The sequence below is a fragment of the Nicotiana sylvestris genome, chromosome 5 (assembly GCF_000393655.2).
Source record: "Nicotiana sylvestris chromosome 5, ASM39365v2, whole genome shotgun sequence".
Taxonomy (NCBI): Eukaryota; Viridiplantae; Streptophyta; class Magnoliopsida; order Solanales; family Solanaceae; genus Nicotiana; species Nicotiana sylvestris.
In genome coordinates, this window is record NC_091061.1 from 147,255,546 (window position 1) to 147,543,903 (window position 288,358).

Consider the following 288,358-nt stretch of genomic DNA (forward strand, 5'->3'; position numbering starts at 1 on the left):
ACAAACTTAAACAAACCGCTATGACAAAACGGAAAGATAAGACAGTTTGACACGAGACAATATCCGAATTACAACCCTAATAATCCGAACAACAGAAATGACAACAAAATAAGCCACCACAAGCTTCTCTCTTGCTAACCAAGGAACGGAGCGTCCTCCCACTTTATCAAAATTGGCATCTTAGCCACTGAGCTTCGCATCAGTATTGTCCAGACCATTGCCAACTTCGATATCATCAACCTTAGTCAACAATTCCCCAATAGGATTCGAGTGCTTCTGTCATCAGGCCTGATCCCCGCAAAGTGTGTATCATGATGTGCAGGTAAAGGATTCCGCGCGATATTCTGGGTGTCATTGTCCGGCTTACCACAAACCAACCACCTTAACTTTCTTTGTGATTCAAAACAAAACAGGTTAAAATGGACTCAGTCGGTCCTCATTATTAACAACATCTTTTTTTTTTTTTCATTTTTCTTTTTTTTTCTTGATTTTTTTTTCGATTTCTTTTTTCTTTCTTTTTTCTTTCTTTTTTTTTTCATTTTTTTTGTTGTGGTCGAATCTTATGGAGATTGCCTACGTATCATGACCCCGCATGAATCAGACCTTGCGTAGTTCGGACCAATAAAAGATAAACAATACTCAACATTTTTTTTTAATTTTCATATTAAAACAAACTGGGTTTCAAAGGTTTGAATATGACCTACAAACTCGAAAATCAAACAACCCACGTATTCTAATTAAAAGATTTACAAACTCCAAAGCAAATGGCTAGCTTCCTTTCTCTGTTTGACAAATGCAACCGAACGGTTATTTTTGCAAACGTGGCCCCTTCTAAATTCCACATGAATTTTGAGGCCGGGGAGGATTATTTTATGACACTTTTACAAACTTGTCCGTTCTTTTACGAAAATAACCTTTTGACAATTGAAAGATACTCTAAGGCTATTTCGGCAAGAACAGTTTAAGACACTGCCGAAGTTGTCTCGGCTTATTTTTGAATAAAAAAATTCAAACGGTATTCATCTGACCGCTGACTCTTTGTTTTTTTTTTCAAATTACAGTGAAAACGTGGTGTTGCAAACACGGCCCTTCAGCGCCTCGGGGACGAAGATTTTTAAGGCTGTGTGGGTCAACTGGACCAAACTCCTAAACATGACCCAAAAGGTGGCTGTTTATGCAAAGTCAGCCTTCCGGCGTCCCTTTCGGGAACATTCGGCTATTTTTGACAAAAACTGAATCACCCTGACTTATTTATGAATCTTTTTATCATTTTTAAAAAATAGAAAACTCAACATTGCAAACACGGCCTTTCAACGCCTCGGGGACGAAGATTTTTAAGGCTGTGCGGGTCAACTGAACCAAATCTTAACCTGACCCAAAAGTGGCCGTTTATGCAAAGTCAGCCTTCCGGCGTCCCTTTCGGGAACATTCGGCTATGTCTTGATAAAACAGTGTCACCCGACTTCTTAGAAATTTGACATATAATATTTTTGCTATTTTTTTTTTTGTAAAAGGGGAAGTTGGACATCACCCGACTTATTTATGACAAAATTAAAAATCTTGACATATTTTTTTTGTTTATTTATTTGTTTTTGGCTATTTTAGCAAAAGGTGGGGTTGGACCCGATGGGGGTTGCCTACGTATCTCACATCCGGTGAGAATCAAACCCGCGTAGTTCGGGCAGATTGGATATTGGTGAGAATAAAAAAAATAACTAATTCAGAGAAAACGTATCTTTTTTTTTCTTTTGCTTTTACTTAAAAGGTGATGAAACATGTAAAATCTTTTGGATTTTCTTTTTCCTTTTTTTTATTTTTGATTTTTCAAAAATGATAAAAAGTGCAAAGAATATTTTTTTTTTTGAATTTTTCATTTTTTTTAAATTGTTTTTTTAAATAAAAATATAACAAAACATAACCGGGCCCTATTTGCTTTATCTTCGCACTTCGCCCTCTCTTTTTTCCTTTTTCCTTTTCATTCACTCTCAATTATCACTGGTCCGCCAAATGACCCTTTTACCCTTGAAGGAATGCAACATGTAGCACATAGGATGCATCAAGATGGTCTTTTTCATTTCAGGTTGCTAGCCCTAGACAGACCCAACCCCTGTGTTGAGTCCCCTAAGTCAAATGCAACATGATGCAAATAATCGTTCCTATTAGGGATCCGGCATGAAGTCATGTTATTTTATGTTCAAAACCTGAGTCGGTGTTCTAGACTGTGTACCCGAGCGGACAACTCAAGTCGAGGAGGGGGCAACTTACCGGGAACTAAAAGGCCATCCGGCTTCGTAACTTGTCCGAGCCTCTTTTTTATTTTAGGGTATGACACTAACAGAATAGGGAGTCTCAACCAGTAAGCACATCCCCGGAGGTGAAGAGAGAAGGATTCGACACAATTTATATATACAGTCAAATAATATCAAAGCGGTAAAAGCAGCATTTAGCACATTAGGCTCAAACATGTAAAATTCAGATAAAGCCAAATATAACAATTTATCTAAGCTCGAATTTCTAACCCTGAACCAGTGGTTCTGGGTTCAAAAAAAACTCCCCAGCAGAGTCGCCAGAGCTGTCACACCTCCTTTTTCCGCCCCCGCAGGGGGCGTAGGGAGTTTTTCCAATTAAAGGACAATCGAAACGGGATTTGTTTATTTATTTCAGAGTCGCCACTTGGGAAATTTAGGGTGTCCCAAGTCACCAATTTAATCCCGAATCGAGGAAAATATTCGACTTTCCAAATGAAGTCTGTGAACCAGAAATTCTAAGTAAGGAATTCTGTTGACCTGAGGGAAGGTGTTAGGCACCCCCGAATCCCGTGGTTCTAGCACGGTCGCTTAAACTGTTGTAATGGCTAAAATATTTGATTTTAATACATGTTCAAAAACTATAGTGCAATTTTAACTTTTAACCGCTTTTATTGTTATTATTATTATTTTTACAAGAATGTGAACATTGTTTAAAACATGTCTTTGGATTACGTCACATGAAATGCACCCGCAATCCGGAACACATTTTATTCAATGTTTTGGGATTTGGATTTGGGTCGCAAAAATGCGCACCCGTGTTTAAGAATGTATTATTATTAACATCGTGCCTAAAGCGATTAATGTATTATTATTTATGGGTAAGACCGTGGAATTCACTAAACAGTCCATCCCGAATTCTAAATACTCAATTAAACATTTATCGAGGGCCCCACAATTGGTGCATTTTATTGGGCGAGGCTCATCTCATTTTATTTTTAAAGGACAATCCTAAAATGCCTACATTTTTCTCTTATTAAATTTGTCTCTACAAAATAAAAGAGAAAATATCTTAAATTATTTACATACTTTATAGATAGATTTTGAATATGATTCATAAATCTGAAATTGATGCAAACCGGACAGTCTGTTGCCACAGCGGGCCCAGGCCTATCGTGTATGACTTAAAACTAGACCTGGGCCGTCTTATTCACATGTTACTACCTAGTTACATTATACTAGGCATGTTCTCAGTTTGTCAAATTAAAAAAAACTTAGCAATCTAATTTTAATCCTAAACCATTTACATGCTGAAATTAACCAATATTATTTAACTAAACAATATTCCTACAAGTTCCTACTAGATGGCCTATTCGTTTGATGACTCGACGGAGTTACTACACCATTTGCTAACTACATGATTCTGATTTTTTGCAAGCTAAATAATTTGTACATACAAATAAAATTCAGAATATAATTAAAACAAATTTAGAATTTAAACTCTTCATTTTTCGTATTCATGCTTCATATTTCGGATTATAATAACCAGCGTGTCAGTTGTGTACCTGATATTGGAAGCAAAAGAAAATGAAGATGAGAATCAGCAGCAGTAATAACAATATAGCACAACAACAATAGTCCAGCAGCAGTAACAACCCAGGAACAGAGTTTGCAAACCGGTGGAGTATTAATCCCAAAACAAAAGCTTCAAGCTTTGATGACACAACAAAAATTAATGTTAATTTCAAACAATGAAAGAAAGCAGAAGATTTTTTTTTTAGTTTTTTTTTTTATATTTTTTGAAAGTTTAAATATTTTTCTAAATTTTCTCTCTCTTAAATGTTCAGCCCTTTTTTTCTCTCTTATTTTCTTTTTTGTTCTCCTCCCTCTTTTGTATCTGTCTCTTTAATCTTCTTCAAGACCTCTATATATAACCCCAACCCTTTAATCAATTAAAATCAATCAATTTCTCCTACCAAAACCATTATCTTCCCACTCATCCCCATTACATTAAATAAACATATCACACCACCCCATTATATTTTGTCCCCCATGCCTAACATAAAATAATACAAGATTCCCCCACTAAATTTTGTCTTGTCCCCCCTTTATATTAAATAACCATATCACAACCCACCCCATTTCATTTTGTCCCCCATGCTTCATATAAACAATTACAAAATGTACAATTCCTAAACTACCCCTCCGACCCTATTGCAAATTACTATTTTACCCCCGAAAGTACTATAAATTACCAAACTACCCATCAGCTATAACACATCAATTAATCAAACTTAACCAAAATATAGACAATATGATTAATTTTTAACAATGTTCAAACAACAAATTTCATGAACATGATTTCTTCAACATTTCAACAACAAATCACATGAACATGATTTCTTCAACATTTCAACAACAAATCACATGAACACAAATTGAACAACAAAGAACAACTAAAATTTGATTGAACAATATTTTAGCAACAAACAATCCTATTTTCGGATTCAACAACAACAACAAACAAGTATATTTAGATTTCTAAATTCAATAATATTGAACTTAAAATCAACTACTCTAAAAACATTACAACAAACAATTCCTATATTAAACTTAAACAAGATTATGAGACAAATTCAAGAAATAATCATAAATGATAAACAAGAAATCAAACTATACAAAATTCGGATTCAAGAACAATTAAACAAAGTATGGACATGAATTAAATTTATTTTGAACAAAAACAACATGACGGATTCAAATGATTAAACCAACATACTTCCCTATCACAACTAAATTCTTTTAGGCAAATAACAAAACAAAACCTAAGAAGAAACAATTATGAATTTAAACTTGAACTTTAACAATATTGACCATTTTTGGAAAATACATAAAATACATAAAACAAATTGAGGAAACAATTAATTAAACTTCAATTTGTATCTAACTAACATTAAACTAACAACATTTACCTAAACAATAAAACAAACATGAAATAAACATGAAAAATTCACCAAATAATGAACAAACTAGAAAATTATTTCAACGAAGAACAAACCAAACAAGAATTGAATCATTTATCGATTTTGGATCCGAAAAATACCAAACAAAAATATGGACGATAAATGAGATTCAAAAACCAACTAACCGGAAATGAAACGACGAACAACGACCAACCAACGACGAACTCGGACAGTGATCGACGACATCGACCAAAACTCATCCATGTACGCGAACTCGACTGGACTGAAGCAGTAGCATCCGCTACTACTGGACATCGGCGCTTGAACTGAATGACGAAGATGAAGCAGAAGCAGCTGACGATGAAGAGAAATGGACGCAGCAGCAGCTTAATGAAGAAGCCATAGTCATCGAGGTTCGCGAACTCGACTGGAATGAAGCAGTAGCATCCGCTACTGCTGGACATCAGAGCTTGAAATGGACGCAGCAGCAGCTCGGACGCGAGGAGGAGCAGCGGCGACGGTGTGGTTTGGACGATGAAGCAGCGGCTATGGCTGTTCGAGCTGAAGAAGACGAAGTGAGGCAGCAACAACTCGGTTATTCGAGCTTGGTCGTTAATGGCGGACGTCTGGCGTGGTCGTTCATGGTGAAGCAACAACGAGAAACAGACGATGTGAGGCAACAACTAGGAGGACGCTGAAGCAGAAGCAGCGGGCAGTCCATGGTCGAGCTTGAGCTCGTCAATGGAGAAACAACGCTGGGGCGATGGACTATCGTGGTGGTTGTGTCGTTTGGTTGTGTATGTGTGTGTGAGTGTGACGACGTGAGGGGGTGTTCGTGGGGGAGGGTGGTCGACGTTGCAGGCTGGTGTTTGTGGGGAGGGGGGCAGTCATGGATGGGGTGTTTTGGAGTTTTGAGGAAGAAGAAGGAAAATGAGGGGGTAGGGGTGGCGGATGACTTAGTAGTTTTAGGGTTTTTTGGCCCTTTTTTTTTGTTTTGTTAAAATAAAAAATGATAGGATGTTGGGTTATGGATTGGGTCGACCCAGTTCGAAATGGACTGGGTCGTTTGGGAAGATTGGGCCATTTTTTGGGCCTGAGGCTTGAAATCGAAGAAGAGGCCCAATTCCGACTTTCTTTATATTTTCGCTCTCTTTTCTTCTTTTATTTCTCTAAAACTAAATTATAAAAATACTTAACTTATTATTAAGAACTAAATTAAGTTATAAAAGCGCAAATTAACTCCAAATAACAATAAACGCATAATTAAGCAATAATTAAGCATAAAATTGTATATTTGGACATTAAATGCTAAAAATGCAAACGATGCCTATTTTTGTAATTTTTAATTTTTGTAAAACAAATTTAATTACTAACAATTGTATAATTAAATCCTACATGAAAATGCGACATATTTTTGTATTTTTAATAATTTAACAAATAAACATGCACAGACAAACGTACAAATATTTACACAAAATATCACAGAAATTCCACACCAAGGAAAATTATTTTATTTTTGAATTTTTGGGAGTAATTATCATATTGGGCAAAAATCACGTGCTTACAAGAGGTCTGATGGTGAAAACCCTTCGGGTACTACAAGTCGAATAAGGACCGTGAATCAGATAGGATAATTGGAGCATTAAAGTCCAGTTTCATGACTCAGATGTACAAAAAGAGTTGAATGTTAGACTTGCTTGACAGATTAGGTCACTTAATCCAAAGGGGAATATCATGGTCATTAGAGTTGGTATCCACATCTGATAAGTTTCTACTTTGTAATTTTCTTGTTAGGAATCATCTCTTTCCATTGTCCCCTACTATGTTTCTTTTGTCTTGTTTACTTCCTTTCTGAGTCTGTTTGGTCAGAACAAGTGAGAAATGACTTTAAAATTTGCTACCAGCTTTCCAATTGCACAAAATGGAATCTGGCTAGCACATCAAAGTGGCATACGTCAAGAAAGAACAATATGCACAATGAGTTGGGTAATAATCATCGTACTTTGGGATTCATGTGAAATACAAAGGTTCAATATATGTCAATTCATGAGCAATGCGACAGATAGAGGGTGTTAGGTTTGAACGGATCAGAGGTATTTTCTATGATAAGGGTGACAAAGAAAGTGGTTAGTTAATAAACAGGCAAGGTCTTTCGAGTTGAATACAAAGTTATCATGGGAAGTGAAGGAGCAATCGCCAAAGTCAAGACCACAAATCAACTACCTTGTTTGAACTCACAAGTTTTCTTTGTTTGAAACAAGGACAAAGACTATGTCCAAATCAAAGCTTGAATTTTTCAAGTGCCGTGCCAATATTTTGTAAGCACAAAGGCTGTTTGAGGAGATTTTACTTGCTAGGCATTCCCCTAGTTAAGAAGGTTTTTACCTCCTACACATTTTCTCTAGTCGATAAGAACCGTACCTCCTAGGTATTCTCCCTAGTCAGAAGAGTTTTTAGCTTTTCTTAAGTTCAGGGCCCTCCTGGATAATGGGATGTAGTTTCAAGTTTTCAAGGCCCTCCTGGATAATGGGATTTAAGTTCAAGTTTTCAGGACCCTCCTAGATAATGGGATTTAATTTAAAGTTTTTAGGACCCTCCTATATAATGGAATGTAGTTTTAAGTTGTCAGAGCCCTCCTGGATAATGAGATTTAGTTTTAAGCTTTTAGGACCCTCATAGATAATGAGATTTAGCGTAAGTTTTACCTTTACGAAATAGAATTTAGCTTTCAAGTTTTCACCCTTAAGATGAGATTTAATTTTAGTTTTCAGGGCCCTCCTGGATAATGAGATTTAGCTTTTAAATTCCTAGAGCTCTTTTGGATAACATGATTCGATTAACACTCACAGATGTTCCCAGTACCAAACTAGGGTAGAAAAGTTTCTTTTGTTTTGTCTGTTTTGTTATAATGGTAGGTGCCCACCTGGAGAACAAGAGAATTCATTTCAAGTTTAAGTTGCAGGCGCCCACCTGGAGAACATGGGAATTTATTTCAAATTTTTAGTCAGCATCAGGTGCCCACCTGGAGAACAAGGGAATTCATTTCAAGTTTAAGTTGCAGACGCCTACCTGGAGAACAAGGGAATTTATTTCAAATTTTAAGAGCATTAGCGCCCACCTGGAGAACAAAGGAATTTATTCCAAGTTTTAAGTCAGCAACAAGCACCCGCCTGGAGAACAAGGGAATTCATTTCAAGTTTAAGATGCAGGCGCCCACCTGGAGAACAAGGGAATTCATTCGAGTTTTAAGTCAGTTACAGGCGCCTACCTGGAGAACAAGGGAATTTATTTCAAATTTTAAGTCAGCAGTAGGTGCCCACCTGGAGAATAAGGGAAGTCATTTCATAATTCAATTCGAGTTAGAAGTAGCAGAAGCTTGCGGCAAGAATGCAGGTCAACAGTCCGAGACGACCAACAAAAGTAGTCTCGATCCAGAATAAAAAGAAAAGAAATAAAAAAAGAGAGAAAAGAAAAAAGGAAAAAGGGAAGTGAATCCAAAATGCAAAAGCAGAGAAAGATATGAACTGCTCAAGACATGATTGAAGTCACGAGCACTGCATGTCCGGTCGTGATCTGAAGAAGTCATTGAAGAATGAACTAACAATTGGAGCTAATAAACATCAAGATTCAGATTAGTGTCCGCATGAAGAACCAACCAAGACTCAAGATCAAGCTTCAGAAGACTCATAGATAGGAATCTTGTAACTTGTAGCTGATAGGCTTATTTAGTCTTTTTAATCTTGATTTTTGATGTAATAACAAGACCGCGGACCGAAAACTCGACGGAACGGCACCTCAATCGGCTCTCCACCTCGGTATACTCCATCATTGTTCCTACTTGTGAACTACATGTGGCCTGATTCCTTTATAGCCAAGGATATGTAAGCAGCTCAGATACCAGGGCTCGGTCACATTCTCCTTTCTTTTAGCTTTTTGTCTCTCTAAATAAGGGTCGGATCAAAAAAACTTGTCTCGTCGTTCTTTTTTTGAAAATACTTCGTGTTTCCAGTCAAAGAGGGGCAGTTGTAGACATGCAATTTTTGACCCTCCCCGAGATTTTATATATTTTTAACGTTGAAATATTTAGTTTAGGTTTATATCGTTATTTTAAATAGCCTTGACTCTTTTACTTTATTTTATCACAAAAAAAAAATAAAATTACAAAAAATATTTTTCATCTTTAGTTTAAAGTCAATTAGTATAATTATATTTATAGTACTTTAATTTCACCATGGCTTTAGCCTATTCTTCCTACTTTTTACTTTATTATAACATTTGAAAATACAAAAATTAGTTTCACTTTTAGTATTTAGTTTTATATTAGTCTATTTTAATTAAGGTTGATTTTTACACTTTATAGATACATTATATTATTTGGTCTCCTTAGCCTAAATTCAAACCCAAAAGACGTCCAACCCAATTTCCTAAGTCCAAGACCATTTAATCATTCCTCTCTTATATACTAGTTAAAAATAACTTTAAAAAGACCTTTCAACACACTATACCTTGACTTAACTCTAGGTACAACCTAAAAAAGGCGAGAAACAAAAAGGCCAGCCGTTCTATCAGAAGAGAAGCTTCATCTTCTTCAAAAAACAAAAAAATGAACAGACCTAGAACCCTAGTCTTGAAGCAGCCGCAGAACCCAAGAAACCCCCCCTACGTCGTTCTTCTTCAACCTTCGATCTCACCGGAAAATGAACAACAGCTAACACATACACAGCACAAAAAAAAAATGAGACTCCATTTCTGAAAATCGGCAGCAACGACTTTCTTCTTCATCATCCTCGACTCAGCTCGCCGGAACAACCACGAACCAGACTTCCTCATTCACCTCCATCGTCGTCGAAACTCTGCAAAAACACCACCTGAAGCCGCAATGAAACAGTTCCAAAACACAGCCAAACCACCTCCAAAAGCTCTCCAAACACGATAGAAAATACAAGAGTTTCAGTCGAGGTTCGAAGCTCCATCGAAGTTCTAGGTATCGCCTTCGGTTGTGGTTACTTCACGCAAAAGTCCGGCAGATCTCTGTTCCTGTTGTGTCAAAGAATATTTAGCTATTAAAAGGTCCATTTCTTGACATTGCTTCCTTATTTCATTGACGTTATATACTCGTTGATTTTTGGGATTGATTATTGAGTTGTTTGTTTATTCTGCGTGATTAGGTGTTATGAATGCTTCATGTGTTAGATCTTATTTTCATGATTTGAGTTGGTCCTGTTTGTTTATTATGAATGATTAGGTGTTTTGATGTGAATAATTGAAGTTTTGTTTGGTTTCGTGATAGTTTCAGTGCTCTTAAACTATTGTTGCTTCTTTTCTCTGTTTGTGATCCCCTTTGGAAACTTGGGCCTTATTTCCTTTAGCTTGCTTTGTTGTGAGAAGGAGTTTGAGCTGATGTTAAAAGAATATCCTTTCAATATTAGGTCCGATTGTAAAGTAGCCAGTTTAATACTATTCGCTAATGATGTAGGAATCAGATTTGAACAATTTACAAAAATGATGATGTGAATGGAATTTGGGGCCGATTGCTTTTCAATTAAATCTTATGGATTTGATGTTCTGTTAAGTTGACCCATTTTTCTATATTTCATATTCTTAATTCGTAGCCTCACCATAATCTTAAAGTAGTTTAGGAAAGTAACTTATGAATATCGTAGCTTGCTTTAGGCGCGATTAGTAATACTGAATCATCGTGACTATAGATACAGTTCCCATGACATGGTTACGATACGTAATTCCCAAATTCGGGTGCACATATCATGTGACACGACCATAACCTCTAACTATGTTAATAAATTAAACATGTTGTAGATCGTGGGTACGGTTCCCGTGACACGATTCGCAATATGTACCAAACAAACAAGTGTACGACAATCGTAACTTGTTCCATAATACTTCCATAAATAATTAAAAGCGGTCAAACGTTAAAAATGCACAATAGGTATAAAATACAATAATGAATTGGTTGTCCACGTATAAAATAGGTATAATACAATCTGATTGTGTATAAAATAGGTATAATACAATCTGATTGTGCAACAAGTCAACATGGGTTGTGCATTTTTATAAAATACATTTCATCTTGTATTGAGTAAACAATATCAGATTGTATTTTAATAAAATCACCCTACTGGAAACATAACCCGTCGAACCTCGCCACTAAATCCGTGGCATCCCTGGAATAGCCAACGTCGCTGTCTTAGCACAACAGTCCAGAATAACACGATATGGAGACAACCAGTCTACACCCAATATCACATAAAATCCAACATACCAAGCAACAAAGGATCCACTCGGGCCTCCAAACCCCGATAGTCACCATATAAGGCTGATACACGTGACCCACAACCACAATATAACCTGTTTATGAGAACTCCCAGCCTCCAAATCCATATAGCACAGGAATCACCATATCAGTTCCCGATTCCACCGTCTGAGTACATACCACACCTCTAATGCCCAACCATTCCACGTTCTGTGCCACCAAGCAAACTCGAATATCAGCAGTTGATCCAACAAGAGAGAGCTGCGATATGAATGATGTATTATTAACTCAATCACATTGCCCTATCTGAAATGTATGCCCTCATCAAGACATACCAATTAACAATATGATTTGCCTAATCATTTGAAACTGCTCATGCTGTCTAAGAATTTATGACCCTTCCTTTCAGAATTGAACCGTGACCTTACACATGCAAATTTTAACCCTACACAACATACTACATATACCATTCCATCCTATAATAAATAGGAGAACTTCATAACCACTTTCCGAGCCACAAGTAGCTACGTACTCAACTAGCCAAGAACTTTCCATTTGATCCCATCTAGAAGAAAATCACTATACATCACATGCTCCTCACACTTGTAGGAATTATACATCTCTAACCGTGGTAGAAACCATCAAGAACTCTCTGAATTCCATTTGCACAAAACCAAACCGGCGTGACTGAATCCTTCTAACTCAACCAAGCTACGCAGGTCACCAAAATCCAAGAGCATTGACGTGAAACACATGTAGAAACTCATTACCTCATAAGCACCCAAAGAACTAATCATATCCCTAACCATGCTGATCCGGCCTACTACCAAGCTGTCCTATTTAACCAAGTTACTTCTAAATTTCCTTCAAATTCATATTTCCTATCGCCATAATACCGCAATCCTCAATCCCAGACTCAAGCATGAGACCGCACCGTCTAAGGCTCCTAAGCCGCCGAATACTCTCTTAAATATTTCCAAAAGCACCACATTCAAAATACTTACCCTGAAGAGACTTCCTGCGAATCTAAAGCCATTACCTTCACCTTCCTGATACTAATGTATAGAATCCATAATGATATAGAAATGTCATAAGTCTTAACACTCTCCAATGTAAAGCTCAGTTTCTGGCCAAATACACCCCCTGAAGATCTCCAATTATTACATATAAGTCTCAAATCCATTAAAACCATTCTCGGGAGTCATCCACTCTACTCCAGTTTTAATTCGACTGATCAAATGAACCGAACGACCTATGCCCCATTAGAACAACAACATATATGGAAGTAACCCCACCTTAATGCAACCAAATTAATTCCTGTTCTATGCGTCGTACATCCTTCACCATTAACAACTCAAGTCATCTCGTGATTCTCATTTGCCCATAAGGCATGACATAGCCTTTATTAAAATTTCATTTACTCGAGCCACCCTCGATCTCAACCTCCGTAAGCCATAACTGATTTACTAGTATGCCTCAAACTAGAACCAACATAGCACATAACCGTGCGATCAACTAATCAATATCAGACTCCCCCACTTAGCTCGAAGCCATAGATCAAAACAACCATAACTCATAATGCATAAACTCTATTACTGCCATAATACCATAGTGAGATTAAACTCAATCCTTCATAAGCTCGTGCAACACAGACCATCTAGTACTTCAAATCTTCTGCAAATCTCGTATTCACCCTCGTAACAGCCAAGCCCACTCTCTTAGGCAACCCAAATTCAAATTGCAACATATATATTTCACTGGTAAAAGAGATCTTCCAACAAAAAATATAAGGATCACATAAATTTCAGAACACTCTGTAGGAGATAACTCACCTGCTTTGCTTCAAACTACATCTCTTTATACCATTCCACCGTCATGAACATTACGCAATCACTTAATCTTCCTGAGTCTGAACTCATATCATAACACGAAATTTACTTCACTCCCCAACTAGACAACATGAAAGGATCCTTCAACGCACCCACAACTTGGGCTATACATCAAATCACGATGGAAATCAAGCACCTGATAGTTCTTACTACCCCCAAGCAGACCCTTCTCTTCTCATTCAAATCATATGAACACATCTCACAGTCACATCATGCTCATCACATATCCATCCAGTCATCACTTCCACTAATAGGAACGCTACCGAACATATGAATCCAGGACACATGCCTACATAATCAACGCCTCAGCACTCAAACTATAGGCAAAACCTGGCCTCATGTCCTCCAGACTAGCCCCAACATCAACATACAGAAATAAAATTTTGCCTGTCTATCAGGGAATCACAAGTCGTCGATGCACAGCTGATACCGAGCACTCATGAGCGCACACGAATGCGTGGAAGAAATTCAAAGAGTTAAGCTTCAAGTTAAATCAATAATGCACAATAAGAATTAAAAAATGTGCAGTTTATTTCCTAAATGTTCTGCAGCCTCTCGAAGATAAGTACAGACGTCTCCATATCGATCCGCGAGACTCTACTAAACCCGCTCATGACTCGTGAGACCTATGTAACCTAGGCTTTGATACAAACATGTCACAACCCAAAACTCAACACGTTGTGATGGTGCCTATCATGGAACTAGGTCAGCCTCAATCCAACGCGATCCAATACCATAGTGTAAATATTAAAAATCATTTACGTAAAACCTTCACCATTTTTAAACAAATTGTTTAAGACATAAAAGAAAGATTTATTACGACACAATCGTCCCAAAACTACGGTGTCACTGAAATCATGAGCGTCTAAGGTAAATACATAATCTATCAAAGTGTCTAAGAACCAACAGGAAACTACAATTAGAAATGAGAAGGAGAGCCAAGGCCTACAAATGCCATGCAGATACCTCAGCAACTCCACAGCCTAGGACCTCGATCAACGGCTGCTACGAGCCCCGACATACCTGGATCTGCACACAGGGTGCAAGGGGTAACGTGAGTATACCAACTCAGAAAGTAACAAGTCCAAACAATGGATTGAGAAGTAGTGACGAACTCAACCTCTTCATAAGATAAACAGGAATATCATATAGAAAAGTAGGCATGCATTCAGTTAATTAAACAGCTCATAACAGGGAAATAGAGCAAGTATGTACATGATAAAGGCGTATAACTCTGCTATATCTACATGCTAGTGCACATAATGTATAAAATGCACTATGTCAAGTACCTCATGTGCCCAATAACTCGATGCTCGTCTACTCAGTACTGTATATGACTCATACGGCCTAGGGAAGATCCATCTCGTATATATATACATGTCTAACAGCAGTCACTCAGTACTGAGGAAGGCCAATCTAGCCTACGGAGAAGATCCATCTTCTGGTAAAAATAATGACAACCTCACAACCTCTCAGTACCGTATATGGCTCACAAGGCTCAGGGAAGATCCATCCCGAAAAATATATATACATCACAAACTATTAGTCTCCATTACTGAGGAATAGGCCAATCCAGCCTCATGAAGAAGATCCATCTCCATACCAATACTTCGAACAAGATCCATGTCTAGGAAAGATCCATCCCTCAATATCATCAACTGCACTCACTGGGGTGTAAAGACTCCGGAGGGGCATCTCTGAGCCCAAATGCTATATCAATGCCAGCGAAGGCATGATCAATTTCTCGCTGCGGCATGCAGCCAGATCCCATACTGTCAATCAATATCAGGCTCTCGGTTTCACTCAGTCAATACTCTCCAGTCTTACACACACACGGGCTCAAAAATGTGATGATACTAGCCCAAATAATGATATGATATGTCAAATAGCAATAAGACTGAGGCATGATATAATATGCATTGACAAGACTAAGTATAGAACATAAATAGAGCTAATGACATGATAGCAAGAAACGACCTCTCGGGTCTAAACTGTGTTGGCGCAAAGCCTCAGCACAATAATTAGTATGATTTGCAGCTCATTAACTTAACCACATAATTACAACCCAAATATCAGCATAAAAGAGTCACTAAGCGGTGCCATGGAATATTCTAAGCCGCATTCCACACGGTGCATGCCCACACGCCTGTCACTTGGCATTTGCATCACCTCAATAATAATCATAGAACATATAGTTTGGGGTTTCGAACGCTCATAACCAAGTTTGGAAGCGTTACTTACCTCAAGCCAAGCCAAACTCTAGCCCATAACGCCCTTGCCTCTCGATTCGGCTTCCAAATGTCTCGAATCTAACCAAAATCAGTATATAACCATCAAAATATGCTAAGGGAACAAAGCCCACTCGAAAATAATCAAATTACATCAAAATCCCGAAATTGGTCAAAACATGACCCCCGGGCCCACATCTCGGAATCTGATAAAAATCACATCAATAAAATCATTATCCTTCCACGAGTCCATACATACCAAGAACATCAAAATCGGACCTCAAATGACCCCTCAAATCCCCAATTTACACTCTCGAATTCCATGCCCTAATTCCCCAATTTAGGCTTTTAAATACCACTAATTTCATGTTTAAACAAGTAAGAATCAACATAGGATCGAGTATTGAGTCCAAAAATCTTACCTCCAAGTATTTCCCCTTGATTCCCTCTTCAATCCTTCTCAAAAAGTTCCAAAATCACTCACAAATGGTGGAAGATAGACCAAAATCGCGACATGGCTATTTAAACATTCTGCCTAGGTAAATATCCTTAATCACAATCGTGGAAAGACCATCGTGATCGCGAAGAACAAATTTTGCTGACCCAAAAATTACCCTACGCGAACGCGTTGCTCCCCATGCGAACGCGATACACAACAGCTCTACACCTACGCGATCGCAGACTAGGAGCCGCGTTCACGATGAACAAATGCGCGGTCAAACTCTGGTCCACTTAACCTTACGCGAACACAACCTAAACCACGCGTTCGCAATTCTATACCTGATAACCTCTCGCGATCGCAGTCCTTAATACGTGAATACGAAGAACAAACATCGACTGCCTCTACAAAATAATCTACGTGATCGCGAACCTCCTCACGCTATCATGAAGAAGGAATCTCTGCAACAGAACTGAAGTGAAAACCTGCAACTCTCAAAACCACAAACTTAGTCCGATGACCACCCGAAACTCACCCGAGGCCCTCGGGACCTCAATCAAATATGCCAAAACATCCCATAACATCATTCAAACTTGTTCCAACCTTCAGATCGCTCAAATCAACATCAAAACATCAAATCATTATCGAATTCAAGCCTAAGAATCCCAAAAACTTTTGAATTTCGAATTCGATCAAAACGTCTATCAAACTTCGTCCGAATTACCTGACATTTTGCAAACACATCACAAATGACGCAACGGACCTACTCCAACTTCCGGAATTCCGTTCCAACCCTGATATCAAAATTTTCACTGCCGGCCGAAAAATGCCAAAATTCCAATTTCGCCAATTCAAGCCTAAATTTTCCACGGACCTCCAAAATACATTCTAGATGCGCTCCCAAGTCTAAAATCACCTAACGGAGATAACCAAATCATAAAAATCCCAATCCGAGATCAAATACTAAAAAGTCAAAACTTGGTCAAACCTTTCAAATTTTTAAACTTCAAACTGAGAATTGTTCTTCCATATCCATTCAGATTACCCTGAAAACTAAAACCGACAATTTACATAAGTCATAATACATCAGACGGAGCTAGTCATGCCCGAGAACTGGCAAGCGAAATATAAAAACTCAAAACGACCGGTCGGGTCGTTACAGAAACTATGATTTGTTGAATGTCATATATCATTGGGGGACTTTTTTACGGATGGATTTAACTGTATCACCCCAATGATAGAAGAAATTTACCAGTCATGTAATTGGGAGGAAAACCTATGAGACTTTGTGAAATTGCGTCATATAAGTGAAGACATTACTTATCGTGGGAGCTTGCCACGCCAGTACATTTTTGCAGATTTTGTACCTTAAGCAATTGGTGGTTCAGAGAGTTTGGAGGAGGTTGTAGAAATACTCATGTAAATGATTTAGTTTCTTAGTCTTCTACTAGTTATTTTTTTAGGAAGTCAATAATTCTTAAACTACTATTCGTACATGTGGATCAGCCACAACAACAAGATGAAGATGAAACAACAAACATATGCCTAGATAATTTGCCAATTTATTCTTCCTAGAGTACAAAACCCATTTGATCCGTTCGAATGGATTTGTGAATAATGACCAAGTCTACACCTATTTTGAATGATAAAATAGTCACATATTAGAGAGATTTTTTCTAATAGGGTGAACGTAAAAATTATAAATCTTTTTTTCCGACATTATTAACTATTAAAAAATGCTATACTATAAAACAATCTACTATACTAATAATAAAATATTATATCGATAATAAAATATTATAAAATATCACAAGGTCTATATGGTATAACAACATGGTCTCTTTTTTTCTCCTGGAAATAAGGGATTAGAAATTCATAAGATCAAAAGTCAAAATAAAGCTTTTTTGTTCCAAACTCTTGTTCTTGCACTGGTTCTTTGGTACTATTGCCAGCTAGCTTTATTATTGTCTCATTGCTTGTTAGTGTTTCTTCTCGTCAATCGTATCGTCAGTCACCGATGGACCCTTACGCTACGAAGGAAAGTTCTCTTCTCTCTATTTTTTTCTTCAAAGTCAAAAAGTTTCGTTCATGTTATTTTTGTTGTGTTAATTGTAATTTTTTTTACAATAGATACTTGTCGTTCAATATCAAGATCCTAAGTCCCAGTTCATCCACTATTTTGCTAGTGATGACAGACTTTCAATTAACAATATTTAAAGTGATGGCACTGCAATACGTTGAGTCCATTCATTCAGCAATTTCAATTAGGTTCTCGCATACTGCCCTTTTCTCTCAAATGGGATTTGTTAAAGGAAATATGTCGGTGTTCCAGGAATAAATTTCTCTCTAATTTATTCTCAACACTAATCACGCTTACATCATATTCAATTGAATAATAATCTTATCTCCCAAGTCCCAAAAGCATTTTAACCATCCAATAATCTTACTTTTCTCTTTGTTTCAGCCAAATTTCTCGATTTCTCAGCTAGTAGTACTTTGACACCCTAATTTGCAAAATAAATTGCATTTCTCTTTATTTTCTGCAAAAAATAAAAAATTTATTCGTGGAACATCAGACAGCCTGATGCCTTCACAAAACTCGTAAACATGGAAATGCTTTCTCTCCCTTTTATGTCGCTAACTCTTCCATGAGGCAATTTCCAGAATAGATTGGTACGCATTGTAGGATGAATATTTATCTTGATTAACAACAACAACAACAACATATCTAGTATAATCCTACAAGTGAAGTTTGGGGAGGGTAGTGCGTACGCAGACCTTACCCCTACCTGGCGAACATTTATCTTGTTACTATATTTTTGGCTTATTCTCTTTACTCTATCAACTTTTATTGATTTATTTTCTTTTCTTTCACAGTTTCACTTTTACCAAGATAATTATGAAAAGTTCAAAAATAAAGGGTTTCGAAACTATGATTTGCTGAAAGTCATATATCATTGGGGGGATTATTTTGCAGATAAATTTAACTGTAACAACCCAGTGATAGAAGAAATTTACCAGTCATGTTATTGGGAGAAAAGCCTACCAAACTTTATGAAATTGCATCATATAAGTGAATACATTACTTGTCATGGGATCTTGCCTCACAAGTACGTTTTTGCAGATTTTGTAACTCAAGTAATTGGTGGTTTGGAGAGTTTGAAGAAGGTTGCAGAAATACTCATGTAAATGATTTAGTTTCTTAGTCTTCTACTAATTTTTTTCTGTAATGACCCTGCTAGTCGTTTTGACATTTACAGCCACATTCCCCTATTTACTGCTCCTTATGTGCTTTATAGCTATTATATGACTTAGTGGGTTAGTTGGTTCTAGTCCGGAGAGATTTAGGAATGAATTGAGACACATAGTCTCATATTTGAAAGCTTAAGTTGGAAAGTTTATGGATATTAACTTATGTGTAAATGACCCTAGATTTGAATTTTGATGGTTCCGTTAGCTCCGTTGGGTGATTTTGGGCATAAAAGCGTGTCCCGATTGTAATTTGGAGGTCCTTAGTGGAATTAGGCTTGAAATGGCGAAAGTTGAATTTTTGGGAAGTTTGACCGGGAGTGGACTTTTCGATATCAGAGTCGTATTGGGATTACGGAAGTTAGAGTAGGTTAGTGGTGTCATTTGTGATTTATGTGGAAAATTTGAGATCAATCGGGCGTGATTTGATAGGTTTCGACGTCATTTGTGGAACCTGAAAATTTCAAAAATCATTATGCTTGAATCTATGTGTAATCGTGTTTTTGGTGTTGTTTGAGATGGTTTGAGGGTTCGGCTAAGTTCATTTGATGTTTTAAGACTTATTGATATCTATATACTCTCAATGTGTTATAGAAATTTAATTACAAATCATGTTAGAAATCATGTTTAGGCTATGTGTTGGGACTGTTGGGACCCACAGGGGCCGTGTACATGTTGAAATACCTATTATTTGTTGTTTGTACTCAGTCTCAGATTCAACTTGAATATCATATATTAGTCTCTATTATTCCATATCGATACATCATATTATTGTTGTTTGGGCTGATTTTCATGACTTTTGAGAGCCCAAGAGACTGGGGAGGTTGGTTAGAGAGTTAGGCCTAAGTGTCGAGCTGTGAGATATGTATATATGTGGATCGGGTTGCATGCCACAATGAGCCTCAAGGTTTTATACATGTGGATCGGGTTGCATGCCGCAACGAGCCTCACGGCTGTATAAATGTGGACCGGGTTGCACATCACAACGAGCCTTAGGGCTGTATATGTTTGGATCGGTTTCGCACCACAACGAGCCTTATGGCTAAATATATATTGATGGGATCGGACTGCACACTGCAACGATATAGCGCTTGGGCTGAAGGAGCCCCTTCGGAGTCAGCACACCCCCAGTGAGGTCAGGTACCTATCGAGTACAAGTGTTAAGTATTGAGTATCAAGTACCGAGTGCTGGATATTGAGAAAGATTAAGTGATTGTTTTTCTGATAGGAAGCTCTTGATGTCATTATTATTGTAGTTAGCTACCATATTTCACTGTCTGAAAGTTTTCTGAAAGATGTTATATACTGTTTTACTCGAATTTGGTATGAGATAGCTGATTTGGCCTAAATTGTAAAATCGAAAGCATAACTTATTTTCCTATGTTAAAATTACTGAAATTGAACTATAATTGCAAAGATTGTCACTACTTTTAGTTCTTTATTTTGTCTTGTTACTTACTGAGTTGGTTGTACTCGTGCTACACTCTACACTTCGTGTGCAGATCCAGGTATTTCTGGACATGGTGGGTGTTGATATTTCGCACAGCTGATCGTTGGAGACTTCGAGGTAGCTGCCCGGCATTCACAATCCTTGTTTCTCCTACCTTATCTTTTCTTTTATTGTATTTAGATTCAGACTTTCATAGTCATTACTTTTCTAGACTAGTAATGTATAGATTCTTATGAGCTCAATGACACCCCGATGGGAGTTTTCCGCATTTGTGTTTTGTGTTTTACCCCGTTTATGAGAATATTTGTTATTTAAAACTACTTTGACTTATTTTGTTAAATGTTGGGAAATATTTTTGAAATGTCAGCTTGCCTAGTACCACGTTAGGGACCATTACGACAGGTTAGTGTTTTGGGTCATGACAACTTTGTATCAGAGCCTATGTTACATAGGTCTCGCGAGTCATGAGCAGGTTTAGTAGAGTCTTGCGGATCATTATGGAGACGTTTGTACTTATCTTCGAGAGGCTATCAAACCCTTAGGAAACTTCACATTCTCGTATTCTTGTCGTGAGGATTTGTTGATTCATGTCACTAAACTTCTATTATTCTATTTTGTCATAAATGGTGATGACATGTACCACCGAAAAGGATGGACAACCACTAGTACCACTAGTTAGGGCCGCGAGAGGTTGAGGTCATGGAAGAGGCCACGATAGGGGCAGGGGTGCAGCTAGTACAACAGTTAGGGCAGCACTTGCAGACCCACCAGTCGCCCCAGCTCAAGAGCAGGTACCAGATACAGTTGAGCCAGTGGGGCTAGCTTAGGCACTAGCTGTGCCCATCGTGATTCCAGGCCTTCAGGAGGCCTTAGCCCACATTCTGATCGTGTGTACCAGTCTTGCCCAGGTGATCTCTATTTCGAACACAGCAGCCACTTCTCAGGTCGGGGGAGGTACTCAGACTCTCGCCACCCGTACACTAGAGCAGGTGATGTAGGGACTCTAGATACAGAGGGCACTACCAGCCCAGCTGGTTGCAACTGATCAAGCCCATATAGTTTCTCCTATTACTGAGGATGCGCGAGAAGAGACTAGATAGGTTTCGGAGGCTCAGGCCTCCATATTTCAGTGGGGCAGAGTCAAAGGATTCCCAGGGCTTCTTGGACAGATGTGAGCGGACTCTTCGCATAGCCGGTATTTTGGAGACTAGTGGGGTCTCCTTCACCACTTTTTAGTTCTCTAGGGCTGCCTTCAGTTGGTGGGAGGCTTATGTAAGGCGCAGGCCGGTTGGTGCAGCACCACTTACATGGCAGGAGTTTTCCATTCTCTTTTTGGAGAAGTTTGTGCCACAGTCTCGTACAGAGGAGCTACGCAAACAGTTTAAGCAGTTTCTTTACGATGGAATGTATGTGACGTAGTACGAGATGAGGTTTTCTGAGTAGGCTCGTCACGCGGTTTGGTTGGTTCCCACTGATAGGGAGAGGAGTATGAGGTTCATCGATGGCATCACATATCAGTTGCAGTTGCTTATGACTCGAGTGAGAGTATCTGGTGCTACTTTTGATGAGGTAGTCGACATTGCTCGACAGATAGAGATGGTCCGTAGTCAGGAGTGGGGTTCGAGGGAGGTTGTGAGCATGTGATTTTTGCCCAACTAGAAATACTCCTACAAAATTCAAAAATAGATTTTCTAATTTATTTTTAGTTTTATAGAATTTTTGAAGAATTTCCTTAATTAATTGTTTGCATTTTTGTGCACATTTGATATACTTAAAATCATGAAAAATACCACAAAAATGTCAAAATTTCATGCATTGCATTTTAGGTTTGCGTTTGTATTTTTAAGATTAATTTGTTAGTTAATTGCTTTATTAAATAGAAAATCACAAAAAAATGGTCATGTTACATTTTAGCCTTAACTTTAAATTAGTAATTTCATTGGTTTTAAAATTGATTGTTCAAATAAATATATAGTTAATTAGGTTTATTTCATAATTTAGATTTTATTTAGTACCTAATCTAGGTTTTTTAATTAGTTTAGGATTTTAAAATAAAAGAAGAAGAAAAAGAAAATACAAAAAGGGGGGGGGGGAATTAAAGGAAGTGTTTGAAAATTGGGCCAAATCTTACATAGCCCAAAAAATGCCCCAAATATGCCAATTTTTAAGCGTGATTCCCTTTAAAAATCCGGTCCACCCCTAATAGACTAAACGACACCGTTTTCCATCCCCTTTTATCCCAGTCGTTGGATAATTTTGATCCAATGGCTCGAACTCACCTAATGTAATGACCCAACCGGTCATTTTAATAATTTATGCCCCGATCCCCAATTAATTGCATTCCCCGTGTTTGTTTCTGCTATTGTAAGTTGTCTGCTCTTGTAAGCTTTAGAATTTGGACTGTAGTCGGAGTAGTGCGAAGACGACCTCATAATGGAATTTTGTTGGTTTCGTTAGCTCCATTGGGCGATTTCAGGCTTAGGGGCGTGTTCGGATTGTGTTTTGGAGGTCAGTAGCTTATTTAGGCTGGAAATGCCGAAAGTCGAATTTTTGAAGTTTCTGGTTCGATAGTGAGATTTTGATCTAGGGGTCGAAATGAAATTTTGAGAGTTGGAGTAACTCCGTAGGATTGAATGTGACGTGTGTGAAAAATTTCAGGTTATTCGGATGAGGTTTGATAGACCTTTTGATTGAAAGCGGAATTTGGAAGTTTTTGGAATCCCAAGGCTTGAATTGGAGAGTGATTTGTGATGTTAGCATTGTTGATGTGATTAGAGGGCGGGAATATGTTCGTATGATATTTTAGGATTGGTTGGCATGTTTGGTTGAGTGCGGAACTTGCCATAATTGCACCCGCGTATGTGGGACCGTAGGTGCGGCGCCGCAAAAGCAGCTTGGTGACCGTATAAGTAGAATTAGCCCAGGCTCTAGGAAAATGCAGGTGCGGTTGGGTGACCACAAATGCGGTACCATATATGCGGCCAAAGGACCGCAGATGCGGACCTAGCCAGTTAAGTGATTTTTCACACCTGCGATGACTTCTCCGCAGGTGCGGTAGTTTAGCTGCAGAAGCGGATTCCCTAGTCAGAAAATAGGAAGAGACGAGGGTTTGAAATTAAAACATGGAAAAACGATTTGGAGATTGGTTGAGGGCGATTTCTCGAAGGTTTTTGAAGGAGAAGCATTGGGTAAATTCTACACGATTCCGAGATTTGGGCCCGGGGGCTTTTTGGGAGATTTTCCTAATGTTGCGTATTTGCTTTGAATTAATTAGTTGAGTTAGTTACTTGAAGTTATATTTACATTATACAATTATTTTAACTAGATTTGGGCCATTTGGAGTCGGATACTCGTGGCAAGAACATGGTTTCGAGTTGATTGAGCTGGTTCGAGGTAAGTGGCTTGCCTAACCTTGTGTGGGAAAAACTCCCCTTAGGATTTGGTATTGTTGATATATGAAATACCTTGTATGTGAGGTGACGAATGTGTACTTGTGCTAATTGTTGAAAATCCTGTTTTCATTAAGTAACTATAACTATGTTTCTTTCCCTGTTTTATACTACTTGCAACTTAAGCCTACTATTAGCTTAGGGAAGCATGTCTAATTGACTTAATTGCCTTACTTGCTCAAACTGCTTTAATTGAATTGTGTGCAGCTTGCTAGGTTAGAAATACCTGCTTTACCTTGGTATGAAATTTGGATTGAATTGAATATTCTTCGTGTTGCTGCTGTGTGTTTACTTTGGGAATACGGGATGGTATCCCAGGAGATTCCCATGTATGTTTACTTTTGGACTACGGATTTGTATTCCGATAGATCACCCCTGAAAATTTATATTGGAACTATGGGACTGCACCCGGTAGATTCCCTCAGTACTGGGTATTTATATTTGGGACTACAGATCGGCATTCCGGTAGATCCCACCGTACTATGAGTTGGACTATGGGACAACACCCGGGAGATCCACTGGATATTTACAATTGGGGACTACAGGACGGTATCCTGGGAGATCCCCGGTTGCTATTTCTATGTGGAGTTATAGTCTCTCTGTGATTTCTATCTCTGTTGTAGTTGTTGTTATTTCTTATTATCCTGTGTTACTTCATACTGTTAGCACTTAATTATATTGTCATATTCTATATAGTCTTACCTTGTTTTTCATCTATATTGAGTAGGGCCCTGATTTTCCTCGTCACTACCCGACCGAGGTTAGGCTTAGCATTTATTGAGTACCCCTGTGGTGTACTCATGCCCTTTCTACGCATATTTTTCATGTGCATATCCAGGTTCTTCGTCTCAGCCCTATCATCCTTGAGGTGAGGCGATTCCCTAGAGGCTTTGAGGTATATTTGCCGCGTCTGAAGACCGATGAGTCCTTCTCCATTCTCTCTAGTAGTTATAGCCCTTCTGTATTTACTTTGATCTAGACATTCTGGAGTTAGTGCACTATTTAGTATTGATAGCTTGTGATTTCATGAGATTTCTGGTTTTAGGAAGTTGTTCAGGTTTTGAGATCTTGTATTAGTATATGCCGAGCGACATCTTAAACGCTTCTATATTTATTTATCTTCAGTCTTTGTTAGTTTTTCCGCAATTGTTTTCTCTTTCCGCAATTGTTAGGCTTACCTAGTCGTAGAGACTAGGTGCCATCACAACAGTTCACGGAGGATGAACTTGGGTCGTGTCAAGTTGGTATCAGAGCTTTAGGTTCATAGGAGTCATGAATCACAAGCCAGTTTATTAGAGTCTCGCAGATCGGTACGGAGACGTCTGTATTTATCCATGAGAGGCTATGTAACTGTTAGGAAAATTCCACTTCATTTTATTTCCTTATCGTGCGAAATTTTTGATATCACAATTCTAAACTTCTATCTTCTATTCTCTCACAGATGGTGAGGACACGTACTACCGGAGATGACCAGGCACCCGTGCCCGTTGCTAGAGCTGTCAAAGGTTGGGGCCGGGGTAAAGGCCGAGGACGCGCACGCGATGCTGCCAGAGCACCCATGCGAGCTGCCACATAGGAGACACCAATAGCTCCAGCCGGAGTCCAGGCACTTGATACGGCTACTGCTACTTCTATTCTAGATCTTCAAGAGACTCTTGCACAGTTCGTGAGCATGTACACCACTCTAGCTCAGGCAGGGCTGATTCCCCTTGCTTTATCCACATCCCAGGCCGGGGGAGGACTGCAGACTCCTGCCACCTGCACTCCTGAGCAGTGAGTCTAGGTTGATCAGATCCCAAAGGTTACACCGGTACCACCTGTAGTTCCAAATCAGCCCGAAGACAGGGCAGCGACTTTAGAGGATGAGCAGCTGGGGCTTAAGAGGTTCAAGAAGTACAAGCCTCCTATATTTAGTGGTTTAATATCATATGATGACCTGGGATTTCTGGAGGAATGTCACTCTATCCTCCATACTATGGGTATATCAGGATCGAGTGGGGTTTACTTCATTACCTTCCAGCTTCGAGGAGCAGCCTACCAGTGATGGCGTACTTTTGAGATGGACAGTCCAGCTGAGGCAGCATCCCTTACTTGGACTCAGTTTTCAGATATGTTATTGAGAGAGTTTGTTCCTCAAAGCCTTAGGGACGCATGGCGCGTAGAGTTTGAGTATTTGCCCTAGGGCACTATGACTATTTCAAAGTATGATGTCCGTTTCACTAACTTGGCTAGGCATGCACCAGCCTTGGTTGCTGCAGTTCGTGAGAGAGTTTGCCGATTTATTGAGGGACTCATTCCCAGCATCAGGTCTAGCATGGCTCGTGAGTTGGAGATGGATATTTCTTATCAACAGGTGGTGAGCATTGCTTGGAGAGTGGAGGGTATGCACGCTCGGGATAGAGAGGAGAGGGAGGCCAAGAGGTCTCGAGAGTCGGGCCATTATTCTGGTGCCCATGCTTCAGCTACAGTTCATCATGGTAGGGTTATATAAGTTGCCCCGTTCATTCAGCTCTTCCAATAGCCAGTGGTATTCCAGCTCCTCCTAGGCCTCAAGAGCCTTATTATGCACCTCTAGTATCTAGTACGCCTCCTGCACAGGGTGCTTTCAGTGGTCAGTTCAGCAGACCTGGCCCGAGCCAGTCACAGACACCATATCCTCCCAGAGCTTGTCTTGAGTGTGGTGACACATGCCATATGGTGAGGGATTGCCCCAAACTTAGAAGGGGTGCACCTCCATAGACTTCTCAGCCACATCGTACTCTGTAGAGTTCTCAGGCTATGATCACAGCACCAGTTGCTACCCCACCTACCCAACGAGCTAAAGGTGGAGGTAGGGGAGGTAGAGGTCACCCTAGAGGTGGAGGCCAGGCCAAATATTATGCCTTTCTTTCCCGTACCGATGTTGTTGCGTCTGATTTTGTCATCACAGGTATTGTCATGGTTTGTCATAGAGATGCATCGGTTTTATTCGATCCAAGCTCCACTAATTCTTATGTGTCCTCTTATTTTGCCTCGCATTTGGGTGTATCTCGGGATTCTTTGAGTTTCCCTATTTATGTTTCTACTCCTGTGGTAGATTCTCTTGTTGTGGATCGCGTATATCGGCCGTGTTTGATTGCTCTTAGTGGTTTTGAGATCAAAGCCAATTTTTTATCGCTCAACATGGTAGATTTCGATGTTATCTTAGGCATGGACTAGTTGTCACCCTATTATGCTATTCTTGATTGTCAAGCCAAAACCGTAACGCTGGCTATGCTAGGTATTCCACGAGTTGAGTGGAGGGTTACTTTAGGTCACACTTCCAGTAGAGTTATTTCTTTCCTTAAAGCTCATAGAATGGATGAGAAGGGGTGTGACGTATATCTAGCCTATGCGATGGATTTTAGTGTCGATACCCCTATAGTTGATTCAGTTCCAGTAGTACGGGACTTCCTTGATGTGTTTCTAGTTGATCTTCCCGGTATGCCACCCGACAGAGATATTGATTTTGGCATTGATCTGTTGCCGGGCACTCAGCCTATCTCTATTCCTCCATATCGTATGGCTCCTCCTGAGTTGAAGGAGCAGTTACAGGAATTACTGGATAAGGGTTTTATTCGGCCCAGTGTATCTCCTTGGGGTGCTCTTATCTTGTTTGTGAAGAAGAAAGATGGTTCTATGCGTATGTGCATTGATTATCGCAAGTTGAACAAAGTTATAGTGAAGAACCGTTATCCTTTGCCTCGTATTGATGATCTGTTTGACTAGTTACAGGGTGCATGAGTGTTTTCTAAGATTGACTTGCGTTTAGGTTACCATCAGTTAAAGATTCGAGAGCCAGATATCTCAAAGATGGCTTTCAAGACTCGGTATGGTTATTACGAGTTCCTTGTTATGTCATTTGGGTTGACTAATGCCCCAGCAGCCTTTATGCATTTGATGCACAGTGTGTTCCGGCCATATCTTGACTCGTTCGTCATTGTCTTTGTTGATGATATTTTGGTGTATTCCCGGAGTCGAGAAGATCATGAGCAGGACATGAGGACAGTGCTTTAAACTTTGAGGGAAAAGAAGTAATATGCAAAGTTCTCAAAATGTGAGTTTTGGTTGGATTCTGTGTCTTTCTTGGGTCACGTGGTATCGAGTGAGGGTATACGGGTGGATTCGAAGAAAGTGGAAGTAGTGCAGAGTTGGCCTAGACCATCCTCAGCTGTAGAGATCCGTAGTTTTCTTGGTTTGGCGGGTTATTACCGTCGGTTTGTTGAGGGGTTTTCATCGATTATAACACCTATGACCAGACTGACCTAGATCTCCATTCCAGTGGACGAAAGAGTGTGAGGTGAGCTTCCAGAAGCTCAAGAAAACTTTGACTACAACCCTAGTTTTGATATTGCCTACAAGTTCGGGGTCTTACACTGTCTATTGTGATGCCTTGAGGATTGTCCTTAGAGCGGTATTGATGCAGGATGGCAGGGTGATTGCCTATGTGTCCAAACAGTTGAAGGTATATGAGAAGAATTATCCTGTCCATGATCTCGAGTTAGCTGCTATTGTTCACGTCTTGAAGATCTGGTGTCATTATTTGTATGGTGTCCCTTGTGAGATCTATACGGATCACTGGAGCTTGTAGAACCTTCTCAAGCAAAAGGATCTTAAATTGCGCCAGAGGAGGTGGTTAGAGTTGTTGAAGGACTATGATATCACTATCTTGTATCACCCAGGCAAGGCCAATGTGGTGGCCGATGCTTTGAGTTATCGGGCAGAGAGTTTGGGGAGTTTGGCTTATTTACAAGCAGTGGAGAGACCGAAGGTGATGGATGTTCAGGCCTTAGCCAGTTAGTTTGTGAGATTGGATCTTTCAAAGCCTAGTCGAGTCCTAGCTTGCGCGGTCTCTCGGTCTTTCTTATTTGATCGTATCAGGGAGTGTTAGTATGATGACCCTTATTTGCTTATCCTCAAGGACAAGGTCCTGCTTGGCGATGCTAGAGATGTGACTATTGGTGATGACGGGGTATTGAAGATGCAGGGTCGGGTTTGTGTACCCAATGTTGATGGGCTTCGAAAGTTGATTCTAGAGGAGGCCCACAATTTGCGGTATTTCATCCATCCGGGTGCCGCGAAGATGTACCAGGATTTGAGATAACACAATTGGTGGAGGCAGATGAAGAAAGATATAGTTGGGTTTGTAGCTCGGTGCCTCAATTGTCAGCAGGTAAAGTATGAGCACCAGATATTAATGGGTTACTTCAATAGATAGAGATTCCAGTGTAGAAGCGGGAGAAGATCACTATGGACTTCGTAGTTGGACTCCCACGGACTTTGAAGAAGTTCAATGCCATTTGAGTGATTATGGATCGGCTGACCAAGTCCGTGCACTTCATTCCTATGTGTACTACTTATTCTTTGGAGCGGTTGACGGAGATTTATATCCAGGAGATTGTCCGTCTATATGGTATTCTAGTTTCCATCATTTCAGATAGAGGTACTCAATTCACATTGCAGTTCTGGAGGGCTGTACAAAATGAGTTAGGTACTCGGGTGGAGTTGAGCATAGAATTTCACCCCAGACGGACGGACAGTCGGAGCGCACTATTCAAATTCTTGCGGATATGCTCCGTGCGTGTGTGATGGAGTTTGGAGGGTCTTGAGATCAGTTCTTGCTATTTGCGGAGTTTGCCTACAACTACAGTTATCAGTCCAACATTCAGATGGCATCGTATGAGGCTTTGTATGGTGGGCGGTGTATATCCCCGGTGGGTTGGTTTGAGCCGGGTGAGGCTAGATTATTGGGAACAGACTTGGTTCAGGATGGTTTGGAGAAGGTTAAGGTGATTCAGGATAGACTCTGTACAGCCTAGTCCAGACAGAAGAGTTATGCAAATCGGAAGGTTCGTGATGTTTCCTATATGGTTGAAGAGCGGGTTATACTTCGGGTTTCACCTATGAAGAGCGTTATGAGATTTGGGAAGAAGGGGAAATTGAGTTCGAGGTTTATTGGTCCTTTTTAAATATTGAGGCGTGTTGGGGAGGTTGCTTATGAGCTTGCCTTACCTCTCAGCTTGGCAGGAGTTCATCCGGTATTTCATGTTTTGATGCTCCAGAAGTATCACAACGATCTGTCATACATATTGGATTTTAGTTCAGTCCAGTTGGATAAGAATCTATCTTATATTGAGGAACCAGTGGAAATATTGGACAGGCAGGTTCGGAAGCTGAGGTCAAAGAATATTGCATCAGTGAAGGTTCAGTAGCGGGGTCAGCCGGTCGAGGAGGCGACTTGGGAGACCGAGCAGGATATGCGTAGTCATTACCCTCATCCTTTCACTGCTTCAGGTATGTCTTTATGCTCGTTCGAGGATGAACAAATGTTTTAAGAGGGGGAGGATGTAATGGCCAAGCAGGTCCTTTTAAGAATTTATGCCCTGATCCCGTATTTACTGCATTCCTCGTCTTTGTTTCTGCTATTGTAAGTTGTCGGAAAGGTTCATCTTGAGTTTCGGAGTGTTTTGGGATACTTAGTCCCTAAATGAGAGTTTAAGCTTTAGAATTTGGACAGTAGTCGGAGCAGTGCAAAGACGACCTCGGAATGGAATTTCGTTGGTTCCGTTAGCTCCGTTGGGTGATTTTGGGTTTCGGGGCGTGTTCGGATTGTGTATTGGAGGTCCGTAGCTTATTTAGAAATTCCGAAAGTTGAATTTTTGAAGTTTTCGGTTCGATAGTGAGATTTTGATCTAGGGATCGGAATGGAATTCCGAGAGTTGGAGTAGCTCCGTAAGGTTGAATGTGACGTGTGTGCAAAATTTCAGGTCATTCGGATGAGGTTTGATAGACTTTTTGAACGAAAGCGATATTTGAAAGTTTTGGGAATCCTTAGGTTTGGATTGGAGAGTGATTTGTCATTTTAGCGTTGTTTGATGTGATTCGAGGGTGAGAATAAGTTCGTAGATGTTTTAGGATTGGTTGGCATGTTTGGTTGAGGTCCCGGGGGCCTCGGGTGAATTTTGGGTGCTTAACGAAAGTTGATTTTGGACTTAGGCAAAAATCTGAGTACTGAACCTGTCATAACCGCACCCGCATGTGTGGGACCGCAGGTACGGCGCCGCAGAAGCGGCTTGGTGACCGCGGAAGCGGAATTGGTCCAGGCTCCAGGAAAATGCAGGTGCGGCTGGGTGACCGTAGATGCGGCCAAAGGACCACAGATGCAGACCTAACCAGTTAAGTGATTTTTCCCACCTGTGATACCTTCTCCGCAAGTGTGGGACCGCATGTGCGGTAGTTTAGCGGCAGAAGTGGATTCGCTGGTCAGAAAACGGGAAGAAACGAGGGTTTGAAATCAAAACTTGGAAAAAAAATTTGGAGCTCAGTTGAGGGAGATTTCTCAAGAGTTTTTGAAGGAGAAGCATTGGGTAACGATTTCTATCTTATTTTTGATCCTAGAACTATAATCTAATCTTAGTTTTGTCCTTTAAATTCGAATTTGGGGTGAAAATTTTAAGAGAAATTGGAAAAGTTCTTAGGCTTAATTTTGGAGTTATGATCAAGATTTTGATGTCAGATTAGAGTAATTTCTTTATATATGAACTCGTGAGAGTGTGAGGATTTCAAATTTATAAATTCTACCCGATTCCGAGACATTGGCTCAGGGGGCTTTTTGGGCGATTTTCCTTATTTTGCATATTAGCTTCGAATTAATTAGTTTAATTAGTTACTTGAAGTTGTATTTACATTATGTAATTACTTTAAATAGATTTGGGCAATTTGGAGTCGGATACTCGTGGCAAGAACGTGGTTTCGAGCTGATTGAGCTGGTTCGAGGTAAGTTGCATGCCTAACCTTGTGTGGGGGAAACTACCCTTAGGATATGTTATTGTTGATATATGAAATGCCTTCTACGTGAGGTGATGTGTCCGTACTTGTGCTAATTGTTGAAAATCCTATTTTCATTAAGTAACTATAACTGTGTTTCTCTCCCTGTTTATACTACTTGCAATTTAAGCCTACTGGTAGCTTAGGGAAGCATGTCTAATTGACTTAATTGCCTTACTTGCTCAAACTGCTTTAATTGAAGTCTATGTAGTGCTAGGTTAGAAATACCTACTTTACCTTGGTATGAAATTTGAATTGAATTGAATATTGTTCGTGTTGCTGTTGTGTGTTTACTTTGGGACTATGAGACGGTATCCCAGGAGATCCCCCTGCATGTTTACTTTGAGACTAAGGATTTGTATTCCAGTAGATCCCCCTGCACATTTATATTGGAACTACGGGACTTCACCCAGTAGATTCCTTCGGTACTGGGTATTTACATTTGGGACTATGAATCTGGATTTCGGTAGATCCCCGCGCACTATGAGTTGGACTACGGAACGACACCCGGGAGATCCACTGGATATTTATATTTGGGGACTACAAGACGGTATCCTGCGAGATCCCCCGTTGCTATTTCTGTGTGGAGATATATTCTCTTTGTGATTTCTCTCTCTGTTGTAGTTATTGTTATTTCTTATAATCCTGTGTTACTTTATATTGTTAGCACTAAATTATATTGTCATATTTTATACAGTCTTACCTTGTTTTTCATCTATATTTAGTAAGGCCCTAACTTTCCTTATCACTACCCGACCGAGGTTAGACTTGGCACTTACTGATCACCGTTGTAGTGTACTCATGCCCTTTCTGTGCAGATCCAGGTTCTTCGACTCAGCCCTATCAACATTGAGACGAGGCGATTCCCCAGAGACTTTGAGGTATATCTTCCCCATCCGCAGATCGAAGAGCCCCTCTTCATTCTCTCTAGTAGTTATAGCCCTTCTGTATTTACTTTGATCTAGACATTCTGGAGTTAGAGCACTATGTAGTATTCATAGCTTGTGATTTCATGAGAATTTGAGTTTGGAAAGTTGTTTAGTTTTTGAGATCTTGTATTAGTATATGACGAGCGACATCTTAAACGATTCTATATTTATTTATCTTCAGTTTTTGTTAGTTTTCCGCAATTGTTAGGCTTACCTAATCGTAGAGACTAGGTGCCATCACGACAGTTCATGGAGGACAAACTTGGGTTGTGACAAGTTGGTATCAGAGCTTTAAGTTCATAGGAGTCATGAATCACAAGCCAGTTTATTAGAGTCTCGCAAATTGGTACAGAGACGTCTGTACTTATCCACGAGAGGCTATGTAAATGTTAGGAAAATTCCACTTCATTTGGTTTCCTTGTCGTACGAGATTTTTGATATCACAATTCTAAACTTCTATCTTCTATTCTCTCACATATGGTGAGAACACGTGCTACCGGAGATGACCAGGCAACCGTGCCCCCTACTAGAGCTGTTAGAGGTCGGTCCAGGGTTGAGGCCGAGGATGCGGTGCAGCCAGAGCACCCACACGAGCTGCCACAGAGGAGCCACCAGCAGCTCTAGTCGGAGTCCAGGCACCTGATACGACTACTGCTACTACTATTCCAAATCTTCAGGAGACTCTTGCACAGTTCGTGAGCATGTACACCACTCTAGCTCAGGCAGGGCTAATTCCCCTTACTGCATCCACATCCCAGGTGGGGGGAAGAGCACAGACTCCAGCCGCCTAAACTCCTGAGCAGCGAGCCCAAGTTGATCAGATCCTAGAGGTTATATCGGTACCGCCTGCAGTTCCAGATCAGCCCGAGGACAGGGCAGCGACTTCAGAGGATGAGCAGCAGAGGCTTGAGAGGTTCAAGAAGTACAAGCCTCATGTATTAAGTGGTTTAGCATTAGATGATTCCTTAGGATTTCTGGAGGAGTGTGATCGTATCCTCCGCACTATGGGTATATCAGGATCGAGTGGGGTTTCTTTCATTGCCTTCCAGCTTCGAGGAGCCGCCTGTCAGTGGTGGCGTACTTTTGAGTTGGACAGTCCAGCTGAGCTAGCATCCCTTACTTGGACTCAGTTTTCAGATATGTTCCTGAGAGAGTTTGTTCCTCAAATCCTCAGGGACGCATGGCGCGTAGAGTTTGAGCATTTGCGCCAGGGCACTATGACTGTTTTGGAGTATATTGTCCGTTTCACTGACTTAGCTAGGCATGCACTAGCCTTGGTTGCTACAGTTCGTGATAGAGTTCGCCAATTTATTGAGGGACTCATTCCCAACATCTGGTCTAGGATGGCTCGTGAGTTGGAGATGGATATTTCTTATCAGCAGGTGGTTAGCATTGCTAGGAGAGTGGAGGGTATGCATGCTCGGGATAAAGAGGGAAGGGAGGCCAAGAGGTCTCGAGAGTCGAGCCATTATTCTTGCGCCTGTGCTCTAGCTGCAGTTCGTCACGGTAGGGGTTATATGAGTCGCCCTGTTTATTTAGCTCGTCCAGCATCCAGTGGTATTCCAGCTCCTCCTAGGCCTCAGGTGCCTTATTATGCACTTCCAGTATCTAGTGCGCCTCCTACACGTGGTTCTTTCAATGGTCAGTTCAGCAGACCTGGCCCGAGCCAGTCACATCCTCCCAGAGCTTGTCTTGAGTGTGGTGACACATGCCATATGGTAAGGGATTGCCCCAAACATAAGAGTGGTGCACCTCCACAGACTTCTTAGCCATAGTGTGCTTCGCAGAGTTCTCAGGCTATGATCACAGCACTAGTTGCTACCCCACCTGCCCAGCCAGCTAGAGGTGGAGGTCGGGGAGGTAGAGGTCACCCTAGAAGGGGAGGCCATGCCAGATATTATGCTCTTCCTGCCCGTACCGAGGTTGTTGCCTCTGATTCTATCATCACAGGTATTATCATAGAGGTGTATCAGTTTTATTCGATCCAGGCTCCACTTATTCTTATGTGTCCTCTTATTTTGCCCCGCATTTGGGCGTATCTCGGAATTCTTTAAGTTCTTTGTTTATGTTTTTGCTCATGTGGGAGATTCTCTTGTTGTGGTCCGACCCCCCCCCCCCCCCCCAAACCTTAAATCCGTCTCATTCTCCCTTCTCGCATTTCAGATACTCAAAACCCTAGCCGCCCTTGAACCCCTCACCGGCTCTGTCCTATTCCGCCGCCCGAAAATTGCCTCACGGTGGCGAACCACCCCAAAACTTAACTAGATAAGCCCTAGCCTCTCCTCTTCACTAATCCACCCTTAGTGTCCCCAAATTCCTCACCAAATCACTCGAATCCTGGATCTAAAAAGCACAGAAACCCTAGCTTACACTTTTTTTCCAACTTTTTATGTTTTCCTTTGAGTTTTCAAGACTCGATTTGGATTGAAATCTACGCCAGTTGATCGTTCTCAACAAGAACGTTTGATTAATGTATTTTTGATCTATTTCGGAGCTTTTCGGATTTGCCCGAGTCTTTTTTAAGCCAGCTAGGTATATTTCCTGTTCTTTCTCCCTCGTTTCTTTCTCTTGTTCTTGCTTTCTCCTTTTCTCTAATTGTGCATGTGTTTGGGCTTTAGGTTTAGTTGAAGTCATGTGTTGATTAATTAGTTTTTGTCTGGAACTTAATGATTAGGCTAATCTTAAATAATCTAAAAGCATGCTAAATTATTTGTTTGAAGTAAATTAGTTGTTATTTAGTTTAATTGCATGATTTGTTTAATTAGGTTAGCTATTAGGTTTTATTGCATCATTGTTCATGTTTCTCTTTTGTTACTATTTTTTCTTTTTTTTCCAGTTTGGTTTGATTTTATAAGGTAAATTAACTAAGTTCCTTGATTTAGTGATTAGCTTGGGTTTAAATTAAGATATGTGCTTTAGCTGGGCTGCCTTGATTAAGTTTCACTTGATTGTTTTTAAGTTTTAAATGGTTCAAAGAATTGAAAAAGGTAATAACAAATGTTTAAGAGGCTTAATTGAAAAACAATTCGGGGAATCCAAGTCTAGAGTTGCTTAGATGGTTCTAGGAGGTTTTAGAAGTGGTTAATTTGTAATCAAATGATTGAAATTAGGTTAAATTGGGTTAGAAAGTCAATAATAAGAACTTAAAAGGGTAAATTGGGAAGTTAAAATGGGGAAAAATATCAGAAGGTTCTAGTATTTGACAGATGTTCCTATTTTTAATATGAAAATGCTGAATTTGGGTAAAAAAGGACAGACAGTTGTACCAAATATGTTAAAAGATGATGTACTATCTGACATTTCAGAATTTTAGGGTAGAATATTCCTTCTTTATGCTATCTTTGAGCATTCTATATAAGAAATAGACCACCACTCACTCACACACACATACATTAGCATATTCATCTAAAAAGTTCCTTTGAATAAACATACAGAAGAGAAAAAGAAAAAGCTCCTTGCATTTTCTTGCTCTCAACATTAGCTTTTTTTGGTTAAAATTTTCTTACTGGTTCACCCTAATACTGTCTATTCCGATTCTGGGCACTCAAGTCAGCTATTGTTTCTTTGGTTTCTTGGCTAATTTCTTGCGGTGTTGCTTGTTTCTTGTTGGTGTTTCCTCTCTAGCTTCAGCCAGAATTTCATTTTTGTTTCCCTTTCGTTTTGCTGTTATAGGTATGTAATTTCTTCACCTAGGATCATTCATGTTGTTATTTAGAAATGAGATATGGTGTTTGTTCATGATTAGTGTTATGCCTATTGCTCTAGCCTATTAGTTTTGAACTTGTTTCAAGTTTTTCCTTTGTTATTCAATGAATGGTGCAATAAGAACTACTTCTCTTTCAGATTATTCTGTTTGGTTTAAATGATATGTGATATTTTTTTGCCATGCTTGTGCTTGCATCATGGGTTGTGATTTAGACTATTTTTGTAAGAACTATCTATTGTTTCATTACTTTATTGCAATATAGTGCTAACAAACCTTCTTCATAACAAAATTTTTATTTTTCTGATTGTATATGGAGTTGTAACAAGAGAGGAAAGCTCTGAAATTATTTGGGTTGGAACCAAAATACTGATTTGCAAAATAGCTCTGTAGCTGCCTTTATAACTCGAAGCCTGTTTGAAAGATTGTAACAAGGGAAAGAGCCCAGAACCATGTTGGGTATTGTTTTGATATAACAGAATATTTTTTTGTTTAAAAGCATACAACCTTATCTAAGATGTTCTGTGATTTAGATTTAGGGATTATTTACTAACGAGCTGATTTGTATAAAATTAGTATGGAATGTGTTGTAATAATGCTTAAATTCAAATACAGTGATTAATATCTGTTGGTTAGAGTATCTTTGTAAATTTTAAATTAAGTAATCCATTTGTGAGTTGGAAAGATGACTTGTTTTCTCCAGATTATCTGGAATAGGGATCACACGAGATGGGCCAGCCTTATAAATTGGCCTAATTAGGGAATTACCTAAACAAGTTTGGACCCAGGCAGCCGGGCCTGGGTACTAAACCCAAAAACTTGGCCCTGATTATGAACCTATTTTTTGTTAGTGTAATTCTAATTGTGATTTAAGATGTTAGAAAACATATTAGTATCGTTAATTTAAACTCGAATGCAATAATCTTCCTATGTAATTTGCATTCTCGTGTGAACTAAGTTGGACTTGGACAATATGTGCCTTGCATTTTTTTATGTTGAACAATATCACGACAGTCCCAGTCTATTTAAAATCGAAACTGGGCCAGATTTTGTAAACCTTTAATTGGCCCACTTCTCTCAGTTGGGTCCATAATAATTAGTTGATATATTACCCCAAATAGATAAACTCCTTGTATTCCAAATACACCCATGGACTTTTTTACAATAATCTCAAAATAGTTTACGAAATAATGTGAACATCGTAGTTTTTGATTTACGCGTGATTAATAATAAATCATCGTGACTATGGATACGGTTCCCGTGACATAGTTATGATGCGTAATTCCCAAATCCGGGTGTGCATTTCATGTGATCCAATCAAAATAACTTTGAATAATAATAATAAAATAAATATGTCGCAAATCGCGGGTGCATTTCATGCAGCATGGTTTGTAATGTATTTCAAAATGGCAAGTGTAAGACAATCGTGACTTGTTTCAAAATAACTCCATAAATAATTAAAAGCGGTTATAAAGTTAAAATGCACAATAGGCTTAAAACATATAATAAATCAGATAATTAAGCCAATTATTAATAGTTAAGTGACCGTGCTAGAACCACAAAATCCGGGAATGCCTAACACTTTCTTCCGGGTTAACAAAATTTCTTACCTAGTTTTCTAGTTTCGAAGACTTTTTAATAAGAGTCAACTTTCCTCGATTTGAGATTTAAATTAAATCGGTGACTTGGGACACCATAAATTATTACAAATGGTGACTCTAAATAAATAAATAATCCCATTTCTATTTATGTTACTTTAATTGAAAAAACTCAATTATATCCTCCTCGGGTAAAAAGGAGGTGTGACAGCTCTGACGACTCTGCTGGGGATGGAACCCAGAATCTCTGGTTCAGGGTTCAAGAATTTGAGCTTAGAATAATTGTGATAGTTGGCATTTTATTTATTATCTGATTTTTACGTGTGTGAACCTGATATGCTAAATGTCTCTTTTTACCGCTTTGATATTGAGTGAACTGTATATAAACTGCTACGAAACCCTCTTCTCTCTGAGTATTCTAAATCATCTGGGAAGCGTGCACTTCGTTTGGCTTCTTTTCTGTTAGAGTCATATCCCAATTTTAGAACGAGGTTTAGACAAGTTGCAAAGCCGGTGAAGTTTCTGTATTCCCAGTACGTTGCCCACCGACTTGAGTTGTCCGCTCGGGTAAGCAAGTTATAGTACAATACACCTAGGTTTTAAACCTAGAATAACATAGCCTCATGCCGGATCCCTATTAGGAACGCTTGTTTGCATCACATGTATTTGACTTTGGGGACTCAACACAGGGGTTGGGTCCGTCTAGGATAGGTGTACCCGAAATAAAATGATCATCTTGATGCATTTTACGTGCTACTTGTATATTTATTTGCTTCGGTTTGCATGTTGACCGGCTTCTAGAATAAGGAAGAAAAGTCAAGAAAAATCAAGATTGAGGTAGGAGAGAGAAAATTACATATTTTTTAAAAACCTGGTGCTCAAAATATCCCGAAACTCTGCCGAAATTTCGAAAAAAAAAAGAAAAGAAGGAAAAATTATTTCAAAATATTTCATATTTTTATGTTGCATCAAAGCTTACCAAACTACGCGGGTTTGATTCTCACCGAATGTGAGATAATGCAACCCTCATCGGGTCCAACCCCGCTTTATGCAAAAAAAAATAACCAAAAATATGAAATATTGTCATTTTTGTCATAAATAAAGTTAGGAGATTCCGTTTTTGTCCAAATAGCCAGAAATATCCCAACGGGATGCCGGAAGTCCGTGTTTGCAAGAATAGCCACCTATGGTCATATTTTCTAATTTTTTGGCCACTTAGCAAACACATCCCTAAAATCTTCCCTTCTGAAGTGCTGAAGGACCGTATTTGCAAAGGTGGCCTTGAGCTATTTGAGTTACATTTTGCAAAAATATAATCTTTCATTTGGGGTCAAAATAAATCACATGTTTTTAATCAGGCGCCTTAAATAAAATGTGCAGGAAGAGCACTGTTAAAAATCTACCTTTTCGAGTCGTAGAGGAATTCCCTTTAGGACTCCACCTGTGGTGGAATGACCTAGGGAAGGTCAACAAGAGTGTTGTGACAAAGGCTTTAGGTGGACTCACTGGTCTTTTGAAAATTAAACCAACGGTGGATATAATCGAAGCTTTGATACCGTTTTGGGACCCGACACACAATGTATTCCATCTCTGCGGTTTTGAGTTATCTCCTACACTAGAAGAGATAGCAGGTTATGTTGGTCTTGATGGGAGCCTCAGGCACCGATATCCAGTAGAACCAAGAACATTGATCTCTCATAAGTTTTTGGACCTTCTAAGTATTAGCTGGGAAGTTAAAGATGGAAATTTGGAAGGATTCTACACATTCCACTTCTTATACCATCGTTATGGGGACCCCAGCGTATTTGAGGCTTCGGACACCGGTTTGAGTCATCACGGAAATAAAAACAAATGGGAAGCACGCCTAGGAATGGCCTTCGTCGTGGCATTTTTAGGCACTCTAATATGCCCAAGGAGTGACAAACATATAGAGCTGGGGCTTGCAGGAGTGACTGACTTCATGATAAAAGAGGCCAATGGCACTATCATACCAAAGATCCTAGCAGAAATTTACTGAGCTTTAATAGTCTTGTAACAAACTGACCGGTCGTTTTGAGCTTTTGCTTGTTGCTCGTCAGTTATCGGACACCCGTGTGATGTATTATGAATTATGTAATTCATCGGATTTGGTTTTCAGGGTAATCAGAATGAATTTGGAAGAACAGTTCTCAGTTTGAAACTTAAAATTTGAAAGGTTTGACCAAGTTTTGACTTGTTAGTATATGATCTTGTATTGTAATTTTTATGATTTGGTCAGCTCTGTTAGGTGATTTCGGACTTAGGAGCGTGATCGAAATGTTTTTTGGAGGCCCGTAGAAGGTTTAGGCTTGAATTGGCAAAATTGAAATTTTCCGATTGATAGGTGACATTTTGATATAGGGGTCGGAATGGAATTCCGAAAGTTGGAGTAGGTCCGCTGTGTCATTTGTGACGTGTGTGCAAAAATTTCAAGTTATTCGGACGAAGTTTGATGGACATTTTGATCGAAAGCAGAATTTCGAAATTTTTGGAATGCTTATGCATGAATCCAATGTAAATTTGGTGTTTGATGTTGTTTTGAGCGATCCAAAGGTTGGAACAAGTTTGAATAATGTTATGGGATATGTTGGCATGTTTGGTTGAGGTCCTGAGGGCCTCGAGTGAGTTTCATGTGGTTAAACAGATCAATTTTGGACTTTGGACTTGGCAGTTTTTGCTGATTTTTGGTTGCAGATGATTTGTTCTTCGCGTTCGTGGTCAGGGACTCACATTTGCAAAGGATGTTCTCTGAGGTGGTGAATTCTGTCTTCGCGTTCGCGCTTTTGGTGTCACGTTCGCGATGTTGTGATGCTGTGTTCTTCGCGTTCGCGATGAAGATGTTGCGTTCGCATAGGTATTGCGTTCGCATGGCTTGTGTCGCGAACGCGTAGAGCATTTTGGGAGCCGATATTTTTCTTCATCGCAGATGCGATGGTCATCTAGCGTTTGCAAAAGAGGAGGCCTGGGCAACTTTATAAAGTACTCTACTTCGAGGATTTCAGCCATTTTTGTATTTTTGGAGCTATGGAGCTCGGGAGAAGACGATTTTGGAGGGGATTTTCAGAGAATGGGTTGGGGTTAGTGTTCTTCACCCAAATTTGGTTTATTACCATGATTTTATCTCACTTTTTATCATTTAATTTGGGAAATTGGGATGAAAATTTGAAAAAAAATTGGAGAGTTGAATTGGGGATTTGAGAGGCCATTTGAGGTCCGATTTTGATGGTCTTGGTATGTATAGACTCGTGGGAGGATGAGGAATCTATTGATGTATTTTTATTGGATTTCGAGACGTGGGCTCGAGAGCCGAGTTTGGCCAATTTCGGGATTTTTGAGTTAATTCGATTATTTTCGCTTGGGCTTTGTTCCTTTAGCATGTATTAATGATGTGGAACTGATTTTGGTTAGATTCAGAGCAATTGGAGGCTGATTCGAGAGGCAAAGGCATCGCGAGCTAGAGTGTGGACCGGATAGAGGTAAGTAATGATTGTAAATGCTGTCTTGAGGGTTTGAAACCCTGGATTTCACATCGTTGTGCTATTTTGAGGTGACACACACGCTAGATGACGAGTGTGGGGTCGTGCACCGTTGGGGATTGTGACTTAGTCCATTCCGTATGACTGTTTAGTGATGTGTTTGATTGAAAATTGTTTGTTATTACCATGTTTTAGGCTAAATGCTATGTTTGGGCCTCGTGCCGATTGGTTTGGACCCTTATGGGACTTTCACTACCTTTTCCTCACTGTTTTGACTTAATAACTGTACTCAGTCATGCTGCATTTTTGTAATTTCCTAACTCAGCCTTATTTACTAAATTTTGACACTATAAGTGATATTTGAGCTGAACGCCCTATTTTACTGATAATCCGAGTGACTTGTGAGATTGATGGCTGAGAGAGGCCGAAGGCCTGATAGTGAGATTGATGACTGAGATAGACCGAGGGTCTGATCGTGAGGTTAATGACTGAGAGAGGTCGAGGGCCTAGTGGTGAGGATTATATATTTATGGATAGGGCTACACACCGCAACAGTATATATATATATATATATATATATATATATATATATATATATGTATGTATGTATATAAGTATATGGATTGGGCTGCACGCTGCAGCGATATATGGATAGGGTTGCACGCCGTAGCGATATAGCGCTTGGGCTGTAGGAGCCCCTCCTGAGTCTGCACACCCCCAGTGAGCGCAGTCAACTATATATATGGATCAGGCTGCACGGCGCAGCGGTTATTATATGGTACCTATTGAGCGTGAGTGCTGAGTGTGAGTGCTGATTGATAAGAGTTGAGTCATGAGTGACTGAGAGGCTTTCCCGAGGGGCTATATATTCATGTATACGAGTGATGATTTGCCTGAGGGGTCTGTTTATGAATTTCCGGGTTTCACTCCTCCTTAAAGTGAGTTTCTATTGAATATGTTGATTTAATTACTGCTTTCACTCATCTTTAGACCGAGCCTCTATTGAAATTGTTGAACAAATGCTTTAAACAACTCTCATTTACTTTGAAATTTTTAAGTTATGAAATGGTTATGAATTTCTGTTTTGCCGAGGAGCTGTATACGAACTATGTTTTGCCAGAGGGGCCGATTATAATTTTCATCACTTTCACTACATATATATTTCATTAAACCTCTATTGAAAAGGTTAGAAAGGTATTTTCCAAATGATTTTACTGAAGTTGGAAGTTTAACGAAATGATTTGATTTGAACTTGTTTTTTTTGGAAATATGCAGTATCCTCTATGGTGCCATGATGTGGTTTACGTGATTTCTTACCGCTCAGACCTTATTTACTTTTATTACTTACTGAGTTGGACTACTCACGTTATTCCCTGCGCCTTGTGTACAGAATTAGGTATTTCTGAATACGGTAGCAGGTGTTGATCGCTCAGAGGCAGAGTCATCAGAGTTTAGCATGGTAGTTGCCCGACGTTCGCAGCACAACTCTTCTCCCTCTTGTTTTAATTATACTATAATTATTACATTTTCAGACTTTTTGTTGTATTCAGATTTTAGCAGAGGCTCATGATTAGTGACACCCCGATGTCGGGCTTGTGTATTTATTCCGCACTATTCTTTTAAATTAACATCATGAGATTATTGATTAATAAATGGTATCAAAATAACTTTTATTGAATAATGGTTGATTTGGGAGTTATGTCGGCTTGCCTAGTTTCATGATAGGCTCCATCACGACCGGGTCGGTGTTTGGGTCATAACAAGTTGGTATCAAATCCTAGGTTACATAGGTCTCACGAGTCATGAGCAGGTTTAGTAGAGTCTCGCAGATTGGTACAGAAACGTCTGTACTTATCCTTGGGAGGCTGCAGAACCTTTAGGAAAAACTTCACAATCTTGAATTCTTATCGTGCGTCCTTGATTCAGCTTGAAACGTACCTCTTGAAATTCCTTCCACGCATTTGTATGCACGCATGAGCGCTCAGTATCAGACGTGTATCGATGGCTTGTGATTCCCTGATTGAGGGGCAAGATCTGATCTCTGTGTGTTGATGTTGGGCTAGTCTTGAGGACTTAAGGTCGGGTTTTGCCTATAGCTTGAGCACCGAGGCATTGATTGTGAGATCACGTGCTTTTGGATTTGTATTTTCGATAGTGTCCCTATTAGTAGGAGTGATGACTGGATAGCTATGTGATGACTATGATGTGACTACGAGATGTGTGCATATGATGTGAAATCGAATTCGATAGTATTCATTCAAGATCTCAATGACCTCATCTCATCCAACACGACTACTATAGTAACATGACACATCGATACAATCTAAAGTCACAACCCGTGCGACTTTTGCACCAATAAGCAACAGTCCAAATGTACTCAAATCATAGAAAAATGACTCAAATGAGAGAGCTGTACCGCAAGCTCACCAGTACCACCACAACACAATGCTGAGAACCCATCACCCTTCATAGAACCAGAACACATAAATCTAACCCGAAGCATCATACCTCTACATAACTTCGTTGTAATGCGGGACCCTATCCAAACACTGGTCCACATGAGACACCTCAAGTCACCATGCTCAAAATCATCAACCACGCGCAATTTGATGTCTAAAGCCAAAGCAATCATCCTAATCACTGCGAAGCCATTACATAACACCACACAACTCGAAAGGACATAATCGATATGCTATCCACCAAGCAATACCCAGTACTCTTCCCGCTCGAATTCCACTGAGAGGTCCCAATGACATCGCACCACATGTGTCTATAACCAACAAATCCTAACATTTCTCAACACGGAAAGATAACTCATAAATCACTCCAGGACATGAATAAGCTCAATGACAATCGAATCGCACATCCCTGAATAATAGCAATTCAAAGTCAACAAATCTGACCCGGTGTAGAACACACCTCCATGTTGGGCATACTAATGAACCCTAAATCAGCTCTGGTCCCCCATGATACATAAATAACCCTCCAAAAGTCTACAATGACTGAAGCACAACACATACTAACCTCTGACTAACCTTGGCTACTTTTTACGGTCCACAACCACGAAACAATCTACTCACAAGAATTCCCAATCTCCAAATCCATAGAACATATGAATCACAATCTCTGATCTCAACTCCACTGCCTAAATGCCCACACTTCTCCAATTACACAGTCAACCCACGAGGAATACTTCTAAAATTCTTCTGTTCCATAAGGCAAAATTTGAACTCCAACAATCGATCAAACAAAAGAGTGTCGCAATACAAATGAAGTATCCATAACTCCCACACATCTCCCTTTCTGAAATGTGTACCCTCATCAATCCACACCAATTAGTGATCTCATCTAGAATAAAATCACTACACATCTCATTCTCCTTACGCTCGTAGAAAATGTACATCTCTAACCGTGGTAGAAACCATCAAAAACTCTCTGAATTCCATTTGCACAAAACTAAACCGTCAGGACTGAATCCTTCTAACTCTACCAAGCTACGCAGGTCACTAAAACCCCAGAGAATTGCCGCAAAACACCTGTAGAAACTCATTACCCAGTAAGAATCCAAAGAACTAATCATATTCTTACCATGCTGATCCGGCCTACTACCAAGCTATCCCATCTATCCAAGTTCCTTCTGATTTACCTTCAACTTGATACTTCTTCTTGTTATAACACCACAATTCCTCAACCCTGACTCACCACACGAGACCTAAGCATAAAACTACACCGTCTAAGGCTCATAAGCCGCTCGATACTCTCCTAGATATTCCCAAACGGACAACATTCCAAATACATCCCCTTAAGTGACTTCTTGCGAATCCAAGCCATTACCTTCCTGATATTGATATATAGAATCCCATAATTGATATAGAAATGACACAAGTCTTGGCACCCTCCAATGCAAACCTTAGTTTCAAGCCAAATATATACCACTTCTAGGTCTCCAATTATTACATGTAAAATGTTGAACCCCTTAGAACCATTCTCAAGAGTCACCCACTCTACTCAAACAGCAATTAGACCGATCAAACAGGCTGACGACATGTGCTCCACTAGCACCCCGACATCGCAGAATGTAAACTCACCTTAATGCAACCAAGCAACTTCCTGTTCTATGCACCGAGAATCCTTTACCAATAACAACTCAAGTCATTCCGTGGATCTCATACACCCATAAAGCATAGCATAACCTTTATTGAAATTTCCTTTACTCGAGCCATCCTTGGTCTCAATCTCTGTAAGCCATAACTGATTCACCAGTATGCCTCAAACAGAAACCATCATAGCACATAACCGTGCAATCACCTAATCAATAGCAGACTCCCCCACTTGGCTCGGAGCCATAGATCAAAACACACACAATAACTCATAATGCATATACTCTATTACTGTCATAATACCACAGTGAGATTAAACTCATTCCTTCATAAGCTCGTGAAACACAGACCATCTAGTACTTTAAATCTTCTGCAAATCTCGCATTCACTCTCGTAACAGTTAAACCCACTCTCTTAAGTGACCCAGATTTAAATTGCAACACATATATTTCACTTGTAAATGAGATCTTCCAAAAGACAACATAAGGATCGCACAAACTTCAGAACACCCGTGGGAGATAATCCGCATGCTTCGCCTCAAACTAACAACTCTTTATACCCTTCCACCGTCGTAAACATTACGCAGTCACTTAATCTTCCTAAGTCCGAACTCATGTCACAACATGAAATTTATGTCACTCCCCAACTAGAAAACATATAAAGATTCTTCACACTCCCATACCTCGGGGCTATATATCAATCAAGATGGAAATCAAGCACCAAATAGTCATTTCTGTCCTCAGGCAGACCCTTCTCGTCTCATTCAATTCATAAAAACACATCTCGCAGTCACATCACACCCGTCATGTAGCTATCCAGTCATCACTCCCACTAATAGGGGCACTATAGGACATATAGATCCAAAAGCACATGCTCAAACGATCAACGCCTCAGAGCACAAGCTATAGGCAAAATCTGGCCTCAAGTCCTCCAGACTGGCCCAACATCAACACTCAGAGATCACATCTCACCCCCCTATCAGGTAATCACAAGCCACAAATGCACAGCTGATAACGAGCGCTCATGTGTGCATACGAATGCATGGAAGGATTCAAAGAGTTACATTTCAAGCTGAATCAAGGACGCACGATAAGAATTCAAGAATGTGAAGTTTTTCTAAAGGTTCTGTAGCCTCCCGAGGATAAGTACAGACGTCTCCGTACCGATCCGCGAGACTCTACTAAACCTGCTCATTACTCGTGAGACCTATGTAACTTAGGCTCTGATACTAACTTGTCACGACCCTAAACGCAGACCTGGTCGTGATGGCGCCTCTCGTGAAGACAAGGCCAGCCGACACAACACCTAAATTAACCATTGATCAATAAGAATCATTTTAAGCCTTTAATTAAACAAATGTTTCATAATGTAAGTCTACATGAATAGTGTGGAAATAGTATACAAGCCCAACATCGAGGTGTCACTAGTCATGAGCATCTACTACAACTGTCTAACCACATCATGACCAATATGGTCGGGAAAATCACAAGAAATACATAAGGAAGAAGACAGAGCCGCGATCGCCGGGCAGCTACCTTGCTAACTCCGACGAAACTGCCACCAAGCTCAAAATTACCTGAATCTGCACACAAAGTGGAGGGAGTAATGTGAGTACTCCAACCCAGTAAGTAATAAAGGTAAATAAAGACTGAGCAATAAGAAATCTGTAGACCACATCATAGCATCATAGTGATTACAACATATTCCCAAAACAGGATACCATTTAAATCATTTCATTAAACTTCCAACTTCGGCAAAAATCCTTTGGAAAATTTCATTCTAACCTTTTCAATAAAGGTTTAAGGAAATATATATATATATAGTGAAAGTGATAAAAATCATAATCGGCCCCTCGGACAAAGCATAACTCATATACAGCCCCTCGACATAACAAAAATTCATAGCATTTCATAACTTAAAAAAACTTCAGTTTAAATGAAAGTTGTGTAAAGCATTTGTTCAACATTTTCAATAGAGGCTCGGTCTAAAGATGTGTGAAAAGCAGAAATTAAATCAACATATTCAATAGAACTCACTTTAAGGAGGAGTGAAAAATAGTAAGTCCATAAACAGGCCCCTCAGGCAAAGCATCACTCATGTACATGTATATATATAGCCCCTCGGGCAAGCCTCTCAGTCACTCTTGACTCAACTCTTACCAATCAGCGCTCGCACTCAGCACTCACACTCAATAGGTACCATATAGTAACCGTTGCGGCGTGTTGCCCGATCCATATACATACATACATACATACATACATACATACATACATACATACATACATACATACATACATACATACATACATACATATATATTGTTGCGGCGTGCAGCCCGATCCATAAATATATAATCCTTACAACCAGGCCCTCGGCCTCTCTCAGTCATTAACCTCACAATAAGACCCTCGGTCTATCTCAGTAATTAGCCTCACAATCAGGCCTTCGGTCTATCTCAGTTATCGACCTCACAATCACTCGGGCCATCAGCAATCAGGAAACTCAGCCCAAACAGTTTTAACAATTTTAAGAAGTAATGTGATAAAACCAGATTTTAAACAATAATCAGGTAAAACATGACTAAGTATATGCTGTCGAAACAAAGGATATGCTGTCGAAAAAATAGAGTGAGGAAAAATAGTGAAAATGCCCCTAAGGTTCTCAATAGGTCGACACAAGACCCCAAACATGGCATACAACCCAAGATATAATATCAATCTCTAAAATATGGAATATCATAAGATTTCAAATCAAATACGTGACTAAACAGTCGTACAGGATGGACCAAGTCACAATCCCCAACGGTGCACGACTCCACGCTCGTCATCTAGCGTGTGTGTTACCTCAAAGTAGCACAACGATGTGAAAATCCAGGGTTTCAAACCCTCACAACAGTATTTAAAATCATTAGTTACCTCGATCCGGTTCAAACTCTACCCGTGGCGCCTTTGCCCTCACGAATCGACCTCCGGATTCTCCAAATCTAGCCAAAATGAGTATATTATCATCAATATACGCTAAAGGAATGAATTCCCTATGAAAATTATCAAATTAGACCAAAAATCCCGAATTTGGCTCAAACCCGGCCCCCGGGCCCACGTTTCGGAATCCAACGAAACTCACAAAATCCGATAACCCATTTAACCACGAGTCCAACCATACCAAAATTACTAAATTCCGATAACAATTCGGCCTCCAAATTTTCAAATCCCTATGTCCAAATCCCAATTTACACCTCAAAAACATGTAATCTAGTCGGATTATTCGATGATAATTCAATATTATGGAGTAGAAATGATCACAAGTGACTTACCTCAAGATTTTCCATTATTTCTTGCTCAAAAATCTCCCCAATTCGTGTTCTTTAACCAAAAAAATATCAAAATGTGCAAAAAAAAACAGAACAACACTATTACACCCGATTTTGGTCGCTAATTGCCATTTTCGGTCGCTAAAAGTGCCAAATCTGGTCGCTAAAGGTGCGCACCAGATCCTGCGCAGCAATATTTATTTTCACTAAAATTCTCTAATTCCATCATACAAACTTAGAATTCGATGATTCTTGTTCCTATGAGTCAAAAATAATAATACAAACATAGACCTTCAATCGAAACTCAATTCGGAACTCATTTGCTCAGTGCGATACTATTTTGCTCATTAAACAATTAACTCATGTTTCGCATCAAAAACCCAATCACGACTTGATGAAAATAAACCAAACTTTTCAAATCACTCCTACAATTCATTATCAAAATTTCAGAAGTCTTGAATTCAAATTTCGATCTCTAGAACTAAAAATGGACCTTTGGATCATTACATGCTTATGCTCAAAACGGCAAAAATCTTCCAAAAACTCTTCCGAAACTTATTCAAGACTCATGGGACCCCGACCAAACATTCCAACACACCCCATAACATTATTCAAACTTGTTCCAAACTTCGGAATGCTCAAAACAATATCAAAACATCGAATCACCCTCAGATTCAAGCTTAAGAATTCCAAAACTTCTGAATTCCGAATTCGATCAAAAAGTCTATCAAACCTCGTCCGAATGACCTAAAATCTTGCACACACATCACAAATGACACGGTGGACCTACTCTGATTTCCAAAAATCCATTCCGACCTCTATATCAAAATCTCACCTATCAACTAGAAAATGCCAAAATCTTAATTTCGCCAATTCGAGCCTAAACCTTCTACGGACATCCAAAATGCATTCGGATCACGCTCCTAAGTCCAAAATCACCTAACGCAACTAACCAAATCAAAAAGATTTCGATCCGAGATCATATAAAAACAAGTCAAATCTTGGTAAAACCTTTCAAATTTCAAGCTTCAAACTGAGAACTGTTCTTCCAAATTCATTCTGATTACCCTGAAAAACAAAACCAATGATTTACATAGATCATAATACATCATATGGGGCTAGTCATTCCAGAGAATTGGCGAGCAAAGTGCAAAAGCTCAAAACGATCGATCGGGTCATTACAGGAGTATTCAGCTGTATGCTCTGCACCGGTTTCTACGCCAATTGGGTAGGTACCAAACTGTCCCTCATGATGAAGATTTGAGTCAACAAGTTATTGAACTATGCCAAAAAGCTGCATTCCCAGAAGAAAACGTTCGCCAGATTTGGCATCAATGTAGATTTCTAGAGCCACAAACTCAAGTACGGGACTTCTATAGAGGTGAAGTAGAGTCTAGCTACACGGCCTGGTATGGTAAAAGGGTTCGAATTGATCAAGAGCCAGAATAGCCCGCCAAAAAGCTCCATGCACAACAATTCACTAATGTAGCGCAACAACAGTGGGATTGGTTAGCTAAGGAGAAGGGATATCGGACTACCATAAGCAAGCTAAAGGATCAAATCAAAAAACACAAATTTGATAATAGTTTGCAGGCTGCTGAGGATGAAATAGCAAAGAAAAGGTTAGCCCGAGAAAATGAAGCCCTCTGAGCTTGAATCCAGAATATGAGAATAGCCGCTGAAAACCAGGCCAAAAGCGGAAAAGATGAAAAACTCATAAGCAGTCTTAGGCTAAAAGTATGTGATTATGGGGATGGTTTGGAAAAAGCCAAGGATGAATTGACAAATGCCCGGGCAAAGTTGGAGAAGAATTCAGAAGAACGAACGAGGTTTGTTCAGCAGCTAAAGGAAAGGTATGATAAAGGAGTTACGGGTTTAAAGAAAAAGCTGACTACTCTTGAAAATGAAATGGCCCTGCAAACAAAGAACTTCAAAGTGAAAAGAGAGCATTGCTATGCATTGATGTGTCGAGTGGAAGAAGACATGCAACAGTTGCAAGAGCAAAACCATATGGCCACACAGGTTTTGGAGGCCAGGTCTAAGCAAATTGGACGCCTACTCCAACATAAGGGCGTCATTAGAGAAAGGATTAAAGGAATTGCTGATTATGTCGTAATGAAGTGCCATGAATTCGAGGATATGACCAGGTCCATGTTCTTCCCACTGTTATGACTTTTATCCATCAGATAATGGACGACCTAGACCGTCTCCAAGAAGATATTGCACGCAGGCCCGCGCCGAGACCGACTGATGTCCCGCGGGCCCCTCGAGTAGTATTGGAGGTTCATATGTATTCCTGATTTTCTTTTTGAGTCTGTCTTTTGCTTTTTCGAGTCTTTTGTCTTTTCCATTTTTTTGTTTATCAATTCCTAAGTCTCTATGTCGGAATCTTTGTAATAGAAAAAACCAAAAAGTTTTATTTAATGAAATATTGAAAATCCAAAAAATTTCTTTCTTTTATTTCGCATTTGTCCTCTAAACTACATAATGATCTGATTCATGTGGTGTCGTGATATGTAAGAAATCCCCATCGGATCCGATCATAGCTATAGACAACCCAAGTAAGAACAAACCCAAAAAAAGAGAAGCAAAACCAAAAACAAAAAAATAAAAGAGAGGAAAAATAAAAGAGCACAAAGAAAGAAAAGATTCAGGATTTGGAAGTGGCCAAAAGAAAAAGTCAGGATGAGACACGCAGCCATTGCAAAAATATTTAAAAAAAACGTTAATTGTTTAGGTTCATTGCACTCCCCAACATGTGATTCCCTATGTGTTAAATGTCTTAAACTAACCGGTTTGTTGTGTATGCTGTTTAAGAACAAGTTCTATTTTTAGGTGGTTGGTTTTGTGGTAACCTGGCTTCACACCCTTATTTCACGAGATCTAAAAGGAGTGTCGCAATGACATCAGAGAGTCATCTACCAAACATTAACCCCTTAAAGGATATCCCGACACCGGTTATCTCGGCCTCAGAGTCAGCAACTGCTGAAGAAAATAGAATACTGTGTCTCTGCATATTCGTGATGTGGGCTGCTTGGTCTAATGGCAGAGAACCGCCCGGTGCAATCCCTAGATTTCTCGAACTGATTCCCATGACAAGTGGAACCTCCAACGTCCCTATTCCCGTAACCAACCCGTTTATCCCGTTCGGGTACCCCACTATGTCAGCTAATTTCACCGGTATGCCTTCTGAGGTTCGCCCCCAGGCACCATTTTTGGGAGTATCTTCTGCAATATTCATCGCACCACCAGTCTCTACTATGGCACAGCCAACAGTGCCTATGCCATGCTTTGAACCATCAGCCTTCACTTTTCAAGTACCACAATTTCAACTAGACACGTCTCACGTCACCCCAAACTCCTACCCTTAGCAACCCTGATATGAGTCTACCATGGAACAAGAAAGAACCGTGAAGAATCCTGAATAAGAGGAGATGGCACAGAAATTGAAAAGCATTAAACAAAACCTTAAGAATATGTAGGGCCTAAGTAGCCAGAAGAGCGTGTCATATGTCGATATGTGCATGTTCCCTCACGTGCATTTTCCCATTGGTTTTAAGATGCCAAAATTCGAGAAATACGATGGGCATGGAGACCCGATCGCACAGTTGAAAAGATATTGCAATCAACTAAGGGGAGCAGGTGGAAAGGAAGAGCTTCTGATGGCCTACTTCGGAGAGAGTTTAGCCGGAACTTCTTCGGAATGGTATATGGACCAAGGCATTTCCCATTGGAACATATGAGATGACTTGGTTCGGGATTTTGTAAGACAGTTCCAATATAATGTGGACATAGCTCTGGACAGAAATACTTTGTCCAGCCTCAAAAAGAAATCTTCGAAAAGCTTCCGAGAATACGCTATCAAATGGCGTGAACAAGTGGCAGGGTAATAACCCCAATGGATGAGGCCGAGATGGTCAGTGTCTTCTTATAGGCCCAAGAGGCCGATTATTTCCAAAACATGATGTTTGCCATGGGCAAACCATTCAAAGAGGCCATAAAGATTGGAGAAATGGTAGAAAATAGCTTGAAAACAGGTCGCATCATGAGTCAATCAGCTACACGAGCCACTTCCCAAGCAATCCAGGGCAGTTTGGAAGGTTTAGCAAACCGGAAAAAGAAAGAAGAGGGAGCCATGATGGCTTCAAGTTTGAGGAATTCTCGTCAACCCCGAGGATACTTTGGTTCCCCTCTTCATTACTACCCCCATTAGGATGAAACATATGTTATAGCCCATCATCCTTATGCAGTAATGAATTCCCAGCTATACACTTGGCCACAACAACATTACAATCAGAACCGAGCTCCACCTCCAAGAAACAACCCTCCTCACCAAGCCACGTATAATCCACGTCCACCACAGAATAATTACCAATATAACACCCGTCCTCGTGAACCACCTAGAAAAACCAACTTCACACCCATTGGTGAGTCATATTCGAGCCTCTTCCCAAAATTAGTCGAAATGGGCCTGTTACAGCATATACCTCCAAACAGGCAGAACCCAGAATCTTCGTCCTACAAGCTAGGTACCAGGTGTGCTTATTACTCAGGAGCGGAACGACATGATACTGAAGAGTGATGCACCCTTAAGAGAGCAGTCGAGAATCTAATATAATAGAAGCAGGTAGTGTTGAGGGATGAGTAAGCCTCCAATGTAACTAACAACCCACTACCAGCTCACAACAACGGGCCGGTCATTGGGATGATATGTGAGGACAAAAATTTGACCCAACTTTGAAAGCTATCATTGCCATCGCTGATACAGAAAAGAAAACTAAAATAATGGCAAAACAAGCTAGAGATGAGAAGAAGATCAATTCCACTCCCCAAAATGCAGAAAGGGCTGTGGAGGCAAAGACAAGGGCAACACCTGTTAAAGATGTCATTCTCTACATTCCTAGGGCCCCAGAAAGGAACAATTCTAGTTAAGCCCTCCCAAAAGATTTGAGCAAAACAGAGTCACTCTAAATGTGCCAAAGATATACGTGACAAAGGGGACTTATGTGGCGCAGGGGCCGATAATTTCACCAAGGCTGACTGAGCCAGTGGTTATCTGCCGCGCACCATAGAGTCCCATGAAAGACCCCACTACCGTCCCTTGGAACTACAATAAGGCAGTGGTCACATACAAAGGAAAGGAAATCATGGGAGAAGTAAATGAAATGGGCCAATCTAGGAAGTATCTCAACCTAGAATAATTGAACAAAACAAAGCAGAAGCGGTTTCCACTTAAGAAGCCGGACAGTGCTGAAGAAGTGGAGGAGTTTTTCCGAAAGATGAAAACCTCGGTGTATGCAGAAATTGATCAACTTAGAAGGACTCCCTCCCAGGTCTCACTTCCATCCATGCTGATAAGCTCAAATGAACATCAGAAAGTGCTGTTAAAAATGCTGAATGAGATGTATGTTCCGGTTGAGACCACAGTTGAATAATTGGAAAGAATGGCAGAGTGATTTTTTGAAGTCAACTAAATCTCCTTCAGTCGAAATGACTTGCCTCTAGAAGGAGCCGCCTACAACAAAGCCCTTCATTTGACTGTCAAGTGTGAAGGATATTATATGAAAATGGTTATGTTAGACGGTGAATCAAGAGTTGACATTTTCCCTCTATCAACACTACAAAAGATGGAAATTGAGACTGAAAGGATTAGACAAAATAATGTTTGCGTACGTGCTTTCGACGATGTCAAGCATGATATGATAGGAGAGATTGACTTGGTCCTAAATATTGGACCTGTAGATTTCGAAGTAACCTTTCAAGTTCTGGACATCGATACTTCCTATAACTTTCTCTTAGGAAGGTCTTGGATCCATGATGTGGGAGACATACCCTCTACTCTCCACCAAATGGTCAAGTTCCAACATGAAAACCAAGAAATAGTGGTCCACAGAGAAGATGAACAATCAATCTACAAGGATCTGTTAGTTCCATGCTTGGAGGCTAGAGAGGGTAGTGAACACATCATTTACCAAGCTTTTGAGATCGTGGTCATAGACCAGTGCGTGGAAGGAACCCCATGTCCTCAACCCTGATTATCAAATGCATCAACCATGGTTTCTAGCGAAATGATCAAACATGGTTACAAGCCTGGGAAAGGGCTCAGGATATCCTTACAAGGCATTACAGTGCCTATCACTTTAACTGCCAGCGAGAAGTTCTTTGGTGTAGGCTTTCAAGCTACAGAGGCCAACGTAAAATGGGCCAATAAACGTAAGAACAATGGGTGGGCCCTACCTCATCCAGTCTCGGACCTTGCCAGGACATATTTTAAGCCAAGGTATATAGAAGAAGAAGAAGAGGTCTTCAAGGCCAATGAAATTGAAGACATCTTTAAAGCAATAAGGAAAATGTTGTACGAGGTTCATATGGTCCAACCAAGCGAAGGCTCAAGCACTTCTGAGGTGCAATACATAGGGCCAAATGCTAAACTTCAAAATTAGGGTGCTACTCCATTCCCAGTCAGGCGGGAATCCCGGTAGTTTAGTCCTTCCATATTTTCTGCATTCCGAGTTATTTCAGGGTGTAACTCAATTTTTTTTAGTTTATTATCTTTTTAATTGCAATGTAAACCCTCCTATCTTCAAATTCAATGAAATGAAATCAATATTTCATCGTCTATGAATCTCTTTCAATTATTCTCTCTGATTTTTGTTACTTTCTTATTTCTCTCTTTTCAATTCTAATAATGCGGACTTAAATAACATGACATGCTTGCGGACTTCATGCCCAGATCCTAACATGTTGTCTAACTGTGAAATAATGAATAAAGAACTAGAATATGATGAAGATGAGGCTTTTAGGGAAATAAATTGAGAACTGGAATAAATTGAGTATAAGTCTATGCCAAATTTAAATGAAACCGAGCCAGTTAATTTGGGTAGTCCAGAAGAGGTCCAGGAAACCATGATAAGCAATCACGCTGAGGAATGACCTAGAGAGGCATTGATCCAACTTTTGTTTGAATTCAAAGACGTGTTTGCCTAGTCTTATGATGATATGCCAGGACTGAATGTTGATTTGGTGGTGCACAAATTTCCAACTTATCCCGGTATCCACCTGTCAAACAAAAGCAGAGAAAGTTTAAAACAGACATTAGTGACAAGATCAAAGAAGAAGTCACCAAACAGTTGAAAGCTGGTGTGATCCAAATTGTCCGATACATCACATGGTTCACCCGGTGCCAAAGAAAGATGGGAAAACCCGAGTGTGTGTTGATTATCGGGATTTGAATAAATCAAGCCCCAAGGTCAATTTTCCATTACCAAACATCCACATTCTTGTTGACAACTGTGCCAAACATGAGATACAGTCTTTCATGGATTGTTATGTTGGGTATCACCATGTTCTGATGGATGAAGAAGACGCAGAGAAAATGGCTTGCACCACACCCTGGGGAACTTATTGTTATAGGGTCATGCCATTTGATTTAAAGAACGCTGGGGAAACTTCCATGAGAGCTATGACTACCACCTTTCATGACATGATGCACTAGGAAATTGAGGTATATGTGGATGATGTGATCATTAAATCCAGTACGTAGGACAACCATGTGTGGGATCTGAGAATGTTCTTTGAGCGTCTACGTAAGTATGACTTGCAGTTGAATCTAGCTAAATGTGAATTCAGAGTTCCATCTAGGAAACCTTTGGGGTTTATAGTCAGTCGGAGAGGCATCGAGCTATATCTAACAAAGATAAAGTCCATTAGGGATTTGCCACCTCCAAGAACCAAGAAAGAGGTCATGAGTCTACTAGGAAGATTGAATTACATCAGTAGGTTCATTGCTCATCTAACTACCACGTGCGAGCCCATATTTAAGCTATTGAAGAAATATACGGCAATCAGATGGACGTATGTCAAGAAGCTTTCGACAAAATCAAAGAATATCTGTCGAATCCGCGAGTGTTTGTCCCACCTGAGCCCGGGAGACCTTTGTTCATGTACTTGACAGTTTTGGAGAATTCTTTTGGTTGTGTTCTCGGGCAATATGATGCGACCGAGAAGAAAGAACAAGCCATATACTATTTGAGCAAAAAGTTCACTAGTTATGAAGCCAAGTACACTTTGTTGGAAAGAACTTGCTGCGCTCTTACTTGGGTCGTCCGGAAAGTTAGGCACTGTTTGTTGGCCTATACCACCTATCTCATAACCAGATTGGACCCCATGAAGTACATATTACAAAAACCGATGCCCACAGGAAGGCTAGCAAAATGGCAAATCCTGCTCACTGAGTTTGCCATTTTCTATGTCACCCGTACGGCGATGAAAGCTTAAGCTTTGGCAGATCACCTAGCTGAGAATCCTATTGATGATGAATATCACCCCTTGAATACTTACTTTTCGGACGAGGAAGTAAATTTAGTTGAGGTAATTCTAGAAAATACCAATGCTTGGAAAATATTCTTTGATGGAGCTGTAAATGCAAAAGGTGTTGGGATTGGGGAAATTTTGATTTCGCCTGCTGGTAAATACTACCCAGCCACAGCCCGACTTTGGTTCTTTTGTACAAACAACACTGATGAGTATGAAGCATGCATTATGGGTATGAATATGGCAGTTGACATGTATGTGGAAGAATTGTTAATCATGGGAGATTCTGACCTGATTATTCGGCAAGCTCAAGGTGAATAGGAAACTCGGGACATCAAGCTTATCCCATACAGGAAACATGTGGAATTTATTAGCAAATGGTTCAAGTCTGTTGAATTCAGGTACATCCCTCGATTCCACAATGAGTTAGCTAATGCGTTAGCTACCTTAGCGGCAATGTTGTCGTATCCGGGTAATGTCCTTATTGAGCCGTTGGAGATCCAAACACGATAAAGACATGGTTATTGCAATACGGCTGAAATAGAACCAGATACTCAGTCATGGTATCATGATATCAAAAGATTCTTGAAAACTAAAGAATATCCGGAGCAAGCTAGTGAAGATTAAAAGAGAACCATTAGAAGGCTCACCAGCAGTTTCTTCTTAAGCAGAGAGGTCTTGTACAAAAGAACCCCAGATTTGAAGCTTTTAAGATGCGTAGATGCCTAAGAGGCTGAAAAGATCATGAACGAAGTGAATTTAGGAGTATGTGGTCCCCACATGAATGGATATGTCCTTGCCAAGAAAATCCATCGGGCAGGTTATTATTGGATGACCATCAAAAAGGATTGCTTCAGTTTTGTCCAAAAGTACCACCAGTGTCAGATACACAGTGACCAGATTCATGCACAACCTTCAGAATTGCATCCTATGTCAGCACCTTGGCCTTTCATCACTTGGGCTATGGATGTCATTGGCCAATCGAGTCAAACTTCAAATGGACACAAATTCATCTTAGTTGCCATTGATTATTTCACAAAGTGGGTTGAAGCAGTCACTTTCAAAGCCGTCACCAAGAAAGCGGTGGTGGATTTCGTGCATTCCAACATTATCTGTCGTTTTGGTATTTCTAAGACTATCATTACGGACAATGATGCAAACTTGAACAATCATTTGATGCGGGAGGTATGCGAACAATTTAAGATCACGCATCAGAATTCTACCCCTTATCGGCCCAAAGCTAATGGTGTCGTTGAAGCAGCAAACAAAAATATCAAGAAGATCCTCAGAAAAATGATTCAAAGTTCTAGACAATGGTATGAAAAGCTACCTTTTGCATTATTGGGATACTGCACAACCGTGCGCACTTCAGTTAGGGAAACACCCTATCTATTGAATTATGGCACTGAAGCTGTAATACCTGCAGAAGTTGAGATTCCCTCTCTTCGAATCATTGTTGAAGCTGAGATTGAAGATAATGAATGGGTCAAGACCCGTTTAGAATAGTTAACCATGATTGACAAAAAACGGATGGCTGCAGTTTCCCACGGGCAGTTGTATCAACAAAGAATGGCTTATGCCTACAATAAGAAAGTGTGGCCTAGAAACTTTGAAGTAGGGCAGATTGTTCTAAGGCATATTCTCCCGCATCATGAGGAAGCAAAAGGAAAGTTTGCTCCAAATTGAAAAGGTCCTTACACTATAAGAAAACTGTTGCCAAAAGGGGCATTGTACTTGGGAGACATTGAAGTAAATGACCCTGAAACAGTTGTCAATGCGGATGTGGTCAAAAGGTAATATGTTTAACCCTTTTGCGGTACTAATATTCTCCGATTGGGATGACGAAGGCTTCGTTCTCGCTACCCAAATATTGTCAGCCCTTTGCAAACCCTTTGAGCCGGTTACTTTTCTTTGATTACACTCTTTGGAACTCAAAAATGCTGTTAAAAGATGAAGAAATACAAAACAAAAAAACAAAAACAAAAAAAGAAAAGAAAAATCAAATCAAAGTTCCATAAACTACGTTTGACTTGATTCCGAAAGGATACGTAGGCATCCTCTCTCTGGGGTTCAGTCACACCAAAAAAAAATCCACATTTCCCCAAAGTTGAAACTGGGGCAAAAGTTATAATGATTCGGCAATAGTTTTTGCTTGAAAGGTTACAAAGTTGTAATTCAATCCATATTCTTTTACCCTAAACCCTGTTCAAGTCCTTCCGATCAATCATTAAAGATGCTCAAAATTGGAGGATATGGTTGCCTGGATCTGATACATAAAAATGAAAGAAATAAAATGAGAGACTCTTATTGGTAAAAACCCACACGAGCACCATGAGGCGATAGTAAGTAGAGAAATTGAAAATGAGAGAGTCTTGTTAGTGAAAACTCGCAAAGAGCACTATTAGGCGGCAGTAAGAAGAGAAATAGGAGAGGTCAGCTGGTAAAAACCTGAAAAGGGCGCCACTGATCGAAAAGGGGATCCTCACAGCCATCAGTATTGATAGAGTCCTGGCAAGGTTTCTCGGTTTTGAGGTATGGGTTATGATGTGTTTATGAGAGTTGGATGGTTTACATAGATCGGGTATCTAATCCAAGAAGCATGTCATGTCCATTTAAGTCTGCGTGCACTCCAGATAAGTCTGTCTTTCCTTCCCCCGAAAAGGATACCTCTCGTCTAAATTCATTATCATGTCCATTGTTTACTTTTCTTTGAATCCCTTTCGGTCTAATTCTGCTCTGAAACTAATTCAAAGAAAAGATGGCAAGATCAGTTTACATGGTTTTGTTTGAGAAAAAGCCAATGTTCAAGAAAGGCACCTAGCCTCAGCAGGAGCATCAAGTCAATCTCGACTGGCCATGATGACCGATGCTTCGGAGTCAAAAACTCTTAAAAAGAAAGAAAATCAAAGTCAAATGCCCATAAAGGCAAAATAAGGTGGAAACAGGCCAAGTCCCACATAGGTTAATCATCATGTGAAGTTTGGGAAAAGTCGAGACCCCCGGGGTTTAGAAATGAAACCGATTCCCAAAGAGAAAGCAAGCAATGGAGATTATTATTAAAAGAGCAGGGCCAAGATCAAGTGATTGAAACAATCAAGGCCATAAAACCAACCACCATTTCAAACTAACAAATTGTTCTTTGTTTGAAAACAAGGGAAAATAGATGCAATTCAAAGCAACCTTGCAAGAAGCAGGTGCGTTAAAAGCAAAGTACATAGAGACCAAAATGGTTCTACAGTAGAAGTCAACCCAAAAGGGAAGTCCCCTCCAAATTCTTTATTTATTCTCCTAAACAAAATGAAAAGTGAAATCAAAAGAAAGAAAAGAAGAAAAGTACGAATCCATGGTAGTATAGGGTCACCAATCCTTAACCACAACTTTCCAACATAGGGTCCCTCTCCCTAGTTGATGCCGGCATAACTCGATGACTTTTCCAACATAGGGTCCAACTCCCTAGTTGATGCCGGCATAACCCGATGACGTTTTCAACATAGGGTTCCACCCCTAGTTGATGTCGGCATAACCCGATGACTTTCCAACATAGGATCCCACTCCATAGTTGATGCCGGCATAACCCGATGACTTTTCCAACATAGGGTCCCACTCCCTAGTTGATGTCGTCATAACCCGATGAGTTTTCCAACATAGGGACCTACTCCCTAGTTGATGCCGACATAACCCGATGATTTTCTAATAGGGTCTCCACTCCCTAGTTGATGCAAGCATAACCCGATGCCAGCATAACCTGATGCCAACATAGGGTCACCACTCACTAGTTGGATGATTTTCCAACAATAGGGTCTCCAATCCCTAGTTAATTTCATTTTAAATAAAGGGTCTGCACTCCCTAATCTCTTTTTTCGAAGGATACACAATTCTGATTTTATTGCTTTTAACAGTAAAGTAGTATAGAGTTTTGGTTACAAATAACTCACGAAATTTTCCTAGTAAAAACTGAGGCAGAAAATTTTTGTTCGTTTCGCTTATTTTGGTGTCTGAGCAGGTTATACCTCGAGACACAGGGTTCAAGACGACCAAAAGAAGGAGTCTCAATCCAGAATAAAAGGAAAAAGAAGAAAAGAAAAGAAGTGAACTCAAACCACAGAAGCAGAGAAAAGATGTGGACTACTCCCGACATGATTGAAGTCACAAGCTTTGTATGTCCCGCTTTGATCCGAAAAGCTGAAAAAGAATGAACCAGCATTTGCAGCTAACAAGCATCAAGATTCAGATCAGAGTCTGCAGGAAGAACCAGGCAAGACTCAAGATCAAGCTTCAGAAGGTTTATAGATAGGAATCTTGTAACTCGTAGCCGATAGGCTTAGTTAGTTTAATTTTTTATTTTTTATTTTGGTGTAATAAGGAGCTCAGCAAGCAGAAATAGCAGCAGCAACAATGAAATCACAGCTATTCGGTAGTCCCATCTACCAAAACATCCAGAACTACACCGACCTGATTCCTTTACAACCAAGGATATGTAGGCAACCTCCGAAGCAAGGTTTGGTCCACCTTTTTCAAATGCTTCCCAGGGAGTATCCAAATGGGCAAAAATCGCGCGTAATTGCTCACTTTATCTTTGCCCGAAAACTCGTTATGTTTTCGAGCAAAGAGGGGCAGATGCGAGCATGTGATTTTTGCCCGACTGGGAATACTCCTACAAAAATTCAAAAATAGGTTTTCTAAATTATTTTTAGTTTTATAGAATTTTTGTAGAATTTTCTTAATTAATTGTTTGCACTTTTGTGCACATTTGATATCCTTAAAATCATGAAAAATACAACAAAAATGTCAAAATTTCATGCATTGCATTTTAATTTTGTTTTTGTATAATTAAGGTTAATTTGTTAGTTAATTGCTTTATTAAACAGAAAATCGCAAAAAAAAATTGGTCATGTTATATTTTAGCCTTAACTTTAAATTAGTAATTTCAATAGTTTTAAAATTGATTGTTCAAATATTAGAAATAGTTAGTTAGGTTTTTTTCATAATTTAGATTTGATTTAGGACCTAATCTAGGTTTTTAAATTAATTTAGGATTTTAAAATAAAAGAAGAAGAAAAAGGAAATACAAGGGGGGGGGGGGGATTAAAGAAAGTATTTGAAAATTTGGCCAAATCTTACATAGCCCAAAAAATGCCCCAAATCTGCCAATTTTTAAGCCCAACTCCCTTTAAAAATCTGGTCCACCCCCTAATAGACTAAACGACATAGTTTCCCCTCACCTTTAATCCCAACCATATAACTATCCGAACCCCCCCCCCCCCAAAAAAAACCATAAATCCGTCTCATTTAGATACTTAAAACCCAAGCCGCCCTTGAACCCCTCACCGACTCTTCCCTCTTCTGCCGCCTGAAAATCGCCTCACGGCGGTGGACCACTACCAAACCACCCCAAAACTTAACCAGATAACCCCCAGACTCTCCCCTTCACTAAGCCACCCTTAGTTTCCCCAAATTCCTCACCAAATCACTGGAATCCAAGATCGAAAAAGCATAGAAACCCTAGCTTACCCTTTTTAAATATTTTATGTTTTCCTTTGAGTTTTCAAGACTCGATTTGGATTGAAACTTACGCTAGTTGATCGTTCTCAACAAGAACGATTGACTAAGGTATTTTTGATCTATTTCGGAGCTTTTCGGATTTGTTGAAGTCTTTTTTAATCTAGCTAGGTATATTTCCTTTTCTTTCTCCCTCTTTTCTTTCTTTTGTTCTTGCTTTCTCCTTTTCTCTAATTGTGCATGTGTTTGGCCTTTAGATTTAGTTGAAGTTGTGTGTTGATTAATTAGTTTTTGTCTGGAACTTAACGATTAGTCTAATCTTAAATACTCTGAAAGCATGCTAAATTGTTTGTTTGAAGTAAATTAGTTGCTATTTAGTTTAACTACATGATTTGTTTAATTAGGTTAGCTATTAGGTTTTATTGCATCATTGTTCCTGTTTCTCTTTTGTTACTATTTTTTCTTTTATTCAGTTTTGTTTGATTTTATAATGTAAATTAGCTAAGTGCCTTGATTTAGTCATTAGCTTAAGTTTAAATTAAGATATTTGCTTTAGCTGGGTTGCCTTGATTAAGTTTCAGTTGATTGTTTTTAAGTTTTAAATGGTTCAAATAATTGAAAAGGGTAATAACAAAGGTTTAAGAGGGTTAATTGAAAAATGATTCAAGGAATCCAAGTCTAGAATTGCCTAGGTGGTTCTAGAAGGTTCTAGAAGGGGTTAATCTATAATCAAACGATTGAAATTAGGTCAAATTGGGTTAAAAGGGTAATAACAAGAACTTAAAAGGGTAAATTGGGAAGTTAAATGGGAAAAAATATCAGAAGGTTCTGGTATTGGATAGTTGTCCCTATTTTTACTATGAAAATGCTGAATTTGGGTAAAAACAGGACAGACAACTGTACCAAATCTGTTAAAAGATGGTGTACTATCTGACATTTCAAAATTTTAGGGTAGAATATTTCTTCTTTATGCTATCTTTGTGCATTCTATATAAAGAATAGACCACCACTCATTCACACACACATACATTAGCATATTCATCTAAAAAGTTCCTCTAAATAAATATACAGAAGAGAAAAAGAAAAGGCTCCCTGCATTTTCTTTCTCTCAACATCAGTTTTTTTTGTTAAAATTTCCATACTGGTTCACCCTAATACTGTCTATTCCGATTCTAGGTACTCAAGTCAGCTTTGTTTCCTTGGTTTCTTGGCTGATTTTCTGCTGTGTTGCTTGTTTCTTATTGTTGTTTCCTCTCTAGCTTCAGCCAAAATTTCATTTTTGTTTCCCTTTGATTTTGCTGTTATAGGTATGTAATTTCTTCTCCTAGGATCATTTATGTTGTTATTTATAAATGTGATATGGTGTTTGCTCATGATCAGCGTTATGCCTATTGCTTTAGCCTATTAGTTTTGAACTTGTTTCAAATTTTTCCTTTGTTATTCAATGAATGGTGCCATAAGAATTGCCTCTCTTTGAGATTATTCTATTTGGTTAAAATAATATGTGATATTTTTGTGTCATGCTTGTGCTTGCATCATGAGTTATGATTTAGACTATTTTTGTTAGAACTATCTACTGTTTCATTACTCTGTTGCAATATGGTGCTAACAAACCTTCTTCGAAATGAAATTTTTATTTTTGTGATTGTATGTGGAGTTGTAACAAGAAAGAAAAGCTCTGAAATTATTTGGGTTGGAACCAAAATGCTGACTTGCAAAACAGCTCTGTAGCTGCCTTTGTAACTTGAAGCCTGTTTGAAAAATTATAACAAGGGAAAGAGCCCAAAACCATGTTAGGTATTGTTTTGATATAACATAAGTTTTTTTTTGTTTAAAAGCATACAGCCATGTCTAAGATGTTCTGTGATTTAGATTTTGGGATTATTTACTAACGAGCTGATTTGTATAAAATTAGTATGGAATGTGTTGTAATAATGCTTAAATTCAAATACTGTAATTAATAGTTGTTGGTTAGAGTATCTCTGTAAATTTTAAATTCAGTAATCCATTTGTGAGTTGGAAAGATGGCTTGTTCTCTCTAGATTATCTAGAATAGGGATAACACGAGATGGGCCAGACTTGTAAATTGGCCCAATTAGGGAATTACCTGAACATGTCTGGACCCAAGCAGCCGGGCCTGGGTACTAAACTAAAAACTTGGCCTTGATTATGAACTTATTTTTTATTAGTGTAATTCTAATCATGATTTAGGAAGTTAGAAATCATATTAGTATCGTTTATTTAAACTTGAATGCAATAATCTTCCTATGTAATTTTCATTCTCGTGTGAACCAAATTGGACTTGGACAATGTGTGCCATGCGTTTTTTTATGCTGAAACAATATCACAAAAGGCCCAGTCTATTTAAAATCGAAACTGGGCCAGATTTTGTAAACCTTTTATTGGCCAACTTCTCCCGTTTGGGTCCATAATAATTAGTTGCTATATTACACCAAATAGATAAACTCCTTTTATTCCAAATACATTCTTGGACTTTTTAAAATAATCTCAAAATAGTTTAGGAAATAATGTGAACATCGTAGTTTTTTCTTTAGGTGCGATTAATAAAAATCATTGTGACTATGGGTACAGTTCTCGTGATATAGTTATGATACGTAATTCCCAAATTCGGGTGTACATTTCATGTGACCCGATCATAACAACATTGAATAACAATAATAAAATAAACATATCACAAATTACGGGTGCATTTCATGTAGCGTGATTTATAATTTGATCAAAAGCGACAAGTGTACAACAATCGTTACTTGTTTCAAAATAACTCCATAAATAATTAAAAGCGGTTATAAAGTTAAAATGCATAATAGGTTTAAAACATATAATAAATCAGATAATTAAGCCAATTATTAATATTTAAGCGCCTGTGCTAGAACCACGAACCCGGGAATGCCATTCACCTTCTACCGGGTTAAAAGAATTCCTTACCTAATTTTCTGGTTTCGCAGACTTTTTAATAAGAGTCAAATTTCCTCAATTTGGGATTTAAAATTAACTGGTAACTTGGGACACCATAATTTATTCCAAGTGGCAACTCTAAATAAATAAATAATCTCATTTCGATTTATGTAACTTTAATTGGAAAAATTCCCTTATATCCCTTTTGGGTAAAAAGGAGGTGTGACAGAGGACAGGAGGCCTCGTGGACCAGGTGGTTTTAGCGGTGTTCCTTCTGGGGGTCAGTTCTACCACGACAGGGGTCGTCCCTATAGGTATGCTCAGACGGCTCGTCCAATTCACCGTGGTGCATCATCTGGCCATGGTTCTTACAGTTCTCATCAGGGCTCGTCATCTCTTAGTGACCTTCCAGCTCAGAGTTCATCCTGTGGTCTATCGGTTTAGAGATCATCTATACTGGGTCCTTCTACCAGTTATCCTGGTGCTCGAGGCTCCCTTCAATCCCCACTGTCATTGCCAGCACCAGGGAGTTTCTATGAGTGTGGCGAGTTTGGTCATATTAGGAGATATTGTCCCCACCTTACGGGAGGTCCAGCTCAACAGAGGAGTCAAACTACGACTTTAGCACCAGTTACTTAACCACCTGCACAGCTAGCTCGGGGTGGGGCCCAGTCAACTAGAGGGAACCCTATAGTGGGAAGCTGATCAGGTGGTGGTTAGGCCCGATTCTATGTTATTCCTGCCAGACGAGATATTATTGCTTCAGATGTAGTGATCACAGGTATTGTCTCAGTTTGCCATAGGGGTGCCTCTGTTATATTTGACCTTGGTTCTACATATTCGTATGTCTCATCATATTTTTCTCTTTATTTGGATATGCCCCGTGAGTCCTTAGTTTCATCTATTCATGTCTCTACGTCGGTGGGCGATACTATTGTTGTGGACCGTGTATATCGACCATGTGTATTGACTATTAGGAGTTTGGAGACTAGACTTGACCTCTTATTGCTTAGTATAGTCTATTTCGACGTGATCTTGGGTATGTATTGGTTGTCTCCATGTCATGTTGTTCTAAGTTATCACACCAAGACCCTGACGTTGGCGATGCCGTGGTTGTCGAGGATTTAGTGGAGAGGTTCTCTAGACTATGTTCCCACTAGAGTTATTTTATATTTGAAGGCCCAGCAAATAGTTGGGAAGGGTTGTTTAACCTATCTGGCCTTTGTGAGGGATTTTAGTGTTGATGCTTCCACTATTGATTCTGTTCCAGTCGTACAGGAGTTTTCGGACGTGTTTCCTACAGACCTGCTGGGCATGCCGCCCGACAAGGATATTTACTTTAGTATTGATTTGTTGCTAGGCACTGAGCCCATTTCTATTCCACTGTATCGTATGGTACCAGCTGAGTTGAAGGAATTGAAGGAGCAACTTCAGTAACTCCTCAATAAGGGGTTTATTCGTCCTAGCATGTCAACTTGGGGTGCACCAGTTCTGTTTGTGAAGAAGAAGGATGGTCCTATGAGGATGTGTATTGATTATAGGTAGTTGAACAAAGTTACAATCAAAAACAAGTATCCTTTGTCGCGTATTGATAATCTATTCGACCAGCTTCTGGGAGCGAGGGTGTTTTCCAAGATTGGTTTGAGGTATGGGTATCACCAGTTGAAGATTCAGGGCTCGGATATTCAAAAGATAGCCTTTAAGACCCGTTATGGTCATTATGAGTTCCTTATGATGTCTTTTGAGCTGACAAATGCCTCAGTAGCATTCATGCATCTGATGAACAGTGTGTTTATGCCTTATCTCGACTCGTTTGTTATAATGTTCATTAATGTATCCTAGTGTACTCTCGTAGCTAGGAAGAGCATTCCTAGCATTTAAATATTGTGTTGCAGTAGTTTTGCCATCACTTTAGGCTCTTATACAGTATATTGTGATGCTTCTTGGATCGGTATTGGGTGTGTCTTGATGCAGGAGGGTAGAGTTATTGATATACTCCGTGCCAGTTGAAGCCTCATAAGAAGCACTACCATGTTCATGATTTGGAGTTAGCTGCCATCGTTCATGCATTGAAGATTTTAAGGCATTATCTCTATGGTGTGTCTTGTGAGGTATTTACGGATCATCGAAGCCTCCAGCACTTGTCAAACAGAAGGATCTAAATTTGAGGTAGCGGATATGGTTGGAGCTGCTAAAGGACTATGATATGACCATTTTGTATCACCCCGAGAAGGCTAATATGGTGGCCGATGCCTTGAGTAGAAAGGAGGTGAGCATAGGTAGTATTGCAGTCATTCCCATTGGTGAGAAACCTCTTGTAGTCGATATTTAGGCTTTGGCCAACCAATCGTGAGATTGGATCTTTTGGAGCCCAGTCGGGCTTGTGTGATTTCTCGGTCTTCCTTATATTATTGCATCAGAGAGCGCCAGTATGATGATCCTAGTTTGTTTGTTCTCAAGGACAGGATTCAGCACGGTGATGCCGGAGATATGACTATTGGGGATGATGGGGATGATGGGGTATTGAGGATACAAGGTCGGATTTGTGTGCCTAATATGGATGGGCTACGTGAGTTGATTCTTGAGGAGGCCCACAATTTGCGGTATTCCATTCATCCAGGTGCCGCGAAGATGTATCAATACTTGAAGCAGAACTATTAGGGGAGGGGAATGAAGAAGGATATAGTGGGGTTTGTAGCTCAGTGCCTTAACTGTCAGCAGGTGAAGTATGAGCATTAGAGACCGGGTAGATTGCTTTAGAGGTTAGAGATTCCAAAGTGGAAATGGGAGCGGATCACCATGGATTTTGTAGTCGGGCTCCCACGGACTTCGAGGAAGTTCGATGCTATTTGGGTGATTGTGGATCGGCTGAACAAGTCCGCGCACTTCATTCTAGTTGGGACTACTTGTTTTTCAGAGTGGTTGGCTTAGATTAACATCCGATAGATCGTTCTCCTTCATGGGGTTCCAGTGTCCATCATTTCAGATCGAGGCACGCAGTTTACATCACAGTTCTAGAAGGCACTACGGCAAGAGTTGGGCACCCGGGTTGAGTTGAGAATAACATTTCACCCTCAGACGGACAAATAGTCTGAGAGTACTATTCAGGTATTGGAGGACATGCTACACGCTTGTGTCATTGATTTTGGGGGTTCGTGAGAACGGTTTCTGCCGCTCGTAGAGTTTGCCTACAACAATAGCTACCATGCGAGCATTCAGATGGCTCTGTATGAGGTTTTGTATAGGAGACAATGTAGATCTCTGGTGGGTGACTTTGAGCCGGGTGAGGCTAGGCTAATGGGTACCGACTTGGTTCAGGACGCATTGGACAAGGTTAAATTAATTCAGAAGCATCTTCGCACGGCGCAGTCTAGACATAAGATTTATGCTGATATGAAGGTCTGTGATGTTGCTTACATTGTTGGGAAGAAGGTCCTACTGAAGGTTTCACCCATGACGGGTGTTATGAGGTTCCGGAAGAAGGGCAAGTTGAGCCCTTGGTATATTCGGTCGTTTGAGGTACTTCAGAGGATTGGAAAGGTGGCTTGCGAGCTTGCCTTTCCACCTAATTTGTCGAGTGTGCATCCAGTATTTCATGTTTCTATGCTCCGGATGTATGTTGTAGATCCGTCTCATGTTTTGGATTTTAGCACAGTTCAGTTGGATGGTGATTTGACTTGTGATGTAGAGTCGGTGGCCATTTTTTGATCAGCAGGTTCGGAAGTTGATATCAAAGAACATAGTTTTAGTGAAGGTGCAGTGAAGAGATTAGCCCGTGGAAGAGGCTACTTGGGAGACCGAGCGGGAGATGCGGAGCAGATATCATGTAACGACCTGGACGGTCGTTTCATGAGTTACCACTCTGTTTCCCCCATCTCTACTTCTTATTGCCTTGTTCAACTGTATTTTGTGTTATCGCGTTGGTTGGCTCGGGTTCGGAGAGGGTTTTGGTAAGATTTGAGACACTTAGTCTCTTTTGAGTAAGCTTAAGTTGGAAAAGTTAACTGGATGTTGATTTATGTGTTAAAGGGATCGGATGTGAGTTCCAATGGTTTATATAGCTTCGGGAGGTGATTTGGGACTTAGAAGCGTGATCGGAATGTGTCTTGGAGGTCTAGAGTAGATTTAGGCTTTAATTGGCGAAATTGGAATTTTGGCGTTTTTCCGGTTGATAGGCGAGATTTTCATATAGGGGTTGGAAAGGAATTCCGGAAGTTGCAGTAGGTCCGTTGCCTCATTTAGGATCTGTGTGCAAAATTTTAGGTCATTCGGACGTGGTTTGATAGACTTTTTAATCGAAAGCGGAATTTAGAAGATTTTCGAATTCCTAGGCTTGAATCCAATGCGAATTTGGTGTTTGGATGTTGTTTTGAGCGTTCCAAAGGTTGGAACAAGTTTGAATGATGTTATGGGATAGGTTCGCTTGCCTGGTTGAGGTCCCGGGGGCCTCGGGTGAGTTTCGGGTAGTTAATCAAACCATTTCATGTTGTGGAAAATTGCACAAAATTGTTGTGTGTGTTGCAGACCAGTTGGCCTTCGCGTTCGCGAGTGGGCCCTCGCGTTAGCGAAGGGTTAGCATGTGGGGCTAAAGATTTAACCTTCGCGTTCGCGAGGGAGGTCCCACGTTCGCGAAGGACTGGGGTCGTTGAGCTACATGTTCGCGAGAGCGGAGCCACGCTCGCGAAGGATTGGAGTCAGGAAGCATCGCATTCGCGAAGGAGGAAAATGTGGTCAATGTTAGGTTGTGCTTCGCAAACGCGAGACTTTGACTGCGTTCACAAAGAAGGATTTGAATGCCTGGGCAGAATGTAGCTATTTTCCGCGATTTTGGGTCTACCTTTTACCATTTTTGAGCGATTTTGGAGCTTTTTGAAGAGGATTGAAGAGGAAATCAAGGGGGAACACTTGGAGGTAAGATTTATGGACTTAATACTCGATCCTAATGTGATGTCTACCTAATTAATCATGGAATTTAAGCCTAATATTTAAGAACTAGGGCTTGTAATTGGAGACCTAAAATTAGGGATTTGAGGGGTCATTTGTGGTTGGATTTTGGTGATTTTGATATGAATGAACTCGGGGAGTGATAAGGAGTCTATTGATTAAATTTTTGTCGGATTCCGAGATGTGGGCCCGGGGATCGGGTTTGTCCAATTTCGGGATTTGTGTTGTAATTTGATTTCTTTCGAGTGGGCTTTGTTTCCTTCGGATATTTTGATGGTTTTGCACTGATTTTGGTTAGATTTGGAGCATTCGGAGGCCGATTCGAGAGGCAAAAGCATCACAGGCTAGAGTTTGGATCGGACTGAGGTGAGTAATAATTGTAAATATTGTCCTGAGGGTATGAAACCCCGGATTTCACATCGTTATGCTATATTGAGGTGACGCACACGCTAGATGACGAGTGTGGGGTCATGCACCGTTGGGGATTGTGACTTATTCAATCTTGTATGACTATTTTACCGCATATTTGATTAAAAACGGTTTTCTATCATCATGTTTTGGGCTGAATGCCATATTTGGGCCTCGTGCCAACTATTTGGACCCTAAGGTGATTTTTACTTCTATTTCCTCACTATTTTGATTTTATATCTGTACTCAGTCATGCTATATTATATTGTTTTCATTTTTAACACTTTAAATCATATTTTGGGCTGAGCATCACATTTACTATGCTCGGGTGGTTTTTAGAGATTTCTAACTGAGTAAGGCTGAAGGCCTGTGTTGTGAGGATTATTATGGGATCGGCATGCACGCCGCAGCAGTATTATACTGTTTATGATTATGAGGTCGGGGGCTTGAGATGTGCTCCACAAGGTGGCTTGATATGAGGTTGTGAGCCTATTGATTATACCACGAGATGGCTTGATATTGTGCTTGGGCTGTAAGGGGCCCCTCCTGGAGTCTGTACACCCCAGTGAGTGCGGGTACCCATTGTGATATGAGATATAGCCCAAGGGACTGGCTTTGTTCTTTGTTATTGCCCGAGGGGCTAATTCTGTTGACATTATGCCCGAGGGGCGGATTTGATGTGTTTATCTTTTCTAGCTGCTTTTTATTTACTTGTTTAACTATTAAAAAGGTGTTTTAAAGAAGTTTATTCTGAACTAAGGTGTTTTCATAATGTTTCCCTGTTTTATTGCATTTTATTAGTTTTACACTGCCTTTTTATAGCTTGTTGTTGTGTTTTTACGTGATTTCTTATCGCTCAGTCTTCATTTATTGTTATTACTCATTGAGTTGGAGTACTCACTTTACTAACTGCACCCTATATGCAGATTCAAGAGCTTCATGTCCCACCAGTGAGGGTTGATCGCTCCTTGCAGGCTATTCGGAGTCCAATAGGTAGTTGCTCGGCGTTTGTAGCCCATTATTTCTCCCTCCTATCTTACTTTCTGTTCTTAGTTCTATAATAGACTGTATAAACTCTTTCATACTTGTAGACTTATCATAGATGCTCATGACTAGTGACACCCCGATATCGGGATGTGTTTGTTCCGCAAATTGTACTGTTTCACTTTTTCTTTGGGATTTAATCATGTTAATGAATTAAATTGTGTTATTTTAAATGAATTGGGTGTTGTGTCGGCTGGCCTTGTCTTTATGAAAGGCGCCATCACGACCGGGTCTGGGTTTAGGGTCGTAACAAGTTGGTATCAGAGTCTAAGTTACATAGGTCTCACGAGTCATAAGCAGGTTTAATAGAGTCTCGTTGATCGGTACAGAGACGTCTGTATTTATCCTCGAGAGGCTGCAGAACCTTTAGGAAGAACTTCATATTCTTGAAATCCTTGTCGTGTGAATCTGCTGATCCGAGTACTAAACTTCTATTATTCTATTCTCTCATAGATGGTGAGGACACGCACTACCGGTCAATATGGACGACCACCAGAACCACCAACTGTGGCCACTAGAGGTCGAAGACACGATCGTGGTCGCGGTAGGGGCAGGAGTGTGGCCCGCACAACATCTAAGGCAGCACCTGCAGATCCACCAGCCGCCCCAGCTCAGGATCAGGTCCCAGTTGTGGATGCTCTAGTAGCACTAGCTCGGGCACCTGTTGTGCCCATTGTGATTCCAGGTCTTCAGGTGTCCTTGGCTCGGATTCTATCAGTATGCACTAGCCTATCTCAGGCAGCCTTAGTTACTACAGCCGCAACTACCTCTCAAGCCGGGGGTGGCACTCAGACTCCCGCCGCTTGCACACCTGAGCAGGTCGTGCAGGGACTTCAGACACCGGGGGCACATCCAGCCTAGCCAGTTGCAGCTGCTCAGGACTATATAGCTCCTTCCATGCCAGAGGACGAGCAGCGCAGGTTGGAGAGGTTTGGTAGACTCCAGCCTTCGACTTTCAGTGGTGTAGAGGGCGAGGATGCCTAGAGTTTCTTGAACATGTGTTGGAGGATTCTTCGTACAACGGGTATTTTGGAAACCAACGGGGTCGTTTTCACTACTTTCCAGTTTTCTGGAGCTGCCTTCACTTGGTGGGAGGCTTATGAGAGGCGTAGGCCTGTTGGTGCAACACCCCTTAACTGGAAGCAGTTCTCCGTTCTCTTTTTGGAGAAGTATGTGCCGCAGTCTCGCAGAGAAGAACTGCGTAGGAAGTTTGAGTGGTTGCGTCAGGAAAAGATGACTGTGACGCAGTATAAGATGAGGTTCTCAGAGTTAGCTCGTCACGCTATTTAGTTGTTTCTGACAAATAGAGAGAGGATTAGTAAATTTGTTGATGGCATCACTTATTAGCTTCATATTCTCATGACCAGGGAGAGGGTGTCTTGTGATACTTTTGAGGAGGTTGTAGACATTGCTCGTGAGATTTAGTCAGTTCGTCGCTAGGAGCGAGATGAGAGGGAGGCCAAGAGGCCTCGAGGATCTGGTAGTTATGGTTGTGCTCCTTCGATAGGTCAATTTCAGCACGGTAGAGGCCGTCCATTCAGGCATGCTCAGCTAGATTGCGTAGGTTATCGTAGGGCGTTATCGGGTCATGGTTCTCACAGTTCTTATCAGAGCCAGTTATCACTCAGTTCCCTTCCAACTTAAAGTTCGTCCCGTGCTCCATCAGTTCAGGGCTCTTCTATGCCAGGTGCATCAGTTAGTTATTCTGGTGCTAGGGGTTCCCTTCAGTTCCCGTATCCAGCACCCAAGAGTTGCTATAAGTGTGGAGAGCTGGGTCATATGTGGAGGCAGTATCCTCATCGTCTTGCATGTTCATCTCAGCAGAGGAGTCAGCCATCGGCTTTAGCACCAGTTACTTCACCACCACCCACCCACCCAGCTAGGGGTGGAGGTCAGTCAGCTAGGGATCGCCCTAGAGGGGGAGGTCGATCAGGTGGCGGTCAAGCCCGTTTCTATTCACTTCCAGCTAGACCCGATGTTGTTATTACAAGTATTGTCTCATTTTGCCATAGAGATGCCTCTGTATTATTTGATCCTGGTTCCACTTATTCTTATGTGTCATCATACTTTGCTCATTATTTGGATACGCCCCATGAGTCTCTTGTTTCATCGGTTGGCTATATTGTTGTTATAGACCATGTGCACTGGTCGTGTGTGGTGACTATTGGGGATCTGGAGACCCAAGTGGAAATTTTGTTGTTATGTATGGTGGATTTCAATGTTATATTGGGCATGGATTAGCTATCTCTATGTCGTGCTATTTTGAACTGTCATGCTAAGACAGTGATGTTGGCTATGTTGGGTGTGCCACGGGTTGAGTGGCGAGGTTTGACTAATTATGTTCCCAGTAGGGTAATCTCATTCTTGAAGGCCCAGCGTATGGTTGGGAAGGGTTGTCTTTCATATCTAGCCTTTGTGAGGGATGTCGGTGTAGAGACTCCTAGTATAGATTTCGTTCTTTCGTAGCTTTATTGGTTTGGCGGGTTATTACTGCCGGTTTGTTCAGGAATTCTCATCTATCGCTTCACCCTTGTTTACGCGTTGAAGATTTGGAGGCATTATTTGTATGGTGTGTCTTGTGAGGTGTTTACGGATCATCGTAGCCTCCAGCACTTGTTCAAGTAGAAGGATCTCAATTTGAGTCAATGGAGATGGTTGGAGTTTCTAAAGGATTATGACATTACTATCTTGTACTATCCGGGAAAGGCCAATGTGGTGGCCGATGCCTTGATTAGGAAGGCGGTGAGCATGGGGAGTTTGGCATATATTCCAGTTGGGGAGAGACCTCTTGCAGTTGATGTTCAAGCCTTGGCCAACCGGTTCATGAGGTTAGATATTTTAGAGCCCAGTCGGGTATTGTCTTGTGTAATTTCTCGGTCTTCCTTATATGATCACAACAGAGAGCGCCAGTATAAAGATCCTCATTTGCTTTTCCTTAAGGACAGAGTTCAGCATGATGATGCCAGAGATGTGACTATTGGTGATGATGGGGTGTTGAGGTTTCAGGGTCAGATATGTTTGCCCAATGTAGATGGGCTTCGGGAATTGATTCTGGAGGAGGCCCATAGCTCGCAGTATTCCATTTATCCGGGCCCCGTGAAGATGTATCAGGATATGAGGCAGCATTATTAGTGGAGGAGAATGAAGAAGGACATTGTGGGATTTGTAGCTCGGTGTCTCAATTGTCAACAGGTGAAATATGAGCATCAGAGACTGGGTGGCTTGCTTCAGCGGATAGATATTCCAGAGTGGAAGTGGGAGCGGATCACTATGGACTTTGTAGTTGGGTTCCCACGAGCTTTGAAGAAGTTCGATGCTATTTGGGTGATTGTGGATCGGCTGACCAAGTCCGCGCACTTCATTCTTGTGTGTACTGCCTATTCTTCAGAGTGGTTGGTAGAGATCTATATCCGGGAGATTGTTCGTTTGCATGGTGTCCCGGTTTCTATCATTTCAGATAGGGGCACACAGTTTACTTCGCAGTTTTGGAGGTCTGTGCAGCGAGAGTTGGGTACTCAGGTTGAGTTGAGCACAACTTTTCACCCTCAGATGGATAGGCAGTCCGTGCGCACTATTCAGATATTGTAGGACATGTTGCGTGCTTGTGTCATTGATTTTAGAGGGTCATGGGATCAGTTTCTACCGCCCGCAGAGTTTGCTTATAACAATAACTACCAGTCAAGTATGCAGATGGCTCCATATGAGGCTCTGTACGGGAGGCAGTGTAGATCTCCAGTCGGTTGGTTTGAGTCGGGTGAGGCTAGGCTATTGGGGACAAACTTGGTGAAGGATGCTTTAGAAAAGGTGAAGGTAATTTAGGAGAGGCTTCATACAGTGCAGTCGAGGCAAAAGAGTTATGCTGATAGGAAGGTTTGAGATGTGTCTTACATGGTTGGTGAAAAGGCTTTGTTGAAGGTTTCACCCATGAAGGGTGTTATGAGATTTATGAAGAAGGGTAAATTGAGTCCTCGGTTCATTGGGCCTTTTGAGGTGCTTCGGAGGATTGGGGAGGTGGCTTATGAGCTTCCTTTGCCACCTAGCTTGTCGAGTGTGCATCCAATATTGCATGTTTCTATGCTCTAGAAGTATATTAGGGACCCGTCTCATGTTCTAGATTTTAGCACGGTTCTGTTAGATGATGATTTGACTTATGATGTAGAGCCAGTAGCTATTTTGAAGCGTCAGGTTCGAAAGTTGAGGTCAAAGGATATAGCTTCAGTGAAAGTGCAGCGGAGAAGTCGGCCCATGAAGGAGGCTACCTGGGAGACCAAGCGGGAGATACGGAGTAGATATCCTCACATGTCTTAGGCTTCAGGTATGTTTCTTGGCTCGTTCGAGGGGGAACATTTGTTTAAGAGGGGGAGAATGTCACGACCTGACTGGTCATTTCATGAGTTACTGCTCCGTTTCCCCCATTTTTGTTCTTATTGCCTTCTTTAGCTGTATTTTGTGTTATCGGGTTGGTTGGCCTGGGTTCGGTGAAGTTTTTGGTAAGGTTTGAGACACTTAGTCTCTTTTGAGTAAGCTTAAATTAGAAAAGTCAACCGAATGTTGACTTATGTGTTAAAGAGCTCAGATGTGAGTTCTGATGGTTCGGATAGCTTCGGGAGGTGATTTGGGACTTAGGAGCGTGATCGGAATGTGTCTTGGAGGTTCGGAGTAGTTTAGGCTTGAATTGGCGAAATTGGAATTTTGGCATTTTCCGGTTGATAGGCGAGATTTTGATATAGGGGTTGGAATGGATTTTCAAAAGTTGCAATAGGTCCATTGTGTCATTTGGGATGTGTGTGTAAAATTTCATGTCATTCGAATGTGGTTTGATAGACTTTTTGGTCAAAAGCGGAACTTAGAAGATTTTGGAATTCCTAGGCTTGAATCTGATGCGAATTTGGTGTTTTGATGTTTCTTTGAGTGTTTCGAAGGTTGGAACAAGTTTGAATGATGTTATGGGATACGTTGGCATGTTTGGTTGAGGTCCCGGGGGCCTCTGGTGAGTTTCGGGTAGTTAATCGGACCATTTTATGTTGTGGAAAATTGCAGAAAACTGTTGTGTGTGTTGCAGACAAATTGGCCTTCGCATTCGCGAGTGGGCCCTCACGTTCGTAAAGGGTTAGCATGTGGGGCTGAAGATTTAGCCTTTGTGTTCGCGAGGGAGGTCCCGTGTTCTCGAAGGGCTGGGGTCGTTGAGCTACACGTTTGCGAGAGAGGAGCCATATTCGTGAAGGGTTGGAGTCAAGAAGCATCGCATTCGCGAGAGTGCAGACGCATTCGCGAAGGAGGAAAATATGGTCAACGCCAGGTTGTGCTTCGCGAACACGAGGCTTTGACCTCCTTCGCGAAGAAGGATTTGAATGCCTGAGCAGAATGTTTAAATAGCTATTGTCCGCGATTTTGGGACTAACTTTCACCATTTTTGAGCGATTTTGGAGCTTTTTGAAGAGGATTGAATAGGGAATCAAGGGGGAACACTTGGAGTTAAGATTTATGGACTTAATACTCGATCCTAATGTGATGTCTACCTAATTATTCATGGAATTTAAGCCTAATATTGAAGAACTAGGGGTTGTAATTGGAGACCTAAAATTTGGGATTTGACGGATCATTTGTGGTTGGATATTGGTGATTTTGATATGAATGAACTCGTGGAGTGATAAGAAGTCTATTGATGTAATTTTAATCGAATTCCGAGATGTGGGCCCAGGGGTCGAGTATGGCCAATTTCGGGATATGTGTTATAATTTGATTTCTTTCGAGTGGGCTTTGTTCCTTTAGCATATTTTGATGGTTTTGCACTGATTTTGGTTAGATTTGGAGCATCCGGAGGCCGATTCGAGAAGCAAAGGCATTGTGAGCTAGAGTTTGGACCGGATTGAGGTGAGTGATGATTGTAAATGTTGTCCTGAGGGTATGAAACCCTGAATTTCACATCGTTGTGCTATATTAAGGCGTCACACATGTTAGATAGCGAGCGTAGGGTCGTGCACCGTTAGGGATTGTGACTTGGTCCATCTCGTATGACTGTTTTACCACGTATTTGATTGAAAACTGTTTGCTATCATCATGTTTTGTGCTGAATGCCATATTTGGGCCTCGTGCCAACTATTTGGACCCTTAGGCGATTTTTACTGCTATTTCCTCATTGTTTTGATTTTATATTTGTACTCAGTCATGCTATATTATACTGTTTTCATAACTCAGCCATGTTTACTCAGTTTTAACACTTTAAATGATATTTTGGGCTGAGCATCATATTTTATTGTGCCCGAGTGGCTTTTAGAGATTTCTGACTGAGTAAGGCTGAGGGCCTATGTTGTGAGGATTATTATTGGATCAGGCTGCACGCCGTAGTAGCATTGTACTATTTATGATTATGAGGTCGAGGGCCTGAGATGTGCGCCACAGGGTGGCTTGATATGAGGTGGAGAGCCTATTGATTATGCCACAAGATGGCTTGATATTGTGCTTGGGTCGTAAGGGGCCTCTCCCGGAGTCTGTACACCCCCAGTAAGTTCGGGTACCTATTGTGATATGAGATATAGCTCGGGGGCTAGTTTTGTTCTATGTAATTGCCCGAGGGGCTAATTCTATTGACATTGTGCCCGAGGGACGAATTTGATGTGTTTATCTTTTCTAGCTGCTTTTCATTTACTTGTTTAACTATTAAAAAGGTGTTTTAAAGAAGCTTATTCTGAACTAACGTGTTTTCATAAGTTTTCCCTGTTTCATTGCATCTTATTGGTTTTACACTGCCTTTTTATAGCATGTTGTTGTGTTTTTACGTGATTTATTACCGCTCAGTCTTCATTTATTATTATTACTCACTCAGTTGGAGTACTCACTTTACTCCTTGCACCCTGTGTGCATATTCAGGAGCTTCAGGTCCCGCCAGTGAGGGTTGATCGCTCCCTGCAGGTTATTCAGAGTCCACTAGGTAGCTACTAAGCATTCGTAGCCCAGTGTTTCTCCCTCCTATCTTACTTTTTGTTCTTAGTTCTGTAATAGACTGTATAAACTCTTTCAGACTTGTAGAATTATGATATATGCTCATGACTGATGACACCCCGATGTTGGGCTGTGTTTGTTCCGCAAATTGTACAGTTTCACTATTTGTTTGGGATTTAATCATGTTAATGACTTAAATTGTGTTATTTTAATTACTTAAAATGAATTGGGTGTTGTGTCGGATGGCCTTGTATTCACGAGAGGCGCCATCACGACCGGATTTGGATTTAGAGTCGTGACATATCCACACCTATTTGAGGATCCAGGTATGTTTATAGACCCATTCAAAGATGAACATTTGTTTAAGAGGGGAGGATGTAATGACCTGACCGATCGTTTCGAGAGTTGTAGTCCCGTTCCTCCATTTACTACTCCTTATGTTCTTTATTGTTGTTATATGACTTACCGGGTTAGTTGGTTGGGGTCTGGAGAGATTTCGAAATGAATTGAGACACTTTGTTTTATAATTGAAAGCTTAAGTTGGAAAGTTGACCAGATGTTGACTTATGTGTAAACGACCACAGATTTGAATTTTGATGGTCCTGTTAGCTCCGTTGGGTGATTTTGGGCTTAGAAGCGTGTCCGGATTGTGATTTGGAGGTCCGTAGTGGAATTAGGCTAGAAATGGCAAAAGTTAAATTTTTGGGAAGTTTGACCGGGAGTGGACTTTTTGATATCGGGGTTGGATTTGGATTCCGGAAGTTGAAGTAGGTCCATGGTGTCATTTGTGACTTGTGTGCAAAATTTGAGGTCAATCAGACGTGATTGGATAGGTTTCAGCGTCATTTGTAGAATTTGGAAATTTCAAAGATCATTAGTCTTGAATCTATGTGTGAATCATGTTTTTGGTATTGTTTGAGGTGGTTTGAGGGTTCGACTAAGTTCGTATGATATTTTAAGACTTGTTGGCATGTTTAGTTGAGGTCTCAGTGTCCTCGGGTTGATTTCGGGTGATTAACAGATCAAGTTTTGAAGTTGAAGAGTTGCTGAAGAATTTGAACTGCTGGTGTAATCGCACCTACGGAGTGGGCACCGGAGGTGCGAGCCAGCAGAAGGGGGAAGGGAGCTACAGAAGTGGGCAAGGAAGAGGTGAGCAAAGGTTGCAGGTGTGAAGATTCTCCCGCACATGCGTGGTCACAAAAGCGGCGTGATGGGCGCAAAAGCGGATGATGGTACAGGTGCAATGGGATGTTTCGCACCTACGATTGCCGTAGATGCAGTTCAAGGCTCGCAGAAGCGGAGGCAGCTCGGTAAGTGATGTCTGCAAAATCGGAGGAATTACCATAGAAGCAGGTCCGCAGGTGTGGATAAGTGGACGCATGTGCGAAAAGCCTGGGCAGGATATAAACGTTGGGGTTCAAGGGTTTTATCATTTCTTGACTTTGGAAACTCGGAATTTGGCAATTTTTGATAGGGATTTCAAAGGGATTCTTGAGGTAAGTCAGTTGTGGTTAAATTTCATCAATAATTATGCTTCCCCATTGATTTTTCCACCTAGTTGGTATGTTTTTTAGTTGTAACATGGGGTTTGAGGCTAGTGCTTTGGAGAGTAAATTTTTGGAATTTGAGTGGTGATTTAATGTCAGATTTTTATGAATTTGGTATGGCTAGACTCGTGGTTAAATGGGCTTTCAGGTTTCGTGATTTTTGTTGGGTTCCAAGACGTGGGCTCGGGGGCCGGTTTTGAGCCGATTTCGGATTTTTGATTAAAATTTCATATTTTTCTTATAGAATCGATTCCTTAGCCCATTTGATTGCATTTTATTGTTTGTGAATAGATTAGAGACGTTCAGAGGCCGATTTGCTAGGCAAAGGCGTATTGGAGTAGGGATTTTGCTCGAATTGAGGTAAGTAATAGTTCTAAATCTGGTTTTGAGGGTATGAAACCTCAAATTTTGTGTTATGTGATTGGTTTGGATGTAACACACATGCTAGGTGATGGGGTATGGGCCTGCATCGTAGGAATTGGGACTTGGTCTATTCCATGAAAACTGTAAAGTTGAATAACTTGTTGTTATCTGTATACTCTCCATGTGTTACAGAAATTTAATTGCAAATGATGCTAGAAATCATATTTAGGCTATATGTTTGTGTTGTTGGGACCCACAGGGGCCGTGTACATGTTGAATTACCTGTTATTTGTTGTTTTCACTCAGTCTCAGATTCTAGTTCCATATCATATCTCAGTCTCTATTATTCCTTGTTGATACATCATATTATTGATGTTTAGGCTGATTTTCACGACTTCTGAGAGACCGAGAGACTGGAGAGGTTGGTGACTGTGTTAGGCCTGAGTGTCAAGTTGTGAATGATATGTATATGACTATAGTTGCATGTCGCACGAGCCTCAGGACAGTATATATGTGGATCGGGTTGCAGGCTGCTACGAGCCTTAGGGCTATATATGTGTGGATCGAGTTGCACGTCGCAATGAGCCTTAGGGATATATATGTATGGATCGGGCTACACGCTGCACCGATATAGTGCTTCGGCTAAAGGAGCCCCTCTGAAGTCTGTAACCCCCAGTGAGTACAGATACCTATTGAGTACGAGTGTTGAGTATTGAGTGTCGATTGTCGTGTGGGAAGTGTCGTGTGCCGAGTGCTGAGATATTGAGAAAGATTGAGTGATTGTTGCTCTGATAGGATGCTTTTGATGTCATTATTATTGCACTTAGCTGCCATATATCACTGTCTGAAAGTTTTTTGAAAGATGTTATATACAGTTTTACTCGAATTTGATATGAGATAGATGATTTGGCCTAAATTGTCGAAATCGAAAGCATGCCTATTTTTCCTATGTTGAAATTACTGAAATTGAACTATAATTGCAGAGCTCATCACTACTTTCAGTTCTTTATTTAGTCGTGTTACTTACTGAGTTGGTTGTACTCACGCTACACCATGCACTTCGTGTGCAGATCCAGGTGTTTCTGGATACGGTGGGTGTTGATATTTTGCACAGCTGATCATTGGAGACTTCAAGGTAGCTGCCCGGCATTCACAGTTCTTATTTCTCCTTCCTTACCTTTTCTTTTATTGTATTTAGATCCAAACTTTTATAGTTATTACTTTTCTAGAGTGGAGATATATAGATACTCATGAGCTTAGTGACACCCCGATTTGGGAGTTTTCCGCATTTGTGTTTTGGGTTTTACCCCGTTTATGAGAATTTTTGTCATTTAAATCTACTTTGACTTATTTTGTTAATTATTTGAAATATTTTGGGAATATTGACTTGCCTAGTATCACATCAGGTACCATCATGACAGGTTTGGACTTTGGGTCGTGACATTTTCAAGAAGTCATAATTCTTAAAATACTATTCAAACATGTGGATCAGCCACAAAATAACAAGATGAAGATGAAAACAACAAACAGACGCCTAGATAATTTGCTAATTTACTCTTCCTGGATTAGAAAACCCAACCAACAAATCGCATGCAATACGAGTGTACCCGTTCGTACCCCACGAGAGGCCATGAGCGTTCTTAATGATGTAATAAGGTTCGCCTCTATAGTTTTCATATCCTATAGCAAGCACGGCATGGAATGGTAGTGGCGGTCTACCCAACTCACGTATAAGCAACTCCTGTTTATACACGTCCATTGTATTCTGACGGTGAATGAAGCTTTGATATGGAATAATGATCACGGCGGTGGGGCCCTGAATTAAAGTGTTGATGATTGATTCTTTCTCACCTAAACGTGTCCAGCCCATAATAGTAGCTTTAGGTCGTAGGTATAATATTTCTCAAGATGCAATCCATTACTTGATACATCGTTATAAACATTATCAAATGTGAACCCACAATTCAGAATAGGAAGGCAGTCCATGATTTGCTTTTTTGAATAATTAAATGCAACATTTGGAATTGGATGCAATAGCTACAACCCTACCTGGAGGGTTTGCAATGCTAATAAATCACTAATAACCGTAGAAACTACAAAGCCAGCACACGCCGGTAAATGGCCTTGGTCAACAACAGGGGTCATGACGCTCGGGCCAAACCAGCCAAGTCTTCTACTAATTTGACTTGGCTGGTGTTTATTTAATTTTAAATCTTCAACATGATGAAGAGGGGAAAAGCCAAAAGTCACCATAGAAGCTCCAAAAATTTTCATACAGTTCTTATTTTAGTTAATCTTATTATTTATTTTAAAAGTCAAAATGCATTTGATCTATTCGAAAGGATTTGTGAATAATGATCAAGTCTACACTTCTTTTGAATGATAAAATAGTCACATTTTAGAGAAACGTTTTATCGTAGGGAGAACGTGGGGATTATCGGTTTGTGTTTTCGACATTGTTAAATATTAAAAAATGTTATACTGTCTAACAAACTGCAATACTAATAATAAAATATTATAAAATATCACAAGGTCTATAAGTATAACAAAATGGTCTTTTTTCTCCTGGAAATAAGGAATTAAAAATCCCTAAGATCAAAAGTCAAAATAGAGTTTTTTTGGTTCTAAACTCTTGTTTTTGCACTGGTTCTTTGGTACTACTGCCAGCTCGCTTCATCATTGTCTCATTTCTTGTTGGTCTTTCTTCTCGTCAATTGTATCGTCACTCACCGATGGACCCTCACGTTGTGAAGGTAAGTTATCTTCTCTCTATTTTTTCTTCAAAGTCAAAAAGCTTAGTTTTAGGTTATTTCTATTGTGTTAACTATGATTTTTTTTCATAATAGACACTTGTTGTTCAATCTCAAGTTCCTAATCCACAGTCCACCCACTCTTTTGTTAGTAATGACGGACTTCTGATTAACAAGATTTAAAGTACTGGTACTGGAATGCGTTAAGTCCATTCAAATCGGTAATTTTAATTGGGTTCTCTATCGCATACCATCCCTTTCTCTCAAATGGAATTTGTTAGAGGATATATGTCGGTGTTTTCCAGAATAAATTTTCTCCCTAATTTTATTCTCATCACTCATCACTGCTCATAACATAGCTAATTGCAAAATAGTCCCATCTTCCAAGTCCCAAAAACATCTTAAACCATCCAATAGTCTTGATTTTCTCTTCGTTTTAGTTAAATTTTTCGATTTCTCCCTTCTTAGTACTTCAATACCCTAATTTGCAAAAGAATCTGCCTTGCTCTTTTTTTGCTGCAAAAACTTTAAATTTTATCTGTCAAAAATCAAATGACTTGATGCCTTCACAGAACTCGAAAATAAAGAAATGGTTTCTCTCTATTTTATGTCGCCAACTCTTCCATGGGTAATTATGAGAATAAATTGGTACGCATTGCAGGATGGACATTTATCCTGCTTCCAGAGAGAAATTGAAATTAATAAACTCTTGGGATATTTTTCTGAATTTGATGATTATACTTATGTCTTCAGAAATTTCAAAACAGTTGAAGGCAATATTTAGTATAATGAAACTAACCAAGTCATATGCAGAGATGAGATATAGGTCAGAGCAACGAGTGTAAATTGGTAATATATTTTTGGGCTTATTCTCTATAATCTATCAATTTTTACTGATTTATTTTCTTTGCTTTCATAATTTCACTTTTACAAAGATAAATATGAAACGTCCAAAAATAAATCGCTTAGAAACTATGATCTGTTGAAAGACGTATTTTCTTGGGGGAGAGGGGAGGGGCAGGGCAATTTTGTATATGGATTCAATTGTAACACTCCAATGATAGAGGAAAAGAATTACTAGCCAGGTTATTGGGAGGAAACCCTACGAGACTTTGTGAAATTGCATCATATAGGTGACGACATTACTTGCCATGGGAACTTCCCGCACCAGTACGCTTTTATAGATTTTGTACCTCAAATAATTGGTTGTTCGGAGTGTTTGGAGGAGGTTGTGGAAACACTCATGTAAATGATTCTATTTTGATAGGTAGACTGTTAGTTTTTAGTTTCTGAGTCTTCTACTAGACTTGGCTTATGTTTATTTAATTGTGATTCTTCAACATGACGAAGAGGGAAAAAAGCCAAAATTCACCGTGGAAGCTCCAGCTTATGTCATACTAGTTCTTGTTTTAATTAATTGTATTATTTTCTTTAGAAGTCAAAAATATTTGATATATTTGAATGGATCTTTGAATAATGATCTAGTATGTGCCTCTTTTGAATGATAAAATAGTCACATTTAAAAGAGATTTTTTCTTATAAGGGGAACATAGGGATTATTAGTTTCTTTTTTTCGACATTATTAAGTAATAAATTTTTTTATACTATCTAACAAACTGTTATAACAAGAATAAAATATTATATCGATAATAAAATATTATAAAATATCACAAGACCTATATACTATAACAAAATGGTCTCTCCTTTTTTCGCGGAGAAATAAGGGATTAAAACTTCCTAAATCAAATGTCAAAATAGAGCTTTTTGGTTCCAAATTTGCTGGTTCTTTGCTCCTACTGCTAGCTCGCTTCACGATTGTCTCATTGCTTGTTGGTATTTCTTCTCGTCAGTTGTCACTTTTCATTAGTCATCTATGAACCCTCACGGTTCGAAGTAAGTTCTTTTCTCTCTATTTTTCTTCAAAATCAAACGTTTAGTTTTAGGTCATTTTTGTTGTGTTAGATGTGAACTTTTTCATTATAGACACTTGTTGTGCAATCTCAAGTTCCTATACCCCAGTCCACCTATTCTTTTGCTAGTTATGATAAACTTCCAATTAACAAGATTTAAAGTGTTGGCATGGTAATGCGTTGAGTCCATTTGCTTAGCAATTTCAATTAGATTCTCCATCGCATACCGCTCTTTTCTCTCAAATGAGATTTGTTAGAGAAAATATGCTCGTATTCCAGGAATAAATTTTCTCTTTAGTTTTATTATCATCACTCATCACTGCTCACAATATACCCAATTGCAAAATAATCACATCTCCCAAGTTCCAAAAGCATCTTGAACTATCCAGTAATCCTACTTTTCTCTTAGTTTCAGTCAAATTTCTCTATTTCTCCCCTGATAGTACTTCAACACCCTAATTTTCTAAATAGTTTGCCTTGATCTTTATTTTTTGTAAAAACTGAAAATTTTATATGTGAAAAATCAAACAGTCTGGTGCCTTCTCAGAACTCAAAAACAAAGAAATGGTTTCTCTCCATTCTATGTCGCCAACTCTTCCATAGGCTAATCTCAAGAATAGATTGGTATGCATTGCATGATGAATATTTATCTTGCTTCAAGACAGAAACTGAAATTAGTAAACTCGTGGGGTATTCTTTTCAATCTAGAGATTATACCTATTCTTCAGAAACCCCAGGACAGTTGAAGGCTATATTTGGTATAATAAAAATAACCAAGTCATATGAGAGTTGATATATGGGGAAAAGCATCGAGTATAAGTTGGTACTATATTTTTGGGCTTATTCCCTTTACCTTATCAATTTTTATTAATTTGTTTTATTTTCTTTCGCATTTTCACTTTTACCAACATAAATATGAAAAGTTCAAAAACAAAAGGCTTTGAAACTATGATTTACTGAAAGTCATTTTTTCTTGGGGAAGGGGACTATTTTGCTGATGGGTTTAAATGTAACACCTCAATAATAGAGGAAAAAAATTACCAGCCAGGTTATTCAGAGGAAGCCCTACTATACATTGTGAAATTGCATCATATAGGTGACTCCATTACTTGTCGTGGGAGCTTGTCGTGCCAGTACACTTTTGTAGATTTTGTACCTCAAGTAATTGATGGTCGAGAGAGTTTGGAGGAGGTTGCAGAAACACTCATGTAAATGATTCTATTTTTGTTGGTAGATTGTTAGTTTTTAGTTTTTATGTCTTCTACTAGACTTGACTGATGTTTATTTAATTGTGATTATTCAATATGATGACGAGGGAAAAAAAGGCAAAAATCACCATGGAATCTCCAACTTTTGTCATACCAATTCATTCTTTAATTAACCTTATTATTTGCTTTAAAAGTCAAAATGCATTTGATCTATTGGAGTGAATATGTAAATAATGATCGAGTCAGCGCCTCTTTTGATTGAATGGCAAAATAGTCACATTTTAAAAAGATATTTTTCTAATAGGGAGAACGTGGGAACTATTAGCCTCTTTTTTCGATGTTATTAAGTATTAAAAATGCTATATTGTCTAACAATCTGCTACACTAATAATAAAATATTATATCGATAATAAAATATTATAAAATATTACAAGGTCTATATGGTATAAAAATGGTCTCTTTTTTTTCGTGGGGAAATGATGGATTAAAAATCCCTAAAATCAAAAGTCAAAATTGAGCTTTTTGTTTCTGAACTCTTGTTCTTCCGTTGGTCCTTTGCTCCTACTGTCAGCTTGCTTCATCATTGTCTTATTACTTGTTGGTGTTTCTTCACGTGAGTCAACACTTGTCGTCAGTCACCAATGGACCCTCACGCTGCAAATGTAAGTCCTCTTCTATCTATTTTTCTTCAATGTCAAAAAGCTTAGTTTTAGGTTATTTTTGTTGTGTTAGCTCTAGCTTTTCCACAATAGACACTTATTGTGTCATCTCAAGTTTCTAATCCCCAGTCCACCCACTCTTTTGCTAGTTATGATGGACTTTCAATTAATAAGATTTAAAGTGTTGGCACTACAATGCGTTGAGTTTATTTGTTTACCAATTTCAATTGGGTTCTCTATCGCGTACCACCCCTTTCTCTCAAATATGATTTGTTAGTAAAAATATGTGTGTGTTCCAGGAATAAATTTTCTCTCTAATTTTATTCTCATTGTTCATCACTGCTCACAATATACCCAATTGCAAAATAATCCCATCTCCAAGTCCTATAACCATCATAAACCATCCAGTCATCCTACTTTTCTCTTTGTTTCTATCGAATTTCTCGATATCTCCCCTCGTACACTATTTGCAAAATAATCTTTTGTGACGACCCGGCCAGTCATCTCATGAGTTACTGCTCTGTTTCCCCCATTTCTACTTCTTATTGCTTTATTTATCGTTTTTATATGTGATCGGGTTGGTTGGCCCAGTTTCGGAGAGGATATGGTAAGGTTGGAGACACTTAGTCTCTATTAAAGAAGCTTAAGTTGGAAAAGTCAACCGGATGTTGACTTATGTGTTAGAGGGATCGGATGTGAGATCGATGTTCGAATAGCTTTGGGAGGTGATTTGGGACTTAGGAGCGTGATCGGAAAGAATTTTGGAGGTCCGGAGTAGATTTAGGCTTGAATTGGCGAAATTAAATTTTTGGCGATTTCCGGTTGATAGGTGAGATTTTGATATAAGGTTCGGAATGGAATTCCGAGAGTTGCAGTAGTTCCATTGTGTTTTTTGAGATGTGTGTGCAAAATTTCAAGTTATTCAGACATGGTTTGGTTGGGTTTTTGATCAAAAGCGGAATTCGGAAAATTTTGAAAACTTAAGCTTGAGTTCGATGTGTTTTGGTTGATTCGATGTTGTTGAGGTATTTTGAAGATTGGTACAAGTTTAAAAAAGGTTTTGGGATATGTTGTCATGTTTGGTTGAGGTCCCGGGGGCCTCGGGTGAGTTTTGGATGGTCAATCAGACCATTCCATGAAGTTTGGAATTGTAGAAGATTGCAGATCAATGCTGTAGAGAAATGACCTTCGCGTTCGCGAAGGGTCAGTTGATGAAGCTGGGATTTAAGCCTTCGCGTTCCCGATGAAGGCTACGCGTTCGCAAAGGTTTTGGCATTTGGTCATCGCATTCGCGTGAGGTGGACCACGTTCACATAGAGGAAAAGTGGTTAGCTAGGTTTGAGGTATTTTATTCATCGCGTTCGCGAGAGGTGTAACGCGATCGCGAAGGGTGGTCTAATTAAAGCATCGCGTTCGCGATTGGAAGGTCGCATTCACGAAAGAGGAAGGTCGTGATCACAAACGGTCAAAGCCTCGCATTCGCGAAGAATGATTTCAGGCCTGGGCAGAAGGTTTAAATAGTCGTCTTGTCCGCGATTTAGGGGTTTATTTCTTCCATTGTTGATTGTTTTTGGAGCTTTTTGAAGAGGATTGAAGAGGGATTCAAGGGGAATCACTTGGAGGTAAGATTCATGGACTTAAAATTCAATTCTAATGTGAAATCTACCTAATTAATCATGGAATCTAAGCCTAAAATTGAAGAAATAGGGCTTGAAATTGGAGACCTAGAATTTCGGGTTTGAGGGGTCATTTGTGGATGGATTTTGATGCTTTTGGTATGTATGAACTCGTGGGGAGATAAGGAATCCATTGATGTAAATTTTATTCAAAATCCGAGACGTGGCCCCGGGGATCGGGTTTTGGTAATTTCGGGATTTGTGTTGTAAATTGATTATTTTTGCTTGGGCTTCGTTCCCTTAGCATATTTTGATGCCGTGATTCTGATTTTGGATAGATTCAATGCGAGTGGAGGCCGATTCGAGTGGCAAAGGCATCGTGGGCTAGAGATTTGACCAGACTGAGGTGAGTAATGATTGTAAATGATGTTCTGAGGGTATGAAACCTCGGATTTGCACATCGTTGTGCTACATTGAGGTGATGCACACGCTTGATGACGAGCATGGGGTCGTGCACTATTAGGGATCGTGACTTAGTCCATCCCGAATGACTATTTTACCGCGTATTTGACTGAACACTATTTGTTATCATCATGTTTTGGGCTGAATTCCATATTTGGGCCTCGTGCCACTTATTTGAACCCTTAGGGGATTGTTATTGATATTTCCTCACTATTTTGACTTTATACTTGTACACAGTCATGATATAATCTACTGTTTTCATAACGTAGCCATGTTTACTATATTTTAACATACTAAATTATATTTCAAATATATTTTGGGTTGAGCATCATGTTTTACTTTTGCCCGAGTGGTTTATGTGGTTTTGACTGAGTAAGGCCGTGGGCTTGTGTTGTGAGGACATTTTAGGTTGGGCTGCACGCCGCAGTGGTGATACACTAATTATGATTATGAGGTCGAGGGCCTGAGATTCGTACGCCACGAGGTGACTTGTTGATATGAGGCCGAGAGCCTAGTGATGATGCCACGAGATGGCTTGATATTGCGCTTTGGTCGTAAGGGGCCCCTTCAGGAGTCTGCACACCCCCAGTGAGCGCGGGTATCCATTGTGGTGTGAGATATAGCCCGAGCGGCGAATTTCTTGATACTGTGCCCGAGGGGCGAACCTTTATGTGTTTATCTTTCTTAATTGCCTTTTATATACCTGATTAATTATTGAAAAGGCTTTTCATGAAGTTAAGTTGAACTAAAATGACTTTCACATGCCTCTACTGATTTACTATTTTTACCGGTTTTACTGCTTCATTATAGCCTGTAATGTGCCTTACGTGATTTCCTGCTTTTAGTATTTATTTATGATTATTACTCACTTAGTTGGAGTACTCACTTTACTCCCTGCACCCGTGTGCAGATTCAGGCGTTGTTGATCCTGCCAGTGCGAGTTGAGATCTCCCGGTAGACTTCGAAGTCCACGAGGTAGTTGCTTGGCGTCCGCAGTCCCGTGTTTCTCCCCCTTTATCATTTCTATCTCTTTATCAGACCTTTTGTAATATCTTATGACTTTTTAGACTTGTATTAGGACTAATAGATGCTCATGACTAGTAACACCCCGGTATCGAGCTGTGTTGGGTTGTATTCCGCAAATTATTCTACTATATGCTACTTTGAGAATCTATTTAGTACGATTAGACTTATTCCTTATGGTTTAACTGTTAAAAATTGAAATGGGAAGTGTCAGCTGGCCTTGTCTTCACGAGAGGTGCCATCATGACCGGGTCCAGGTTTAGGGTCGTGACAAGTTGGTATTAGAGCCTAGGTTACATAGGTCTCATGAAATTCTTGTTGTGCAAACTTGTTGGTCCGAGTACTAAACTTCTGTTATTCTATTCTCTCACAGATGGTGAGGACGTGCTCTATAGGTCAGGATGGATGACCACCAGTACCACCAGCTGTGGCCACTAGAGGCCGAGGATGCGGTCATGGTCGCAGTAGGGGCAGAGGTATGGCCTGCACAATAGCTAAGGCACCATCTGCAGATCCACCAGCCGCCCCAGTTTAGGATCAGGTCCCAGTTGTGGGCGCTCCAACAGCACCAGCTCAGGCAGCAGCTGTGCCTATTGTGATTTCGGTTCTTTAGGAGGCCTTGGCTCAGATTCTGTGAGTTTGCACTGGCCTAGCTCAGGAGGTTTCGGTCATATAGTTGTAGCTACCTCTCAGGACGGGGGAGGCACTCAGACTCCCGTCACTCGCACACTTGAGCAAGTCGTGCAAGGACTTCAAACATCGGGGACACATCCAGCCCAGTCGGTTGTAGCTGCTTAGGATTATGTAGTCCCTGCCAGGCCAGAGGACGAGCAGCATAGGTTGGAGAGGTTTGGTAGACTTCAACCTCTGACCTTCAGTGGCACAGAGGGCAAGGATACCCAGGGTTTCTTGGATAAGTATGAGAGGATGCTTCGTACAATGGGTATTCTGGAGACCAGCAGGGTCGCTTTCACTACTTATCAGTTTTCTGGAGCTGCCTTCACTTGGTGGGAGGCTTTTGAGAGGCGTAGGCCTGTTGGTGCAGCACCCCTTACTTGGCAGCAGTTTTTCGTTCTCTTTCTAGAGAAGTATATGCCGTAGTCTCGCAGAGAGGAGGTGCGCAGGTAGTTTGACTGGTTGCGTCAGGGAGAGATGACAGTGTCACAGTATGAGTTGAGGTTCTCCGAGTTAGCTCGTCATGCCATTTGGTAGGTTCCGACAGATAGAGAGAGGATTAGGAGTTTTGTTGATGGCCTCACTTATTAGCTTCATATTCTCATGACCAGGGAGAGGGTGACTAGTGCTACTTTTGAGGAGGTTGTGGATATCGCCCGTGAGATTGAGTTTGTTCGTCGCTAGGAGCGAGAGGAGAGGGAGGCCAAGAGGCCTCGAGGATCTGGTAGTTATAGTGGTGCTCCTTCGAGAGGTCAGTTTCATCACGGCAGAGGCTGTCCATTCAGGCATGCTCAGCCAACTCGCCCAGGTTATCATGGGGCGTCATCGGGTCATGGTTCTCACAGTTCTCATCAGGGCCATTCATCACTTAGTGCCCTTCCAGCTCAGAGTTTATCCCGTGCTCCATCAGTTCAAGGCTCTTCTATGCCAGGTGCATCTGCTAGTCACTCTGGTGCGAGAGGTTCCTTTCGGTCCCCTTCTCCAGCACCTGGGAGTTGTTATGAGTGTGGAGATATGGGTCATATATAGAGGCAGTGCCCTCATCGTCTTGCGAGTTCATCTCAACAAAGGGGTTAGTTATCGGCTTCAGCGCTAGTTACTTCATCACCACCCGCCCAGCCAGCTAGGGGTGGAGGTCAGCCAGCTAGGGGTCTCCCCAGAGAGGGAGGTCGATCAGGTGGCGGTCAGGCCCGTTTCTATGCACTTCCAGCTAGACTCGATGCTATTGCTTCAGATGCTATTATTACAGATATTGTTTCAGTCTGCCGCAGAGATGCCTCTGTATTATTTGATCCTGGTTCCACCTTTTCTTATGTGTCATCATACTTTGCTCATTATTTGGGTATGCCTCGTGAGTCTCTTGCTTCACCTGTTCATGTATCTACCCCGGTGGGCAATACTATTATTGTAGACCGTGTGTACCAGTCGTATGTGGTAACTATTGGGGGTCTGGAGACCTGAGTGGATCTTTTATTATTCTGTATGGTGGATTTTGATGTCATTTTAGGCATGGATTGGCTATCTCCGTGTTGTGCTATTCTGGACTGTCATGCTAAGACAATCACATTGGCTATACCTGGTGTGCCACGGATCGAGTGGTGAGGTGTGACTGATTATGTTTCCAGTAGAGTGATCTCGTTCTTAAAAGCCCAGCGTATGGTTGGGAAGGGTTGTCTTTCGTATCTACCCTTTGTGAGGGATGTCGGTGTTGAGACTCCCAGTATTGATTCAGTTCCAGTTGTGAGGGATTTTCCCGATGTGTTTCCTGCAGACCTGTCGGGCATGCCACCGGACAGGGATATTGATTTTGGTATTGACCTGGTGCCGGGCACTCAGCCCATTTATAGTCTATCGTATTGTATGGCACTAGCGGAGTTGAAAGAGTTAAAGGAGAAGCTTCATAAACTCCTTGATAAGGGGTTCATTCGGCCTAGTGTATCACCTTGGGGTGTGTCAGTTCTATTTGTGAAAAAGAAGGATGGCACTATGAAGATGTGCATTAATTATAGGCAATTGAACAAAGTAACAATTAAGAACAAGTATCATTTGTCTCGCATTGATGATTTATTCGACCAGCTTCAGGGAGCGACGGTGTTCTCCAATATTGATCTCCGTTTAGGTTATCACCGGTTTAAGATCAGGGACTCGAATATTCTTAAGACAGCTTTCAGGACCCGATATGGTCATTATAAGTTCTTGGTGATGTCTTTTTGGCTGACCAATGCCCCAGCAGCGTTCATGCATTTGATGAACCGCGTGTTCTGACCTTATCTCGATTCATTCGTCATAGTCTTCATTGATGATATTCGGGTGTATTCGCATAGTTAGGAGGAGCATGCAGAGCATTTGAGAGTTGTGTTGTAGAGATTGAGGGAGGAGAAACTTTATGCAAAATTATCCAAGTGTGAGTTTTAGCTTATTCAGTGGCTTTCTTGGGGCACGTGGTGTCCAGCGAGGGTATTCAGGTTGATCCGAAGAAGATAGAGGTGGTTCAGAGTTGACCTAGACCGTCCTCAGCCATAGAGATTCGCAACTTTCTTGGTTTGGTATGCTATTATAATCGGTTTGTTCGGGGGTTTTCGTCTATCGCATCGCCCTTGACCAAGTTGACTTAGAAGGGTTCTTCGTTTGTGGGGTGGGATGAGTGTGAAGAGAACTATCAGAAGCTCAAGATAGCTTTGACCACAGCTCTAGTGTTAGTTTTGCCATCAGCTTCAGGTTCATATACCGTGTATTGTGATGCTTCGAGAGTTGGTATTGGTTGTGTTTTGATGCAAGAGGGTAGAGTTATTACTTATGCTTCTCGTCAGTTGAAGCCTCATGAGAAGAACTACCCTATTTATGATTTGGAGTTGGTTGCCATAGTTCCCATGTTGAAGATTTGGAGGCATTACTTGTATGATGTGTCTTGTGAGGTGTTTACTAATCATCGTAGAGCACTTGTTCAAGCAGAAGGATCTTAATTTGAGGCAGCAAAGATGGTTGGAGTTGCTTAAGGATTATGATATCACTATATTGTACCATCCGGGAAAGGCCAATGTGGTGGCCGATGCCTTGAGCCGAAAGGCAGTGAATATGGGAAGTTTGGCATATATTCTAGTTGGAGAGATACCTCTTGCAGTTGATGTTCAGGCCTTGGCCAATCGGTTCGTGAGGTTAGTTATTTCGGAGCTCAATCGGGTATTGGCTTGTGTGTTTTCTCGGTTTTCCTTATATGATCGCATCAGAGAGCGCCAGTATGATGATCTGCATTTGCTTGTCGTTAAGGAGAGGGTTCAGCATGTTGATGCCAGAGATGTGACCATTGGTGATAATGGGGTGTTGAGGATGCAGGGCTGGATATGTGTGCCCAATATGGATGGGCTTCGGGAGTTGATTCTGGAGAAGGCCCATAGCTCGCGGTATTCCATTCATCCGGGTGCCGCGAAGATGTATCATGATTTGAGGCAGCATTATTGGTGGAGAAGAATGAAGAAAGACATTGTGGGATTTGAAGCTCGGTGTCTCAATTATTAGTAGGTGAAATATGAGCATCAGAGGCCGGGTGGCTTGCTTCAGCAGATGGATATTCCAGAGTGGAAGTGGGAGAGGATCACTATGGACTTTGTAGTTGGGCTTCCATGGACATTGAAGAAGTTCGATGCTATTTGGGTGATTGTGGATCGGCTGACCAAGTTTGCGCACTTCATTCCTGTGTGTACTACCTATTCTTCAGAGCGGTTGTAGAGATCTATATCCGGGAGATTGTTTGTTTGCATGGTATCCCAGTTTCCATCATTTCAGACAGGGCCACTCAGTTTACTTCGCAGTTTTGGAGGTCTGTGCAACGAGAGTTGGGTACTCAGGTTGAGTTGAGCATGTTTTTCACCCTCAGATGGACGGGCAGTCCGAGCGCACTATTCATATATTGGAGGACATGTTGTGTGCTTGTGTCATTGATTTCGGAGGGTCATGGGATCAGTTTCTACCGCTTGCAGAGTTTGCTTATAACAACAGCTACCAGTCGAGTATTCAGATGGCTCCATATAAGGCTTTGTATGGGAGGCAGTGTAGATCTCATGTAGGTTGATTTGAGCCGGGTAAGGCTAGGCTACTAGGGACAGACTTGGTGAAGGATTCTTTAGGAAAGGTGAAAGTGATTCAGGAGACGCTTCGTACATCACAGTCAAGACAAAAGAGTTTTGCTGACAAGGAAGTTTCGGGAGGTGTCCTACATGGTTGGCGAAAAGGTTCTGTTGAAGGTTTCGCCCATGAAGGGTGTCATGAGATTTGGGAAGAAAGGTAAGTTGGGTCCTCGATTTATTGGGCCTTTTAAGGTGTTTAGGAGGATTGGAGAGGTGTCTTATGAGCTTGCTTTGCCACCCAGCTTGTCGAGTGTGCATCCGGTATTTCATGTTTCTATGCTCCGGAAGTATATTAGGGATCTGTATCATGTTCTGGATTTCAGCACGGTTCAGTTGGTTGATGATTTGACCTATGATGTGGAGCCAGTAGCTATTTTGGGTCGTCAGGTTCGAAAGTTGAGGTCAAAGGATATAGCTTCAGTGAAAGTGCAGTGGAGAGGTCGGCCCGTGGAGGAGGCTACCAGGGAGACCGAGCAGGAGATGCGGTGCATATATCCTCACCTATTTGAGGCTTCAGGTATGTTTCTTTACTCGTTCGAGGATGAATATTTGTTTAAGTTGAGGAGGATGTGACGACCCGGCCAGTAGTCTCATGATTTACTATTTTGTTTCCCCCATTTATGCTTCTTATTGCTTTATTTATCGATTCTATATGTGATTGGGTTGGTTGTCCTGTGTTCGGAGAGGATTTGGTAAGGTTGGAGACACTTAGTCTCTTTTGAGGAAGCTTAAGTTGGAAAAGCCAACTGGATATTGACTTATGTGTTAGAGCGCTCGGATGTGAGTTCGGATGGTTCATATAGCTTCGGAAGGTGATTTGGGACTTAAGAGCGTGATCGGAAAGAGTTTTGGAGGTCCGGAGTAGATTAGGTTTGAATTGGCGAAATTGGATTTTTGGCGATTTCCGGTTGATAGGTGAGATTTTGATATAGGGGTCGGAATGGAATTCCGAGAGGTGCAGTAGTTCCGTTGTGTCATTTGGGATGTGTGTGCAAAATGTCAAGTCATTTGGACATGGTTTGGTTGGGTTTTTTATCAAAAGAGGAATTTGGATGATTTTGGAAACTTATGCTTGAATCCGATGTGTTTTGGTTGATTCGGTGTTGTTTGAGGTGTTTTGAATATTGGTACAAGTTTGAATAAGGTTTTGGATATGTTGGCATGTTTGGTTGAGGTCCCGGGGGCCTCGGATGAGTTTCTGGTGGTCAATCGGACCATTCCCTGAAGTTTGGAATTGCAGAAAATTGCAGATCGGTGTTGTAGAGAAATGACCTTCGTGTTCGCGAGTAGGTCCTCGCGTACGCGAAGGGTTATTTGATGAAGCTGGGATTTAAGCCTTCGCATTCACGAGGAAGGTTATGCGTTCGTTAAGGTCTGGGCGTTTGGTCATCGAGTTCGCATGGGTGGACCGTGTTCGCGTAGAGGAAAAGTGTTCAGCTGGGTTTGAGGTATTTTATTCATCGCGTTCGCGAGAGGGGTAACACGATCGCGAAGGGTGGTCTGAGTAAAGCATCGCATTCGCGATTGGAAGGTCACAATCGCGAAAGAGGAATTTTGGTCAAAGTTATTTTGTGCTTCGCGAACGCGAGGCTTTGACCACGTTCACGAAGAAGGATTTTAGGTCTGGGCAGAAGGTTTAAATAGTCGTCTTGTCCGCAATTTTGGGATTTATTTCTTCCATTGTTGATCGTTTTTTGAGCTTTTTGAAGAAGATTGAAGAGGGATTAAAGGAGAATCACTTAGAGGTAAGATTCATGAACTTAAAACTCGATTCTAATGTGAAATCTACCTAATTAATCATGGAATCTAAGCCTAAAATTGAAAAACTAGGGCTTGAAATTGGAGACCTAGAATTTGGGGTTTGAGGGGTCAGTTGTGGATGAATTTTGATGCTTTTGGTATGTATGAACTTGTGGGGAGATAAGGAATCCATTGATGTGAATTTTATCGAAATCCGAGACGTGGGCCCGGGGGTCGGGTTTTGGTAATTTCGGGATTTATGTTGTAAATTGATTATTTTCGCTTGGGCTTCGTTCCCTTAGCATATTTTGACACCGTAATTCTGATTTTGGATAGATTCGACACAAGTGGAGGCCGATTCTAGAGGCAAAGGCGTCGCGGGCTAGAGATTTGACCGGATTTAGGTGAGTAATGATTGTAAATAATGTTCTGAGGGTATGAAACCCCGTATTTGCACATCGTTGTGCTATATTGAGGTGACGCACATGCTTGATGACGAGCGTGTGCTCGTGCACTGTTAGGGATCAATACTTAGTCCATCCCAAATGACTATTTTACCGCGTATTTGACTAAAAATTATTTGCTATCATCATGTTTTGGGCTGAATGCCATATTTGGGCCTCGTGCCAACTATTTGAACCCTTAGGGGATTGTTATTGATATTTTCTCACTGTTTTGACCTTATACTTGTACTCAGTCATGCTATAGTCTACTATTTTCATAACTCAGCCATGTTTACTCTGTTTTAACATACGAAATAATATTTCAAATAATATTTTGGGCTGAACATCATGTTTTACTGTTGCCCTAGTGGCTTATGTGATTTTGACTGAGTAAGGTCGAGGGTCTGTGTTGTGAGGATACTTTTGTGTCGGGTTGCACGCCGTAGCGGTGATACACTGATTATGATTATGAGGCCGAGGGCCAGAGATTCGTACGCCACGAGGTGGCTTGTTTTAATATGAGGCTGAGAGCCTAGTGATGATGCCACGAGATGGCTTGATATTGCGCTTTGGTCGTAAGGGGCCCCTCCAAGAGTCTGCACACCCCTAGTGAGCGCGGGTATCCAGTGTAATGTGAGATATAGCCCGAGGGGCTGGTATTGTTGTGAAATATTGTCTGAGGGCGGCTTTGTTGATACTGTGCCCGAGGGTCGAACCTTTATGTGTTTATATTTCTTAATTGCCTTTTATATACCTGCTTAATTGTTGAAAAGGCTTTTCATGAAGTTAAATTGAACTAAAATGACTTTCACATGCCTATACTGATTTACTGTTTTTACCGGTTTTACTGCTTCATTATAGCCTGTAATGTGCCTTACGTGATTTTCTGATTTTAGTCTTTATTTATGATTATTACTCACTGAGTTGGAGTACTCACTTTACTCCCTGCACCCCGTGTGCAGATTCAGGCGTTGTTGATCCTGCCAGTGCGAGTTGAGAGCTCCCGGCATACTTCGGAGTCCACGAGGTAGCTGTTTGGCATCCGCAGTCCTGTGTTTCTCCCCCTTTATCATTTCTATCATCAGACCTTTTGTAATAGCTTATAGACTTTTCAGACTTGTATTAAGATTGATAGATGCTCATGACTAGTGACACCCCGGTATCGGGCTGTGTTGGCTTGTATTCTGCAAATTATGTTATTATCTGCTACTTTGAGATTCTATTTATTATGCTTAGACTTATTCCTTATGGTTTAACTGTTAAAAATTGAAATGGGATGTGTCAGCTGGCCTTGTCTTCACGAGAGGCGTCATCATGATCGGGTCCGCGTTTAGGATCGTGACATCCTCCTTGCTCTTTATTTGCTGTAAAAAATAAAAATTTATCCGTAAAAAATCAAACAGCCTAATGTCCTTCACAGAACTCGAAAACAAAAAAAATGATTTCTCTTCATTTTATATCGCAAGGAAACAAGAAAGTTATATATCAATTAAATTAAAGTGCTAAAGCTTTTCCTAAAAGGATAGCCACGAAGGGGTTCTTCTGCCCTATGTGTGTAGAGGGTGGAAAAGGCATGAACTGAGGGATATCCACACACATACACTATATTGCTGTGGTGGTTTTCGGCGATAAAGATAGAAGTAATCATCTTCCCAACCCCACCAAATTTTTAAAAATAAATACATAAATAAATAATCACTATAAATTAAAACGTTTTTCTTCTAAGATAGTATATATTGTGGGACAAATTAAAGGGTCCCATAATTACATGACCCTCCCACTTTCATTGCAAAGGAGGATGACATCCAAATCCTTTTTCTATTTCAATTGTTCCCTTTTCATTGCAATGGAGGAGGATGACATCCAAATCCTTTTTATATTTCAATTGTTTCCTTTTCAATCAATAGTTTAAGGATTCATGTACCTCATTGTTGCGACAATTCACGCTTATTAAAGCGGATTTCCTTGAAATTTTTAACAATGTCTGTATACGATCGAAATCAGGTATGCCCGATTTTCCGAGCTCTAGGGGTCGCCTTAAGCCCGAGTTCGGGATGGATTGAGTTGGAGCTCGATGGACCAAGATTGACCTTAACGACAGAGTACAAGGCTCGAAGAATCAAGTGTTCGAGGAATGTCGGAGCCTAATGTGACTGACTTCGAGATAATGTTGTTACGGATTTGTAACAGAATGAGAAAGATTCCAACCACGTCCCCAAGATCACGGCGTAAATTTCGGAATAGATTTGTACGAATCTGTACTAGGCGGTTAGACAGATGTTCCAATAAGATTCTTTACTGTTAATAGAAATGTACCTTATTTAGGGTTCCCCTATTATATAAAGGGGAACCCCAATCATTTGTGAGGATCATCAATCATTAGCAAAGAATATACTCTCTTACTTTTTCGCTCATTATTCATCAGAATTGTCCTTTAGCTTATTCTTGCTTTACTGTTCTTGATTCACCTCGAGGCCACCTAGTTCGAGGTCGACACTGTCTTACATTATGGTTTGGTTTCACTTGTTTCCTTAGTTTATACATTATATTTCTTGGTTATTAATTAGTATTGAATTAAATCACATATCTTTAAAACCACAAATCAAGTTTAACTGTTAGCATTTTCGAGGTAAACAGTTTGGCGCCCATCGTGGGGCTAAAGATAATAGTGTTTATTTCGATACTAATTCTGATAACACACGTTATTTTCACACTTGTTCTTGTAAAAGATTCTTTAATTTCAAGATAAAATATGTCAAACTCACAGAATGCGCCTGTACACGGTGATGACGGTCTTGGGTTCCACAGCGAAAATGACAACATAATTGCTCCAGAGGTCGATGTACCACTGATAAACCCTGGGGAAGTGCCAAATGTGGAACCATTTGATGTTAGCTCACACATTGCTTTAAATGCGAATCTATGCGCAGACCCCAGAGCGAGTGTACGCAGGGAAGTTAGATTTGGTGGGCAAGGAACACAGGGTATAGGAGACGGGAGAGTCAGTCTCCAAGTGATATTTGAGATGTTTACAAGCTTAACAGATTGCTATCGCTGAGCTTCAAAGTCAACACAAAACTCCAAGTATAGTCGAACCAGGAAACACTCGACGTACTGAACTGATACCGGAAAGATCAAGTGGTAATGACTCGGGGACTGATCCCATAATTATGAGGATACTCGAAACTCACCAAAAGAATCGAGTCTAGGAAAAGAAGATTGAGGATAATGACAAAAAAGTGGAGACTTATAACCCCCGTGTTGATCAAATACCGGGGGCACCCCCGGTCTTGAAAGGTTTGGATGCCAAAAAATTCATACAAAAGTCGTTCCCTCTGAGTGCGGCTCCGAAGCCCATTCCTAAAAAGTTTCGCATACCCGATATACCAAAATACAATGGAACAACCGATCCCAATGAACATATTACCTTGTATACTTGTGGGATTAAAGTAAACAACTTGAATGATGATGAGATCGAATTAGTGCTATTGAAAAAGTTTGGGCAAACCTTGTCTAAGGGAGCCATGATTTGGTATCACAACTTGCCCCCAAACTCTATCGATTTGTTTGCTATGTTAGCAGACACCTTCGTCAAATCACACACTGGGGCCATAAAAGTGGTGATAAGGAAATCAGACGTTTTTAAGATAAGGTAGAGGAACGATGAGATTCTAAGGGAGTTCGTATTTCGGTTTTAGATGGAATGAATGGAACTACCATCGGCCTCGGATGATTGGGTAGTACAGGCTTTTATGTAGGGTTTGAACGAGCAGAGTTCGATCACATCTCGACAATTGAAAAAGAATCTAATTGAGTATCCAGTTGTGACGTGGTCAGACGTACATAATCATTATCAATCGAAGATCAGGGTTGAGGACGACCAGTTGGGAGCCCCCTCAGGTTTAGTTCATCATAATAGATTGGCAGTTAAGCCCCCGAGGGACACAGACAGGGAATCAAGATCAAACAAGGAACGGTATCAGTCGTATGTCAATAAGAAAAATAGTGGTTCGGGGCGTAACGCTCCTCAGAACGATCAAATAAATGACCGAGGTCAAAGCTCTCGGGGACTTATGAGTAAGAATGGATTTGATAAGCATACCAACCCCATGGAAGCACCTCGATTTTCAGAGTATAATTTTAGTATAGATGCATCAGGGATCGTATCAACTATTGGGAGAATCAAAGACACCAGGTGGTTCAGGCCTGTACAAAACGATCCTTCTCAAAGGAATCCAAACTTGATGTGTAAGTATCATGTCACACATGGCCATAGAACTGAAGACTTTAGGCAGCTGAGGGAGGAAGTAGCTCGATTGTTCAACGAGGGTCATCTTCGAGAATTTCTCAGTGATCGAGCTAAGAACTACTTCAGGGAAAGAGATGCAAACAGAAAAAAATGAGCAGGAAGAACAGCAACACATAATTCATATGATCGTTGGCGGTGTCTATGTTCAACAAGGGCCTATATTCAAACACACCAAGGTGTCGATCACCAGAGAAAAACGGACTCGGAGCTATGTGCCCGAAAGCGTCCTATCATTCAATGACGAGGAAGCGGAAGGCATATCTCAGCCGCATAATGACACTTTGGTAATTTCTATTTTGTTAAATAAATTTCAAGTTAAATGTGTTCTAGTGGATCTAGTTAAATATCTCAACCTACAAGACCAAATTGCACCAGCATCCCAAGTCCTAAATGGTTTTAACATGGCAAGCGAAACAATGAAGGGGGAGATACTCCTACCAGTGAACGTGGCCGGAACCATTCAAGATACAAAATTCCATGTAATTGAAGGTGACATGAGATACAATGCACTACTTGGGAGGCCATATATCTACAACATGAGGGCAGTACCTTCAACCCTTCATCAGATGATGAAATTCCCAACAACGGACAGTGTGAAAATGGTTTACGGAGAACAACATGCTGCAAAGGAAATGTTTGTAGTTGATGAAGTGACACTGATACCAATGCCTTTGACCTCAGAAAAATTGGGGGCCAAAGATAAGCAAGCGGCCAAATAACAATCACCGATCCTAATCCCGATCGAGCCGAAGGAACAAGTAATCGAAGAAGAAGAAGAAGAAGAAGAAGATTTTCTTACTCCTCAACTTTCCTTGTTCCTGAAGAGTCGGACGCAACCAAATCAATGGTCAAGGAACTGGAATAGGTCATACTAATCGAGTATATGCCCGAGAAAAAGGTATACCTGGGAATGAGATTAACCCCCGAACTCAAGAAAAATCTCATTCAATTTCTTATAGATAATATGGATTGTTTTGCTTGGTCCCATTTAGACATGACAGAAATCCCGCCGGAAATAACAATGCACTAGCTAAGCATCGACCCCAAGTTCAAACTAGTAAAGCAAAAAAGGAGGCCCCATCTAAGGTAAAGCATGCATTCATAAATGATGAGGTAACCAAGCTTCTTAAAATAGGGTCTATTCGCAAGGTAAAATACCCCGAGTGGTTAGCCAACGTAGTTGTAGTTCCTAAAAAGGGAAACAAACTTAGAATGTATGTAGATTATAAGGATTTAAACAAAGCATGCCCCAAAGACTCGTTTCCACTGCCTAACATTGATCGCATGATCGATTCCACGGCCGGCCACGAGATCCTTACCTTTCTCGATGCCTACTCCGGGTACAAACAGATTCAGATGTACCCAGGGGATCAGGAGAAGACCTCATTTATCACTAAGTTTGGAACTTATTGTTACAAAGTAATGCCTTTCGGGCTAAAAAATGCAGGAGCTACATACCAACACCTAGTTAACAATATGTTTGAAGAACAAATAGGTAAAGCAATTGAAGTTTACATTGACGATATGTTGGTTAAGTCTCTACGTGCAGAGGACCATTTAACTCATCTGCAGGAAACATTCAAAATCTTAAGGAAGTACAACATGAAGCTTAACCTGAAAATGTGCCTTCGAAGTCGGCTCGGGCAAGTTCCTCGGCTTCATGGTGTCTAATCAGGGAATAGAGATCAACCCCGATAAAATCAAGACCATCGAAGATATCACAATCGTGGATAGTGTAAAAGCTGTGCAAAGGCTAACGAGATGAATAGATGCCTTGAGTCGATTCATTTCAAGGTCATCCGATCGAAGTCATAGGTTCTTTTCCTTGCTCAAAAAGAAAAAGGATTTCGCATGGACCCCGGAATGCCAACAAGCATTAGAAGGATTGAAGAGATACTTATCGAGCCCACATCTACTTCACACCCCGAAGGTAGATGAAAAGCTTTACTTATATTTGGCAGTATCCGAGAGAGCGGTAAGTGGGGTACTATTTCGAGAAGAACAAGGTACGCAATTCCCTATTTATTATGTAAGTCGAACTCTAGGAGATGTTGAAACTAGATACCTGTGACGACTCGGCAGGTCGTCTTAAGAAGTAACGCCCCGATCCCCTATTAACTATTTTCTCCGTGTTTATTTCTATTATTTTGATTTGCCAGGATGTTCGGTTGTGAGTTTTGAAGAGTTTTGGGACACTTAGTCCCTAAATGAGAGCTAAGTGTTGGAAAGTTGACCGCAATCGGAATAGTGTGAAGACGGCCTTGGAATGGAAATTTGATGGTTTCGTTAGCTCCGTTGGGTGATCTCGGGCTTAGGGTCTTGATTGGATTGTGTTTTGGAGGTCCGTAGCTAATTTAGGCTTGAAATGTCGAAAGGTCAAATTTTGAAGTTTCCGGTTCGATCGTGAGATTTTGATCTGACATTCGAAATGGAATTCTGGAAGTTAGAGTAACTCCATAGTGTTGAATGTGATGTGTGTGCAAAATTTCAGGTCATTCGAATGAGATTTGATAGACTTTTTGATTGAAAGCATATTTTTAGAGTTTTGGAGTTCTTAGGATTGAATTCGTAGTTGATTCGTCATTTCGATGTGGTTTTAGGCATTTTAAGGATTGGTATAAGTTTGGAAAATGGTATTAGACTTGTTTGTGCTTTTGGTTGAGGTCCTGGGGGCCTCAGGATGATTTCTGATGGTTGTCGTCCCGCAGGTGCGGAGCTGCAGAAGCGGCGGAGCAATCGCAGAAGGGGTACCGCATCTGTGAATGGGTAATCGCAGGTGCGAAAGCTGGTCTTTAAGTTAAAGGTCGCAGATGTGACCATGTCCTCGCAGAAGCGGGACCACAGATGTGGTCCCAGGGCCACAGTAGCAGATTAATTGGGCAGAAACATATAAATACTTGCCTTTGCAAAATTTAGCTATTTTTCACCTCTTTTCAATTGGGAAGAAGCTTGTGGAGCATTTTCCAAGGGGGATTTTCATAGGAGTTCACTGGGGTAATGTCTTTGGTCCCTAAACTTGATATTGGAGTGATTTCTATCATTATAAGCATGAAAAATTAAGGAAAACCAGTGGTAGTTTGGGGGTTAGGGCTTCACTAAATAGAGACTATTGAGTGATGATTTGAGGGACCATTTGAGGTTCGATTTTGGTACTTTTGGTATGACTGAACTCGTGAGAGTGTGAGGATTCTAGAAATGTAAATTTTACCCAATTCCGAGACGTGGGCACGAGTGGCGTTTTGGTCATTTTACCTAATTTCACATATTAGCTTAGAAATTTTTTGTAGAATCAGTTACTTGAAGTGTTATTTACATTATGCAATTGAATTGAATAGATTTGGGACATTTGGAGTCATGTACTCGTGGCAAGAACGTGGTTTCGAGTTGATTTTGAGCCGCTTCGGGGTAAGTAGCTTGCATAACCTTGTGTGGGGGACCTTCCCCTTAGGATTTGATATTACTATTAATTGAAATGCCTTGTACGTGAGGTGTGCGTACTTGTGCTAATTGTTGAAAATTCAATTTTCATTAAGTAATTACTAGTATATTTCTTTTCATGTTTATATTACTTGCACGTAAGGCCTGTTGTTAGCTTAGGAAAGTATGTCTAAGTGAATTAATTGTCTTAATTGCTCAAACTGCTTTACCTGAATTTTGTGTAGCATGCTAGGCTAGAATTACTTGTTTGCCTTAATATGAAATTAACATTTGCTGAATATTTTACTGATGCTGCTGTGTATTTTTATTTGGGACTACGGATGTGGGATTCCGGTAGCTTCCCCTTGTCTATTTATTTGGGACTACGGATGTGGGATTCCGGTAGATCCTATGGAACTACGGGACTGCACCCGGTAGATTCCCCCAGTACTGGGTATTTACATTTGGGACTATGAAACGGGATTCCAGTAGATCCATTGGATATGTATAAATGGGACTACAGGACGATATCCTAGGAGATCCTCGGTTATTATTTTTGGTACTGAGCTATATTTCTTTTTGTGTTTACTTTGCCTATGTAATAGTCGTTGATGTCCTTCATATCCTGTGTTATTTTTACTGTTGTACTTACACCGTTTATTTCACACTGTTAAACCTTATATCTTATTTAACCTCAGTAGGGCCCTGACCTTCTTTGTCACTACCCAACCGAGGTTAGGCTTGGCACTTATTGAGTACCAATGTCGTGTACTCATGCCCTTTTTGCGCAAGTTTTTCATGTGCAGATCCAGGTATCTTGACTCAATCCTATCACCCTTGAGGCGAGGCGACTGTTCTAGAGACTTCGAGGTATATCTGCTGCGTACGCAGACCGAGGAGTCCTTTTCTACTCTCCCTATTGTATTAGCCCTTCTGTATTTCTTTTCCTTGTTAGATATTCTGGAGTTAGACACTGGTAGACATTCCAAGGCTTGTGGATTTATGGGTTTCCGGGTTTTGGGAAAATGTATCGATTTTGAGAGTTAATATTGTGTATGTCGAGCGGCACTTTTAAATGCTGTTTTATTTCTCTATATCTGTTTTAAATTGTTTTCTTCCGCAAATTTGGTTTATCTTCCACATTTTAGGCTTACCTAGTCGTAGAGACTAGGTGCCAGCACGATGGTTCACGGAGGGTCAACCGGGGTCGTAACCCTCACCTAGAAAAATTAGCACTTGCATTAATAAGCGCATGTAGAAAGTTAAAGTCATATTTCCAATGCCACCCAATATGTGTGTTAACCACTTATCCTCTCCGAAGTGTTTTGCATAAGCCCGAAGTATCAGGCTGATTGGCCAAATTGGCAGTCGAACTCGGGGGGTACGATATCGAATATCAACCCCGAATGGCCATTAATTCTCAAATCTTGGCTAACTTGAGTGGCCGATTTTACGCTGACCCTCGTACTCGAAGTGGAGAAAGAACTTATGTTAAAATCGGGTACATCGTCGGGGGTATGGACCCTTTTTACAGACGGTGCCTTGAATGTGAAAGGGTTCAGGATCGGCATTGTTTTGAAGCCACCAACATGTGGTATTATTAGACAATCTATCAAAACTTCTAGGTTGACTAATAATGAGGCCGAGTATAAGTCCATGATTGCAGGTCTCGAGCTAGCTAAAAGCTTGGGGGTAGAAGTCATTGAAGCCAAGTGCGATTCATTGTTGGTGGTTAATCAAGTAAACAAAAGCTTTGAAGTTCGAGAGGATAGAATGCAATAGTACTTGGATAAGTTGCAGGTAACTTTTCTCCGCTTCAAGGAGTGGACTTTGGATCATGTGCCTCGAGAACAAAATAGTAAGGCCGATGTACTTGCTAATTTGGGGTCAACGGTTGAAGAATATCGTCTCGGGGACTGTCGTCCAATTATCGAAGTATGTGATTGAAGAGGGTCATGCCGAGATAAATTCTACAAGTTTGACTAGGGATTGGAGGAATAAGTGTATCGATTATTTGAAAAAATGGAAAACTCCCATCAGACCACAAAGAATCGAGGGCTCTACGAACCAAGGCTGCTAGGTTCACATTAGATGAAGATAGAACATTTTATAGGAAGACGTTCGATAGACCATTAACGGTATATTTAGGGTCGAGGGACACCGATTATGTTCTATGAGAAATCCACGAAGATACTTGTGGGAATCACTCCGGCGCCAAGTCTTTGGTGCGCAAAATTATTAGAGTAGGGTATTACTATGATAGCATGGAAAAAGACACTAAGGAGTTTGTTAAAAAGTGTGATAAATGTCAAAGGTTCACACCAATGATTCATCAGCCTGGAGAGCAGCTACACTCAGTCCTGTCCCTGTAGCCTTTCATGAAATGGGGAATGGACATAGTCGGCCTTCTACCAATAGCACCAGATAAAGCTAAATTCATTTTGTTTATGACTGACTACTTTTCTGAGTGGGTGGAAGCACAGGACTTCAAGAAGTTCAGAGAAAAAGAAGTTATCGACTTCATTTGGGACCACATCGTGTGTCGGTTTGGGTCATCTGCCCAAATCATGTGTGACAATGGCAAGCAATTCATCGGTAGCAAGATAACGGATTTCCTCGAAGCACACAAAATAAAAAGGTTTTATCAACACCATATCACCCAACCGGGAACAAACAGGCCGAGTCAACAAACAAAACTATCATTCAAAACCTAAAGAAAAGTTTGGACGATGCAAAAGGAAAATGGAGAGAAGTTCTACCCGAGGTCCTTTGGGCATATCAAACGACATCGAAGTCTAGCATGGGGGCTAATCTGTTTTTTTTAGTATACAGCTCCGAGGCCTTTATCCCGATCGAAGTTGGAGAATTCAGCACCAGGTTTTGACATGCACCGGAGGAGTCAAATCATGAAGCTATGAATACTAGCCTTGAGTTATTGGATGAAAAACGAGAAGCAACACTTGTTCGGATGGCCGCACAAAAGCAAAGAGTCGAGAGATACTATAATAGAAGGACCAACTTTCAGCACTTTGTAATCGAGGATTTAGTTCTACGGAAAGTCACCCTCAATATTCGAGACCCGAATGAAAAAGACTGTACCAAGTCATCGGAGTTGTCGGCAAAGGATCTTACAAACTTGGCACGATGGAAGGCGAGCAATTGTCAAACAATTGGAATGTATCATTACTCAAACGATATTACTGCTAAGGTATGGCCTTCTCCTTTTTTATTTAAATTTAAGGATAACTCATTGCAGGTGTTCGATCGATGCCGAGGGCACCTTTCCATACAAAGACCTTGGGTTTTAAAGCACGTGTTGCACTTTTTTTCCTTAGATCGGATTTTGTCCCAAATGGATTTTTTCGGCGAGGTTTTTAATGAGGCAACAACTATGTGGTACCTAAGGAGAACTCAACAATATCCAAGGATTCTTTTCAATCAACCTCGAATACTAGGGGGCATCACCCTCAGAGATTATATTTTTGAGGAAAATACTTCATGCCAAAGAGGGCCTCGATAGGAAAACTTTGTAATGGGCCAAACGGTCAGATGAACCGTGTCCATATAGAATAGTCGAGCCCCGATGGAAAAACATGTACGCACGTATCGATTATTCAAAGAAGCATTCCTTCTATATCACAATACTTTGTGTCTCAAAGAAATTTACTATTATACGAACATCATACTTGTGATTTTGCAAGAAACGGCTCAAGGGCCAAAATGCGAATACACCTCGAATACTCGAGGACTGTCATCGACATTCAATGCATTCGATTCATCTAAACTCGAATTCATAAGACCACAAAGAGGCATGCCCTCGACATAAAGGCCAAGGCCATCATACTCAGGGACTAACCTTTTGAACAAGTTTGAAGGGTTATCGGGAAACAAGTCTAAGAGATATACCCGAAGGCTACGTCCATATTAAAGACTACGGTCATATAAAAAAGGCTACGATCAAAATAATGCGGCTTAGAGACATCTGACTTCCGCCATAATTCAAAAACCTTCTAATACTTTGAAAAAAATAGATTAAATCAGGCTACCCTCGGCAAAAGCAAATAAAAAAGGGCTTCGATAAAATCAGCCCTCGAATAACTGAAAGGCTTCGATAACATCAGCCTTCAAAGCTTCAAGAGGTATTCAATTATCGAACACAAATAGATTACGCATGAGGTTCGATCGATCAAACCTTCAAAAAACCCAACGGGTACAAAAACATATGCTAAGGCATAAAGAAATTTTCACTAAGTTTTTTAGCCGAAAAGAGGAAAAAAATTATAGTCATCTTAGAGGCCGAGTTGGTCCAACTTAAAGAGCCTAAAGGCCGACCTAAAAGAGCCTAAGGGCCAATACAAAAGAGCCTAAGGGCCGAAGCATGTGGAGTTCGAGACCTCACTCTCTCTCAATTCGGACTCAAGAGTCCCGAGCTCGCGTCAAATCAACTTAAACATAGCTCGAGGATAACAAAAAACCTTAAGAGGTATTTTGTTATAAGTTCTAAGATCGCCCGTTTGTTGCGCCCCCTTTTTCCATCGGGGAGTCCGGGTTTCGATATTTATTGGGAACAACTCATTTCCTTTTGGGAATTGGGTATCTGAAGAGTCGCCACCTAACAGATTAAGGTGCGTTAGGGCACCTAGAACAATTAACTCATATAATCAGTTTGCATTACCAGAGATTAGGGTAAGGGATCAAAATAACCTTGAAGGGAAGGTGTTAGGCACCCCTTGCGGTCCATAATGGTGGGTCCCGGTCGAACTTAATTATGTGAATTAGTCATTAATAGGTAAACAGCCTAAGCACCCATTTGCAAATAAGGAAAGTTTATATAGTCTAAGCACACATATATAATCAAGGAAGTTTAGATGGTCCAAGCGCATATATGTAAGTAAAAGAAGTTTAGACAGTTTAAACACATATATGTAAATAACAGAAGGGAAGTCCTAAGTTGGTTAGCCTATAGGATCAATCTGTGCAATACCCGATAATCCTCCTCAACTAGAGGGGCTACATGTGACATTAGAGCGCGGGTTATCATATCATTTTACTACTCATTACCCTCCCCTTAGTGGTTATATAAGTGAGTTTAACTAACAAACTCTAAGCGTGCTTTACCCGTCCCTTCTTTGTGGTCCCGGAGGCATTTAGGACCTCTATACTTAGGCAGTTCTAGACACTCCCAAGGTATTTAAAAGGTAAAATCTAAGCGATAGCAAAGAACACATAGGACTGTCAAATAGGAAACAATTAGGGGCTCATGTTTGCCTCTACATATAATCAGACACATAGCAAGTCTCAAAACAACGGTTTTTAAAGAAATTTAGAAAGCCTTAGAACATGATATCTAGATGTACATCACAACACAGAATATGCAGCATTTTGTTTAAAGGAGAAGTGGCAGAATCTTAATCAGCTTGCCTATTGATTTTATAGCCTGTTAAACCTGGACAATTTCATACATAAACAGAACTTGATTTCACATTTTTATTCGATTGCCTAAAGATTGCCTAGGCGTGGGTCTGTATGCAGTCATAATCTAGGAATTAATTAAACAACTTGAAGTTATTTAGTCCTATAGTCATGCGGATCTAAGTGATTAATATTACAAAACTGATTTTAGGCATGTTTACACTAGGACGGGATGTCTATGTGTTGGACTATTTTAAACCTTTCTATAGACAGTTATTTATTTAAAACGACGTAGACATGGTTTAGAGCTAATGCAAACAAAGTCCAAAATCAGGATTTCTACTGCACATAGAGATGATCATTTTTTATTAAGCATGATGACATGATTTCCAGGTGATAACGATCGATACAGAGTCAGAGAAAGAAGTGATGAACATGTTCCTAATATGCAAAATATAAATGTGAGTGTCCTAAGGCAGGTTTTCTAATGCAAATATTATAGACTTATGACATGTTTTGATGCAAGTAGCATAGTATATGGACCTAAAGCATGATTTCTATCATAGCATAAACTCAAGGCAGGAATTCTGTTGCAATGATATATGAACTAAGAGCATGATTTCTACTATGCATCAACCTAAAGAATGGTATCTACCCAGTTTCCCATCAACATCATATATGGAACCCTCCCTTTTTATTAATCACCTAAACTCTGTTTACAAAAAAATATTACTACAGACCAGGATCAAATGAATTACATATGTAAATGAAACTATACTATAGGGAGCCTAAATCAGGCCCAAAGTAAATCTCGAAAAGTCAGGCCTTCAATAGAGTATCAGAAACCAAAGATCTCACAGCCAGTAATGTGTGTCTTGGTGTGTCAGAGTTCCCTAAGGACCTCAAGGATCCCGGGTAGTGCTTACACCAAGACCATTTCTCAAATGGGGATTGATTATGTGCAGTGTGGAAGGACCAGCCCTGGTATACCAGAGTTCAGAGAGATCTCAAAGACCCCTAAGCAGTACACATACCAGAGGGGCAGAACTTAATAATCTAGAAGTAGGGTGAGAGTACTTGACATAGTGTTAAAAGATTTAGTGAAATAGTTTAGAAATGAAAAGATTCAGAAACAGTTTTTTAAAGATACTGAGAGTGACCGGTTTTGAAAAGAATGCTAGGAGTAGGAGCAGCAGTTCTGAAATCAATCTTTGAGGGAAGCATACTCAGCAAACAACTAGTTAATCATAGAATACCCAGATTCACAAGCACTTAACAAACAGGTTTACAAACAGGGGTGAAAGGGGATTGGGAACATATAGGGTTGAAACCACAAAAACAGGGCCTAAGGGAATATGTGGAGCAACAACTATACAGAACAAATATGAATCTACTAGTTTATAGACTTAACAAGCTAGTCATGATAAGGAACACTTAAGACATAGTCATATTTGAAGACAAAGTGTACACTAATTAGGATCAACCAAGTACATTAGACAACTAAGTTATCAACATGATCTCACCAAAGAAAGAGAGTGAATAGAGACTAAATAAACATGTTGGCAGGGTACTTAGACATGCTAACAACACATTTGAACAAGAAAGGACAGAGTTTAGACATGCTGAATAGAGCAGTAGGCAGGAAGACAAATTACATAGCCAATTGAACTAGTGCAAAAATAAGCATGGATGTACAGACATGGAACACATAAAGTTGAGCTTTAGAATTTAACTAGAAATATACCAGTTAAGGAAGCAAAGTGCAGAATGTAAAGCAAGTGTAATTCCACTATCTAGCCTTGGCTTTCAACCGGCTAGACCAACAGTTAGCACAAGTAACAGAGAAAGAAGAGAGAGTTTGGAGTGTATGTGTATGTATTCTAAACTGTGTGTTCGTGTGTTGAATAGAGCAAAATGATAGTGCTTATATAGCAGTTCAAAGTAGATCCAAAATAAGGTAAAGGAATCAATATTCAGTCAATTAAGGAAATCATTAGATCTCTGAATCCAATCACATAAAGGATTTCAGAGTAGACTCCTTAATTAGGGGGTAATTGATCAAACGGTAATAATGGGGGTCTAATTAAGGAAAGAATCTCAATCAAACCATATAAAGGAATCAGTAAGAATCTCTGAACTATTCGGATAGTTTACTAAGGCAAGGTAGGTAAGTATTGTGAATAAGGTAAAGGAAATAACTAAATAATTAATCAATGCTTGATTGGGGATAGGAAATTAGGGAATTATACCATCAATAACTCTAATTGAAGCATCAAATAAGGCAAGAAGTAGGTTTAACAGTCAGTCAGGGTTAGAGCCCATAAATCAAGCAATTAATCACACGAATAAGGCAATAATAGATAATTAAATACCAATCAAAGGTCAGTTAAACCATAAATAAATAATAGATGTAAATTAAGAGCCTCAAGAATAAGGGAAACGAACAGAAATCAGTAAGTTACTTTAGTAAACAAATGAAAACCTAGATAATTAGGCTAATCAGTTTAATTATTCCAGCACTATGGACAAGAGGTTGAAATCATACAATGAATAGTCAGTCAATTGAACCAGAAACATAATAATGCGAGAAACATTAAACAACACATGAAGATCTCAGAAAACCTTTTACAAAGGTAGAAAAACCCTAATTTGAAAACATTTGAGGTTGATTGACAGTATAGAAATCAAAAGACCCTTAAAGAAAATAGCCATGAAAACTTGAACACTTCAAATAGGCAGGGATTCGGACAACAAATAACAAAGAAACCAAAATCCCTAGAATAGCATAGTGTTGAAAATCGATTAAAACTAACAGAACGTTAAAGAAAATTAACAATGAACTTAGAATCACTCTAGATCTTCAAAGATCTGAACCGATTCAATTCTAAACATTAGGTTTTGAGGAAAAAGAAAGGTTAAAGGGAAATTCGGTCTTGAACCAGAGATTTGAACCGTAAAATATCGATAGAAAAACACTCACAGACCATCGACGGACTCTCACAGGGTCTTGCACAAGATCTGGACTAGATCTCTTCGAGATCTTTCCATGAAATCACAAAAACGAGAAGCCAAGAGACGTAGGAGACAAGTATAAGTCTCAAAAAGCCATGGGAATCCATGGATCGAGTGAGGATTAGAGGGATTAGGGCTGGTTTTGGGTAGCGGCGGTTAGGGTTTGTTCTAGGTCTCAGAGAGAGAACTGAAGAGATGAGGGAACATGGGCGGCGGAGTGTGGTGAGAATGAGTTAGGTTAGAGGGGGTCATTTGGAATTAAAAAAACGGTAAGAAGTGATAATAACCATTGATCTCGGTGGTCAACGGCCAGGATAGGAGGGGTTTGGGTCGAGTTATGGTAATTGGGGTGGGGTTTGACCGATTTGGGCCTGGTCTTAGTGGGTTAAGGATTGAAATTGGGATGTTCAATTAGGCTAAATCTGAAAATAAGAGGGCTATTTGTTAAATACCCAGGTATTTGAATAAAAATTATTTTATAAAATAATTAACAATGAGAAAAAATAATTTTCATACACAGAGGTGCTTTAAAATAATTATTCAATATTTTAAAAATATAATGGGCTAATTTCTGGTAAAATAATGTAATGATGTATGTGTGGGCTGTAATTGCAAAATTATTGCAATTGTAACCAAATGATCTAAATCTAGCCATTTGTGAAATAATTTAAACTTAATAAGGCTATAAATAGCAAAATTAAATCAATGAAATGTTACAAAGCCATTTATGATGTAATTTTGTAATTATTTATATAAATAAAACACTAGTATAAACTAATTTCAAAAATATAGAAATTATGAAAAAATATACAATATATATGCACATTAAAATATTATAGGGAAAAATTAGGTATCAACACCGTTGACCACTAAAAACCTAAGGGTTTATTCTACTCTAAGTCTGAGCCTATGCTCACCCGATCATTGAAGTTATAACATAAAAAATTTCACAAAATGAAGACGGAGCAGAATTCAATATAGAGATGAAGCGAAAAGGAAGGGAATTCCTTATATTTATAAAAAGTATTTACAGTGCCCACGAGGGGCCTTACATAAAAACAAAAAACAAAAAAAACTAAGAGCCTAATCTACTTTGGGGGTCGCATCCTCGGGAGTCGCACCCTCAGGAGCCTCATCATTGGGAGCCGCATCTTCGGGGACTTCTCTCTCGGGGACTTCATCCTCATCTCCTCCAGTCTCGAAACCGCTAGCTGAGCCTTCATCATTGGAGAGTAAAGCGGCAGCCTCGTCCTCTACAGCTTTTGCATTTTCAATATCAGCTGAGAGGTCAAAGCCACGAGTGTGCACCTCCTCGAGAGCTTCTCTCTGGGATTGTCGCCTGGTGTGATTGAGAGCACAAGACAATTTGACCTCAGCAGCAAAGGAGATCTCCTATGCCTGAATATTGGCAGCCTCGGTGTCAGCTCAATAAGAAGCCACAAATACCTCTGCCTCGGATTTAGCCTTCGCAAGCTCGGCGGCCGATTTAGCTTCGAGCTCCTCAATACTTAAGCTCCGGGCCAAGCTTTCCCCTTGTGCATTTTGAAGCTGGCATTCCACCGAAGCTAACTGGGCCTGAAGTGTCTCTTTCTCCAAGGCAAGATGGTCCATTTGGTTCTTCCACCCCAGGCTCTCATCCTCTTTCAGCTTGATCTCCTCTCGAAGCTGCTCCACTAGCTCGCCCTTCTGTTGAGCCTGCAAAATTAAAGGAGCTAGTCACTAAATCAAATAAGCCAGTTAACTCCCAAAAGGAACTTGCAATACCCGCTCAATAAGCTCAGTATGTTCTTGATGGGCCTTCGCCAGTTCGGCTCAAAGATCGCTGATCTCCCCCTCTTTTTGACATAGAGGATCTTAAGGTTGTCTCTCTCTTCCGCGAGCTTCTTGAGCTCGGCCTCATAACGAGCAAGCTCGGTTTGAGACTTGGAAAATGCTTCTCGATGGAGCATCACAGCCTTCACAAAAGGAAAAAGTTAGACTTGGAACAAAAAGGATAAAGCACAAGCATAATTTTAATGGCAGAAACTTACTTGTTTGAAGAGCCACTGGGCCTCATCAAAAATAAACGAGGCATCAAAATCGGGACCATCCTCGATCCCCGCAAGACACTCCCAAAAAATGTCACTCCCTTCATGATTCGTTATCACATCCGGAGCCTCATGGCCTAGGCATCTCGGAATTTCCCTTCGGAGAACACCGGGCCCGACGGCGAATCATCTACATTGATTACCCCAAGTGATTCATTTGGGATAGTATCCTATCTTTGAAAGGCCTCAGAATTAGGCTCTTCGATCTCACCCACCAAGTATCCCCTAGGACGAGGCGCACTTTTTCCACCTGATGGCTCGGGGAATTTGCTCGAGCTCCCCTCCGAAATTTCTTCGATTCAAGATTGAGCCGCATCTGCCACCATCAGTTCAGCGGCCTTCAAAGCATCAGTGCTTCATCTTTTCCGAGCTTCCAATAGGCAATCATCATCTTTTCCCTCTTCATCTTCATCCCAAAGATGTTGGGCCGTTTCTATAGATAGGGCCACGGTATCGGCCTTAGGCTTTCGAGCCTTGCTTTTCTTTGGCTTCGGGGAATTTGCAGGCGATCCCATTTTCCTTTTCTTTTCCTTGGTGGGCTTTGGGATATCTTCTTCACCAGGAGAGGGAGGTCGAATAGCAACGGTGTCTCCGAGACCTGCATAAGGATAAAGTGAGTATTTCACAAAGAAACCTAAGTATACGAACAACAAAACTCACCATGGTTTTTAGCTTCCTATTGACCCTTGTCCAAGTCATGCAAACTGCATTCCCCGTATGTAGAAGTGGATTCCAGTTGCCAGACCCAACCTACGAGGTCCGGGACCGCACCAGGAAACCAAGAAATAGCTGCATTATCAGAAAGGGATTAGAGCGAGAAAGAGTAGGGAAAATCGAATATTAAGTCGCCATCGATAAACTTGTACTTACGTTTCAAGTTCCATTCCTCGGGGAATGGCATCCTCTCAGCAGGAAATAGATCGGAGGCCCTGATTCCGATAAACCGGCTCATCTATCCTCGGTCATTGTCCTCATCGATGCTGGAGAACAAAGATTTTGTGGATCGGCATTGCAGCTTTATCAGACCACCTCGATAAAGGTGAGGGCAGTATATCCTGATCAGGTAGTCGAGGGTAAAAGGAATCCCCTCGACCAGGACCGAGAAATATCTGATCAGATTGATGATGCGCCTGAATGAAGGGTAGATCTGGTCAAGTGTCACCTGGTATTATTGGCAAAAATTAAGAATCACTGGGTCTATGGAACCCAGAGCTGGATCTGCAGGACCCAACGTGAATAGGTAGGTATACACGCTTAAGTATCCCACCTTCTGGGTAGTGATGTCTTCTTCATGGGAAGGGATCACAACATATTTATTCTCCCAGTTGCAGTCCTTTTTCACCTGCTTAAGCTCGCCTTCAGTTACCTAGCAGATGTATCGAGACATGGGCTCATAACGGCCTAGTGTCGAAGCAGGTTTATCGATTTTAAAATCGGAAGTTATTTTGCATGGCCCGGGAATACACTCCTCGATACAAGGTGGCACCACCATTCTACCTCTAGCCGGCCGAGATGATAAAGAAGCTTTTCTTTCTGAGGAACGATTTTAGATGTTTTAGCCATTGCGGTTTATAAATTCAAGAGAGGAGAAGGAGTAGATGCTGTAGTAAGAGCAAATTGAAAAGAGGGTGAACTCAAAGAAGTTAAAGGAGCTAAAGAGATTTTGAGAATGATTTGAGAAGTAATGTTTGCAAATTATGAAGCTGGCCTATTTATAGAGGCCGCTTAAGCATTTTGGGGAAGCCAAATAGCCGACCATCAACCGCTACTAATTAATGACCTTGGGAACTGCACGGAAGCGACTTTTCAATCACTTAAGCCGCTGACATCACAAGATTAACATCACGTTCGAAGCGTCGGAGCATCGAAGATTAAATAGTTTCTTATCATTTTACTCTAAGAAACGCGGGAACTATCTATATATAGTCGAAATCAGGTATGCTCGATTTCCCGGGCTTGAGGGGTCACCTTAAGCCCGAGTTCGGGATGGATTGAGTTCGATCCTGAGGGACTAAGATCGAGCTCAACAATAGAGTGTGAGGCTCGAAGAATCAAGTGTTCGAGGAATGTCGGAGCCTAATGTGACTGGCCTCGAGATAATGCCGTTATGTATTTGTAATAAAATGAGCAAGATTCCTACCACGTCCCCAAGATCACGGCGTAAATCCCGAAATAGATTTGTACGAATCCGTACTAGGTGGTTAGATAGCTGTCCCAATAAGATTCTTTACTGTAAATAGAAATGTACCTTATTTAAGGTTCCCCTATTATATAAAGGGGAACCCCAATCATTTGTGAGGATCATCAATCATTAACAAAGAATATACTCTCTTCATTTTTCGCTCGTTGTTCATCAGAATTGTCCTTTAGCTTTATTATTCTTGCTTTACTAATCTTGATTCACCTCGAGGCCACCTAGCTCGAGATCGAGACTGTCTTACATTCTGGTTTGGTTTCACTTATTTCCTTCGTTTATACATTATATTTCTTGGTTATAAATTAATGTTAAATTAAATTACATATCTTTAAAATTACAAATCAAGTTTAATTGTTACTCGCATTTTTGAGGTAAACAAAGTCAATAGTAGATAGTCATTTTCTATCCTCTATGTATGTGAAGAGATATTACAGTGATTAGTATTTTAGGCTGATTAATGAACTGTTGATGTTTGCATAATCGTTTTTGTGGTTCACTACAAATTATTTTTAGTTTATGTCAAATTACTTCAGAGATTTTTACTTTAACACGTAATAAATCTGAAAATAAAACACAAGAAATCTTTATAGCATCGTTTTCTTCTATTCAAATCGTAAAGGATCATGATAAACTATTTTGTTTTATGTCGAAATTAAATGTCAATGAATTATGAATAGGGGTGGCCCCGACAAATTTTGGGGCTTAAAGCCAAACTTTATGAGGGGCCTTCATTTGTTTTTATGAAGTCTATTTTTTCAGCTTTTTTTAGATACAAAGTTATTACTAATTTTCTTATAATTAGTTTCTCCTAATAAGTCTTTCTCAATTGCTAATATAGCTAATCCATTACCTTCTTGACACATTTTTGATCTTAAGTAAAATTTTAATCAATTTTCATTTTCAAAAATTTCTTTAAGCTGAAGCAACAGTAACAGGAGTTATTAACATTGTTCTATAAGCAATATTAACATTTGAAAAAGAATAAAATCTTTTTATTTGATTGAGTATATCAATTAAACTGTTACCTTCTAATTGTACTGTTTCCTTTTACATTTTGAATTCAGATAATAAATCCAAACCATCAATATCGGAGTGATTATTATGTTTTAAGGAACATTCAAGATTAAGGCAATATTTTTTCAAAATTCTATCATCTGGCGATCTAATTTTTTTACCGCTAAATAGAAAATTAAAAGTATTTTCATATGCTTCGAATTGTTCAAATCTATTTTGAAGTAAAAGAATAGCTTTGTCTACTATGTATAAAAAACGTAATCAACTCTAATAGTGTGACGACCCGGCCAGTCGTCTCATGAGTTACCGCTCTGTTTCCCCCATTTCTACTTCTTACTACTTTGTCTATCGGTTATTTATGTGATCGGGTTGGTTGCTCGGGTTCGGAAAGGATTTGGTAAGATTTGAGAAACTTAGTCTCTTTTGAGGAAGCTTAAGTTGGAAAAGTCAACCTGTCACGACCCTGGTTTGCCCTCCATGAACCATCGTGACAGCACCGAGTCTTTACGACTAGGTAAGCCTAAATTGCGGAAGATAAACCAAATTGAAGAAATTAAACGATTTAAGACAGAATTAGAGTGATAAAACAGTGTTTAAAAGTGTCGCTCGGCATACACAATATTTAACTCTCAAACCAATACATACTTCCAAGACCCGGAAACCCATGAATCACAAGCTAAGGATATTACATAGTGCTCTAACTCCAGAATAGTCTAAAACAAATAAATACAGAAGAGCTATAACTACAAGAGAGAATAGAGAGAGACTCTTCGGCATGCGGATGCGGCAGATATACCTTGAAGTCTTCGAAGGGTCGCCTCGCCTCAAGGATGGTAAGTCTGAGTCAAGGTACCAGGATCTGCACATGAAAAACATTCGCAGAAAAGGCATAAGTACACCACAGCGGTACTCAATAAATGCCAAGCCTAACCTCGGTCGGGTAGTGACGAGGAAGGTCAGGGCCCTACTGAGGTTAAATAAAATATTAAGTTCAACGGTGTAGGACAGAATAGTATAAATAAGTATAGCAATAAAAGTAACACAAGATATAAAGAGCAACAACAACTATTACAGAGACAAGGTAAACAAAGAAAGAAATACGGTTCAGCACCAAAATAACAATCGGGGATCTCCCAGGATATCGTCCTATAGTCCCAAATATACATATCCAATGGATCTCCCGGGATCCCGTCCCATAGTCCAACTCATAGTGCGCCTGGATCTACCGTAATCCCGTTCCGTAGTCTCAAATATAAATACCCAGTACTGGGGGAATCTACTAGGTGCATTCCCGTAGTTCCATTTAACTGTGCAGGTGGATCTACTGGAATCTCACATCCGTAGTCCCAAAATAAACAGGCAAGAGGGAAGCTACCGGAAGACCACATCCGTAGTCATAATGCAAATACACAGCAACAATAGGAAAATATTCAGAAATGGCAATTTCATATTAAGGCAAACAAGTAATAATAGTCTAGCATGCTGCACAAAATTCAGGTAAGGCAGTTTGAGTAAGTAAAGCAATTAAGTCACTTAGACATGTTTTCCTAAGCTAACAACAAGCTTAATAGTGCAAGTAATAAAAACAGGAAAGGAAACATACTAGTAATTACTTAAAGAAAACCGGATTTCCAACAATTAGCACAAGTACGCACTCGTCACCTCACGTACAAGGCATTTCAATTACCAAATATACCAAATCCTAAGGGGAAGGTCCACTACACAAGGTTAGGCAAGCCACTTAGCTCGAACCGGCTCAAAATCAACTCGAAACCACGTTCTTTTCCACGAGTACTCGACTCCAAATGGCTCAAATCTATTCAATTCAATTTTATAATGAAAATAACACTTCAAGTAACTGATTCTACAAAGAAATTCTAAGATAATATGCGAAATTAGGTAAAATGGCCAAAATGCCCCTTGGGCCCATGTCTCATAATCGGGTAAAATTTATATTTTTAGAATTCTCACACTCTCACGAGTTCATGCATACCAAAGTTATCCAAATCTAAGGTCAAATTCCCAATCAAAAGTTGAATCTTAGGTCTAAGAACTTTCTTTCAACTTTTCCCCAATTTTTATCTCCAATCCAAAATTAAATGATGAAACTAACTATAGATTGATGGAATATAACTAGAAAGGGTTAAAGAATTGTTATCCAATGATCTCCTCTTTAATTTCCTCCCAAAATTGCCCTCTCCCTAGCTCCAATTCGAATTTCCGACTTTTGAAACTAAATCCTCGAAATTTCATATTTTTGCCCAGATGTTACCGCGTCTGCAGTCCTGGGACCGCATCTGCGATCTCGTTTTTGCGGAACAATTGTCGCATCTCTGACTTCTCACTTAAAGCTAGTTTCCGCTTCTGCGGTAGACCATCCGCACATGCGGTCTCACAAGTGTGATTCCCTTCTCGCACCTGCGGCTCCGGCTCGACCTCTCCAAATTCCGCTTCTGCGACGACAGAGCCGCTTCTGCGGCACCGCACCTGCGGGACCTAAACCGCAGGTGCAGTTATGACAGAAAAATAGTTGAAGCTGCAACTTCAGAACTCCAAAATTCTTCCGTCAACCATCCGAAATCATTCTGAGGCCCCCGGGACCTCAACCAAACCTACCAACCTATCCCTTAACTTCATTCAAAACACCTATTTTTCATCGGATTCAAGCCTAAGAATTCAAAAAACTCTAAAAATATGCTTTCGATCAAAAAGTCTATCAAACCTCGTCCGAATAACCTGAAGTTTTGCACACACGTTACATTCAACACTACGGAGCTACTCCAACTTCCGGAATTCCACTCCGACCCTCAGATAAAAATCTCACTATCGAACCAGAAACTTCAAAATTCGACCTTTCGGCATTTCAAGCCTAAATTAGCTACGGACCTCCAAAACACAATCCGAACACGCCCCTAAGCCTGAAATCACCCAACGGATCTAACGGAACCATCGGATTTCCATTTCGAGGCTATCTTTACACTATTCTAATTACGATCAACTTTCCAACACTTAAACTCTCATTTAGGGACTAAGTGTCCCAAAACTCTCCGAAACTCAAAACCGAACATCCCGGCAAGTCAAAATAGTAGAAATAAACTCGGAGAAAGCAGTTAATAGGGGATCAAGGCGTAAATTCTTAAGACGATCGGACGGGTCATCTCATCATCCTACACTTAAACATTTGTTCGTCCTCCAACGAGCATAAAGACATACCTGAAGTAGTGAAAAGATGAGGGTAACGGTTGCGCATATCCTGCTCGGTCTCCTAGGTCGCCTCCTCTACCGGCTGACCCCGCCACTAAACCTTTACTGATGCAATAATCTTTGACCTCAACTTTCTAACCTGTCTGTCCAATATTGCCACTGGCTTCTCAACATAGGATAGATCCTTGTCCAACTGGACTAAACTGAAATCCAACACGTGCAACGGATCACCGTGATACCTCTGGAGTATCGAAATATGAAATACCGGATGAACTCTGGCCAAGCTGGGAGGTAAGGCAAGCTCATAAGAAACCTCCCCAACACGCCTCGATATATCAAAAGGGCTAATAAACATCGGACTCAACTTCCCTTTCTTCCCAAATCTCATAACGCCCTTCATAGGCGAAACCCGAAGCAGAACCCGCTCTCCAACCATATAGGAAACATCACAAACCTTCCGGTCCGCGTAACTCTTCTGTCTAGATTGAGCTATACGGAGTCTATCCTGAATCACCTTAACCATCTCGAAAGTATCCTGAAGCAAGTCTGTGCTCAACAATCTAGCCTCACCCGGCTCAAACTAACCCACCGAGGATCTACATTATCTCCCATATAAAGCCTTATACGGTGCCATCTAAATGTTGGATTGATAGTTGTTGTTGTAAGCAAACTTCGCCAATGGCAAGAACTGATCCCAAGACCCTACAAACTCGATCACACATGCACGGAACATATCCTCAAGAATCTGAATAGTGCGCTCGGACTGTCCGTCTGTCTGAGAGTGAAATGATGTACTCAACTCCACCCAAGTACCCAACTCATGCTCAACGACTCTCCAGAATCGTGATGTGAACTGAGTACCTCTATCTGAAATGATGGAAACTAGAATACCATGCAGACGAATAATCTCCCGGATATAGATCTTTGCCAACCGCTCCGAGGAATAAGTAGTACGCACAGGAATAAAGTGAGTGAACTTGGTCAGCTGATCCACAATCACCCAAATAGCATCAAACTTTCTCAAAGTCCGTGGGAGCCCAATTACAAAGTCCATGGTGATCCTCTCCCACTTCCACTCCGGAATCTCTATCTGCTGAAGTAACCCACCCGGCCTCTGGTGCTCATACTTCACCTGCTGACAGTTAAGGCACCGAGCTACAAATCCAACTATATCTTTCTTCATCCACCTCCACCAGCAGTGCTGCCTCAAATCCTGATACATCTTCGTGGCACCCGGATGAATGGAATACCGCGAGCTATGGGCCTCCTCCAGAATAAACTCCTGAAGCCCATCAACATTGGGTACACAAATCCGACCATGCATCCTTAATACCCCACCATCACCAATAGCCACATCTCTGGCATCATCGTGCTGAACCTTGTCCTTGAGGGCAAGCAAGTGAGGGTCATCATACTGCCGCTCCCTGATACGATCAAATAAGGAAGACCGAGAAACCACGCAAGCTAGAACCCGACTGGGCTCCAAAATATCCAATCTCACAAACTGGTTGGCTAAGGCCTGAACATCCATCGCCATAGGCCTCTCCGATGCTAGTAAATAAGCCAAACTTCCCAAACTCTCTGCCCGGCAACTCAAAACATCGGCCACCACATTGGCCGTGCCCGGGTGATACAGAATAGTGATATCATAGTCCTTCAGCAACTCTAACCACCTCCTCTGGCGCAAATTTAGATCCTTTTACTTGAACAGGTGCTGCAAGCTCTGATGGTCAGTATAAATCTCACAAGGCACACCGTATAAATAATGGCGCCAGATCTTCAGGGCGTGGTAGCTAACTCAAGGTCATGGACCGGATAATTCTTCTCATGTACCTTCAACTGTCTGGACACGTAGGCAATCACTCTACCGTCCTTCATCAACACCGCTCTGAGGCCATTCCTCGAGGCATCACAATAAATCATATAAGACCCCGAACCTGTAGGCAGTATCAAAATTGGGGTTGTAGTCAAAGCTATCTTGAGCTTCTGAAAGCTTGCCTCACACTCCTCCGTCCACTGGAACGAAGCACTCTTCTGGGTCAGTCTGGTCATAGGGGCTGCAATCGATGAAAACCCCTCAACAAAACGGCGGTAGTAACCCGCCAAGCCAAGAAAACTGTGGATCTATGTAGCTGAGGATGGTCTGGTCCAAGTCTGCACGGCCTCTATCTTCTTCGGATCCACCTGAATACCCTCACTCGACACCACGTGGCCTAAGAATGCCACTGAATCCAACCAAAACTCACATTTTGAGAACTTAGAATATAACTTCTTCTCTCTTAGAGTCTAAAGCACAGTCCTTAGGTGCTGCTCATGATCTTCCCGACTCCCGGAATACACCAGAATATCATCAAAAAAGACAATGACGAACAAGTCAAGATACGGCCAGAACACAATGTGCATCAAATGCATAAAGGTTGTTGGGGCATTGGTTGGCCCAATTGACATAATAAGGAACTCGTAATGACCATACCGAGTCCTGAAAGCAGTCTTCAGGATATTTGGCTCCCGAATCTTCAATTGATGGTAACCTGAGCGCAAGTCAATCTTAAAAAACACCCATGCACCCTGAAGCTGGTAAAATAGATCATCAATATGAGGCAAAGGATAATGGTTCTTAACTGTAACTTTGTTCAACTGGAGATAATCAATACACATACGCATAGAACCATCCTTTTTCTTCACAAACAAAATAGGAGCACCCCAAGGTGATACACTGGGCCGAATAAAACCCTTATCAAGCAATTCATGTAACTGATCCTTTAACTCAAGAGGAGCCATACAATACGGGGGATTAGAAATGGGCTAAGTGCCCAGCAACAGATCAATGCCAAAACCAATATCTCTATCAGGCGGTATGCCCGGAAGATCAGCTGGAAACACATCAGAAAAATCTCATACTACTGGAACTGAATCAACTAAAGGGGTATCAATACTGACATCTCTCACATAAGCCAAATATGCATCACACCCCTTCTCAACCATACGCTGAGCTTTAAGAAACGAAATAACTCTACTAGGTGTGTGATCTAAAGTACCCCTCCACTCAACACACGCTACACCTGGCATAGCCAGCGTCACGGTTTTGGCGTGACAATCGAGAATAGCATAATGGGGCGACAACCAGTCCATGCCTAAGATAATGTCAAAATCTATCATACTGAGCAACAATAAATCAGCTCTGGTCTTCAAACCACTAAGAGTAGCCAAACACGACCGATAAATGCGGTCCACAATAAGAGAATCTCCCACAGGACTAGAAACATAAATAGGGGAACTCAAAGAATCCCGAGATACACCCAAATGCAGAGCAAAATAAGAAGACGCATAAGAATAAGTGGAGCCTAGATCTAATAGAATCGATGCATCTTTGTGACAAACCAGTATAATACCTGTGATAATAATCGGAGGCAACAGCCTGGGTACGGTTAGGAAGGGCATAGTATCTGGCCTGGCTTCCCTCTCTAGGGCGACCTCTACCTATCTAACCTCCATCTCTAGCTGGATGAGCAGGTGGGATAGCAACTGGAGCTGTAACCATAGCCTAAGAAGTATGTGGGGCATGTTGTGGCTAAGAAGTCTGTGGAGGTGCACCCCTCCCAAGTCTGGGGCAATCCCTTACCATATGACATGTGTCACCACACTCAAAACAATCTCTAGGAGGACGCGGTGGTTGTGACTGGCTCGGGCCAGTTTTGCTGGACTAACCTCTAAAAGCACCCCGCGCAGGAGGCGCGCTAGATACCGGTGGTGCATAATAAGGCTTCTGAGGCCTAGGAGGAGCTGGAATACCATTGGCTGCTGGAAGAGCCGAATGAACAGGGCAGCTCATATAACCCCTACCATGACGACCTGCTGCTGGGGCACAGTCACCAAAGAAATGGCCCGACTCTCGAGACCTCTTGGCCTCCCTCTCCTCTCTCTCCCTAGAATGCATACCCTCAATCCTCCTAGCAATGCTCACTACCTGCTAATAAAAATATCCATCTCCAACTCACAAGCCATGCTAGACCTGATGCTGGGAATAAGGCCCTCAATAAACCGGTGAACCCTCTCGCGAATAGTAGAAACCAAGGCTAGTGCATGCCTAGCCAAACTGGTGTAACGGACAGCATACTCTGAGATAGTCATAGCACCCTAGCGCAATTGCTCAAACTCTGCACGCCATGCGTCCCTGAGGCTCTAAGGAACATACTCTCTCAGGAACAGATCTAAAAACTAAGTCCAATCAGTGTAGCAGCCTCATCCGGACTGTCTAACTCATAGGTGTGCCACCACTCATAGGCGGCTCCTCAAAGCTGGAAAGTAGTGAAGGAAACCCCGCTCGATCCTGATATACCCATGGTACGGAGAATGCGGTAGCACTCATCTAGAAATCCCAGAGCATCATCCGATGTTAGACCGCTAAAAATAGGAAGCTTGTACTTCTTGAACCTCTCAAGCCTCAACTGCTCATCCTTGGAAACCGATGCCCTGTCCTCGGGCTGAACTGGCACTATAGGCGGTACAGGAATAATCTCAGGGACCTACTCAACATGAACTCGCTGCTCAGGAGCACGGGTGGCGGGAGTCTATGCTCCTCCCCCAGCCTGAGATGTAGCTACAGCAAGAGGAAGCAACCCTACCTGAGACAGTGGTGTACATGCTCATGAACTGTGCCAGAGTCTCCTGAAGTGCTGGAGTAGTAGTAGCAGTAGGCGCATCAGGTGCCTGGACTTTGGCTAGAACTACTGGTGGTACCTCGGCTGCAGTTCGTGCAGGTGCTTTGGTTGCACCACGTGCGTGTCCTTGGCCTCTACCCTGGCCCTGGCCTCTGACAGCTACAATAGGGGGCACGGGTGCCTGATCAGCTCGGGTAGCGCGTGTCTTCACCATCTGTGAGAGAATAGAAGATAGAAGTTTAGAATTGTGATGTCCAAAATATCGCATGACAAGTAAATCAAATGAAGTGGAAATTTTCCTAACAGTTACATAGCCTCTAATAGATAAGTACAAACGTCCCTGTACCGATCAATGAGACTCTAATAAACTGGCTTGTGATCCATGACTCCTATGAACATAGAGCTTTGATACCAACTTGTCATGACCTCAGTTCTCCCTCTATGAACCATCGTGACGGCACCTAGTCTCTACGACTAGGTAAGCCTAAATTGCGGAAGATAAACCAAATTGCGGAAATTAAACGATTTAAGAAAGAATTAGAGTGATAAAATAGTGTTTAAAAGTGCCGCTCGGCATACACAATATTTAACTCTCAAACCAATACATACTTCCAAGACCCGAAAATCCATGAATCACAAGCTAAGGATATTACATAGTGCTCTAACTCCAAAATAGTCTAAAACAAGTAAATACAGAAGGGCTATAACTACAGGAGAAAATAGAGAAAGACTCCTCGGTCTGCAGACGCGGTAGATATACCTCGAAGTCTCCGAAGAGTCGCCTCGCCTCAAGGATGGTAAGTCTGAGTCAAGGTACCTGGATCTGCACATGAAAAATATGCGCAGAAAGGGCATGAGTACACCACAGCGGTACTCAGTAGGTGCCAAGACTAACCTCGGTCGGGTAGTGATGAGGAAGGTCAGGGCCCTACTGAGGTTAAATAAAATATAAAGTTCAACAGTGTAGGACAGAACAGTATAAATAAGTACAGCAATAAAAGTAACAAAGATATAAAGGGCAATAACAACTATTACAGAGACAAGGTAAACACAGAAAGAAATACGGTTTAGCACCAAAATAACAATCGGGGATCTCCCAGGATACCGTCCTAGAGTCCCAAATATACATATCCAATGAATCTCCCAGGATCCCATCCCGTAGTCCAACTCATAGTGCGCGGGGATCTACCGGAATCCCATTCCGTAGTCCCAAATATAAATACCCAGTACTGGAGGAATCTATCGGGTGCATTCCGTAGTTCCATATAATTGTGTAGGGGGATCTACCGGGATCCCAAATCCGTAGTCCCAAAATAAACAGGCAAGGGGGAAGCTACTGGAATACCACATCCGTAGTCCCAATGTAAATACACAGCAGCAACAGAAAAATATTCAGAAATGGCAATTTCATATTAAGGCGAACTAGTAATTCTAGCCTAGCATGCTGCACAGAATTCAGGTAAGGCAGTTTGAGCAAGTAAAGCAATTAAGTCACTTAGACATTCTTTCCTAAGCTAACAACAGGCTTAATAGTGCAAGTAATAAAAATAAGAAAGGAAACATACTAGTAATTACTTAAAGAAAACCGGATTTCCAACAATTAGCACAACTATGCACTCGTCACCTCACGTACAAGACATTTCAATTACCAAATATACCAAATCCTAAGGGAAAGGTCCCCCACACAAGGTTAGACAAGCCACTTACCTCGAACCGGCTCAAAATCAACTCGAAACCACGTTCTTGCCACGAGTACTCGACTCCAAATGGCCCAAATCTATTCAATTCAATTTCATAATATAAATAACACTTCAAGTAACTAATACTACAAAGAAATTCTTAGCTAATACGCGAAATTAGTAAAATGACCAAAACGCCCCTCGAGCCCACGTCTCAGAATCGGGTAAATTTATATTTTCAAAATTCCCACACCCTCACAAGTTCATGCATGCCAAAATTATCCAAATCTAAGGTCAAATTCCCAATCAAAAGTCGAATCCTAGGTCTAAGAACTTTCTTCCAACCTTTCCCCAATTTTCATCTCCAATCCGAAATTAAATGATGAAACTAACTATAGATTGATGGAATATAACTAGAAAGGGTTAAATAATTGTTATCCAATGATCTCCTCTTTAATTTCCTCCCAAAATCTCTCTCTCCCGAGCTCCAATTCGAATTTCTAATTGTTGAAACTAAACCCTCAAAATTTCATATTTCTGCCCAGCTGTTACCGCGTCTGTGGTCCTGATGCGGTCTCGCTTTTGCGGAACAATGGTCGCATCTACGACTTCTCACTTAAAGCCAATTTCCACTTCTGCAGTAGACCATCCGCACATGCGGTCTCGCAGGTGCGATTCCCTTCTCGAACCTGCGACTCCTACTGGACCTCTCCAAATTCCGCGTCTGCGATCACAGAGCCGCTTCTGCGGATCCGTACCTGCGGGACCCAAACTGCAGGTGCGTTTATGACAGAAAAACAGCTGAAGCTGAAGCTGCAACTTCAAAACTCCAAAAAATTTTCGTCAACCATCTGAAATCATCCCGAGGCCCTCGGGACCTCAACCAAACCTACCAACCTATCCCATAACTTCATTCAAACTTGGTCCAACCTTCGGAACGCTCAAAACAACATCAAAGCACCTATTTATCATCGGATTCAAGCCTAAGAATTCCAAAAACTCTAAAAATATGTTTTTGATCAAAAATTCAATCAAACCTCGTCCGAATGACCTGAAATTTTGCACACAAGTCACATTCAACACTACGAAGCTACTCCAACTTTCGGACTTCCATTCCAACCATCGGATCAAAATCTCACTATCGAACCGAAAACTTCAAAATTCGACCTTTCGGCAAGCCTAAATTAGCTACGGACCTCCAAAACATAATCCGAACATGCCCCTAAGCCCGAAATCACCCAACAGAGCTAACGGAACCATGTTATTTCTATTTCGCGGTTGTCTTCACACTGTTCCGACTACGGTCAACTTTCCAACACTTAAGCTCTCATTTAGGGACTAAGTGTCCCAAAACTCTCCGAAACTCCAAACCGAACATTCTGACAAGTCAAAATAGCAGAAATAAACTCGGGGAAAGCAGTTAATTGGGGATTGGGGCGTAAATTCTTAAGATGACCGGCCGGGTCGTCACACAACCAGATGTTGACTTATGTGTTAGAGGGCTCGGATATGAATTTCAATGGTACGGATAGCTTCGGGAGGTGATTTGGGACTTAGGAGCGTATTGGAATGAGTTTTGGAGATCTAGAGTAGATTTAGGCTTGAAATTGGAGACCTAGAACTTGAGATTTGAGGGGTCGTTTGTGGTTGGATTTTGATGCTTTTGGTATGAATGAACTCGGGGAGTGATAAGGAACACATTGATGTGATTTTTATCAAATTCTGAGACGTGGGCCCGGGGGTCGGGTTTTGGTAATTTCGAGATTTATGTTGTAAATTGATAATTGTCGCATGGGCTTCATTCCCTTAGCATATTTTAACGTCGTGATTCTGATTTTGGATAGATTTGATGCGAGTGGAGGCCGATTCGAGGGGCAAAGGCATCGCGGGCTAGAGATTTGACCGGATTGAGGTGAGTAATGATTGTAAATGATGTCCTGAGGGTATGAAACCCCGGATTTCACATCGTTGTGGTATATTGAGGTGACGCGCACGCTAGATGACGAGCGTGGGGTCGTGCACTGTTGGGTATTGTGACTTAGTCCGTCCCGAGTGACTATTTTACCGCGTATTTGACTGAAAATATTTATTATCATCATGATTTGGGCTGAATGTCATATTTGGGCCTTGTGCCAACTATTTGAACCCTTAGGGATTTTTATTGATATTTTTCTCACTGTTTTGACTTTATACTTGAACTCAGTCAAGCTATATTCCACTGTTTTCATAACTCAGCCATGGTTACTCTGTTTTAACACTTAAATGATCTTTTAAATGATATTTGGGCTGAGAATCATGTTTTACTATTACCCGAGTGGCTTGTGAGGATTGTGACTGAGTAAGGCCGAGGGCCTATGTTGTGAGGAAACACTGACTATGATTATGAGGTCGGGGGCCTGAGATATGTACGCCACGAGGTGGCTTATTGATATGAGGCCGAGAGCCTAGTGATGATGTCACGAGATGGCTTGATATTGCGCTTGGGCCGTAAGGGGACCCTCCAGGAGTCTGTACACCCCTAGTGAGCGCGGGTACTCATCGTGATGTGAGATATAGCCCGGGGCTAGTATTGTTCTGAGATATTGCCCGAGGGGCAGACTTGTTGACATTGTTCTCAAGGGGTGAACCTTTATGTGTTTATCTTCCTTATTGCTTGTCATTTACCTGCTTAATTGTTAAAAAGGCCTTTTATGAAGTTTAAACTGAACTAAAATGATTTTTACATATCTTTACTGATTCACTATTTTACTGGCTTTTACTGCTTCATTATAGCATGTAATGTGTCTGACGAGATTTCTTGCTTTCAGTCTTTATTTATGATTATCACTCACTGCGTTGGAGTACTCACTTTACTTCCTGCACCCCGTGTGCAGATTCAGGCGTTGTTGATCCTGCTAGCGAGAGCTTAGAGCTTCCGGCAGACTTCGGAGTTCACGAGGTAGCTGTTTGGCGTCCGCAATCCCGTGTTTCTCCCCCTTATCTCATTTCTTTTCCTTATTAGTGACTTTGTAATAGCTTTGTAGACTTTTCAGACTTGTGTTAGAATTGATAGATGTTCATGACTAATGACACTCCGGTATTAAGCTGTGTTGGGTTTTATTTCCGCAAACCGTAATGTTCACTACTTATCACTTCGGGATTATTATTATTATTATGATCTTTAAGGATTAATTCTTATTGTTTAATTGCTTAAAACTAAAATGAGAAAGTGTCGGCTGGCCTTGTATTTACGAGAGGCGCCATCGCGACCGGGTCCAAGTTTAGGGTCGTGACAAATAGACTTTTCGAGAGACTTTGATATTTCATTATCATCATTTCATCAAATTTTTTTTTCGTATATGTCACACGTTCCATACAAAATTCAAGTTTGATATTTATTTCAGATGCAAACTCCTTGGCAAAAATCATAGCAATTGCAGATCTTTCCTCTTTATATTTATTAAAAAAAAGAAATCAAACACATAACCTTTTTTAAAATTTATATATAACCTATTGTGTGTAACAAAAGATGGGGCTCCCACAAATGTAGGGCCTAAAGCAGTTGCTTTACCTGCTTTAGGGAAGCGCCACCCTGATTATGAATTTGAGCATATTGATTAAGTTCAGTTAGTAGGGTGAGCCCACATTAACGACAGTCACAACTTCCTAATCATGTTGTGACATGCTAGAAAGAAAATCTAATCTTCTATATTATATTAAGAGCACGAAATCCCTTAACAAAATGTCATTCGCCTTTTTTACCCTTCCAAAATATATTTTCTATTGGATAAAATCGTAAATTAAGTAACTTTCCTAAATTTTAGGACTTTAGAATCAACTAAAATTTTGCTTGTTAAATCGTTCCTTAATTGATCTAGATACGAAGTTCTAATATTTAGGAGTTTAATTTTATCTTATATAGTTTATTTGAATATGTTGATTTTCACAAATTATAAAATTATGAAGTGACTTCTGTGAAAGATGAATTCAAACTTATGTGACTAGAAGCGAAGGAAAAAATCTAATTTTCTATGACTAAAACATGTCTAGAGAATTATTTACATAGTGAATACTAAAACTTGAAGAAGAAAAAGGGTATCATGATGAGATAGGCTTTCGATACACGAGTAATATATTTAAGGATTGATGAGCAAACAAATTTCAAGATGCTCAACTACAAAATCTCCAAAAAGAAAAAACTACTCTGAGTTAATATATATTATAGCATAAGATCTAGGTTAAGACAATTAACTACTCAGAACTAACATACAAATTAAACTAAGTTAATATGTTCATAGCTTTTTCTTTTTTAATAATTAATATTACAATATAAAAAATTATTTTTTATCCTATATATTTAAGATTTTTTTTAATATTCATTTATCAAGGTACACGTACAATGCGCGTGGCCAAAAACTAGTACTACTAAAAAAAACCTTTACGAGAATAGTTGTTGTTGACAATAGTAATTCTTATCCACAGAGCAAAAGATCTTGAACTCCTATTTGTTTGAATTTCAATCTTTAAAATAATTTTGAGAAAAAAAAAAGAGTGAAATCTTATCCGTGCCAGTTGCCGCTTTACACTAGCAAGAGATGGTATATTTCTTTAAGCTTCAACCGCAGTACCTTTTTTATTTTCAAATTTTTTTATTATCAATTTCTGAAAATTTCAAGCTATTATCCATTTACTTTCATTATCAACAGATAATCACGTGAATAAATTTTGTTAATTATTAGTTGATGCCTACCAATAGATCAATCAACTAGATTTTTTTTCTTTATCTTTTAAATTGGCGGGACAATAATATCAAAATACTTTACAAGTGTACGACATTTGAGAACTGGATAGGGTCTTGTTATATATTTTTTCCTTTAACCATCTATATATATATATATATATATATATATATATATATATATATATATATATATATATAAAGTTGGGAAATAGAAAATGACTTGGCACCTCTCTTTGGCCAAGAAACCTATTTATCTTTTTTCTCCTTTTTTTTTTTTTTGCTTTTTTTTGCTCATTCTTTGCTTCTTTTTCCCTTCTATTAATTGTTTATCAATTATTTTTATGTGGATATATTGAAGAGTTATGACCACATTGAATAGTTATAATAGTGGAGTAAGGAAGAGTCACACCGTTTATTCAGAAAATTAATAAATAAATAAATAACCCTTATATGTTCAACATTTATGTTTATAATAACTTCCATATATCTTTCCTATTCTACTATTCGTAACCCCAAGAATGTATAAATTTATGACACATTATTGTGTTTTCTCATATTCATTTCATAACTTGCTTGATCAGATTGTCTGTCATCTTCATAAAGTTACAATCCAACAAATGGGTCTCGAAAACTTGGTTAGCTAGAGCAGGATCTTATGTTTGTATTTTGCAATGCAGGAACACAGGAGAAGTTATGCATATACACCAGGATAACTATGTAAAAACAGTTATGCAGGATAATTATGTTATCCTGGTACTTTTACGAAAATGTATTGACTATTACAGGTATCATCAAGCTAATCTCTTTAATTTGCTTTTCTTTTCTTTTTATCTAGGTTATCTGTAAGTTTTCTTTAATTTTTATTATTATTAACTATGCAAAGATCTTCATATCGGTTTTCACTTAAATATGAAATTATTAGAGTAATTAGACAATATTTGCATCACATAAGTTTTCTTTTATAAATTATCTGACAAATTTGTTAATTGTTTATCATTTTTTTTTTTTTTTTTGAAGAATTAAGTTATTGAGTTCTAATATGGAGGAAACATCAAATGGATTGTCATGCCTGTGTTTTTAGTAATATTGTTTTAGTCTTCGAGTTATGTTATTCTTGTACTACTTTTTGATGAACAACAACAAATTACTACAGTAACTTGGAAAATATTTTCATCACAATTCTTTTTTTAAAAAGTTGTATGAGATAATAATCTATATGATTGTTTGTTAATAGCTTATCTTTTTCTTCTTCTTTTGTAGAATTAACTATTGATTTATGATATGGAGGAAACTTCAAATGGGCACGCCTGCATATTTTGCAATGCCGCCGTTGAGTTGTATTATTCTTAACATCGTCAATAATTGCTCTCTTTTTCTCTTCAACTTTCCAGGTATTTTAGTAAAAACAGAAAATATGTACTCTTATTTAAGTCATTGGACTGAGTTAAGTTTTTTCCTTCATTCGTGTGGCTTCTGGTTTTTAATTGTGATTAGTCGAATTGACGCACTTTCATCTATTTAATTCACTATTATCAAATCTGAATATAAACACTAGGGATATAAGAATTACTTTTATTACTTTGCAGTTTTATAATTTTATGACTTTATTGTTAAAGAGAAATAGTAAACCACAATATGATTTTATTGTCTTAGTAAAATATGTTTTGTGAATTTGAAATATTTGGGTTTTTATAACCTTGCGCGCGAGCGCGGACTGATTTACTAGTTTGAGATTAAAACTCACTGCTGACTCGACTAATTAAATTGTATCGCGCAAGGCCATTTAAGAGGGAAGACCTCCTTATTTGGAATTTCTTTATTCTCACAATTCAAACCCGAAATCTTTGATTAATGGTGGAGGGATCTCAACCACATTCTTCCGTGGTGGGTCAAAGTGATTATAACTAGTACTTTGTGAGCAACTAAGAGAAAGAGTAGCAACTAAAGCATTAACAAAAGCATTAAGCATCACCTTATCTTAAGCTTGTCCTAATCATAATTAGCAAAAATATTAGTAAAAACTAAGAGCAAAACAGAAAGGACCATGTCAGTTCTACACCTTCGAGCTCGTCCCTTCTGTTTACTACCATTTTATCTTTAAAAATAATACTAATCTGTACTTAACAAAGATTTTATCAAGTAGTGCTACATCACAAAGATTATCTTGCTCTAATTACAAGCCACAAGAATATACCTAAGCTTAACATAACTCCGAAATTGATTTGGTGCCCTGTGATCATACAACATACAACAAGTGGGGCCGGTATCTAGTCAAATATTAATCCAAATTGGAAAAAAGAAATGTCTCCAAATCTACAAGGATTTATGTGATTAGCTATAGATTAGGAAGCATCAGCAAATATTAAATAGAAAAATGAGGACTAGAACCTGAAGTCTAAAGATGGAAGAATAGAGAATTTGGAACACTAGATTTAATTATATATCCTGTTGGACGATACAAATTAGGTCTCTTCTTTTGTGGTAATTCATACAGGGACAAAGTGACTTTTTTTAGTAATAAAAAAAAAAGCTTTTTAGCTGACATGGATCGTGAATATTGAAAGTGAAGGTAAAAGGGTATCAGACTTTTGGCGAGATTAAAACCTCGGATCTAAGGACTCGTCCGTATAAATATTTTTTTTTCTTTTTCTCGAAACTCATTTTCAAAATATTACTCCCACCTTTTCAGATTAGATGAGATATTTTACTTTTTAGTCTATTCCGAAATAAATGACACATTTTTAAATTTAAAAATAATTTAACTTTAAATATTTTATTTTACTCATTACCATAATGAGAAGTTTTTATAACCACACAAATGTTATGGACCCACAAAGTTTTTACCTCTTAAGCTTTTAAGACCACAAGTTCCAAAAGTCTGCTTTTAAGACCACAAATTTCAAAAGTCTTCTTCTGTTTTTCTTAAACTCCGTATCGAGTCAAACTAACTCATCTAAATTAAAACGACGGTAGTATTTGGTTATGCATTAGGCTAAATTTTTGAAAATGAGTTTCAAAATTTGAAGATTAGTTTCAAGTTTGAAAAATTGATTGTACCACTTTTTTATAAATAATATTTTCTCTCGCAAAACTGCAATATTTTTTCGAGTAAAATGCATATATCCAAACATAATTATAAATTCCAACTCCCTTCTAATTGTAATGATAAAGTGACAAATGTTGTTTCTTCTCCCACATATATTTTACTACTTTCTACTAAAAGTGACCCTTTTGGTAAACAATATTTTGCCTTTTATCTTTAAATGGTTGAATCAATGACATTTCATGCTCTATCCTTTCTAATGCCAAACTTGTTGCTTACTAGCTACTCGAGTAAATTTTACATCTTAAATCTGGAGCAATCAACTCAAATATGAAAGGTGCTCTGAACCAAATGGGAACCATCTAAACACTAAGATTTTGCTGTACTAGGAATTTATATGATTACTTACAAAATGACTAGTGGTGTTACATTACGAAAAATCAAAAGGACACAATGGGAAAAGGTTACTGATATATGTTGTGGAAGATACAGAATTCTATTTTTCTGCAACATGTTATTTTTCTCATTATTGTACGTACAATCAGCTAATTCTACATATTATGTTGACATCCATTGTCTTCGATCCTCAACAAAACTACACTTCATCATAGTATACGAGGTAGTTGATTTGTACTTTAAATCTCTCCAGAATTCCAACCAAGTGGGACTAGGTAAAAAGCTAAAGCAGGGATTTGGTTTAGTGCACGGAATCTACAGGATTACTGAAGACGGTCAGGCATGGAAGGCATGGAATCACAGAATCCTCCCTTTCCTGAAATTGTTAACTGAACTTTCCAGCAGCAAACATGATTACATGGTTATCAGATCTACAAGTATACCACACTCAATGTTCAAACATGGATCATCATTTAAAGAACAAATCAGATTCCAATAGATGCTATGTCGACTCTAAAGTGATTTAAACATCATGAACTTCCTTAAGCTTAAGACATAGACAAATCAGTCATCAACATAGAAAAAAGGAAAAGAATTTGTAAGCAAAATTCAGACAACAGGAACATCAATTCAAATTTTCATTTATACATTTCCAAGAGACACCATAGATGAGATTTCAACATACCTAAAGCAGGAATCAAAAAGCTGAGACCAAATAAAGGTTAGAAAACTAGAAAGAAATCTTAACAAAACCAGGCAGCAGAAACAGCTCCAAATGCCAGTTAAAATCAGTTTAGAACCCAGAGAAGTCAGCTTCAGTTTTTGAATTACTTTGCTTACAAAATCAATCCCAAATCCTGTTATTTTTCTTCTTTTCAAACTTTTTTTTTTTTTTTTATGTTTTCTGAAACTTAAAAGGAAGCTAGAATTCAGAAAATTTGCTCTACTGAAGATTGAAAGAATTCTGAGAGTCCCGAGTGAAAAAAGTGAGTCCAATATGAGAGTGTATGTGTACTTTAATGCAGAAAAATAAGAGCTATTTTGGGAATATGCCAGCCTTCCCTAAAATTTAGGGAAAAGGCATCTTTACAATAGACCATCCAATATTCCTCCTATTCTTTCCCAGCCCCTTTTACCCCTCTGTATTTACCCAAAATTGACCTAAATTTCCCTGTTTTTACTGCACCCTAGACCTTCTAGACACTTTCTAGCAGTTATATGAAGATTCTTTCAATTTCAAAACTCTTAATTACCCTTTAGGGCTCTACTATTTTCCTTTCAAACCATAACAGAAATCTGGGCCTTAAGACTCAATAGGCCTACCTGTCAAACAAGGCAGGCCCCCAATCCATTTTCAAGACAGGCCATAACCAATATGATTCTGCTAATTAAAACAACCGAATTCAAACAAAGCTATAGAAATTCAAAGATAACCTAAATTAACAAAGAAACGATTAAGATTAAAACCAATTATCTTAAACATCTAAAATCTACCAATCCGTCTCCTAAGAAAAAGGTTAAACCAAAATAGAGATAGCAATTCAGAGTAAGAAACAATAACTCAACCCTAACTTAGGTCATAAAAATCTGAGAAATTGATAAATTCTAAGGCATGCAACGATAATTAATCTAGTTAAGTAAATGTGACCAATCTCATATGAAACCGACTTGAACAAACAGGCATGGATAAACTCTCATGCCACTAAATTAACAATAAGACCTTACATACCACAGAAGGAATTAACAGGTCTAAACATGAAGAAAGAAGAGGATCACCTTTGAAAACAACAAGACCAGGAAATCGCCGGTCGATAGTCGATATCGCAACATGAGCATTGACTCGCACGTATCGGCAGAACTAATGCTACATGTAGCGATATTGATTACCATATTGGGGCGGAGAAACAAGGCAGCGGAGGATTCAAGGCTTTTGATCAAAGATTAGATTATTTTTCCTTTAGGTCTAAGATCTGAAATTCGTGAAGATTGGTCGACTTTCTGTTGAAATTAATGGGAGATTAGGAATTAGGAGGAGTTAGAGAGTGTAAGGTGTGAGTTTGGGGTTATTTGGCCGGTGGCCACCGTGGGCGATTTCCGGCGACGCCAGTGGTGGTGGAACAAAGAAAGGGAGGAGAGAGGTCTGAGAGGTTACTGGGGTTGGGGCATTAGTTACGGACTGTTGGATTGGGAGATATGGAAGGATGAGATCAAACGTGACCAAAACGAGGTCGTTTTGGTTATTTGGTAGGGTGGACTGGCTTTTAAACGGGTTTGGGGCTGGATTAGAGTGAGATACCGAGGGGAATTTGGCAAATGAAATTATTTGTAAAAATTGCACGGGACACCCTATTTGGTCGCCCCCATTTAATCTATACTCATTTTTTTTAAAACTTTTAATTTGTACTCACTTTTTAAATAACTTCAGTCTCCTTTTTTCTTCTTCTTCTTGTCACACCTCCTTTTTCCGCACCCCGCGAAGGGCGTAGGGAGTTTTTTCCAATTAAAGGACAATCGAAACGGGATTTATTTATTTATTTCAGAGTCGCCACTTGGGAGATTTAGGGTGTCCCAAGTCACCAACTTTAATCCCGAATCGAGGAAAAGAATGACTCCATATTACAGTCTGCGTACCAGAAATCCGGATAAGGAATTCTGTTAACCCGGGAGAAGGTGTTAGGCATTCCCGAGTTCCGTGGTTCTAGCACGGTTGCTCAACTGTTATATTCGGCTTGATTATCTGATTTTATACAAATATGAACTTATGTGCCAATTTTAACTTTTTACCACTTTATTATTATAAAAAAAAAATTATGAACATCGTTTAAAACATGTCTTTGGATTACGTCACATGAAATGCACCCGCAATCCGGAACATATTTTATTCAATGTTTTAGGATTTAGATTTGGGTCGCATGAAATGCGCATCCGAGTTTAAGAAGGTAAAATTAATTAAATCGCGCCTAAAGAGTCTAGCGCGTCATTATCTTTGGGGAAGGAAGTGAAATTCACTAAACAATCCATCCCAAATTCTAAGTAATTTTTTTTAAAAAAAAAATTAAATAAATAAATGAGATTGGAGAATCCTGTAAATTTTTGTATTATTTACATCTATTTATTTTTAGCGAAATCCTTCCTTATTTTAAGAATATCCTTTAATGACTACCTTTTTATTATTACTAAGTTTATCTATAAATATAAAATCAATATCTACATTCTTGAAAATAACATATTAAATAGAAGAGAAAAACAAATATTAACAGAAAGTAATAAAAATTATAATCATAAATACAACATGGAATAGTCAAAAAATAAAATAAAAAAATAAAAAAAAACTAATTATCCCATAGTTGGATTAAAATTCAAATTGTTAGTAAGACTTAAGCTTATTGAAGCTAATTATTTACAAATACTGAAAATTGAAAGAAAAAAAAACTTGATTACTAAACCATATTTCTAAAAAATTAAACAATTTAACCTTAACTAACTTTGTTTTAATTCACATCATGTCCTAATACTTGATTCGCAAACTAATTCATGTTTTAACTGAAATTAACTACATGATTCCGATTAACTTATCGTTGACGAAAAACCTTATGAATAAGGAACTTAGTCAATTTTTGCCAAACTGATTCAATAACGCTATTTTTTACGTTATCTCTTCTATTTTTTATTATTAAACAGTTTTAATTAATAATCGGGCTTAAATATATTTCCTAATAATCTGGTTAAGGCATTATTTAATATGTCGCTATAATATGCCTAATTATGCCAAATGACAGTGATTTACAGAATAATAATACATGAATAACCTAAATACAATACAAAAAAAAATTAAACTAAATTAAAAATTTAACACTCCATTCTTCATTTCAGCTTACAAAATGCCAAAATTACAGTTGTGTACCTGATATTGTCAATATAAGAAGAAGAAAGTCAGCAACGTAATACGTAACACAGCAACAACAACAATAACCAGCAATAACCAGTCAACGAAAATCCCAGTGACAGATTTGAAAAATTCAAAATAAAATCCAGGAATGCCGAAAATAACGGACAGAAACCAAGGGAAATTTCCAGATTTTTGAAAGGCTAGTTAATCTTCAACCCTTAATTTCTACACCTGTATACCAGAATATTTATCAGGTGTGTACTACTTTCTCTTCTAATTTTCAATTTTTTTTTTCTTTGTATGTTTTTCTTTTCTTGAGAGTTTCAATATTTTTTCGGAATAAATGTTCAGCTCTTTTTTTTTTCAAATCTCTCTTTTTTCTCTGTCTGTGTCCCCTCTATCTGATTTCAAGACTTCTCTTTTATAACCCATCCCATAAACCTTTCAATTAATTAAAATCCATACTTTTCTCTACCCAACCCATTATCTTTCCACTCATCCCCATTACATTAAATAAACATATCACACCACCCCATTTCATTTTGTCCCCCATGCTTCATTTAAAATAATGCAAGATTCCCCTTTAAATTAAATCTTGTCCCCCCTTTATATTAAATAATCATATCACAACCCACCCCATTTCATTTTGTCCCCCATGCTTCAAATAAACAATTACAAAATGTACAATTCCTAAACTACCCCTTCCGACCTTACTGAAATTACCAAACTACCCCTGAACGTATTACAAATTTACCAAACTACCCATCAGCTATAACACATCAATTAATCAAACTTAACCAAAATATAGACAATATGATCAATTTCTAACAATGTTCAAACAACAATATGAACACGGATGAACATCATAACAACAATATCACATGAACATGATTTTAACAACATTTCAACAACAAATCACATGAACACAAATTGAACAACCAAGAACAACTAAAATTTGATTGAACAATATTTTTGGCAACAACAAACCTATTTTTCGGATTTAAACAACAACAACAATCAAACAAGTATATTTAGATTCCTAAATTCAATAATATTGAACTTAAAATCAACTCTAACAACATTACAACAAACAATTCTTATATTAAACTTTAAACAAGATTATGAGAACAATTCAAGAAATAATCATAAATGGTAAACAAGAAATCAAACTATACAAAATTCGGATTCAAGATCATCATACTAACAATTTCTAACAATACATAAACACATGAAACAAATTGAAGAAATAGTTAATTAAATTTCAATTTGAATCTAACAAACAACAAACTAACAAATATTCACTTAAACAATAATACAAACATGAAATGAATATGAAAACAACTAATTAAACTTCTATTTTGAAATCTGAAAATTAATTTAACAAACAACATGAACACACTAGAAAATTATTTCAACGACGAACAACGAACAAAACAAGGATTAAATCATTTAACGATTTGGATCCGGAAAATATCAAACAAAATATGGACAAAAATAAAACTCAAAAACAACTAACCGGAGATGAATCAACGACGCATTTTGATTGTAAGCAAATCTGTCCGAGCCTCGACCAAAGCTCGAACAAATGACGACGAAGACGACCACGAACGGACGACCAAAGAAGGTGGTCGTTTGGCATCGTTTAAAAATGAAACAATGGCAGTCCGTCACAAGCAAAAGGCAGCAGCAGGCTGATCAACGCAGCTGGAAGGAAGCAGCAGCGATATGGCTGAAGAAGAAGCAACGTGAAGCAGCAGCACGAAGAGAAAAGACGCAGCAACAGCTGCTCGGCAACGCCGTAATGCCGCAGCAAACGCAGCCATGGGTGGTCGGAGAAGATGGAGTTCGTTGGAGCTTCTGGTCGTCGACTTTAGAGCTGGATGTCAATGAAAACTGGTGGTCGTCCGGCTGTGTTGACGACAAGGAATGCAGCAGCAGTGGTGGAGCGACGTTTGGTCGGGGAATATAAAGCAAAAGCAATGTCCGCCATGGACGAGCTTGATGAAGAAGATGAGACAGCATCCATGGCTGCTCGGAGGCGACGACGAGGTGTGTATGTGTGTGCGTGGTGAAGGCATGAGAGAGGGGCAGCCATGGTTGGAAGGTTTGAAGCTTTGGGGAAGATGAAGAGAAAGGGGGGGGCGGATTGGTTAGTATAGTTTTAGGGTTTTCTCCTTCTTTTTTTTGTTTTGTTTTTGTTTTGTAAAATGTAAGATAATAGGATGTTGGGTTATGGACTGGGTCGACCCAGTTCGAAATGGACTGGGTCGTTTGGGAAGATTGGGTATTTTTTGGGCCTATGGCTTGAAATCGAAGAAGATGCCCAATTCCGACTTTCTTTACATTTTCGCTCTTTTTTTCTTCTTTTATTTTTCTAAAACTAAATTATAAAAATACTTAAACTATTATTAAGAACTAAATTAAGTTATAAAAGCGCAAATTAACTCCCAATAACAATTAACGCACAATTAAGTATTAATTAAGCATAAAATCGTATATTTGGACATTAAATGCTAGAAATGCAAACGATGCCTATTTTGTAATTTTTAATTTTTGTAAAACAAATTTAATTACTAACAATTGTAGAATTAAATCCTACATGCAAAATGCGACATATTTTTGTATTTTTTATTAATTTAACAAATAAACACGCACAGACAAATGCCAATAATTATTCAAAATATAACAAAATATCACAAAATTGCACACCAAAGAAAAATCATTTTATTTTTGAATTTTTTGGGAGTAATTCTCATATAGGGCAAAAATCACGTGCTTACAGCTGCCCCTCTTTGCCCGAAGACACGAAGGGTTTTCGTGCAAAGATAAAGCGAGCGATTTTTTGCCCATCCGAGTACTCCGTTGAAGCATTTTTTGAAAAAGATTTGACCGAACCTTTGCTTCAAAGGTTTCCTACATATCCTGGGCTAAACAGGAATCAGGTCAATGTAGTTCGGGAAGTCTTGGTAGCTGGGACTACCATGGGACTGCAATGTTACTGCTGTTGCATGCTACTTTTACTGTTTGCTGACCTCCTTATTACACCATGCTTAAAAAAAATAAGAAGCTAGACTAAGCTAGAAATTACAGAATCTTATCTGTTTTCCCCCTTGCTCCGGTTGCCTTGCTTTTTGTCGGTTTGTGTTTCCTCTAGTGCCTTTTTACCAAGACTTCTGGCCCTTGGCTTTTTTTTTGAATACCAGTTTTCATCATTTTGTTCGGTCCGCTGGGGACATGGCTTTCTTCATTAAGCTTTTTGGCGGTTCCTCTGGTGGGTACGGCTCTCTTCATCAGACTTGTTATGCTGGGCATGATTTAATGTTCACCAGCTGCTTCTTTCAAAACGCGTTTTTTCTTCCTTTTGAGTTATGCGCCTGAATTTGTGCTGGGGCCTCTTGTGACCTTCTGTTTCTCGGTGCTGGGATTTTATTGTTTCCTGCTGGGGATTCTTGTTGTAACCTTCTGTTTTATTGTCCTCTGACTTGATCTTGAAATGTATGCCTCTGTTCTATGGGCGGGCTCCCAACTTCAATACTTGAAATTAAAGACTGAATGTATTCCTCTGTTATATGGGCGGGCTCCCAACTTCAACACTTGAAAATTAAAAACTGAAATGTATGCCTCTGTTATATGGGCAGGCTCCCAACTTCAACACTTGAAAATTAAAACTGAAATGTATGCCTCTGTTATCTGGGCGGGCTCCCAACTTCAATGCTTGAAATATAAAGACTGAAATGTATGCCTCTGTTCTATCTGGGCGGGCTCCCAACTTCAATGCTTGAAATGAAAAGACTGAAATGTATTCTTCTGTTATCTGGGTGGGCTCCCAACTTCAATGCTTGAAATGAAAAGACTGAAATGTATTCCTCTATTATCTGGGTGGGCTCCCAACTTCAATGCTTGAAATGAAAAGACTGAAATGTATGCCTCTGTTATCTGGGCGGGCTCCCAACTTCAATGCTTGAAAAGTATGTCTCTGTTCTCCAGGCGGACTCCTGACTTTTAAAATTTAAGCTGTATGTCTCCGTTCTTCAGGCGGACTCCTGATGTCAAACTTGAAAAATACGTCTTTGTTCTCCAGGTGGACTCCTAACAACTTGCATTTATCCTGATTAGTGCTTGTTTTTCCCTCCTGGAGAATTCCTCTTCAACAACTAACTTTTCTTCCCCTGCTCAAACAAAGAAAATTTTGTCAGTTTAAAACGGTGGTTAGTTGATGACATTCTTGCTGAAAAATCCTTCCACTGCCTTGCTTTGTGTTGACTAATTTCCACGCACTGACCGTAAACCGCTTGACTTTCTGACCAACTTTTAAATTTCCCAACCTCTGGCAACCTAAATGTTTTACACCTCTACTGTTATTTCACTTTTCTGACCTTTTTGTTTGAGCCTTCGCCTTTCCCACGACATTTCCCAATCATTTCACCGATGAAACTTCTGTTAATTCCCTGTATTCCACTTGACATCAAGTTGTTTTTGACATGCTCTGACCACGTTGTGCTTTACAATTCTAGAAGCTGGTAGTGAACTTTGAAGTCCTTTCTGCTTGCATTGAACAAAACTGGCACTGAAACATCTCAGCTAGATAAAACCCTCAAAAGAAAATGAAATGCCATGATTTTTGAGTTAAGGATAAGAAGAATCCAAAACCAGATGACTGTTTGAAAAGAGAAGGAAAAGAAACTTATCTGAACGAGACAACTAGTACCAATGGTCAAGACATGCATTTTGGATTAATCAGCCCAATCTATCCAACCAAACAACTCTCAATTGTCGTACCTCATTGCCCAGAACTTCCATCACTTGTTTGATTTATCCAGACCTTAACCTTGTTTCCCTGCGGTACCGCGAAACGGTTTCTATCAACAGACCTTTCTCAGTTTTCCATTTCTTATCTCACCTTCGCCTTGAGGTGCCCGTAAAGGTTTTCACCAACACGACTCTCTCATTTATTTTTCTCTCAGCTCCCGTCGCCTTACGGTGCCCGTGAGGGTTTTCACCCATAAGACTCTCTCATTTATTTTTGTTCTTCTTGCTCGAACCAGAGTGTTGCCCCTGTCGTGGGTTATTCCTACTTGTTCATCTTGGCATTTCTCAAAACTGATCATAAGGTCTTTCTTTGGACCGTAATGTAGGCTTTTGGATTGAGTTAGAAAGAAAGGTATAAAAGGCTCAAAACAATTCCAATGGGTTCAAATTACAACTTTCGGAATCCAACTTTCATAACAATCACCATTTCTGCCCCAGTTTCTTGCTTGGGGATTTTTGGATTTCTATTTGGTATGACTGAACCTCGGATTAAGGCTGCCTACGTACCCTTTCGGGATCAAGTCAAACGTAGTTCAATTGGCGAGACTACGTTGTTATGTTTCTCTTCTTTCCTTTTTTTCACTTTTCTTTCTTTTCTTTTTCTTCTTTTTTTTTTTTTGTTCGGCACTTGTGTTCTCTGATAATGCTGCTGATTCCGAAAGAGGTGTATGAAAAATAAGTAAGGCTCGAAGGGGATAACAAGGAATATGAGTGTTTGGATAGCAGAACAAAATGCCTTCATCATTTCAATCTTTAAGACATGCCAAATACGAACAGATACATTTAGAAAAATAAAGAAATCATACATAATATCTCTTGACCGCATCGGAATTGATGGTCATTTCTACACATTTTCCTTCCGCATCTGTCAAATACAATGCTCCATTAGACAACACTCTGGTTACTACAAATGGTCCTTGCCAGTTTGGGGCAAATTTTCCTTTTGCCTCAGACCAATGAGGCAAGATCCGCCTCAGTACTAATTGCCCTACTTCAAATTTCCTTGGACGTACTTTTTTGTTGTATGCTCTTGCCATTCTTCGTTGGTACAGTTGGCCATGACACACTGATGCCAATCTTTTCTCATCGATCAAACTCAACTGCTCAAGACGGCTTTTCACCCATTCATCATCATCGATCTCAGCCTCTGCAATGATTCGCAGAGATGGGATTTCCACTTCTGCGGGTATTACTGCCTCGGTACCATATACCAATGAGTAAGGAGTCGCCCCTACCGAGGTACGCATGGTGGTGCGATATCCTAACAATGCAAAAGGCAATTTCTCGTGCCATTGTCTAGATCCTTCAACCATCTTCCGGAGTATTTTCTTTATGTTCTTATTGGCCGCTTCAACCGCACCATTTGCCTTGGGACGGTACGGAGTAGAGTGCCTGTGAGCAATCTTAAACTGCTCACATGTCTCCTTCATCAAATGACTATTAAGATTAGCCCCATTATCTGTGATGATTACCTTTGGGATCCCAAACCGACATATGATATTTGCATGCACGAAGTCAACTACAGCCTTCTTGGTCACAGACTTGAATGTCTTCGCTTCCACCCATTTGGTAAAATAATCTATAGCTACCAAGATAAATCTGTGCCCATTTGATGCTGCTGGATCAATTGGCCCAATAACATCCATGCCCCATGCGACAAAAGGCCATGGCGCAGACATCGCATGTAATTCTGATGGTGGAGCATGAATCAAATCTCCATGTATTTGGCATTGATGACACTTACGCACAAAACTGATACAATCTCGCTCCATCGTGAGCCAATAATAACCTGCTCGGAGAATCTTCTTTGCTAGAACATACCCACTCATATGCGGTCCGCAAACTCCGGAATGCACCTCAGTCATGATAGTTGTGGCCTGCCGTGCATCTATACATCTCAACAAACCGAGCTCTGGCGTTCTTTTGTACAGTACTCCTCCACTAAGGAAAAACCCACTTGCCAACCGTCGAATTGTTCTTTTCTGATCACCGGTGGCCTGCGTTGGATACACTCCCGCTTTGATGTACTCTTTGATATCATGGAACCATGGCTCTCCATCGATTTCCTCTTCTATCACATTGCAGTAAGCATGCTGATCACGGACTTGAATCTGCAATGGATCAACATAGGCCTTATCTGGATGGTGCAACATTGACGCCAAAGTAGCCAAAGCGTCAGCAACCTCATTATGAATCCTTGGAATGTGTCTGAATTCTATGGCCTGAAAACGCTGGCAAAGCTCATGCAGACATTGTCGATACGGTATAAGCTTCAAGTCCCGTGTTTCCCATTCCCCTTGAATCTGGTGTACCAGTAAGTCCGAGTCACCCATGACCAAGACTTCCCGTACACCCATATCCACAGCTAATCTCAATCCCAATATACACGCCTCATATTCTGCCATGTTGTTTGTACAGTAGAAACGAAGCCGAGCTGTAACGGGGTAATGCTGACCTGTTTCCGAAATAAGTACTGCTCCTATTCCCACACCCTTCATATTTGCAGCCCCATCAAAGAAAAGTTTCCATCCCGACTTCTCAGCTTGTTCTAATTCTTCAATGTGCATTATCTCTTCATCAGGGAAATAAGTTTTCAAAGGCTCATAATCTTCATCAACGGGGTTCTCAGCCAAGTGATCGGCTAATGCCTGTGCTTTCATGGCAGTCCGTGTCACATAGACAATGTCGAACTCTGTAAGTAAGATCTGCCACTTTGCAAGCCTTCCTGTGGGCATGGGTTTCTGGAAAATATACTTCAACGGGTCCAAGCGAGATATAAGGTAAGTGGTGTAAGATGACAAGTAATGTTTCAATTTCTGTGCCACCCAAGTTAGGGCACAACATGTCCTTTCCAGATGAGTATACTTGACCTCGTAAGATGTGAACTTCTTACTGAGATAGTAGATAGCCTGCTCCTTTCTGCCCGTAACATCATGTTGCCCCAGTACACAGCCGAATGAACTGTCCATAACTGTCAAATACAGAATCAAAGGCCTCTCTAGTTCTGGTGGGACCAACACAGGTGGGTTTGACAAATACCCCTTTATCTTATAAAAAGCCTCCTGGCATTCATCAGTCCATTTGACCGTGGCATCTTTCTTTAACAATTTGAAAATTGGTTCACATGTTGCCGTGAGCTGAGCAATGAACCTGCTGATATAGTTCAGTCTTCCCAACAAACTCATCACCTCGGTTTTGTTTCTTGGAGGTGGCAATTCCTGAATAGCTTTGATCTTTGACGGGTCTAATTCAATACCTCTCCGGCTAACTATGAATCCCAACAACTTCCCAGATGGCACCCCGAAAGCACATTTCGCAGGATTGAGCTTAAGATTGTACCTGAGAAGCCTTTGAAAGAATTTTCTCAAATCTCTGACATGGTCAGATTGCTGTCTAGACTTAACGATCACATCATCCACGTATACCTCAATTTCTTTATGTATCATATCATGGAAGATAGTTGTCATGGCCCTCATATAAGTTGCCCCAGCATTTTTCAAACCAAACGGCATGACCCGATAACAATACGTTCCCCACGGCGTGATGAATGCCGTCTTTTCTGCATCTTCCTTATCCATTAGAATCTGATGATAACCCGCATAACAATCCACAAAAGAGCCAATATCATGTTTGGCACAATTGTCGATCAGTATATGGATGTTGGGCAGTGGGAAATTATCTTTTGGGCTTGCTTTGTTAAGGTCTCGATAATCGACGCACACCCTGGTCTTGCCATCTTTCTTTGGCACAGGCACGACATTGGCTAACCAAGTGGGGTACCGTGTAACCTGAATGACCCTTGCCTCAAACTGCTTGGTGATCTCTTCTTTGATCTTCACACTTATGTCTGTTTTGAACTTTCTCAACTTCTGCTTGACAGGGAGGAGTGCTGGATCAGTGGGCAATTTATGAACCACCAAATCGGTGCTTAGACCCGGCATATCATCATATGACCATGCAAAAACGTCTTTGTACTCATGCAATACTTTAATTATCTCCTCCTTGAGTTGTGGCTCCAAATGAACACTTATTTTAGTTTCCCGTACATTGTCTTGGTCCCCTAGATTAACTGCTTCTGTGTCATTTAGGTTAGGTTTGGGTTTTTCTTCAAAGTGACTTAATTCTTTACTAATTTCCTCATAAGCTTCATCATTATTACAATCCATCCCATCATCACACTCGATCTCTTGTATTATTACTTCTGAACTAGATTGGCTTTTAAAACTGGGCCGAAGATTCCTCATGCATGTCATGTCATTGATATCAGCATAAAAAGAACTGTACAAAGAAAAGAAAAGAAAATGGAAAGAGAATTAGGGACGAAGAAAATTGCATTTCATTAAACGTAAAGACAACAAGGTTTTAACTCATCCAAACGGACGGAACATAACAACTGGATTACAAACCCTGGAATAATCCAGGTGACAAAAGGAAAACAAAACCCACTACCACGACTCCCTCCGAACTGGAAGAGGAGTAGCTTCCCAATTGTTGATGTTAGCATGTGGTCCGATGTACTGTATGTCTGCTCTGCTTGACCCTTCCCCGGCCTCAACCATGTTTACTTCAGCAAATACTTTCTCAAACACCTTATCCAAATTCCCATCCGCCTCAATTAACGAACCTGACATCTTTGCCAATGATTGTTTCTTAATACTCGGTCTGACGAAGGACCTGGACAATCGAGGAATTGGTTTAGGGAGCACCCAAGCTTTCTTCTTCAATTTACGGGCCTTTCTGACATCTGCTGCTGTTGGTTTGAACCCTAACCCGAAGGTGTCCAGATTTTTGGGCAAAGACACAGGTTGAGTAATGCCTTGCAGTTCAACCCCCAAACCCTTCCCGGGCACGAACCCGTTATTCAACATTTCTGACACTACCATGACGGTCGTAGCTGACACCCTGGGACATGGCATGCTTTTACCCTCAAGCAACCTGCTCACCGGAACCGTGTCGAGGATATGATACACCCATGGCCCCTTATCATCTTCGGTCTCTATAAAGGGTACAATGGCATCATTCATGGCGCATGTGGGATCTTCCCCATGTAACACAATTTCTTGTCTGTCCCACTCGAATTTGATCATTTGGTGCAGTGTGGAGGGCACGGCTTTTGCCGCATGAATCCACGGTCGACCCAACAAAAGATTATAGGATACTGCAGCATCCAACACCTGAAATTCCATCGTGAACTCGACTGGGCCAATAGTCAATTCGAGTACAATATCCCCTACTGTGTTTGTTCCCCCTCCATCGAACCCTCGAACACAAATGCTATTTTTGCGGATTCTATCCTCATCAATCTTTAACTTGTTCAATGTGGATAACGTGCAAATATTAGCGCTCGACCCGTTATCGATTAGTGCCCGAGTAACCATTGAACCTTCACATTTGACCGTCAAATAGAGAGCCTTGTTGTGTTCTGTGCCTTCCATAGGCAATTCATCATCAGAAAATGCTATCCTGTTCACTTCAAAGATCTTGTTGGCAATTGTCTCTAAATGGTTTACTGAGATTTTGTCAGGCACATGAGCCTCATTCAATATCTTCATTAAAGCTCGGCAATGCTCATCAGAGTGAATTAATAATGACAACAACGAGATTTGGGCCGGTGTTTTTCTCAGTTGATCAACAATGGAATAATCTTGTCCTTTCATCTTTTTCAGAAACTCTTCTGCTTCCTCTTCCGTTACAGCTTTTTTAACTGGCACTGGATTGTCTTTTGCGCCCTTAGCTTTTCTCAACTCTTCAGGGGCGAAACAACGTCCTGACCGGGTCAGTCCCTGTGCTTCACAACTTTCTTCCTCAATTTCCTTTCCTTTGTATGTCACCACTACTTTGTCATATTTCCAGGGTACGGCTTTGCTATCAACCATGGGTAACTGGACTACCGGTTTTATGACAACCGGCTCTATATAGACTCCCTTCACGACCACCACGGGCATGGATACTGACCTTGGTACCACTATCTTGACTGGCTCCTGCTTTTTCTCGGCCACAAACGATCCCTTTCCCATTACTAGCACTGGCTTGTCTTCTACTGCTTTTAACTGAACCACTGGCCTTGCACTCACTGTCTTTTCTTTGGTTTCCGTAGAACGAATCACCATAACCACCTGCGAAGGTTTCTTAGGCTCTGCCCCCTTATGTATCAGTTCGATCATGTTGGCCTCATAATGCGCTGGTAACGGATTTTGATTGATGTTTGGGGCCTCTGGAGCCTGTACCTCAATACGACGATTATCAATGAGCTCTTGGATTGCGTTTTTCAACTTCCAACATTTTTCAGTATCGTGCCCCGGCATCCCTGAGCAATACTCGCAGCTAACAGAGTGGTCCAGGTTTCTGGGAAGAGGATTTGGTGCTTTGGATTCAACTGGGGTCAGCATCCCCAACTGTTTCAATCTGTGGAAAAGAGAAGTGTAAGATTCTCCCAGCGGAGTAAATGTTTTTTTGTTTGGGGCCTTCTCATTTCTAAAAGCTTGGTTTGGGCGGAAGCTGGTTCCTGGTCTGTTAGCCCTGGGAGGTGGATAGGTGTTTTGTGGGTGTGGCTGTGTATTTTGGGGACTTGGTGTACGCCATTGCGAGTGCACTGGGGGTTGAGTGTAGGTCTGGGCGTGGTGAATAGAAAATTGTGGTTCTGGTGGTGGATAATAGTGTTGCGGTGGACCATATGGGGTATATTGATAGTTTGGGTGATGGGGTCTGGGTTGGTTGTAGTAGAGTGGACGGTTATTGTGCTTGGACCAAACATTAGCTTCAACTGCCGCAACTTCTTCTTTCTTCTTCTTTCTTCTTCTTCCCCAACACACCACCAGTACCGCTTTGGATGGCCTGGGTGGTTGCTTTCAACGCCGAGTAGCTCAAGATCTTGTTAGATTTCAATCCTTCTTCAATCATGGCTCCCATCTTTACCACTTCATTAAACGACTTCCCGACAGATGTCACTAGATGACCAAAATAGGTAGGTTCCAATGTTTGCAAGAAGTAATCTACCATCTCACTCTCCCGCATAGGAGGATCAACCCTTGCAGCTTGTTCCCTCCAGCGGAAACCAAACTCTCTAAAACTTTCCCCAGGCTTCTTTTCTAGTTTCAACAATGACAGACGATCAGGGACTATTTCGAGGTTATATTGAAAATGGCCGATGAATGCCTGGGCCAAATCATCCCATGTATACCATCGGCCGGGGTCTTGCCTCGTGTACCATTCTAGCGCTGACCCGCTCAGGCTTTGCCCGAAATATGCTATCAACAACTCATCTTTTCCCCCAGCCCCTCTCATTTTGCTACAGAAACCACGCAGATGGGCTACTGGGTCACCGTGCCCCTCATATAAGTCAAACTTCGGCATTTTAAACCCCGCAGGCAACTGTACATCAGGAAAAGGGCACAAATCTTTGTATGCGACACTAACTTGGTTTCCTAAACCATGCATGTTCCTGAAGGATTGCTCCAGGCTTTTGACTTTACGAATCACCTCCTCTTGTTCTGCATTCTTAACCGGTTTATCAACTTCTCCCGGGATTTCAAAATGGGGAGAGAAGGTATATGGCTCGGGTGCTTTGAATGTGAGTTCAGGGGGGTAGTATTGTGTATCGTGAGCCTGAAACAGTGGCTCACTAGATGATCTGTGCAATGGGGCTGGGGGAGGTGCCACAAAGACGGGAACATTTGGTGGAGGAGGGTTTTGAGTGGGTGGTGGAGCTTGGGAATCATAAGCCTCTCTTCCCTGATAATAGTGATGGCTTGGGAAACTTGTTGAAGGACCGGGAGAGGGGTATTCCGGCGTGTGTACTGGTTGGAGGGTAGGAGTAACGGGTAGTTCTTGCCCCTTCTGGGCTCTAGCTAAGGCTATCTGCATTTCATTCATTTCTAGCCTCATTTTTTCCATTTTCTCCAGGGCTTCCTTCAGCATCTGATTGGCCGTTTTTTCTGACTCAACGCTGTTGTCTGACCCAGTCATGCTTTCTGGTATAGGACCTTTTGATCTTGTTTGATAATGGTACGGTGCCAGTACGCTCTAACAACTAACTGATATTGATTGGAAAAACAACAAACTTGTCAGTGTTAGAGTCTTAACAGATATTGTAATTGCACGTTAGGGGGATGCAATGCTCCTAGGCAGTTAATCATTTCTAACATGCTTTTGCTCTGACCGCATGCATCATCCCGGCTTATTTTTGCTCTGACAAATATATATTCTTCTTTTTTTTTTTTTTTTTATAATTACGGTCGAATCCTATAGAGATTGCCTACGTATCGTGACCCCGCACGAATCAGACCAAGCGTAGTTCGTGCCATAAGACCAAAGTTTTTTTATTATTATTTTTTTACTCAAAATAATGCTATTAAAAGCCATCACAAAAAAAAATACAGACTTCATATATATATATAATTTTTTTTTTTTTGAGAATGTTTGAAAAAAAAACATATGGGTAGACAACAGACTCGAAAAACAAACAAGTGCAAGATTGAACTAGGGATACATTAAAGCTTTGAATTTTGGTGCCCGCGAGGCATCATTCGGCCTTTCCGCGGGCTTGGGGGCCAGGCTTCTTTGCAAGCTTTTTAGTTCCTCCATGATCTGATGGACATAACCCATGACTGAGGCAAAAAGGATATCACGAGGCATCTCTTCACATGTTAGGCACTTCGTGGTGATATAGCGCCCTATATCATTGATCCTACCCCTGATTCTATCCCTCTCTATGCACAGCTGTTCTATCCGTTGATTCTTTAGTCCCAATATTCGAGTATTGTCAATGAGCTGCTCTTGGAACCTCTCCATTTGTTCTTCCATCCGGGCTATCGACTCATAGCAGCGTTCTCTATCTGTTCTAGCATCCCGGGCTTGTTTGAGGACCCGATTATTGAGAATGGAGTTTATCTCTCTCAATGTCGCAACACTCATTTCGTAGTCCCTTTTTACTTGCCATAGGTGATCTCTCCGTGATGTTGTAACTGTGGCCCACCTGACCCGCATTCTTGTTATACAAGCCTGGGATCTCTCCAAGTCTTCTCGTCTTTGGCTGACTTGATTTCTCAATTCCACTATCAACCTTTCATCAGAACGACGTTTCTGTCGGTCGCTATCACTCTTACCGACTTGGCGAATTCGGGCTTTCAGTGCCTGGTTTTCTTTGGCTAATTTGTTCTTCTCACCCTGCTCTGAGGCTACTTGAACATTGTTTTCAAACATAAGCCTTTCAATTTGTCGCTTCAGCTTCCCGATTTCAACCCGGTAGCCTTCCTCTCTTACTAACCAGCCCCACTGTTCCTGCGAATCATCCGTAAATTGTTGTACGTGAGCTCTTTTGGCAGGCCTCTGACGAATCTGAAACCTTTTCCCGAACCAAACATCGTATTTTGGGTCTACCTCACCCTTAGCCAGCTCTCGAACCATAGTCTTGGGTTCAAGGAATCTACATTCGTGCCACAGCTTTCTAATTTTTCCTTCGGGGAACACGACTCCTGGACTCAACTCAATGGCGTGCTTGCTTAGATCCTCATCAGTGGGAATTACCTGAAATCTTCCTAGTTGGCGCAATACCCGATGAGGAGCATATGGTTGGATGCTACGAAGTCCCATCAAAAGAACATGACATTCCTCGGCCGCCATGTATATTACCTCAGTATCATTCAACCACCCAAATGCCCATTCAACTTGGTCGGCTGTTGTTGACCTCAATTGTGCAAGCCATGCTTCGACGCCTTCGGGAAATATGACGCCTGTCATTCGTTTCTCAAAGCCGCTAATGCAGTTTCTCTCAGTCAACCCGTGGTTCATGTATCCCACTCGGTGATGGAGGTGTTCTTGCATCCACAGCTGGAGTAACAGATTGCATCCCTGAAAGAACTTGCCTCCTTCTCGGCATATAGTTAAAGCTCGGTAGATTTCGGACAAAATCAAAGGAACCACAGTACTGTCGGTTCTTTTGATTGCAACATCGGCCATCCCTACAAGGCCTATCTCTATTTTTTTATCTTTGCGGGGACAGACCACAACTCCCAGAAATGCTGTGACAAATGCCAAAGTACGTCTTGCTTCCCACTTGATTCTGTTCCCAGTGTGAATTAATCCGAGGTTTGGTTCTTCCAAACCCTGAGGAATTCCGTACCGTTGATACAAGAATTGGAGAGTACAACATCCCTTCGACAAATCATCATTCTGCACCTTCCGACTAATGCTTAGCAAATCCAAGAACGCGTGCGGAGATACTGGTCTTGGTGAAAGTAAATACTGCCCTCTTAGTTTCCCATTCAACCCCGCATATCCGGCGACTTCCTCTAGTGTAGGTGAAAGTTCAAAGTCAGCAAAACGAAACACGTTGCGTGTTGGGTCCCAGAACGGTATTAGAGCCTCGATGATATCTGTCCTTGGCTTGATATTCAACAGGTCGACAAAACCTCCCAAAACTCTTTCCACTATCTTTATACTATCCTTTCCCATATCATTCCACCACATGTGGAGTTGCAAAGGGACCTCGCTACACACTGAGAATGGTTCATTTTGACTTGTGTTCATCCTGCACATTTATTATAGTGATTAAAGAAGGAAAAACTTTTATTTGACTTAAAAACTATCTATATTCTAAAGAAATATTTTTTGGATTTTATTTTTTTTTTCTTTTTTTTTTCTTTTTTTGAAAAAACTTTTAAGGAGAAAGGAAATATTTTTGAACTAATATTCTGAATTTATGAAAGAAATACTACAGAAAAAAATATTTTTGAATTTTATTTTGAATATCATTTAAACAAATAATTGGGATTTTGAGATTAAAAGGAAATATTTTTTTTTTTGCAAATTAAAATAAAAGACTTATTCCTACACACTTTCTGCTTTCTAGGCAAACAAACAATTCTAAAAGTAAAAATATATATGTTTTTTTTTTCAAAATTTCGGCAGCATTTCGACAGTACTTGGACACTGATTTTTCTAAATTAATCATCTAACTCTCCACTTGCTATTTTTATTTTATTTTATTTTAAATTATTATTATTATTATTATTTTACACTCCCGAGACTCAGAAGCCGGTCAACATGCAAGACCGAGCAAATAAATGCACATAAAACAAATAAGATGCATCAGGATGGTCTTTATTTCAGGTTGCTAGCCCTAGACGGACTCAACCCCTGTGTTGAGTCCCCTAAGTCAAAATGCACATGATGCAAATAAGCGTTCCTATTAGGGATCCGGCATGAAACTGAGTTATTCTAGGTTCAGAACTTGGGTGTTTGTTCTAGACCTGGCTTACCCGAGCGGACAGCTCGAGCCGAGGGGGAGGCAGCGTACCGGGAATACAGAAGTTTCACCGGCTTTGCAACTTATCCAACCTCGTTCTAAATTGGGAATTTAGACACTATACAGAAAAGAAGTCACACGAAGTGCACCCTTCTTCATGATTTAGAAGACTCAGAGAGGAGATGGGTTTCGGCACAGCTTATATACAGTTCACATAAGATCAAAGCGGTAAAAGCAGTTAATTAGCACATTAAGCACAGATCATGTAACAAAATCAAACGAAGCCAAATACAACAATTATTCCAAGCTCGAATTCTGAACCCTGAACCAGAGATTCTGGGTCCTCGGTCCCCAGCAGAGTCGCCAGAGCTGTCACACCTCCTTTTTCCGCACCCCGCGAAGGGCGTAGGGAGTTTTTTCCAATTAAAGGACAATCGAAACGGGATTTATTTATTTATTTCAGAGTCGCCACTTGGGAGATTTAGGGTGTCCCAAGTCACCAATTTTAATCCCGAATCGAGGAAAAGAATGACTCCATATTACAGTCTGCGTACCAGAAATTCGGATAAGGAATTCTGTTAACCCGGGAGAAGGTGTTAGGCATTCCCGAGTTCCGTGGTTCTAGCACGGTCGCTCAACTGTTATATTCGGCTTGATTATCTGATTTTATACAAATATGAACTTATGTGCAAATTTTAACTTTTTACCGCTTTATTATTATAATTATTATTTTTTTAAAAAAAAATTATAAACATCGTTTAAAACATGTCTTTGGATTACGTCACATGAAATGCACCCGCAATCCGGAACATATTTTATTCAATGTTTTAGGATTTAGATTTGGGTCGCATGAAATGCGCATCCGAGTTTAAGAAGGTAAAATTAATTAAATCGCGCCTAAAGAGTCTAGCGCGTCATTATCTTTGGGGAAGGAAGTGAAATTCACTAAACAATCCATCCCAAATTCTAAGTAATTTTTTTTAAATAATTAAATAAATAAATGAATAAATGAGATTGGAGAATCCTGTAAATTTTTGTATTATTTACATCTATTTTTCTTTAGCGAAATCCTTCCTTATTTTAAGAATATCCTTTAATGACTACCTTTTTATTATTACTAAGTTTATCTATAAATATAAAATCAATATCTACATTCTTGAAAATAACATATTAAATAGAAGAGAAAAACAAATATTAACAGAAAGTAATAAAAATTATAATCATAAATACAACATGGAATAGTCAAAAAATAAAATAAAATAAAAAAAAACTAATTATCCCATAGTTGGATTAAAATTCAAATTGTTAGTAAGACTTAAGCTTATTGAAGCTAATTATTTACAAATACTGAAAAAATTGAAAGAAAAAAAAACTTGATTACTAAACCATATTTCTAAAAAATTAAACAATTTAACCTTAACTAACTTTGTTTTAATTCACATCATGTCCTAATACTTGATTCGCAAACTAATTCATGTTTTAACTGAAATTAACTACATGATTCCGATTAACTTATCGTTGACGAAAAAAAACCTTATGAATAAGGAACTTAGTCAATTTTTGCCAAACTAATTCAATAACGCCATTTTTTACGTTATCTCTTCTATTTTTTTATTATTAAACAGTTTTAATTAATAATCGGGCTTAAATATATTTCCTAATAATCTGGTTAAGGCATTATTTAATATGTCGCTATAATATGCCTAATTATGCCAAATGACAGTGATTTACAGAATAATAATACATGAATAACCTAAATACAATACAAAAAAAAATTAAACTAAATTAAAAATTTAACACTCCATTCTTCATTTCAGCTTACAAAATGCCAAAATTACAGTTGTGTACCTGATATTGTCAATATAAGAAGAAGAAAGTCAGCAACGTAATACGTAACACAGCAACAACAACAATAACCAGCAATAACCAGTCAACGAAAATCCCAGTGACAGATTTGAAAAATTCAAAATAAAATCCAGGAATGCCGAAAATAACGGACAGAAACCAAGGGAAATTTTCAGATTTTTGAAAGGCTAGTTAATCTTCAACCCTTAATTTCTACACCTGTATACCAGAATATTTATCAGGTGTGTACTACTTTCTCTTCTAATTTTCAACTTTTTTTTTATTTTTTCTTTGTATGTTTTTCTTTTCTTGAGAGTTTCAATATTTTTTAGGAATAAATGTTCAGCTCTTTTCTTTTCAAATCTCTCTTTTTTTCTCTGTCTGTGTCCCCTCTATCTGATTTCAAGACTTCTCTTTTATAACCCATCCCATAAACCTTTCAATTAATTAAAATTCATACTTTTTCTCTACCCAACCCATTATCTTTCCACTCATCCCCATTACATTAAATAAACATATCACACCACCCCATTTCATTTTGTCCCCCATGCTTTATTTAAAATAATGCAAGATTCCCCTTTAAATTAAATCTTGTCCCCCCTTTATATTAAATAATCATATCACAACCCACCCCATTTCATTTTGTCCCCCATGCTTCAAATAAACAATTACAAAATGTACAATTCCTAAACTACCCCTTCCGACCTTACTGAAATTACCAAACTACCCCTGAACGTATTACAAATTTACCAAACTACCCATCAGCTATAACACATCAATTAATCAAACTTAACCAAAATATAGACAATATGATCAATTTCTAACAATGTTCAAACAACAATATGAACACGGATGAACATCATAACAACAATATCACATGAACATGATTTTAACAACATTTCAACAACAAATCACATGAACACAAATTGAACAACCAAGAACAACTAAAATTTGATTGAACAATATTTTTGGCAACAACAAACCTATTTTTCGGATTTAAACAACAACAACAATCAAACAAGTATATTTAGATTCCTAAATTCAATAATATTGAACTTAAAATCAACTCTAACAACATTACAACAAACAATTCTTATATTAAACTTTAAACAAGATTATGAGAACAATTCAAGAAATAATCATAAATGGTAAACAAGAAATCAAACTATACAAAATTCGGATTCAAGATCATCCAAACATGAACATGAATGAATCTATTTTAACACAACAAACATGACGGATTAAACGATTAAATCAATATATTCCTTTAACACAACTAAATTCTTTAAACAAATAACAAGATCGACGAAGAAACAATTATGAACTTAAACTTGAACTTAACAATACTAACAATTTCTAACAATACATAAACACATGAAACAAATTGAAGAAATAGTTAATTAAATTTCAATTTGAATCTAACAAACAACAAACTAACAAATATTCACTTAAACAATAATACAAACATGAAATGAATATGAAAACAACTAATTAAACTTCTATTTTGAAATCTGAAAATTAATTTAACAAACAACATGAACACACTAGAAAATTATTTCAACGACGAACAACGAACAAAACAAGGATTAAATCATTTAACGATTTGGATCCGGAAAATATCAAACAAAATATGGACAAAAATAAAACTCAAAAACAACTAACCGGAGATGAATCAACGACGCATTTTGATTGTAAGCAAATCTGTCCGAGCCTCGACCAAAGCTCGAACAAATGACGACGAAGACGACCACGAACGGACGACCAAAGAAGGTGGTCGTTTGGCATCGTTTAAAAATGAAACAATGGCAGTCCGTCACAAGCAAAAGGCAGCAGCAGGCTGATCGACGTAGCTGGAAGGAAGCACCAGCGATATGGCTGAAGAAGAAGCAACGTGAAGCAGCAGCACGAAGAGAAAAGACGCAACAACAGTTGCTCGGCAACGCCGTAATGCCGCAACAAACGCAGCCATGGGTGGTCGGAGAAGATGGAGTTCGTTGGAGCTTCTGGTCGTCGACTTTAGAGCTGGATGTCGACGAAAACTGGTGGTCGTCCGGATGTGTTGACAACAAGTAATGCAGCAGCAGTGGTGGAGCGACGTTTGGTCGGGGAATATAAAGAAAAAGCAATGTCCGCCATGGACGAGCTTGATGAAGAAGATGAGACAGCATCCATGGCTGCTCGGAGGCGACGACGAGGTGTGTATGTGTGTGCGTGGTGAAGGCATGAGAGAGGGGAAGCCATGGTTGGAAGGTTTGAAGCTTTGGGGAAGATGAAGAGAAAGGGGGGGGGGGCGGATTGGTTAGTATAGTTTTAGGGTTTTCTCCTTCTTTTTTTTGTTTTGTTTTTGTTTTGTAAAATGTAAGATAATAGGATTTTGGGTTATGGACTGGGTCGACCCAGTTCGAAATGGACTGGGTCGTTTGGGAAGATTGGGTATTTTTTGGGCCTATGGCTTGAAATCGAAGAAGATGCCCAATTCCGACTTTCTTTACATTTTCGCTCTTTTTTTCTTCTTTTATTTTTCTAAAACTAAATTATAATAATACTTAAACTATTATTAAGAACTAAATTAAGTTATAAAAGCACAAATTAACTCCCAATAACAATTAACGCACAATTAAGTATTAATTAAGCATAAAATCGTATATTTGGACATTAAATGCTAGAAATGCAAACGATGCCTATTTTGTAATTTTTAATTTTTGTAAAACAAATTTAATTACTAACAATTGTAGAATTAAATCCTACATGCAAAATGCGACATATTTTTGTATTTTTTGTTAATTTAACAAATAAACACGCACAGACAAATGCCAATAATTATTCAAAATATAACAAAATATCACAAAATTGCACACCAAAGAAAAATCATTTTATTTTTGAATTTTTTGGGAGTAATTCTCATATAGGGCAAAAATCACGTGCTTACACTTCTTCTTCTTCTTCTTCTTCTTCTTCTTCTTTCTTCTACTGTTGTTGGTGCTGCTATGGAACTCCAGTTCATGGGATGATTGCCATAAATATGGTAATATATTTTTCTTTTTTTGGGCAAAGGACTAACGTTCTCATATAGTGAATATAGTCTTTTTAATCTTAATCTCCTTACCAGTGTCTTTTAATTTTTTTTAGACAGTGATTGTGAGCACGTGATTTTTGTTTACGCGACAATCACTCCAAAAGAAATAAAAAAAAATAATAGCAAAATGGTCTTGTTGTACAATTTTGGATTTTTTTTACGCGGCACTTTGTTAATTGTTTGTGATTTTTGCCCATTTTTATTATTATTGAAAACAAATACAAAAAAAAAATGTGTCGTGTGTAGTTGAACCGTAATTGGTTTTTGAAAGGAAAATCGTAAAAAAAAAATATGCATCTTTTATTCTATTTTTTTGTTTGTTGTCATTAAGTGATTTTATTTTAATTAAATGCCAATGTGAGTGATAATTGTTATTTTGAGTATTAATTAATATTGGTATGATTTTATTTTTATTAGAAATTTTATTTTTAAGTTGTAAGAGGGAAAACATTAGATTTGGGCCATAATTTCAAGTGAAATCAGGCCCAAACTCATACAAATGACCCAGTCCATCCAGGCCTTCTGTGAGATGCCCCAAACGACGCCGTATAGGCGTCATACTTTTGAGTCGTTGATTTATTCAGGGGAACGGCCCAGATCAGGCCAATCCTTTACCCAAACGACGCCGTATAAGGCTGTCTAATCTCAGCCGTTCAAACCGGGCTGATCTAACAGCCCTCGTCCCATATCCTTTACCCGTTACTAGACCCGACCCAATGAAACCTGGCCTGATCCACCCCAGTATGAAAGCAAACGACACCGTTTCTTTTAATGGAAAGATCACAGCCGTTGATCAGTGGCAATCCAACGGCCAAGACACAATCATCCACCCCGTATAAAATCCTCATATCACACCTTGCCCCCCTATCCAAACCCCCCCTGCCTTAGGTCATCCCTTCCACAGACACAACCCCGGAACCCTAGAGCCGCCCCCCTTTCCCCTCACCAAAAACCCGGCGGCATGGACGCCGGTGACCCCCGCCTTAACACCATAGATGCACCTCACCATCCTGAACCCAAATCCACCAACCACTTAGCTCGAATCCCCTCCCACCTTCTCGAATCTTCATTTGAAGATTCGAGTCGGAACCTGACTTACACCGATTGACCCCAGTTTCACACCAGACAGTCCCCGGACCTCCCTCGTGACCAAACCATGTTTGGTTTGGTCCGAATCTAACCAGGGAAACATGAATCCCAGATCTGCTTTTAGGAGCCCTAGAGTTCCTCGTGACTGGTCTGTGTCCGTTTGAGCCAAAGTATTTAGGGTCTAATGGACCTTAATCGAAGTGTTCTCAGTGAGAACACTTCGATTAAAGTCCGTTCGATCCCAAGAAGGGTCTATTCAAACACGAGCTGGTTTTTTCTGATTTTTTTCAAGGGCTTTAAGGTAAGTTTTTTTTTCTTTTCTTTGTCCAGTTCATGTATGTGTTAAAGGTCTGTCCGTATGGCCAAACGTCTGTTTTAGTTTGTTGTTTTTGAATTGTATCAACTTTTGTTGCCCACCCGGACCTCTGTATTCAATCAAATTTTCCTTCCCTTTACTGATCATGTATATGTGTTGAGTTGCACAACTAATTGAGTTCAAATTCGATTGATTAATTGATTCCCTAATGCAATTTTTGTTTAGTCAGTACAACTCGAATCATGTGCTTAATAATGTTAAATGTCTGATCATGGTTTTCGATTGTACATGTTATAATTAGTATAGTCGATCCGATACGTGTCGTCGAATAGTTTCAGCTGTTTGAATAATAACAATTTGATCTGTTTCTGTTAAGCATTGTCTGAATCAATTAGGAATTGAGTTTAGCTACTTATAATTGATGTTTTGAATCAGAAATTTAAGGGTCTGGTCTGTAACTGCAGTCTAAATTGGGGGTCATGTGCATTTGTGCACAACATGTGCATAAAGGCCCTTTTGAGATGAGGAATAACTTGACAGCATGTGCTGTCAGGTTATATTCCTGCTGCCCATGTCTGCTTTTTAGTTTAATAAGGTGATTAAAAGGAGTTTGTCAGGGAATATCATGGGAAGGTCTTATTTTAAGTAGTTGAGTGGAAAGAAAATAGATCACAGGGGAGGGGTTCTGATTTGTCTAACAGGCTGTTAAAGGACTGATGCTAGGCTTATAAAACAGGAGAACTTCCATTGGGAAAAGGGGATTGATTTTTGAGACTGAATTTTGAAAAGAAAAACACAGACAGGTTTTGAGACTAAATTTTTTTTTTAAATCCTCTTGAGATTGATTCTTAGAAAGCATAGATACAGAGAGGGATATCACAGGATAGGCAGATACAGACACAGATACAAGAGAGAAAAGATATAGAAAAATCAGAAACTGTTTCTTCACATTGTTGTTTGGGATTTCATTTGTTCTTCAACTTGTTCAAATCAATTCTGATTCTTCCCAGTTTAAACTGAGTTTACTGTTTGTGGGTTGCATTGGTTTATTTCCTGAAGTTGGTCTATCTGGGGTTTCTATTTCTACTGTATTGTTTGCTGCTGTCACTTAGCCATTCTTCCATCGGCCATAGTTGTATCTTGCACTGGGACTTGTTCTTGTTTGTTACCTGTTGTTACTGCTGCTGTTTGGTATTGCTCCTATTGCTCTACTGACTTCTCTTCCTCTTCAATTTTAAGCACTCCCAGGTACACACTTCTGAAACCATGTCTGTTGCTTGAAGCTTTGAAGCAGAAATAAAAGAAATGAATGATGTTTACTTCACAATACTTATGTTCAAAACATGGCCATAGGTTGAATGGTAGTTGGCCTTCATTTTTTTAAGTTCGTTCCAACTGCAATTGCTCTGTATGAATTAACATGCATTCTGATTAAGATGAACTATTAGATATCATTGTTTGTTAGATCAGACGTATTTTAATATATATAACCATTGGGTCTTGATTTAGTTATGACAGTATAACATAGAATCATGGTAAGCATCGGTATGTATTTTGTCTAGACCTTTGAACTGTCAAATCTGTTGTATTTGGTTCCGTTTGACTTCAGGATAAATGTATCCCAAACAAATTCTCATGTGGTTACATTAACAGGTTGGCCATGTACGCCAACCCTCTTGTTAGATTACTTGCTCCTATATAGGTTCGATATGGGTTTCGATATAGATTCACTGTTTCGAAATAATGCGATGACTTTTGAGGAAAATTAATAGGCATTTTTGAGTTCAATTAGTAGTAGTTTTCCTAATAAACAGCCGATTTCATTTTTGAGTTCAATTAGTAGTAGTTGCTTAAACAAGTAAGTCTGGTATCTTTCTCTTTTATTTTTTAGAGACAAATGTAATAAGAATGTAGTCACTTTAGGATATCCTTTTTAAAGGTAATGAGACGAGCCTCGTCAAATAAAGATACACATCGCGGGGCCCTCAACAATTGATCATAATAAACACATAAGTTTTGGGATGGACTGTCTAGAAAAGTTCACTCCTTCCCCAAAGATAATAACACGTTAGGCTCTTTAGGCGCGACTTAATTAAATTGCATTCTTAAATTCGGGTACACATTGATGTGACCCAAATCCAAATCTCAACGGAGTCAAAATGTGTCGACAACCACGGGTGCATTGATTGTGACGTGGTTCGAGATGCATTTTCGCGACGTTGCAATTCTATAAAAATAAATGACAATAATAAAAGCGGTTTAAACTTAATAAAAGCATGTAAGTCATAACATGTATTTAAATCAGATATTTAGCCATTATAACAATTTAAGCGACCGTGCTAGAACCACGGGATTCGAGGGTGCCTAACACTTTCCCTCGGATCAACATAATTCCTTACTTAGAATTTCGGGTTCGCAGACTTCATTTGGAAAAGTCAAAAAATTTCCTCGATTTTGGGATTCAAGATAAACCGGTGACTTGGGACACCAAAAGCCAAACCTTTCCCAAGTGGTGACTCTGAATTAAATAAATAATCCCATTTCGAATATTGTCACTTAAATTTGAAAAACTCCCCTCGCGCATTTTTACCCTTCGGGGTGGGGACGCGCAAAAAGGAGGTGTGACAGCTCTGGCGACTCTGCTGGGGATATCGAACCCAGAATCTCTGGTTCAGGGTTCAAGAATTCGAGCTTAGAATAATTGTTATATTTGGCTTTATTATCTGATATTTATTACATGTTTTGATATAACGTGCTGAATGTTGTCTTTTACCGCTTTGATATTATCTGAACTGTATATAAACTGTGCCGAAACCCTTCTCTCTTCACCTCCGGGAAGAAGCTCGCTGGTCGAGGCTCCCTATTCTGTTAGTGTCAATACCTGAAATAAGAAAGAGGGCGGATAAGTTACGAAGCCGGACGACCTTTTGGTTCCCGGTAAGTTGCCCCTCCTCGATTCGAGTTGTCCGCTCGGGTACACAGTCCAGAACATCTACCCAGGTTATAAACCTAGTATAACGAAACCTCATGTCGGATCCCTAGTAGGAACACTTATCTGCATCATGTTGCATTTGACATAGGGGACTCAACACAGGGGTTGGGTCCGTCTAGGACAGGCAACCTGGAATGAAAAGACCATCCTGCTGCATCCCATTTGTTTTGCGCATCTATTTGCTTCAGATCTGCATGTTGACCCGTTTCCGAAAAAATTTCAAAAAAAAAGGAGAATAGCGGGGTAGGGAGATAATTACTTATTCTTTTGAAAAAAAAACCAATGTCCAAGTAATGTCAAAACCTCACCGGAATTTTCTTTTTTTTTTAAAAAAAAAATATATATAAAAAAAATGAAAAAACCAAGCTTGTCTTTCAGTTTGACTATTCCTTTTAATCGCTTTCAAAATCCAAAACACATATAAATAAAACAAAAATCAAAAAAATTTAATTTATTGTTTTATTTGTAGTACCTCTTTAAAAGATTTTCGAAACTTCAAAAAATGAAAAAAAGGGAAGTTTAAAATGTATAAGTATTTCCTTGGTCTCTTTTCAAAAATAAATACTATAATAAAAAATATATAACAAAATTCCAAAAAAAAAAACAGTTATTCTTCTTTTCTTTAAAGGATTTTATTTTTGTTTCCCCTATTTTGATCCGACCGAACTACGCCGGTTTGATTCTCACACGGTGTGAGATACGTAGGCAACTCTCATCGGGTCCAACCTCCCGTTTTGCAAAAAAAAAGCTTTTTTAAAAAAAAAAGATCTAGATAATTTTGATTTTTGAGTCTAATAAAAGTTTTTTTAATCACCCTAAATAAATGTGTAGGATGAGCACGATACGAAACGAACCTTTTTCAATAATGACCAAGATCCCTTTTGAGTTGCGATTATGGTGGAACGACTTAGGCAAGGAGGGGCAAGGCAAAGTGAGGAAATATCTGAAAAATCTCCCGGATTTACTAGACATTCAGCCTCGGGGCGATATTATCAGATCATTGGTCACTTACTGGGATTCGGCGCACAATGTATTTCATTTCTCAGACTTCGAGCTCACCCCGACTTTGGAAGAAATAGCGGGATACATTGGGGGTGATGAAGCTCCGTTAAGGTTCAAATACTTGATTGCACCTAGGGCCGTCACGGTACACCGGTTTCTGGATTTTCTGAAAATACCCCGAACATTTCACCATCCAGATCTTGCCAAAGGTTTCTGCAGTCTCCACCTCATGTATGCTAGATACGGTCACGAGGGCGAGTTCAATAAGCTGGATTTCAAACTGTGTAGTAAAGGCAACCGACAGAAGTGGGACGAACATAGGCTGTTAACTTTTATGACGGCCTTCTTGGGTCTTATAGTGTTCCCAAGGAAGGACAGAAACATCGATCTAAAAATAACTGGGGTCGTCAGTACTTTGCTTACCCAAGATAAAAAGTACTCTAGCGCCTATAATTATGGCTGACATTTTCCGGTCTCTCACTGCTTGTCGAGCCAGGGGCGACTTTTTCGAAGGATGTAACCTACTGTTGCAAATATGGATGACCGATCATTTATGCCACCGCTCCCCGCTCTTGGGTTACGGTTCGCCCGAAAAAACTTGTATTGGAGAATTCTACACTAGAATCAAAGGTTTCAATCTACCTGAGGGCGTCACATCATGGACCTCATTTTTCCGAACTCTCACTGCTAGCCAAATCCAGTGGACGTTCGGATGGTCGCCTATTGAGGAAATCATATACATGCCGGCAACCAGGCCCCACTTTCTGTTGATGGGACTTAAAAGCATCCAACCCTACGCACCATATCGGGTTTTGAGGCAACTTGGGAGATATCAAGTGGTGCCGAAAGATGAAGATCTGAGTACCCAAGTGATTGAAATCAGTCCAGACGGTCGTTTCCCCGAAGAAGAAGTTCGCCAAATCTGGAGTGAGTGCCAACATCTGACAGCAAGCACTTGTGTGATGGATATAGCAAAAGGGGAAGTTGCCCCTGGGTATCACGCTTGGTTCAGAGGCGACCTGTCTTGCGAAAGACCAGCTAAGAGACCGCATCTCAAAGATTTTGTAGAATCGTCCCAAGGCAATGGAACTGGTTAGCAAAAGAAAAGGGGTATCGGGCAGAGATCGGTGATTTGAAGCTACAAATTGACAGTATGAAATTCAATAACAACATACAAATCGCGGGGGATCGAAGCGAAAAGAATAAATTGGTCCAAGAGAATGAAGAACTTAAGGCCCAAATCCAAAAATTGAGATTGTCTCTTGATGAACAGCCCAGAAGTCGATCAGACCAGCAGTTGATTAAGGGTTTAAAAAGAGAAGTCGCGGAATGGCGAGATGGTTTAGAAGAATCGGGAAAGATTATGGCAAAGCTCAAGGCACAGTGGGGAATAAGAGTAGAAAAGCATCGCCGATACTTGAACCAATTGAAACGCGACCACGAGAAAACTGTTGCCAAAATGAAGAGAGAGATGGCTATACTTGAGACCAAAGCAGCTAATCAGGCCAAGGATTTCCAAATTGAGAGCAGATACTGGTACGACTTGTTATCCCAAACGAAGTTAGAAGTACGGCGACTGAAGAATCAGCATATACAGGATTCTTAGGTATTCAAGATGTGTAGCGATCAGATAAAACGCCTACTCATAGAGAAGAAGCAAACCAGAGATAGGATCAATGCCATTGCCTATGCCATCACCAGACAATGTCTACGCTGTGAGGACATGACCAGTGTTACCGTCCTCTCGGCAGTGATGGGTTATGTCAAACAGACCATGCATGAGCTGGAGCAGCTTGAGAGGGATCTCACACCTAGGACCGCGGCGAGGCCGAATGATGCCCCGCGGGCACCAATTTTCAAAACCATAATGTACTCATAAGTCGAGTCTGTATCTTAGCATCTTCTGCCCATTTTTCCCATCAGTTTGTTTTAGTCTATGTTGAGTCTAGGTTTATTTTCAAGGTTTGCTCTTTCTTTTGCAAAATGTAGTTTGTAATAAACCGTTTCAACAATAAAAGGTGTGTTTCTTTTACGCTCATTTGTGTTTTTGAACTACGTAATGATCTGATTCACGTGGCATCGTGATACATAGGCAATCCTCATCGGATCCGGTCGCGGTTTAACCAAAGAGAAAAATTGAAAAAAAAGGGGAAAAAATAATAAAAGCCTAAAAGGATGCCGGAATGACACATGATTTCGTCGCAAACATGTAGGAATCCATTTAACTGTATAGGTGCATCATGCCCCAACGTGAGATTGCTTATCTGTTATTTGATTTGAATTAACCGTTCGTTTGTCATTGAGTTTCTTCTAGGTTTTGGAAAAGGTGGTTGGTTTGGTGAAAGTCTGGCCTCGCACCCGTATTTCACGAGATCGAAAGGGAGTGTTCAATTACCTATTGTTAAGACAGGAGGCAGTGCTCACACTTACTTCACAAGGTCAAAAGGAAGTGTAGAAATGTCTTCAGAGATTCCGTTGCCAACAGTCCCTGTTTCTGAGGAAAGTTCTATCTCGGCCGTCCCCACGCCCGAATCTGCAACTGCGGAGGAAAATAGAATCTTGCAGCTTCGCATGCTCGAAATGCTTGATGACTGGAATAATGGAAAAGAGCCACCAAGCATCGTCCCTGGATTCCCTGAGTTATTCTCCAGGACAAGCGGGACTTCTAATGTCCCCATAAGTTATCTTGCTACCCCATTTACCCAACCATTTCAGCCTTCTCTGCGGGATCGCCCTCTGAGTCTCATCCTCGATTGTCAACGATGGATGTAAACACCAATATCTTTACTGCACCACCTTGCCCGATCACGGCACAACCTGCTGCATACAAGCCGACTTTTGACTCGTCCTCGTTTACATTCCAAGCCCCATCTTTCTCGATGGAACCAACTAGGTTCGCTACCAGCACTAATCCTCCACAGCCTCAGTGCGAGCTTGCACCTGGGCAGGATCAGAACCCCAGAATTGCGGAACAAAATGAGATGGCCAAAAGAATGAGAAGCCTCGAACAGAGTTTGAAGAATATGCAAGGTTTGAGCGGACAAAAAAGCGTCTCTTACACCGACCTATGAATGTTCCCTCACATACACCTGCCATTGGGTTTCAAGACCCCAAAGTTTGAGAAGTACGACGGGCACGGTGACCCCATTGCTCACCTAAAGAAATATTGCAACCAATTAAGGGGAGCCGGCGGAAAAGAGGAATTGCTAATGGCATATTTCGGGGAAAGTCTGGTAGGAATAGCCTCGGAATGGTACATGGACCAGGACATGTCCCGATGGCATGTCTGGGATGATCTCGCTAGAGATTTTGTGAGACAATTCCAGTATAACATCGACATCGCACCAGACCGAAATTCTCTGTCGAACTTGAAAAAGAAACCTTCAGAAAGCTTCAGAGAGTATGCTATTAAGTGGCGCGAGCAGGCGTCGAGGGTGAAGCCTCCCATGGATGAAGTGGAAATGGTCACTACCTTTCTCCAGGCTCAAGAGTCTGACTATTTCCAAAACATGATGTCAGCCATGGGAAAGCCGTTTGCAGAAGCAATTAAGATTGGAGAGATGGTGGAGAATGGTCTGAAAACAGGTAGGATTTTGAGTCAAGCAGCCATAAGGGCGACCTCCCAAGCCGTCCAAAGCGGGTCCGGAGGAATGGCAAGAGGGAAGAAAAAGGAAGAAACGGCCATGGCAGCCTCAGGAACAAGGGAATATCGTAATCCCCGACCCCGTTTTCCGGAAAGAACCCCACAACACTACTACCCCCACTCAAATCTGGCATATGCTCATCAACCCTATATGGTCATGAATGCCCAGCCTTATGTCCATCCGCCGCAACAAGCCAACCGAGGCCAAGCTCCACCTCCCAGAAATCAGCCTCCTTACCGCAACCACTTGTGAGCACGTGATTTTTTGCTTTAATGAAAACTACTCCAAAATAAATTAAAAAATAAAATAAATTTCTTTTACTGTGTAATTTTTGAATTTGCGTGATGCTAAATACTTGTGTTATATCCGTAAGTGTTTACTTTGTCATAATAAATGAAAAAATAAAATAAAATACATGTTGCATGCATATAGGATTTAATTATGCATTTAAAAGATAATTTAAATAAAATCACAAAAAAATATGCAATAGTTCTATTTTAAATATTCCACTGTGTGATTGATGTCTTGTCTATGTGTTAAATAATTGTTATAGAGTAATTAATATATTTTGTGAAGTTAAAATTGTTTTATAATTAAAATTGGAAATTTAAATTAGAAAAATGAATTAGTTGAAAAAGAAATAAAAAAAAATAATCGGACCTGGATTTAAATCCAGGCCCAAACCAAATTACCCCCTTTAGCCCAGGTCCGGTCCAGTCCGAAAAGAGTCAAAACGATAGCGTTTAGTCGTGGTTCATCATGGACCGTTCGATCAAATCCAATCAACGGACGAGATCTCCTACCCTTACCCGTAACCTGTAACCCGACCCTTTGACCCAATACAGGCCGACCCTGAACTTAGACCAAACGACGACGTTTGGTTAAGTGGATTGATCTCAACCCTTCATTCTATCTAATCCAACGGATAATATCAATACACCCCACCCCTATATAAGTCTCAGGCCCCTACCCCGGCCCCAAACTAAACACCCCCCTCCTACACTGTTCATCATCGTCCCCCAAACCCCCACTCCTAACCCTAGCCGCCCTAGGATCCCACCGCCTGAAACCCGGCAGCATCAACGCCGCCGGTCACCAAAATAACACCCTAGAACCCCCTGAACCTCCTCTATCCAAATATGTTAGCCGTTTGGCTCGAATCTTCCTGAAGGTTCTCGAATCTTCATTTGAAGATTCGAGCTGAGTTTAGATCTAAACCTAACAGTCCCAAATTGACACCATAGCTTCCCCTAGCCACCCTGAGTATGGATCTATTGTTTGTTTGGCTCGAATCAGTTCCGAGCTTCTCGAATCTTCTTTTGAAGATTCAGACCAAACAAGAACAAACTCAGATTTGTTTTAAGCTGACACCAAATTACCCCTAGGCTACCCTCACCCTTGTATCATGTTTGGTTCTCCTCGAATCTGACCAGAAATGGTTAAATCCAAAATCGAACTTTCAAGAACCCTAAAATACCAAACTTTTGGATTCTGTTCATATTGAATAAAGATTGAGGTTTAATCGAGGTCTGTTTGATTTCAAACAAAGTCCAAATCTTCAGTTGAATTTAAAGGTTCAGAGGTAATTTCTGTTTCTTATGAGCATTCTATGAGTATTCTATATTTGTTTTCATTAGTCTGTTTAATTTTTCATATTTTTTTAGTCAATTCTGTTATACTGTCTCATACTCGTCTATTGGATCAGAATCATACTATTGTTTTTGTTGTTTATGAATGTTCATAATATGTGTAATCGACTCGATTAAGTTCGTCGATTAGTTGTTTTGTAAATTCTTATTGCCATTAATGCTGTTTGTAATACCCTGTTTATCTGTTTGGAATTGTTTATTGTCATTGAACTCAGTCAATTAGTTCTTCCCAATTAATTGATTCTCTTTTAATAATTCAGAAAGTTTGTCAATGGTATGTATATATTGTTTTCTGAACAGGGCATTGTCAGTATATTGACAATGCTCCTGTATTTGTTTGCTTTTAGTTCAGTTTTGAATTTCAGTTGAAATAATCCTGCATGTTCTGTGTAATGTTAAGGGTGTTTTATTCAGTGTTCAGTTGAGAATCCCCTGTTTAAATTCAGTTCTTGTCAATCAGTTATTAGAAATGTGATATACTGTCTCAAAATCATAGGATTGGTTATAGCTGTAAATCAGAAGGATAATTAAGTTTATACAGATTATAGAATCTGTTTTACAGTGGGTTCTGATTTTTCAGTAATAACAGTAGGTTTTCAGGGGTACTACTGGTAATGAAACAGTGAGGTAATATGATATAATAGAGGGCTGAAAGTGGTATGTTAATGGCTATTAGTTAATGATACTAATGGGGAACAAGGGATAATGGGCTGCTAGAAATCAGGAAAAAGTTAACTTGATGGGATTTAAAGTAGTAAAGGCAGATTTTAATGGAATTTTTTCTGTTTTTAAAAGATAAAAGGGGGTCCGGGCAGCACTTAAAAAGGGGGGACAGACCTGTATAAGATAGAGGGAATGGGGACTGATTGAGGAGGGAGTTTTTCAGAAAACTTGAAGAGAGTTTAAGAGTTTTTTTGAGAGATTTCAGAACAGAATTTAGACAGACTTTAAGAGTTTCAGAGAGAGAGAGAAATCAGTGTTCAGACAGAAATTTTAAAGTTCAGTTTTCAGAGAGATTAGAACAAGGAAAACTGAGATTTTGGGTAGATTTTAAGAGGAGGAACAATCTGATTTAGAAAGGCAGTTTTTGTTTTTTCTTCAGGTTATCTGTTTAAGAGAGGCTGATTTCCATAACATTAGTAAATACACACAGAAATACATACACATTTGTGAAAAACAGAAAGAAAGAAAAAGTGAAATAAGAATCTGAAACAGGAAAAGGAAAGAAACTGAAATCTGAAATGTTATCTTTCTAGAATCTGTCCGTTGTTTGCTTGTGAATATTGTTCGGTTCAAATCTGAAATTTTTCTCAAGTCTCTGTCACTGTTCATCTGGGATAACGGTCTTGTTCAGACTTGCTGTATTATTGGTATATTCTGCTGATTTTGTCACTGCTGCTACTGCTGAAATTTATTCCTTCTACCTTCATTTTCAGGTACATGTCTTTTAAATTTTAAGTTGGAAAGAGATTCAACATGACTCATCAATGAAGCTTGAATTGAAATTCTGTTTTTCCATTTGTCAAAGTTCATCAGTTTAAATTTCATTTTTGTTTCATGTTAGTTAATTAGTAGTGAATTCAATTGGATAGCTATGAACTAATTGTCTTACTTTGAAAGTTCGTATAAAGCTTTGTAATAATGTTAGTCCTTCATCTCATTAGTATAGTTATATTTGAATTGTCAAAGTAGGGAATATGGCATGAATGTTGGTCATTATTTAATTTTGTTGTTAGCTAAGTAAGAAAGTAATGTAGAAGTATCAAGAAAACTACAGTAGTAATATCTATTGTTAAATAAGGTAAAATGGTGTTGGTATTATTTTCATGTATAAGATAGCAGGTATCTATAGAACCATCAGTGGATGGTAAGTTGAGTTGTTATGGCTCATTATGATGTTAAAGTGCTACGAATGTTTCAAGACATACAAATATGTGGCATGTAAGGCAATGTTGTTAATCAATTTGTACAATAATTCCCTTTATTATCAATTTGATGCCTATTTACCATCCTAAATAAATAATTAGGCCTATTAGATTAAAAGCAAGTATATGAGAATAAGATGAGATATACAAATTGCAACACTTTTTATCAACGACAATTAGAAATAGGACTTGCACTAAATAGAAATAATAAAAGTTCTTAAAAAAAATATATTCTTCCCTTTATAAATCATTTTTAGTTTCATATACAATTCATTATTGGGCATGTAGATATATATGTTGTATTTGTGAAGAATAGTATTAATCATGTTCTTATTCTTTATTTTGAATTTGAATAGTCTTGGATGAACATGTTATATGCGGAAATTATAATCAACGGGCAACATTCAATAAATTGTGAATTCTTTTTCAAGAATTAAAGGGTATCTTAAATGAAGATTTCTCATAATGTAATAAACAATTTGTGGAAAAATCCCTAATATCATTACAAATATTTTGCGCAATGAGGGATACGTTCGCGTACCCTGATTATATTTTTAAAAGCAAAAATTCGGATTATGCGTACGCGCAATTTCGAGCGAATATTTAATAAAAGGATTTTTCCAAAGGCGTTAAATCAATTTCATAAAAAACCGAGATGTACGGTTCACTATTTAAAAAAAAAATATTCTTGATTCAACACAATCTCGAAAAATGATTGTTTAATAAATATATTATCAAAAGTTATTGTGTACACGTACGCGTGACACAATTCCGCATTTTTTTTAATTTATAACACGAATATACGTACGCGTAATTCGATTCAAAAGAATGGTCTTTAGTCACAATAAGTAAAAGCGGTAGAAATAAAAATCACGTAACAAAAAGTATTTAATAAAAATCAAGATAATTAAGTCAATAATAAAAACAGTTAAGCGACCGTGCTAGAACCACAGAATTCGGAAATGCCTAACACCTTCTTCCGGATTAACAGAATTCCTTACTCAGGATTTCTGGTTCACAGAATAATAAACAGAGTCATATTCTCCTCGATTCAGGGATTGAAATTGGTGACTTGGGACGCCTTAAAATTCCCTGGTGGCGACTCTTAAATAATTAAATAAATCCCGTTTCGACTGTCCTTTAATTGGAGAAAACTCCCCACGCGCCCCGCGAGCGCGGTAAAAAGGAGGTGCGACACCACTATAACCCACAACCTCCGCAGAATAACTTCCGCCCTCAGGAGCCGCCTAGAAGGTGGACTTTCACGCCCATCGGTGAACCATACTCTACTTTGTTCCCGAAGCTCGTCCAGTTGGGCTTCTTGCAACCAGTCCCTCAAACAAGGCAAAACCCGACGTCACCTTCTTACAAAGCTGGAGTCAGATGTTCCTATCATTCAGGGGCCGAAGGGCACGATACAAATGACTGCTGGTCGTTGAAAAGAGTGGTCGAGAATTTGATAGAACAAGGGAAAATAGTGCTAAGGGACGAGGAGGTCCCAAATGTGACTAACAATCCATTACCTGCTCACAATAACGGGCCGCTGATCAGGATGATTTGCGAAGACAAAGAATTTGACCCTGCTTTGAAAGCTATAATCGTCATTGTCGACGCAGGGAAAAGCCTGAAACAGCCCAAAAACCAGAAAAAGGGGAAAAGGCTAATACTGCAAAGTGCGAGCCCGCAAAGAAGGTGGAGAAGAAAGCGGTACCGGTAAAGGATGGGGTTCTTTACATCCCACGAGGTCGAGCAGAGAAGCCGCAGAGCTTCGAGGTCAAAAAGGCAAAACCTATGTACGTACCAAAAGGGGCCTATGTGGTCCGGGGGACGATTCAACCACCTCGGCTGAATGAGCCAGTGGTTATCGGACGCGTGCCACAAAAGCCGATGACAAACCCGTCCACAGTACCGTGGAACTATCAGAAGACGTTGGTAACGTACAAAGGTAAAGAAGTCACGGGGGAACTTCCCGAAAATACTGTCATTGGAAGGTATTCAAACGCCCAAGAGCTGAACAACGCCACACGAAGATGCTTCCCACCAAAGAAGCCTGTAAGCGTTGAAGAAGCGGAAGTGTTCTTCCAACAAATGAAAATGCCGGATTACGAAGTGATAGATCAACTGCGCAAGTGCCCCGAGCAAGTGTCCATGCTATCATTGTTGATGAGGTCGGCCGAGCATCAAAAGATCTTACTGAAAACCCTGAATGAAGCATACGTGCCAGTTGAAACCTCAGTTGAACAACTGGAACGAATGACAGAAAGGTTCTTCGCCGTTAACCAAATCTCTTTCAGCAAGAATGACTTACCTCCAGAAGGAGCAGCTCACAACAAAGCCCTGTATCTAACAGTTAAATGCGAGGACTACTATGTCAAGAGGGTGATGTTGGATGGAGGTTCAGGTGTTGACATTTGCCCGCTCTCCACACTACAAAGAATGGAAATTGGGACCGGAAGAATCCGACCCAATAATGTCTGCGTAAGGGCTTTCGACGACATCAGGAGAGATACCATGGGGGAAATAGGCCTGTTGTTGGTCATAGGACCAGTCGAGTTTGAAGTAATCTTCCAGGTGCTCGACATGGATACATCCTACAATTTTCTCCTCGGCAGACCTTGGATCCATGCGGCAGGAGTTGTGCCTTCCACTCTTCACCAGATGGTGAAGTTTGAGTACAAAGACCGAGAGATCGTGGTCCATGGAGAAGATGAGCATGCTATTTATCGGGACCCATCCATCCCATATCTTGAACCAAGAGAAGGGAGCGAACACACGGTCTATCAAGCTTTCAAGATTGTACTAGCAGAGCAGCATGAAGAGGGAATACCTTGCCCCCAGCCTTTCTTGTCTAACGCCTCGGTTATGGTGGCCAAAGAGATGATCCGGCACGGATTTAGGCCAGGGAAAGGGCTTGGACAAACCCTGCAGGGAATAACAGAACCCATCACCTTGCCGACCACCAAGAAAACTTTTGGACTAGGTTTCAAACCCACTCCAGGAGATGAAGAGTGGGCAAAGAAAAGGAAAAATGAGGGTTGGAAATTACCTCGACCATTGCCGGATTTATATGAAACTTTCATCAGGCTAAGGTACACCGAAGAAGAAGACGATGAGATCTTCACGGCTGAGGAAATCGAGGAGATATGTGGGGCAATGAGAGAAATGCTCTACGAGACTCACATGGTTCAACCAGGTGAAGGCACAAGCACTGCTGAGATGCTGTACATGGGGCCGAACGCCCAACTTCAAAACTGGGAGGCCACGCCATTCCCGACTAGACGGAAGTCCGGGTAGACCTGTCCTGCCACCTTTCCTGTGTCACAAGTTATCTCCAGGACATAACTTGAACGTTTTCTTCCTTTCAATTGTTGTTTTGAATTCCTAAGTTGTAAATATTGTTGTCTTCCAACTTCCCAAAGAAAATAAAAAAAATCATCATTGCTTTCCCACTGTGTTATTGTAACCCAAAACCATTGGTTCAGGGTTTAAAGAATTAGAGCTTAAAATATCTGTGTTAATTGGCTTTATTTACTATATGATTTTTAACTGTTTATATGCTAATATGCTAAATGTTTTTTTTACCGCTTTAATATTATTTGAATTGTGAATATATACAACTGCTACGAAACCCCCTTCTTTCTGAGTCTTCTGAATTTATGGTGTACACGTGCGCGTGACCCACCTTTCTGTTAAAGTCATACCAAATAAGACGGAGTTGGGACAAGTAACTAGGCCGGGCAGACTTTCGTGCTCCCGGTACGTTGCCCCCGCTTCGGCTCAAACTGTCCGTTTGGGTAAGCCAGGTTTAGAACAATCAACCTAAGGTTTTACACTTAGAATAACTCAGCCATGTACCAGATCCCTAGTAGGAACGAATATTTGCATCATATGCATTTGGCCTTGGAGACTCAACACAGGGGTTGGGTTTGTCTAGGACAGGTGAACCCAAAATAAAAAGACCATCATGATGCATCCTACTTGTTACTTGTGCATTCATTTGCCTCGAACATGCTTGTTGACTAGCTTAAATAAAATCATGGTGAGAAGAAAGGAATAAAATGGGTTGTTTTAAAAATTTCGAAAAAATAGTTTTAAATTTTGAAATAAAGGTATTTAATAAATAAAAAAAAATCGAAAATGATTTTTTTTAGTATAAATTTTCAAAATGAATTTTGACTTTATCAAAATTAAATTTCAGATACAAGATGAGCACCACACAAAGCCCCTCATCCACAAGTACAGAAGAATTTCTATGTCATCTTCAAATGTGGTGGTATGATTTAGGCGAAGACGGTCAAAAATGGGTCGTCAAGCATTTGGGAAATCTCACGAACATTATGAAAGTTAAACCCCGTGATGATCTGATTGCGGCGTTAGTAACTTTCTGGGACCCTGTTCACAATGTTTTTCGTTTCTCTGACTTCGAGCTTACTCCTACATTAGAGGAGATAGCTGGCTATGCTGGTTTTGACGGAAGTCTAAGAAATCAAAGCTTGATATTCACAAAGGCTCCTTCGGTACATCGATTCTTCGGTCTTCTGAACATCAGCAGTCAAATCAGGAAAAGCAATGTCATCAATGGATGTTGTTCCTTCAACTTTTTGTATTCAAGGTTCGGAAAATCAGATGGGTTCGAAATTCATGAGAAAGGCCTTACTAATAAGCAAAACAAAGACACTTGGAAGATGCACCGTCGATTTGCTTTCATGGTGGCTTTTCTAGGAGTCATGGTCTTCCCAAATAAAGAGCGAACAATTGATATTCGCACCGCAAAAGTTGTGCAAATCCTCACCACTAAAGAAAATCACACCCTTGTTCCCATCATTCTATCAGATATTTATCGGGCTTTGACTTTATGCAAATCAGGAGCAAAAGTCTTCGAAGGGTGCAAAATTTTGTTGCAAATGTGGGTGATTGAACATCTCCAACAACAGCCCAAGATCATACAGTATGGGTCAAACAATGATAATTGCATCGAAAGCTATGAGGAAAGAACAAAAAATTATCAGGTTTCCAGAAGGGATAGAAGCATGGGTATCTCATCTAAAGGCTTTAACGGCAAATCAAATTGAATGGACTCTGGGATGGCTCCCGATGAGGGAAGTAATACATATGTCAACCTCAAATAGTTATCTACTACTATTGGGATTAAGAAGCATTCAGCCGTATGCACCACTAAGAGTCCTAAGGCAACTAGGGAGATATCAAATAGTTCCTGATGATGAAGATTTGAGTATGCAAGTAATCGAATTACACCCAGAAGCCACTATTCCCGAAGCTCTACTTCAGCAGATGTGGAATGGGTGCCGATACTTGAAAAGCGATACTCAAGTCCTAGACGCTACAAAGGGTGAGATAAATCCTGGATATGCAAGGTGGTTCGAAAAACGGTCTCGCGTGGATGATGTACCAGAACCTGAGCTAAAAAGGCCAACAAAAAGACCCCATGTTCAAAACTTCAATGATAAAATCCAAGAGCGGTTGATCTGGGGAGAAAAAGAAAAAGGGTACAAAGCAACTATCCATGCCCTAAAAGAAAATCTAAGAAGCCTCAGTTTGGAGAAAGATTTGCAAGCACAAGAAGCCGAAGGCGAGAAAAAGAGTCTAGCTTGTGAGAATGAAAATCTTCATGCTCGATTCCAAAAAATGAAAAGAGTTTCTGAAACGCCAAAGAGGAGCTGGAAGGATCAAAAAACCATCGCCAATCTCTTTGAAAGAATGCAAGATTATGATTCCATTCTTGCGGAAAACGAAAGGGCATTGAGCAAAGCAAAAGAAAGGATCCAACAATTAAACGAAGAAGCCAGATCTAACAAGGAACGCCAAGATAGGCAATCCGAAAAAGACAAGGCACAATTCAAGAAGGAAAAAGACTATTGGATGCGATCAGAAGACCAGCTTCGTGCACAACTAGAAGAGGCAAGAAGATGCAACAGAGAACATCAACAAGCAGACCTCGACAGGGAAAGATCGCAAGCAAGATTAGAGCAGGCCAGACTCCGAGCTCTGTTAGAATCAGCTCTAGATCGTGAAAACCGTGTCAGAGATATAGCCACCACTCGTCAGCAGCAATTGCAAGACCAAGACCAACGTCTCCAAGGTTTCAGGGCACAAATCCACGACCTGGCAGTCTTCACATCTCAAAGTTATGTAAACTGCCAAGGAATGGATTATGAAAGGTTTACAGAGCATGCGCCCACTTTTGCTCGTCATCTAGCAATGGAGTTGGAAAGGATGTATCGTACGCTGGGAGGCCATCCAGGTCAAGCCCCACATTGAGCAGATAACCCAATATTTGACAACAAAAGTGGAAAGTGGGGCACGTTGTGAGATGTTAAGAATTGTATCTTTTATTTTGATTTAAGTGTGTGTGTTTTCAAGCCATTTTCTTAAAGTTTTCAAATGTAATTCCATCTTTGTGTAATGAATAAAAGTGATTGCCTTTGGTCCAAACTACGCATGGTCTGATTCATGTGGGGGCATGATACGTAGGCAATCTCTAAGATTCGACACCACGATAAAAGATATATATAATAAATAAAAGTGAATAACAATAAAAAAATTTCAAGAAAGCTGGGACGACACAAGCAGCCGAGCAAATGCATAATAGAAAGGGATTATTTGTCTAGGAGCATTGCATCTCAACGTGTGATTATATATGTGTTAAACTCTCAAAACTAACAAGTTTGTTCATTTTCAGAATTCAAGCAGTTAGTTTCTCTAAAGAGTATACTGGCATATTATCACTATCACACAAGATCAAAAGGACCAATACCCGAAAGTATGTCTATCCCAGATGTTGACACAGGTATGGAGATAGAGGAGATGGATGTCGGGAAAATGAAAGAAGAGATGTTTAAGCTCAAGCAGCAAATGGCTGAGATGTACCAAGCCTGGTCTACAGGACAGTTACCCCCATCTTACCCAAATAACCCTGCTCCATCAATGACCCAAACTCAGGATAATATCACCACTGAATTGTCCCCAAACTTCCCCATTTACCAGCACTACCGAGGCACCACCTCTCAGACACCACAGTCTCCACCTCCAAAACCAGTTCCGTACTTTCCTCCAACTATGACTCCTGTTTTAGTAGCACCTCCCCCTGCTACATTTCACAAATCTCCTAGTGAGCCGACATTCCAGGCCCAGGACAACCAATATTACCCCCGGAGCCCACCTTCAAAGCCTCCGAAATCAATTCAACTGCTCCTCGGTTTGATCTCCCAACCGAAATTGACAAGCCAGCCAAAAATGTTGAACAAGAAGAGATATTTAGAAAGGTCAAAAGTCTAGAACAATCGTTCCGAGACATGCGGGGATTAGGTGGGCAAGTCAGTATAGCATACAAAGATTTATGCTTATTCCCCAATGTACAATTGCCAGTTGGCTTCAAGATGCCCAAATTTGACCTATGCAGCGGGCACGGCGACCCAGTAGCCCACTTAAGGGGTTTCTGTAGCAAGATGCGAGGAGCTGGGGGGAAGGATGAATTATTGATGGCTTACTTCAGTCAAAGTCTAAGCGGATCAGCTTTGGAGTGGTATACACGCCAGGACTATGGAAGATGGTACACCTAGGATGACCTGGCACAGGCATTCGCATACCATTTCCAATACAATCTGGAAATTATCCCAGATCGATTATCTTTGACAAAATTTGAGAAGAAACACAATGAAAGTTTCAGAGAGTATGGTTTTCGGTGGAGAGAACAGGCAGCAAGAGTGGATCCTCCTATGAAGGAGAGCGAAATGGTAGACTACTTCCTCCAAGCCTTGGAACCAACTTACTATGCCCACTTGGTTTCAGCGGTTGGGAAATCATTCAACGAAGTAGTGAAGATGGGAGGTATGGTGGAAGAAGGCCTCAAGACAAATAAAATCATGAGCTATTCAGCAATTAAGGCAACTACTCAAGCTATTCAAGGCGGGGTAGGAGGAATCGGAAGAAAGAAGAGGGAGGAAGCAGCAGTAGTTGATTCAGGAATTTGGCCGGGACCCAGAGGTTCACCGCTTTACTATAATCAACAACGACCTCGCCAATCAGCTTACCACCATGATTCATCCCAACACTACTATCACCCTTCAGAGCCTCATTTTTCCATTAACCATGCTCAAGCATACAATCAGCCACCTGTTCACACCAATTGGCGTGCTCCTGTCACACCAAATACTTACCCACGAGCCTATCCCGGACCAGGTTTCAGGCCTAGGCCAGCATTCAGGGGAAGAAAGGGAACAGAAAAAGAAAACTTACACTCCATTGGGAGAATCTTACACTAGTCTGTTCCACAGGCTGAGACAGCTAGACATGTTGAGACCAATACAATCCAAGCTACCCAATCCTCCTCCAAAGAATCTGGATTACACCATTAGCTGTGAATATTGCTCCGGTGCACCAGGCCATGATACAGAGAAATGCTGGCATTTGAAAAATGCAATACAAGAGCTGATTGATACTAATAAAATCGAGGTTCAAACCCCCGAAGCCCCAAATATCAATAGAAATCCAATGCCAGCCCATCAAGAGGCTAATATGATAGAAATCATACAAGCTGATGGGGAGACAAAGAAGCCGTCACAAACTGTCATGATGATCAAGTCTCATGAAACCAAGCCAGATAAGCAGTTAATGGAGGAGAAGCCGGTGTCTAAGCAGAACAAAAATGGTGATGAACCGTCTATGATAGTCGATGAGGGATCATCGAGCAAAGTTGCCGCAAAACAAGAAAAGCCGAAAGTGATAGTACCAGGGGTTGCTAACAAACCCATTATATTTGTGGAAGGAGCCCGTACAGATCGGGTTATTATTGCACCTGTAATCCAGCTACCGGTCATCAACAACAAAGCCATCCCATGGAGCTATGAACGGGTGACTGTAATGTACAAGGGCAAAGAAATCAAGGAAGAAGTGTGTGAGGTACAAGGCTTGACACGTTCGGGAAGATGTTTTACTCCCGAAGAGTTGAGAAAAACTAAAAACAATCCAACGCCAACAAAGAGAGCTGTGACGGAAGAAGAGGCGGAAGAGTTTTTAAGAAAAATGAAACTCCATGATTATTCTGTTGTGGATCAATTAAAGAAAACCCCCGCTCAAATTTCATTGTTGTCATTACTGATCCATTCAGAGGAGCACCGTCTGGCTTTGATGAAAATCCTGAATGAGGCTCATGTTCCTGAAAAGATCTCTGTAAATCATTTGGGAAAAATAGCCAACAGAATCTTTGAGACAAACAGAATTACATTTGCTGATGATGAATTACCTGTGGAAGGTACCGAGCACAACAGAGCTCTTTACCTCACCGTGAAATGTGAAAACTCCGTAGTAACCCGGGTATTGGTTGACAATGGGTCCAGTGCAAACATATGCCCTCTCTCCACTTTAAACAAATTAAAAATTAAAGAGGAGAGGATCCAGAAGAATAGTATCTGCGTACGAGGGTTTGACGGTGGAAGCAGAGATTCATTTGGCGACATAGTATTGGAACTAACAATAGGGCCAGTTGAATTCACAATGGAATTCCAAGTGTTGGACATAACTGTTTCTTACAACTTGTTGTTGGGTCGACCATGGATCCATGCTGCTAAAGCAGTCCCGTCAACACTACATCAGGCTGTCAAGTTTGAATGGGATCATCAAGAAATAGTCGTGCATGGAGAAGAAAGTTTAAATGCTCACAACAGTACCATTGTACCGGTCGAGGGAACAGAAATTGACCAAGGACCATGGGTATACCAAGTGTCCGACACGGTGTCAGTAGAGAAAATTCCAGAAGGGAAATACCTTCCGAATCCAAGGATATCCTCTGCATCAGTCATGGTAGCTTATGAAATGTTAAAGAATGGCTTTATACCCGGCAAAGGTCTGGGCTTATCTCTGCAAGGAATTGTACAACCAGTATCTCTCCCCGAGAACTGGGGAACATTCGGTTTAGGGTTCATACCCACCGCCAATGACGTGATAAGGGCCAGGAAGTTGAAACACCGAGCATGGGTTCTTCCAAAACCAGTACCACATCTGTCAAAGTCTTTTGTCAAGACCAGTGCTAAAAATCGCCCGATAACAACAATTCCTAAATCCCGGGTCAATCCTGAAGAGGAATTAATTGAAAGGTTCGAGAAATTGTTTAGTGATGTGAATATGTTGGAAAGCGGAGAAGGGTGTAGCAACGCAGAAGTTCAATTTGTTGGGCCAGAAACAAAGCTCAATAATTGGAAAGCCACTCCTCTCCCAATTCGAAAGGAGTCTTGGTAGTTTATTTTGATTTTCTTTCAATTTGTTTGGGTTATTTCAAGGTTGTAATCCCAAAGTTTATCTTACAGTTGGTTTGAAGTGTGCAAAACCTTGTTATCTTTCATCATCCAATAAAAAACAGTTTCCTTTTTATTATCATTCCTAATAGCTTTCTTTTCTTTTTCTTCTTTCCTGTACAGTTCCTTTTACGCTGGCTCTAGTGATATGGCATGCATGAGGAATCTTCAGCCCAGTCTTAAAAATCAATCTGGTTCCGAAATATTAATTCAAGAAATATATTGTGATTATGAATCAGAATATGATGAAGATGAGGTTTTTGAAGAGATTAGTAAAGAGTTAATTCACTTTGAGGAAAAAATCAAACCTAACTTGAGTGATACCGAGGACGTCAATATAGGGGACACGAGTAATGTCCGGGAAACTAAAATAAGTGTCCATCTCGAACCAAAGATCCGAGAAGAGTTAATTAAAGCACTCATAGAATTCAAAGATGTTTTTGCATGGTCGTATGACGACATGCCGGGCTTGAGCACTGATTTAGTGGTCCACAAATTGCCCACCGATCCAACGGTGCCTCCTGTCAAGCAGAGGCTGAGAAAATTCAAGCCTGATATGAGTGTGAGAATTAAGGAAGAAATCACCAAACAATTGGAAGCAAAGGTCATTCGAGTCACTCGATATCCTGTTTGGTTAGCTAATGTCGTTCCTGTGCCAAAGAAAGACGGCAAAATTAGAGTATGCGTCGACTATCGCAATCTCAACAAAGCAAGTCCAAAGGATAATTTCCCATTACCCAATATCCATATTTTGATCGACAATTGTGCCAAGCATGATATAGGGTCTTTCGTGGATTGTTATGCCGGGTATCATCAAATTCTAATGGATGAAGAAGATGCAGAAAAGACGGCATTCATCACACCATGGGGAACTTATTGCTACCGGGTAATGCCATTCGGTTTAAAGAACGCCGGAGCAACCTATATGAGAGCAATGACCACAGTGTTTCATGATATGATACACAAGGAAATTGAGGTATACGTGGATGATGTGATCATAAAATCAAAGCATCAGGCCAACCACGTTGGGGATTTGAGGAAGTTCTTCTTAAGACTTCGCAGGTACAACCTCAAGCTTAACCCTGCCAAATGCGCATTTGGAGTTCCATCCGGAAAGTTGCTGGGATTCATAGTCAGTCGACGAGGCATCGAGCTAGATCCGTCAAAGATTAAAGCCATCCAAGAACTGCCACCTCCAAAAAACAAAACTGAAGTAATGAGTTTGTTGGGGAGGTTAAATTACATCAGCAGGTTTATTGCTCAGCTCACAACAACCTGTGAGCCAATTTTCAAATTGTTAAAAAAGGATGCTGCGATCAAATGGACCGATGAGTGTCAAGAAGCGTTCGATAAAATAAAAGGGTACTTGTCGAACCCACCCGTGTTGGTCCCGCCAGAGCCAGGAAGACCTTTGATTCTTTACTTAACGGTTTTGGAAAATTCATTTGGTTGCGTATTGGGGCAACATGACCTCACTGGCAGAAAAGAACAGGCCATCTACTACCTTAGCAAGAAGTTCACAGCTTATGAGGTTAAGTATACTCATCTGGAAAAGACATGTTGCGCCCTAACATGGGTAGCTCAAAAATTGAAACACTATTTGTCATCCTACACTACTTACCTCATTTCTCGGTTGGATCCATTGAAATACATTTTTCAAAAGCCTATGCCAACGGGAAGACTTGCAAAGTGGCAGATATTGCTCACAGAATTCGACATCATCTATGTGACTCGAACTGCAATGAAGGCTCAAGCACTGGCCGATCATTTAGCCGAAAACCCGGTCGATGAGGAATATGAGCCGTTGAAGACTTATTTTCCTGATGAAGAAACAATGCATATCGACGAGGTGGAGCAAACTGAAAAGCCTGGCTGGAAACTTTTCTTTGATGGAGCCGCTAACATGAAAGGAGTTGGGATAGGAGCTGTAATCATTTCTGAAACAGGGCATCACTATCCTGTTACGGCTCAATTACGATTTTATTGCACCAATAATATGGCTGAATATGAAGCTTGCATTTTGGGGTTAAGGCTAGCCGCAGACATGGGTATCCGAGAAATCTTAGTCATGGGAGATTCGGATCTTTTGGTACATCAAATTCAAGGAGAATGGGAAACCCGAGACTTGAAGCTCATACCATACCGACAATGTCTACATGATCTTTGTCAGCGGTTTCAATCAGTGGAATTCCAACATATTCCAAGAATCCATAATGAGGTTGCTGATGCATTGGCTACCCTGGCATCAATGTTGCACCATCCGGACAAAGCTTATGTAGATCCGATACATATTCAAGTCCACGATCAGCACGCTTATTGCAATATGGTTGAAGAAGAATTTGATGGTGAACCATGGTTCCACGACATCAAGGAGTATATCAGGATGGGGATATATCCCGCACAAGCCACAGGAGATCAAAAGAGGACCATTAGGCGATTGGCAAATGGATTCTTCTTAAGCGGAGGAGTTTTGTATAAAAGAACACCAGATCTTGGATTATTAAGATGCATAGATGCCAGACAAGCTACAACTGTCATGTCTGAAGTACATTCAGGAGTTTGCGGACCCCACATGAGTGGATATGTGTTGGCAAAGAAAATCCTCCGAGCTGGTTACTATTGGCTTACCATGGAGCGAGATTGTATCAGTTTTGTGCGCAAGTGTCATCAATGCCAAATACACGGAGATTTGATTCATTCTCCACCATCCGAGTTGCACACAATGTCGGCACCATGGCCCTTCGTTGCCTGGGGCATGGATGTAATTGGACCAATTGAGCCGGCAGCATCCAATGGGCACAGGTTCATTCTGGTAGCTATTGATTATTTTACCAAATGGGTTGAGGCCAAGACATTCAAATCAGTGACCAAGAAAGCTGTGGTCGATTTTGTCCACTCAAATATCATATGTCGATTCGGAATCCCGAAGGTGATCATCACAGATAACGGTGCTAATCTTAACAGCAACTTAATGAAGGAAGTATGTCAACAGTTTAAGATTACACATCGTAACTCTACCCCATATCGGCCCAAGGCGAATGGAGCAGTAGAAGCAGCCAACAAAAACATAAAGAAGATACTTCGGAAAATGGTAGAAGGTTCAAAACAATGGCATGAAAAATTACCATTTGCATTATTGGGATACCGCACTACTGTTCGCACTTCAGTAGGAGCAACTCCTTATTTGTTGGTATATGGCACCGAAGCAGTAATTCCTGCAGAAGTTGAGATTCCTTCCCTTCGGATCATCGCCGAAGCAAAGATTGATGATGATGAATGGGTCAAAACCCGTCTGGAACAGTTAAACTTGATTGATGAAAAACGATTGACCGCAGTATGCCATGGTCAATTATATCAAAGAAGAATAGAAAGAGCATACAACAAAAAGGTGCGACCCCGGAAGTTTGAAGTAGGTCAGCATGTGCTGAAACGTATTCTTCCACATCAGGTCGAGGCAAAGGGCAAATTTGCCCCGAATTGGCAAGGACCATTCATTGTGACCAGAGTATTATCGAATGGTGCACTATGCTTAACAGACATTGAAGGCAAATGCATAGATATGGCGATCAATTCTGACGCGGTAAAGAGATATTATGCATAACTTTTTGGGTGTTTGTATTTAGCGTTATTTCGAAGATTGGAATGACAAAGGCAATTTATTCTGCTATCCAAACACTATACCATTTGCTTCCCCTTTGAGCCATACTTGTTTCTTTCCTTCCCCCTCTTGGAAGCAATAATATATATATATATATATATATATATATATATATATATATATATATATATATATATATATATATATATATAAATTTATATATAAAAATCACTATTATTTGGTGAACTACGTTTGACCTGATTCCTCAAAGAAGGATACGTAGGCGCTTCACGGCTCGGTCATAGGGTGCACAATATACCTAAAATGTGCACAAAAAGAAACATCAAGCGACCCCAATCAAGGAACTGGGGCAAGAATTGTATTGGAAATAAGAAAAAGATTCCAAGAGCTGTAATTTTAAACACATACCAAAACTGTTTAGCTTTTAATACCTTTTCCATTTCTAACCCCATACCAAAAAAAAGACCTTTCGACCAATCTTAGAAAAATGCTGAGTCAAGCAAATGAAGATGGTTCATAATACTCTGGTACAAATAAGAAAAGAAAGTAAAAATGAGAGAATCTTATAGGTGAAAACCCACACGGGAACCATAAGGCGACGGAAGTTGAGAGAAAAGTAAAAGGAGAGAGTCTTATTGGTGAGAATCTTCATAGGCACCCTAAGGCGAAAATGAAGTGAGAAATGAACAAATGAGGAAAGTTTATCGGTAAAAACTCTTTGAGACGTTGCAAGTCCAACAGGTCTGTGAAATGAAAAATGAAGTTGGGTTATAGAAATTTTGGCAAAAACAAAAATGAGACAATTGAAAGGAGATTGATTAAAAGACTGGGTTGATTAATCCAAAATGCATACCCTGATCATTGGTGCCAGTAATTCCAATCAGATAAGTCCTTTATTCCTTTTCCAACAGTCATCCAAATTTGGATTTTTCTTTTCATTCTATGATTGTCGAAATCAGCGTATTTCGTTACTAATAATCTTACTTTCTAAAAGCTTTGAGATAAGTTTTATTCCAAACAAATAAGAAGGAATGTCAAGGTATACTACCAAGATTCAAGGTTACAAAAATACAGCCACGAAAGGTAGGAGATAAAGATATGGGTGTAAGAAAGGTGAAATCAAAAGTGGATCAGCAAAGTCAGAAGGGGCATATGATTACAGTTAAAAGGGTTTGAAGGAAAACATACAGAGGGGAATCCTATAGTCAAGGATCAATTACAAGGACAAAACAGTCTTTTCAACCATTCCAAGGCAACAAAGAGAAACGAAGAGAAGCATCACCATCGGCAAGAATACCCCAGTCAACCACCCTGCTTTAAACTAACGAAGTTTTCTTTGATTTAAAACAGGGGCAAATATAATATTTGTGTCTGGAAATACCTGGTAAAGAATTAAAGAAGTCAGGCGTCCACCTGGATAATGAGGATAAGAATTAAAGAAGTCAGGCGTCCACCTGGAGAATGAAGATGAAGAAAAAGAAGAAGTCAGGCGTCCACCTGGAGAATGAGGATGAAGAATTAAAGAAGTCAGGCGTCCACCTTGATAATGAGGATGAGAAAAAGAAGAAGTCAGGCGTCCACCTGGAGAATGAGGATGAAGAATTAAAGAAGTCAGGCGTCCACCTGGATAATGAGGATGAGAAAAAGAAGAAGTCAGGCGTCCACCTGGAGAATAAGGATGAGAATTAAAGAAGTCAGGCGTCCACCTGGAGAATGAGGATAAAGAAATTAAAGAAGTCAGGCGTCCACCTGGAGAATGAGGATAAAGAAATTGAAGAAGTCAGGCGTCCACCTGGAGAATGAGGATGAGAATTAAAGAAGTCAGGCGTCCACCTGGAGAATGAGGATGAGAATTGAAGAAGTCAGGCGTCCACCTGGAGAATGAGGATGAAGAAGTTAAGAAGAAGTCAGGCGTCCACCTGGAGAATGAGGATGAGAATTAAAGAAGTCAGGCGTCCACCTGGAGAATGAGGATGAGAAAAGAAGAAGTCAGGCGTCCACCTGGAGAATGAGGATGAAGAATTAAAGAAGTCAGGCGTCCACCTGGAGAATGAGGATAAGAATTAAAGAAGTCAGGCGTCCACCTGGAGAATGAGGATGAGAATTAAAAAAGCAGTCAGGCGTCCACCTGGAGAATGAGGATGAGAATTGAAGAAGTCAGGCGTCCACCTGGAGAATGAGGATGAAGAAGTTAAGAAGAAGTCAGGCGTCCACCTGGAGAATGAGGATGAAAAAGAAGAAGTCAGGCGTCCACCTGGAGAATGAGGATGAGAATTAAAGAAGTCAGGCGTCCACCTGGAGAATGAGGATGAGAAAAGAAGAAGTCAGGCGTCCACCTGGAGAATGAGGATGAGAATTAAAGAAGTCAGGCGTCCACCTGGAGAATGAGGATGAGAATTAAAGTAGTCAGGCGTCCACCTGGAGAATGAGGATGAGAATTAAAGAAGAAGTCAGGCGTCCACCTGGAGAATGAGGATAAAGAAATTAAAGAAGTCAGGCGTCCACCTGGAGAATGAGGATGAAGAAATTGAAGAAATCAGGCGTCCACCTGGAGAATGAGGATGAAGAAGTTAAAGAAATCAGGCGTCCACCTGGAGAATGAGGGTGGAGAAGTTGAAGAAGTCAGGCGTCCACCTGGAGAATGAGGATGAGAATTAAAGGAGTCAGGCGTCCACCTGGAGAATGAGGATGAAGAAAAAGAAGTCAGGCGTCCACCTGGAGAATGAGGATGAAGAAAGAAAAGAAGCAGTCAAGGCACCCACCTGAAGAACGAGGGAATGAAATTGAAGTGTTGAAATCAAAAGCCCGCTCATATGAAAAAGGAGCACACTTAGAACCCATAAAGCAGAGGAGTCCAACAAAATCCCCAGCAAGAAACAACAAGAGTCCCAAAAGAAAATACGGGACACAATGAAAGGAATACGGAATAAGCCAAATGCCCAAGAGTCACCAAGAAATCAAGACAACAAGAAACGCAAGGGCATAATCTAGATAAGATTTTATAATTCATGTACCATAGTCTAGTTTAGCTTTTTGTATTACCTTGGAAGTAAGGTGTAATAAGGAGGTCAGCAAGCAGTAAAATCAGCACAAAGCAGCAGTAACATCACAGTCCCATAGTAGTCCCAGCTACCCAAAATTCCTGAACTACATTGACCTGATTCCTTTATAGCCAAGGATATGTAGGAAACCTTTGAAGCAGAGGTTCGGTCAAATCTGTCAAAAAATGCTTCCCACGGAGTATTCAAACGGGCAAAAATCACTCGTATCCGCTCACTTTATCTTTGCACAAAAACTCTTCGAGTTTCCGCACAAAGAGGGGCAGCTGCGAGCACGTGATTTTTGCTTTAATGAAAACTACTCCAAAATAAATCAAAAAATAAAATAAATTTCTTTTACTGTGTAATTTTTGAATTTGCGTGATGCTAAATACTTGTGTTATATCCGTAAGTGTTTACTTTGTCATAATAAATGAAAAAATAAAATAAAATACATGTTGCATGCATATAGGATTTAATTATGCATTTAAAAGATAATTTAAATAAAATCACAAAAAAATATGCAATAGTTCTATTTTAAATATTCCACTGTGTGATTGATGTCTTGTCTATGTGTTAAATAATTGTTATAGAGTAATTAATATATTTTGTGAAGTTAAAATTGTTTTATAATTAAAATTGGAAATTTAAATTAGAAAAATGAATTAGTTGAAAAAGAAATTAAAAAAAAATAATCGGACCTGGATTTAAATCCAGGCCCAAACCAAATTACCCCCTTTAGCCCAGGTCCGGTCCAGTCCGAAAAGAGTCAAAACGACAGCGTTTAGTCGTGGTTCATCATGGACCGTTCGATCAAATCCAATCAACGGACGAGATCTCCTACCCTTACCCGTAACCTGTAACCCGACCCTTTGACCCAATATAGGCCGACCCTGAACTTAGACCATACGACGACGTTTGGTTAAGTGGATTGATCTTAACCCTTCATTCTATCTAATCCAACGGATAATATCAATACACCCCACCCCTATATAAGTCTCAGGCCCCTACCCCGGCCCCAAACTAAACACCCCCCTCCTACACTGTTCATCATCGTCCCCCAAACCCCCACTCCTAACCCTAGCCGCCCTAGGATCCCACCGCCTGAAACCCGGCGGCATCAACGCCGACGGTCACCAAAATAACACCCTAGAACCCCCTGAACCTCCTCTATCCAAATATGTTAGCCGTTTGGCTCGAATCTTCCTGAAGGTTCTCGAATCTTCATTTGAAGATTCGAGCTGAGTTTAGATCTAAACCTAACAGTCCCAAATCGACACCATAGCTTCCCCTAGCCACCCTGAGTATGGATCTATTGTTTGTTTGGCTCGAATCAGTTCCGAGCTTCTCGAATCTTCTTTTGAAGATTCGGACCAAACAAGAACAAACTCAGATTTGTTTTAAGCTGACACCAAATGACCCCTAGGCTACCCTCACCCTTGTATCATGTTTGGTTCTCCTCGAATCTGACCAGAAATGGTTAAATCCCAAATCGAACTTTCAAGAACCCTAAAAATACCAAACTTTTGGATTCTGTCCAGATTGAATAAAGATTGAGGTTTAATCGACCTTAGTCGAAGTATTTTCAGTGGAAAATACTTCGACTAAGGTCTGTTTGATTTCAAACAAAGTCCAAATCCAAGTCGAGTTGAGTTCAGTTGAATTTAAAGGTTCAGAGGTAATTTCTGTTTCTTATGAGCATTCTATGAGTATTCTATGTTTGTTTTCATTAGTCTGTTTAATTTTTCATATTTTTTTAGTCAATTCTGTTATACTGTCTCATACTCGTCTATTGGATCAGAATCATACTATTGTTTTTGTTGTTTACGAGTAGTCATAATATGTGTAATCGACTCGATTAAGTTCGTCGATTAGTTGTTTTGTAAATTCTTATTGCCATTAATGCTGTTTGTAATACCCTGTTTATCCGTTTGGAATTGTTTATTGTCATTGAACTCAGTCAATTAGTTCTTCCCAATTAATTGATTCTCTGTTAATAATTCAGAAAGTTTGTCAATGGTATGTATATATTGTTTTCTGAACAGGGCATTGTCAGTATATTGACAATGCTCCTGTATTTGTTTGCTTTTAGTTCAGTTTTGAATTTCAGTTGAAATAATCCTGCATGTTCTGTGTAATGTTAAGGGTGTTTTATTCAGTGTTCAGTTGAGAATCCCCTGTTTAAATTCAGTTCTTGTCAATCAGTTATTAGAAATGTGATATACTGTCTCAAAATCATAGGATTGGTTATAGCTGTAAATCAGAAGGATAATTAAGTTTATACAGATTATAGAATCTGTTTTACAGTGGGTTCTGATTTTTCAGTAATAACAGTAGGTTTTCAGGGGTACTACTGGTAATGAAACAGTGAGGTAATATGATATAATAGAGGGCTGAAAGTGGTATGTTAATGGCTATTAGTTAATGATACTAATGGGGAACAAGGGATAATGGGCTGCTAGAAATCAGGAAAAAGTTAACTTGATGGGATTTAAAGTAGTAAAGGCAGATTTTAATGGAATTTTTTCTGTTTTTAAAAGATAAAAGGGGGTCCGGGCAGCACTTAAAAAGGGGGGACAGACCTGTATAAGATAGAGGGAATGGGGACTGATTGAGGAGGGATACCTAATATCATTACAAATATTTTGCGCAATGAGGGATACGTTCGCGTACCCTGATTATATTTTTAAAAGCAAAAATTCGGATTATGCGTACGCGCAATTTCGAGCGAATATTTAATAAAAGGATTTTTCCAAAGGCGTTAAATCAATTTCATAAAAAACCGAGATGTACGGTTCACTATTTAAAAAAAAACAAATATTCTTGATTCAACACAATCTCGAAAAATGATTGTTTAATAAATATATTATCAAAAGTTATTGTGTACACGTACGCGTGACACAATTCTGCATTTTTTTTTAATTTATAACACGAATATACGTACGCATAATTCGATTCAAAAGAATGGTCTTTAATCACAATAAGTAAAAGCGGTAGAAATAAAAATCACGTAACAAAAAGTATTTAATAAAAATCAAGATAATTAAGCCAATAATAAAAATAGTTAAGCGACCGTGCTAGAACCACGGAATTCGGAAATGCCTAACACCTTCTTCCGGATTAACAGAATTCCTTACTCAGGATTTCTGGTTCGCAGAATAATAAACAGAGTCATATTCTCCTCGATTCAGGGATTGAAATTGGTGACTTGGGACGCCTTAAAATTCCCAGGTGGCGACTCTTAAATAATTAAATAAATCCCGTTTCGACTGTCCTTTAATTGGAGAAAACTCCCCACGCGCCCCGCGAGCGCGGTAAAAAGGAGGTGCGACACCACTATAACCCACAACCTCCGCAGAATAACTTCCGCCCTCAGGAGCCGCCTAGAAGGTGGACTTTCACGCCCATCGGTGAACCATACTCTACTTTGTTCCCGAAGCTCGTCCAGTTGGGCTTCTTGCAACCAGTCCCTCAAACAAGGCAAAACCCGACGTCACCTTCTTACAAAGCTGGAGTCAGATGTGCCTATCATTCAGGGGCCGAAGGGCACGATACAAATGACTGCTGGTCGTTGAAAAGAGTGGTCGAGAATTTGATAGAACAAGGGAAAATAGTGCTAAGGGACGAGGAGGTCCCAAATATGACTAACAATCCATTACCTGCTCACAATAACGGGCCGCTGATCAGGATGATTTGCGAAGACAAAGAATTTGACCCTGCTTTGAAAGCTATAATCGTCATTGTCGACGCAGGGAAAAGCCTGAAACAGCCCAAAAACCAGAAAAAGGGGAAAAGGCTAATACTGCAAAGTGCGAGCCCGCAAAGAAGGTGGAGAAGAAAGCGGTACCGGTAAAGGATGGGGTTCTTTACATCCCACGAGGTCGAGCAGAGAAGCCGCAGAGCTTCGAGGTCAAAAAGGCAAAACCTATGTACGTACCAAAAGGGGCCTATGTGGTCCGGGGGACGATTCAACCACCTCGGCTGAATGAGCCAGTGGTTATCGGACGCGTGCCACAAAAGCCGATGACAAACCCGTCCATAGTACCGTGGAACTATCAGAAGACGTTGGTAACGTACAAAGGTAAAGAAGTCACGGGGGAACTTCCCGAAAATACTGTCATTGGAAGGTATTCAAACGCCCAAGAGCTGAACAACGCCACACGAAGATGCTTCCCACCAAAGAAGCCTGTAAGCGTTGAAGAAGCGGAAGTGTTCTTCCAACAAATGAAAATGCCGGATTACGAAGTGATAGATCAACTGCGCAAGTGCCCCGAGCAAGTGTCCATGCTATCATTGTTGATGAGGTCGGCCGAGCATCAAAAGATCTTACTGAAAACCCTGAATGAAGCATACGTGCCAGTTGAAACCTCAGTTGAACAACTGGAATGAATGACAGAAAGGTTCTTCGCCGTTAACCAAATCTCTTTCAGCAAGAATGACTTACCTCCAGAAGGAGCAGCTCACAACAAAGCCCTGTATCTCACAGTTAAATGTGAGGACTACTATGTCAAGAGGGTGATGTTTGATGGAGGTTCAGGTGTTGACATTTGCCCGCTCTCCACACTACAAAGAATGGAAATTGGGACCGGAAGAATCCGACCCAATAATGTCTGCGTAAGGGCTTTCGACGACATCAAGAGAGATACCATGGGGGAAATAGGCATGTTGTTGGTCATAGGACCAGTCGAGTTTGAAGTAACCTTCCAGGTGCTCGACATGGATACATCCTACAATTTTCTCCTCGGCAGACCTTGGATCCATGCGGCAGGAGCTGTGCCTTCCACTCTTCACCAGATGGTGAAGTTTGAGTACAAAGACCGAGAGATCGTGGTCCATGGAGAAGATGAGCATGCTATTTATCGGGACCCATCTATCCCATATCTTGAACCAAGAGAAGGGAGCGAACACACGGTCTATCAAGCTTTCGAGATTGTACTAGCAGAGCAGCATGAAGAGGGAATACCTTGCCCCCAGCCTTTCTTGTCTAACGCCTCGGTTATGGTGGCCAAAGAGATGATCCGGCACGGATTTAGGCCAGGGAAAGGGCTTGGACGAACCCTGCAGGGAATAACAGAACCCATCACCTTGCCGACCACCAAGAAACCTTTTGGACTAGGTTTCAAACCCACTCCAGGAGATGAAGAGTGGGCAAAGAAAAGGAAAAATGAGGGTTGGAAATTACCTCGACCATTGCCGGATTTATATGAAACTTTCATCAGGCCAAGGTACATCGAAGAAGAAGACGATGAGATCTTCATGGCTGAGGAAATCGAGGAGATATGTGGGGCAATGAGAGAAATGCTCTACGAGACTCACATGGTTCAACCAGGTGAAGGCACAAGCACTGCTGAGATGCTGTACGGTGGGCCGAACGCCAAACTTCGAAACTGGGAGGCCACGCCATTCCCGACTAGACGGAAGTCCGGGTAGACCTGTCCTGCCACCTTTCCTGTGTCACAAGTTATCTCCAGGACATAACTTGAACGTTTTCTTCCTTTCAATTGTTGTTTTGAATTCCTAAGTTGTAAACATTGTTGTCTTCCAACTTCCCAAAGAAAATAAAAAAAATCATCATTGCTTTCCCATTTTTTCTTTTGTTCTGATTTTTGTTATTTTTCCTTTTATCTTTCCTTTCAGTTATAATAATGCGGCTTTAAATATGACATGCTTGCGGACTTCACGCCCAGATCACAACGAGCTATTTAACTGTGAATTAATGAACCCAGAACCAGAATATGATGAAGAAGAAGCTTTTAGGGAAATAAACCGAGAGTTGGAACATTTTGAGAATAAACCTAAGCCAAATCTGAATGACACCGAACCGGTTAATTTAGGAACTCCTGAAGAAATCCGGGAGACCAAAATAAGCATTCACACGGACAAGAAAATGCGAGATGCGATAATTCAACTTCTTTTTGAATTTAAAGACGTGTTTGCTTGGTCATACGATGACATGCCGGGACTAGGTGTTGATCTAGTGGTTCATAAATTGCCAATTCATCCTGATTATCCTCCAGTTCAACAAAAGCAAAGAAAGTTCAAAACTGAGGTTAGTGACAAGATTAAAGAGGAGATCACCAAACAACTGAAAACGGGAGTGATTCGGGTAGTCCAGTATACAACATGGTTGGCAAATGTGGTTCCAGTACCGAAAAAGGACGGGAAAACTCGGGTATGTGTAGATTACCGAGATTTGAATAGAGCAAGTCCCAAAGATAATTTCCCACTGCCCAACATCCACATCCTCGTTGATAATTGCGCCAAACACGAGATACAGTCTTTCGTAGATTGTTACGCTGGGTATCATCAGGTATTGATGGATGAAGAGGACGCCGAGAAAACTGCCTTCACCACGCCTTAGGGCACCTACTGTTATCGGGTCATGCCATTTGGTCTGAAGAATGCTGGGGCTACTTACATGAGGGCCATGACTGCCATTTTTCATGACATGATGCATCAGGAAATAGAGGTGTACGTGGACGACGTGATAGTCAAGTCCAGGACGCAGGATAATCACATCCAAGACTTGAGGAAGTTCTTCGAGAGACTAAGGAAGTATGACTTGAAGCTGAACCCAGCCAAATGTGCTTTCGGAGTTCCGTCGGGCAAACTTTTGGGCTTCATCGTAAGCAGGAGAGGTATCGAACTAGATCCAACTAAGATAAAATCTATCAGAGATCTACCTCCCCCGAGAACGAAGAAAGATGTTATTAGTTTGCTCCTTGAAGACAAGGCATGAGGTAATTCTCACCTCATAAACAACCAATCAGGTAATCAAACAAAATTCGGATTCATCAAACATAGTAAAGATTTAGTATGTAGTTGCTTAAACAAGTAAGTTTGGTATCTTTCTCTTTTATTTTTAGAGACAAATGTAATAAGAATGTAGTCACTTTAGGATATCCTTTTTAAAGGTAATGAGACGAGCCTCGTCAAATAAAGATACACATCGCGGGGCCCTCAACAATTGATCATAATAAACACATAAGTTTTGGGATGGACTGTCTAGAAAAGTTCACTCCTTCCCCAAAGATAATAACACGTTAGGCTCTTTAGGCGCGACTTAATTAAATTGCATTCTTAAATTCGGGTGCACATTGATGTGACCCAAATCCAAATCTCAACGGAGTCAAAATGTGTCGACAACCACGGGTGCATTGATTGTGACGTGGTTCGAGATGCATTTTCGCGACGTTGCAATTCTATAAAAATAAATGACAATAATAAAAGCGGTTTAAACTTAATAAAAGCACGTAAGTCATAACATGTATTTAAATCAGATATTTAGCCATTATAACAATTTAAGCGACCGTGCTAGAACCACGGGATTCGAGGGTGCCTAACACCTTCCCTCGGATCAACAGAATTCCTTACTTAGAATTTCGGGTTCGCAGACTTCATTTAGAAAAGTCGAAAAATTTCCTCGATTTTGGGATTCAAGATAAACCGGTGACTTGGGACACCAAAAGCCAAATCTTTCCCAAGTGGCGACTCTGAATTAAATAAATAATCTCATTTCGAATATTGTCACTTAAATTGGAAAAACTCCCCTCGCGCATTTTTACCCTTCGGGGTGGGGACGCGCAAAAAGGAGGTGTGACAGTGATATCATGATTACTTCTCTTTTTCTTCTATTTGAGTCAAAATATTACTGCAAATTTTGGAGTGATTTTTATTAGCAGATTCGAACTGTATTGGATTTTAGATCGATAAGCAATGCTAATTAAGCATGATTTTCTCGTCAGCAGCTTTGATCACTTTGGATTTTAGATTGATAGGCTAAATTGATTTAGCATCACCAGTTCTAGATCTGAAGTTCGACAGTTACAAAACAAAATCTTCAGCTCTAGAGATGAAGTTCGCCAATTACAAAACAAGAACTTCAGCTTTCGCCAGTTACAAAACAAAAACTTCAGCAGCTAGAGCTGAAGTTTGCCAGTAACAAAAACAAAAACTTCAGCTTTAGAGCTGAAGTTAGCGAGTTACAAAACAAAAATTTCAGCTCTAGAGTTGAAGTTCGCCAGTTACATAAACAAAAACTTCAGCTCTAGAGCTGAAGTTCGCCAGTTACAAAAACAAAACTTCAGCTCCAGAGCTGAAGTTCGCCAGTTACATAAACAAAAACTTCAGCTCTAGAGCTGAAGTTCGCCAGCTACAAAAAAAAACTTCAGCTCTAGAGCTGAAGTTCGCCAGTTACATAAACAAAAACTTCAGTACACTTGCTACTTCAGGCCCGTCTACTAGAATGTTGAAGTTTTGCGTGATTGCCTTTGCTACTTTAGCCCTGTATGCTAAAGTTATGCGAAAAACGGGTACGCTTGCAATTTTTTTTGCAAAGCGGGCACAAGTTAAAACGTGACACAAAAAGCGGGTATAGATGCAAATCGGCCAAATTGTTTTGGGTCTAGACATTATTTTGGCCCAAGTCCTGAACCAAACAAAATCCTTTCTCTCTTTCTTTCTTTTTTTCTTTGATTTTAAATCCTAATTAAATTAATTAAAAATCTAGATTAGGTCCTAAATCAAATCTAATTTGTGAAATAAACCTAATTAACTATTTCTAAACATTTGAATAATTAATTTAGCTTAAAGATGATGAAAGGAAATTACTTATTTAAAACTAAAAACTACAAATGTGAAAATGACCAATATTTTTGTAATTTTTATTTAATAATGTAATTAATAAACAACTTAAATCCTTAAAATGCAAAGAAGAACCTAAAAATGCAATGCATGAAATTTTTGTGGTAGTTTTTTTTATAATTTTAAAGTATTATATATGCAACTGAATGCAAACAATAATTAGCAAGAAATTCCTAAAAATTCTATAAAAATTAAAATAATTAAAACAAATCTATTTTTTATGAATTTGTAGGAGTATTTTTCGTCGGGCAAAAATCACGTGCTCACATATTACAATAAGAAATCACATACATTATATGACTAAAAGGCAATATTCACATATTAAAAAGAATTTCAGTAAGGATAGTTAAACCTTTGATACACAATCAAGAGCCTTTAAACCCTGTACCACCAATCTCCAACTGAACTTGTCAAGGAAAATCCAAAATTGTAAATTCCATAAGGCTCTTGACTTTTTCTCTAGCATTAAAAATTATATGCATACACGGTAGTCTTCTTACAAAGAATTTGCAAGGTTTCATTCAGTTTTCGGGAAGCATCGAAACTCAACGGGTTGAGACCCTTTGTAACTGTCTCCGCTGCCCACTCATCTGGTATTGCTGGTAACAACATCCTTTCCTTCTGAAACCGGATCACAAACTCTCGCAACAGTTAAGATTCTCTTTAGGATATTTTGTATATCTGCGTTCTTTGCTTGGACCTTTCTTGCTCCAGCATGAGCTTTGATAAATATATCTGCAAGCATTTCAAAAGAATCAACAGAATGCGTAAGTAAAAGAGAATACCAAAGTTAAGGTACCCTTCATCGGGGGTTTCTCCAAACTTCTTTAACAAAATAGATTTGATCCTGTGCTGAGCCGGGTCATATCCCTTTACACCCGTAGTGTAGTTCGTGTTTTGAGTACCATCATACTTTGGAATATCTAGTATTTTAAAGCTTTTCAGGGTCAATTCTGGAGCCGCACTTGGTTTAACCGGCAACTGCGTATACTTTTTGGAATTTTGGTCCCTCTAACACTGTCGGCGCTCCCGGGATTTGATCCATCCGAGCATGACATTTCTTTGCATTCTGCCACATTCGTTCATTCATTTCTCTCATGAATCTCATTAGCTCGATTTTAAAAGGGTCATCTGTGTTGTTGACATTCCCGAATCAACTATTGGTACCTCATGCCTCGTTAAAATCAAACTCCTTCCTTGGAGCGTCGTTACCTATTCTTTGAACTATTTGATTTGCAGGAACGCTGGGAGGAATCAGAGCTCTTCCATTGGCATTATTGGAAGCACCTGGTAATGCTTGTTTCTACTCTATCATCACCTAATCTTGCCTTGAGAAATAATTCATAATTTCCCTTTGTTGCTCTCTCAAGATTTTGACCGTTTCAACAACGTGTTTATCATCCACATCATCAGGGGTTGGACTCCTCACATATCGAGGATTTTGACTTTCGTGCACTGGAGTTGTTTCATCTCCTTCATTGCAGGTTATCCTTGTCGAATCATCATGTTGGAACACATCCTCACATTCATTATGTGCTCCAATATTATTTGAATTGTTGACATCGTTAGCTGCCATATCTGATTTTTCTTTTGCTAAGAAAGGAAACAAATTTGTTAGTAACAGATGAAAGGATCAAAGCAATTATATAATTGTCTATACCCCACGGTGGGCGCCAAATTGTTTACCCGTAAAACAGTACAGTAAAATTTGTAACTCGATTTATAGACACGTGAATTAATTTGATACAGAAAGACAAAATAAACAAAAACAGAAATAAGATTATGAAATAAATTTAAAGAAAATATAGGCCTGTCTATGAACTTAGCCTCTCCGGTAATAGAAGTTAGAATGTTAAGAATAAAAGAGAAGAATAGTATTATAAGATGAGAGCTGACTTAAGCTTTTGTGTACAGAATGTTTCGTGTCTTATAATGGATGCTAATTCTCCAATTTATATCTATATTTAGGGAGTAAAGATCCTCAAATCAAGCTCCTCTTGAATGAGAATAAAATCGTTATTAATGACTGTATAATGGTTGGCTATAAATGCAGATATTCTCTATAACGACTATTCATTGAATGCTATCCGATGTCAAATTTTCAAATTTTTGCTATCAGCTACTCTGTCTTCCGGATTCATCCAGCACCGCGTCACATGCTTGCATCTGATGCCAGCTATTTGCTGACTCACATCTTACATGTCTTTTGTCACAACCCGAGTTTCCCTCCCTCGGGAGTCATGATGGCGCCCACTAATGTGAGCTAGGCAAGCCAACTATTTGAACAAATTACCTTTTTACCCATTTTATATCCTTTAACAGTTATGAAGCAATAACGTGTAGACAACGAAATTTATAATAAGCGGAAGAAAAATAATAAATTATTTGAATATGTATCCAATACAACTATTTGAACAAGACTACCTAAAACTGGAGTCACGGCTTCACAGACGGTCTAAGAGTACTACAAACAAAGTCTGAAAGATAAATAATACACTGTACCGGAAAATACATAAATAAAACAGGATAAAGGGATAGAGAGAGACGCCAGGGCCTGCGGACGCCTGCAGGACTACCTTGGATCTCCGTATGGACTGAAGGCAGCCACCCAAGCTAAGGTCCAAAAGCTGCTGCTCTAGGATCTGCACACAGTGCAGAGTGTAGTATCAGCACAACCGACCCCATGTGCTGATAAGTGCCTAGCCTAACCTCGGCGAAGTAGTGACGAGGCTAGGACCAGACTACCAGATAAACCTGTGCAGTTTAACCATATACAACATAAAAGAAGAACAGAAAGGTACAGTAAAGTATGGGAAGGGGAAACATGCTACGGGGAACATCAATTAAGAATAGAAAGACAACGGGCAAATAAGAGGAACACCATATCTCAGTTATTAACAAGAATCAAGAGTTAATAAGTGCACGGCATCACCCTTCGTACTTTTACTCTCGTCCTCACCAAAGAATCAGTATAAATTGTACAGCATCACCTTTCGTGCTTTTACTATCGTCCTCACCATATAATAAATATAATCGACACGGAATTGTACATCGTGCGGCACGACATCACCCTTCGTGCTTTACACTCTTCCACACAAAATCATACACGGCATCACCCTTCGTGCTTTAAAACTTTCTCACCAAAACAATACACGGCATTGCATTTAGTGCTTTAATACTCTTCCTCACCCAAACAACAATCACAAACAATAAGGCAAGGAAATAAGTAAGGTTGGAATAAAATCCCGGCAAGGGAAATCAATAGTTCAACAATCAAATCCCGGCAAGGGAACAATCTCAAAAGTTTCAACATACCGGCAAGGGAGATAGCATTAAGAGCAATAATATCCCGGCAAGAGAAACTACATAATAATCTCTTTCCTTTTTCACTTCTAATTCACAACTCACTTCACAACTTGAGCCAATGTTCTAAAAGGTTCAATTGCCATTTATACTTCCACATTTCATTATACAACTTTAGCCAACGCTCCTCAATATTCAAATATCGCTATTACTTCCGTAAACTTTGCACAACAAAAGAAATCATCACCAGGGCATGACTAATACCACGAAGTTATAATAATCATAATATAAGACTCACAGGCATGCTTGACACCAACGTATAGATACTCGTCACCATGCATATACGTCGTACTCAACAATTACCACATAGCAAATAGGACTCGACTCCTAATCCCTCAAGTTAAGGTTAGACCAAACACTTACCTCGAAATTCCACGGCCAACTCAAGCCTCAAACACCGCTTTTCCTTTTGAATTTGGCTCCAAATCAATTGTATCTAGACATAATCGACTTAATAACATCAATAAACGCTAAACAATTTAATTCCAATGCTTAATTATAGATTTCCTATCATTCTTCCCAACAAGTCAAAAATCGACCCCGAACCCATTTGGTCAAAACACGAGGTTCGGACCAAAACCTGATCACCCATTTACTCACGAGCCCGAATATGTAATTAGTTTCGAAATCCGACCCCAAAACGAGGTCTAAATTCCATTTATACAAAAAGCCCAAACTCTACCCAAATCCCTAATTTTCTACCCTCAAGAACATGATTTAAGACTAGAAATCTAATGGGTGTTAATGAAAATTCAAGAAAATGAGTCTAAGATTACATACCTATGAATTAGTGGTGAAGTTCTCTTTCAAAAATCACCCAATTTGGAGTTTGGAAGAAGAAGTTAAGAATTTTTGGTTTAATCTCGTATATGTTCTGTTCTGTTTAAATGACTGGGCAAAAATAGGCTATGCAATCGCGAACAAGCCTATGCAATTGCATAGGTTTGACTCTCCTGATCTGCATGTTCGCAAGCTAAGGGCCGCGTACGCATAGGGTTAAAACTACCCAGCCCCCGGACCCATTCCTACTCTATGCGTTCGCGACTGACCCGGTGCGTTCGCGTAGAGAACTTCCCAATACTCCGCGTTCGCTCCTAGGTTTATGCGTTCGCATAGTGCAAACCTTCCCCCTTCCCCGTTGTTCATTGCGGTCGCATAGATGACCATGTGTTCGCATAGAGTAAAACCCTGGACACCAGAAGACAGCAGAAATACCAGATTTCTAAGTCCAAAAACTCTCTGACGCCTATCCGAAACTCACCCGAGCCCTCGAGGCTCCAAACCAAACATGTACACTACCTCAAAAACACTCTATGGACTTACTCGTGCATTCAAATCACCAAAATAACATCAACAACTATGAATTTAGCATCAAAATCATGAAATCACTTAAGAACTTCAAATTTTCCGATTATCTCAAATACGGTCTGATTCACGTCATTTTAAGTCCGTTTCTTACCAAATTTCATAGACTCGACTTAAACCACATATAAGACCTGTACCGGGCTCCGGAAGCATAATACAGGCCCGATACCATTAAATTTTAAACACATTTCATTTCCAGAACTCATAAATAATTTCAGAAAATAATTTTCTTTAAAAATTTATTTCTCGGGATTGGGACCACGGGATTCGATTCCGGGCATACGCCCAAGTCCCATATTTTCCTACGGACCATCCGGGACCATCACATCACGGGTTTGGGTCCGTTTCCCCCAAAATGTTAACCGAAGTCAACTTAAATTCATTTAAAGTCAAAATTCATCTTTTTTCACAGATTTTCACATAATGGCTTTCTAGCTACGCGCCCTGGACTATGCACGCAAATCGAGGTGATGCTGAAAGAGGTTTTTAAGGCCTCGGAACATAGAATTTATTTCTAAAACAAGTGATGACCTTTTGGGTCATCACATTCTCCACCTCTAAAACAATTGTTCGTCCTCGAACGAACATAAGAAGGAAGTACCTGAGTCGGGGAAAAGATGGGGATAATGGCTCTGCACATCGGACTCGAACTCCCAGGTCGATGCCTCAGCAGGCTGGCCTCTCCACTGAACACGAACAGAAGGAAAACTCTTCGATCTCAACTGACGAACCTGCCGGTCCAGAATAGCTACCGGCTCATCCTCATAAGACAAGTCCATGTCCAACTGGACAGTGCTGAAATATAACACGTGAGATGGATCGCCGTGATACTTTCGAAGCATGGACACATGAAACACTAGATGCACGGCTGATAAGCTCGGTGGCAACGTAAGTTTGTAAGCCACTTCTCCCACTCGATCAAGAATCTCAAACGGGCCAATGAACCGAGGACTAAGCTTGCCCTTCTTCCCAAATCTCATCACGCCCTTCATAGGCGACACTCGAAGCAATACCTGCTCACCGACCATGAAAGCCAAATCACGAGCCAAACGGTCAGCATAACTCATTTGCTTGGACTCAGCTGTACGAAGCCTATTCTGAATAATCCTGACCTTGTCCAAGGCATCCTGAACCAGATTTGTACCCAACAACCGAGCCTCCCCCGGCTCGAACCATCCAACCGACGGCCGACACCGGCTACCATACAAAGCCTCATAAAGATCCATCTGGATACTCGACTGGTAGCTATTATTGTAGGCAAACTCTGCTAATGGAAAAAACTGATCCCACGAGCCTCGAAAGTCAATGACACAAGCTCGGAGCATATCCTCCAAAATCTGAATAGTCCACTCGGACTACCCGTCCGTCTGAGGATGAAATGATGTGCTCAACTCAACCTATGTGCCCAACTCTCGCTGAACTGGCCACCAGAAACGTGAGGTAAACTACGTACCTCTGTCCGAAATGATAGACACAGGCACACCATAAAGATGAACAATCTCCTGGATATAGATCTCAGCTAACCTCTCGGATGAATAAGAGACTGCCATAGGAATAAAATGCGCTGAGTTGGTTAGCCTATCAACAATGACCCACACTGCGTCAAACTTCCTCCGAGTCTGTGGGAGCCCAACAACAAAATCCATAGTAATCCGCTCCCACTTCCACTCGGGAAGCTCCATCCTCTGAAACAAACCATCAGGTCTCTGATGCTAGTACTTAACCTGCTGACAATTCAAACATCGAGCCACATATGCAACGATATCCTTCTTCATCCTCCTCCACCAATAATGGTGCCGCAAATCCTGGTACATCTTCGTAGCGCTCGGATGAATAGAGTACCGAGAACTATGGGCCTCCTCTAAAATCAACTCTCGAAGTCCATCCACATTAGGCACACAAACTTGACCCTGCAATCTTAAAACTCCATCATCTCCTAAGGTAACCTGCTTGGCACCTCTGTGTTGCACTGTGTCTCTAAGGACACACAAATGAGGATCATCATACTGCTGATCTCGGATATGCTCTAGTAAAGAAGAACGAGCGACTGTGCAAGCTAACACACAGTTGGGCTCAGAAACATCCAACCTTACGAACTGATTGGCCAAATCCTGAACATCCAAAGCAAGCGATCTCTCACCGACCGGAATATAAGCAAGACTGCCCATACTGGCTGACTTCCTACTCAAAGCATCGGCCACCACATTGGCCTTTCCCAGATGATATAAGATGGTGATATCAAAGTCCTTTAACAGCTCCAACCACCTTCTCTGCCTCAAGTTCAACTTCTTCTGATTGAATAAGTATTGCAGACTCTTGTGATCCGTGAACACCTCACATGACACGCCATATAGATAATGCCTCCAAATCTTCAACGCGTGAACAATGGCTGCTAACTCCAAATCATGGACCGGATAGTTCTTCTCATAAATCTTCAACTACCGCGAAGCATAGGCAATGACCTTGCCATCCTGCATCAATACCGCACCAAGTCCAATACGAGATGCATCACAATAAATTGTATATGGCCATGAACCTGTGGGCAAAACCAACACTGGTGCCGTAGTCAAAGCTGTTTTGAGCTTCTGAAAGCTCGCCTCACACTCATGCGACCACTTGAACTGGGCACCCTTCTGGGTCAACCTGGTCATCGGGGCTGCAATAGACGAAAACCCCTCCATAAACCGACGATAGTAGACTGCCAAAGCCAAGAAACTCCAGATATTTGTAGATAATACGGGTCTAGGCCAGTTCTTAACTGCCTCTATCTTCTTTGGATCAACCTGAATACCTTCTGTTGATACAACATGACCCAAGAATGCAACGGAACTCAACCAGAACTCACACTTTGAAAACTTGACATACAACCGACTGTCTCAAAGTCTGAAGAACCACTCTAAGATATTGCTCGTGCTCCTCCCGGCTGCGGGAATAAATCAAAATATCATCAATGAAGACTATCACGAACAAGTCCAAGTAAGGCCTGAACACTCGGTTCATCAAATCCATAAAAGTTGTTGGGGCATTTGTCAACCTGAATGACATTACCAAGAACTCATAATGCCTGTACCGTGTGTGGAAAGCTGTCTTAGGGACATCGGATTCCCTAATCCTCAACTGATGGTAGCTAGATCTCAAGTCAGTCTTCGAAAATACCTTGGCACCCTGAAGCTGATCAAACAAATCATCGATCCTTGGAAATGGATACTTATTCTTGATTGTAACCTTGTTCAACTGCCGGTAATCAATACACATCTTATCGATCCGTCCTTCTTCTTAAGAAACAACACCGGCGCACCCCAAGGCGAGACACTAGGTCTAATGAAACATTTTTCGAGCAAATCTTGCAACTGCTCCTTCAACTCTTTCAACTCAAACGAGTCCATACGATACGGCAGAATAGAAATGGGCTAAGTGCCCGGAGCTAAATCAATGTAGAAGTCAATATCCCTGTCGGGTGGCATACCCGGCAGGTTTGAAGGAAATACCTCAAGAAACTTACGAACAACATGCACAGAATCAATAGAAGGAACTTCGGCACTAGAATCACGAACATAGGCCAAATTGGCCAAACACCCCTTCTCGACCATACACTGAGCCTTCATATAAGAGATAACACTACGGGTAGAATGACCAGGAGTCCATCTCCATTCTAAACGAGGTAAACCTGGCAAGGCTAAGGTCACAATCTTGGCATGACAGTCCAAGATAGCGTGGTACGGTGATAACCAGTCCATCCCCAATATGACATCGAAATCAACCATGTCTAGAGTAACAAATCTACACGAGTCTCAAGACCCCCAATCACAACTACACACGAACGATGGACTCGATCCACCACAATAGAATCGCCCATCGGTATAGACACATAAACAGGAGCACTCAAAGAATCACTAGGCATGACCAGATACGATGCAAAATAAGATGACACATAGAAGTACGTAGATCCTGGATCAAATAAAGCTGAAGCATCTCTGCTACAAACCAGAACAGTACATGTGATAACTGTATCGGAAGCCTCAGCCTTGGGCTTGGCTGGAAGAGCATAACATCAAGGCTGGGCCCCACCACCCTGAACTACATCTCTGGGACAGCCTGCTGCTGGCTGGCCTCCACCTCTAGCGGCCTGAGCTCCACCTCTAATACCTCTACCTCCACCTCTAGCACCTCTACCCCTACCTCTAGCTGGCTGGGCGGGCTATGGAACACTCGGTGCCTGAACCATGGCATGGGAACCCTGATGCTGAGAGCTGCTCGATGCTCGAGGGCAAAACCTAGCAATGTGGCCCATATCACCACAAGTGTATCAAGCCCTCGGCTGCTGAGACTGCTCACCTTAACGACCTGAATGACCACCCCGAAAACTTTGGAGTGGAGGTGCATTGATAGGAGCTGGAGGTGCACTATAGGATTGCTGATCAGAATACAACATATGAGAACCACGACCACCTGAAGCACCGTGAGAAACCTGAAGTGCTGACTGAAAAGGCCTAGGAGGATGGCCTCTACCATACGAATCCCTACCTCCAGATGAGGTACCACTGAATCGGTCTGAATGACGAGGCCTCTTGTCAGACCCCTGACCACCTCCCTGTGACAGAACCATCTCCACTCTCCTGGCCACAGAGGCCGCCTCCTGAAAAACAATCTCACTCCCTATCTCCTTAGCCATCTGAAGTCGAATCGGGTAAATAAGTCCCTCAATGAACCTCTTCACACACTCTCTCTCTCGGTGGGGAGTATGATAAGAGCATAGCGAGCCAAGTCGATGAATCTGGTCTCGTACTGAGTAACAGTCATAGAACCCTGCTGGAGACGCTCAAACTGCCTCTGATAGATCTCTCTCTGAGTGATAGGGAGAAACTTCTCCAGAAATAGCTGAGTAAACTGCTTCCAAGTCAAAGATGGTGATCCAGCTGGTCTAGCCAAACAATAGTCTCTCCACCAAGTCTTGGCGGACCCAGATAAGCGAAAAGTAGCAAAATCGACCCCATTGGTCTCCACTATCCCCATGTTTCTGAGAACCTCATGACAACGGTCTAGATAATTCTGGGGATCCTCAAAAGATGCACCGCTGAAAGTAGTAGTGAAGAGTTTGGTGAATTGTCCAACCTCCACAAAGTATCGGCAGACATAGCTGCTCCATCACCGGTCTGAGCTACCACACCCGGCTGAACTGCTCCAACTAGCTGAATTACTGGAGTCTGAAACTAGGGAGTCATCTGCTCCGGAGTGCGGGTAGCAGGAGTCTGGGCTCCTCATCCAGCCTGAGAGACGGCTGGTGCTACAGGAAGTAAGTCTGCCCGGGTGACACTCTCCATAAGGCCCACTAGACGGACCTAAGTATCCTTGAGTACTGGGGTAGCAATAAACCCCTCTGGGACCTAAGCTGGGCCTACCAGAACTATCTAGGCCGGAACCTCATCATCAAAGTCAACCTGAGGCTCCGCCGCTGGTGCTGCTGCTCTAGGCTGAGCTATGCCCCTACCTCGGCCTCTAGCATGGCCTCGACCTCGCCCTATGCCCCTCGTGGGGAGCTACTGCTGGGGGCTCGGGCTGCAGGTCAGTGGATGAGGAAGTGCGTGTTCTCGCCATCTGCGAAAGAATAAAGTAGAAATTCAATTAGCATTGAGAAACCAAACCGCACGACAGGAAAGAATAAATGTGAAGTTTTTCCTAACTCTGTAGCCTCTAGGGGATAAATACAGACGTATCTGTACCGATCCCTCAGACTCTACTAAGCTTGTATGTGAACTGTGAGACCCATGTAACCTAGAGCTCTGATACCAACTTGTCACGACCCGGGTTTTCCGCCCTCGGAAGTCGTGATGGCGCCTACTAATGTAAGCTAGGCAAGATGACTGTTTGAACAAATTACCTTTTTACCCATTTTATATCCTTTAACAGTTATGAAGCAATAACGTGTAGACAACGAAATTTATAATAAGCAGAAGAAAAACAATAAACTATTTGAATATGTATCCAATACAACTATTTGAACAAGACTACCAAGAACTGGAGTCACAGCTTCACAGACGGTCTAAGAGCACTACAAACAAAGTCTGAAAGATAAATAATACATTGTCCCGAAAAATACGCAAATGAAACAGGATAAAGGGATAGAGGGAGACGCTAGGGCCTGCGGATGCCTGCAGAACTACCTTGGATCTCCGTATGGACTGAAGGCAGCCACCCAAGCTAAGGTCCAAAAGCTGCTGCTCCGGGATCTGCGCACAGTGCAGAGTGTAGTATCAGCACAACCGACCCCATGTGCTGGTAAGTGTCTAGCCTAACCTCGGCGAAGTAGTGACGAGGCTAGGACCAGACTACCAGATAAACCTGTGCAGTTTAACCATATACAACGAAAAAGAAGAACAGAAAGGTACAATCAAGTATGGGTAGGAAAACATGTTGCGGGGAACATCAATTAAGAATAGAAAGACAAACGGCAAATAAGAGGAACACCATATCTCAGTTATTAACAAGAATCAAGAATCAATAAGTGCACGGTATCACCCTTCGTGTTTTTACTCTCGTCCTCACCAAAGAATCAGTATAAATTGTCAGGCATCACCTTTCGTGCTTTTACACTCGTCCTCACCATATAATCAATATAACCGGCACAGAATTGTACATCGTGCGGCACGACATCACCCTTCGTGCTTTACACTCTTCCATACAAAATCATACACGGCATCACTCTTCGTGCTTTAACACTTTCTCACCAAAATAATACACGGCATCACCCTTCGTGCTTTAACACTCTTCCTCACCCAAACAATAATCACAAACAATAAGGCAAGGAAATAAGTAAGGTTGGAATAAAATCCCGGCAAGGGAAAATAATAGTTCAACAATCAAATCCCGGCAAGGGAACAATCTCAAAATTTTCAACATCCCGGCAAGGGAGATAACATTAAGAGCAACAATATCCCGGCAAGGGAAACAACATAATAATTCGCTTTCCTTTTTCACTTCTAATTCACAACTCACTTCACAACTTGAGCCAATGTTCTAAAAGGTTCCATTGCCATTTATACTTCCACATTTCATTATACAACTTGAGCCAACGCTACTCAATGTTCAAATATCGCTATTACTTCCGCAAACTTTGCACAACAAAAGAAATCATCACCAAGGCATGAATAATTCCACGAAGTCATAATAATCATAATATAAGACTCACGGGCATGCTTGACACCAACGTATACTCGTCACCATGCCTATACGTCGTACTCAACAATTACCACATAGCAAATAGGACTCGACTCCTAATCCCTCAAGCTAAGGTTAGACTAAACACTTACCTCGAACTTCCACGGCCAACTCAAGCCTCAAACACCTCTTTTCCTTTTGAATTTGGCTCCAAATCAATTGTATCTAGACATAATCGACTTAATAACATCAATAAACGCTAAGCAATTCAATTCCAATGCTTAATTATAGATTTCCTATCATTCTTCCCAAAAAGTCAAAAATCGACCCGGCCCCGCTTGGTCAAAACACGAGGTTCGGACCAAAACCCGATCACCCATTCACCCAAGAGCCCGAATATGTAATTAGTTTCGAAATCCAACCCCAAACAAGGTCTAAATTCCATTTATACAAAAATCTCTAACTCTACCCAAATCCTTAATTTTCTACCCCAAGAACATGATTTAAGCCTAGAAATCTAATGGGTGTTAATGAAAATTGAAGAAAATGAGTCTAAGATTACATACCTATGAATTTGTGGTGAATTTCTCTTTCAAACTTCGCCCAATTTGGAGTTTGGAAGAAGAAGTTATGAAATTTTAGTTTTATCCCGTATGTGTTCTGTTCTGTTTAAATGACTGGGCAAAAATAAGCTATGCGATCGCGAACAAGCCTATGCGATTGCATAGGTTTGACTCTCCTGATCTATGTGTTCGCAAGCTAAGGGCCGCGTTCGCATAGGGTTAAAACTACCCAGCCCCCGGACCCATTCCTACTCTATGCGTTCGCGACTGACCCATTGCATTCGCGTAGAGAAACTTCCCAAAGCTCCGCGTTCGCACCTAGGTCTATGCGTTCGCATAGTGCAAACATGCCCCCTTCCCCGTTGTTCATTGCGTTCGCATGGATGACCATGCGTTTGCATAGAGTAAAATCCTGGACACCAGAAGACAACAGAAATACCAGATTTCTAAATCCAAAAACTCTTCGACGCCTATCCGAAATTCACCCGAGCCCTCGGGGCTCCAAACCAAACATGTACACTACCTTAAAATTACTCTAGAGACTTACTCGTGCATTCAAATCACCAAAATAACATCAACAACTATGAATTTAACATCAAAATCATGAAATCACTTAAGAACTTCAAATTTTTCGATTTTCTCAAATACGGTCCAATTCACGTCATTTTAAGTCAGTTTCTTACCAAATTTCACAGACTCGACTTAAACTACATATAAGACCTGTATCGGACTCCGAAACCATAATACGGGCCCGATACCATCAAATTTTAAACACATTTCATTTCCAAAACTCATAAATAATTCCAGAAAATAATTTTCTTTCAAAATTTATTTCTCGGGCTTGGGACCTCGGGATTCGATTCCGGGCATACGCCCAAGTCCCATATTTTCCTACGGACCTTCTGGGACCGTCAAATCACGGGTCCGGGTCAGTTTACCCAAAATGTTGACCGAAGTAACTTAAATTCATTTTAAAGTCAAAATTCATCATTTTTCATAGATTTTCACATAATGGCTTTCCGGCTACGCGCCCGGACTGTGCACTCAAATCGAGGTGGTGCTGAAAAAGGTTTTTAAGGTCTCGGAACGCAGAATTTATTTCTAAAACAAGTGATGACCTTTTGGGTCATCACATCTTTAGTTCCACGTGTCACTTCGTTATTCGTCCAACTATTGCTAACAAATTTTACCCCATACAGTCAAATAACTTAAGAGTTCCCTACTTTTACACATAAGAAATCCAAAAATAAAACAACAAAAATATCTTAATAAGATCGTTTTCTCCTATTCAAGCCATAAAGGATCATGTTAAACTATTTTCTGTTGATGTCAAAATGAAATGTCAATGAATTATGAATTTGAGCATATTGAATAAGTTCAGTTAGGGTGATCCACATTAACGACGGTCACAACTTCCTAATCGTTGTTATGACATGCTAGAAAGAAAATCTAATACTACTAAAAAACCTCTACTAGAATCGTTGTTGTTGACAATATATAGTAATTCTTATCCACATAGCAAAAGATCTTCGCTACAACATTTTAGGCCTACAACCTCCCCTGAGAAGTGTGGCCTAAGATGCCAAGAAGTGTAGCATTTGGTCAAAGGCAACACTTTATAGCTTTTGGCAACGCTTGGGGGTAGCCTAAAGTACCGTAACCTTTGACTATTGACCACACTTTGTAGGTGTTGTCTTAGCAGCCACACTTTAAAAGTGTGGCCGATAAGATACAAAGGCCATACTTAAATTTTCTCATATAGCCACGCTTTTTTGACATAAGGCTACACTTTCTAAGCATGATCTTTGTCACGTTATAGACTACGCTTTTTAAGCGTGGCTTCTGGAGCAACATTTATCATTAACAACACCAGATTGACAATCCCTATGGCCACACTTTCTAAGCGTGGCAATTTTGTCTACACCACGAAGAAATTTTTTAAATATTTATCTTAGCCACAATTTTGTGGTTAAAAATTATATTTGTTTACATCAAATTCTGTTCAAATTTATTTTATATATATATATAAGCATGTATTATGATCTCAAGCATTAAATTAGATAATAAGTAACAGAATAAAAATAATTCAAATGCATATACTCGAAATAAACTTCAACAATGAAACATACTTTGCGTACTATCTATATAGTAATAAAGCACTGTTGGTTCAAGAAGATCACTAGCAAAGACCTCGACAAAACCAAATGTATTCATATTTAATTATAATATAAATATAAAAAAAATAAACATTACAATTGTTCAAAAGGTTTTCACCATTCACTTTGATGAATCAAATTTATTTGTGGTCACCATTTCCAATTGCATCACCGGTATTTTCCTACACATTAAAAATAAAATTAAAAATTAGAAAGAAACAAATATATAGTATGCGCTGGTTATATCTTACTAAGAACTAATGAGATTTTATTTCACTACTATAGCATAACAATGTCAAACACAAAAAAGATATACAAGTGAAAGAGAAGCAAAAATGTGAATTAACATACATTTTACCTATCTTCTTCTATAATCGCAACAATCAACAACAACTACCCAGTATAATCATACAAGTGGGGTCTGGGGAGGATAGAATGTATGCAGCCTACCCTTACCCTGGAGGGGAAAGGGGACTGTTTCCGATAGACCTTCGGCTAAAGAAGGTGAAGGAAGCCACGAGGGAAACTTATAGTGTACAAGAAAATAAATCAGCAAATAATAAGTGAGATCAAAGGCCTTAGTCTCATCCGTAATCTGCCTAGTGGACCGTGGATTGTTGAATAGCCTTGCGTCATGTTAGGACAACAGGCCCATATTTCCCCTAATTGTCCAGGGGGAAGAGGCTTCAGTTTATCAACATTAACTATTAGAGCTTCCACTCCGGAACTACAAACCCTGCCGATCCTGTGTTTGGGGCCTGCATATTGATTCTCCAATAAGACAATGTCAAAAGTTTCTGTCATACAATATCTCTGTGCAACAACACCTGAGGAAAGCTCTCGGCGAATTCCTCAATTAACTCCTTCCTCAAAAGTGTAGCACCAAACCCAATATGCTTCAACGATGTTAAATTGTACTTCTTTACCACTGGATTCTTAGCCAATGCCAAAACAACCAGAGGCACAATCCATAAATGTGTCACCCTATCTATTCAATTTTTCAAAATCATTTCCAAATCAGCACATTAATAACAAGTGAGATCAAAAGCATTCTCCTTTTCCCGTAATTCATTTCCCTCTTCCCTGAGGTATGCTTACACACCTCATCACACGTATCTAAACAGAGAGAAAAGTAAGACTGCGAGCAGCATTAAGTTACATAGAATTACAGGTGTTACACAATAACCGAGTATTTGGATCAAGTAGTAACAAGGAAAAAGGACCGAATATACCCCTCTACTTTCAAATATTGTCTATATTTTATCTTCGTTATACTATCCGATCAAATTTACCCCTACCATTATACTATTTGGTGAAATATAAATACCTTTTCAAGACTCGGGGCATGAGTTGAGCTAGAAGAATGTGGTAGATTATTGCCTCTCATAGCTTGTGCACTATTTTCATCAACCGGGTGAAGGAACTAAAAAGACATCGCATTTCTTCTCTCATCATTTCCTTCATTTCTTCCTTCAGAGAAGTTATTTCGATGGCATGTTGTTGTTTAAGTTTGGTGATTTCTTCATCTTTTTTCAGAGAGCTTCTCGTCACCGATCTACCATAGCATCTAACCCGACCAGGCTGCTCCTTTCCAAACACAACCCTAAATGCATCATCTGTTGTTTCTCCAAAACTTTGACGATTCTGAAGTTAAGACTGTCAAAAAAAATATTATAAAAAAGATTATTAACAACTTTATATCTCAAAAAGCTAGAAAAGTAGATTTCAAATAAAAATATATCTTATAACTTAAAAATTTAGGCCTCATATTAATTTTGGCTTTAGGCCCCCTGTAAGAATCACTTAAAAATTAAAATATAACAAATTAACAATAGGCTTTTATCTGGTCAAATGATGTTATTTCTGTATCTTCTGGCTACTCCCCACTTTCAAAATAAAACACTAAGTATAATAATTCTTGTTGCTTCTCTGGTATTATCTTGTGAAATTTTTTCTTACATATTGGAACATTGAGTGACTATTGACCATGGGTAGACTAATTGTATAATGCTTATCTTTTGCAATAGCACGTACACCACTGAAGTTGAATGTGTCCTATAGCTGGAACATCTGGTTTCTTTCAGTTTTAGTCAATGCCACACATGACTTTAGCAGGAGAAGAACTCTAAGGACTGAAGTTACTTTTACAACTTAAATTAGCAGAAGAGGACCAAAACTTGTGAACAAATTGCAAATGCACATGTATAACAGTGCACTTGATTCATCCTACATACAAAAAAATTAAATTACTTTAGCCTAACAACTAGTAAGAATATTTAACAGTATGTGAGAAAGTATATATTTAAGAAATTAGACATATTTAAGAATATATACAACTGCAACAATGCATCTCCGTTCAAATTTATTCAATCCTGAGAGATGGCTCAAAGATGGAGTTTTCCAAAATACATCTCCATTCAAATTCACTGCTTTTCAGGTATATGTAATAAATCTATTTTTAGAGACAAACAACACTGCTTCTCTTTTGATCAAATTTCAGATCATATTATCCCTACATCTTGTAAGTGATCAAGAGAAATTCTAATAAACCAAGCCAGAGATTTGTTTTAAGAAGAGCAGAGAACGAAAATTTCTAATGGAGTGTGATATATTAAATGTCACTTCGTTGATATTTTGAAATTCCCTTTGCAGATATAAATGTTTATCGGTCGTCATTGCCAAAAAAATATTCAGAGATCAGACTAAGGTTACATATAACGTGTCTGCTATTCAAAATAGAGGAATTCTCGATCCACATATGAACAATATGGTTCCTCAGAAGGGACATATTGAATAACCAATCAAGTAATTTTTAGTGATACCAAAAGGGACACATTGAAAATACATGAGTAAAAAATATATGTGCACATCAAAGAAATCGATCAGCAAGAAAATATTCAATATTGAACTTGACGGAACATCATTCAAAGATACCAAAAATATAAGAAGGAACATCATTCAAAGATACCAAAAAATCAAAGAAGCTAAGAATCTGAATATAAGAAGAAGGAACATCATTCTTGACGGAACATCATTCAAAGAAGCTAGACAAATTAAAACATTAAATATAAGAAGGAACATCATTCAAAGATACCAAAAATCAAATAGAAAAGATTACTCTTTTTCAACCCAAGAATCTGAAATTAGTAAAAAACTAAAACTTTGATACCCAAAAATTAAACAAAATAAAATTACTTCTTTTCGGCCCAAGAATTTGAAATTAGAAAAAAGTTAAAAACATTGAGTATAATATAAAGAATATACCAATATACCCAGGTATATACATAATAGAAGATTATTTTTTCATCAGAAATAAAAAAAAAGGGGAAATCTTTGAGTTAAAAGAAATACTAACCAATAGAGAAGAGATGGAGATTCGCTAGAGTACTGTCTGGAAGAAGCAACAAGGCGGAAACGAAGCAACAAAGTTAGGCTATGCAATTTGTTGGGAGTCAGCAAACTAGGCGGAAAGGAAGTAATAGAAAAGAATTGGGAAAGGGTTTGGTATGCGGTAGTATTCTTGGAGATTGTGATTGCTTTGCCTTTTGAGTATTGGGAGGGAAATATTTTCATTAATGGTATATTTCGGGGGAAATATCGAAAAAAATATTTTTATAATAAATTTTTAGGTTACGCTCGTAAAGTGTTACATTTTTTATTAGAATTTAATAACTCTTTAAAAACGTTGCATTATAATTAATAAGCATTGTCAAATAATTTATAAATTGGCAACACTTAAGAAGTGTTATCTTTATATTATAAGAGCACACTTTTTAAGTGTGGCCTTAACAATCGTGGCCAAAGACTCAAGTCAAAGACCATGCTTTATAAGCGCATCTATAGCTAATTTTGGCAACACTTTTCGAGTGTTGTCTATAATTAGTGTGGCTATAGGCCAAAAATATTGTAGTGCTTGAACTCCTATTTGTTTGAAGTTCAATTTGTAAAATAATTTTGAGAAGAAAAAAAGAGTGAAATCTTATCCATGCCAGTTGCCTCTTTACACTAGCAAGAGATGGTATATTTCTTTAAGCTCCAACCGCAGAACCTTTTTTATTTTCAATATTTTTTATTATCATTTTCTGAAAATTTCAAGCTATTATCCTTTTACTTCCATTAACAACAGATAATCACGTGAATAAATTTTGTTAATTATTAGTTGATGCCCACCAATAGATAAAATCAACTTTATTTTTTTTATTTATCTTTTAAAATGGTGGGACAATAATTTCAAAAAACTTTGCAAGTGCATTGCATTCTAGAACTGGATAGGGTCTGGTTATATATTTTTTTGTTTAATCATTTGGGTATTAAAACTCACTGCTCACTCGACTAATTAAATTGCATCACACATGGCCATTTAGAAGGAAGCCCTTCCTACTAGGATTTCAACTTGAACTCGAGACGGCAAAACCTCTAGTTAATGGTAAAGGGATTTCAACCATCCCACCACATTCTTCAGTGGTGGGTCAAAGTGATTATAGTTAATACTTTAAGAGCAACAAGGAGAAAGAGGAGCAACAAGGAGAAAGTGGAGCAACTAAACCATTAAGCATCACCTTATCTTAAGCTTGTCCTAATCATAATATAATATCATAATTAGCAAAAATATTAGTAAAAACTAAGAGCAAAACAGAAAGGACCATGTCAGTTCTACACCTTCGAGCTCGAGCTAGCCTTCTGTTTACCACCATTTTATCTTTAAAAATAATAATACTAATCTATACTTAACAAAGATTTTATCACGTACTGCTAAATCACAAAGATTATCTTGCTTTAATTACAAACCACAAGAATATATACCTAAGCTTAACTTAACTCCGAAATTGATCTGGTGCCTTGTAATCATACAACATACAACAAGTGGGGCCGCTATCTAGTCAAATCTTAATCCAAATTTGAAAAAACAATTGTCTCCAAATCTACAAGGATATATTTATGTGATTAGCTAGAGATTAGGAGGCATCAGCAGATATTAAATAGAAAAATGAGAACTAGAACCAGAAGTCTAAAGAGGGAAGAATAGAAAATTTGGAACACTAGATTTAATTATCATGTTGGACGATACAAGTTAGGTCTCTTATTTTCTGGTAACTAGTTTTTCGTCACGTGCGTTGCACGTGTATATCAAGTTATGTAATATGCAGTTTTGTAAAATAATATCAATATTATTAAAAACAAAGGTTTGAGGAAATAATTATACGTAAAAGTATATAGTATAAGATTTTATATATGATCAATGTGGATCTATCACATACAACTTTTGATAATCTTAAAAGAATATTACAAGATAACATCGTCAGACTAATAAAATAAGTTTATTTACAACGCATCCTCAATCATTTAGCTTAACATATAATAATATAGATTTGACTTATACCTATAGAACAGATTTCACCGATGTTTTTTTTTTTGATTGAATAATTGTTTTCATATATAAGGAGATAGATAATATGTGAAAATCAATAAAATAGAAGTAATAGAATAATTATGGATCAAAATGAATATTATGCCAATACAAGTTGCTTTTCATGTGAAGAAAAACACGAAATTTGATATATAGGTTGATACACCAACAATAATAACTTTTCGTTAAATACAACTTCAAAAATCAAATTATTTCATAATTTCTTCCATTATAAAGAAAGACCGCTAATCTTTATTTAGCGAACGTTAATCTTCATTGATTCTTTCCATCCTCTTCCTTTGTTCATCTTGTTCCTCAACTGTGGTAGCATCAACATCTTCGAGTTCATATATTATTTTTTGGAGCAATTAAAGTTCCCCTTATAAATTTTAAGTTTTAGTAATTTTTACACAAATTTCAAGTGGATGAATCAGTCGAGTAAACTCAGTTGAAGACGGAATTGCACCTTTCTTACCAATTTTGATAAAAAGAAAATTAATTCTCTATGTTTACTCAACACCATCTTGATTAGCATTAAGCTTCCAATTTGATGTCTTAGAATTCCAAAATATTACAGTATCTGAACAGTGCTTCTCCTTCATTCATCTTACTAAGCTAAATCTAAAATACATACATTAAATTAGAAAGAAATAAAAGAATATTAGCAAGTACCTTTAGGAATTCTAGAAGCTGACACTTGTCACCAAATTTTTAATTGAAGAAGCAAGGCACTGTTCGTCGATTCTGTAGCTGAATTCAAAATGAAAATTAAATATAATGGATAACTAAGTAGTATATAAAGTTGAAGGTAGTTTTGATTAGGTTAGATCAATTACCTTTAGTCGTTTATAGGAATGGATATAGCAGATTCGTGTGTAATCCGTATCCATTGCCAATCAAATTTTCCGACTTTGAAGAAAAATGAGTTTATAGCAGCATGATAGATGAAGAAACTAATCCGAAAAATAGTCACCACCTTTCAACTATAATTCCTAAAAGCAAACCCAAAAGTGTCAAATGGATTAAGTTTTGGTTATCTATTGATTTGCATGCAATGTTGCGAACGGATGAGAGGTAACGCAAAGGTGAAATTCAGGATCAATAGTAAATGAGTGCAATTTTAAGGTATATATGTATATATTAAAGTGTTTTTGCACATGTAAAGATATCTCGATAAAGTCAAATACAACTCGTTGGGTTAAATAGGTAATGCTCGTATTTGATTCACTTTGGATATTGTCATATTTCGGCAATAATTGGTACCAATCATTTTATCAACAATAGCACCTTTTGGAGTTAGCTATTCAATGTGTCTTTTTCCCGACAGAATGGTTGTAAGTTGTGTCTCTTAATAAAGCATGAAACGGACCCTCTTGTAGGCATTAATTTTTTTATGTTATTTTAAAATTAGGGTTTTAATATAATTTAAAGAGGCATTTAAGTAATTTAACTTTTAACTAAGGGGTTCACGCTTTTAATATGATATAAATTTATATAGGAACAAAGTGATTTTGTTTTTAAGAAAAGCTTTTTGACTGACATTGATCGTGAATAGCGAAGGCAAAAGAGTAACTTTTAGTGAGATTAGAACCTCGTATCTAAGGAGTCAGTTTGTCCATATATTTATCTTTTTTTTTTCGAAACTCATCTTTAAAACATTGTTTGATTACATACTGGGCTAAATTTTTGAAGATGAATTTCAAGCTTGAAAAAGTGATTTTTATTACTTTTTCAGGTAAATAATATATTTTCTTACAAATTGTAATATTTTTTCAAGTAAAATACATATTCAAATGCAATTTCAAAATTCTAACTCTCTAATATTTGTAATGATGAAGTGATAAATGTTGCTTATTCTCACACTTATTTTACGACTTTCTACTAAAGGAGACCTTTTATCCGATGTGCTTATTTTGCTTCTTCCTTTTTTTTTTTTTTTTGTATATCTTTATTAAATGGTTGAATCGATGACATTTCATGCTCTATCCCCTCTAATGCCAAATTGGTGCTTATTCCTAGCCACTCGAGTATATTTTACATCTTAAACATGCAGCAATCAACTCAAACTTGAAAGATATTTTGAACCAAATGGGAACCAGCTAAACACTAAGATTTTGTTGTACTAGGAATCTATATGATTACTTACAAAATGACAAGTAGTAGTATACATTACGAGAAATCAAAAGGGCACACTAGGAAAAGTTTACTTATATATGTTTGGAACATATGGTTTCAGTTTTTCTACTATATGCTATTTTTCTCATTAATGTACGTACAATCAGCTAATTCTACATATTATGTTGACATCCATTGTCTTCGATCCTCAACAAAACTACACCTCATCATAGTATACAAGGTAGTTGATTTGTCCTTTAACTCCAGAATTCCAACCAAGTGGGACTAGGTAAAAAGCTAAAGCAAGGATTTGGTTTAGTGCACGGAATCTACAGGATTACTTACAAAAAGAGCTAGTGGATGTCTTGGAAAAGCTAAAAGCGTAACAAATATTGGAAAGGGAAGATATGGTTTCATGTTTTTACTACCATGCAAACAAGAGCTATTTTCCACTTGATTTTATTTGATTTGACAAGGTTATAATCCTAATACTTCGTAACGCGTGGGGTCCATATATGTTTGAATTTAAATTAACAAAAAAGCAAATATGTGATCCTACATGGGAATGATCTAAGGTGAAATCTCAAACTACTTGAACTAGTATACTTATAGACGATTTGGTCATGTATCTAGAATTGATATGAAAGTACTCATAGTTTCTGGAAAAGAGGCAAAGCTAAAGCACACGTAGCGAAAAGTAGCCAATATATGGTGTACAAATTTATATTTACAAGACCCAACTAGTACTTTTTTATACCTTTTGGTATCATTTTCCGTATTGCTAATCAGTTCAATCTCAATCGACCTGAAATAATAATGGCAGGCACTGATCTCTCCTTGCCAATCATGTATGTAATACGTGCACATAGAATATAGTCATAAAAATTTTGACCAATTTGTTTCTCTATTGACTACCTTAAATTCTCTTTTATCTAGTCTAGTATTATAAAGATGGTGAATAAGGGTAAAAAGTGAAGGGAGGAGCTACTTCAATTAAGATAATTGTCAAATGATATATGGAAAAGTCAAAGACAATGAGATGAAATGGAGATGGAAAAAGTCACTTCAACACATAATTCATAGATCTCAACCCCCCACCCCCCCAACCAAACCCCACAATCCACCTCTCGCCTTGGATAGTTATTCACAAGTCTAATGAGATAAGAAGAAATCATTTGCAAATTTTCCCAATTTGTGGTGAGAATAGGGAAATTTCTTGCTCCCTTCTTAGGCTTTAGGGCTCCCAATTAGCATTATTTGGGTCTCAAATATGCTTTGTTTGGATATTTCATTCACGATAATAACCATATCCACGTGGCAGCCTACTCGGCAGTTGGCAATGAAGGTGGGCTGGCCCAATCTTTAGTGGATAGCTCATTACCAAGAGTCTTAAGACTCTAACTTTAATAACCTATTTGTGACGACCCGATCGGTCGTCTTAAGAATTAACGCCTCGATACCCTATTAATTGCTTTTCCCGAGTTTATTTATGCTATTTTGATTTGCCGGGATGTTCAGTTTTAAGTTTCGGAGAGTTTTGGGACACTTTGTCTCTAAATGAGAGCTTTAGTTTTGGAAATTTGACCTTAGTCGGAACAGTGTGAAGACGACCACAGAATGGAATTTTGATGGTTCTGTTAGGTCCGTTGGGTGATTTCGGGTTTAGGAGTGTGTTCGGATTGTGTTTTGGAGGTCCGTAGCTAATTTAGGCTTGAAATGCCGAAAGTTGAATTTTTGAAGTTTCCGGTCCGATAGTAAGATTTTTATCTGGGGGTCGGAATGGAATTCCGAAAGTTGGAGTAGCTCCGTAGTGTTGAATGTGACGTGTGTGCAAATTTCAGGTCATTCGGACGAGGGTTGATAGACTTTTTTATCGAAAGCGTATTTTGAGAGTTTTTGGAATTCTTAGGCTTGAATCCGATGAAACATTGGTGTTTTGATGTTCTTTGGAGCGTTCCGAAGGTTGGAACAAGTTTGAATGATAATATGGGATATGTTGGTAGGTCTGGTTGAGGTCACGGGGGCCTCGGGTGTATTTCGGATGCTCAAACAGGCACTTTTGGTTTTTGGGAGATTGCTAGTGTTTGGGTATTTTTGCGGCAGTGATTTGTTCATTGCGATCGCGTGAGTTCACCTGCGATCGGGTAGAGTAAGTTGAGGCCAGGAAATTTTGCTAATTGCGATCGCAAAGGAAGGAGTGAGATTGTATAGGTTGAGCTGTGTTGGTCAATGCGTTCGCATAGTGACCTTTGCGTTCGCGTGGAAGGACTTGGAGTGGCAGTGAGGCGATAGAATTGCTCTATGCGATCACATAGAGCTGGTCGTGATCACATTGCTTTGAGGGAGTTGTCTTATGCGATCGCGTAGGTATTTCTGCAATCACATAGTGTTAAATCTGGACAGTATTTAAATAGTCCATCCGCGACCCTTCTTCATTTTTCCACCATTTTTGAACGGGATTGAAGCTTTTGAGGGAGATTTTTGAGGAAACCAAAGGGGAATCACTTGGAGATAACATTTTTGACTTCATAACTCGTTTATATGTGGTTAAAGACTTAATTAGTGGTGAAAAGTTTGGGGAAAATGGGTAATTAGGGCTTGAGATTAAGAGACCTTAAAATAGGTATTTGAAGGGGCAATTGAACTCCGATTTCAGTGTTCTTGTTATATATAGACTCGTGAGAGTATGAGAATTCTGAAAATATAAATTTTACCCGATTATGAGATGTGGTCCTGAGGGGCATTTTGGTCATTTTACCTAATTCCGCGTATTAGCTTAGAATTTCTTTGTGGAATCAGTTACTTGAAGTGTTATTTACATTATGCAATTGAATTGAATCGATTTGGGACATTTGGACTCGAGTACTCGTGGCAAGAACGTGGTTTCGGGTTGATATTTAGCTTATCCGAGATTAGTGGCTTGCCTAACCTTATGGGGGGGACCTTCCCCCTAGGATTTGGTATATTTGGTAATTGAAATGCCTTGTACGTGAGGTGATGAGTGCGTACTTGTGCTAATTGTTGACAATCCGAATTTCATTAAGTAATTTCTAGTATGCTTCCTTTCCTGTTTTTATTACTTGCATTATTAAGCATGTTGTTAGCTTAGGAAAGCACGTCTAAGTGATTTAATTGCTTTATTTGCTCAAACTGCCTTGCCCGAATTCGGTGAAGCATGCTAGGCTAGAATTATTTGTTTGCCTTAATATGAAAATTGACATTTCTAAATATTTTCCTGTTGTTGCTGTGTATTTATATTAGGACTACGGATGTGGGATTCCGGTAGCTCCCCCTTGTCTGTTTATTTGGGACAACGGATGTGCGATTCCGGTAGATCCACCTTGTTTGTTTATTTGGGACTACGGATGTGGGATTCCGGTAGATCCCCCTGCATAGTTATATGGAACTACGGGACTGCATCCGGTAGATTTCTCCAGTACTTGGTATTTATATTTGGGACTACGGATTTAGATTTCTAGTAGATCCCCGGGCACTGATAGTTGGACTATGGGACGGGATCCCGAGAGATCCTTCAGATATATATAATGGACTACGAGACGGTATCCCGGGAGATCCACTGCATAGTTGTAATTGGGACTACAGGATGGTATCCTGAAAGGTGCCCCGGTTGTTAGCTCTGTGTTGAGCTGTATTTCTTTCCCATGATTTATTATGTCTCTGTTCTAGTTGTTGTTGTTCTTTCAACTCTATGTTATTTCTTACTGTTGTGCTTTTTTATACTATTTTATTCCACAATGTTAACCCTTATATTTTATTTAACCTCAGTAGGGCCCTTACCTTCCTCGTCACTACCAGACCGAGGTTAGGCTTGACACTTACTGAGTACCGCTGTGGTGTACTCATGCCCTTTCTGTGCATGTTTTTCATGTGCAGATCGAGGTACTTTCACTCAGTCTTATCATCCTTGAGGCGAGGCGCTTCTGTAGAGACTTCGAGGTATATCTACTGTGTCCTCAGACCGAGGAGTCCCTTTATATTCTCGCTTTTAAGTATTATCCCTTCTGTATTTATTTTCTTTGTTAGATATTCTGGAGTTAGACACTGTTAGATATTTAAAGGCTTGTGGTTTTATGAGGTTCCGGGTTTTGGGAAAGTGTATTAGTTTTTGAGAAGTTGTATTGTATATGCCGAGCGACATTTTAAATACTGTTTCATTCGGTTATTTTGGCTTTTCATTATTTCTTCCGCAAGTTTTCCGCTTTCGTTAGGCTTACCTAGTCATAGAGACTAGGTGCCGTCATGACAGTTCACGGAGGGCGAAATGGGGTCGTGATAAGTTGGTATCAGAGCTCTAGTTTCATAGGTGTCATGGATCATAAGTTGGTTTATTAGAGTCTCGCGGATCGGTACGGAGACATCTGTACTTATCTACGGGAGGCTATGTAACTGTTAGGAAAATTCCACTTCATTTGAATTCCTTGTCATGCGAGATTTTTGATATCACAATTCTAAACTTCTATCTTCTATTCCCTCACCGATGGTGAGGACACGCGCTACCAGAGATGATCAGGCACCCGCGCCCCGTGCGAGAGTCGTCAGAAGTCGGGGCCAGAGTAGAGGCCGAGCACGCGTACGCGGTGCAGCCAGAGCACTCACGCGATCTGCCACCGAGGAGCCACCAACAAATCTAGCCAGAGCCCAAGCACTGGATACGCCTACTGCTACTACTACTCCAGCACTTCAGGAGACATTATCATAATTCCTGAGCATATTTGGTACATTAGTTCAGGCGGGGTTGATTCAGGTTGTGCGAACTACTTCATAGATCGAGGAAGGGACCCAAACTTCCACCACCCCACTCCAGAGCAGTGAGTTCTCATTGGTCGGGTTTCAGGTGTCATAGTGATGCAGCCTGTGTTCCTAGTTCAGCGAGTGGTGAGGACCTCTCGCCGAGTAGAGGGCAGGTGGGTCCAGGAGAGAGAGGACAAACGAGGTCAGGAGAGAGAGTATAGGGATGTGAGGAGACCTCGTAGACTGGAGAGACCCACTGGTCCTTATTTTGGAGGAAGAGTACGGCATGGTAGAGGTTTTGTGGGTCAGCTAGCTCAGTTTGCATCTCAGATTTCACATAGTGTTTCAGGTGTTCAAGGGTCCTGGAGTACCCGTACCGTACAGTTCCTACTGCTACGTCCTCCCAGAGCTTGTTTTGAGTGTGGTGACACACATTATATGGTGAGGGATTGCCCTAGACTTGGGAGGAGTACACCTCTATAGACTTCTCAACCACAGCACGCTCCGCAGAGTTCTTAGGCTATGATCACAACACCAGTTGCTACCCCACCTGCTTAGCCAGCTAGAGGGGAAGGCCAGGCTAGATATTATTCCCTTCCTGCCCATACCGAGGTTGTTGCCTCCGATTCTATCATCACGGGTATTGTACTATTTTGTCACAAAGATACATCGGTTCTATTCGATCCAAGCTCCACTTATTCTTATGTGTCTTCTTATTTTGCTCCGCATTTGGGTCTACCTTGGAATTCTTTGAGTTCCTTTGTTTATGTTTCTACTACTGTGGGAAATTCTCTTGTTGTAGACTGCATTTATCGGTCGTGTTTGGTTGCTCATAGTGTTTTTGAGACCAAAGCCAATTTATTGTTGCTCAGCATGGTAGATTTTGATATTATCTTGGGCATGGACTAGTTTTCTCCCCATTATGCTATTCTTGATTGTCACGCCAAAACCATGACGCTGGCTATGCCAGGTGTACCGCGTGTTGAGTGAAGGGGTACTTTAGATCACACTCCCAGTAGAGTTATTTATTTCCTTAAGGCCTAGCGTATGGTTGAGAAGGGGTGTGATGCGTATCTAGCCTATGTGAGAAATGTCAGTATTGATACCCCCTTCAGTTGATTCAGTCCTAGTAGTACGGGATTTTCCTGATGTATTTCGAGCTGATCTTCGGGGCATGCCGCCTGATAAAGATATTGATTTTGGCATTGATCTATTGCCGGTCACTCAGCCCATTTCTATTCCTCCGTATCGTATGGCTCCTCCTGAGATGAAGCAGTTGAAGGATCAATTACAGGAATTGTTTGATAAGGGTTTTATTAGGCCCAGCGCATCACCTTGGGGTTCTCTTGTCTTGTTTGTGAAGAAAAAGGATGGTTCTATGCGTATGTGTATTGATTATCGCCAGTTGAACAAAGTTACAGTGAAGAACCGTTATCCTTTGCCTCGTATTGATGACCTGTTTGACCAGCTTCAAGGGGCACGGGTGTTTTCTAAGATTGACTTGCGCTCAGGTTACCATTAGTTGAAGATACTGGAACCAGATATCCCGAAGACTGCTTTCTGGACTATGTATGGTCATTACGAGTTCCTTGTTATGCCATTTGGGCTGACTAATGCCCCAGTAGCCTTTATGCATTTGATGCACAATGTGTTCTAGTTGTATCTTGACTAGTTCGTTATTGTTTTTATTGATAATATTCTGGTGTATTCCTGGAGTTGGGAAGATCATGAGTAGCACCTGAGGACAGTGCTTCAGACCTTGAGAGAAAAGAAGTTATATGCTAAGCTCTCGAAATGTGAGTTTTGGTTGGATTCTGTGGCATTCTTAGGCCACGTGGTGTCGAGTGAGGGTATTCATGTTGATCCGAAGGAAATAGAGGTAGTGCAAAGTTGGCCCAGACCGTCCTCAGCTACAGAGATTCGCAGTTTTTTTTGGCTTGGCGAGATATTACCGTCGTTTTGTTGAGGGGTTTTCATTGATTGCAGCCCCTATGACCATGTTGACCTAGAAGGGTGCTCCGTTCCAGTGGACGCAAGAGTGTGAGGCGAGGTTTCAGAAGCTCAAGACAGCTTTGACTACAACCCTAGTTTTGATATTGCCTACAAGTTCAGGGTCTTATACTGTCTATTGTGATGCCTCGAGGATTGGCCTTCGAGCGGTATTGATGCAGGGCGGTAGGGTGATTGCCTACGCGTCCAGATAGTTGAAGGTACACGAGAAGAATTACCCGGTCCATGACCTTAAGTTAGCTGACATTGTTCACGCCTTGAAGATCTGGCGTCATTATTTGTACGGTGTTCCTTGTGTTATTTATATTGATCATCGGAGCTTGCAGCACCTGTTCAAGCAAAAGGATCTAAATTTGCACCAGAGGAGGTGGTTAGAGTTGCTGAAGGACTATGATATCACTATTTTGTATCACCCGGGCAAGGCCAATGTGGTAGCCGATGCCTTGAGTCGCCGAGCATAGAGTTTGGGGAGTTTGGATTATTTACCAGCATCGGAGAGGCCTATGGCGATGGATGTTCAGGCCTTAGCCAGCCAGTTTGTGAGATTGGATCTTTTGGAGCCTAGTCGGGTTCTAGTTTGCGTAGTCTCTCGGTCTTCCTTATTTGATCGTATCAGGGAGCGTCAGTATGATGACCCTCATTTGCTTGTCCTCAAGGACAAGGTTCAGCATGGTGATGCCAGATATGTGACCATTGGTGATGACGGGGTATTGTGGATGCAGGGTCAGATTTGCGTATTTAATGTTGATGGGCTTCGGGAGTTGATTCTAGAGGAGGCCCATAGTTTGCGATATTCCATTCATCTGGGTGCCGCGAAGATGTATCAGGATTTGAGGCAGCACAATTGGTGAAGATGGAGAAAAATATAGCTAGGTTTGTAGCTCAGTGCCTCAACTGTCAGCAAGTGAAGTATGAGCACCAGAGACCGGGTGGGTTGCTTCAGCAGATAGAGATTCCGGAGTGGAAGTGGGAACGGATCACCATGGACTTTGTCGTTGGGCTCCCACATGCTTTGAGAAAGTTCAATGCTATTTTGGTGATTGTGGATCGGCTGACCAAGTCCGCTCACTTCATTCATGTGTGTATTACCTACTCTTCGGAGCGGTTGGCGGAGATTTATATCCGGGAGATTGTTCGTCTGTATGGTATTCCAGTTTCCATCATTTTAGATAGAGGTACTTAGTTCACTCCATGATTCTGGAGGGCCTTTCAGCATGAGTTGGGTACTTGGGTGGAGTTGAGTACAACATTTCACCCTCTGACGGACGGACAGTCCGAGCACACTATTCAGATTCTTGAGGATATGCTCTGTGTGTGTGTGATTGAGTTTGGAGGGTCTTGGGATCAGTTCTGGCTATTGGCGGAGTTTGCCTACAATAACAACTATCAGTCCAGCATTTAGATGGCACCGTACGAGGCTTTATGTGGTAGGCGGTGTAGATCCCAGGTGGGATGGTTTGAGTCAAGTGAGTCTAGATTATTGGGCACATACTTGGGTCAGGATGCTTTAGAGAAGGTTAAGGTGATTCAGGATAGACTCCATACAGCCCAGTCCAGACAGAAGAATTACGCGGATCGGAAGGTTCGTGATGTTTCCTATATGGTTGGAGAGCGGGTTCTACTTCGGGTTTCATCTATGAAGGACGTTATGAGATTTGGGAAGAAGGGGGATGTTGGGTCCGAGGTTTATTAGCCGTTTTGAGATATTGAAGCGTGTTGGGGAGGTTGCTTATGAGCTTGCCGTACCTCCCAGCTTGGTAGGAATTCATCCGGTATTTTATGTTCGACGCTCCGGAGGTATCACGGTGACCCGTCGCACGTGTTGGATTTCTGTTCAGTCCAGTTGGACAAGGATCTATCTTACATTGAGGAGCTAGTGGCAATATTGGACAGAAAGGCTAGAAAGTTAAGGTTAAAGAACATTGCATTAGTAAAGGTTCAGTGACGGGGTCAACTAGTCGAGGAGGCGACCTAGGAGACCAAGCAGGACAACCGTTACCCTCATCTTTTCAGCACTTCAGGTATGTCTCTATGCTCGTTCGAGGACGGACGAGTGTTTAAGTGTAGGAGGATGTGACGACCCAGCCGATCGTCTTAAGAATTAATGCCCCGATCCCCAATTAACTGCTTTTCCCGAGTTTATTTATGCTATTATGATTTGCCGGGATGCTCGGTTTTAAGTTTCGGAGAGTTTTGGGACACTTAGTCCCTAAATGAGAGCTTTAGTTTTGGAAATTTGACCTTAGTCGGAACAGTGTGAAGATGGCCACGGAATGGAATTTCGATGGTTTCGTTAGGTCTGTTGGGTGATTTCGGTTTTAGGAGTGTGTTCGGATTATGTTTTGAAGGTCCGTAGCTAATTTAGGCTTCAAATGCCGAAAGTTGAATTTTTGAAGTTTTCGGTCCGATAGTGAGATTTTTATCCGGGGGTCGGAATGGAATTCTGAAAGTTGGAGTAGCTCTATAGTGTTGAATGTGACGTGTGTGCAAAATTTCTGGTCATTCGGACGAGGGTTGATAGACTTTTTGACCGAAAGCATATTTTGAGAGTTTTTGGAATTCTTAGGCTTGAATCCGATGAAACATTGGTGATTTGATGTTGTTTGGAGCATTCTAAAGGTTGGAACAAGTTTGAATGATAGGTTTGGTTGGGGTCCCGGGGGGCTCGGGTGCATTTTGGATGCTCAAACGGGCACTTTTGGTTTTTGGGAGATTGCTAGTGTTCTGGTATTTTTGCAGCAGTGATTTGTTCATTGCGATCGCGTGAGTTCACCTGCGATCGGGTAGAGTAAGTTGAGGCCAGACGATTTTGTTAATTGCGATCGCAAAGGAAAGAGTGCGATCGCATAGGTTAAGCAGTGTTAGTCAATGCGTTCGAGTAGAAGGACTTGGAGTGGCAGTGAGGCGAATGGAATTGCTCTATGCGATTGCATAGAGCTGGTCATGATCGTGCTGCTTTGAGGGAGTTGTCTTATGCGATCGCGTAGGTATTTCTGCGATCGCATAGTGTTAAATCTGGGCAGTATTTAAATAGCCCATCCGCAACCCTTCTTCATTTTTCCACCATTTTTGAACGGGATTGAAGCTTTTGAGATAGATTTTTGAGGAAACCAAAGGGGAATCACTTGGAGGTAACATTTTTGACTTCATAACTCGTTTATATGTGGTTAACGACCTAAGTAGTGGTAAAACTTTTGGGAAAATGGGTAATTAGGGCTTGAGATTAAGAGACCTTAAAATGGGTATTTGAGGGGTCAATTGAACTCCGATTTCAGTGTTCTTGTTTTGTATAGACTTGTGAGAGTATGAGAATTCTGAAAATGTAAATTTCACCCGATTCCGAGCCATGTGCCTAAGGGGAATTTTGGTTATTTTACCTAATTTCGCGTATTATCTTAGAATTTTTTTTGTGGAATCAGTTACTTGAAGTGTTATTTATATTATGCAATTGAATTGAATAGATTTAGGCCATTTGGACTCGAGTACTCGTGGTTTCGGGTTGATTTTGAGTCGGTTCGAGATAAGTAGCTTGCCTAACCTTGTGTGGGGGACCTTCTCCTTAGGATTTGGTATATTTGGTAATTAAAATGCCTTGAACGTGAGGTGATGAGTGCGTACTTGTGCTAATTATTGGAAATCCAATTTTTCATTAAGTAATTATTTGTATGCTTCCTTTCCTATTTTTATTACTTGCATTATTAAGCCTGTTGTTAGCTTAGGAAAGTATGTCTAAGTGATTTAATTGCTTTATTTGCTCAAAATGCCTTACCTGAATTCGGTGCAGCATGATAGGCTAGAATTACTTGTTTGCCATTGTCACACCTCCTTTTTCCGCCCCACGAGGGGACAAGGGAGTTTTTTCCAATTAAAGGACAATCGAAACGGGATTGGTTTGTTTATTTTAGAGTCGCCACTTGGGAGATTTAGGGTGTCCCAAGTCACCAATTTTTAATCCCGAATCGAGGAAAAGAATGACTCCATATTATAGTCTGCGTACCAGAAATCCGGATAAGGAATTCTGTTAACCCGGGAGAAGGTGTTAGGCATTCCCGAGTTCCGTGGTTCTAGCACGGTCGCTCAACTGTTATATTCGGCTTGATTATCTGATTTTATACAAATATGAACTTATGTGCAAATTTTAACTTTTTACCGCTTTCATAATTACTATTATTATTTTTTACAAGGAATTGCAACGTCGTGAAAACATACCTCGAACCACGTTACATCAATGTACACGTGATTGTTGACATATCTCGATTCGGTTGAGATTTGGATTTGGGTCACATAAATGTGCACCCGAGTTAAGGAAAATAAATTATTAAAGGCGCGCTTAAAGCAACTAGCGTATTGTTATTTTGGGGAAGGCCATGAAATTCGCTAAACGGCATGTCCCGAATTCTAAGTATTTTAATATACATGTACATTTAGAGGGCCCCGCACTTTGTACATTTTTGTTTGTCGAGGCTCGTCTCATTCCTTATAAAAAGAATTTGCAACGTCATGGAAATGCATCTCAGACCACGCCACAATCAATGTACCCGTGATTAGAGACGCATTTCGACTCCGTTGAGATTTGGATTTGGGTCACATAAATGTGCACCCGAGTTTAAGAAAGTAATTTAGTTAAGTCGCGTCTAAAGAGGCTAACGCGTTATTATCTTTGGGGAAGGCGGTGAAATTCACTAAACGATCCATCCCAAAATCTAAGTATTTATTATGACTAATTATTGAGGGCCCCGCGATTTGCATTTTTATTTGGCAAGGCTCATCTCGTTTTATTTTAAGGATAAACCTACAACAACTACATTTTCTATTAAGTTCGTCTCTAAAATAAAGAAAAACTCTTAATTAATTACATGCTGAAAAACGTAATTTGTTAGTTATTAGTTTATGACTAACACAAATGAAAACTTGCAGCAGAGTTTGTAAAAAAGGGATTGCTTTCGTTCTATATTCTATTACTCAAGAAGACTGAGACATGAGATTGACGCACAATAATATCGAAATAGATTATTCTTAGGCGAAGTATTCAGACGTATTCGACCTTATTCATTGACGGGCATACGTACGAAGTTCAGTTAATTACTTCTTACATGCTTGACACTAAAAAAAACTGAACAACTGAAACTAACCCTGTCTAACTTAAGCGGTATTACCATGTGTTTAGCTATACTATTTTTCTTTTTTCTATAATCCAAATGGCCTAATATGTCTTCGAAATACACATTACCTACTGGTGAATTAAGATGACACAAATGTGACCACTGCATTTATTTTAAACAGACCTTATGTGAAACCCTTGTTGGCCGAGTATCACTATTCTCCAGCTAACTTCTTTTCTGATTTACATACAACAACAGGTTACAGACCAAACTCAATAAGGCTAAAAATTGTTTCGTTACATAGTTTGAAAACCAAACTTTACATGCTGAACATATAAGTATTCTAAACTACAAACAGCAGAAAAGTGGTAACTATGCTAGTGTTTGGACTGCAATACTTCTCATGCTCTTATTCAACTCCAAACTTCACCATTTACATCAATGAATTTAGAATGGGTACCTGGATGTTTGAACAATAAGAAAGAGATGAAGAAAAGTATCAGCAACAGGCAACCAAACAGCAAGCAACACAGCAACAATAACCAGCCACAGTGATGAAGCTCACAAGTGGTCGAGCACCAAGCAAACCAAACCCAGGAAACAGAGTAGTAAAATGCAAGCCGAGAAAACCAGAATGTTCAATGCAGTAGCAGCAAAAATTCAATAACCACAAAAGCTCAACAAACAACCAACAGCAATTAGCAAAGACACCTTGACCAACTTGAACTCTTACACAGTTTTCAGATGATACTCATTCACAGTATTCTGAAATTTTTTTCTGTTTTTTTCTCTCTGAAAACTAAAAGTCCAGCCCCTTCTTAACTAAAAACAACTCTATTTATAACTGAATGGGAACCCCTAAGGGCTGCCTAGAACTTCACAGCCTCAGTGACTGCCTATCCCCTTCATTTCCCATGCCTAAGCATCTTCTTGATGCAGGTCATTTTTGTTCCCCACGCCTGACCTATTGCTCTATTCAAGGGTCATGGGTTTAGTTAAGTATTAAACTCCCATACTCTTATGTTTTGTCCCCACTAATACTAGATTAATAGTATTTCTGATTAAACAATTGATAGCCCATTAATCCTGAATATTTAATCAGTCTTTGCCCCAACCAAAACTATCCCACAGACCCTTGATCATTGCTGTCTTGCCTCACCCTTTCCTTCTATTGTATCTGCCAGTTACTAGTTCGAATACCCCCTCCCACAACTAACAAACCAACCTATAATCAGTCCAACACAAGCCTTCAACAAAATCAGCCAGTAACTGGCTGTGAAACTAACCTAAATCACTCAGTTAGGTCGTTTGTTATTTAATACTGTGAAACTAACATCAAACATGTGTCGAGTCGACTTTGCGAGTTATAACATATACTAATTAGCCGCTAATCGACTAAACTTAAAACAGAAACAAACTAAGTGTCTCAGGCCTTTTTCGGACAACAATGGAACTTTACAACACTTAATTATTTGACGATGTTACTCAAGTCGATTATATGAACTAATATACGTAACAATTAATCGACAAACATCACAGACTAAACAAAGCACCAATTTATTTCCGAACTCGGGGCATTTAACATAGAGTTTATGAAACTTAACTGGTCGTCAACATCAATCGAGGCGACTAAACATCTTATAGCACTTCAATTAATATTTGAGAAAAGAAATCGACCAAACAAAAGGGTCTTTGAAGATGGATAGAAAATAATCAAAAACAAATCTAAAACAAATCCACAAACACATGCATAAACCTAAACAAGAGGAAAGAAAAGACGATTACATAGGACACTTACCTCAAACGAAACAGGTTTGGTTTTTTAGGGTTCTTGAACTCAGATTTGGGATTCGAAGAGTTCTGCTTATATTCGACCGGAACCAAAGCTGATTAGGGTATGAGGGATGTTAGGGGAGTGACTAGGGTGAATTTAGGACTCATCCGATGACTTAAGGTTTTGGCTCGAATCTTTGATCGAAGATTCGAGCACCTGGGAGGTGATTCGAAGTTAGGTGATTAGGGATTTGTGTTCAGGGGGGCTCGTAGGTCCAGTGGTGTAACTATGGTAGCCACCGGCATCCTGGCCACCGGATTTATGCTGAAAGGGCACCAGGGCGGCTGCTAGGGTTTCGGGGATTTGGGGTCCCTTCTGAGAGAGACGAAGGAACGGGGGTGGGTGTTTGGGTAGGGGGGCGGGGTAAAAGGGTTAGGTTTATATATGCATTGAGGGTTTAGATCCTGTCCGTTGGATCAAGTGAGATCTATGGCCAGGATCTATTCACTTGGGAAGAACGATGTCGTTTAGGTGTGTGGTAGGTGCGACCGGGTGGGGGACTGGATCGGGTCAAATTTTGACGGGTCTAGGGGAAGGCTTGGATCCGTTGGATCAAAGGGGTTGGACGGCTCAGATCAATTGCCTAAGACGGCGTCGTTTGGGTAAATGAGCAGCTTGATCAAGACCGTCCGTTTGAATCAGATCAACGGTTCCAACAGGGATGCTGATACGACGTAGTTTGGGGTCCATGCTTGGGCAGGCCTGGTCTGAATTGGACCGGGGTGCTGGTTTTGGGCTGCTTCTGGGCCTTAAAATTTTGAAACAAATAGGCCCAATCCGATTTTCTAAACAATTTGCACTCTTTTCCTTTGTTTTCTAATTTTAAAATACAACTAAATTAAAATGAGTTTAAAAACACACATTAATCAACACTTAACACAATTATCACACACATATTACAAATTCTTTAAATGGTTAAATCACAGCCTAAAATAAAAGACGCATATTTTGTGAATTTTCTTTTAATGACTGAATTATGGCTTAATTAACATGACATACATATTTTGTATTTTACTTGATAAAAATGAAAAAAATGGACAGAACCACAAATGACTACCAGCACATATCACGTAAAATCAAAAAATTGTACAGCGAGGTGTCAATGATTGTATTTTGGAGTGATTGTCCGTGGAGCAAAAATCACGTGCTTACAGCTGCCCCTCTTTGCCCGAAGACACGAAGGGTTTTCGCGCAAAGACAAAGCGGGCGATTTTTGCTCGCCCGAGTACTCCGTGTGAAGCATTTTTTGAAAAAGATTTGACCGAACCTTTGCTTCCGAGGTTTCCTACATATCCTGGGCTGAACAGGAATCATGTCAATGTAGTTCGGGAAGCTTCGGTAGCTGGGACTACCGCGTGACTGTAACATTCGCTGTTGTCGTGTGCTGTTGCATGCTGTTGTATGCTGTTATCGCTTATCGATCTCCCTGTTACATTGTGCCAAAAGAAAAAATAAGAAGCTAGGCTAGACTGTGGATCATAAGATCTCATCTATCTTCAACTTGTTCTTGTCGCCTTGCTTTCTTGTCGGCTTGCATTTTCCTCCGATGCTTTTATTTTGTGAACTTGGGGATGACACTGGTCCTCTGCCTTTCTGAATGCCGGTTTTCATCATTTTGCTTGGTCCGCTAGGGACCCGGCTTTCTTCATTAAGCTTTTCAGTGGTTCCTCTGGTGGTACGTCTCTCTTCATCAGATTTGCCATGCTGGGCATGATTTAATGTTCATAAGCTGCTTCTTTCAAAACGCGTCCTTACGCGTCCTTTTGATTTGTGCGCCTGAGTTTGCAACCTTCTGCTTCGCGGTGCTGGGGATTTTTGTTGTTTCCTGCTGGATATTCCCGCTGTAACCTTCGGCCTTCCGGTGGGGTTACTACTCTCAAAATCTGAAATATTTAAACTAAAACATGAAAAGTATTCCTCTCGTTATACAGGAGGGCGCCTATTTAAACTAAGACATGAAAATATTCCTCTCGTTATACAGGTGGGCACCTATTTAAACTAAGACTGAAAATTATTCCTCTCGTTATACAGGTGGGCTCCTATTTAAACTAAGACTGAAAATTATTCCTCTCGTTATACAGGTGGGCGCTTATTTAAACTAAGACTGAAAAGTATTCCTCTCGTTATACAGGTGGGCGCCTATTTAAACTAAGACATGAAAATTATTCCTCTCGTTATACAGGTGGGCGCCTATTTAAACTAAGGCATGAAAATTATTCCTCTCGTTATACAGGTGGGCGCCTATTTAAACTAATACTGAAAATTATTCCTCTCGTTATACAGGTGGACGCCTATTTAAACTAAGACTGAAAATTATTCCTCTCGTTATACAGGTGGGCGCCTATTTAAACTAAGACTGAAAATTATTCCTCTCGTTATACAGGTGGGCGCCTATTTAAACTAAGACTGAAAAGTATTCCTCTCGTTATACAGGTGGGCGCCTATTTAAACTAAGACATGAAAATTATTCCTCTCGTTATACAGGTGGGCGCCTATTTAAACTAAGACTGAAAATTATTCCTCTCGTTATACAGGTGGGCGCCTATTTAAACTAAGACTGAAAATTATTCCTCTCGTTATACAGGTGGGCGCCTATTTAAACTAAGACTGAAAATTATTCCTCTCGTTATACAGGTGGGCGCCTATTTAAACTAAGACTGAAAATGTATTCCTCTCGTTATACAGGTGGGCGCCTATTTAAACTAAGACATGAAAATATTCCTCTCGTTATACAGGTGGGCGCCTATTTAAACTAAGACTGAAAATTATTCCTCTCGTTATACAGGTGGGCGCCTATTTAAACTAAGACTGAAAAGTATTCCTCTCATTATACAGGTGGGCGCCTATTTAAACTAAGACTGAAAATTATTCCTCTCGTTATACAGGTGGGCGCCTATTTAAACTAAGACTGAAAATTATTCCTCTCGTTATACAGGCGGGCGCCTATTTAAACTAAGACATGAAAATATTCCTCTCGTTATACAGGTGGGCGCCTATTTAAACTAAGACTGAAAAGTATTCCTCTCGTTATACAGGTGGGCGCCTATTTAAACTAAGACTGAAAAGTATTCCTCTCGTTATACAGGTGGGCGCCTATTTAAACTAAGACTGAAAAGTATTCCTCTCGTTATACAGGTGGGCGCCTATTTAAACTAAGACTGAAAAGTATTCCTCTCGTTATACAGGTGGGCGCCTATTTAAACTAAGACTGAAAAGTATTCCTCTCGTTATACAGGTGGGCGCCTATTTAAACTAAGACATGAAAATATTCCTCTCGTTATACAGGTGGGCGCCTATTTAAACTAAGACTGAAAATTATTCCTCTCGTTATACAGGTGGACGCCTATTTAAACTAAGACTGAAAATTATTCCTCTCGTTATACAGGTGGGCGCCTATTTAAACTAAGACTGAAAATTATTCCTCTCGTTATACAGGTGGGTGCCTATTTAAACTAAGACTGAAAAAGTATTCCTCTCGTTATACAGGTGGGCGCCTATTTAAACTAAGACATGAAAATATTCCTCTCGTTATACAGGTGGGCGCCTATTTAAACTAAGACTGAAAATTATTCCTCTTGTTATACAGGTGGGCGCCTATTTAAACTAAGACTGAAAAGTATTCCTCTCGTTATACAGGTGGGCGCCTATTTAAACTAAGACTGAAAAGTATTCCTCTCGTTATACAGGTGGGCGCCTATTTAAACTAAGACTGAAAAGTATTCCTCTCGTTATACAGGTGGGCGCCTATTTAAACTAAGACTGAAAAGTATTCCTCTCGTTATACAGGTGGGCGCCTATTTAAACTAAGACTGAAAAGTATTCCTCTCGTTATACAGGTGGGCGCCTATTTAAACTAAGACTGAAAAGTATTCCTCTCGTTATACAGGTGGGCGCCTATTTAAACTAAGACTGAAAAGTATTCCTCTCGTTATACAGGTGGGCGCCTATTTAAACTAAGACTGAAAAGTATTCCTCTCGTTATACAGGTGGGCGCCTATTTAAACTAAGACTGAAAAGTATTCCTCTCGTTATACAGGTGGGCGCCTATTTAAACTAAGACTGAAAAGTATTCCTCTCGTTATACAGGTGGGCGCCTATTTAAACTAAGACATGAAAATTATTCCTCTCGTTATGCAGGTGGGCACCTATTTAAACTAAGACATGAAAATTATTCCTCTCGTTATACAGGTGGGCGCCTATTTAAACTAAGACATGAAAATTATTCCTCTCGTTATACAGGTCGACGCCTATTTAAACTAAGACATGAAAATATTCCTCTCGTTATACAGGTGGGCGCCTATTTAAACTAAGACTGAAAATTATTCATCTCGTTATACAGGTGGGCGCCTATTTAAACTAAGACTGAAAAGTATTCCTCTCGTTATACAAGTGGACGCCTATTTAAACTAAGACTGGAAAGTATTCCTCTCGTTATACAGGTGTGCGCCTATTTAAACTAAGACTGAAAAAGTATTCCTCTCGTTATACAGGTGGGCGCCTATTTAAACTAAGACATGAAAATATTCCTCTCGTTATACAGGTGGGCGCCTATTTAAACTAATACTGAAAATTATTCCTCTCATTATACAGGTGGGCGCCTATTTAAACTAAGACTGAAAATTATTCCTCTCGTTATACAGGTGGGCGCCTATTTAAACTAAGACTGAAAAAGTATTCCTCTCGTTATATAGGTGGGCGCCTATTTAAACTTAGACTGAAAATTATTCCTCTCGTTATACAGGTGGGCCCCTATTTAAACTAAGACTGAAAAGTATTCCTCTCGTTATACAGGTGGGCGCCTATTTAAACTAATACTGAAAAGTATTTCTCTCGTTATATAGGTGGGCGCCTATTTAAACTAAGACTGAAAAGTATTCCTCTCGTTATACAGGTGGGCGCCTATTTAAACTAAGACATGAAAATTATTCCTCTCGTTATACAGGTGGGCGCCTATTTAAACTAAGACATTAAAATTATTCCTCTCATTATACAGGTGGGCGCCTATTTAAACTAAGACATGAAAATATTCCTCTCGTTATACAGGTGGGCGCCTATTTAAAGTAAGACTGAAAAGTATTTCTCTCGTTATACAGGTGGGAGCCTATTTAAACTAAGACTGAAAATTATTCCTCTCGTTATACAGGTGGGCGCCTATTTAAACTAAGCCTGAAAATTATTCCTCTCGTTATACAGGTGGGCGCCTATTTAAACTAAGACTGAAAAAGTATTCCTCTCGTTATACCGGTGGGCGCCTATTTAAACTAAGACATGAAAATATTCCTCTCGTTATACAGGTGGACGCCTATTTAAACTAAGACTGAAAAAGTATTCCTCTCATTATACAGGTGGGCGCCTATTTAAACTAAGACATGAAAATATTCCTCTCGTTATACAGGTGGGCGCCTATTTAAACTAAGACATATTTGATTTTGTTTTCTCGTTCCTCCGAGAAAATATTTGGCAATGGCAGAAAATTTTCTGCCCCAGTTTTGGTGACCTTTCCGGTATCGCGTCCTTCTGCCATCATCAACCTTTATTTTCTTGCAGCAGACAAAAGGATTTAGTTAGTTTTAATCATGGTGGGGCAACGTGACCTTTCCGATGGGGGATGATTTTTCCCTTTTCTTCTCCTTGCTCTATGCTCCAACAACTGGTTGGTGGACGACGCTGCTTGCTGGGGGTGGTTTTCCATTTATCCCCCTTTCTGCTTTCTCTTTTCAGGACATGCTGTGGGAGTCTGTTTTTAATCCCGAAACTACTCCCTTCAGGAGTTTACTTCCTTCCGGAACTGCAAGGCATAGAATTGCATTACCCGGGGATATCTTGCACTGGTTTGATTTCCCTTTCTTGTGGCGTCTGACCACTTCGGATTCGGGTCCGGGATTTATCAACATTCTGCGGGGAAACCTTTTCGGAACTTGGTTCACAAGTCCTTCACCCGTCATTTTCCGCTCTCTTTATGTCACCCTTCTTTCTACACAATTCGTCCTTTGGTTTCGCAGCCGATGCCTTTTGTCTTATTGCCTCGGCTCTTGGCCTACCCTTTTCGTATTTTTCTTTCGTACCCCTTCGGCCTCTGGTAGTAAACTTTGAAAAATCTTTTCCAAAACGAATTCTTAGAAAGAAAAAATGAAAAAGATAGAAAAGGAGGAAAATCTTTCTGAACCAATACTTGGTGGAAAAAGGAAAAGAGAAGAACTTATCTGGATAACATGACTGGTCCTTGTGATCATGACGTGCACCATAGATTCCTGACCCAGTCTATTTGTATCAATCAACTTGCCTGATGACCTTACTTACTGGGGATAAATGGGCGTCCATTTCTTTGTGAACGTGGATCCTTTTGTTGATCTGTCTTGTTGCCTCATAGTGCCCTTCTAGGGGTTTTCACTAATGAGACTCTCTCTTTTCTCTCAGCTCCCGGCGCCTTATGGTGCCTGTGAAGGTTTTCACCGATAAGACTCTCTCGTTTTATACCCCTCATCTTTCGTCGCCTTGTGGTGCCTGCGAAGGTTTTCACCGCCAAGACTCTCTCATTTTATTTTTTCAACGGAGGATTGGAGTGCTATCGATATGACCCTCTCTTTTGGAGATTCCTCTGGAATATCAATTCATTTCCAGTTTTATGCTCCTCTTCTTTGCCGGGGATCAGTGTATTGTTCTCGGCTTTATTTGCCTGACTTGGCACCTCTTGGATATTGATCGGGAGGTCTTTTGGACGTCGATGTTGGTTTCGGTGTGGGGCTAAAAGAAAGGCTATCAAAATGAAATAACTTTATGGGTGATACGCTACAACTTTTGGAATCAAACCTTTGTTGGAACCTTAAAACATAACCTCTGCCCCAGTTTTATTGCTTGGGGGATTTTATTTTTACACTATGTTGAGCTATGTGCGTTATGCACACTGTGCCTATTATGCACACTTATGGACATTATGCACACTATGACCGAGCCGTGAGGCGCCTACGTATCCTCTTTGAGGAATCAGGTCAAACGTAGTTCCCACGGTTTTGTTTTTCTTGTGATTTTTATCTCCTTCTCTTTTTTTCTTTTTCTTTTACAATTTTCTTTCTTTTTATTTCTCTTTTTTTTCTTTTTCATATCTTTTCTATTAGTGATTCCAAAAGAGGGATATGAAAGAATAACTTAAGGCTCAAAAGGGGGAAACAAGGGTAAAAAGTGTTTGGATAGAAGAAAGAATTGCCTCCGTCATTTCATTATCCAATAAGTACCAAGTACAAACAAACGAACCAATAATTGCCATAATCAAAGAAATTACGCATAATATCTTTTGACTGCATCCGAATTGATAGCCATGTGAACACATCTTCCCTCGATATTCGTCAAACACAAAGCACCGTTAGGCAACACCCTGGTAACGATATAAGGCCCTTGCCAATTTGGGGCAAACTTGCCTTTTGCTTCGACCTGATGCGGGAGGATCCTCTTCAATACCTGCTGCCCTACTTCAAACTTCCTAGGGCGTACCTTCTTATTGTATGCCTTTGCCATTCTCTTCTGATATAGCTGACCATGGCACACTGCTGCCAATCTTTTCTCGTCTATCAAGCTTAACTGTTCCAATCGAGCTTTGACCCATTCATCATCATCAATCTCGGCTTCAGCGATAATCCGGAGGGACGGAATTTCGACCTCCGCCGGTATTACGGCCTCAGTTCCGTACACCAACAAATAAGGAGTTGCATCTATGGAGGTCCAGACGGTAGTGCGATAATCCAACAGAGCAAAGGGTAATCTCTCGTGCCATTGTCTAGATCCTTCCACCATCTTTCGCAGTATCTTCTTGATGTTTTTATTGGCTGTTTCAACCGCTCCATTCGCCTTGGGGTGATATGGGGTGGAATTGCGGTGTGTAATCTTGAATTGTTGGCATACCTCTCTCATGCTACAAACGGCCAGGGTGCTGACATCGTATGTAACTCTGTTGGTGGAGCGTGAATCAGATCTCCATGTATCTGACACTGATGGCATTTCCTCACGAAAGTGATGCAGTCATGCTCCATGGGGAGCCAATAATACCCTGCTTGAAGGATCTTCCTTGCCAATACATATCCGCTCATATGTGGCCCGCAAACTCCAGCATGTACCTCTTCCATAACCGTCGTGGCTTGACCGACATCTATACATCTCAACAATCCCAAATCCGGGGTTCTTTTGTACAAAACTCCTCCGCTGAGGAAGAAACCATTCGACAAACGCCGAAGGGCTCTTTTTTGGTCTCCAGTGGCCTGTTCCGGATATATCTCCATTCTGAGGTATTCCTTGATATCATGAAACCAGGGCTCGTTATCTGCTTCCTCTTCTACGGCATTGCAATAAGCGTGCTGATCACGGACCTGGATGTGCAGAGGATCAACATACATTTTGTCAGGGTGGTGCAGCATTGATGCTAAGGTGGCCAATGCATCCGCAACCTCGTTATGAACTCTCGGTATATGTTTGAACTTCACCGACCGAAATCGCTTGCTCAGATCGTGCAAGCATTGTCGATATGGTATGAGTTTCAGATCCCGCATTTCCCATTCACCCTGAATCTGATGTACCAAGAGGTCCGAGTCTCCCAAGACCAAAATGTCTTGGACATCCATGTCCACCGCCAATCGCAGACCCAAAATGCAAGCTTCATACTCGGCCATATTATTGGTGCAATAGAAGCGTAGTTGAGCCGTAACAGGATAATGTCGTCCTGTTTCAGAAATGAGTACTGCTCCTATTCCAACCCCTTTCGCGTTCGCAGCTCCATCGAAGAAAAGCTTCCAACCCAGTTCCTCGGGTAACTCCATCTCACTTGTATGCATCACTTCTTCGTCGGGAAAATACGTTCTTAAAGGCTCGTATTTTTCATCAACGGGATTCTCTGCCAAATGGTCTGCCAGCGCTTGGGCTTTCATGGCTGTCCTCGTCACATAGACGATATCAAACTCTGTGAGTAGAATTTGCCATTTTGCCAACCTTCCTGTGGGCATAGGTTTCTGAAAGATATACTTTAATGGGTCCAAACGGGATATGAGATAAGTGGTATACGAGGACAGGTAGTGTTTCAACTTCTGAGCCACCCAAGTTAGGGCGCAGCATGTTTTCTCGAGTTGAGTGTACTTGACCTCATATACTGTAAATTTCTTGCTGAGATAGTAAATGGCCTGCTCTTTCCTTCCTGTGTCATCATGTTGCCCCAGTACACAACCAAATGAATTTTCCAGGACTGTCAGATAAAGAATTAAGGGCTTCCCTGGCTTAGGCGGGACCAACACGGGTGGATTAGACAGATACCCTTTGATTTGGTCGAAAGCCTCTTGACATTCTACCGTCTAACTTACCGCAGCATCCTTTTTCAGCAACCGAAATATGGGCTCACAAGTCGCCGTGAGTTGAGCGATGAACCTGCTGATGTAATTGAGTCTACCCAACAAACTCATTATCTCTGTTTTGTTCTTTGGCGGTGGCAAATCTCGGATGGATTCGATCTTTGATGGGTCCAGCTCAATACCCCGTCGACTGACGATGAATCCTAACAGCTTTCCTGATGGAACCCCGAATGCGCATTTGGCCGGGTTAAGCTTGATATCACACCTTCGGAGTCTTTGGAAGAATCTCCTTAGGTCTGTACATGGTCTTCCTGACACCAAGACTTTATGATCACATCATCTACGTACACCTCAATTTCTTTGTGTATCATGTCGTGAAACACAGCAGTCATTGCTCGCATGTACGTTGCCCCGACATTCTTCAGTCCGAATGGCATTACCCGATAGCAGTAAGTTCCCCATGGCGTAATAAAAGCCGTCTTTTCCGCATCTTCCTCGTCCATCAGGATCTGATGATATCCCGCATAACAATCCACAAAGGATCCGATCTCGCGCCCAGCGCAATTATCGATCAGGATATGGATGTTGGGCAATGGAAAATTGTCCTTGGGACTTGCTTTGTTGAGATTGCGGTAGTCGACGCACACCCTGATTTTCCCGTCCTTCTTTGGAACTGGTACCACATTGGCCAACCACTCGGGATATCGAGTGACCCGAATGACCTTCGCCTGCAACTGCTTAATCACCTCTTCTTTGATCTTTACACTCATTTCTGTTTTAAATTTCCTTAGCTTTTGCTTGACCGGAGGGTATGCCGGGTCAGTGGGCAATTTGTGAACCACTAAATTGGTGCTTAATCCCGGCATATCATCATATGACCATGCAAAAACATCTTTGAATTCCACGAGGGTTTTGATCAATTCTTCCCTGACATTCGGCTCAATATGGATGCTGATTTTGGTTTCTCGGACATTATCATCGTCCCCTAGATTCACAGCCTCAGTGTCATTTAGGTTAGGTTTGGGTTTTTCTTCAAATTGGCACAGTTCTCGGTTTATCTCTTCGAAGGCTTTATCTTCGTCATATTCAGATTCATCGTTACAAACGACCTCTTGTGTCATTAAGTCGGATTCAGATTGATTTATTAGACTAGGTCGAAGATCCGCTGTGCATACCATGTCGTTAGAACCAGTAAAAAGAGAACTGTTCAGAAAGAAAAAGAACAAAACAAAATTAAAATGGAACAAGAGAAGAGAACTTTATTAAACTTGCGGGATAAAAGGGTTCATACTTTTACAAAACAAAAGTAAAATTTGGATTACACCCTGGAATAATCCGAACAAAACAAAACAAACAAAACATAAATCAAAGCCTACTACCAAGGCTCCCCTCGGACAGGAAGAGGAGTAACCGTCCAATTGTTGGTTTTGGCCTCAGGCCCCACAAACTGTATCTCTGCTCTGCTGGAACCTTCTCCAGCCTCTACCATACTGACATCAGCGAATAGCCTCTCAAAACTCTGATTCAAGTCCCCATCCATACCAATCAATGGTCCTAGAATCTTTGGGACCGGTGGCCCTTTGGCGCTTGCTCTGACAAAAGTTCTTGAAAGACGTGGCACGGGTTTGGGAAGATACCAGACTTTCTTCTTCATTTTCCGCGCTTGTTTTACATCTGCTGCGGTTGGCTTGAACCCCAATCCGAAAGTTTCCAAATTTTTAGGCAGGGAGACAGTTTGGACAATCCCCTGAAGCTCGACTCCCAGGCCTTTTCTCGGCACGAATCCATTACCCAGCATTTCCGAGACCATCATGACTATCGCGGCAGATACCCTAGGGTGCGGGATGATTTCTCCTTCAGAAACTTTGTTTGCCGACACTGTATCGAAAATCTGGTAGACCCAAGGACCTTTGTCATCATCGGTCTCTATGAAAGGTACAATGGCGCCACCCATGGTGCACGTCGTGTCCTCGCCGTGTAGCACGACCTCTTGTCTTTCCCACTCGAACTTCACCATCTGATGTAGGGTGGAGGGCACTGCTTTGGCTGCATGAATCCATGGTCGTCCTAACAGAAGGTTATAAGATACTGTGGCATCTAACACCTGGAACTCCATGGTGAACAGGACTGGACCGATGGTTAATTCAAGTACAACATCCCCTACAGTGGCTGTTCCATTTCCGTCAAATCCTCGAACACAGATGCTATTTTTGAGGATTTTTCTGTGGTCGATCTTTAACTGGTTCAGAGTGGACAATGGGCAGATATTGGCACTTGAACCATTATCCACCAATACCCGAGTAACTACCGAGTTTTCACATTTGACAGTTAGGTAGAGAGCTTTATTATGCTCCGTACCTTCCATTGGCAGGTCATCATCTGAGAATGTTACCCTATTCACCTCGAAAATCTTGTTGGCAATGGTTTCCAGGTGGTTTACAGAAATCTCGTTGGGCACGTGAGCTTCGTTTAATATCTTCACCAAGGCCCGACGATGCTCCTCAGAATGGATCAGTAATGACATCAGCGAGATCTGGGCTGGTGTTTTCCTCAGCTGTTCGACCACGGAGTAGTCCTGCACTTTCATCTTCCTCAAGAACTCCTCAGCCTCTTCTTCGGACACAGGTTTCTTAGTTGTAGCGGGGTTGGTTCTTCTCAGTTCCACCGGAGCAAAACACCGACCTGATCGAGTCAGCCCTTGCGCTTCACAACTAACTTCCTCTACTTGTTTCCCTTTGTACATCACCACCGCCTTCTCGTATTTCCAAGGCACATCTTTGCTATCAATCATCGGCAACTGGACTACAGGCTTTATAGTGACCAGTTCCCTGTACACCCCTTTCAACACAACTACAGGCGTGGGTGGAGTCCCTGATATTACCAACTTGTTTGGCTCGAGTTTGCTTGTTATGGCGGATGGGCTCTTTCCCAATATCACTACTGTCTTGACGCATTCTCCCTACGATTGTACCCCCGTCCCTCCATTGGTCGATCCTTCTTTTGGAGCAGCCTGGATCATCATCACTGTCTGTGAGGGCTGTCTCAACTCTCCTCCCTCATACACCAACTCGATCATGTAACTCTCGTGGTGCGCTGGCAGTGGGTTCTGATTGATGTTAGGTGCCTCCGGCGTCTGGACCTCGATTTTGTTAGCATCAATGAGGTCTTGTATCGCCTGCTTCAGTCTCCAACATTTTTCAGTTTCATGTCCCAGCATTCCTGAGCAGTACTCACAGCTTATTGACCTGTTCACATTTTGGGATGGGGGGTTTTGCTCTCTAGGTTCAACAGGACTCACCAAACCCAACCGTATCAATTTGTGGAATACGGCGGTATAGGACTCTCCCAGCTCAGTAAAGGCTCTATGTTTTTGTAGCCTATCATTCTTAGCAGCTTGACTCCCTCGAAAGCTTGTCCCTGGAGGGTTCATGTATGCTCTGGGTGGAGGGTAGGTACTTTGTGGTGGTGGGTAGGTATTATGTGGAGCTGGGTATGTATTGTGGGGAGCTGGCGCACGCCATTGTGGGCGAACCGGAGGTTGGGTGTATGTCTGGGCTTGATGGACGGTGAAATGAGGTTCTTGGGGGGGGATAGCAGTGATGTGGTGGGTTGTATAGGTAGTTTGACCTGTGAGGTCTGGGTTGGTTGTAATGTGGCTTGCCAGACCCGGACCAACTGCCTGCCTCGATCGTGGCAACTTCTTCTTTCTTTCTTCTCAGCGCACCTCCCGTGCCGTTCTGAATAGCCTGGGTCGTTGCTTTGAGTGCTGAGTAATTCAGGATTTTGTCAGACCTCAGACCCTCTTCTATCATGACCCCTATCTTCACCACCTCGTTGAAGGATTTTCCAACCATCGTCACCAAGTGACCAAAGTAGGTTGGATCCAATGTTTGTAAGAAATAGTCCACCATCTCTCCCTCTCTCATGGGAGGATCGACTCTGGCCGCTTGCTCTCTCCAGCGGAATCCGAACTCGCGAAAACTTTCCCCGGGTTTCTTCCCAGTCCTCAATAATGTGAGACGGTCAGGGACTATCTCGAGATTGTATTGGAAATGACCCGCGAAAGCCTGCGCCAGATCATCCCAAGTGTACCATCTACTGGAATCCTGCATGGTATACCATTCTAGTGCAGATCCGCTCAGACTTTGGCCGAAATAAGCTATCAGCAGCTCATCTTTGCCGCCTGCCCCTCTCATTTTGCTACAGAATCCCCGCAAATGTGCCATGGGATCACCGTGCCCTTCATATAAATCGAACTTAGGCATCTTGAACCCAGCCGGGAGTTGGACGTCCGGGAAAGGGCATAGATCTTTGTAAGCCACGCTGACTTGATTGCCCAATCCGTGCAGGTTCCTAAAGGACTGCTCCAGGCTTTTGAACTTCCTCAATACCTCATCCTGTTCGGGGGTTTTAACTGGCTTTTCAATCTCTGCCGGTACCTCCAAGTGCGGGTTGTAGGCCTGTGGTTCGGGGGCATGGAATGTGGGCTCAGGGGGATAGTATTGCGTATCGTGAGCCTGAAACAATGGCTCACTGGTCGTTCTTTGTAGGGTGGCTGATGTGGGTCCCACAAAAATGGGAATATTTGGTGTTGGGAGAGGTTGATGGGGTGGTGGAGCTTGGGAATCATGTGGGCTTCTTTCCTGATGATAACGGGGATTCAGGAGGCTTGTTGAAGGGCCGGAGTGAGGGTATTCCGGCATGTGCCCCAGTGGCTCAGGGCTCTTTTGTGCTTTGGCTAGATCCAGCTGCATTGCATTCATCTCTAGTCCCATCCTTTCAATCTTTTCCATCGCTTCTTTTAACAACTGGCTCATCGGCCTTTCTTCCTCGTTACTATTCTCTGAAGTAGTCATGCTTGTTGCTACTGTCCTTTGGATCTGGTTTGGTAAGGGTGTGTTGCCAGAATTCTTTAACAACTAACTGTCTGGATTCAGACAACAACAAACTTTGTTAGCGTTAGAGCTTAACAGATTTGATCATAACACATAGAGGATGCAATGCTCCTAGGCAGTTAACCGTTTCTACATGCTTTGCTTCAAACAACATGCGTCATCCCGGCTTGCTCATTTGTCCCTTTTTAAAGTACTTTGGGAAACCCTGTATTTTATTTTATTTTTGTATTTTCTTTTCTTTCTTTATTAAAAGCGGTCGAATCTTATGGGGATTGCCTACGTATCACGTCCCCGCGCGAATCAGACCAGGCGTAGTTCTGCCATAAAGTAAAGAAACGCAAAATTCTTTTGGAATCATTAAATTCATTCTCAAAATTTTGCTATTACAAGTTACTTCAAACAAAGAATAGCAATAGTACAGACTCCACAGTTCTTGACCCGATTTGACTAAAAAGAAAAGAAAACAACATATGGGAAAACAACAAAGCCTAAATAAACAAGACTCGATCAAAGATTAATTTTCTAACTTAAGGGCCCGCGAGGCATCATTCGGCCTTTCCGCGGCCCTTGGTGTGAGGTCCTTCTGCAAGCTCTTCAACTCATTCATAATTCGGTGGACGCAGCCCATGATGGAAACAAGAAGGGTTTTCCGAGGTATTTGTTCCCCTGCTAGGAATTTCATGTAGATGTAGTGCCCAATTTCGTCGATCCTTCCTCGAATGTTGTCCCTTTCAATGAACAATTGCCTGATTTGTCGGTTCTTCACTCCCAGTGCTTGAGCATTGTCGGCAAGTCGATCTTGGAACAGCTCCATTTGCCTTTCCATGCAGTCCATTGCATCATAACAATGTCTCCTGTCGGCCTGAGCGTCTCGTGCTTGTTTGATGATCCGATCATGTAGCGTGGAGTTCGTTTCCCTTAATATCCCGATGCTCATTTCATAATCCCTTATGACCTGTTACAGACGCTGCCTCCGGGCCATTGTGCATTTCACCCATCTGACCTTCATCCTTGCTATGCGAGCTTCTGATTGTTCTACTTCTTCTTGGTTTTGGATGACCTGATTTTTCAGACTTGCTATTAACCTTTCGTCGGAGCGACGTTTCTGTCGGTCAAGGTTACTTTTGATGGCTTGGCGTAGGCGGGCCTTTAGTGTCTGGTTCTCTTGGGCTAGCTTGTTCTTTTCGCCCTGCTCTGAGGCGACTTGCACGTTGTTCTCAAATATAAGCCTCTCGACTTGTTGCTTTAGCTTTCCGATTTCAGCCCGGTAGCCTTCTTCTCTTTTTAACCAGCCCCATTCTGCCTGTGAGGATTCGTCAAAGCCCTGGATATGAGCTCTCTTAGTTGGTCTCTGATGTTCAAGCTCCCTTCTGTACCACGGGAGGTATTTCGGAGACACTTCGCCCTTAGCCCGATCTCGTACACAGGTATTTACCTTCAAGGTTTGACATTCATTCCAGATCCTCCGAACGAATGCTTCAGGGAACTGCCCACCAGGTCCGATTTCAATCACCTGGCTACTGAGATCTTCTTCCTTCGGGATTACTTGGTATCGTCCCAACTGCCTCAACACCCTGCATGGTGCGTAGGGCTGGGTACTTTGGAGACCCATCAACAGCAAATAAGATTCGGTGGCCGCCATATGTATGACCTCATCTAGGGGTAGCCACTCGAATGCCCACTCTATCTGGTTTGCTGAAACAGAGCGCAGTAGCGTGACCCATTCGGCGACCCCTTCCGGCAATCTGAACCCGTCGATCCTGGTGGGAAACTCTTCTATACAAGTCTTTTGTGATGACCTATACTTCAGAAATTGAGGGCGATGACATAGATGCTCTATCATCCACATTTGTAGCAGCATATTACATCCTTCAAAGAAATTTCCTCCGATTTTGCAAAAGGTGAGCGCGCGGAAAATTTCCGCAATTATCAGTAGTGCCAGAGTGCTATTTTCTTGTCTGATCAAAGTATTGACGACCCCACCAATTTGGATGTTAATTTTTCCGTCTCTTTTAGGGAACACCAAAAAACCCAGAAAGGCTATCATAAAAGCAATACATCTGTGCTTCTCCCATTCCAACCAGTTCTCCCCACTGCAGATCTTACTCTCGGGATTGTTGAACCCTCCCAGATGACCGTATCGGTCGTACAGAAATGCAAAACTACAAAACCCTTTTGATAACTCTGGGTTATGTACCGTTCTGCGGATCTTTACGATATCCAGGAATTTGTGTATGGTTATGGACCTTGGTGCAATGAGATACTGCTCTTTCATAGGGATGTTAGGACATCCAATGTACCCTGCCAACTCCTCCAGTGTCGGGGTGAGTTCGAAATCTGAGAAGTGAAATACGTTGTGGGCCGAGTCCCAAAATGAAATTAGAGCCCTGATAATGTCCCCTCGCGGATCGATGTCCAGCAATCCAACCAAATTTCCCAAGTATATTTTGACTGTATCTTGCCCTGATCCTCCCAATTCGCTCCACCACATGCGTAAGCCCAGAGGAACTTTGTTTATAATGGCCTCAGATGAACTCCTCTTTGTGCTCATTCTGCACATTTATTAAGGTGACTTTAGACAAGAAAGAAAAGACTTTTATTTTGACTCCAATCATTTTTTTTGAAAGAAATGTATATGGGTACCTATATATATATAATTATTGGTAAAACAAAATCGGGGAGTTGGACCCGATAAGGGTTGCCTACGTATCCCACATCCGGTGGGAATCAAACCGACGTAGTTCGGGTAAGAAATTTATCTAAATCACTAGTTTTCTAAAAATGAAAAATATTTGGACATTGCTTTTTTTTTTCATTTTTATTTATGCTATCGAAACTCCTGTTATCACCCGCCGGTTAACATGCAAATTTGAAGCAAATTAAATGCGATAACAGACAAAATGCCACATGATGGTCTCTCTTTCTTTGTTTCAGGTTACTATTCCTGGACGGGCCCAACCCCTGTGTTGAGCCCCCTAAGTCGAAATGCAACGTGATGCAAATAAGCATTTTCCTACTAGGGATCCGGCATGAAGTTATGTTTTACTAAGCTTCAAACTGGGCTTTGTTCTAGACCTGGCTTACACGAGCGGACAACTCGAGTCGAGGAGGGGGCTACGTACCGGGGACCCGCGGGGTCGTCCGGCTTTGTAACTTATCCGAGCCTCTTTCTACTTGGGCATTGATACTAACAGAATAGGGAGTTTCGACCAGCGAGCTTCTCCTCGGAGGTAAGAAGAGAAAGGTTTCAGCACAGTTTATACACAATTCAAATAATATCAAAGCGGTAAAAGCATCATTTAGCACATTGAGTTAAAACATGTAATAAAATCAGATAATAAATAAAGCCAAATAATAACAATTATTCTAAGCTCGAATTCTTAACCCTGAACCAGTGGTTCTGGGTCAACAATAGTCCCCAGCGGAGTCGCCAGAGCTGTCACACCTCCTTTTTCCGCACCCGCGAGGGGCACAAGGGAGTTTTTTCCAATTAAAGGACAATCGAAACGGGATTGGTTTGTTTATTTTAGAGTCGCCACTTGGGAGATTTAGGGTGTCCCAAGTCACCAATTTTTAATCCCGAATCGAGGAAAAGAATGACTCCATATTACAGTCTGCGTACCAGAAATCCGGATAAGGAATTCTGTTAACCCGGGAGAAGGTGTTAGGCATTCCCGAGTTCCGTGGTTCTAGCACGGTCGCTCAACTGTTACATTCGGCTTGATTATCTGATTTTATACAAGTGTGAACTTATGTGCAAAATTTAACTTTTAACCGCTTTTATCATTTACTGTTATTTTATAAGACTTGCAACGTCGTGAAAACATACCTCGAACCACATTACATCAATGTACACGTGATTGTTGACATATCTCGATTCGGTTGAGATTTGGATTTGGGTCACATAAATGTGCACCCGAGTTAAGGAAAATAAATTATTAAAGGCGCGCTTAAAGCAACTAGCGTATTGTTATTTTGGGGAAGGCCATGAAATTCGCTAAACGGCCTGTCCCGAATTCTAAGTATTTTAATATACATGTACATTTAGAGGGCCCCGCACTTTGTACATTTTTGTTTGTCGAGGCTCGTCTCATTCCTTATAAAAAGAATTTGCAACGTCATGGAAATGCATCTCAGACCACGCCACAATCAATGTACCCGTGATTAGAGACGCATTTCGACTCCGTTGAGATTTGGATTTGGGTCACATAAATATGCACCCGAGTTTAAGAAAGTAATTTAGTTAAGTCGCGTCTAAAGAGGCTAACGCGTTATTATCTTTGGGGAAGGCGGTGAAATTCACTAAACGATCCATTCCAAAATCTAAGTATTTATTATGACTAATTATTGAGGGCCCCGCAATTTGCATTTTTATTTGGCAAGGCTCATCTCGTTTTATTTTAAGGATAAACCTACAACAACTACATTTTCTATTAAGTTCATCTCTAAAATAAAGAAAAACTCTTAATTAATTACATGCTGAAAAACGTAATTTGTTAGTTATTAGTTTATGACTAACACAAATGAAAACTTGCAGCAGAGTTTGTACAAAAGGGATTGCTTTCGTTCTATATTCTATTACTCAAGAAGACTGAGACATGAGATTGACGCACAATAATATCGAAACAGATTATTCTTAGGCGAAGTATTCAGACGTATTCGACCTTATTCATTGACGGGCATACGTACGAAGTTCAGTTAATTACTTCTTACATGCTTGACACTAAAAAAAACTGAACAACTGAAACTAACCCTGTCTAACTTAAGCGGTATTACCATGTGTTTAGCTATACTATTTTTCTTTTTGCTATAATCCAAATGGCCTAATATGCCTTCGAAATACACATTACCTACTGGTGAATTAAGATGACACAAATGTGACCACTGCATTTATTTTAAACAGACCTTATGTGAAACCCTTGTTGGCCGAGTATCACTATTCTCCAGCTAACTTCTTTTCTGATTTACATACAACAAAAGGTTACAGACCAAACTCAATAAGGCTAAAAATTGTTTCGTTACATAGTTTGAAAACCAAACTTTACATGTTGAACATATAAGTATTCTAAACTACAAACAGCAGAAAAGTGGTAACTATGCTAGTGTTTGGACTGCAATACTTCTCATGCTCTTATTCAACTCCAAACTTCACCATTTACATCAATGAATTTAGAATGGGTACCTGGATGTTTGAACAATAAGAAAGAGATGAAGAAAAGTATCAGCAACAGGCAACCAAACAGCAAGCAACACAGCAACAATAACCAGCCACAGTGATGAAGCTCACAAGTGGTCGAGCACCAAGCAAACCAAACCCAGGAAACAGAGTAGTAAAATGTAAGCCGAGAAAACCAGAATGTTCAATGCAGTAGCAGCAGAAATTCAATAACCACAAAAGCTCAGCAAACAACCAACAACAATTAGCAAAGACAGCTTGACCAACTTGAACTCTTACACAGTTTTCAGATGATACTCATTCACAGTATTCTGAAATTTCTTTATGTTTTTTTCTCTCTGAAGACTAAAAGTCCAGCCCCTTCTTAACTAAAAACAACTCTATTTATAACTGAATGGGAACCCCTAAGGGCTGCCTAGAACTTCACAGCCTCAGTGACTGCCCATCCCCTTCATTTCCCATGCCTAAGCATCTTCTTGATGCAGGTCATTTTTGTTCCCCACGCCTGACCTATTGCTCTATTCAAGGGTCATGGGTTTAGTTAAGTATTAAACTCCCATACTCTTATGTTTTGTCCCCACTAATACTAGATTAATAGTATTTCTGATTAAACAATTGATAGCCCATTAATCCTGAATATTTAATCAGTCTTTGCCCCAACCAAAACTATCCCAACCTATAATCAGTCCAACACAAGCCTTCAACAAAATCAGCCAGTAACTGGCTGTGAAACTAACCTAAATCACTCAGTTAGGTCGTTTGTTATTTAATACTGTGAAACTAACATCAAACATGTGTCGAGTCGACTTTGCGAGTTATAACGTATACTAATTAGCCGCTAATCGACTAAACTTAAAACAAAAACAAACTAAGTGTCTCAGGCCTTTTTCGGATAACAATGGAACTTTACAACACTTAATTATTTGACGACGTTACTCAGGTCGATTATATGAACTAATATACGTAACAATTAATCGATAAATATCACAGACTAAACAAAGCACAAATTTATTTCCAAACTCGGGGCATTTAACATAGAGTTTATGAAACTTAACTGGTCGTCAACATCAATCGAGGCGACTAAACATCTTATAGCACTTCAATTAATATTTGAGAAAAGAAATCGACCAAACAAAAGGGTCTTTGAAGATGGATAGAAAATAATCAAAAACAAATCTAAAACAAATCCACAAACACATGCATAAACCTAAACAAGAGGAAAGAAAAGACGATTACATAGGACACTTACCTCAAACGAAACAGGTTTGGTTTTTTAGGGTTCTTGAACTCAGATTTGGGATTGGAAGAGTTCTACTTATATTCGACCGGAACCAAAGCTGATTAGGGTATGAGGGATGTTAGGGGAGTGACTAGGGTGAATTTGGGACTCATCCGGTGACTTAAGGTTTTGGCTCGAATCTTTGATCGAAGATTCGAGCACCTGGGAGGTGATTCGAAGTTAGGTGATTAGGGATTTGTGTTCAGGGGGGCTCGTAGGTCCAGTTGTGTAACTATGGTAGCCACCGGCATCCTGGCCGCCGGATTTATGCTGAAAGGGCACCAGGGCGTCTACTAGGGTTTTGGGGATTTGGGGTCCCTTCTGAGAGAGACGAAGGAACGGGGGTGGGGTTTGGGTAGGGGGCGGGGTAAAAGGGTTAGGTTTATATACGCATTGAGAGTTTAGATCCTGGCCGTTGGATCAAGTGAGATATATGGCCAGGATCTATTCACTTGGGAAGAACGATGTCGTTTAGGTGTGTGGTAGGTGCGACCGGGTGGGGGACTGGATCGGGTCAAATTTTGACGGGTCTAGGGGAAGGCCTGGATCCGTTGGATCAAAGGGGTTGGACGGCTCAGATCAATTGCCTAAGACGGCGTCGTTTGGGTAAATGAGCAGCCTGATCAAGACCGTCCGTTTGAATCAGATCAACGGTTCCAACAGGGATGCTGATACGACGTCGTTTGGGGTCCATGCTTGGGCAGGCCTGGTCTGAATTGGACCGGGGTGCTGGTTTTGGGCTGCTTCTGGGCCTTAAAATTTTGAAACAAATAGGCCCAATCCGATTTTCTAAACAATTTGCACTCTTTTCCTTTGTTTTCTAATTTTAAAATACAACTAAATTAAAATGAGTTTAAAAACACACATTAATCAACACTTAACACAATTATCACACACATATTACAAATTCTTTAAATGGTTAAATCACAGCCTAAAATAAAAGACGCATATTTTGTGAATTTTCTTTTAATGACTGAATTATGGCTTAATTAACATGACATACATATTTTGTATTTTGCTTGATAAAAATGAAAAAAATGGACAGAACCACAAATGACTACCAGCACATATCACGTAAAATCAAAAAATTGTACAGCGAGGTGTCAATGATTGTATTTTGGAGTGATTGTCCGTGGAGCAAAAATCACGTGCTTACAACCATAATATGAAAATTGTCATTTCTGAATATTTTCCTGTTGCTGCTTTGTATTTACATTGGGACTATGGATGTGAGATTCCGATAGCTCCCCCTTTGTCTGTTTATTTGGGACTACGGATGTGGGATTCTGGTAGATCCCCCTTGTCTATTTATTTGGGACTACGGATGTGCGATTCCGGTAGATCCACCTTGTCTGTTTATTTGGAACTACGGACGTGGGATTCTAGTAGATTCCCTCAGTACTGGGTAGTTATATTTGGGACTACGGATCGGGATTTCCACTAGATCCCCGCGCACTGATAATTGGACTACGGGGCGGGATCCCGGGAGATCCTTCAGATATATATGATGGACTATGGGATGGTATCCTGGGCGATCCACTGGATAGTTGTAATTGGGACTATAGGACGGTATCCTGGAAGGTGCCCCGGTTGTTATCTTTGTATTGAGCTGTATTTCTTTCCCGTGATTTATTATGTCTCTTTTCTAGTTGTTGTTGTTCTTTCAACATCTACGTTATTTCTTACTATTGCGCTTATTTATACTATTTTATTCCACACTATTAACCCTTATATTTTATTTAACCTCAGTAGGGCCCTGACCTTCCTCTTCACTATCCGACCGAGGTTAGGCTTAGCACTTACTGAGTACCGCTATGGTGTATTCATGCCCTTTCTGCGCATGTTTTTCATGTGCAGATCCAAGTACTTTTACTCAGTTTTATCATCCTTGAGGCAATGCGCTTCTGTAGAGACTTCGAGGTATATCTGCTGCGTCCGCAGACCGAGGAGTCCCTTTCTATTCTCGCTTTTAGTATTATCCCTTCTGTAATTCTTTTCTTTGTTAGATATTCTGGAGTTAGACACTGTTAGATATTCAAAGGCTTGTGGTTTCATGAGGTTCCGGGTTTTAAGAAAGTGTATTAGTTTTTGAGAAGTTGTATTGTATATGTCGAGCGGCATTTTAAATACTGTTTCATTCGGTTATTTTGGCTTTTCATTATTTCTTCCGCAAGTTTTACTTATTTTCCGCTTTTGTTAGGCTTACCTAGTCATAGAAACTAGGCGCCGTCACGACAGTTCATGGAGTGTGAACTGGGGTCGTGACACTAGTCAAAACATTTTGAGAAATTTTCAGAAATCATTATCTTTTAGTGGTAATTAGCTATCTATAGATTCCATTTGCTATATTACGGATTTTAGATACGTTTTCTGTTGTTATAAGATGTATTAGATGTATTTAAGCTACTATATTCATGAATACAGTAGCAAAAATAGGCATGAATCAGGGAAGTCCAACTAATCAGTTGATGTATTCGAGTGTAATCGACTGTATTTATGGCGTGAAACATGGGATTACAGTTAGACATGTTATTGTATTCGACTATATTTACGGCATGAAACAGGGGATTACACTATTTTTAAATGGAAAGTGAATCAATTAACATAATAGACTCCTAATATAACTCAACAAACTCAATTATAACTCACAAATTTTGTATTTCTAGTTATAAAAAAGATTCTCAACCGAAAAATACCCCAAAAACATAGCAATCTTCAGAGAAATTATATAATACATCTGAATACATAAATTATATTAATTAAAAAATATATATGAATACATTCATGGCATATAGCGAGACAGTGAATACAATGAAATACATAGAATACAGCGGGATACATTGAAATACAATGAAAAAAAGACAGTAAATACAATGATATACATGAAATACAGCGAGATACATTGAATTACAATGAAAAAAAAAGACAATGAATACAATGAAATACATAAAAATACAACGTGATACGTTGAAAATACATTGAAATATATTAACAGAAAATCAAGTTGCTCAGCCCCAAATTCCGTCGCCTTTGTTCAAGAACAAACCCTAATTTTCGGCGAATCTGTCGTCGAGCAAAAACCCTGAATCTCACTGTTCCCATGCATTACCATTGTAGCAGAATTTGCATATTTGTTTGTGGTTTAATTACCGGCGGTGTAATTAATAACCTCGAAACTCAAATTGGATGCAAAATCCGGTTCGAAGATCCTTTACCAAATTGCCATGAACGGGTTATAAACATCACTGGTGACTCAAATATAGATAAGAAAAGAGGGATAAGCTATAATAACAGTGAAGAAGTTGAGGAGGTAGTGGAAGTTTCTAGAGCACAAGAAGGTTTGATTCGAGTTTACGAAAGGGTATTCCAGGTTGAAGGAAATGAAGGTGGGGCGGTTGGGTGTAGATTGCTCGCAATTAAAAGTCAAATTGAAAATCACCGTTTGTGACTAATGGTAGGTGATGTGGGTGAGAGAAATTTTGAGATTGAGCATCGTATTTTCAGAGAATGGGGGAAGAGAATGGCATGTATCAAAGTAGAGAGAGAAAGAACATAGTGTAACTAAATAGCGTATTTAGTGGCTTAGGGATAGGAGGTAACCAAAATTAAATATATTGCTATAAACATTAAAAAGTATCTATAGAATATAATTTTTCAAAATGATATTTATTTAAAATAAATAAGGTGTTAACCTTTGCTATACGAGGTAAAAATTTCAAACATTTTTTTTTCAAAGAGGAAAATTGCCACTACTAAAAGATACTCGGGCTGGTCCACTTGGCAATTGTTTATAATAAACTCTTATCTATAGTGCTTATTATATTAGAAATAATTAATGGTAGTTAATGAAAATATGGCTTGGAACTCTCAAATAATCTCTAAGGATAAAATATAATAGTATGATATTCTTTCATATTAAGACATTAAAGAAAAGAGTTAATCACACGTTACACTTGTTAGCTCTTTAAGGGGTCGTTTGGTACGAGGTATAAGAAGGTATAGTGCTGGTATAAAAATTTAATATCACTTTAATACTTCATTTGGTTAGCAAACCAGGTATAAGTTATCCTAGGATTAAAATTAACATCGGAATAACTTATACCTTATAGAGGGTAGGGTAATTAGCACCGGTATAACTTATACATTATTCTTACAAATTATGCAATTGTCATATTTAATACAACATACCAAACAATGGATAAAAAACAATCCCAACATAACTAATCCCAGCATAACTTATCCCAGTATAACTTATACCAGTATAACTTATCCTGACATAAATTGTATTCAAACCAAACGACCCCTAAATGTGTCCTATATAAGAAACTGCATCCCAGGGGAGACTTCAATTCATTCAACACCAACATTTATACAAAGTAAACACACATTCTCTCAGCCAAAACTCCATGGCAACTACTTCCACTACTCAAGAAGACTACTTCTAATAACAGCAACAGTACAACAATACCACCCCGAGACCACCGCGGGCCCGCCTCTGGCAATCGGAATCAGCGACGACACAACAGATCAACCACCATTTGATGCAGATGTTGTGATGGTCTTGTCGGTACTTATATGTTCCATAATTTGTTCACTTATAGTGAACTGCCTAATAAAGTGTGCATTGAGATGAGCTAGTCGAGTATTGGAAGACTCATCCTCAAACCATAGAAATCCTTCAGTAGCAAAGCTAGCTAATACATGGATCAAGAAAAATGCCCTCAAAATATTCCCAATTATAACTTACACTACAGAATTGAAATATCCAGGGGTTGGCACTAGGGGTGGCAAATGGGCGGGTTGGGCTGAATTTGGGCGGGTCAAGATGAGTCATTGCCCAACCCAGCCCAAAGTGTACTTGGGTTAAGATGGGCTGAGTCAAGATGAGCTAAACAATGGGTCATAACCCAACCCGCCCAACTTAACCCATGTTTTAGAATCATGCTCATCTTGCATAAAAAAGTCTTTTGGGGTAAGGATAGGGGTGGAGTGGGGGTTGGGCGGGGTGGGTGATGCAGAAAAACAAAAAAAAACAGAAAATAGAAAATTAAAAATTAAAAAAAAAAAAGATTTTTCTTTTTGAAATACAAAAAAAAAGTAATTTTTTTTGAGGAGAAACAGAAAATTGAAAAAAAAAGTAAATTTTTTGTTTGAGGGGAAGGGGGGTTTGCCGGGGGGAAGGGAGGGCTGAGTGGGTGGATGGTGCAGAAAAACAAAAGAACATAAAATTAAAAATACAAAAAAAAAGAGTAAAATTGGGGCAACTAAATAAATTTCTATATAAGTTGGGTTGAGATAATTTTTGTTTTGGGTGAATTTCATGGGTTGTATTTGAGCTGCTTCATCGGTCAGAATGGGTTATAAAATATAATGGGTTAACTTGGGCTCAGCCCAAATTGACCCATGAGTTAAAATATTTGTAACTCAATCCATTAATGTCTGGAAGGGTTAGATGTGTTTGAGCTCAAATTGTCAACCCTGGTTGGCACTGAGCGTGTAATTTGCTTATTAGAATTTGGAGTTGGAGAGAAAGTTAAGGTTCTGCCTAAATGCAATCATGGCTTCCCTGTCAAGTGTATTGATAAATGGCTGAATTCCCACTCTTCTTGTTCTACTTGTAGGCATTGCCTTATTGAAACTTGCCAAATAATTGTAAGCGGAACAACTGCAATTCCAAACACTCAAGTAGCTAGCAATACTACCACATCAGCAGCAGCTCAAGAAATCATAATAGGGATTGAATCTCTCCAACATGAAGGTGTTATATCTAACAACCTAAGTTAGTTAGAAAAATAGGAGTAGTATCTAGAAGCTTAGATTTTGTTTAACTGTTTCTTTCTTTTTTAGCTAGGATGAGGCCAACGCAAGTGTAGCTTCCCAATGATTCTTTTGTTTTGCAAGTGTAAACACTAATTAAATTTTATTTCGGGTTCTTTATTAAACTCAGGGGCTTTTGTATCTATACCAAATTTTGGAGTTACAATTTAACCGATACTCATTTTGCAAAAAATATTGTAAGACTATCTACTTTATTATCAACTTCAGACTTATCGAGGCTGAAGTTAACAAAAAATTAGTCTGAAGTAAAACAATTGTACTTCAGATGCACCTAAGGCCAAATAGGTCTTAAGTGCAACTAATGGTTTCATGCACTTAAGGCCAATAAGCCTGGAGCGAAAAATTGCACTTCAGATACACTTAAGGCCAAAAAGTCTGAAGTGCAACCAACGTTTTCATGCACTTAAGGCCAAATAGGCCAGAAGTACAAATTGCCCAGAAATAGAAATTTGTTCTTTGAATTTTAGCAATCAAATATATGATTTAACACCTAAATCTACTCCAAATGAGCTCAAATTTGAAACATAACCTCCAAATATCATCAAGAACAAACTCCAATCATCAATTTATCAAAACAACAATAAATCTAACGAACCCTTTTTGCAATTTAGAAAAAGAAAAAGAAGAAACCCTAAGCAATAATAAAAAATGAAGCGTCATAATAGCTCAGTACTGTAAAACATCATAAACTACCTTAAAATATATTCATAAACACCATATAAAATCATTGTTACCCAAAGAAGAAGAAGAAGAAGAAGAAGAAGAAGAAGAAGAAAAAGGAGAAAAAGACCTTAAGTTGTTTAAACAGTAGGTACAAGTTAAAAAAAATTAAAAGTGGGTACAAGTTAAATAAGGGAAACCAAATAGGGCACCCCGTGCCATTTTTACTTAAACTTATGTTATGTTCTTTATTAAAAATGGCCAAAACTTATTAGGGGGGCGGCTATATGTTTAATGGGGTAGGTTGAAATGGCCATTTTTGCAAAAAATAATCCTTGGTCGATAGTCTTCCCATATTTTGACCGTTGGCAATAGTCAGTTTTTATTTTTTTCTTAAGAAAGAAGTGTAATGGTTACCGGATTGGGCCGGGCTGGAACCCGGTAAAAATCCGGTAACTCCTTAACGGGCTAGTAGAGTTTTGGGGCATAGGTAACCAAAAAAAGCTCACCCTATTCGGACCAACCCCCTACCCTAGCCAATCTGTTCCACTCCTTACTGGACCGGGCTGACCTAGACTATATAGGATCGAACCGGGTTGTTAATGTGCTGGCCCGGCCCGTTTAACACCTTTAATCTCAATCACTCTACCATATTCACTACTAAAAATTCGGCAAAAATCGTCCGCAACCATCGGTCGATAACCAGTCGAATAACCGATCGAAGTCGGTTGGTTTTCAACAAGATATGATACCAATCCATTCTCTTCAAACAATCTTTCATGTGATGGAGAATCTTCTTTGATAGAATTCCTATTATAGAAAATATTACAAGGTTGGATTCTCAAGACACTGAAGTTTGTAGATGTTGTCCAATACCTGTAATGGAGACCTTGCAACATCTATTTGTGGAGGGTAGATCAGCTGAGTATGTATGGAAAGCTATAGGCATTCTATTGGAATCATTCATCAACACTTACCAATCAGAGGTCTTCTTAATAGGTGATGGAACATAAAAGCAAGAAACACAATTCATAAACTGATATTGCAATCTCTTCTTGTCATTATCTGTTGGGAGATTTGGAAATCTTGGGCTGCATGTAAGTATGGGGAAAACAACAACTTCTACTTGTATAGAATAGTTACTCAATGTGTTTGGAATATCTAAGAAGTTTTTAAGGATGCTTTTCCTAATGTCGACACTAATGGAACATGGGGTAATCTTTGCACATTAGTTGTGATGACCCAAAAGGTCATCCCGTATTTTATAACCCAATTCGGGGTTCCGAGGGTTTCAAGACCTTATTTTCTTTCTTCTCGATTTGCGTGCACAGTGCGGGTGCGCTTCCGGAAAGCCTTTATGTGAAAATTTGAGAAAATGCTAAATTTTTCCTTTAAAATTGAATTAAGTGGACTTCGGTCAATTTTTTGAGTAAACAGATCCGGACCTGTAATTTGACGGTCTCGGAGGGTCCGTAGTAAAATATGAGACTTGGGCGTATGCCCGGAATTGAATTCCGAGGTCCCTAGCCCGAGAAATGAAAATTTGAAGAAAATTATTAAACTGAAAATATAATAGTTTTTAGAAATTGAATAATGTTTGATCTTGTTGGTATCATGCCCCTATTTTGGTTTCAGATCTCGGTACATGTTTAATATGGTTTTTAAGTCATGTTTGTGAAATATGGTGAGAAACGGAGTTTATATGACGTGATTCGGACCCTCGGTTGTGAAAATAGAAACTTTAAGTGTTCTTGATAATATCATTTATTTTGATGCTAAATCCGTAGTTTTAGGTATTATTTTAGTGGTTTGATCGCACAAGCAAGTCCGTATGATATTTTTAGACTTGTGTGCACGTTTGGTTTGGAGGCCCGAGGGCTCGGGTGAGTTTCGGATAGGCTTCGGGATGTTTTGAACTTGGAAATTTCTGCTGTTTTGCTGTTGCAGGTGCACAAGTATTTTGTGCTTTGCGATCGCGAAGCAATTCTCACGATCACGAAGTGTAAATTTGTCTGAGAGAGCAATCCTTCTACGCGAACGCGAGGCACTGGTCGCGAACGCGAAGGTTGGGGGGTATACCTTCGCGAACACGTAGGGTGTTTCGCGAACGCGAAGGTCACTAGGTCCGCTGCTTCGCGAACGCGATTATGGTCTGTCCAGTGTTTTATAAACAGAATCAAAAACAGGAATTAGCCATTCTTTCATATTTTTAAAACTAAGGAAGCTTAGAGGCAATTTTCAAGAGACACGTTCTTCCCTAAAATATTGGTATATGATTTTAAACCACTTTCTTTCAATTCCCCATTGTATTTCATTTATTTTCATCCAAAAATCTAGAGTTTTTATGGTAGAAATTGGGGGTTTTGGTAGAATTAGAATTTTTTTTTATAATTGGGATTTAGACCTCGATTTGAGGTCGGATTCCGAACTAATTGCATATTTGGGCTCGTGGGTGAATGAGTTTTGGTTTGAACCTTGAGTTTTGACCAAGCGGGCCCGGGGTCGGTTTTTTGACTTTTTGGGGGAAAGTTTGGAAAAACTAAAATTGTGCATTGTAGTTGATTCCCTTTTCAATATTATTGATATTGAATTAATTGTGGCTAGATATGAGTGGAGTGGAGGTGAAATCTAAAGTAAAAGCGGTATTTGAGGCTTGAGTTTGGCCGTGGAATCGAGGTAAGTGTCGTGGCTAACCTTAGCTTGAGGGATTAGGTGTTGTTGCCTTATTTGCTACGTGTTTAGTTGTGGAGTACTAAGTACATGTGAGGTGACGAGTATCTATACATTGTTGTTGGATCATAGCATGCGAGTGAGTCTTATACTTGTGACTGTTGTATTCTTTTATACGTACTATTCATGCTGTAACTGGTTAGTTCTTCATGTTAAACAAGTTCTAATATGTTTTTCCCTATTTTGGATATTGGTTGAGTATTGACTCAAGTTGAAAATTTATATTGTGAAGTTAAATGTTGAAACGAGGTTGGTTATTGCTGATTCCCTTGTCGGGTTGTTATTGTTTATATTATTTGGGTGAGGAAGAGTATAAAACACGAAGGGTGATGCCGTGCACAATATTGTGAGCGAGTGTTAATGCACGAAGGGTGATGCCGTGCCATATTCTTTGAGTGTTAATGCACGAAGGATGATGTCGTGCTGTGATTTTGAGAGAGTTAATGCACGAAGGGTGATGCCGTGCCATTTCTGTTGTTTCTTATGGTAAGGACGAGAGTAAAAGCATGAAGAATGATGTCGTGCACATGTTGCTATGTTATTATTTCTGTTGGTTCAATGCATGATTTTTTATTTTGTTTCTTTACTGTATTATTTCCAGAACTTGATATTTCCCCTCAGCATGACTTCCTCCTCCCCGTTATTATCTGTTAAATTTCTGTTATCATTATCTTCTCGTATATGATTTAACTGCACATGTTTATATTTTTATTGTGTTCTAGCCTCGTCACTACTTCGCCGAGATTAGGCTCGTCACTTACCAGAACATGGGGTCGGTTGTACTGATACTGCACTCTGCACTTTCTGTACAGAAATCGGTGCCGAACCTCGTGATTAGAGTTGGGTTGCTGTCTTCAGTCCATCAGAAGACCCAAGGTAGATCTGCCGGCGTTCGTAGACCCTGGAGTCCCCTTCCCTCTATCTTAGTTTTCCTGTCTCTTTTCATTTCGAGAACAGATGTATTTCTTTGGTGTATTTGTAGAAAATTCTTAGAAGTTCGTGGATTGTGACACCAGATCTTTTGGGTAGCCATGTATTAGTATTTTCAATTGTTATAAAATTTTCGCACTTCATATTTGTTTAGTTTAGATTATTATTAATTACTATTTTGGTTAATGATTAATGCATTAGAATTGAATCTGTTGGTTTTCCTAGCCTTCAAAGAGTTAGGCGCCATCACGATCCCGACGGTGGGAAATCCGAGACGTGACATTAGTGGAAAAGCTCAAACCTGTTGTCATATGTACCCCTGTTCAATAGACCAAACCAGCACCTGGTTGGATTAAAATTAACACTGATGGTAGTTTTATCAAAGCAAGCAGGAAAGCTGGGATTGGGGGTATTGTTAGAGATAGCAATGGAGATTTCATTTTCGCATTCTCTGTCCCGATCCAAGCCAGCAGCAGCTCGCAAGCTGAAGCCACGACAGCGAGATTTGGGGTAGAATGGTGCACTCAACATGGGCACTCTAATCTTCATGTGGAGATTGATTCTCTTATTGTCACTAACATCCTCGTCAAACAAAGCACCAACAATTTGAAGCTGCAACACATTATCATTGGCACTACTACTATGCTTGTATCTCTCATTGCCTTAGAGAAGCAAATCGAATTCCGGATATATTGATAAAATTGGCTTCTACAAGCGAAAATAGGACCTTATATCATTCTCCTCACAACCTTCCTAGAGAGGCAAAGGGGTTGATTCAACTTGACAAACGACAGATTCCTTCTTTTAGGAGGAGATATGAGAAATATAATTTTTTTATTAGTTAAGTTAGATTTTTTGGATGGAAAGGCTTTTGTATAGGCTCTGCCTTTCCTTGTTTGCTTGGCAAACTTTTTGTAGACCGGAGGCAAGGTACCATATCCTCCTCTTGTCATTGTAAGTTATTAATTAATATACATGGTAGGGGTCCAAGCCTAACCCCCACACCCTAGGCTCACAATCGAAGGTGCTAGTTTTAAACTTTTAAAAAAAGTCTCTTGATTTTTCAATTTTATTTTTTACGAAATCGACCAATTTCGGTGGGCTAAAATAATTATAGCTAGTACTTTATGAGCAACAAAGAGAAAGAGTAGCAACTAAAGCGTTAACAAAAGCACTAAGCATCACCTTATCTTAAGCTTAGCCCTAATCATACTTCCTATCTTAATTAGTAAAAACTAAGAGCTAAACAAAAAGGGCAGCAACGTACAAATATAAGGAAGTCATAGAAGTTCGTGGACAGAAAACAACCCATGTCAGTTCTACACCTTCGAGCTCGAGCCTTCTATTTACCACCATTTTATCTTTAAAAATAATACTCCATACTTAACATAGATTTTATCAAGTACTCATATATCACAAAGATTATCTTGCTTTAATTACAAGCCACAAGAATATACATAAGCTTAAACTTAATTCCAAATTGATCTGGTGCCTTGTGATCATACAACATACAACAAGTGGGCCAGCTAGTCAATCTTAATCCGAATTGGAAAAAAAGAATTGTCTCCAAATCTACAAGGATATATTTATGTGATTAGCTAGAGATTAGGAGGCATCGGCAAATACTCCGTATTAAATAAAAAAATGAGAACTAGAACCTGAAGTCTAAAGAGGGAAGAATAGAAAGTTTGGGACACTAGATTTAATTATCCTGTTGGATGATGCAAATTAGGCCTCTTCTTTTGTGGTAATTTATAGGAACAAAGTGACTTTTAAAAAAACAAAAAGCTTTTTTTTTACTGACATGGATCGTGAATAGTGAAAGCGAAGGTAAAAGAGTTGACATTCATATGTACAGTCAGCTAATTATACATATGATGTTGACATCCATTGTCTTTGATGGTCAACAAAACTACAGCTCATCATAGTATACGAGATAATTGATTTGTCCTTTAAATCAAAGTAGAAACAGGCAAACATTTGATCCAACAGGAGATTAGTAATCTCTCCAGAATTCCAACCAAGTGGGACTAGGTAAAAAGCTAAAGCAAGTATTTGGTTTAGTGCATGGAATCTACAGGATTACTTACAAAAAGAGCTAGTGGAAAAGGTAAAAGGTACCAAATATTGAAAAGGGAAGATATGGTTTCAAGTTTTTACTACCATGCAAACAGGAACTATTTTTCAAACAAACTTAGTCAAATATTTACCTGAGCATCTTTAAGTAGATCCAACAAATCCCTGTAATAAAGGAGATGATGTCGAGGCTCGACCTCGCGGGCACGACCTCGCCTATTTACCCACCTCCTAGCACGTGGTAGAAACAGCGGGGGTGGTGCATCTGGAGCTATTTGTCAAGAAGGGGGCTGCATCTGCAAGAATCACTCACAAGCCCAAACCTAATATTGATTGTGGATGTAAATTTGAATAATTTTTACTATCTTTATGATAATCATGAAAAGAACTGATAATGTTATCACTTGTAGTAGCGGAATAAATATAGTAACGTCTCTCACGCTACCCATGGACGCCATGTACAATTACCTATAAAGATATGCTACAATGGCTCTACCCCAGCTGTACATGCGTAAGTGATCTAACTGCTCCAGTTGGTGCAAGAACCACAGTCTAACAAGGTTTCCCAAAGTATTCGGGAAAAGAATACCACCAAATATCATCAAGATCAACAGCCTCGACTGCCGCTCAATAGCTGTCATGACCCTAAACCCGAACCCGATCGTGATGATGCCTCTCGTGAACATCGGGGTATCACCAGTCATGAGCATCTATCATAAAAAACTACAAGTCTGAAAAGAGTCTACACAACTATTACATAACTAAAACCGAGAGAAGCACTGGGCTGCGAATCGCCGGGCAGCTACCTACTGAATCCCCGGAATCTGCTGGAAGCTCTCCCAACCCTCGCAAGCAGGACCTGATGCACCTGAATCTGCACACGGGGTGCAGAGAGTAAAGTGAGTACTCTAACTCAGTGAGTAATAATAATAAATACATACTGAGTAATAAGAAATCACGTAAAGACACGTCAACAGACTATAAAGAAGCAGTAAAAGTTAGTAAAAGCAATGGAACACTGAAAATATGTAAAGTCATTTTAGTTCATTTTAAACTTCTTTGGAATGCCTTTTTAACAGTTAAGCAAGTAAATGACAGGCAATTAGGAAAGGTAAACACATAAAGAACCGCCCCCGGGCACAATACCAAAAGAATCAGCCCCTCGGGCAACACATGGAACAATACCAGCCCCTTGGGCTCTATCTTATATCACAATGGGTACCCGCACTCGCTGGGGTGTGCAGACGTCTGGAGGGGCCCCTTACGACCTAAGCACAATATCGAGTCATCTCGTGGCATAATCACATAGACTCTCGGCCTCATATTAACAAGCCACCTTGTGGCGTACAATCTTAGGCCCTCGGCCTCATAATCATAATCAGGTGTTTCCTCACAACATAGACCCTCGACCTTACTCAGTCAGAATCTCACAAGCCGCTTGGGCAACAGTAAAACATGATGCTCAGCCCAAAATATCATTTAATATATCATTTTAAGTATTAAAATAGAGTAACATGGCTGAGTTATGAAAACATTAGAATATAGCATGACTGAATACAACTATAGATTCAAGACATTGAGGAAATATTAGTAAAAATCCCCTAAGTGTTCAAATAGTTGGCACGAGGTCCAAATATGGCATTCAACCCAAAACATGATGATAGCAAATTATTTTCAATCAAATACGCAGTAAAACAGTCATTCGGGATGGACTAAGTCACAATCCCCAATGGTGCCCGACCCCACGCTCATCATCTAGCATGTGTGTCACCTCAATATAGCACCACGATGTGAAATCCGGGGTTTCATACCCTCAGGACAACATTTAAAATCATTATTCACCTCAATCTGGTCTAAACTCTAGCCCGCAACACCTTTTCCCCTCGAATCGGCCTCAACTCGCATCAAATCTATCCAAAATCAGAATCACGACGTTAAAATACGCTAAGGGAATGAAGCTCATGCGACAATTATCAATTTATAACATAAATTTCGAATTATCAAAACCCGACCCCCGGGCCCACGTCTCGGAATTTGATAAAATTTACATCAATAGATTCCTTACCTCCCCGCGAGTTCATACATATCAAAAGTCCCAAAATCCGACTACAAATGACCCCTCAAATCCTCAAGTCTAGGTCTCCAATACCAAGCCCTAGTTTTCCTAATTTTAACCCTTAATCTCCACTAATACCAATGGAAAAATGATCATAACTTCAAGTAATGAAGCTTAGGAAACTTACCCAACTGATTCTCTTCGATTCACTCTTGAATTCACTGCCCTAGCTCGCTTCCCGTCTTCAAAAATGGAGAACTTAGCAAAATTTCGCGAAGGAAATATTTTATACCTTCTGGCCCAGGCATTTCGCATCTGCGACCCTTTTACCACTTCTGCGGTACCGCTTTTGTGGTCCAATATGCCGCTTCTGCGGTCCTCACTTTTTCCTCAGCTTCCGCATCTGCGATGCACATTTCACACCTGCGCCATCGCAGGTGTGGTCCCTCAACCGCTTCTGCAGTTTCTGCCTTCCTAGCCCCTTTCCGCTTCTGCGACAACAAACTCGCTTCTACGAGACCACACCTGCGGTCCCCTAGCTGCAGGTGCAGTTATGACAGCCATGGGAAAACTTCAGTTGCCACAACCCAACTCTAATCTTCCGTCAACCATCCGAAATAACCCCGAGGCCCCCGGGACCTCAACCAAAAGTACAAACACATCATAAACCACCATCCAAACTTATACCAATCTTCAAAGTACTTCAAACAACATCGTATCAACCAAAACACATCGGATTCAAGCCTAAGTTTCCAAAATCTTCCGAATTCCGCTTTTGATCAAAATGTATACCAAACCATGTCCGAATGACCTAAAATATTGCACACACATCCCAAATGACCCAACGAAAATACTGCAACTCCTGGAATTCTATTCCGATCCCTACATCAAAATCTCACCTGTCAACCGGAAAACGCCAAAATTCCAATTTCGCCGATTCAAGCCTAAATCTACTCCGGACCTCCAAAACACATTCCAATCATACTCCTAAGTCCCAAATCACCTGACGAAGCTATCCGAACCATCGGAACTCACATCCGAGCCCTCTAACACATAAGTCAATATCCGGTTGACTTTTCCAACTTAAACTTCCTCAAAAGAGACTAAGTGCCTCAAACCTTCTCAAAACCTTTTCGAACCCGAGCCAACCAACCCGATCATAAATATAACTGATAAACAAAGCAATAAGAAGCATAAATGGGGGAAAAGGAGCGATAACTCATGAGACGACTGGTCGGGTCGTCACAATAGCCTCAAGTGGTGAGTCATCCGTGATCTCCTCGTGCAGTGCCTCCAGATGCTGCCTAACAGGCGATAGCTGCAATCGACTAACGCCAGTGACAGTAGCCTGCTCCGCCGGCTGGAATTCAGTGAGCTTCTGCAACATCTGTAGTTAGTCGAGCCCCCCTACAATCCCTAAGAGCAGGCGGGTAGTGGACAACCAAATCATCAACGGGCAACCTGAATAATTCCTCCACGTCCTCTAGCGTGATGGTTGCCTCGCCAATAGGCATATGAAATGTGTGAGTGTCAAGTCTCCACCACTCTATCAAAGTCGAGATCAAGGGCTAATCGAACTGCAACCGGCCGACCTCTACAATCTGATGATGTCTGTAAATTGAATAATATTAATTAAAATATTATTCTCTTTAATCGTTTAACGTCTCAAAATATATTGAAATATTTCTATTGTAATATTTAATTGATAAGTACTTATATTATTACTTAATTGATATAAAGTATTTATTTATATATTATTTTTGTGGATTTTACGACCAAATTTGGCAAGGTTTTATTTGTACTGTCAACGTTTTATCTTATTTATTCATCGTTACAAGAAAACTAAATATTTAATTTGTTTAACTTATCGAGATATTTTTAATAATTATTTTTATAAAAATTACTATTAAGTATTTATTGCGTTCGTAACGATTTATATCGTAATTTGTCAGTCTCTTTTATGTACTGTCAATTTTTTAACAATTTTATTCGTCATTAAGATAGTACTAAATAATTAATTTGTTTAACTAATTGATATAATTTTTAAAGTTTTAATAAATATTTTTATATACACTATTATGAATTATTTATTTCGTTCGTAATAATTTGTATATTAATTTGTTATATTTTACACAAAATTCGGCAGAGTCTTTTTATACTGACAACTAATTATTTTATGATTCATATGTGATAATACTTTTACTATACGATTAATAATTGATTAATATTTGATCCGTAATCGATTACTCTAACCGGCTACGTTAATGATGATACGTAGTTATTATTCTACACTAAAGAATACTAAAGAGCACTAAAGGCACACTAAAGAGCACTAAATAACACTAAAGGCACATCACTCTAAAGGGAAATAAATAACATTAATTAACATAAATTATAATGTATTTATAGTTCTACTACACTAAAGGACATCACTAAAGGGAACTAAATAATACTAAAAGCACATATTATTATTGTACAATTATAAAATTAATCAACAAGTAAAACAAAATATTCAACAACTATATAACAAAGGTACAATAAATAATTTTCACACAAATTTCCTAAACATTAAAGTAATTCGGATAAAAAAAATTAAAAAGAAATTCACAAAACGAGCACAAAATCATGCAATACATCACTACCAACTAATTACACACACACGCATACATATATATACATACACTAAAAGAGTGTTTCGAAATACCTATTTTTGAATTTTTTTGAACGGATTAAAAATGCCGCTTTGACAATCGAAACAGGCACTAAGCGAGTTCCACGGTACGAGGCAGCCTTGGATCGGGTTTTAGATCGATAAAGTATGAACTACACAGGATTTCGAGGAGGTTTGTGGGCTCCAATGGCGTTTTTGTTTTAAGAAAGGGGGGGGGGGTTACCCATTTCTCTTCGGGAAAGAAGAGGCTGCTATATCCGGCCGTCTTTTCACGTTGAGGGATAGCGTATGCGCTATACAGAGTTTTTTAAAAAAAATTGACCGCATTTTCACACTCAGGCATAGCGCATGTATTTCATGCGCTATTCCTTAACCAAGAAACTGGCTATGAAGATATAGTGCATTAAATAAATGCGCTATATAAAAAAATGTCGTCAAATTTTTTTCCACTTTTTTGGTGCTTTGAGTCCAATTTTACCGCAGTTAGGTTGTGGACTCATATTTCTCCTTGCCAATCATGTATGTAATACGTGCACATGGAATATAGTAGCTTATCATATTAGCTACTGAAAGTTTTTCATTAGGACAATCATAAATCTTTGTCCAATTTGTTTCCCCACTTGTCAATTCTTTCCTTTATTGACCACCTTAAATTCTCCTTTATGGCTTTATCTAGTCTGGTATTATAAAGATGGTGCATATATATGGGTAAAAAGTGAAGGACAGTGATCGTGAATAGTGAAAGTGAAGGTAAAAGAGTATAGGACTTTTGGTGAGATTAGAACCTTTGGATCTAATTAAGTTGCGTACGCTAGAAATGAAAGAACCCTGCTACAACTCCGTTCTATTTGTAATAATAAAGTGATAAATGTTGCTTCTTCTCACACATATTTTACTACTTTCTACTAAAAGTTTCTTTTATTTATCTTTAAATGGTTGAATCAATGACATTTCATGCTCTATCCCCTCTAATGCCAAAAACTTAGTGGTTATAATTACTAGCCACTCGAGAATATTTTACATCTTAAACCTGCAGCAATCAACTCAAACTTGAAAAGAACTCTGAACTAAATGAAAACCAGCTAAACACTAAGATTTTGTTGTACTAGGAATCTATACGATTACTTACAAAATCACTAGTAGCATTATACTACGAGAAATTAAAAGAACTACACACTAGGAAAAGGTTACTTGTATATGTTGTGGAAGATAGGGTTTCAGTTTTTCTACAACAGGCTGTTATTTTGCTCATTAATATGCTAATAAGTACAATCAGCTAATAATATATACATATGATGTTGACGAGGATTTGGTTTTGCGCCCGAATCTACAAAATTACTTGCAAAAAGAGCTAGTGGATGCCTTGGAAAAGCTGAAAATGTAACCAATGGCAGGGAAGTTAGGCTTCCAAGTCTTACGACAAATTATATATTGTTACTTCTCTTATTATAATTAAAAATTAGTTGATCAGCCTGTAGTTTTGATGCACAGTTACTACGCCTTTGCATTTTGTTGAATATTGAAGTTCTGATGATTAACAAGGTACGAAGAATCTGCTCCTTGGGAGAAAGACTCAGCTCCTCCTGAGTGATACTTGTGCGTCTGTACAAGACAATAACTTTATCTCAAAGTTACCCAGGTTAGAGTTTGGTGGACGAATGCTACTATAAGTGGTAAGGGTCGTTACTCAAAAAGATATGGATAATTCACTCAGAGACTCTAGTCCCAAAGCGTGTGGAATTCTTGGAACAGTAGGAGTCCTATCAAAGAGGAAGCTGACTTTGAATAGGTCTCCTAGAAGATCTCAAGTCGTGTTTAAATAGGATTGACTTTGGACTTCTAAAAACTCCTTTTGCACATCACCTAAGAATCATAAGTTGTTTGCTTGTGTTGATTACATGCATTGTATTCTTCTCGAGTCAGTCTAGTGAATGTGTTTTAGGTGAATGAGTTGTAATCAAGTGTCATAAACAACTAGTGAGTTGGAGTGAGTACTTTGCTTTACAAGTTAGAGTAACTTGTGAATCAAATAGGAGTAGTAAGAGTACTGAATTATAGTCTTGTAATTGATATATTTTGGTTCATTGTTCTAGTGGAGTTCGAGTTGAAAGTCCTATATGGTAGGTCGTGATTTTTGCACCTTTTGAGCCGGGTGATTTTTCACGTAAAATCATTGTGTTTATTTTATTGCTTATTTACTTTACGCTTAAGGAATACAGTAAAGAATCAAGTTCTTTAGTAATCCATACGGGCACTCAATCTAATAATTGGTATCAGAGGAGGTTCTCTCATTTACACGGCTAACACCTAGAGAGACCTTGGAAGAAAGATGAGTGCTCCACTTGGAATTAATGAAGGACAATCAACCACCAGACTGACAATGTTCAATGAAAAATATTACAGTTGGTGGAAAGCAAGAATGTAAGATTTCTTGACAGCTGAAGACTATGAACTATGGACCATAGTTAACCAAGGTCTTTTGATTCCTAGTAAACAAAGTGCACAAAGTAAAACAGTTCCTAAGGACCCCTACGAATTTGTGGCAGTAGATTTCAGAATGATAGAGAGGAATGCAAAGGCAAAGAAAATCCTTATATGTGGACTTGGTCCTGATGTGTACAATAGAAATTATGTATGCTCTATATGGGATGCACTCCTAAACTGCTCATGAAGGAACAAATCAAGTAAAGAGATAATTGAACTACTCATGAGAAACTATGAGCTTTTCTCCATGAAGGAGTCTGAGCCCATCCAGGATATGATGACTAGGTTCACTATAATAACCAATGAACTGAAATCACTTGGAAATGTGTTTACCTTAGAAGAGTTGGTTAGCAAAGTTCTAAGAATCCTTCTAGCTTCATGGGAATCAAAAGTCACTACAATCCAGAAAGCCAAGGAATTGGATAAAATCTCACATGATGAGTTGGTTGGAAACTTAAAAACTCATAAATGAGAAAGATAGAACTGCGCAAATAAGAACTAAAGAAGGGTAATTCCTTGGTTCTTAAAGCATCCGAGGATGATGAATCTGACAATGATACTCCTGATCTAGCAATGTTTGCCAATCTCAAGAGGTTCATGAAGAATTCCAAAAGTGCATCCAAGAGAGAGAGCAGTAGTAAGCACAAGCAGATCGACAAAGCTAACTATGATGGGTGCTACAAGTGTAGCAAGCTAGATTACATGGAAAATGACTGGCCAGTGTGGGAAATCGAGCAGAGGAAAGAATGATCTGAAAAGGAGAAACAAGAGAAGATGAGAGAAAAGGGTTCCAATAAAGGACAAATCCTAGGTAAAGGATTTACTGAAGCAATGAAGCAGGCATTCTTGGCAGCATATGAGGATAGTAGGAGTGATCAAGAGGAAAAAAAGGAGGATGAGGCTATAAGTCTCTATGTTGTGATTGATGAACACCAAGCTGTGAAGACAAAACCCCCAATACAACTTGGAATGTACATTGGAAGGCCTCCTTTGTTTGATGAACACCACTATGATGAATGGAAGCTACGTATGGAAACATTTCTTTAGGCAACTGATTTTGACCTATGGGTAATTGTTAGTTGTGGACTGATTTTCCCAACCAAATTGGATGGTGAAGGTAACAAGTGCAACAAAAGAGAAGAGGAATATGATGAAGAAGATCATCAGCTAGTTCAGAAAAATACCAAAGCAAAGGACTTGCTCTACAAAAGTCTGTCTAGAAACACCCTCCTCAGAGGGTCCTCTTATAGCTCTGCTCATGATATATGGAGGACCTTGGAAACTGACTTTAGAAATGAAAACATAGAAGTGGATCTGATGGCGATTGAAGGATCAAAAACTGAGGAAGAAGTGAGAGGAATGATGGCCATGAGTGATTCAGAAACAGAAGATGAGGCAAACTAGGTAAGTATATCTGACTTGAAGGAAAATATTCATGCTATGTCCAAAAAGCAACTGATGTCCATAATTGTGACCTTAATGAATAAAATAGATAAAATGAGTAATGGAAATGATTAGTTAATCAGCAACCTTTCTTGTGTCAAACTTGATATCAAAGAGCTTGAATCTGACAAAGCTAGTTTAGAGAAACAGGTCAAAGACCTTAAGAACCAGGTTCTTGAACTTACTTTTGAGAATGAGAAGTCTTTTGTTACACATGGCAAAGAAAAAATGAGTGATCTACAAGATAAGCTTGAGAAGGAATTAAAAATTGCTAATGATAATCTTTGTGATGCTGAATGTAGAAATAAAATCTTGTATGAAAACCTAGAAAAGGCTAATTATGAACTCTGTATACTAAGCAAATGACATAGATCTTATGATTCCTTGAATTGGCTAAATGAAAAACTATAGCTATAACAAATCTGGAATTGGCTATAGAAAATATGTCCCTAAGTTTGACCCAAAGTATGTAGGAATTTCTGATAATAACATGTGCACTCATTGTGGAAGAGTAGGACACTTTAGAGACACTTGTCCTCCCCTAATTCATGCTCAGATTAGAAAAAACTTTGGTATTGCTAAAAATGTGAAGAAGGAAGATGATCCAAAGGTTAATCCTCCTGTCTATACTAAGTGGAATAAGGTTAACAAGAAAATAGCTTCTAATCCTCTCTTCTTCTGGGCAAGAAGGGATTTGATTCATCCTTTTTTCCAACAAAAAGGGACCCAAGCTAGTCTGGGTTCCCAAAACTAACTTGTGAATTTTGGTGCAGGCTAAGGTGAGAGGAAACAATCAGGACTAGTATCTAGATAGTGGATGCTCAAGATATATGACTGGAAAAAAAACTTCCTCTCACTAACAGGTATTGACAGGGTTGTCAATTCACTCTCTTATGCTATAGAAGATGTGTATTATGTGTTAGGTATTAGACACAATCTTCTTAGCATCTCTCAAATGTGCGACAAAGGAAATAAGGTAAAATTCAATTCCAAAATCTGCACTATCGCTAAGCTTGATACTTATGAAATTGTGCTAAAGGGAAAAAGACATAACAATGCCTACAAGCTATCGATTATGTCACTTCCCTAAAGTGAGCACACATGCTTGAGTGTAGTAGAAGATGATCCACTACTATGGCATAAAAGATTGGGACATGCCAGTCTCTCTCAACTTAACAAATTGGCAGCAAAGGACTTGGTACTTGGGCTACCTAAAGTTGAGTTCACCTCTGACAAGGTATGTGATGCCTGTGTTAGAGGGAGACATGTTAGGCCATCCTTTAAATCTAAGAAGTTTGTAAGTACTTCTAAACCTCTAGAACTCCTTCACATAGATCTATGTGGACCAATGAGAATAAGGAGCAGATGAGGTAAGAGGTATGTGTTTGTGATTGTTGATGACCTCTCCAGGTATACTGAACTTTGTTTTTAGGATCCAAAGATGAAACCGTTGATGTTTTTCTGTGTATTTGTCAGAATGATTCAACAGAAGCTAGAATGTAATGTTTTAAGTATAAAAACTGACCATGGAACTGAATTTGAAAATTCAAAATTCCTTGAGTTCTGTGGCTCACATGGCATTGACCATAATTTCTCTGCACCTAGAACTCAACAAAAATGGGGTTCTAAAAAGAAAGAATAGATCCTTAGAAGACACGAGAAAGACCATGTTGATTTCCAGTGAACTGTCTAAGAATTTCTGGGCTGAGGCAATCAATACTTCTTGCTATTTGCTAAATAGATGCATGGTCATACCCATTCTTGAGAAAACTCCTATGAGTTACTTTGAGGAAGAAAATCCAACTCACTCACCTGAGAGCCTTTGGGTGCGAATGTTTTGTGCATAATAATGGGAAAGAAGATCTAGGTAAGTTTGATGATAGAAGTGATGAGGGAATTTTCTTGAGTTATTTTCTACATAGTAAAGCCTATAAGGTTTTTAATAAAAGGACTATGTATGTGGAAGAAAATATTTATGTTATTTTTGATGAATCTAACAATTTGGCTGAGAAAGGTCTGCAGGATGAAAATTATGACATAGGATTCACTGGTGATGGATATACAAAGGAATCTGATGAAGATGGATCTGAAAACCACAAGGAAATTGACAGTGATCATAAGGAACTAGAAGAAGAAAGAACTACTCTAACTGCTGATCAGCCAATGAAACCACACCTACTGAACCTGCTCCTTTGGGTCACTCCTTGGGTGAATCTTCTCTGGGTTTACAGATCAGACCATGAAAGCATCAAAGATCACATCCTCTTGAGAATATCATCTATGATCCAAATGTAGGAGTACAAACCAGGTTTTCTCTAACAAATCCATATGCACTCATAACATTTCTCTCACAGGTTGAACCTAAGACCATCAAAGAAGCACTAAAGGATCAAGACTGGATCATTACCATGCAAGAGGAGCTAAATCAATTTGAGATAAGTAAGGTCTGGCACCTGGTACAGAAACCCAAGAACAAAAATGTCATAAGTACCAAATGGGTGATCAGAAACAAGTTGAATGAACAATAAAATATCATAAGGAACAAGGCCAAACTGGTGGTTCAGGGATACAATCAAGAGGAGGGCACTGACTATGATGAGACATTTGCACCTGTAGCTAGAATAGATGCTATAAGGATGCTGATAGCCTTTGCTGCCCACATAGAGTTCACGTTATACCAGATAGATGTGAGTGCCTTTTTGAATGGTTACCTGAAAGAGGAAGTATTTGTCAAACAACCTTCTAGATTTGAAAGTGAAGTATTTCCTGACTATGTGTTCAAACTGGATAAAGCTCTTTATGGACTGAAATAGGCTCCAAGAGCTTGGTATGAAAGTCTCTCAAAATTTCTCTTAGAAAACAACTTTGTAAGAGGAAAGGTGGACAATAGTCTATTTCTAGAGCAGAGGAAAAAATATTCTGATTGTGCAAGTTATATATATTATCTTTGGGGCTACCAATGAAGCAATGTGCGAGGAATTTGCTGAGATGATGGAAAATGAGTTTGAAATGAGCATGATGGGTAAATTGAACTTCTTTCTGGGCTACAAATCAAACAAACACCTAGTGGAACCATGATACATCAACAGAAATATATCAAAGAACTAACGAAGAAGTTCAATATGGATTCCTCTAAGTACATTGACACACCCATTGTAATTGCAACAAAGCTGGACCTTGATGAAAAAGAGAAAAGTGTGGAGCAGAAACTATATAGAGGAATGGTTGGGTCACTGTTGTACCTCACTGCAAGCAAGCCTAATATAGTGTTTAGTGTGGGATAATGGACAATATTTCAGACAAACCCCAAGGAATCTCACCTGAAAGCTATCAAAAGGATACTAAGATATCTCAAGGGGACCCTACAATTTTGATCTAGTTGGTTATGCTGATGCTGACTATGCAGGTTTTCCTATTGACAGGAAAAACACTTCAGGAACAACTCATTTTCTAGGTTCTTGTCTGGTGTTATGGGGAACCAAGAAGCAAAACTCAGTGGCCTTGTCTACAACTGAGGCTGAATATGTGGCAGCAACATCCTGTTGTGCTCAGTTACTTTGGATAAGACAACAGTTAAGGGACTATGGTATATTTGTTGATTGTGTTCCCATTTTTTATGATAACACCATTGCCATAAACATTGCTAAAAATCCATGCCAGCACAAGAGAACCAAGCACAATGACATTAGACATCACTTTCTTAGAGTCAGTGTTAAAAAGGGAAATATCTCAATTAATTTTTGTAAAACTGAAGATGAAATTGCTGATATTTTTACTAAAGCTCTGAGTAGGGATCACTTTGAAAGGAATAGACTAGAACTAGGTCTAATTAACTCCTCCCACTAAGTTGACTCCCAGTAATTGGTTAGAAAAGGCTTAACAAGATGTAGATAATTAAGTACAATGTGTTTGATTGAGCTTTGTGATTGTATTAACCTCACACACTTGTTTAAAAAATCTAGCCGATAAATATGTTGCATGATAATAAAATAAAGTGCTGAAGCTTTATTTTAGAATTGAATAAGGAGTTGGAAAGGAGTTGGTTCTTTGACTCAGGTATGTGCCATACTATCTTAAATCACTAGGACTTTATATTCTAAAATTATTGCTATACTCAGACTTTTAATTCCGTTGGCATCACTTCTAACGTCTTCTAGTCAAAGAGTAAGGGTGAATCCTTATGCAATTAGAGATCAATTACTTCTGAAAAACTTCCAGTCAAAGTAACCGTTATAAGAGTCCCGTTAGAACTCAAATTCGGTCACCTTCTCTCTTCCAGTCAAATCAGGAGTAACACCTTTAAAAGGCTCTTATGATCAGCTTCTCTAACCTAACTATTTCTCTCAAACCCTAAGCAAAAATTCGAAAGCAATTATCAAGAATTAATCTTTTCTTTCTCTTCTTCAAGTTTCTCATCTGAACACCATGCCTAAAGCCAGTCAAGCACCCTCTAAAGTTAAATCATCAACCAAGGCTGAAGCAAAACCCAAAATCTTGAAGCCCAAATCGAAGAAAAATGACAAGTCTTCAAGAGAACCCGCACCCACACCCATACTTGCTCCTTTTCTTTTGATATCCTCTCCTGTTCCTACTGCTAATGTTCCTATCATTCCTACCTCCGCTGTACCCCCACCTTCAAAAGCAACTACCCATGCACCTGAGCTTCATATGAAAAATACCTCTAAGTCAGCAAATGTCAAAGCAACTTTAAGAAAATTTGTCAAAAAAGTGCCTAAGGCTGCTACGCAGAGTGACCCTAGAGTCAAGGAATCTGTGATTCAGGGAAAATCAGGTTTAGGCACTACTGATCAGGTACTACACCCTACTTCTAAGTTAGATGTTTTGGTTTCTGCTATAGATGTTTCACCCCTAAATACTCTTCCACCCACGAGTGAGAAGTTACTAGTGAAGAAATTCATGGTAGAAGAGAATGCACGACATCTAGGAAAAGAGGTATATACAACGGTTGTGGAGCCTGTGGTTGAGGGGCAAGGACGTAAAGAACTAGTGCAAAAGGAGGCTTCTGATGGCCTTGATTTTAGTTGGACTGAGGATGAGGAAAGTGAAAAAGAAGAAGAGGTTGTGAACAATCATGAGGAACTGATGTTCAAAAAATACCTAATGAATAAGAAAAAAGTGAGAATGAAGGAGTATCTGTAGATGAGAAGGAGAGTGATACAGAGTATAAGACAGATGAATAGGCTAGTGTTTCCGCAGAAGAAGAAAATATGAGTGAAGAAGAGGAAATTTCTAAAAGTAAGGGTGAGTATCAGGAAGAGATGAGTGAGAGTGAAGGAGGTAATGAAGAAAATTAGGAAGAAAAGGGGAATGTGAGTGAGGAATCTGAAGGTTCCATGACAATTGGAAACACTATCATAGCCCCTTCAGAAGAAATTGGTGAAGAGACAAGGGCTCAAAAAATTGGGTCTTTGTTAACTCCTTCAACTGGATATGAAGAAGTTAGCAGTGATGAAGCTAATATGCCTCTATCTGAGGTAGGGAAAAAGTCTAAGAAGACAACTATGAAAGCTATCAAGTCAGCAGTCTCAACAAGAAAAGTAGTAGTTCCTCCTGCTAGAACTCACCTCACAAGGAGTAAAAGAAAGGTTGTTGATGCACTAATCATGAAGGAGTCCATAAGTGCAAAGAAGCCTAACAAGAAGGTTACAATGTTGGAACATGTTGTTGAAGTGGATAGAGAAGATGAATGTGACTCTGTCTTTCCTGAAAAGTCTGCTACACCAAAGAAAAGGGGTGCCAAAGTCACCAAACCTGCTACCTCTTCTACAAGATCAAGTATGGGTAAGACAAGAAAGGATGTGATAGCTGCAGTTGATCGACTCATAGAGTTCAGGAACAGAAAAGTACTAAATGGGAAGTGTCATGACCCTAGTTCACCCTCCGTAAACTGTCGTGATGACACCTAGTCTCTACGACTAGGTAAGCCTAACAATTTGCGGAAAAAGGAAATGCGATACGAAACTGGAAAGTTTCGAGTAAAAACATAAATAAAAAGTTTTAAAATACCACTCGGCATATACAATACATACTCTCAATACAGAATCAAACTCCCAAAACCCGGAATCTCATGAAATCACAAGTTATATAATAACTACATAGTGTTCTAACTCCAGAATGTCTAATCAAAAGTAAATATAGGAAGTCTAAAGCTAAAGGGGAGAATAGAGAGGGACTCCTAGGTCTACGGACACGGCAGATAAACCTCGAAGTCTCTGATATCGCCCTCCTCACTAATAGAACGACTGAGTAGAAGAACCTAGATCTGCACATGAAAAACATGTGCAGGAAAGGGCATGAGTACACTACAGCGGTACCTAGTAAGTGTCAAGCCTAACCTCGGTCGGGTAGTGACAAAGAAGGTCAGGGCCCTACTGGTTATATACATAAAACAAGGTAAAACAGTATGAAATATGACAGTATAATTAAAGCACTAAGAATTGATAGAGAATAAAAATCACAGGAAGAATGTAACTCAGTACACAGAGATAGAAATAGGGGATCTCCCAGGATATCATCACGTATTCCCAAACGTAAATGTATAGAGGATCTCCCGGAATACCAATCCGTAGTCCCAAAGTAAATATACAATACAGGAAAATCTCCCGGGTGTCGTCCCATAGTTACAAATATAAACTTATAGGGGAAACTCCCGAAATACTGATCCGCAGTCCCAAAGTAAACACGAAGGGGGATCTCCCGGGATATCGTCCCATAGTCCCAAAGTAAACAAACAACAGTGTCAAGAAAAATCTACAATTTTATTCGTGAATAAACAGGAATTCTACTCTAAACATGCTACGCTAAATACAAGTAAGCAGTTAAAGCAGGTAAGACAATTAGAACACATAAGCATGCTTTTCCTAAGCTAAACAAGAGGCTTCAAGTACAAGTATTGCTCAATTATAAGAAAAACACAGATATTTACTTAATTAAAATGGGGTTTTTCAATAATTAGCACGTGTACGCACTCGTCACCTCACGTACACGGCACTCATATAGCAAAAACACCAAAATCCTAAGGGGAGTTCCCCTACACAAGGTTAGGCAAACCACTTACCTCGAACCAACTCAAAATCAATCCGAAATCACTCTCTTGCCACGAGTATCCAACTCCGAGTGGCCCAAATCTAATCAAATCAATATCATAACGTAAATAAAACTATAAACAACTAATTTAGCTAAAGAAATCAAAGCTAAGGCAAGAAAATACAAGAATTCTTCCCCAGGCCCACGTCTCGAAATCGAGTATACAAATTATGAACATTCATTCACTCACGAGTCTAACCATACCAAATTCACTCAAATCCAATACCAAAATCTCGATCAAAACCCCAAAATTCAGCCTAAGAACTTTTCTCAAATTTTCCCGATTTCCACCCCAAATCCGAAATTAAATGATGAATCCAACGTAATATTCGTGTATTTTAGCCAAAACTGAGTTAGAATCACTTACCCCGGTGAATTTCTTGAAAAACATTCGAAAAATCACCAAGTACCGAGCTCTCTAGGACTAAATATGTAATAAAACCCTAAATTCCATATTTATAGTGCACTCTCGGATTCCAATTTTCCGTGACAGCCGAAAATTACCGCCCAAATTGACTGCGCTTCTGGTGACTGCATAGACAGTCCTTTGTATTTTGGCCATATCTTTATCTACAAATGTCCCAATTATGATTTCTTTAACTTTTAGGAAACTAGACACGAAGGGCTACAACTTTCATTTTTGAATCATCCCAAAATTCCTTGTAGATCAAAAGATATAGGCTTCCGAAGTCGGACCAACGAACCTGAGGATTCTTCCCTGGAGTGCCTCAGCACCCCATTCTCCACCCTCAGCGCCCCAATTCCGCCCTCAGCCGAAAAACTTCCGCCCTCAATGGAGGTTTTAGCACCACAATCATGCCCGAGTTCTGCTAATGCCCGGACTCGCTCAAAATTCACCCGAGACACACCCGAGGCCTCCGAAACCTCAACCAAATGTGCCATAAAGTCCTAAAATACCATACCAACTCAATCGAGCTCTCGAATCACCTCAAACAATAACAAAACATGAATCGCACACCAATTCAAGCTTAATAGACTTGAAACCTCAAACTTTCACAACTGATGCGAGACCTATAAAACCTCGTATGAATGACCTCAAATTTTGCACACAAATCATATTCAATACTACGGACCTATTCCAACTTCCGAAATCGGATTCCGACTCCGATATCAAAATCTCACTATCGGTCCGGAAACTTCAAAATTTTAACTTTCGGCATTTCAAGCCTATATAAGCTACAGACCTCCAAAACATGATTTGAACACGCCCGTAAGCTTGAAATCACCCAACAAAGCTAATAGAATAGACGGAATTCCATTCCGGAGCCGTCTACGCACTGCTCCAACTACCGTCCACATTTTAAGGCTTACACTCACATTTAGGTACTAAGTGTCCTAAAACACTCCGAAACTCAAGATGAACCATCCCGGCTTCACAATAGCAGAAATAGACTCGGGGGAAGTAGTTAATATGGGATCGGGGCATAAATTCTCAAAACGACCGACCGGGTCGTTACGGGAAGATTCTTGTGAACACTGATGAGAAGGGAATGGCTCAACTGGTTGAGAAACTGGAGCTACAGGGGTGGAATCACATGTTTGTCAAAGCATTCCCCCAGTATGTGTTCCTGATGTGGTGGAGTTCTACACAAATTTCACTTTTTATGGGAAGGTAGTCAAGAGTAAAGTAGGGGCATTGACATAAAGTTTGATAATAAGGAACTGAGGCTGCTTCTGAATATCCCTTCTATGGGATTTGACAATTATTTGATGAAGAAGTGACCAGCCATAGACAATGATTTTGACATTGGCATTGTGGTCACCAGGAAGTTCTCCCAAAAGTTTGAACTAGATGCCCCCCAGAAAGCGTATAAGACTGATATGAATCCCTTTCACAAGCTACTGTTTTAGTTTGTCAACTCCTGCATTCTTCAGAGGTTTGAGAGAAGGCATGAAGCTACTCTATTGGACATGTTTGTGATGGAGCTACTTGACACTGGTTGACTTATCAATCTTCCTAGCCTGATGATTCATCACATGGCAAGAGCTACAGATACCTCCAAACCAAAGCATTTTATGCCATATGGTTTCATGTTGACTGAATTATTTTACAAGCTCAACATTGCCTTACCTGAGCTTAAGTTTGGAAAATATAATGACATTTTGGATGTTGTTACCCTCACGCCCCTAAGCCCGAAATCACCCAATGGAGCTAACAGAATCGACAAAATTTCTTCCCAGAGCCGTCTTGGCACTACTCCGACTACGGTCCACATTTTAAGACTTAAACTCTCATTTAGGGACTAATTATCCCAAAACACTCTAAAACTTAAGATGAACCATTCCGAAAATTCATAATAGCATAAATAGACTCGGGGGAAGCAATTAATAGGGGATCGGGGCATAAATTCTCAAAATGACCGACCGGGTCTTTATATCCTCCCCCTCTTAATACATCCGTTCGTCCTCGAACGAGCATAGAGACATACCTGAAGTGGTGAAAAGATGAGGGTAACAGCTGTGCATATTCTGCTCAAGCTCCCACGTCACCTCCTCGACCGGCTGACCCTGCCACTGAACCTTCACTGATGCAATGTTCTGTTGGCCTGAACTTTCGAACATGCTTGTCAATATCGCCACTAGCTCCTCAACATAAGATAGATCCTTGTCCAACTGGACTGAAATGAAATCCAACATGTGCGATGGATCACCGTGATACCTCCAGAGCATCGAAACATGAAACAACAGATGAACTCCTACCAAGTTGGGAGGTAAGGAAACCTCGTAAGCAACCTCCCCAACACATCGCAATACCTCAAAAGGACCAATAAACCTCAGACTCAATTTCCCCTTCATCCCAAATCTCATAATGCCCTTCGTAGGAGAAACCCAAAGCAAGACCTGCTCTCCAACCATATAGGAAACATCACGAACCTTCCGATGCGTATAACTCTTCTGTCTAGACTAGGCTATGCAGAGTCTATCCTGAATCACCTTAACCTTCTCCAAAGCGTCCAGAACCAAGTCTGTGCCCAATAATCTAGCCTTACCCAGCTCGAACCAACCCACCGGGGATCTATACCACCTGCCATACAAAGCCTCATGTGGTGCCATCTGAATGCTGGACTGATAGTTGTTATTGTAGGCAAACTTTGACAGTGGCAAGAACTAATCCCAAGAACATCCAAAATCCATCACACGCACACAGAGCATATCCTCAAGAATCTAAATAGTGCATTCTGACTGTTCGTCTGTCTGGGGGTGAAATGTTGTGCTCAACTCTACACGAGTACCCAACTCATGCTGTACGACCCTCCAGAACTATGATGTGAACTGAGTACCTCTATCTGAAATGATGAAAACTGGAATACCATGTAGTCAAACAATATCCCGATATAAATCTCAAACAATCGCTCTGAAGAGTAGGTAGTATACACATGAATGAAGTGCGCAGACTTGGTCAACAGATCCATAATACCTAAATGGCATCGAACTTCCTCGAAGTCCCTGGGATCCTAACTACAAAATCCATGGTGATCCGCTCCCACTTCCCCTCCAGAATCTCTATCTGCTGAAGCAAACCACTCGTCCTCTAGTGCTCATACTTTACATGCTGACAATTGAGGCACCGAGCTACAAACCTAACTATATCTTTCTTCATCCGCCTCCATCAATAGTGTCATCTCAAATCCCGGTACATCTTCGCGGCACCCGGATGGATGAAATACCGCAAACTGTAGGCCTCCTCTAGAATCAACTCTTGAAGTCCATCAACATTGGGTACACAAACCCGATCCTGTATCCTCAATACCCCGTCATCACCAATGATGGCATCTCTGGCATCACCATGCAGAACCTTGTCCTTGAGGACAAGCAAATGAGAGTCATCATACTGACGCTCTCGGATATGATC

The 288,358-nt window shown here is 40.0% G+C and overlaps 2 long non-coding RNA genes across 2 annotated transcripts; both read right to left on the reverse strand.

The window, feature by feature from the left end:
* Nucleotides 1–136,867: 136,867 nt before the first annotated feature.
* On the reverse strand, nt 136,868–139,170 carry LOC104234603 (uncharacterized). Its single transcript, XR_712993.2, has 2 exons — nt 138,677–139,170; nt 136,868–137,331 (listed from the first exon to the last, which is right to left on the reverse strand). It is a non-coding gene; the product is annotated as an uncharacterized lncRNA (long non-coding RNA).
* A 75,464-nt stretch (nt 139,171–214,634) lies between these two features.
* On the reverse strand, nt 214,635–218,133 carry LOC104239230 (uncharacterized). Its single transcript, XR_714070.2, has 3 exons — nt 217,949–218,133; nt 215,921–216,249; nt 214,635–214,775 (listed from the first exon to the last, which is right to left on the reverse strand). It is a non-coding gene; the product is annotated as an uncharacterized lncRNA (long non-coding RNA).
* Between the last annotated feature and the right edge of the window lie 70,225 nt (nt 218,134–288,358).